This window comes from Diabrotica undecimpunctata, chromosome 3 (genome assembly GCF_040954645.1).
Source record: "Diabrotica undecimpunctata isolate CICGRU chromosome 3, icDiaUnde3, whole genome shotgun sequence".
Lineage (NCBI taxonomy): Eukaryota > Metazoa > Arthropoda > Insecta > Coleoptera > Chrysomelidae > Diabrotica > Diabrotica undecimpunctata.
Genome location: NC_092805.1, coordinates 108,320,115 through 108,608,472, shown reverse-complemented (window position 1 = coordinate 108,608,472; position 288,358 = coordinate 108,320,115). Strand labels below are relative to the sequence as shown.

Genomic DNA, 288,358 nt, shown 5'->3' with positions numbered 1-288,358 from the left:
ATCCACACAGCTATCTGCCTGCGCATATCCGGTTTCTACAAAAAAACTGCCAGTTGTTTATCTGTTGTTGTTGTTTCGTTAGTATGGACAGAGAATAACCGAATACAGAGAAGCGACACTCCTTTGAAGTTACGTGGCCAAGCCGCCAATGACAGCTAACAACCAGAAAATTAATAGTCAGTGGGCATATCACACTTTCAATAAATATGAAATATTGCACTGAAAAAATAGTTACCTGCAGGGCCGGCTTTTGTTGATATTCTTAATGGTGTAATTATTTTTAATTTACAAAAGGTAATTTACTGATGCCACGCGGAAGTTACGCTAAAACGTCTTTTGACGTGACCCGTCTTTAAAGAGTTACACAATGAAATTTTTTTAAAACAAATTTTTTAAGACAGTTTCCACACCACCCCAGAGGTAAGTCTTGTGGCGCGTTACTTTTTTTGAATGGGTGTTCACAAATTCTATAATTATTATAAAGTGAATCCATTTTGAATAACAAATCTTCTCGTCTGTAAGCTTCTATCCACACTTTGGCACTACAAATTTTGAACAGAACAAATTTTAAACAAAGAACTTTTTCTATATTTATAAATAATACTTTATTACTTACAACTATAAGAGTATTAGTATATTCTAAGTATATTGTAAGTAATGAAATATTTAACTTTAATATCAACGTCAATATCTAATTTTAATAAATTTACAGTTTTCTCCTGACTAAGTCACAAAAATGTCACTAAATATTGAGATATACAACAAATAAAGTTTTAATATTTTTTATTTGTAATTCCCATTTCAAACTCCTAAATATTTTATGTACTCCGATTCATATATTTGATATTTGTTATTTATATTTAACGAATTAAAAATTGGCAGACAACTTTTGTATATAGCAAAAAGTAGATGAGTATTTAGTTTTTTCATAATTTGATGTAAGTTTGTGGTTCTGTTGTAATTGTAAGATTTTACCAATTATCGGTCTAATTATGTTTCCAACAATTTTTAGTTTGAGCAGTTTAGTAATTTCTTTGTTTCGTTTAAGAGCGTAGACGTAAAATTTCGGGCCAATGCTTTTTAAATGCAATCATTTTTTTCAAATCCTGAGAAAACTAACAAATATTTTTGAAAAATTTAAACGCAGAATGAAAGATTACATTATTACCGAGGGTCGAAAGTCCCTTAGAATAAACAAAAAGTTTTTTTGAATGAGATATTTGAAATTCAAAATCACACTAAATTTTCTCTTTTTTTTTCACCTGTGTAACTTATTAAAATAAATATTATAGAAGTTTTCAGGGACTTTCGGCCCTCAGTAATAATGTAGTCTTTCATTCTGCGTTTAAATTTTTCAAAAATACTTATGAGTTTTTTCAGGATTCGAAAAAAATGAATGCATTTAAAAATCATTGTCCCGAAATTTTGCGCCTACGCTCTTAAATCAAATATTCTCGTGTATAAAACTCTCTATATATTTTTATTTCCTAAAAATACTACATTCGTATTGTTGTCTTCGAGCCCGGCCACCATATGTTTGTTTTTTTAAACTGAGCCTTCGGGGACTTGCGTCTTTCATTAAAAGAAATAGCACTGAAACCAAATTTAATGTTTTCATTTTGAACTATCCCTTGGCAGACCCAAGTTTATTTTTTATAGCTCGGACAGACACGTCGGCGTCTGCTTACTGTTCGAAAGTCAAACCAATATTATTATATAATAACTAATAATAATTACAAAGCAATAGTAATTACCTGTTATTATTTTTAGGAAATCTAAATAATATTTTATATATTTAATAAACTTATATATTTAACTATAACTATTTTAACTATAACTATAAACTTTTAACTATAAATAAATTATATAAATGGTCAAATGCGCTTGTTGTATTGAGTATTTACCATAGACGCCTACGGACTATTGAAAACAACCAGAATTAAAGAATAAGCACGTGTTTTTGACAGTTAAACAACCAGAATCGGGCATGCGTATACAAAAATGGTACACACTTTTGGACCGTTGTGTCGCTTCTCTGTGTTAGGTTATTCTCTGGTATGGAGCTGTGTTACAACGTAAACAGTTAAGAGTAAATAGTTATAGTGTGTTATTTTTAACTGTTCTTTTGTGATGTCAAGTTCAGAGAGTGAAGATGAAGAGCCACGCCGGAAGAAGGGAAAGTTAAATAAAGAATTACATGTTAGAGAGATGGAAAAAATTGCTAGGCAAAAGGGTGAAGAGTTTGTTTCGTCATCGGGTAAATTAATTGAAGCTAAACAAACTGGCCCTGATTGTCAATGTGGGAAACAGTGCATATCAAAGCTATTAAATGAAGACAAAAAAATATTTTAGAAAAACTTTATGCTGACCAATCAAAAAATGAACAAGACACCTTTTACCTGGCGTGTATTAAAAGATTCGATATCAAACGGCACAGACCAACAGTTGATCATTCAAAGCAAATCACTTATACATTTAAGTATTATGTGATTGTGTCCTAAAATCCTTCAAAAGTATGTCGCAAAGCATTCATAAGTTTGCATGCAATTTCACACAATATAGTTATCAGACTTACAAATCTCTTGTCTAAGGGAATATCTCCTGTTGACGTGAGAGGCAAGCATTTAAATCGTGTTAATACTATTCCAACCACTATAACTACAAAAATACATGAACATATCGATTCATATCCTAAATATTTAACCCATTACACTAAGCAACCTATAACCTATTTGGATGCCAAGCTAGATGTACTGAAAATGTATATGTTTGATCAAAAAAATCCTGATCTTGAGAAAAAAGTAAAGTACGAGTTTTTTATAAAATACTTTTAAAGAACCGAAATTAAATACTTTATTAAATACTTAGAGAAAATTTCGGATATAGATTTGGGACGCCACAAGTTGACGTATGTTCAATTTGCGAAGACCTTCAAACTAAGCATAAATGCGCTACATCATCATCATTCATCATCCAGCCTTTAGTTATCGCGTCCACTGCTGGACAGGACATAGTCCTCCCTTAAACTCCTCCAGCAGACTGCAGCGAAGAATATGGACTATCTTTGAACATAAAGGAAACTAAATTTATGGTAATATCGAAATCAACACAAAATGTCCAAAATTTATATTTACACAATGAAATTATCGATCGAGTTAGCAAATACAAATATTTAGGCACGATAGCTCAGCAGAAATCAAAATAAGAATAGAAAAAGCCAGATCCATATTCACTAAAATGAAGAGAGTGTTCTGCGGAAGAGATTTGAGCCTTGAAATGAAACTTTGCCTGATGAGATGTTACGTACTTTCTGTGCAGTTCTACGTAATGGAGTCATGGACGTTGAAAAAGATTGATACCAAAAAATTAGAGGCATTTGAACTGTGGATGTATCGCAGAATCCTGAGAATATCATGGACCGAGAGAGTCACAAATGTCGAGGTCTTGAGTTGAATGAATAAAGAAAAGGAAGTCATATTTACGATCAAAAAACGAAAACTGCAATACTTGGGACACATTACAAGAGGCGAAAGATACGAACTGCTTCGAATAGTTATGCAAGGGAAAATAGCAGGAAAAAGGTCCATAGGAAGAAGACGAAACTGCTGGCTAAAGAATCTACGGGAATGGTATAGCTGTAGCAGCAACGAATTGTTTCGGTCAGCAGTTTCGAAAATACGTATAGCCCTGATGATCGCCAACCTTCGAAACGAAGATGGCACTTAAAGAAGAAGAAACTCCTCCATTCTACACGATTTTGTGCTCTTTGTTGCCAATTTATGGTGATACTCCTGATGTCGTCAGCCTAACGTGTAGGTGGTCTTCCTCTACTACCTTTGTCTACGTTTGTTACAAACGTAACTTAGTAAAATGCGCTACATTGAATGATAATGCCAAACGTACTGCTGCTGCAGAGTTAATAGTGTTTAAAAGACGTTCAAAGAAATTTTATACTAAGCTCAATGAAGTAAAAGAGTTGAGTAAAACTAAGTAGACCTAATGTGATTAAGATAGTTTCCGACTATATGCAAAACTTACCGCTACCCAGTTTGCCCGTACAAGAAATGTTTTTCCTGAGAAAGTACTAGTATTTAATGTTTATGATTTTAAAAATGATAGGACAGTATTACCCCGAATGTGTTGCAAACAAAGGAACAGACGAGGTAATTTCTTTTGTATAAGATTTTATTCAAAATAATATACCTGCAGAGATTACAGAACTCCACATTTTCAGTGATGCCAAAATCGCAACTTTCCACACTATGGTGAGGGTACTTTCAGCTCTCACTATGAACGGTCGATTTACATCAATACATCAACCAGTACGAGGACATAGCTTTTTACCATGCGATAGAAACTTTGCGGTTATTAAGAGACCAGTACGAAAATATGATTGCATTTATTCTCCAGAGCAGTAAAAAGCCATCATGGAAAACGCCAAAAAGGAACTAACTTACAAAGTAAAAGAAGTAAAAAATGAAGATGTACTAGCCTGTAAGAAGTGGTGGCCTCTTTACTTTGTTAAACCCCCAAAAACCTTGAAGATAATACAAATTTTTTTTATAATAGTCTCCCGTTTTATACCGCTGTCGCGGCTTTGGGAGTATAGCAGGGTAGTCTGCTATATCTAGGGCCTACGGTATACAAGGAAGGTAACATGGCCAGTGCTACGCTTCAACCATCTATTATTACCCCTGGTTTTACCCAAGGTACTCATTTTTATTCAGGCTGAGTCGACCTGGGGCCTATAGACTTTTTTTAAAATGTCTAGATGTTCTTGCCGGCGGTAGGATTCGAACTCCGGACCACCGGCTTGCGAGGCAAGTATCCTACCGCTTGCGCTACGCAGACCCACAATTTTTTTTTTGCCCTAAGCAAATACAGTTATCTGCTACACAGAAGTGACCGGAAAGGATACGTGGTAGCGTCATTGTTCATTGGTGGTTTTCTCTCACACACCTTTAAACTTCAAATTCAATGATTTAAAATTCAATGATGTAGTGCTTCCTTCAAGCAGGGCTTACGATGATAGAAAGGTACCTATTAAGGCAAACAAGATCAATGATGTCATGAAACTCATGAAACACATTCCAGAGAAATACTTGCTCTTTTATAAGGAACGTCGCACTTTTCCAATGACAGAAGCTGAAACCCCACCCAATTTTTTTGTGAAAATCACAATTACACTATTGTGCTGTATACTTTTTTTATGAATCATATAGGTATTTCAATATTACATTGCTATATCTGAAACTATTTTTTTTATGTTGCCTTAAAATTTCATTTGCAAATTATTGAGTGTAAATAGGGACACATTACATTACCTAGAATTCTTAATAACTTACACAAAGTATTAAAAAAACCAAAATAACCATAACAGTTAAATGTCTTCCATTTACTTGTGAAAGTTCATAATTAAAACATTATCTGTAACATATTTAGTTTTGCAGATAAACAGTCGAGTTTTTCTTTTTTTAGTGTTAGTGTCTACCGGTGAGTGGTCTATTAGACATATCTCCCAGTCTAAACGGATTTGAAACCTGAACATTCTGCTGCATAGGTTTTTAATAGTGAAATTGTCCATGAAAATATTTGTGAGCATGTGCTATTTTCAGTTATATCTGAAATAGTCCCTAACTTCGTTATTGTATTTGTATTCAGACTTGTATTATTCTTTCAAATGATCAAATCTTATCGGTTTGTAACCATTTACCTGCCACGAAGTCCAGGTAGGTTAGTGATCAGTTTGCAAATCTCTCTGGAACTATTTTAAAATTCCTGTTTTATTGCGGTGATGAGTTTGTACCATCTACGAGGGTATACATATATCCTAATTGGTAATGAGTTTACATGTACCCATTAAAAATATATGGGCTGTTGGCTTGATTGACTTAATAAAAAATTTATTAACCAACTTTTATGGTTTAGAAAAACTGTTGGTAGGATGGAGAGAAAAGGTGACTTTATAAGAACAATATCCAATCTTAAATTCTTTTTAATAAATTTGAGTTGGAATTATTATTCATAAAGATAGAAATATTAAAATTAAAATATTTGAATAATATAAAAAAATATAAAAGATATTTAAATGAACGCTTTAATGTAATCATTGGTGTATAATAATAAACATCAGCACACCCAGTAAATTAATTAAAAAAAACTGAAATTAAATACAGTGCTCCACAAAATGAACGGATTTTTTGGGAACCAAATCACTTTTTAAAAAGTTATAGTTGTATGGGGAAAGATGCTACACAAACAAATTTAAACTAAAATAAAATAGACGGTTTTGGTTCGATTTCGTTACAGCGTATCATCATTCGCTGATGTGCGTATTTCTGCCTCTTGGCTTCATCATTTCTTTACTTTCCCATTTATATACTCAAATTTAAACAATTTTAGTATTTAGGTCATTTTCTAGTTTTAAAACAATTTTTATAGATTCTGTTATTGTTATTATTAACTTTTTTGTGTTATTTGTTTACAAAAGACAAGAACAATATAATATTAAAAAAACTATAAGAAGAAACTAGACGAAAATAAGTTTAAGAGGATTAATAATTACAATGATCGTACACATAAGGATATCTCAAAACTATTTATTAAAGATTATTTATTGATACATACAAGAATAAACATTTTCAAATATGTGCAATATACAAATTAAACTTCAATGTAAACATTCGAAAACATTTTAATGCCAGGATAAATTTGTTTTACCTACTAAAGATAATTAATCAGTATAAAATAATATAAAAGATAATTTCAATACATGTTACCAGTGTCTCTTTCTTCGGTCATAAAGATATTGGAGGGTTAAGGTTCCCGATTAAAATTTAGAATATACAAAGGCCTATTAAAATATTTAACCGGCCTACTTTACAAATAGTCAATATCAATATTTGGAAATTTAGAAAATTTCTTTGCACAAGATTTGCTCCCAGTTGGTACATTTAAGATTTTATTTTTTTTAAATGTTTTGATCATCTCTTAAACAACTCAATATCAAAATATTTTTAAACGGTTAAAATCAATGAAGGATTAATTCTTAATCACGTCCAACCGGGGATGAAACTACCGAGAATCAATGATTAAAATTAACTGCCTAACAAAATTACTCTGATCCGAATAGAAAATACCGGCCATTGGTCAGCGTTTTTTGTAATCATTCAATTATTTTACTAAATTTTCGTTTGCGTGTCCTGGCAGTCTATTTCAACTTAATATTTAATTTTCTCATTCTATAAAAAGCTGTTTAACACTTTGATCCAAGTTCGGGAATTATTTCCCGATATTTTACCTCCTAGAGTCCACCTAAAAACATTCAGAAAAAATTAAGAAACACAAAATTGTTACACAAAATACCTACGTGGTTTCCTTCTCTATTATAGTAACACTGTTTTTTAATATTTCTCTTCACTAATCTAGCGTTACAAAATTTTTTACAGGGTTCCTCTAATCTGTTTTCTAAAAGGGAAGGTACTAAACCTTTTTCAAAAGTCTTCCATTCTTGCTGGCATATTCTAATATTTCTGCCATGAAATCTCTTTCAAAATCATTACTAGTAAAATGTACAGAACACTTTCTTATAGTGAGCACATTAAATTTGTCAGACCGGTGACAAAAATATACTCATTTCTTAGATAAAAAATTATCTTTGGGAAACCGAAAAAAATCTAATTTCACCAGCAAAACCTTTAATTTGATTATCGTTCGTTATAACAATTGAAATCAGCACACCTCATGTTAACACTTTTTAGTAAGATAGATCTCACTTTTACATATAAATATAAATATAAAATAAAAAATAAAATTAACTTAGCTAACCACCGCGAACAATTCAGACTAAACGGAAATCACTCATCACTCTTCAACTTCAACTACGTCGCGACTTCAATCTATCCTCTCTCCAGTATATGAAATATATTGTCTTGCTAGTTATAGTATCATGGTAGGCACAATTTTTTAAGGCTGACTTCCAGTATTCGTGTATTTGGCACACAATGCAGAAAAGCATGTTAGCTGCTTTGTAACATGGCTAATACCAGGATCAACTAATGATAATCAAATAGATCATATTTTGATTTTAAAAAAGTGGAGAAAAGCAATTGAAGATGTCAGGTCATATCGGGGTGCAAATGCAGATTCTGGCCACCTTCTGATAATAGAAAATATGGAAATTAAAATTAAAGATACAAAACAATACACAAAAGAAGAAAGTGGAAAATAGGAAAATTAGAGTTAGATATTATTCTATTCAGAAAGATTATGCTAAAGAGATGGAAAGAAATTTAAAAGTCTCAAACCCTAACAATATAGAAGAAACGTGGAAAGAAATTAAAGTTCACATTTTGGTAGCAGCAGAAAAAGTAATAGGATCTAAAGAAATAAAAAGGAGAAAAGAATGGTACGACGAAGACTGCCAAACAGCATCTAGGGAAAAAACCTAGCACGAAAGAAATGGCTGAAGACAGGTAGAGCGGAAGACGTGTAAGAGTGTAGGAGAAGAAAGAAAGACTCAGACAAATAATGCTGTACAAATAGAAAAAAAGAGATGGATTGATGAACTTATAGACGAGTTGGAAATAAATAGTAAGAATAATGTAAAGCTATATAAATATATAAAATCCCAAAACAAGAAAAAACCAATAGTTAAGATTGATGTCAAAATATGGGAGAAACATTACGAAGAGTTATTTAAGGTTAAAGAAAGCACTCACGAATGCACGGAAGAAACATACCTTATTGATAAAAACGAAATCACAAATTCGTCATATGAGGATTTTTTTACATGTGATAATAAATCTAAAGCACAAGAAAGCAGCAGGCCCAGACAAAATTCCAAAGAAGCTAATAAAACACGGCGGAGAAAAACTGCAACAAAACATATACGACCTAATATTAAGGATTTGGGAAGAAGAAAGAATGCCCGAAGAATGGAAAATAGGGTGAATATTTCCTATTTTAAAAAAAGGGGACACCACATAATATAACAACTATATAGAAATAACATTGTTAAACAGCTGCTAGACAATATTGACATTATTAATCTGACATAGACACTCAAAATACATTGAAACTAAAATAAAAGAATATCAGTAGGGATTTAGAGAGGGAAGGTCAACAATAGACGCAATACACATAATTACACAGTCAATTGAGAAGTGTTAAGAACATAATATCGACTTATGCATGCTGTTCATAGATTTCAAGCAAGCATTAATAGCGGCAGCAATAATAACAGATGACGCCATCTCCAAAAATATAGAAATAGCAACTGGAGTACGACAGGGCAACTCTCTATCAACGTCACTATTTAACGTCGCTGCTGACGATATAACACTGATTAGCAGAAACCTAAACAGTTTAAAGGAGGGATTTACGAAGTTCTGCAAGGAAGCATCGAATAGGGGTTTGAGAATAAATCAAAATAAAGTAAAATACCTATTGTGCCCAAGAAAAAGTACAGTTAATGCGTCAAGGATAAATATTGGGGAATATGAGTTTGAAAATGAAGAACACTTTAAATGTCTTGGAGTCCCCATTAATGCAACTAATGAAAGAAGCATAGTAATCAATGAAAGAATTCTGACAGGAACCAGAACTTACTGGAAATACAACAACTTCCTCAGAGATAAGAAGTTTACTCAGAATACTAAACTTAAAATTTACAAAGCAGCAATTAGACCAGTAATTACATATGATGCTGAAGTAATCTGCCTGACACAGAAAGATATATATATATATATATATATATATATATATATATATATATATACATATAACGAGAAAATGTTAATGCTAGTTAATAGTAAAATAATGGGTGTAGTAAGGTATCAGCATAATACGCAAACAAAAGAAAAAATATAATAAAATATGTATAAAATGAAATGCAACCATAAATACGTATTTCTGACTATTTGGTCGTCATCAGTATGGTGCAGCCAAGTTAGAATAGAAGAATGTTAATGTGGAAAAGGATCACTACATTAGCAATGCGACCAATTTGTAGGTATCAATAATGTTAGAAGACTCTGAGGTTTCCAATGGAACAACTAACACATCCACGGAGGAAGCCAGGTAGCTTGGCTTCCTCCGTAGATATTTTAGTTGTATCTAAATAATAATAATTTTTTTGCGCTATCACAGATTAAAAAAACTTTTTGTTCATTTTTAACTGAGATATATAAAGTTTTCCGAGCTCAATTTTTTTTAACTATTTCAGCTCCTATTGGTTGTAATAACTTGTTTTTATTTTAGTTGTAAGGCATGAAGCCAGCAATTATAATCAGTGAGTTGCAAAATGCTACGATGTGTAAGGGGCGCTCCAGCTATAAATGTTTATAAAAAAATTTAGCACACATATTTTTAATGTAATAAATAAAGCGTAAAAATAGTTTTTCATCCTGTTGTACATTATAGGGATAAAACTCATTTTATTTATGATTGAAAGGGTTTTAATATAATGCAATAAAAATTTATACAAGCATTTTTACAAAAAAACATGGTGATTTGAAAAAAACTATCGTTTTTCAACTGCGTGTGCTATTTTGCAATAATAATTGATTGAAATTGAACTTATAAAAGCTTAAAATTAAAGCTTGCTCAATGTAATTTTATGATTTTATGGTTATATTTTATAGTTTTTAAGTCACGTCCCTTAGGCTTCGCAATAATCCGAACAATCCGAATCAAAAAGTGCATATTTTATCCCTTCAAAATCTCATTAATAAATAAAAAAAACTAAATGTTGCTCGGACTGAGGAGTTTGACATCGTACTTTATAGAGCAAAATTCGCTAATTAAATCACATCACTAATTAGTGTGTGGATCGCAATCTTGTAGAAAAAAATATTTATTCACAAGTAATAAATGTTTGGAGGAAAATAAATTTAAAATGAATGTAGACTCCAATAATTTACAAAAAAACTAAGCATTCCACCTAATTATTTACAAAACGATAGAGCCTAATTAATATTAATGAAAAAGTTCATGTACCTTAATTTAAGAGACAAAACCAGTCAATTATTCTAGCTTAAAAAAGTCATGGATGCAGCCTAACCAAGAATGTTTAAAAATACCTTATCTATATACCCGTCTGACGCCCCTCAAAAATGTGAGGAACAGACCCTCTTTGTCTTTTTGCAGAATAATCGCATCTTCTTCATAATGCCTATCTTTGCGTCTAACCACGACCGCTCAATCCTCTGTTTATGCTCTCCTGATGCAGGATCTATTTAGTACTTTTGGTGGTTCACCGTCAGATGTTCGAATCCCAGTCAATTTAGGTTTGCATAAGCAGATCATTCATCAAAATGGATGACGAAACATACTACAATTTCGCTTTGGATAATAGGGACAAAATCGTCGCTCCGCTCGACGAAAAAATAGCGGCAGTCTACCTCATTTTTCAACCTCAACATCCAACGGCCGTCGATCCGTACTCCGTGATTGCGTTGGTTTTCCAATCCTCCTCGATTATATTTTCGGCAACCAGCGAATCTCGCCTCATCAATTTGAATGGGGCTTTTATTTGTTCCTATCGTCGGCCTCTTCTCGAAACGTTGGCTGTACAAACTTCTCGGCACATTTTGTACCAGTCGGTTACCGTATTCGCTGACTTCCCTGTTAGATAAACTGTCGCGGTTAATGGAATATCTTCTACGAAGAAAAACACTATTTCCAAAATGTCGCATAGGAACAGCTTTAAATTGATCCTGTTGTTGAAATCAGTGTAATGAAAAAATGCATTATCCTGACAAACGGACCGTGTTCTCCAACTCGATCTCTTTATGTATTCTGCTGCATGGCATTTCCACAACGACGGCAAGGTTGAGCATTATCTGCTTCGTCAAGAAGTCCTTGTTGTCGAAGAAACGTCAAGAAACACTGCACACTCCTCTTATAAAATGACGCATCGGTAGAAGTCTTTCAGCAACATTCACGTTCCAGATATTGCGTTGTTGATAGTCAAGACTTAAATAATTTTTGTAAATCTACCAGGCCATTTTATTTGCAAAGAGAAGTTGTTATTTGCACAAAGCCTTCTGGGAGAAAAGGTGATGGAGTTATTTATATAATAAAGAAGAAACAAGTTTATTGTATATTCCTGAAAATGTTTATTACTGCTTAGCAATAAACATCGTGCTGACAAACGGTTTGTAGCCCGCATGACTCGGTAGTATCCTTCCACGAAGAAAAAAAGGCTTGAAGTCCATAAGTTGGTAGCTCAAAATAGGTATTTAAGGGTAATATGATTTTTTTCTTTTACAGCTGCTGCAGTTAGCCTAATAACTGGAATAACACCAATAGTAATTAGATCCCTTGAAACAAAAGTTGTATCTGAGAATGATTTGGGAAAAGCCCAATCTTTATTCGGCATATGCGAAGCTATCGCCCCCGCTGTCGCTACTCCTATTTACGATACAGTAATTTACAATAATACGTTGACGACCTTTCCTGGGGCGTTCTTTTTCTTTGGAATTTTGTTGTATGCTGTATCAAGTATAATTATTATGTAAGTATTTAATGTTTATTTTTAACTATTATTAAACTATTTGATGGCAATCAAATCCCAAGAATGGTAGTTTCACAAAATAGGTATGACGTGCAAAATGCAAGTCATCATCATTATAAATATATTTATGCAATTAAAATGTTTTGCAAAATCAAAATTTAAAAGATACAACTCCCTGTATTTGTAAGAAAATTATTCAGTAAGACAGCATTCAATGCTGGTTGTATTTATATTTTTTATATATAAATATAATAACGATTAGTCGACCACAAGGACATCTCGTTTTTCTGAATTAAGTATATATATTGGAATAAATGCATGAATTATTAACTACAGAAATACCTAAATTATGATAATGAATACCCCTAGTATCATAACATTCATATGATAATTGTTCCATTGTTCATGATGAAATTTAATTGTTATAGTATACATTTTCCAACCGGTTTTCTTACCAATTCTTCGTTTATTGAAATATATATAACTTAATTATTTCTGATAAAATAGTTATCTTTATAAAGTAAATACTACTTTAAAGCAGATATTAAATCTTAGATTTATCTGGTATACTGCTAAATTTCTCTTACAGCGTTAAAAAGAAACTAGTACACAGTGCTACAAAGATTTTGATGTCTAAGAACAAAAGTTTTTCTAGAGTATTTTTGGGCAGAAATGCAGGAACTATAGAGGAAAGTCTGATCATCATACAAGAAATAGTGAGAGAAATTAAAGAACAACACCTGAAGAAAGATACAGAGAAACGGAAATCGTGGATGACCGATGAAATACTTGAACTTATGGATCAAAGAAAAAAAAACAAAGAAAATCTGCAAGAATATAAGAGAGTACACACCTTTGTTAGAAGAAAAATAAGAGAAGCCAAAGAGAAACAAAAAACAGAACAATGTCAAGAAATAGAGGAGTATCAGAGTCGATATGACAACTTCAATGTTTATGGAAAGGTGAAGGAAATAGCTGGAAAGTTCCGAAAACGCAACAGCGAAAAAATAACAGATAATGAAGGCAATCTTGCCATAATCAAAGAAGATAAAAATAAAGTATGGGAAGAATACTTGGAGAAACTTTTCTATGACCTTAGAACAATGCAAGAGCCCTCCATTGAAGAAATTCAGGTCCCGAAATCCTACCAGAAGAAATAACGGCAGCCGTCATACAAATGAAGGATGGAAAGGCACCGGGGCTTGATGAAATTTCTGCAGAACTGCTGAAGCTATTAGATGCAGAACAAATAAAAATAACTGAAATTTTTATTGAAATATACAAGGCAGGAAAAATACCATTAGAATGGCTCAAATCGGAGTTCGTACCATTGCCCAAAAAACGAAGAACAAAAGTTTGTGAAGACTATAGGACCATAAGCCTAACGAGCCATCTGCTGAACCTATTTTTAAAAGTCATCCACAAAAGAATTTACCGGAAATGCGAGTAACAAATTGCGCCCAATCAGTTTGGATTTGTGAACGCCAATGGTACGAGAGAAACTTTATTTAGCGTGTAGGTATTGTTTCAGAAATGTAGAGATGTCAGCTGTAATGTTTTTGCATGCCTGATTGACTACAAGAAGGCTTTCGATAGAATCAGGCATAAACAAATGATAAAAGTGATGAAGAGGACAGGGATTGATGGAGGAGACTTAAAAATAATAGCTAATATGTATTGGAATTAATCAGCGGTGCTCCGAATAGATGGAGAATATATAGATTAGGTCAAAATCTTAAGGGAAGTGAGACAGGAGTGCATAATGTCACCCCTGATATTCAATCTGTACTCGGAGCACATTTTTGAGGAGGCTCTAAAAGATATTGATGAAGGCATCTCAATAAATGGAGTCAAGCTCAATAACCTGCGGTATGCAGATAATACAATAGTGTTTTCCAATACCATAGAAGGGCTGCAAAACTTAATGAACAAAATAACGGAAACAAGTAGAGCTAATGATCACCAGCAAGTAAATCATAACTGGAGCAAATCTGTATGTGAAATAAATGAGAATTGAACGTGTCTCACGGTACAACTACTTGAGAACTATAATCAATGAGTCGTGGGACAATACCCAAGAGATTAAATGTCGCATCGGAAAGCCTAAAAATGAGGCTAAGTCACCCATGAAGAAGTACTGCGGAGGATGAACACAACCGCGGATTTGGTCAATATCGTGAAGGGCCATAAGCTGCAGTAGTTAAGACATATAATGAGAAATCAAAGCAGATACGAGCTACTCCAAAGTATTTTGCAAGGTAAAATTGAAGGAAAAAGGGCCCCAGGACGAAGAAGAATATCCTGGCTTGCTAACCTGAGAGCATAGTATATAAAGACCTCAACACAGCTATTTCGTATAGCAACCAACAAAGTCATCATAACCAGAATGATCGCCAACGTCCGGAACGGACAGGCACCCTAAGAAGAAGAATTTTTTGGCGCTGCATCCAAATCTGTTGAGATTTCTTCATATCGCGTACAGTTTTTTTGCTACTTAGATTGCGTAAATAGACATTACATTTAGAAATGTGGCCGAAGGTTTTATCACTGTTGATGAAATCGTTGTGACTTTAGATGAAATCGTTGTGAATTTACAAAATGTAAATGTGAATGAGTGTAAAAAGTAATTATGGTAAAAAGTAATTATTCTATTTCGAAATATTGATAAAGTACCTACTCGACGACCAAGCTTATATGTATACATTTGGAAAACCCTGTTAATTATGGTAAGAACTATTAGCCCCCTGATGATTAGCTTATTAGAGATTGAAGATACAGAAAACCCGTCAGTTTCAATTCTACTGTCGTGGTTTTATTATTTCCCACAGATAATGTAATTTGGTTTTTAATAGTTCTACTACTGTATTATTGACATAAAAAACATATAACCACATACATAGTATGTAATATTATTATGTATATTCGGTACATTTATTTCAACCAGCCACCAACCATCTGTTATTAGAATATCCCGGTTATAGCAATATTCTTGCTTGGCACGAAGGCTATTCCAATAAGCGGGTCCCACTTTAATACCTACTCATTAATATTTTCAAAATTTATTAAAAAAAGATGAACTATTCCTTAAAATTATTTTATTTGATATTTTTAGAAGGATGTACTTTGACGTAAAACGAAAACAAGTCAAATCCAACTCTACTAATGGTGTGGAAATTAATGGAAAAGATAATATGGCAATGGAAAATTGTGAAGAATCAACTCACATTTAGAATAAATTTCTTCTAGGCAAATTGACGAATTTCGACAATAAATAACTCAAAATAATAAGTATTAACTTTTATAGTAGCTACGTTAAAATATGTAAATAACTAAAATTAATAAATAATATTTTTTCACTGGTGTATTAATTAAAAACGGACAATCAAAACCAATTCGGGATTAATGCAGTATAAAATCCACATTACAACCTAATAATCATCATTTTCATGTAATCGTGTCATATGACTTATATGATACAGATAGAGCCCATCTAATTTTATCACTTATTCAATAATTAAAAAATTAAATATTCACGTATTTCTCAAAATAGAAGTATTTTATCATAAGTTCATAAAATCATGTCACTGAAAAATCAAAATACCCAAGTCACATTTTTTTCAATAGCATAGTGCAATAAATAAAAGAAGTATAGTGCAAAATGTGTCAACTTATTATTGTCTACGTTTACATACATTGACACGTTCCTTATTTAATAGCAAAATTATTATGCTTTGTAAACATCGAGTTAGAATCTATGGAGAAGCTATGAGCATATTAACGTGTGTATTAAAAACGGCGTAGGTAGGCGTGGCTAACGATGATACCAATATGGCAGTGGGATCATGGCTGGACTCAGTAATATTAAAACTACTATAAAAATATGACTAGTTATTCAGAAGATTTAATCATAATCTAAAAAAGTGCAATACATTTTTAATAAACTATGATTTATTTATTCCGCGGTAAACACTAAAAACACGATATATTATACATAAAGATAAATTAATACAGTCAAATACTATTCATTTATTCTCTGAAGTACGGACCATTACTTTGTTTACATATTTGTATACTAACCTGTATAACGTTATTCCTGTAGATTTTTTATTAACATTGCTTCTGCTACTGCAACTACGTTTAGAACAAGAAACCATTATTATGCACTATCACAATATATTATTACAGTTTCTATAAAAGTATTATAAAACTAAAAATATTCGAAAAACAACAAACGTAAACAAACATATACGATCTGTCAAAAGTGTCAAAACAATCTTAACAATATGGCCGAAATGAGGTCATTTTTAGTCACGTGATGGCCTCTCCATAGATTCTAACTCGATGTTTGTAAATTAGAACTTAAAAATGATTGTGGCAAAGTTAAAGAGTTGCAGCATCGGCATTTTTTCTGCGACCAATATATAAAAGATAAAATGAGAGAAACCATGTTATTCAATTTAATATGTTTATTTAGTTTCCATTTAGAACACAATAAAAAATAATACTGTTAACAAAATCGAAATAAGTGTGAGAAAAAATTTAAAATCGGTGAAAACATGTTTTAATTAAAAATTAAAAGGAGAAATACCAGTAATTGGCTGTATATCATAGTTTAACAAACTTACAAATAAGTAAAAACTTCTGATGTATGATGGTACATATTTATTAAAAAATTATCTAAAAGGTTAAAAAGTTTTTTTAACGTTTTCGTTATTGTGCCCATTATCAGTACAACATTTTAAAAGTAGGAGAAACTAGGCACAAATATAGGTATAATACAGACTTTTACCAAATTAGCTCCGCTGTCTCTTAACAATAAATAATTTTTTTGTTTGTCAATGGCCCATCTGTTTGTCAATGTTGCAATTTTGTCAGCTATTACAAGTTCGGTATTCGGTTGCGGACTTAATGTAAATTCATCACAACGCAAAATAACATTGCGTATTTTTCACATTTCTGAAATCACTAATAAAACTTTTATTCATATTTGAACATGTCCAAATATCTGATCTTAAAGAAATAGATGCCGTTTCTTTTAAAGCTTTTCCCTAACTATATTGTAAATTTTTACCGGTAGGAATTCCGGCCGGATTTGCCAGATACCCGATCCGGAACATCACTTATTTTAATCCCTTTGTACCATTTTTCGAAATTGGAGTATTGTAACTTAGTTCTAATCTCATTGTATTTTCTAAAAATTTGAGTTTTGTAAATAATTTAAAATATGGCACAGTAGGTAGTCAATCTACAGAGGTAGTTATCTGTATCTGTAGAGTAGTGAGGGTGAGTTAAGTTTTACAGCACTTAGGCCCTAATTGACCCATTGTGCATTCTCCCAGGGAGCTGTCATCCTTAGCTCATTGTCCATCCTGTCACCACGTGACATCTTCCTTATGTGGGCAGCTGTGGGCCAGGAGTCGCCAAACGCGTACTCTCGTATTAACGATAACTCCGGGATTCACACAGGACATGCTCTACAGTTTCGTCTTCTCGTTCACACTTCCTACATAGAGGTGTGTCTTCTAGTCCCAGTGTGTGAAAGTATTTCCTTAGTTGACAATGACCAGAGAAAAAATCAACTGTCAATCGTGAGTTTTTCCTGGTCATTCCCAAGTACTTCTTTGATGCTGACTTTTCAAGGTTACTTAGTGTTACCCTTGCCCTTATTTCCATCTTTTCACGGTTTGCGTATGGGAGTGACATTTGACAATTTCCGCGATTGTTGACCAAAAAGATCCCCAGGGTCCTAAGAATCTTAGGTCTGCCACCTTCCTAGCCAATTGGTTAGCAATGCGGTTGCCTTTATTCCTATTGTATTCCATATTTATTATTAGGTTCACCACTTTATTATTAAGTTCAGTGATCTGGAGTACATCCTGCACTCTGAGCCTTCTTCCATTTTGGAGCCATCGGTGTATATGCAATACGCATTTGCCACGTTTGTCTCTTCGATTTTGTAGGGTTTGTCAAAGACAAACTTTGGTTTAACTGAGTCGCAACCTGCCTGTAGCAGGGGTAGCGCATCCAGCTCTCTCCGGCAGAAACGAGTTCTCAATTGTTCCATTCCAACATCAAGGTTTACACCAGCTGAGGGCAGTCGCATCATTGTCACGTGCGCCACCTCTTTGGCATATAGGTCTAGAGGCGTGATGCCAATAACCAACTACATTGCAGCAGTTGGTATTGTTTTCATAGCACGTGTTATATTTATGCAATCTAAGGTATTTCACCTCGTCAGAAAAGTTTAGACTGTAGTTTAGAATCTTTGGGAGTATTAAGCCCGTAATTGTTCTTTTCTGGGAAGAGGATCATCTCTGTCTTCTTATGATATATAGATAGTGAGTGTTCCTTGCACTATGTTTCTATTAGTCGGAGAGCAACTTGTAATCTCTCACATAATGTATTTTCAAACTTACCGCTTTGCAGGACAGCAATATCGTCTGCATAGGCTATTGAACTACGTTCCAGAGGAGTGGTGATATCACCCCCCCCCTCTTGCCTCTCATGCCTCTTACAGAAACGTCTTCTACATTAGTGCTTATTGCTCTATTAGAGAGCATACTGAATATCCATTCGCTTACGGCCAGGGGAACATTCCTGACATTAAGCTGTTGGGTTATGGTTGGAAATGTGGTTTTATCAAACGCTCGCTTAATGTCTATGAATATGTCCTCTCGCATAGCCTGTCGATCGTTTTCAAGACTAACGATGTTAGGCTAATTGGTCGCAAAGAGGCTCTAAATATTCCCACAAGATGCGGAGAAAGGATATCCAGTCCCCACCGTAGTAGGGCTGGATATATTCCGCCAGGCCCTGGTGACTTAAAATTGGTGAAGCACAATATGGTTTAGCTTACCTTTTCTTTATTAATAATTGTTCTGGCGAGATGCCAGTCGTTCAGTGAGGGTATGATTGTTTCTTACGTCCAGTTTGGTGCTGTTGAAGTGCTAGAACCGGGGAAGTGTGTTTTCATCAGGATCTCAGCACTTTCGCAAAGGTGGGAAGTTTTGCTTCCATGTACCTTTGTTAATATGCCGATATGCTGATCTGGGTCATTTGAGAACCCTTTTTGTATCCTGGAAACCTGCGGTAAATCTTCGATTTCCTTACAGAAGGTTCTCCAAGCAGCTGTTTGTCTTTGTCTGCAGGATTTCTTAATCTATCTGGGGTTTGATTGATAAGAATCAAATCTTCTTTGAGTTTGGCGCGTTTTGTTCTATTAAAAGCTGTTTTTGCTGTCTACCTAAGGTGTTCCAGTTAAGTGCACCACCAAGAGTTGGTTTTGCGACTTTACTGGGCCATCCTTATTAAACAAGATTTATAAGCATTACAGAGGTAGTTATTTAAAATTGGTAAAAACAGTGGTGAATGTATAACATAGGTAGATAGGTATAAAGTTGGATAAATTCTTAGATTTTACTTTTCTATATAAATATTATTTATTGTTATAAATATTATTATTTTAAAAACCAAAAAATTTGCTTTATTTTTGAATCGTTGTCCAATATGTACTTATCTATAAAAGTTGTAAATATATTAAAATGCATAATGCAAGTATGTAAATGCATAATTCTCTGACCCTTATTTGCATTTATATGATCCACCAAATGCACGTTTGACAAGTATTGGCACGGATCAAAAGTATTAAATACCTGTTGTTACATTGATTAAAATGTTGTGAAACTTACAGGTATATTCAAAGTTTTTTTTTACATTGTAGCCAAAAAATGGCTGAAAGACCTGAGGAGATGGTTCGACCGCTCATCCGCAGAAATCTTTCGCGCAGCAGTTTCCAAAACTACAATTGCCATTTGAATCGCCAACCTTCGAAAGGAGACGGCGCCATGAGAAGAAGAAGCCAAGAAATATTTTTTTGCATACAAAATATAAAATAAGTGTGTGATAAACCAATTTTAAAATTGTTGCAGAAATTGGTAAATCTATAAACATCTTGAATAGAAATCAGTCACATGATTCCACATTTCCGCGGGAGCTATATGTGCTTTCTGTGGTTTTCCGGGTTTGGCTCCGCATTGAATAATTTTGATTTTGATAAAGACCATTATTTTGACGATGTTTACCGTTTTTCATTTTGTTGAAAGCTTAGACAGTTAAGATTTTTTTCATTTCCAATCATTTGTCACATTATGGTAATAATATAAATCAATGAACTTTTACATGAGGTGTCTGTCATCAAACTATAACGAAACCACAAAAATTTGCCCATAGCTATAATCCGTGTTCAGTATGAATAATGACCTTAAGAGAACAGTCTAATAAATCGAATATGTGAATTTATAATATGTGAAGTGATTTTTATTAGATGCATAAAACAAAAGTAATATCATTAGATATATGTACTGTCGATCTTAATCTCGATTGATATAGTACAGGATTTGCGCTAGACCGATTCAGTACAACTACCGTAAGAAAAAATAAATATTGATCACTGATTGTTGCCCAAGTGTGATTGATACCTGTGAATGTGGGAGTTAACTATTAATATTTTATGTGGTAAGTTTTGTAAAAAAATATTTATGGGCTAATAACTTTATTTTATGGGAAAAAGCCATGTTTAAAAAATTGTTTTAAATTCCACGTATTCTAGTATTCCAATAATATGTAAGTTTTATATTTCTTAAATATTTACTTCATTTAAATTTCTTACTTGATTTAAAGTTTGAGTATTTTTTTCGCTTATAGAGGTTTGGTATTATTATAGTTATATTAACTTTACGTATCTCTCTATCTTAATACGTATATTAACAGGTTACCTACCCATGATACTGTGATGATATTGCGTTGTGATACCATATGTATCACCGGTGATCAACTTTCTTGGTTTATTTCTGGACAATGTCTATCATCCGTGATACTTTACAGAGTACAGTTTAAATGACCATCAATATTTTTGGTATATAAAATCGGGCAAACAGAGTATGCCGGTGGGATGTAAATGAACCTAATAGCATGTTGGACAAATGGGCATCACGGGTAATTCATCTTAGTCAAGTTACAAAAGTAATAAGAAAATAGCAAGATCTGACGGGAAAAGTTACTATTAATAAAACTATTATATATTATTTGCTGAATATTTTATTATAAAAAGTTACAGAAAAAAAAAGATATATTTTAGCAGATAAAAATATTATTTTCTGTGTCTTTTTTAAAAACATTCCAAGCATAGCGTAGGAGCATTTGGGCAACTATTACAAATAGTAGAAACAGTTTAGCCTTTTTTGCTGCTACTTTTAGACTTTTTGTGAATTTCGTACTCTTTCTGATAACAACCAACACACCGTTTTCTCTTTTATCTATTATAGTATGTTTTTTCAATCGTTTCTTTCAGTACATGCTTGTTTTTGTTGATATTTTTCTCGTTGTCTGCAATATCGCCAAGCAAGCCCAACACAAGTCATTATAAGTGACTCGACAATCCGTTGTGGATCTTGGCCTGCTCACAAAGAAGTCGCCATTCCTGTTGATTCCTGGCAACTTCCCTCCATCTTCTTACCCTTAGAATCTGTAGTTCTTCTTCCACATCATCAATCCATCTCATTCGTGGTCGTCCTCTGCTTCTTGTGTCCTCTGGTTTTGAAAATGTTAATCTCTTCGTGTATTCGTGATCCTACATCCTAGCAATACGGCCAGCCCATCTAAGTCTCCGCACTTTAACGAATTTTACAATATCTGGATCGGTGCATAACTGATATAGTTCTAAGTTGTACCTTTGATGCCATAGCCCATTTTCATTTACGGCCCCAAAAATCTTTTTAAGGATTTTTTCTTAAAAATACCAAAAAGTCTTTCATCATTTTGAGATAAGGTCCACGTTTCAGCCCCATATATCAAAACCGGTCTTATTAAGGTTTTGTATATATTGAGCTTTACTGCACGTTTTATATTTTTATTTTTTAAATGTTTCTGGAGACCGTGAACAGTTCTGTTTGCTACTGTTATGTGTCTTTTTATCTCGTTGCTTGTCATATTTATTGCGTTTACTAGCGATCCAAGATTCTTTGACTTGCTCAAAGGTATGGTTGTTAATTTGAATTCTCTGTTGGATATTTCGGGGGTTTTTAGAAACCAACATATATTTGGTTTTTTCCTCGTTTACCACAAGTTCTAATTCACTTGCCGCGTCCGCAAGCCTTGTAAAACACTGACCATATCTCTCACACTTCTGCCCACTATAACTATATCATCAGCGAATGCGAGAATTTGCGTCGATCTATTAAATATTTGTTATTAATATATTATTAATATTTAATTGTCTGATTGCCTTTTCCAAGGCAATATTAAAGAGGAGACACGCCAGCGGGTCCCCCTGTCTTAGACCATTATTAATGTCAAAGAAAGTAGAGTTTTCTCCCACAATTCTAAGGCATGAGCTTACGTTTTGCACTGTTAGTTGAGTCAACTTAACTAACTTAGACAAGTACTATTAGTTTATGGATTGCTGCAAAAAGTTGATTACAACCTTTTTTATACAGTTCCGAACAGATTTCATCGATTCCTGGGGATTTATTGTCTTTGAGTTTTAGGATGGCATTTGACACTTCTTCTCTTGTTGCATCTTCACTGTGTAGTTGACGCTGTAGATTTTGTTAATTTTCTATGTTGTAACGTCCTTCAATATCGTTTATATTTAGATGTTCGCTGAAATGTTGTGCCCATCTGTTAAGAACTGAGTTTTTATCATGTAGTCTTTCACCGTTAGTGTCTTTACAAATTTTTAATCGTGGTTTAAATTCTCGACGTCTAATATTTAAGGATTTGTAGTATTTCCTCGTTTCATTTTTATCGAATAGACCATCACAAGTTCCTCCCTAAAATTAGCTATTTGAATTTTGTTATTACTTGATATTTGGTATAAGATGAGGGCATTTATTACTGATGTTCCAAACAGATACTTAAATGCAACCTTATGTTACCATCGCAAACATCGACGAACGACAGTAAAATAGGAAGCTATTATTTAATCTAACAAAATCAATACTCATTTTAAACTTGTTATAAAACATAACAGCTCCGGTTTATAAATTGATTTTTCTTGTCGGTTTTTTTTGTTTGTATCTACGATATTTAGTGTGTGTCTCGTACTAATAAACCTAACACATCTCCTATCTTTCTATTATAGTTCGAAATAACCTTACCATTACCCTTGATGTTTTCTTTTTTCATTTTTTTTATCCAAAATTTCTCTTGGTACCCCTTTTACATATTTTCGCAAGTATCTAAATGTGACAGTAGCCAGCAATATGTAAAATTAAATATGTTAAAATTTGATTGATAATAACAGTAGCAACCATTAAAAATGTTACATATTGATGTTGCCGATAACTCGATTTATTTTATAGTTGACGAAAGTACACGAGGGTACTATATGGCATATTTAATGATAGGGGTTTTATACGAAGATGTAAAAAATAAATGTTACCTTATTGCTTTAAAGCGACTGGAGGAAACCAACAATTTGACCATAATAGGTTTTGTTCCAAATGAGTTGTCCCGTTTTTTTTTCTACCGGAAAGTACACCATGCGATAAAATTTTATTAATGTTAAACGACAATATGGTAAAGCAAGGCTGGATATGGCAAATATGGACAAGCTATATGATAAAGGCAGCACAGAACTTAAATATATTCTAATTGGCTCAAACTTCTCGCGAAAGAAATCAGACGAAATTTTCCACATGTTAATAATTTGATAAATAATGTCAAATAAGTTTTTATAAAATCGCCATTACTAGTTCAATTTTACAAAGAACATCTGAATAATATTCCATTGCCCCTTTACCTGTTATGTGTTTACGAGATAGGGCACTTGGTTAGAAGCAGGCAGTATTTTTTATGCAGAGAATTTTCAAGGAATAAAAATTTTTATTACAGAACTAACAGATTCCATTTCAGCAGCTCTGGAGGAATATAAACGCCTCATATACCTAATTTATCTATATTAAGCAATTTTTCTTATGGTTAAAGGGAACTAGGATTTTCTATTTTGAAAAAATTTGCCAAACTTCCTCAATGTGATCCTGTACCAGATCTTGAAGTATTGCCTTGCAACATAATCAAGTTTAAAAATGCACCAATAACTTCTGTTGGTGTTGATAGAAGTTTTTCGATTTATAAACAGTTATAAACAAATAGAAAGCATATTTTAATTGCAAATTTTAAAAAACAAAACATTGTCGATTATTTTAATAACGATAATACTAGTTTATGCAATTGCCTATCTACTATAAAAGTATGTATGGTTGCTGTATTTCTTAAAACATTGTTTATATACATATATATATATATATATATATATATATATATATATATATATATATATATATATATATAAATATATATATATATATATACATATATATGTTATATACATATATATATATATATATATATATATATATATATATATATATATATCTATAAATATATATATACATATATATATATATATATATATATATATATATATATATATACAGTCCATCTAATTCACTTACCGTTGTACGTCATTATCATTGACAGAGATCGAAGTTGACATAGTTGCCAAAGTATAAAAAATCCTGAATCCATTTTAAATCAAATAAGTCACTTAATTATTGCAAAAGTGGATTATACAACAAAACAAATTAATATTTAATGTAAATAAATAGAAACAAAACAAGAGTTAAAAAATAATCTTGTTTAAAACAATTTGAGCCGCTTGTATGCGTCGTATAAACATGTAAAATGGAATACTTAAACAAAAACAACACTTTTTTCATTACTTATTAACATTAGTCGACACCGCAACTGTCAAATAAGTGTTACCAATTTATGCCAAAATGTCACCTTCGTTCGATTACAGTTACAGTGTGTTCCGAACAAATGTTCTTCATAAAAACGCTTTATAATGCATTTATACAAATTAAATGAAACATATTATTGTGTAGGTATTTCTTTTTAAGTTAACATTAATAGAAATCTTTAAATATTATTTCTACGCGTTTATAATAAAATAGGTCTAGTGGCTGTAATGCCAGTGTACTCGGCAAAGTGATTCTAAAAAAGAACACACCTACCTCCTAAATATTTCGTGTTGGTATCATGTGACCTCACGGGCTATTACGCGGATGGCGTACAACGGTAAGTATATTAGATGAAGTATATATATTAAAATAGATAAATCTCAAAATTGTATTTTAATCTTATTGGAGTTTTAATGTATACCTATACGACTTTTTAAATACTAGCAGGAAGGCATTTTAGATTATTATTATCATATAAATTGGATTTTAAATGCAAAATTTATAAACAAGACAACAATTAACTCCAATTGTGTGCATATATATGCGCATATTTGCTCTGTTTTCTGTTGCATATATTCCGGTCTCTAATTATCAGCTTATACTTCATACAAAAGTTGTATACTTGCAGTAGATGTTAACAAATCCGATAAAACTATTCCTATTTTGATAATAACATAAATCATAATAAACTATAGTTTGTTCTAATTTATACATTGAACGATGTGGATGAAAGGGCCGTATAGCTCAAATGGTAGAGCTGGCTAGCCGCCGAAAACATCTAGCTACTGTAAAAATTTCTAAAGGTCCCGAATCTGAATAAAATAAATTTTATATTTCCTTCTTTTTTGTCGTAGGAAAATTTTTATATAAACGCATCAAAAATATCCAAAAAACACACAATTTTTTTCTTATATATACATAAATTTTAATTGGATTTTAAAAAGTGATACACCGTTGTATTGCCTGACTAATCCGCAATAAATTCATCTTAATTTTAGTGTAATATCATAATATCATATCTCTATGATGAAATAATCAAAGAAAAGTTGAGAAGTGCACTAATTGAATGAAAATGTTTAACATAAAAGTCAATATAAAACATAAAAATCTAATAAAAAATGTGTTTCCTCCAGCAGCATTAACTACAGCTTGACACCGCCTTGTCATGCTTAAAATTAAATTAACAATTTTGTTTTGAGGCTATAGGATCCATTCCTCTATAAGATCTTAAAGACCTTGTCTAGTATGAACATTGTACGATGAGGAGCAATCTGTTCCTGAAGCATATCCCATAAATGCTCGATGGGATTAAGATCTGACGATTGTGCTGGCCAAGGTAAATGTAATGTCCTCATTATGAAACTAATCTCTTACTGTTGCTGCAGTATGTAGCCTTACATTATGCAGCATGTAACGCAAATCAGGACCTGAAGCAGTGGCAAATGAAAGGACAAGAGGTTCTAAGAGATGATCAATACATTGATATTCCTTCCGCAAAACCGGGAACAGTTCGATGATGAAAAATTATTCCAGCCCACATCATCGCTGGTAGACCAGTATATGGACGAACACCCTGTACATGTCTGAGTCTCTATTGTCGACCAGATCCCCTAAACTCTTATTCTTCTTAACTTAGGGTAGGGATAAAATCTAGCTTTATCTGTGAATACCACAGAACTCCATTCTTGTAAGCCCCAATGCATAAGTTGTTTGACCACCTTAATCTAAGTCGACGATTTCCATGATGTAACATGGGAAGCCTCAGTGGACGTCTGACGTAAAGACGTCAATTTCGTCAGTGGCACTTTTGATGTTTGGATTAAAGATTGAGTGGGAGATTGATGTCTGTGGATGCTCCTATTGATGTGATTTTCGCGATAACCGTTTTGGATGAGGGCTTGTTTTAAACTAAAGAGCTCAGCGGGTTAACTTGCATCATCGCAAAGGCGTATTGATCTGGAGATAAGTGTATTAATGATTGAATTAATTTGTGAAGGTGATGAGGGGAGTTCGCATGCAAGTAACGATTGATGAGTTTTCGATAAACAGAGTGATGAAAATCTTGGTATTGGTTTTTCTTGATAATAACGTCGAGAAACGATATGGATAATTCAGTTTCCACCTCCATCGTGAACTGGATATTAAGATGTATACCATTCAGATGGGTCCGAAAAGACACCAAAGCATCCCTGCCGTGGACCAAATGACGAATATATCGTCAACATATGTAGCCAACATGTGGGTTTGAGCGTTGATGTGGATGGTGCTTGGATCTCGAAGTCTTCCATAAAGATATTTGTAATTACTGAAGATAGTAGTAATAGGGACATCATTATTTGTCTGTTGAATTGATTTTTGAAGAGGAAATAAGTGTTGGACATACAATGTTTAATGAGAGATAAGTGGTCATGTTGGATACTGTATTTAGTTTTCAGAATGTTTAGAGTTTTGTCAATACAAATTTTGCTAAAGAGAGAAACGATATCGAAACTTGAGATAGGGTATTGCTTAAGAGGTTCGATAAAATTAAAAGAATTTTTGACGAAGGATGAAGCATATTTGGCGAGAGGTTGTAGAGTTTTGGCCAAGTACTTGACTAATGGTTGTGTAGGGTAGTTGTATGCACTGACAATGGGACCTAGAGGAATATCGAGTTTGTGAATTTTGGTTAGGCCATATATTCGAGGTATTCTGGAAGACTTTTCACGAGAAATTAGAGATTGTTTTATGTCAACACGAAGAGAGGTTTTATTGATGATGGCTTCGTTGTTTTCTCTTGATAGGTTGTTGGATTATTAGGAATTGGTCTGTAGTCTGAAGTATTAATGAGATTTAAGAGTTTATTAATGTAAGAAGTGTTTAGGATGACGGTACCATTTTTTTTATCGGTGGGAAGAATGACTAGATTTGGATTTGGCTGAAGTTATTTCAGGGCTTTTTTCTCGGATTGCCTAATGTTCAGAGTAGGAGCATTTGAGTTTCTAACTACCCTAGCGATGTATTGTCTAGTAATTTAAGTAATTACTATTTTACTGGGAATAAGCCACAATTGAAGTTTAAAATAAGTTTATTGGCCTTTTTAATTTCGGAAATCGTTCTTACGCAAAATTTGCAAAGTGGAATTTGAAACGCCAATACGCTTATTTTAAACTTCAATTGTGGCTTATTCCCATTAAAATAGTAGTTACTTTGAAATACCACATGAAAATAGCTTCAGAACAATATTAGTTATTTTATCTTCGGAAGGTAAACTGGAGATGGCTTCTTCAGTTTGACAGATGATTGTCTCAATTGGAATGTGACTTGGGGTAACAGAGTAATTGAAATCTTTTACTAAAGCTTGAGTGGCGTTGGTCGAAATATAAATATTAGAAGTTTTAGAATTTGTTCGTCAATTAGATGCGCTAATTTGCGCTTCTAAGTTTCAGACTTAGATTCGAAAGTATTTAGGGCTGTCTGTGTGTTGATACGATCGAAACTCTACATAGAAAGAATGAATAGATGACCAGATATTGAAAATATTGATATTTGTAACATCTTGTTTTCGTCTAGTGGAATAAATAGCTTCACGGAGAAGCGCAAAACTGGAGCTTTTTTTAAGCATTTGGGAGATAGAAGAAGAAGTATAGTGTTTGTATGTAAGTTAGTAAGTATGGTTGTCGTCAGATTTGCTAATGATATCGTAATTATAGCGAGAACATTCGAAGAATTACAAATTATGGTGAAGGAACTCGCAGACATCTTGCAGAACAATGACCAACACAAACTATCCCAGAAGTATAACTATAAATATCAGTGAGATAGAGCAGGTCTAGGAATATATCTACCTAGTCCAAATTCTGAAACTTGTGCCGCTCTAGAAAATCTAAGTGCGGAAATCACTAGAAGAGCAAGACTAGCATGGGCAGGATTTGAAAAAACTCAGTTGGATACTAAAGAACTGCAAAAAACCTCAATACTTGAGAAGCAAAGTGTTCAACCAATGCATCGTTCCTATCATAACATATAGATGTCAAACCTGCAAATATGAATAAACTAGCCACAACAGAAAGGGCAATGGAAAGAGCAATGTTAGGTATACGACTGTCAGATAAAAATAGGAACGGCTGGGTAAGATCAAAAACAAAAATTGAGGATATCGCAACAAAAATTGCTAAACTCAAATGGAGATTTGCAGGTCACACTGCTAGACAAAAATACCATAATGTAACGCCTCAATACAACATTGGACTTACAAAGGTAGACAATCAAAAGGAAGACCAAAGATGATATGGGTGGACGACATAAAAAGAATTACCGGAACAAATTGGAAGTATGCTACTCAGGATAGAGATCGATGGAAGGAGTTGGGAGAGGCCTATGTCCAAAAATGGAGAAGAGAAGGCTAAGAAAAAGAAGAAGAATACATAAAAGCATACATCAACTATGCAGGAAATATTAAAAAAAGCCGTTAAAGAGAATAGAGAAATATATGTAAGTTTTATAGACATGGAGAAAGCATTTACTCAATTAAAAGAAAAACTGTATGGGAAAGTCTATAAAAAACAAGTTAACGAAGAGGAATAAGAAGGAGATTTCCCTTATTTTATTAAGACTTGTTACTGCGCACACGGCATTAGGTCTCTTGCTTAATTACACTATTAGAATATAACAGATTTTTAGTTCTATTTTAAGTTTTACATGATAAATTGTAGTCATTGCTGTGTTACTATTTAGTTTTTATATATTCTAATTTATTGCTTTTTTTATTTTTGGAATTTTTTTATTTTAATGTCTTTTAATTTTTCATATTGTAAGTATTGTCTATTCTAGTAATTAATCTACTAATAAATATTCATTTATTTTCTATTTTCGTCTACATATTCCCTTATTTATTTTACGAAAACAATCATTAAATATCATGAAAATATTATTATGAAGGCTATGTTTTAAATATTGATCTGTGAAATGTAAAGTTTCTGTAGAAACGGATATTAGATATTATTAAATCATGATATCAAAACTAATTAGTGTGAAGGAATTACCTTACCTATAATTTTTCAACAATTTGCTTATTATAGTTTTAAAATTAAAATTACACTATAATTTTTAAACACAATATCATTTATTTCTTTAATTATCTTCTCTTTTCATATTTTCTTATATCTTCTTCATTTTGTACGGTTTATTATACACTGCATGGTTAGTTTGGCCAATCTATTTTCGTCCATTGTCTGCATATATCCGCACTATTATTATGCTATTTGTTATGTGTTGCTGACCTACTCACTTGCATACTTTGTCTGACATCATTGTCATTTTCACCATTGTTATTTTCTGGAATATCTCCTATTGGAAGGTATTTTCTTTTTATAATATCCATTACCAGGCCCCATTTTTATCTATTTCGTTTAGTCTCTATCCCCATTCCATTGCATTTGTATCCTTTGTTTTAACGTTGGTGCCAGATATATTTTAAGCAGTATCCGCGAAATACAGTATCGACGAAGTACCTTTGGTGCAGACCTATGTTTGTAGCTAATTTTTTTATTATATTGAACGGCTTGTTGAGATGTTAAGTCAGAGGAGAAAGAGTCTGTCTGGATGTTTGATGTTCTTTCCAGTTGAGTAATGATTGTTTGTGTTAACTCGAGGTGACAGCGACTGCGTTTTCTAGTTGCTATTGTTCCCGCAGCCATTTATACATTTAGATATACTGGAGAACTAGTGCATTGGTAAAATTCCGTTGTTGACCGTTCACGTTAACGGCCAGGCCTCGTCAGCTGTCAGAAAAATAGTCTATGCCGTCGCCGAGCCAGTGTGTGTTTGCGTGAGGATTTGAGAAAATAGTTGCGGCTATTTCCTCTAAGTGAACAGGTTTCGTGGTGCAGTGAGATTGGGAAACTTGAAAAAAACAATCTCTCCCTATCCGGGTAGGGAGGGGATTAGGTGATAAATGTTCTAAAAGCTAGGGGTGTTGCTTCGAGGAGGTTTGCATATTTATCCGGAAGATCGTCTATGCATGTCGGGTAGGGAGGGGATTAGGTGATAAATGTTCTAAAAGCTAGGGGTGTTGCTTCGAGGAGATTTGCGTACTTATCCGAAAGATCGTCTATGCATGTTTGCATTAAGATGAACAGGAAGTTTTCAAGGCCTCTTGGGTGTTAGAGTGTTTTATGACTTTATGAGTAACGTTCCTGTTCCGAAATTTAATTTTCTCGATTAAAGTGATATTTGAAATGTTATGGATTTTTCCGGATGAGAATCGCCAGGTTTTGTAGTTAGCTCTGCGCAAAATTCTACGGAGTTTTTGATTCTGAGAGTCCTTTGGGGGAGTAGATGTTCAATATGTACTTTATAACGGGTCAGATGTAAGTTTTATAAGTGTAGATGAACGTTTTTACGTTTGTCCTGCCAGTCCTTCCTGAAATCGGATTATGAAGCCGTGTTCTATTTCTCACCCTATCTATAGTTGCCTTTAGATAAGCGTTTCAGCTGAGAATCCTTGTAAACAGGAATCCCAGATGGGTCGCTGTTGTGCTGATAGAGAGCCTTTCTCCCATTAATTCCAGAGAAGTTATTGTTCATGACCATTACGTGTGACTTTTCTCTATGTTGTAGCCCAACGAAAGATTATTGCCTGCGTTTTGTTTGCGTTTAGTGTAACTCTCCACTTCTTCGGTACTGTTTAGTAGAGACTGAAGATTTGGATGTTGTTAGCAAAGCCATAAAGTTTGCATAGAGAAACAACTGTATTCCTGGGATATTTTGTGTGGTAAGATCACTGTTGTATATGATGTTCAACAGTGGTGCTAGTACTGAACCTTGGGGGACTCCAGCTTGTGGAGTGAAGGGTGTTGAGAATTGATCGCTTATTTTTACTCTAACAGTACTTTTGCTAAGATCAGATTGTACAATTTTTATAAATTGTAAGGATAGCTTGATTTCAATCAGCTTCCGAACAAGTCCGTCATGGCAAACTTGATCGAAGGCCATCTGAATATCAAGGAAAGTGACTATGGCGATGGTGTTGTCGTTGACAGCTTAAGTTACTTTGGACATGTTGTTTTTTCAGATTGGAATCCATATGGACCTATCTATTTGAATAACACTCATGTCGATATTTTCGTTTGTATCGAGTTTGCCTAATCTCGGGAGATTTGCTGTGATGACATTTTTAAAGAAAATCCAGTTAGCGTTTCTATAATCTCTTATTGTTTTGAGTGGGCTTGGGAGGGTTAGGAGAATGTATATCTGAGTTGATCAGAATGTGAAGGTACTCGAATGGAAGCCCGATTTGCGCACAGATACGTGTATTCAATGCTATTGATTTTTGAGATGCGAAGGTATGTAAGTACATCTGATAGTTAAATACGGTTGAATACCTCTTGGATTTGTTCTGTAATCACTAAATTGCGTAGTTCTACAATTTAAATCACCTATAAGGATCGTTTTGTTTAGAGTCTAAAAGTAAGATACAAAGCGGACCACCCGGATGTCTATAGTTAAAAATTATCGTGACGATTTGGTTGTTTATAAGGTGCAGATCAATTACCAGGAAGTCCACAACCGTAGGTAGAAAATTTTATGAGAACTTATGTTGAGAATGTGGTATGCGGTGTTTGAATAGGATACCGTTCCCGCAGTAAACCTGACACCTCACTGCAGTTTCGAGGTTGTGTTGTATATCCTGAAAAAGTAGGATCTGTTTTACAGAGAGTACTGTAATTGAGAGAACCTGGATGTCACGCTTTTGCAGGATATGTCTGATAAGGGGTCACTTTTTGGAGAGCCCTTGTCATTTGATATCACCAAGGGTAAAATCCATAACTGGGTTTTATTTAGTAATTGGTGTGGAAGGTAATTGAGAGCTTATTGTTTTGCCAGACAGGACGACACATGCATGGCAGAAGATTTTTTTAACCACACTACTTGTGATGGTTGTTTTCAAATCACTTTTTTTTAGAAAGAATGTTTAGTAAGACTATGGTGTTAAAGGCTATGATATTTTTGATGTCGATGAAAAGGTGCTCAAGGGGAGTGAATTTTTTCATGTATGGAATGTCCGTTTATTTGTTGGCAATATTTCGGAGTCGGCCGGATGGGATTGATATTATGAGGTAGTTCTACATGATGAATTAGTCCATCATTCGGATCCATTCGGAGTTTAAGACGTTGTCAGACATTTGAAAAATTTGGTTACGTTGCCGGATTTTTGGGATTTTACTCTCTAGCTTTTGGCTATATCCTGATCTAGTATGATCTCTTTTAATTAATCTCCAGAATATTCCTGATGTAAATTTGTAAAGCAGAATAGGAACACAGGACTTTTTGAAGTTTGGTGGCTAGTGCTGTTTTGTGATTTGTTGCAGTTAGTGACTGAGATGGCCGCGTTGCCTATCGCTTTGCGAAGAGAAGATTGGAGTCCCTTTGCATTTAAGGAGTAGAGGGTATTAAGATGAGTAAGGAGTGAATTGGTTTATCGTAAATAAGGCAAAAGGCTGTGACCCAGTCATAAAGGATGTGGATAGATAGATTAATAGATTTAATGAGGCGACATTTGGCCTATTCCACTGCGACTTTTTCAGATCTCTAATTTCTTCGCCTACTGTAAAGAACCGCACATTTGCCATTCGTACTGACACAAAATGTGCTCTGCTGTTTCTTCCTCTAGGTGACAAAATCTGCATAGATCATCATCTGTCAATCCCATTAGCTTCAACTGCCTATTCAGCTTACAGTGTCCTGTTAACAAACATTCTATGGCTTTGACTATTTTCCTATCTTTGCTACCGTACATTTTGGCGAATGTTTTATCATGAACTGTCTCGCCTGTCTTTGCCTTGGTGAATTCCTCTACCATTCGAGAGATTTGTATGCTACCCACTTTCTTGTAGCTGCTCTTGTTACTGCCTTTGTAAAGCCGTAGAAGGGTTCCGGTCCAATGAATGGCATTAATGAGCCTTGTTTGGCCATTTCATTTGCTTTTTCATTGCCTTTGTGCCCCTTATGCCCTGGTACGTAGGCTACTGTTATCTTGCTACGGTCTCCTAGTTCTAGTTTATTTGGGACATCCACACAATCCCATAAAGATGGCAAGAGACGGTTCCCCAATAGGAAGACGATCAGTAGGAAGACCACGAAAACGATGGAACGACAACTTACTGGAAGCACATTGAAAAACAGACAGAGTCATGTCTACATAAAAAGAAGAAGAAGAAGACACAATCCCATACTAGCTTAGAATTGACCTCTACAGAATTAAGCGCCTTAAGCGATGCCTGGCTATCTGTGAAGATGGCAATTGAACCGTGCGTTCTTTTCTGCCTTTCAATTTCTTCCACGCAGTAACACCAAGTAAGGAATACAGAAATGTATTCCTTGCTTGCTTCCTACTATACCGGCTCCTACAGCCTCAGATGTTTTTGAGCCATCAGTGTACCAGATAGCATCTGCTTGTATGGGTACACCTTCCTTTTAGTTTTCCCTACATAATAATTTTGAATTTATTGTCAAAGCTACATCTTGTAGCTGTTGCATCGATGGGTTGCGTCATTAAGATATCTGCTTTTAGCTCCTTGATTAGCTTAATATTATCAGCACTGTGCATCTGGCTTATGTATTGCTGACTGTAAATAATTCTGTGCATCACAGATCTGGCTTCGCCCTGTATAAAGATATTATGAAGTGGTGGAAGATTCAGCAGGACTTTGAACGCTGCTGTAGGAGTTGTTTTTATGGCCCCCGTAATATACAGACATACTAGCCTTTATGTATTATATAACAGCCTTATTGCTCCCACTTGACGATATCTCACTTGATGACTTTTGACAATCGTCGATATTCTTTTCCTTTTTTGTATGATGGAAGATATAAGTTGTTTTGAAAGTTTCAAATGGTATTGTATACTTGTATACGAATCTCCGGTCGCAAAGAGACGTAGAGTTATTAGCTAATAGTGTTTTAGTCGGATCTAAATTCCGTATCCATTTTGCTTATTTTAGGACCGATCATATTGATTAGTTTTTTAAAATCTACCGAAGATATACGAACAAAATTTTGAAATTGTCCGCTGGATTCTTAAAATTTTAAATCTCTTAACAAAAAAGATCCACTATATATCTGCCTGCTTCTATATAACTATGTTATCCAGCAACACTTATCCCGCTTTTTTTCTGTTTAAGTATCCTATGAATTACTACGTAGGCTGCTACTATGATTTTTTTTCTTTTTGAAATCTTGTATAAAACTAAACCGACGCACAGCTGGGGCACCCCTACTCGTACAATAATTGCGGTAAATTTTGTTTAGCAGAAAAATGGTTGACTTCAATTCAATTAGTGCTGTCGTTAATATTATTAAATTTATCTAACTTGGCCCATTGTTAAGACCTTGTACCTCAGGAAAACCATTGTTACCTGAAACCGGGCCTTTTATAGTATTATCGGTTAACCCAGGATGTTTATAATCGATACTAATTGAAGTCAACCATTTACTGATAAACAAACTTTAAATCAAAATCACTTGCACGAACGTGTGTGCGTGCACAGCGTACGTGCGAGTTAAGTTGCTCAAGTCAGTACGGGCCGTCGTCATCATTTATGTGATAACTGCAATGTTGTATGTGATCACTCTTCTTTCATGTAAATGTTTACTTGAGCTTCTACTGATAATTTCAAGATTTCTAGCTCTCCCACATACAAAACATATATTATTTCTTTGTAATACACACTTGAATCTACAAGCGTTCACATTATCATCATTACCTTGTTCAAGTTTTTCTATTATGTATTTGTTGCAGTTTATCTTGATCAAATATTATGTAAAATTATGTAAAATTATATAAATGAAAATAAAATAAATTTGTAAATAAAAAAAAATTATATTGTACATTCGCGTTCGTGGCCCAGAAGTATTTCTTTCAAATTTTGAATGGGCTCTCTCTTTGGTTATTTAGCTTAATAACTTAGGGAAATTCAGCAAGGATTGGGATTTTCAGCAAGAGATTAAATTAAAATATTCATTTTATACTAACGGCTAGCCTCTTACGGTCATTACCTACTACCACTACCGAGGGAAAGTTTGTTTAGCAGTAAATGGTTGACTTCAATTAGTACCGACTATAAACATCCTGGGTTAACCGATAATAGTATAAAAGGCCCGGTTTCAGGTAGAATTTAAATATGTTTCCTGGTAAAATTTGTCAATCTTCATTTCTTAATGTTGATTTAATTGCGTACAATCCAAACCCATTATAATTTCATTAATACAGATAAGGCTTATATTGACGAAACTGTACTGATAAGAGGGTTTTTAGAATTCGATGGTAATTCCATTATATGGCGTCCGTGGGATAATAATAATGGGGCTTCTTCTAGTGTTCCGGTAAAGAAGAAACATTTATCTGTAGATGCAAAGCAAATTGTAAAAACTATATACAGTACCTTGCTTAAAAGAGGACTTGACACAACTTCCGCTGCGAGTGAAATATGCGATTTGACGAAAATACCTCTGACCACAGTAAAAAGAATTACATCACATCCCATAGAAACAAGAAAAACACGTAAATATACATTAAGAGCTCTGAAGTAACGGCTCAATGTTGACGAAACCCAAATAAGCTGTAGCCTCACCAGCTTATGGAAAATTTTGAAAAGTATGGGCTTTCGATATCGTATAATTGACAAAAGACAAGGAATTATGGAATCTCATAGATTACAAAAATGGCGTTATGAGTATATAACTTCGATAAGAAAATTCCGTTCTGAAAATCGTCCGATAACTTACCTCGACGAGACATGGTTTGACATACATTCAAGGATCAGAAAATGGTTGAGTTCAAAATGCCCTGTGGCTTTCTGCAAAGAATATTATAGACCCCTGCGTCGACTAGCATGAAGATACAACGGCAGAACTTTTTGAAGAATGGTTCAAAAATAATCTTATGCCAAACATTCCTCAGAATAGCGGGATAGTAATGGACAATGCAAGCTATCACAGTCCCCAACTAAGTAAGGCTCCAAACTTGGAATTGGAAATTCAAACTTACAAGGAGACGAATGATATGTATTTTGAAGAATGTTACACCAAACAAGAGCTTTTAAAAGTTTTAAAGGCATTTTCTATAAAAAAAAGTATGTGTTTGTGATACATTGGCAGAGGAAATGGGACATACAGTGCTGCGGCTTCCACCCTATTATTGTATGTTTAATCGCACATAACTTAAATAAACCCATATAACTTTAATCCCAAAAGACCAACTCTATCTACCTCGTTTGCTTATCGCTCCGGACCGGTCTTAACAATGGGCCAAGTCAGATAAATTTAATAATATTTACGACCGCACTAATTGAAGTCAACCATTTTCTGCTAAACAAACTTTACCAACTTTTATACAATAATTTGTACAGGTGGTCAGTCGAATCGTTGCTTAATTACTTACTTAATTACTTATCTGAACTCCGTGTAAATTCACCGAACAGACTTTATTATAACAATAATAGTCAAAAGTTCGACCTTTTTTTTATTTTTGCTTAATTTGTATAGCGTCAAATTTTTACTTTGCGGTACATAAAATCAATTATTAATAAATCAAATACATCGAATTTAAGAATTATTGAGAAATGTGAAGCAGTTCTTCGGTAAAAGCACAAAGCGCCTGCAAAAAATTGTGTCTTGACCGCAATTGTTTAGCGATGACTCAGTAGGTTTTACCACCTATAAACGCTACGTAGAAAGAGTTACTGTATCTATATCATATCTTCCTTTAGTCAATTAGTTTTAGGAAGGTAAAATATGTGCGGGAGGCACAAATAAATAAATATTATAGTATAGTTAAATACTTGTCGTTTTCAAGATTACATTGCATTAGTTTTTGTGAAAAGTTCATTTTTCCTAATACTTTTAAGCCGGATAAAGGCTAGTGTAACGTGTAATGTAAGATTACGTGTAATTTATCATCAACAGTGTGGACGTCACACGAACGTCCAATGAATCGTGTAACGAATCTTGGTTTCCACCCAAATGTAGAATTCGTGTTACATTACACAATAGATTACATTACGTGTTACACGCGTCTGGACCCGGACTTAGAGATAATTTTTAGTGGTAATTAAGAAATTTTTAAATACATAGGTACATCATATGCACCTACCCATTTTCTGCGTTTTACAAGATCTACCTCTGCTTCTTATTTCATATCATCACCATCAACAGCTATTCCATCCATCGTTAGATGTAATCCTCCCTTAGGTGTGTACATTAATTTCTGTTTGTTGTTTTTTGCATCCATTCGTAACCAGCCATTGGCTTGATGTCATCAGTCCACCTGGTTTGAGGTCTGCCTCTCTTTTTTGCTCTTGGTCGCCATTTATTAAGTCGCCATTTATTGATTCTCTCTCCTGTTGCCGACAAGAATGTAGCGTAGAATCTTTTTAAATAATTTTAAACTGTTTGTCGTTGTTCTAGTGTAATGTTATGGTTTCAATTTCATGTTTATTACATTCTGCGCTTGCTGGTAACCCCAAATTTGACGAAATGACCCTGATGATGATGTAGAAAGCGAAAGTACTTGGGCAAGATTTGATTATTACAATTATTGTGCTCGATATTTGCCTTTAATTTTTTAAAGTTCATTTATTCGAGCATTCAACCTTATATCAATTTATTAATTCGTTTCGTCCAATAGTTCTCTTAGATTCTTCCTATGTGTCCTGCCCAGTTCTATTTTAACATGGCAATCTTTTCGATTACGTCTGCAACTTTCGTTCGTCTTCTTATTTATTCATTGGACTTACGATCGGTGAGCATATTGTTGAGCATTCTCCGTTCCATAGCTCCTTTGTCACGTGGACTATTTTTTCCTTTAAAGTATTTGGCAAGTTTGATTTAAATACTGTTTGTAATCTTTCGAATGCTGCAAATTCTAAGGAACATCTTCTATTTAAGTCAGTCTTTAAGTTAAGCTTTATAAATTCGATTTTTTGTCCTAACTTATGACTTAACCTTTTCTATATTATTATTGTCCAGAGTTATATCCTCAGTTATATCTAGAGATTCATTTGTTAGATATTTAGTTTTTGCTAGATTTATTTTGAATCCTATTTCTTTTGATTTTGTATTGAGGTCTAATAGCATTTCCTACAATTATTATCTGTCTTTGCTACTAACGCAACATCATCGGCAAATCTCAGGTGATTCAGGTTTTCGCCATCTATCGTCACTCCTTTATTTTCTCATTCTAAAGTTCGGAACATATCTTCTAGAGCTAAAGAAAAAGCTTAGGTGAGATAGAATCTCCTTGTCTAACCCCTACCTGTAGTTTTATTTATTCTGTTTTTTCTTCTGTATTTACTTACGCTATAATTTCACTATTTGGGAGAGTGATTCATCGTTTAAAGGCGCAGAAATACTGAAAGACTTACGAAAATCCAGTGACGTACACTCACTTTTATTTTAACGTTAATTATATTTTATTTTTCAAATATTAATGTTAGAAATAGGCCACAATATATTTATTTACGATACAAAGATATAAATGATAGTTATATTTATTTTATTTGTTTATTATTATATATTTTATAATCTTATATTATTTATTTTCTTTTTTTTTCTATCTTTAAAAACAGAATAGAGATCGAAACGTCAGTGTATTAAACATGTAAATAGATATATTGTGGCTTATTTCCAACCTTCTCCCTAAAAATACAGAATACCACAAACAAAAAGCTATAGAAAAATAAATATATCTGTCATTTGTATGTTTGAAAACGGTCTCTTTATAGAGATAGAAACATCCGTAAATTAAACATTTGAATAAATATAGTGTGGCTTATTCCCAACATTATTTCTAAAATTACAGAACGACAAGCAAAAAGCCATAGAAAATAAATATTACTATCATTTGTATAATTGAAAACGGTCTCTGGATATAGAGATCGAAACGTCAGCAAATAAACATATGAATATTTTGTGGCTCATTCCGATCATTCCCCTAAAAATACAGAATGCCACAAACAAAAAGCCATAAAAAACAAGTAATTTTGCAGAAAGCTTACTGATACCACCAGGCTGTCGCGGAAGTTACGCTAAAACGTCTTTTGACGTGACCCGTCCTTAAAGAGTTACACAATGAAATTTTTTTAAAACAAATTTTAAGACAGTTTCCACACCACCCCAGAGGTATGTCTTGTGGCGCGTTACTTTTTTCAAATGGGTGTTCGCCAAGAGCCATATTGTCTTATTAAATAAAATGAACAAAACACTTAAACAGAATAAAACAAAACAAAATAAAATCCTATAAAACAAAATATCGTTTTTTTTTGTTTTTGGTTTTTTTTATGCTGATGTTCTTATTAAACTATTAGAAAATATTATTCGCTGTCTAAATCTGAAGATGTAGTGCTGCTATCGCTGTCATTATCTTCACCACCTGGTGTAATTATAATTGGCTCTAGTAAAACTTCGATATGAGTGTCAAGTTATCACATACGATGTTCTTCTTTAATTATGTGGCCTATACATTTAGCCCATTTCTCTGGAGTTACATGGAGGATTGCTTGAACTTGTTAAGTTCCTTAACTTCGTTTAATTTGAACGTTTTGTTATTGCGTGCTACTTCTCCTTTCACTTGCGCCCAGATAAGTTCAATGGGATTAAGTTCGCAATGATAAGGTGGTAGACGCAGAACTTTGACACCATAATCTTTTGCAGTTTCATCTACAGCATATTTAAGATATTCACTTTTCCTTAACCGTGCAATGTCAAGTAGCTAAATTTTGAGCATTGATTCTTCGTATGCAACCCACATACTTTTCTGTAAGCCATTCTTGAATCCTCCCTTTCAATTTCTTTCATAATCACCTGTTTTTTCGACTCAAATTGAAGAAAACCATCATCAAGGAACCCTGTATCACTTCCTATATGGGTGATGATTAAACGCCGTCCCTTTCCTGATGGAGCTTTTAATCCTGTAGACCAGCCTTCTTTAAATTTGACATTTAAATCTTGCCAAACTTTTCCAACTGTATGACCTTCGTTAATCCAGGTTTCATCCAAATAACATATTTTGCGTCCAGTGCTGCGAATTTTACGTATTTCTTCTAAATATTTTCTTCTCCACACAATAATTTTATTTTTTTCTAATAGCATACTTTTTCTGTTGAGTTTTACATATCGAAAGTTCATTTCGCGCATGGTCCTGATTAAGACTCTACGAGATATCTTGGGTAAGGAGTCATCGTTTTCGAGCTCTTGAGAAATATTTTTCAGTGTTGGAATTTCACTCCGAAAATAAAATGAATGAATTTTTCGACGTATAATATTCCTTGTCTCGTTATCCAAAACAATGCTTTTCCTACCTCTAGTTTTACCTTTTTCTTGCTTTTTATTTTTCGATGAATTTTTAAGTACACGATAAATACAGCTAACGGATACTTTTGTTAAACTGCTACAAATGTCGACCGCTTGGCTAACATTTAATGCCATTTTCTGCCGACAATTCCTATAAACGTTTCGTATCATTACCTTCTCTTCGGACGTTAACATTTTCCGTCTCTTTTGAGGCTTTTCATTTTTGGAATCAACATCAGAATTTTGCTCTCTTCTCTTGGAACAACTCGGTTTTTCGTCCAACTCCAATAAAACTCAAACCAAATAATCACAGAATATAACTAAAAATTTACTATAAAACGACAAACTATAACACTCGTATTATCAATAACACGTTTTATCAATAACACAAACTTATCGCATAAAATATATTCACAAAATGCAACATATGCACTACCCTCAGAAACGCCAATGTAAATGAACGATTGTTGATGGGCACTTGCTCGGCAAAAACTAGTTTTGCGGCTTTCTGTGGGTCGGAGTTGAAACGGAGTTCCGTCGCTAATTCCAAAGTTGTCAAACGATTGAAAAATAATGTTTTAAAATATCGATTTTTATTTTATAAATTTAAATATGTAACGAAACGGAACATATAAATAAAATTTATTTAATTACAATTTTGTGCTAAATTTTTACTATTGAAAAAATCATGTTTTTTGGTATTTTTATGACGGTAATAATCGCTGCGTGGAAGAATACAGGTTTTGTATGACCATAATTACTACTTGTGAACAAGAATTGGCTACACTGTACGACAAGTCCTGGTCAATTTTTCAATAGAGAAGCACAAATAAATATACTACTTATATATTGTGTAATTTCTTATTAGAAAACGCAAATTGCAATTGAGAAAATGGGTAGTTTTCGAGGGCCGCTGTGTACATTTAAATTTGAGAATATTCAGCATTTAAACGATGAATCACTCTCCCAAATAGTGAAATTATAGAGTAATGGATGTATAGTTTTCTAATTTATATTTATTTCCCTTTTTAAATATCAGTGTTATAAGGGCATTTAACCAAGCTGTAGGTACTTCACTTATTTCTATACTATTTATTTCCACAACTAACCATTTTAAAGCAGTTAAACTTCCAGAATTGTAAAGTTTGTATATAAATGAAGTACCTAAATTGTAAATGAACAACGAATAGTTTCAACTAGGGTGGTTTTTGATGGGGGTGAGTTTATTACTTTCTGCGTCACAAAAAATATAAACGTGTGCTAGAATTTTAACTCGTAACTATTTAAACGCAAAATAGTCTTAAAAGATAATATAAATGACTCACATTTAATACAACGATACATGTTTAATATCTAAAACATTTATTAACCTGGTGTGAACTTGAACTGGCACGTCGTTTACCTTCGTTAAATATATAAATAGAGTACATGTGTATAATCATGGACATGGTAGAAATATACATATTAGAATATTGTCCCAAAACGTTAGTGTAGGTCGCGGCCCTGTGTTTATAAATATTGTTTCGATATTAGTCGTGAAATATAAACAACGTAATATTAACGAAATATTACGTTCGATCGGATAGCCAAGCGGGCTGGGCGGCTGGCTCCTCCTTCGCTTCACTGCGAGAGATATCAGTTCAATCCCCAGCTCGGTGTACAGAAAACAAAAAGGCTAATGCAACAGTTTAAAATTCTAAATGCATCTGCGGCTTAGTCTAGAATATGCTGGTATCTGATCGGCCTATGGTGGAGCAGTACGGCAAGAGATAAGGGCTTGCGGCTTGGTGATACTCCTCCATAGATCCCTACCGGAAGGGCGTGTGCCGCCTAAATACCGGGTATATATATATATATATATATATATATATATATATATATAATATTAACGAAATAAAATTTAGTTAATTGAATTATATTTCGTTATGAATTTTTATTACTAAGGACCGAAAGAGGCATTTTATCTCTTTAATACCACAAGCACACTTTATTATATTCATAACTTACCATAATTTTCATTCAAACTACTTTTACCAGTGGTTATTTTAAAGGTTTTTAAGATCTTGAAAAAGTTTCTCCAGTTTTCCATGTTTTCCGTTTTCCATGAACAACTTACCGTTTTCCGATTAATCAACATCATACTATGGTTGGATTTTTGTATTCGATGATTAAAAGTCTACTTTCAAATAGCCATATCTTTGTTATTATTAAGTTTACGTTAATAATAAAAAACCAATATATATTTGTTTTATAATTTTAAATACAAACAGTTCTCCCGATAAAATCTAAATTTTTGGAGTTATTCACGAGAAACCGTTTAAAAACATACTTTTTTGGCCTGTAATTTGTGAAATTGCAGTCACGAATAACTCCAAAAATATTGACTGTTCGAAAAACTTAAAAAAAAAAGACTTTTTCGAAACATGTGTGCCTTAAAAGTCACTATTCTACCGACTACCATCGTTTTGTTTGATAAACTTTTTTCACCTCCGAGAAGGAGTGGTAACCACCCCCAGAAGAAAAGCACATATTGGCATAGGTTAGATTTTGATCTTTGAGCTATTTTCCACCTACTGCAAAAATTTCAAGCAAATCCATGCATATAAAAAGAATCCTGAGCAGAAAACCTACATATCCTGGACTAGCCTAACAAGTTTATGCCTAAGCTCTGAAAGTGGAGAAGAAGAAGAAGACTTGTAAGGCCCGCCTTCAAAGCCTGTTGAGCTAAATAAGTAATAAAATAATAACACAGAAGACACAGTTTGACATAGAAGACAATGATATTAACTGGTTAAAAATTTCTTGGATTTAATACGGAAAAGATTATCCAAATCACAATTTTTTAAAAATGATAATAGAGAGATGTTGCCTATAGCTAAAGAAAAATTAAATGACCTGATAGACCAGTATTACCCATTTTACCTGTCGTTAACAGCCTGTGAACAACCACCAAGCGAGTGTGTTTGTGAAGATCACAAAAATTGAATTACAAATTTGTGTTTTTTCGTTTTTATATTTTAATTAATGTTTTAATGTGTTTTTTTTTTAATTAAACGTAAATAAAAAATAATAATTTTTTTTTATTCCTATTATATTCGGAGTCCTAAATGCAAATACCATCATCATCATTCTGGCTTTACAACCCTGCGTGTGTCCTAGCCTCCTCAAGAATTTTTCTCCAGTCGTCCCTGTCCATCGCCTTTCTCCGCCAAGCACGTATTCCCATATTTCTCATGTCCTTCATCAATGTTATCAAGAAACCTTGTTCTAGATCTTCCTCTACTTCTGACTAATGGATCTATCAAGGAGCGTTTTTCTAGCTCGATCAATTTATTCCATCCGCATTACATGTCCTATCCACCTCAGACATCCTATTTTAAAATGTTTTACGATATCAAGTTTCTGGTATATTCTATAAAGTTCAAAGTATCCTCTTCTCTACACTCCATTGTCATTCTCTGCTCCATATATTCGCCTTAGTACTTTTCTTTTGAAACATAGTAACATGTTTTTATTATTTTCTGTTAGAATCCAGGTCTCTGAACCATATGTTAGGACTGAGCGTATTATGGTTTTGTAGAGTTTTATTTTTGTATTTCTCGATATAATTGTCGATTTAAGGAAGAGATTGAGCCCAAAATAGCATCTGTTGGCCGTGCAAATTCTGCAGTTTATCTCTGCGGTAGTATTATTTTCAATGTTAAGGAGCTCTCCCAGGTACACAAATTCGTTCACTGCTTCGATGACGTCGTTTTCTATAACGAGTGGTGTTTATTATTAAACCCATTTTTGTAGCTGATTCTGTTAATGCTACATACGCCTCTCGTACAGCATTTTCCGTTCTCCCAATAATATTGACATCATCACCATAGGCCAGGATTTGCACTGATTTATTATATATTGAACCAGTGGTTGTGATTTGTGATATACGTATTACTTTTTCCAGAGCCAGGTTGAACAGTATAGAGGAGAGAGGGTCTCCCTGGCGCAGCCCATTATTTTTTTTAAAGGTTCAGACAGTTCCCCTGAATTCGTACTCTACATACAACTTTTGCAGGAGTTAGTTTTGTTACATTTACCAACTGATTTGCTCTATTATTAGCTCTTTCATTGCTTTGAACATTTATCTTCTATTCACAGAGTCGTAGGCTGGTTTGTAGACTATAGATATGTAATGAGTATCAATGCCATATTCCAGTAATTTTTCCAAAATTTGTTTCAGGGTTGCAATCTGATGAATTGTAGATTTACCACCTCTGAAACCAGCCAGGTTTTAATACTATCTGTTCTGCATATGGTGCCATACGGTGACATAGTAGGTACTGTGGAAAACGTTTTATATGCTACGTTTAGAAGCGTAATTTCTCTGTGGTTAGAGCATTTAAAGATATCTCCTTTTTTGTATATGGTGCAAAGTATTTCAATATTCCAATCATTGGGGAGGGATTTCTGTGTCCATATTTCTTTTATAAGCTCCTGTAATGCCATTATGATATGATGGCCACCTTCTTTATATAGTTCAGCTGAGAGATTATCTATTATGGGTGATTTGTTTCTGGCTAGTTTTTTAACTGCATCTATAACTTTAAGAATTCTTGGTGGTTCCTCTTCCCTCTCGTCTGCTCCCCTTACCTCATCTATTTCGTCTTCCAGGTTTTCTTCTTATTCCTTCATATTAAGTGTCGGATTAAACTATTCCACCCATCTACTCAATACATCTTTTCTTGTTGTTAATAGGTCGCCATTCTGACTTCTGTATTGTCTTGTGGTTGCCTTGAATTCTGTTCTGTTGATGTTAACTTTCTTATAGAATGTTCTGAATCCTTTATCTCTGTTAAGGTTTTCTATATAATTAAGTTTCGTATTTAGGTGGTTTTGTTTTTTGCTTTTATGTATCCTCTTTTCTTCTCTTGTCTTTGTCTAGTAATTTTCTACAGTTGTTCTAGTTCGTCGGGTAAGTATATTTCTGCAGGCTTCATTTTTTTCTTTTGTTGCATTCTTGCATTCATCGTCAAACCAATTATTTTTACGGGCACAAGTTTCTGTTCCTATTTCATCTTTCGCTGCTGCTTCAATATCTTCCTTTATTCTAGTCCAGTAGGGGTCTATATCTGTCTGGCCTTCTTCATTTACATTTTGATTCCTCAGCCTGTTGGTGATGTTTTTCCAAGTACCGTTCTGCAATTGTCGCATCTCTCAGCTTTTGCACATTCCATTTTTTTGTATCCATTTTATTTTCTTGACTGGTGTTTTAAATTCTAGCCCTCAATGTTGAGATCACTAGACAATTATCTGAGTCTATGTTTGCGCCTCTATAACTTCTGCAGTTTATTACGTCTGTTCCATGCCTTGAATCTATTAAGATGTGATCAATCTGACTCGTTGTTCTTCCATCAGGAGAGGTCCAGATTATCTTGTGTAAGTTCTTGTATTCAAAATAGGTGCTAGCGACTGTTATATTGAGTGCTGCTGCTAAGTTTATCAGTCATAATCCATTATCGCTACTGATGTTGTGTAGGCTATGCTTTCCTATCGTGGGCATGAAAACTCGCACTCGTCCCATTTTTTCATTCATGTCACCTAATACAATTTTAATGTCATTTCTGGGACATCTCCTGTAGGCTTGCTCTAGGTCTTCGAAGAACTGTTCTTTTATTTCTTCTGGTGTATCATCAGTTGGAGGATGTACATTGATCAAACTGTAATTAAATAATTTCCCTTTCAAGCGCAAATAACACATTATTTGACTGTAGGCTTTACAGTCAATAATTAGGCCTTTTGTTCTTCGATTTACAATAAATCCCACCTCATCTATGTGTTAACTTTCATTGCAGCTATTATATATGGAATGGGTTCTCTTGTCAAAAGTGCCAGTTCCCGTCCACCGCATTTCCTGCAGTGCTAAAACATCTACTTTGTATGTGTTCACTATGTCTAGTAAAGATGTGAGTGCTCCAGTTCGGTACAGGGTTCGGGTATTCCATGTTTCTAATCTCAGTTCCATTTTTCGTTTGCAGAGTCGTCATCGTGAGTTCCGTCCAGCTAATAGTTCCTGAGGTTTGGTAACATATGTTTTTTTACAGCAAGAGGTTGTCACCCTCTAGCCCAACCTCCAACCTGGAGGGCCAGGGACTCTTTTGTTAGGGTTGCCATATCTTAGTTTGTTTTGGTTCGCGGTTGATATTTTTATTTCCCAACTAGCCACCGGTCCTATGACCGGTCTGGGCGTTCCCTATCCACCACTCGTCGACGCGTCCGATGGGAGACAGACAACTTCCCACGGATGGAGAGCTAAATGAGGAGATGGGGTTAAATGCAAGTACCTACTACAAAATAATTACTTTTTAGGAACACAGAAACGTAAGAGCATTCTAATTAATTAAATTAATTACACGGACCAGCGATGAAAAAGCTTTTTTTATAAAATTACCTCTATCTTACGTATTTTGGTGTCTTGAATCCGAAAATCATATTAAAAATGCTGTATCACCCACCATTATTTCACAATTTAACATTTAAAATTGCATGATTACATTTTACTTTGTTTAACGAGCAGAGAAATCTAATGTTACTTTGTTCGCAAAACTCTTTGTTCTTCTTCCTCTTCATTAATAGCTTTATACTTTCTTTATTCTAATAAACATAACCTCACTTTTCGGTCGGTGTTTGACTCATATGCTTTTAAGTATGCCTAAGTATGGCTAGTCGCGGTTGTAAAAACTTTCCAAATGCATTTTGTTACATATGTAGTGATTCTGTTATTAAAAAACATCAGAGAAACATTACTGACTTTGTAAAAAAGGTGTATTTTGAGTATTTTGGTGTGAAAATTGATGACCAAGACAAAGGTTGGGCTCCTCACAATATACGTTATGTTTGTATTGAGAATTTAAGGAAGTGGTCGAAGAAAGAAAAAAAAGCTTCCAGATTTGCAGTGCCTATGCTATGGAGAGAGCAAAAAATCATTAAAAAATTGTTATTTTTGTACTGTCGATGTTTCTGGATATAAGAAAGTGAAAAAAGTGGTTGTTTATCCTAACTCTAACCTAACCTCTCGTCTGCTATCCGTCAGGTAGAGTAAGAACCTGAACTGCCAGATCCTGAGCCTCCTCTACGTAGTGATGACATTTTAAATACTAGTGAATTGGAATCTGATAACAGTGGTCCAGGAAGTGATGGCGAATTTCAGTGTCCTTCAGAAAATGTACAACCACAGTTGTTTACACAAGCTGAGTTAGATGACTAAGCAAGAGATTTGGGTTTAACAAAGGAAACATCAGAAATTTTTAGCTCAAGATAAGAAGAAAAGAATGTTGTCGCCTGGTACATATATTTACACAGTACAGAGATTAACAGTTTGCTAAGTTTTTTAGGCAGAAAAAGGATTTGGTCTACTGTCATGATATTAATGGTCTAATGAATGAGTTTATTATTGAGTATAATAAGGATGATTGGAGGCTTTTTATAGACTCTTTAAAAACAAGTTTAAAAGCTGTATTCTAACAAAATCAGCTATTTAGCTCACAATTGGATGATATGTGGAGATTTAAAAGTTGTTTGCATGCTACTTGAACAACAAAAGGGATTTACAAATTTTTAATGTTTTATTTGTAAATAGGACAGCAAAGCAAGAGATAAACACTGGTCCACAAAACAATGGCCGATAAGAAATGTTTTAACACCTGGCGAGAAGAACATTTTGTACAAAACTTTGGTAGATTAAAAAAATATCCTCCTTCCACTTCTACACATCAAGTTAGGCTTAATGAAACAGTTTGTCAAGGCACTGCTCAAAGATGAAGAATGTTTCAAGTACTTGAGTGGAAAGTTTCCCCATCTATCAGAAGCCAAATTGAAAGAAGATGTTTTTGTTGGTCCAGATATTCGTAAAATGATGTTCGACTCCATCTTTGAAACCAAAATGACTACTAAGGAAAAATAAGCTTGAAAAATAAAAAAAAAACAAAATCCTCTTTTTGCATAACCATCTTGACATTTTCCATGAAAATCTGGGTGATAAAGTAAAAAACAAGGCGAACGATTCCACCAGGGCCGCCGCTATCATGTGTGCCAAGTGTGCACCGCACACGGGTGGCCAACAATAGGGGCGGCCAAAAGCAGTCCACTGATGATAATACTTTTTTAAAATGAAAATAAATTCAAATAATTAAATAGTAATGATTCAGATAATTCTGTGAACTCTAATATTCCAAACAATAATAATTATTCAGTACGTGATAATACTTAAATGCGTTTCATTTATCATGTATACTTGTTTTTTTCATCCTAATCTAAAAAAAATCTCAGAAAATATTATTTATTGTATGAACTGCCGCCCTTTTGCTGGTACAGTCACAAAGCAGTGGGAACACTTTTTAATTCAAAGCGGCTGGCGGCTTTCGGACTTCAGTTATTTGAGATTTCACACATAGATACTTTACAAGAATTTAGGCAAGTGATTGTAAAGTTTCTGTTATAATATTGTTCATATGGTTATGTTTATAGATGGGTTATTATGTCTTATGTTCAGTCTTGGTTGAGAATTCGATGAATTTAGACACGCGTTTGATAAACGATTTTGTTTGTAAAATATAGTAGTGTACCCGTTTCTTTTGCACAGTAGGTACTGTATTTCGAAGTAACGTCGAGATCGGAGCAATTTTATTCGTATACGCGTTACGGCTACATATTATTTAGAAAAACATTATTTCTACAACTTATTTGCAGTGTTTTTGGATTTATTTTGTTAAATTTGCCCGGCTTCGTTCTTAAGTGATAATTTCAAAATGTCCGAAAGAAAAAGAAAAGACTTTCAGGTTTTTAATATAGAAAAATAAAAGAGGCAAAAACTGAGGAAAAAAAAACTTAGCGGTGCACTGAAATCATTTTTGATGGAAAACATACATGAAAATATAGAAGACTCGGATATAAATTTAGGACCTTCAACTTAAAGCGAAGTCCAAACCATAGAAAAAAGTACCAAACAATTGAATATTCCTGCAGATAGAGACGGATGATTTTATGATAATAATAGCGATAGTGCGAGTGCTGATGCTGAAACGGCTGAACCTGAAACCACCAACCAAGACAGAACAATTAATGTTCCAGTTAATCTGGATTGCAGTGTAGGAAGGCTCCAGCATATTCTTGATTTCAGATGATCCCGGAAAATGGGCTGCAAAATATGAATCCAAGTGAAGTTCAATTTGTTGTTGAAAATTTTCCTCAGTAAATTACAAAAATTAACTTCCCCAGAGATACAAATAATATAAAATTTTCAGAAACTTATTATTATCGCACATCGCACATTGCCTAATCAAGACCAAATTCATCGCCCATGGTTACTTTACTCATTATCACTAAATAGTGTTTTTTGTGTACCTTGTAAACTGTTTTATTGTGATGAAAGCAGCCGACAATTATTTAGTGAAATTAATGGGGTAAGCGACTGGCAACATTTAGCTATTATTTTAAAAAGACATGAATCCGGTGCAGCTCATATAAAATATTCTCAAAAACTGTTTAAAGAATCTACAACATTAAAAAAAGGATTAACAGTTGACTCTGCTCATCAAAAATTATATGAAATGGAGAAAAAACATTGGGGCGCACATGGAACAAATAACAATTGTAGTAAGATGTGTTTTTGCTTTCTGCAATGTTATCTATAGAACATGAAGTGTGTGCGACATTGGACATTAAAGATGTCAAAAAAAAAGGTTTCCGAGACGAAAGCCCGAAAAGTGCGTTTTTAGTTTTTTTATGTGTTTATGTTTCTATTCCCGGTTTATTTTAATTGAATGGACGTTTAAATTAGGATATTAGGATATACATATTCTGGACGTTGGATCATGGTTATTAAATTAGGATAATGGACGTTTAAATTAGGATATTAGGATGGGATATTGGGATATACATTAGGATAATATATGGACGTTTGATCATGGAGATTAGTCTAAATGTTCAAGTAAGTATTTATCTATTTATAAATTATTATTGTTTGTTATATTATGCATCTTCTGCACATTTCTTTAAATAATAGTATGTATGTCTAAAGTGTTGGAAGGAGGGCGGCAAATATTAAGTTGCACACGGGCGGCCAATACCTTAGCGGCGGCCCTGGATTCCACCAGGATATCAAGGTGATGGAGAAACGATACCAGGGACGTTAGAACACCAACATGATGGGTGATTACTGTTGATCACTTCATCGGGAACAACAGAGTGATTCGCATAGGAGAAAAAGCTACTTGAGTATAAGCTACGAAGTTTTACAGAAAAAAGAGAAAGAAAATACAAAAGCATTGACTCCTGAAATGATTGTACAGACCTATGCTATTACAAGATAAGAATTAGATAAAAGGTATTATTCTAATAATGTATCATTTTAATGTATTTCGGTATTTTATCTTTTCAAATTATTATAACGTAGAATAAACCAGTGTCATTGTGTCATATTGTGGGGAAACTGCGGGTAATACATAAAATTTAATTTCAGATTCTCTTTTAGCGCCAAAAAATACATAGGTTTCACATAAGTTTGTAAGAAAAGTTTTATAAATCTTTTTTTTTTGTTGGCCTGTGTTATTTATTGAATTCCCATAGCCATAAATGATAGGTAGATCCAAAAATTAAAAGACTGGTGTACAGGAAATTTATTATGATCAATAATGTAACATAAATACAATTGAAATGAAAGACAATATAGAGAAATGTAGTTTCAAAAACTTCAAGCGAGGTTTACTTGTTTGAAAAATTACTAATAAAATAGTTAGGTTTGTGTGACCCTAAGCCTCCGAAATATGCTCCTATCTATGCTAAACTAAACTTATCGTATCTACGCAATACTCATATAGACGTCACCCTATATGAATAATAGCAATTTTGACTTAAACATTTCTTATACCAAAAAACACCAATTAATATTTTAACTATTATAGATATAGTAAAAATTTCAAATTGTACTTTATTATTTGCTTAAATACCTGCTGTGAAATATGGTTAAAACTTTTAACAGCATAGTAAAAACGTATGTTTTTTCTCCGTAGCGCCAAATTTGTAATGTGCGTATACTTAGAAACAATCGTTAATAATCAGGTAAATAGAATTTATGAAATTGTTGATATAATCGAAGCAGATCTACGGTTAGAGCATGAAGCACCTGCAAAAAAATCGTGTCTTGACCGCGATTGTTTGGCGATGACTCAGTGGGTTTTGCCACTTAGCATTTATTCTTCAACACCATGGGAAAGAAAGACTGTATCTATGCCTTCCCTTAATAAACTTCTTTTAGGTTGTAAAAGAATGTGCGAGAGGAACATTGAAATAAATATTATAGAATAGTCGAGTACTTTTATCGCTTTCAAGGTTGCATTAGTTCGTGTGAAAGGTGAATGTTTTGCTGTGAATTTTTTACACTGGTAGTTTTAGAGACAATTTCTAGTGCTATTTGAGACATTTTTCAACACAAAACTGTGTCAAGTATGTATTTACAAAACTGTTTATTTATACATAAGTAATTCATATACCTTCTATTCACGGAGATCAATTTTTTTACATATAATTTCTCATAACTAAGACTCTTATGCACTTTTGGGATAACAAAATAAGAAGCTAAGTGAGTAAGATACACCTACATATATATGTATATGCAAAGCATATTTTGGAATGTATTGGATTTTTGTAGTAGTCTTAAAGTTTTGATAAATATATACAGGCTGTTTTCGGATCATATAGGCCGTTATGATTTTCTTTAATTTTTCTTCGTCGATAGCTTTTTCCAATCATTTTTCTATTATTGGCAATTTGCATTGGCAGTTACCACCAAGTTCAAGCGCTAAAATCATAAAAAACCGGCGCAATCAAACTCTTTTAAACGTAATCAAAAATTATAATTACATAATTATTTGTAAACTTAATAATCCTATGGATCGTAAGTGCGTGCAGTGCTCGTTGTGATATCGTATATGATACGACTCCATAGATTTCTGTATCTGGTCATTTCTTTTATCTACATCATGCATGGGTATTTTGCAACTTCCTGTGATCTATCTCGTTGGAGGTCTTAAATAAAAAACTTAATAAACCATTAATATTATAACTTACAATAAAATTTAGGGAACAAAAGGCAGTTTCCTTAATAAAAAAAACCTAAAACACAAAATTATTTATTTTATTTCTAATAAGATTACAATAAATTGTTGTTTAAATAAAAGTATTTATTTATTTATTTATTTTAAGCTATTAAAATAGATTTTAATAAGTCGATTTTTTTGCAAATTCATAAATCATTTCTTCGATGTCAATTATCTTCTAAAATGTTTTCGATCATAAATGATTATAATAATTTATTTTGCTCTAGTGTTGATCTTAAAATATTTCTTATGAACTTCAAACAAGAAAAGCTTTTTTCGCAAGCTACCTGGGTAAAAGATAATGTCAACATGTATTTAAACGAAAGGCCAATCGTACTATATGCTCCAGTTAATAAATTGTACCTTCTCAGAATTCTCTAACATATTGAACAGATACTTCCACCGTTACTTCCAGGTGCCGATTTAATTTTCATCTTTAAATTATCTATTAATTTTACTGACTCACATAAATTTATCTCTTGTTTTTCTAATAAGGTAATTGTGGTAACTATTAGTTTATAATTGTCATTGATATAAGCTAGTTCCTGTTTCAATTTGGGATTTTTTAATATTTTTTTTGCTTCTCGAATGGCTTCGGAAATATCATCATCAAATTCTGACATAACTAATTCTATTTCATTGCAGTGTTCAAAGTAAAAAAAAAACTGCTTCGAGCCAGGTTCCCCACCTTGTAATTACTGGTTTAGGTGGCAAAGGGACACCGGGAAGTCTTTCTTTATATATTTGCACCCTCAACGGAGCCTTTACAAAAACTTTTTTCATAAAATTTATAAAATTATTTACCAACGGAAACAGATTTCTTATTTCTTCAGCAATTCTATTTACCCACTGGGCTACACAAGTGCAATGAATTAAATTAGGATAAAAAATCTTTAAATTAACAGCAGCTTTTAACGTATGCCGCAGCATCTGAAAGCATTAAAATTATTTTATTCACTGGTATAGTGTTGGGTAAAAAGAGGTTTGTTAAACTATCTTGTATAAATCGACTTATTGTTAAATTGTTTGTTTTTTTTTTAATTCTTTAACGGCAACTAAATAAGGTTTTCTCGCAAAGTTTTCGTTCAAAATTCCCATCATTAAATTAGTTATATACCTGCCGCATACATCTGTCGTTTCATCCACGATAATATACAAAAAATTGCCCTCTAACTCCCGCTTAATTTTTGAAATACATTCCACATAACATTTTTCCACAGTATGTTTTCTCAATGTACTCTCGTCCGGTAAGGATTTGTGAAGGTATTTTTCGAAAAAGCATTTAAAACTAGGGTTATTAACTTTATATAGAGGAATGTTGGATGCAATCATCATCTGGCATAAATCAAATTTAAATGCGTCTTCCACCTTTTTTTTTTGAACTGCTTAAACTATCCCGCAGAGATATTTCTGCTAACTTAGAGGAATTTAATTTTTCCAAATTACGTTTATGAAGTGGGGTTCCACAATGCTGGTCAATAAAGTACTTTTTTCTACAAATCTGAGAATTTAAAAAAAATAATTAGAATTCTAAAACCGCTTTAGAATTTAGTTATATTGTGGGACGAGAAAAAAAGAGAAAAAATAAAACTTACCGATTTGCCGCATGGTTTACAAAATGCTCCATCTCCTTCTAGAGAAAGTTCCGAATAAGGTGCGATCCATAGCCTTAATTTAGATGTCATCTTTTCACACAAATGTCTAAAACGTTTTAAAACGTGTTCTTTGCTTTTCGGTATACGCAACAAAACTAAACTAGGATATAGCAATTTGTGACTAAACTCTGATACAGTAACCGACTGTACAACTGATAATAAACTAATAAAGCTTAGGGATTTCCAAATAGTTAACCCTCAAGTCTCGATCAGGTACATTTTCCTAGAAATCTGTTATATAAACAAACCATTGATATTTTATTATTGACCCAAAATTTTATTATAGAATGGTTTAGTAATAGAATAATATCATGGGTAGTACCATGAAATTTTAAAAAAGGCACAAATAGGCGGAATTTACGAAAAAAGGCAAAAAGTGCAAAAAACAATTATAATAGGCAAAATAGGCAAAAAAAGGCAGTTTACCTATAATCCGAGCTTTAATAATTATACAACAATAAAGTATTTACAAGGGATTATTCAGTTTTACAGCTGTTATTAAAATAACTTTTATAATGAGACACTAAATTGCTGGATACAGTATACATTGCTTCTAGCGATGATAGGGTTCTTTTTTAACTTTTTGTATATAGTTGAAAGTTAAATTTCTGTTAAATCAGAAGTTGCTTGTACCAACAGTTTTTCATCGAAGCCGAATTTCGTATGTAGATTTTTGTACACATTGAAACATACTTATTGTGTTTCAGCATTTAAATGCATTAGAATTTTCCATACAATGAATACATTTTGTAATATAGTATACATTATACAAATTTTAAATAGAGTTGCTTATTTAATCTTAGAACTTAACAAAAGATATAGTATAAAGAATATTTAGGTTTTCAGGAACCTGATCTCGTTCAGACGAGGAAGTTAAAAGTTTTACGATAAAATATTGATAGCGCGGAACGAAACAAATTCCCAATACGTCATAATATGGGGTCATTTTAATGCTAAAATTGGCAGCAGAACATGTGTCGAAGAAACATCTATATTAAAATTCGGGTCAGACCAACGCAACGAAAGAGGGAAACACTGCTTGGTTTTCTTAATATACTGATATATTGATAGTTTATATCCATATACATAAAAAAAGTAAAAAAAAAAATAATTTTTTACAACGCAAAACGCTTTTGTAAAATTGTGGTTAATTTTGATTTATAAACATTTATAATAACTTTTAAACTATTGCTCGAAGGTATTTGTTTACATTCGAAAAGCTGACATTTTTACACGAATTAAAAAAAAAAGTTGTTCTAAGATAATTTGGAGCAAAGTTACTTTTTTAAAATTCACCGCTATAACAATTAAGGAACGCAAGTTTCAGCATTTAAAAGAAAAGGATTCGTAGTTTTTGTACAAAAAGTTGTACAAGCAATGCACTATAACAGGATCCTCTGTGAATTGTCAAAAATATGGTTCAAGACTGATGGTTCAAGATATTAAGACTAATGGTGGCGAGTGGAGGGCGAACCCAGAAATCTACGCGTTCAAAAAATGAAAACGCATCTTCAAACTACTACAAATTGTTTATTATATCTCCGGATCTACTCAACGGATTTTAATCTTTCTTTTTTCTAATTTGTATGTACTCTTTGCGTACATTACAAATATGTAATTTGTTTATAAATTAATTACCTAATAAACAGTGTAATTTGTTTAAACAATTTATAAAAAAATTCCCCAAAAATCGATATTTTTTGTAAATCTATCGTTGTTAACTATAGGAAAAATTAAAATAGACTTTCTTTAATGAATTATCTCTAATAAATAATTCAATATTACTTAATTTTAAGTAAAAATAAGCTATTGCATATGTGTATATTGATATATAAGGAAGTAAGTGTATATAGATAGGCATATACTATCCGTTGCAAGATAATTCGGATGGAATTTCCTAGATTAAGAGACAGGGCCGATAACAAGCACAAAATGGCTGTACTCCCTTAATGTTGTAACGAATAATCACCCTTAGTCTTTCGTTACATTAGGTTCAATTTTAAATTATATCCAAAGTTTAGAGGTACTTTACGTATTTCAATTTTGAGTTGTTAACGATTGTAAATAAAATTTTAAGAATAATTTTGTGTACCTATTTAAATTTAATCAGTTACTTGCATTTGTACTTAGAATTCAGAATTACAAATTACGTAAAGCCAGTGTTTATAAGAGATTAGGAAATTTCTTGGAATTTTATTCAGGTAAAAGGATAATGTTTACTTAATATCAAATTATCACTAAATGGGCTTCTGTGAGAAGAAAGTTTATTTGAAAAGAACTTAATTTTTCTTTTGTCGTTCATTTAGAACAGAAGTCAGTGTAATCACTATAAATAGGTATGAGTGATATAGAAATGATTAGTGACGATGTCCTGTACATGACACTATTTAAGGAAGTGAAGACGAGTCTGAACCTGAAAAACGTTCCGGTTATATTCATCTTACACACGATGCAAAGCAAATCGTGCTTAATGTTTACAAGTGTGGTACTCGTTAAAAATACTCTTTAGTTAACCTTCCTAATACTGGGTGAATTTTAAAACGACCAGTACCAGGTGGGGCGACTTCTCGTTCCAGTAGTTTGGTTCACTTTTAAGCCCAAGGATTCTACGAATCCCCTTAATCTTACCATTTTTTAACTCTTTATTGTATATATACTTTGTTTAGTACCAATTCAACAAATTAAATATCAAAAACAGAAAACAGTCACATTCAGACACTCACCAAATAAACAGGTAATGTTAGCAGTTAGAATAGCAGTTAGCAGTTATATCAGATATCAGACACACTTAGGGTCAAATGAACTTTACAAATTCTTAGAGAGACAATCGCAACTAGAAAGTGATGTTTCAAAGAATCTAGACAAAAATATGCTAATAGGGGAATTATAAAAGTTCTCACTGTGTAATAGTAAGAATGGAATTTCAAAGATAAAGGAAAGCCATTACAATCGACTGCCAATATGTAAAGAATGCGATTGCACATTATGGCAAGTAATTAGTACAGTCATTATTAACCATTTTCCAAAACTTTCGTCTAAACTGATAAAATCAGATTTGTAGAGCGTGAAAGCACTCGATACCACGTGCAGTGAATTCTCACCCCACATACATTTCAGTGAAATCGGACGAGAATATTTAATTTTCTGTTCGCGTTATTTTGGGTTTGACTACTTCCTTGTGCTCTTAATACATCAACTACCAATGTCCTAAACCGTCAAAGCGATTGATTAAACTTAATTACAGATATTAATAAAAACAGATCTGGGGCGAGAATTCGCCCACCCGGTATTAGGAAGGTTAATCATATGTACCGATTAATTAATCTAAGATCTTGAAGGTATTTACAATTTTTGGACATTGGAATGGAAAACAGGTTCGTTTAAAGAATTAAAGGCGGAAGGACCACCAGCCCAGGGGCTGGAATGAAAAACAGATTAAACACTAACTTATCTTTAATGCTAAGATTAAATAGTAATTTCTGATAACCGTCCGAAAACACTGTGATATGGGATATCTCACTACACTTTTCACTGATGCTATTTTCACTATTATATATAATTACAAATAGAATTGCTTAGCGGAATGTCGTTTCTATGTTTAAAGCGAACTACTGGCAACACTGCTAGTTTGAATAGATCAACTGTTTATATAAAAACTATAACTGCGGATTCAGAAAACACTCGTTACTATAAATGATTTACTTGATAATTTCTATGAATAATGCGATGCGAGTGTAACTACTTAGTTACAAATACATATCGTTAGCCTAGTTAGCAAATCGTCCAAGTCCATTTTTATAAATTTTACAGGAGACACTAAAAAGTGAATAAAACACACAATATAGAACCAAGTTTCATCAAAATCTCAGATTATGTGCTTTTTCCTTTCTTCTTTTAGCTGAAATCAACAAACTAAACTATTTTCCATTATTTTCATCTTTTGTGGACTTAGACGTATTTCTCGATCATTAAAATTGGAGTTAGTTCTTTATACTGGACATAGACGTATTTCTAATGAGGAACCAATGGATTTGAATGGTTTTCCAGATAGTAATAATTATAGAAAATTTCTATTGTATTTATTTAATACAATTATTTAATTCAATTTCCGTTCGGATATTATTATATTATTTTCTAATAATTTCCAAGAAATTGCTATATAGGTTTTTCATGAATTTTATTTGGTTACCTATTATATAAAAAAAAGCTAACACAATAAATCAAGTGGCACTTAACAAGTAAAAACAATTACACTTCCTTATCCCAAATCCAAATAAACAGTAAATACTCAGGATTAAAAAGAAAAATCACGACCAAAAATATTCTTTATTGACTAAAAAAATACAATGACTAATGACTAAAAAATGATAAGGACTTAGTTTTTCTTTCTCTCTCATTCTTTTGTTCTACATATTTCCCTCGCGCTCTCTCTTTCTCTCACACCCACACACACACACACACACACACACACACACACACACACACACACACACACACACACACACACACACACACACACACACACACACAAACACCTAAAGGCACACAATCTTCTACTTCTAATGTGGTATATTATCATAAAATGAATGATAATCAGCAGTCAAAGTAAGCTTAATATCTTGCAAATGATCATATTTTTCTTTTGCCACTTTCAATCTTTCTTTATAAAGACAAGTAATATTTTCATCTACTTCAGGCTTATTTCGATTCTGTGCTGATCTAGAAGCTCTTTTCCTTTATTCTAGAACACTCCAATCATCACTAAAATTCAATTTGAAGTAAATGTTCCCATCAGGATTGTATTGAAACGCACGGACATCATTCACTTTTGGATCACCTCTAGTTTTTCCTGGTCTTATTGGTTTATAAGGACCAATTGTATCAAATTTTTTAAATTCTCCATGATACAAGTAGTTGACTTTATATGGTTTAGGATGTATTCGTGCATTTTCACAAATATTAATATAATCAGCAGGCACATTTATTTTTCTATTCTTCAGCTCCCTTTCGATACAAGAATGCATCGAGTCAGCTTCCATTTGTGTATGACCCTTTTCGAGATATTCGTGTTTGATTATAATTGATTTCTGTACAGCTAATCTTAACAAAGCATTAGAAACAGTAACATTTTTATTCTGGTACCCACAACTGTCACTGTAGAAGATTATCTTGTCTTTTCCTAGAGGTAGAGGTAAGACTTCACGTTCAATGAAGTTATATATCATTGTTGCAAATTCATTTGAAGTAATGCCACCTTCAGTTTGCTTCCATAGATAACAATACCCGTCACAACTTTGAAGGTTGTAAATTGTGAAGTTGTGGACTGAAAGCTTCATTTTGTAATACAAAATGGAAACGTTAGATTTAGGACAAAGAAGGAGAGATTGCAAGTCCATCGTGTAAACTAAATACTTTTCATTCTGTTTGTCTGCATTTTTTTCCTTTCTTGCAGCTTCTTTCCTTTCAACATGCTCATTGTACACACTTTCAGTGCTATTTCCAGTTTTAAATTTGGCACACTCTTCACATTCATCTTTTTTTGCCACAAACAGGCTTAAGTTTTTCTCTACAAAAGCAATATGAAATTCATACGAACTCAATGGTTCAATGTTTCTTTGATGGCACCAGTCAGATTTATAGAATTCAAACAATGCTCGCTTTGATTTCCATATGGGTTCTACATAGAGCTTTTGTGAAACACTTCTACAATAATGCGATTCCATCTTGGGCAACATGTCCAAAAATTCATAAAGCGATCTTTTTTGTTCTGCTTTTCTTAATATAGGTTCCTCATTAGAACATTCTTCGGCATCAATATGCTGTTCTTCGGGATTTTTATCTTTCAACCAAGTAAGAATGGCTGAATTACCAAGAGCAAGTGTACCGAGGAACATCCGTTTACATACCCGTACCGTCTCCAAACCTTTTTTGAGATGATATTCGTAGCTGAAAGACCGCCTTAAAGTATCAACGTCTTTTCTGTTTCTTTCTCGCTTTGTAACGCTTTTATTGATCAAGCCTTTTACAAAATATTTTTTTGTATTACGATCTAGTGCCCAATACTCTGAGAGAGTAACATCTCTCTCTCTGAGAGAAAAACATTTTAGTACACTGCGTTCCTTCCTTTGGCAGTTGCACCTTTCTTTTATTTTTTTGGCTTATTTGGTGATCTTGTAGTTCCATGTTCCATCAGCTTCTTTTTTTTCCCCTTATATGTTTTCCCTTCATTCCTAAGTTTCATTTGCTTTTTCTGTGCCCACTTCATTTCGTCAACCTGGTGTCTTCTTTTACGCGTACGAGCTTGTATGTTCTCTCCAACAGACGACTTGCCAGAGACATTTTCCTTCTTCTCTTCTATAACTGATTCGCCAGATACAACATTTTCCGTATTCACTTCTGAAGATCCAGAAATGGGCGCAAGAATTTCAATTGTGTCTACATCAACATTTACAATGGAAGGTTGCAAATTACTGACAGGTTGAAAAGTATTGGACCCAGTATTTTCTGAGACTTCTATTTCTGGGACTACAATTTTTTCTTTATTGGGTCCCACTTGAATTCCATAATATTCAATTCCATTTAATGATTCAGGATCAGGTGCTTGTAAAACGTGATATGTCATAATATCTCCTTCCATAGCAATAAGTTGGATGCTAGTAGCTGTTGTGTCTACATGGGAATGAACAACCTGATTTTTATCAGCTGTAATGGTTGTATATTCATGGGCATGGAGATCCTGGTGGATATTTACTCTGGTAGTTATTTGTTCAACGACATGAGTAGCATGGTTGATATCAGCTATGATGATTGTATCTTCATGGATATTCTGGTTGGTATCAGTCGTGGCGGTTGTTTCTTGATAGCCATGGATATCCTGGTTAATATCAACTGTAGTGGTTGTTTCTTCAACGACATTAGTATCCTGGTTGATATCAGCTGTGATGAGCGTGTGTTCTTCATGCACATCTTGGTTGATATCAGCTCTTGTGATAGTAGTATCACTTGAATTCAGAACCAGAGCCAATAGTTTTGCAGCTCTGCCTTGTTTTCGAAACATAATGGACTGCTCCTGAATGTTTTGCTGTAAAGAAGTTAAAGAAAAATTATTAAATAAATCGGTTAATTCGTCTTCTTTTTGACAAATCACACATGGAGGCACCTTGCCTGATGAGTCAAATAGAAGACCCGATTTATTACATAGGTAGTTGTCAAGTCATACACTATCTTGACATAAATAATTATTCACAGTAAAACAATGAAACTGCTTTTAACTAGGTACTACTTCAATTTTTTGAAGACAATTTTTTACAAAGAAAACAATTGAAGTCCCTCAGCCTTATTAATAGTCGCCCAAGCCCTCACGATTCATTTGGAAATATTTCTTTACTCCTCAAAATTAAAAAATAAGTCCTTGCTTTCGGGGTAACGCTATTATTAATTATTTTGTATTCCATATTTTGAAGACAAAAGAACAAAATAACGTATTTTACGTACTATTGTAACAAAAATGAAGGTTAAAAAATAAATAAGTAGATATTCATGTGAATTACGTGAACAAAAAAATCAACACTAGATAGCTCTAACCTCAATATTTTTGTAAAGTACCTTAATTTAAAGTATTTTCACTGCTCATATGCATTATAATAGATAATATTGTTACCTTCTAAAACTTGCTCGTGAAAACAGCTAAGTAGAATGTTAAATTAACAATCCAAACTTGATTCTGTGTAGAATTCCGTCGTCATGTGCAAACTAAGTTGGTACTAAGGTACAGTAGGAATTAGACGATTTGCGAACACAAGTCGTAAACATCGGAGTTAGACGGAACGAAAAAATACGAATATACAGGAATCTACAATTTGAATCAGTGTCCTGATTTTATTAAAACGTGTATCGTAGCGACACCTATCCAAAAATATCAAAATCTCATTTTTGACCAAAAGTGGACTTAGGCGATTTGCTAACTAGGCTAACGATATGATATATTAATAAGCGAAGAAAGTAATTGCGAGCTATATATAGCGAGTTAAGCTTACGAGATTTTGCGACCGACTTTTGTAATAGCTTGTTCTGAACTGACTGGTAATATCCAAATTATGTAGGCAGGTAGTGCAGGGCTCGTACCCCTAAAAGTAATGTTAAATATCTTTCTTTATTCCTTCTAAGAATTTCAATATCGTCATGGTTAAAAATTAATATCAAATGGAATGGAATTTCACCAGACATAATTCGGACTGTGAATTTGTCGCTAAAGAATTGGGGGCGTAAATGCAATGGAGGTTCCACCACTTCATTTTCCATTATTTGGACTGGAGTGGATTTTAAATAACCTAGGCATAATCTCAGGCATTTATTTTTTTAATTTCAAGTTTCTTTAGATGTGTATTGGCCGCTGATCTAAATAAATGACAGTTATAATCGAAAATCGGCCTGATCATGTTACGGTAAAACATCAAAGCAATATTTGGGTCTGCTCCCCAATTTGTTTTACAGAAATCTCTTAAAATGTTTATTGAGTTTTCTGATTTTTTAACAATTTGATGAATGTGATCTTTCCATAACAATTTCCTGTCTAGATAGGTACCAAGATAGTTATTACAATTTTTTATAGGGAAATTAATCTTTCCCACATTAAGATTGCCTTGTGGAACTATATGTTTTTGTGAAAAGTAACACACCTCAGTTTTTGTGTCAGAAATTGATAATCCTATTTCTTCATAGTACTGATTTACGATTTCTAATGTGACTTTCAAATTATCCTCACAGGTACTTAACAATTTTCCTGCTGTATATAAAACAATATCATCAGCATATTGAAGAATTTTTGTATGGTTCGGTATACTAACTTCAAGATCTATGTTGTACAGGATGTATAAAATCGGGCTTAAAATACTCCCCTGTGGCAATCCAATATTAGTTAGTCGGGCGTATGAAAATTCCTCATTATTAATTTTTAAAAAAGTTAGTCTGTTAGAATATAAAGAATTTAAACAGAGAGCAAATGATCTAGGGATTCCAATATACAACATTTTTTGGTAAAGAATGTCTAAATTGACATTATCAAGAGCAGCAGAAATGTTAAGGAACGCAGCTGCTGTAGACTTATTTTATGTAAAATTCAGCTGAATTGAAGTAACTAGAGCTGTAGTTGCGTCTTGAGTGGACCTAGACTTACGAAAACCATATTGGGAACTTGGAAGAACACCTGAGTTAATTGTTACAATGGTTATAAACAAATAACGTTTTTACCTTATTTTACAGTTTTTGAGGCGACAAATTAATTTTACAACTTTTAGAAGTTGCCATTTTACATGTGTTAAAAGATAAAGTTTTGTAATTGGGCGTGCATGATTTGGACGCTAAATTTAAAATTCGACACTGAAAAATAAAATTACCTGTTTCTGCATACATGATTTGGACGCTGGGTGTAATTGAAATGTAAATGGAAATACAGGTAATAAAATTCTAGAGACTAAGCTTGATAAGGTTTATTTGTCACTTTGAAATAAATACGACATACATTTTACGAAATGGAATCGATCGATACAGTTAGTTTGATACTCATGTATACTATTTCTAACGAACATAATTTTTTTTCTACTCTTTGGATCTTTAAGTCTATTACTTTCACTATTACAGACACTATTAATTTTAATGTAAGTTTCAGTTTGAAAATTTTTTAAAACATCAATAAAATGGAAAATATTTGGATGAGCATGGTAAAAATTATCATTAAAACGCGAGTGGAACGATTCACAAGCATTAGTTGTTAATTGTAAACTCTCACTCATCGCAGCCCACATCTCCGACGGAAATGTTGCGTGGTCGCCAATGTAGTTGTCCAATAAGTAGTCGGAAAACTTTTCAATTTTTGAATCCTTTGGTTGAATAGCCATAAAATCATATATGAAAGATTCTTCGACTTCTGAGGGAGGTAAAAATGGCAGCCCAAAAATATATTTCAGCCATTTAGATATTTCACTGTCTGCCAATTTATATTCCCGAATTAAGCCACAACCACCGATATATACCAAGCTTGCATAAGATGAAAACGGCACCCTTTAATGTGCACATTTGGAAATTCAAAACGTGCAGCATTGTGGATAGCAATTTCAAAATCGGAGAAAATGATTTTTGGATTGAATTTTAGACCAATTACTTTACATTTGCGTTTCAAAACATTAAATAGTTTTATATAGGTTTGTTCCGATTTTTCGGGAAGTAAACAATAACATAATGGTATATAATGTCCATTGATAAATACATGTATGGTAAAAAATTGCTTGAAATATTGAGCACAGTAACTAAATGTACCGTCCATATAAATCGTTTCACTGCCGCACAGAAAACGCATGTTAGTGTTACACGAGAATATGATAATGTTAGAACTTAGTTCAACCGCAAATATAAAATTCTCGTCTTTAAGTGTTTTGATATTCATAATATTTACCGCAGCAATAGTTTCTTTTTTACTTTTGGACAGTTTCGGTTGAGCCATTCGCCGTTCACTGTATATTTGATTTCGTATTAAATTAACATCTTTAACAGACATGTGGCTCAAGCAATCTACATTTTCTTTCAACGCACTATGTATGATTTTGGACGGCCTTTCGGTCAAATTATCCTTAGTCTTCCTTTTGGCACTGCTACGCACAACCTGTCTATTAAGCGTCTTGATATCACACTCGTGATTATGTTCTAGATTACTTCGGATCACTAACTTTTCTGGCCCTTTCGTGAATATCTTCGCTTTACACGACCGTTTTACGCACCTCCGTTTCTCCCGATTTTAGTACTTTATCTTGAGAAAAAGTAAAACTGTTCACTTTGAGCAAAATTTCCATGTTCACTTTTCACTATTCTCTGACAAACTAATAACTAGTAACTAAGTAAATTTCAATGACCATCATTAAACCCTAATTATATCTAATATCTGGTACCTGCGATAATCCTTCCGGCAGCGTCCAAAACAAGGGTACTTTTAAGACTCTCAGGTACTTCAGCGTTGAAAACATGCCCGCCCTTGTAATTTTACCTTAAATATTACACTTTTCAATGGTAAGCAAAAAATCGAAAAATAGCATTTTTACACTAAATTATTAATAATTAAAAAAGACGTCGAAATTTATGCGGAAAACATATATAGGTTTTCTTTATATAAGCCTATAATAACTAAAAAAATATTCAGATATCTGGATTAGCCACAGTCCCGCACAGGGTCTCTTTTTTGCTTATTTCTCTGTACCATAACCTAGTTAAATAAATAGTGTGTTAACCGCAAACGTCCTTGGTGGATTTATAGACAAACAAACAAACGAGTTGTGAATTTTATGGAATTGTTTAATACTAATTAATAATCGATTATGTTGATTTTTGCTTTTTATGGGGCGTAGAAATCGATTTGTTTGTAACAAATCAGTTTCTTATTATAGTCTTTGTAAAAAATATTGTGTACACAGTAAAATATTATTTATTATTAACCTTTCAGTGCTAACGTGAATTATTTTGACGTAAGTGCTAACGTCCGTCTCTGGGACCGTATATTTATACATGCCCTAGTACTGTAAATTTTACCAATTTTTAAAATTTAATTACTTTAAGGGTCTTATTAAATACTTTTTTATTTAAAATAAATACAGTTTTATTTAATAATTATGTTTATAAACATTTATTTTGACAAAAATAATTACTTAACAAAAACAAGCTACTATTCTAAAATGTGGGAAAAAAAACCCTAAAATCTTACTACAAACAAAAAATTTGCTTAGTTGCTTTTAAACTAAAGCTTACATTATCCACTTATAATAACCACACTTAAAAAATTCTAATAATACGAGGTAACTTTAAACTTAAAAAAAGTCAATCTTTTTCTGAACATTCCACACATATACCCTTTATGTGTTCTAAGCACATAAATTTATTACACGAGTAACAACTGTACTTTGTTTTTCGACTTTTCTGGCTTCCACAGTAAAAACAACGACCATGAGATTTTGCAATATTTTGCACATTCAACGTAATATCAAACATTTCTCTGAGTCGCATACTTATCATCCTTGGCATATTTGGTGCAATTGCTCTACGTCTGGCATGTGGTTCAAGCAATTGAATACCCATTGTTTCTAAAAATGTTCTTCTAAGTGGTATGCGTTGGGCTCTCCGAGCAGAATTACACTTGTATATTGTATATGAATTTATGCCGGCGATATTCAGTAGTGCATAAAATATCACCATGGGCCAGCGATTAGTCGATCTTGCACAATTGTAGCTTTCACACATCTTGTCAATAGTGTCCACTCCTCCCTTGGTTGCGTTGTAATCAATTATTATGTTAGGCTTACCAGTCTGGGGATCCAACGTATCATCTTCATAATGCATTGTTGACATCAGGAGCACAACTTTTTTCGGTTTTGGAATATACGAAACAATAGTGCATTTATCTTGAAATGCAAACATACTTGTAGAAGTAGGCCTATTTATAGGCGCCGTAAATTCCAAAGGCAGTTCTGGTCTATTTCTTCGAAGAGTTCCAATTATAGTGAGCTGATGATTGGCCAATAATGTATCAGCTAGCTGCTTACTGGTAAAAAAATTATCAAGTGTAACATTTCTATTTGTACCCCAGATAGGTCTGCACAAACGTACTACTAAATCCAAAGTCTTTGTGGTTTGCTGGTAGGGTCCCTGTGGTTGCTGACCAACATAAATTTCTAAATTTGAGGTATAAGCTAATTTAGCATCAGTCAAGGCGTATATTTTTATACCGTACCTATTTGGTTTTTTTGGCATATAAACTTTGAACCCACAGCGTCCTCTAAAAGCTTCTAATTTTTCATCAACTGTACAATAGTGTGACATGGTGTAGTGTTTTGGCAAATTGGTGTTGAAGTCTTCAAAAAAGTTTCGAATAGGAGCTAATTTATCTATTTTTTGTCTCTCTGTACGAGTTTGTTTATTATCAAAGCGAATAAATGCCAATAAAAATTTGAATCGCTCGTATGACATTGTAAGGCGAAATATTTCTAAGGAAGTACCGTTTTTTCTAAACAAGTCGCGAGCATTGAGATGGTTATTCTTGAACTTTCCTGCTATGTACAACAGGCCTATAAGTGCTTTTATTTCTAGTATATCCGTCTTTCTGTAGGTTCTATTCAAAGGATCAGCATGTAGTTCAATATTTATATTTGTATTTATTACAATAAGTTCCAACACCTGGTCTGTTATAAAAGATCCCCAAATATCACTAAAGATTAATTTCTCCTTAGCATCCCCCTTTACTCCTGGTAAATGTCTCAGTAAATTGTCTGCTCTTGTACGCACTCGCTTATTACCAACATGCTTTCGCCATTTAGTTTTTTTATCCTTACCAAAAAAAATAGGAATTCGCCGGCAAATATTTTCTGCTTCTTCTGATATATCCTGTTCACTCTCTGTATCGAGATTTTGTATTTCAACTTCGTCTTCTTCAGAACTATCCGAAGAATCGTTGCATTCCAATTCATCATTACTATCAACGTCCTCTAGAAGTCTCTGCAAATATTTTTGCTCCTCCTCGTAGTTCATTTCTATTTCTAAAAAGTAAAAAAATAATATCTTATTCACTAAAAATACAACGCTAAAAGTTACAATCCTTACCTTTAGTACAGCCGCAAAAGATAACATCCGTCTCTGAGACCGAAATCGTGTGTAACGAACGAACCGTGTATGTACATTCAACAATATTTTAATACTAACAACGGTTAGGCAAAATTTGAAGCTATTGAATGACCTAGCGCGAATATCGGAACGGATCGTTAATTATCGGTATGAATAGGTTAGCTCCGTCTGTGAGACCATGCGTTAGCACTGAAAGGTTAACGTTTTAACCTACAGTACTGTGGCTAAAAAATAAACTTAATAAATAAATAATGCATTATCAGTACAACCCAACTGCATTTCCTTTGTTATTATCATAATACACTACGCCAAAGTTTAGATCAATTTCCTGAGATCTAAATGTCTACAAAACCTACCTAATGTTATTATTTTGAAATTTCACTCTTTATGTGCAAGATCGTATTATTCTGATTCTTTGCTGCTCTTCCTTTAGTGTTTGTTATTCTTTTGTTAATTTTCTTATTATAAGTATTATTGCTGTTAGCTTGAGGTTGCTGTTAAATAGGTTTTTTCCAAGATAGTTATTGGAGTTTTTAGGATCTCCTTCCTTAAAAAATATTAACAATATTGCAGTTCTGCATTTGTCAGGGATTTTATTTTGTATAATAACCTTTTGTAGATTATAATTAACTTTTGAACCTCTGATGTAAAGATCACCGTGGTACCTACTACATTTATATTATTTGCGTGGATATTATTTGCCTCGTCTACACTATCTTTTCACCTCACTATTAGAATACTCCTATTTCCACAAGAACTGATAGTGGGGTTCGTGAAGAACAGTTTTCATTCGCTCTTGACCGGTGTCCTGTCCATCTTAGCCTACCATGTTTATGGAGGTTATTACATCCTTGTTATCTGTTATTTTTTATAGATCTCACAAATTATAGTTTTCTTTAGATACCGTTTTCACAAGTTTCAAAATAATTTCCCACAAGCAGTGAAAATAAGATTCTTCTAGAAGGAGAATATTCATCCGCTCCTGACCGTTGTCCCTTCCATCTTAGCCTATCTATATTTATGAAGGATAATACAACCCAATCATCTGTTATTTCTTTATATTTATTATATATCTCACAGTCATATTGTCTTATTTAGGTATCGTTTTCACAGGTTTCACGTGTATTATTTTTAATATCTTTGATACGATGATGATTTGCATCTGTTTTAGAAATAGTCTAGTTTTCGACACATATGTTAAGTTTCGGTTCTTTAGTGGTTGCTTAATCCATTATAACACCTGCTCGCTAATAGTATCCTTAATTTTATTTTCTCTTTTATAGTGTTATCCTGCTTATGTGGAAATCTAGGTATAAGAATTTGTTCACAATCAAAATTGTAGTTCCCCTTTCTAAACCAGTATTTTTATCTTTAGCTTTAGCTTTATAGCATAGAATAAATGACATTAGGTACTTTAGTTTTCTCTATTCTAGGGAGTATTCTAGGGCCAAATGTTCTGCTGCAGTTAGGGAGAAGACACACATGTCTTTATATACATGTATACAATAGTTCTTCTATTGTATAACGGTGCCTCTCCTACAATCTCGTCTAGTGCTATATCTATAGCAGACATGAAACAGCGTCTCGCTGTGTACTCAAAGAATCTTATATTTAAGAATTAATACACAAACTAACACGGTATACATTGATCCACTGTTGAGTATTTTTCTTGAACAGTATAGGTCTTCAGTTGGATAAAGCTGTGGCAAAATATATTTAATATGCCTGTTCTGTATCACCATAATGAGTATGAACCTGTTTGTGATTGTATTATCATACATGTCCGAAGATCAAAGCGGTCACACTCTGTAATGGAATGGTACCTCTCTAACCCCCAAGCTATAACCAACCACTCCTCCCCATCGCTGGACATAACGAATGGGGAGGCTTTGTACCGAAAGATTAGTTGGATGTCCTTGGTAATGGGACATCATCTGTTTTACTTTATATGGTTAAGCCACCTGATTTTAGGGGTAGCTAGAAGAGCTTTTCTCCCTATGATTGACTGAAGTTAATTTTTATATGACTTTGGACGTGTCCCAAAATGTGGTGAATCACCGAAGTGGGAGTCACCGAACTAAGTCGGTGACTCCCCGTCCGGATTGTGTGTGCTAGATCACTTAGCCGCCAAATTGGCAAAATAAATTGTGTTCTCCTATTCGCGTCAGTTGTGCGCCCGAAGGGTCTTGCCATTGAGCCTAGGTTTGTCGCTGTCGCTACGTTACCTCTATGCTCAGGTTCCGCGAGCTTGGTCCTTTTGACCCATCTGAAGGGTATTAGATGCCTGAACGGTTTTTCTATCCATGCAGCTGATCAGCATTCACTCGATCTAATTTTTCCCGGATGTAAGGTGTAGTTACCTTTTGTAGTCGACTTGTTCGTTTTTTCTATTTTAATATAATCGTTATCTCCTCCCCCTTTATTAAACGCATCACACGCTCCAATCGAACCAATAACAACGGAAATATGTAATACCGGCGCTGGCGTTTTCGTTACGGACAGACAGATAGACATAATTAACAAATTATATATATTGATACTGTCATGTAATATCTCGCACTTATGTCGCTATACATTCATTAACAACTAAGATAAGGTGTAGTGCCTTTTGGTAGTCGCCATGTTCGTTTTTTCTATCTTAATAGAATCCTTATCCACTCCCCTTTCATTTAACGCATCACATACTCCAATCGGACCAATAACAACGAAGATATGATGTAATGCCAGTGCTGGGGTTTTCATTACGGACAAACAGACCAAATAAGCAAATTATATTGATGCATCAAACACTCATTTTTATTTTACGGTTAATATATTTAAAATCCTATCTCCAAATAATCCTCAATTTTTTCATTATTTCAAATATTTAATATTTATTTAATTTTATAGAGAAACACTAAAAATTATATTGCAAGACGTGGCTGAATATTGAACATTATAAAAATTGTTTATACACGCAACTACTTCTTAAACCTCTTGAGAACAGTAAATCTTTAACAATAAAGTATATTTACTTAAACTTTATAATATACTTTTGTTAATAATAGGTTAATAAGTAAAACGGTACACTGAAATAATATGTTGTCTCGTGTTTGACCCTTCGTTAGCTCAGAATTATACTGTGGTACTATGTGCACTTGTATGTGCAGCAAACTAAGTTTTGAGAAAAATGAAAAACAAAATCGTTTTGTATCGATTTAAAGTTCGCTAGTATAGATGTAGTTATTTACATTTAGAAGACAACAAATATAAAAACCATGTTTTTCTCGAAATTTTTGTAAAACAAAAAAACACATATAACTATGTAATTTTATTTTATTATTTAATATATCAACATACAACTTAAAAAAGAACTGTGAAATATGGTAATACCTTTATAGAAAAAGATAAAAAACATGTTTATAAAGGTATGTTTAAGTGGTATATACACCATACATTATTACACACTATTGTTTTTGGGTAGTATAGATCCATAGTAATCCTTATCCACTTCTGGCATCCACTTAAACATACCTTTCATGGCCTTAACTTTGTTTTGAAGAAGTGATCGTGTGACTAATGAACGAGTTGTTTCCTTAATAAATTCTTTCTTTTCGCAGTTTGTTGAGTGAATGATATAATCTTGTAGTTATATTGCAGAGCATACGATTTAAAGTCCTTAAAATCGTTTTCTTTCAACTGAAATATCTTATAAGGCTTTCTAGAACTCACCTTTAACAACAACCGTAAAAGAGGTAAAGGAGAATAATATTCTGACTTTTCTAAAACTCTTTCTATGCAGCTGTGAACTGCATCTATCTCTTGATTACACGAATGACCTGGAGTTAAAAACTTCATTATTATGGATTCGATATTTGAATTCTTTTTTGGAACGGACGCAATCGCTGCAGACATGAGGGAATTTTTGTTTTGTGCTACACAACTCTCACTCCACAATACTATGATTTTCATATTGGGATGATCTCTAAAAATAGCTTCTAGAATTTTGATCAATGCACTTTCTATATCATTGCCACTTCTACCCATAAGAGCTTCACTCCACAAGGCACAGTATACTTGTTTCGTTTTGGATAATATTGCAATTAAATTGTAAACATTTAAATTGCTTTTATAATAAAAGTTACTTACTTCAGCATGAGGACAACTCAAGAAATTTTGTAAATCAAATACCAAAAAATTATTGTGAGACTCTATCTTTTGTTTTTTCTTCACGAGCCGCATTCCTTGCTTGTATATGCTGATCATACACTGTTGATTGTTTAGCCTCCAATAATATACCTTCTTTATGTTTAGTTATCTTTTTTAGGTACATGAAAATAAATATTATAGTTATTGCAAACTAGTTGCCGATGAAAAGACTCTTTTACTGGTTGTTTATTGGATTCATTACAAAGTTCGGAGTAAAGATTATACATTTTTTATGTCATACTAGTTTATTATTATGTTTTATTGTTTAGTTACCAACTACGCAATAGTGTACTTTATGCCCGCGTGGCATAAAATACACTATTTATGTACACTATTACACGATTAATTTATATATATATATATATATATATATATATATATATATATATATATATATATATATATATAGTTTGAGTTTAGTTCTTGAACCTTAATATATATTTTTTTAGTGGATTTTCTTGGGCTTAGGTTCATAAAAAAATTTGATTTGATACTAAGGCATTTTCATATATTTTTTCGACGTTTCGGCAGGAAATCCATGCCTTTTTCAAGAAGTAATATTGACAAGCATGTAAAAATTTGTTACTAACAAGTAGACGTCACAATTAAAATAATATTAAAAACATAGGACATACCCACTAAGTCACTACATGTAAAAAAAATCATTATTTTTTTACATGTAGTGACTTAGTGGGTATGTCCTATGTTTTTAATATTATTTTAATTGTGACGTCTACTTGTTAGTAACAAATTTTTACATGCTTGTCAATATTACTTCTTGAAAAAGGCATGGATTTCCTGCCGAAACGTCGAAAAAATATATGAAAATGCCTTAGTATCAAAATTTTTTTATGAACCTAAACCCAAGAAAATCCACTAAAAAATATATATATATATATATATATATATATATATATATATATATATATATATATTATATGTAATAGGTAGTATATATTATATTGATTATTACATAAATATTGATTTCGAATTACTTTCGAACCTCGTTTTTAGCTGTCAATAAGTACCGTTATCGAATTCCATTAAAACCTAATTATCTCTTAATGAATATTGTGATACACATTAAATTGTAATATAATACGCATCCAATCTTTATTGTTTACAAAAAGAGCATATTAAAGTATTGTGACCACAAGAATTTTTCCTACCGCGAATGAACCTGAGCCAAGTCTGAACAGGAGCCAACATACCTGCAGCATATTATAGTAAGTCATTAAACCTAATAAAACACAAATATCACATATTTGGGATGAAAAAGACAACCGAAAACGAAGGTTACTGAAAGAAACATATATGACAAACTACCAGTCACAAAAAAAAGAATAAATCGCGAAACCTCACAAGAAATGGTAGAACAGATTGAAACCAATAATAAGTTCGAGACTTCGCACGACATAAAATGCGATGAAAATTAGAAATTCAGCTCTATTATAGTACATCTAATAATAATAATACAAAATTTGTACCAAAAGTACTGACAATATACAATTACGACGTGAATAACTAAAAAGCTATGGTCGATAATCTCACTAAAGGTGTCGAAGAAGAAACTTATAGTCCGGTAGCTGGATACCTTTCTGTTTGCATCGAAGGGTGGAAAAATTTTCGCTGAATACGAATATGTAGATTCTCTATCTCAGTGGTACCATTTTTTATTAAAAATCAATTTTCAAACTCGTTGTTATCAACAGGTCCTCGAAGACACTTTGTCTCAGGACCATGTAACCTATGTAGAGCCATACGTTGTCATGTTACCAATTCTAACGGTAACTTAAACATCCTAATTTATAATAATATATAATGTAACTTATCTATAAATTAATAACATTTAAAGGGTTTTCACTTATATATTTTAGTGGGTCGTAGCATGTATACTTCGTTACACTGATGATGGAATTTACATTCCGAAAACGTTCTGTAATGTATTTGTGATATAGCTCGTTTGGGTATTTTATTATATACCTTTTATAAAGGATTTGAAATTAAAAATTTTGTTATACATGGTATACAGCCAGCTACAGGAACTTAGTTTCCTAGTGGATATGATATAACTTTTGTCTAATAATTCGTTATAAGCCTGTTTGAAATCTATGAATATGATGTGGACGCCAATGTCGTATTCCCACGATTTGTTTAGAATTTGTTTCACTGTGAATAGCTGATCAGTTGTAGATCTTTCTTGTCGAAAACCGGTTTAATATTCAGGCAGTTATCTCCTCAGCTTCACCATCACTGCATTATCATTGTATATAATTATTGTCTTTACTAAATCTAGGGGTAAAAAATCTGTGACAAATGGAGTAGTCTCCATGCCAAACACGATCATCATCATCATCATCAAATCTGGTGGTATTCCTCTGTCATGTAATATATTGTTACAAACATGCTTTCGGCATGGCCTCTGTAACGGTTGCATCTCGAAATGGCTTCGAGAACCTTCGCGATGTATCGAGCGCTGTAGAAATCCCATCGAGCAAAAAGACAAAAGAGGGAATGTAAAGGTAGTGGGGACAAAAATATTGTTAGAGAGAAAGTGCCATCTTGAGAGGCCACATTGAACAAGGAAAGAGAGACTCTTTCCTTGTTTAAGAAATCAAATTTAGTTGGGTTATGTTATTGCTGATGTTATTGATATATTGATAAATTAGAACCCCTACACCACTGTATTATTATTGTGAAGTGTCATGAAATTTAAATTCGGCGCATTCGCATTTCCGGATATGTCCGCCATCAGAGGCCACTTTTTTGGTCTCCTTTTCATAACGATTAGATTCCCTCTTTTGTCTTTTTGCTCGATGAGAAATCCATTGGTCAAACAACGAATTAGAGGTGGGACTACCCCAGAAGATTCGAGAATAATACTTTTTGATATATATATATATATATATATATATATATATATATATATATATATATATATATATATATATATATATATGTAACGATGTTATGAGTGAGTTTAGTTGTTAAGATACTATCGAACTGTAAACATATAAATAAATATATTTATATAAATTCGAACCGCTCGTTTTATTTAATCTCGCTACAATATGCAATATAGCAATTTCAATTATTACCCCCATTAAACGCCTTCTTAAGTCTATCAGTCTGAAAATAAGGACCAAAATAAATAATTTGACTAAAACAAAGGACTTAAATGAATAATTCGGATAAATCGTAGGACTTTAGCTAAGAAGAAACGCACTCAATTATCTTCCATAAAAAACATTCATTAATACATCGTGTAAACAAAAATATATAAAAATAAAGCTGTATTCATAACGCGTTGGTGGTAGCTAATGTGGGTAAGATGGTGGAAAATAAATTACACAAATGATGAAAGTATAAATATAGATAATATAATAATTGAAAAATAGTATATTATATATATATATATATATATATATATATATATATATATATATATATATATATATATATATATATATATATCGCACAATAATCGGTTATTAAAAAAAATGAAGAGGGAGAGAAAATGCGAATAAAGTCAATATAGTGTTCTTAGCTTCTTTCTTCTTATCTTGTGATCTGGTGCACTATGGCGACTTTTTAACTACATATAACGATGCAAGTGCACAATTTTTTATGCTGGTGATCTTCGTGGCTGAACTATCAACATGTGGTGATGAGAGAAAAATAATTAGTCAACTCGTGGCCCGGTATAGACACTGCTGACCTAGTTTTTTACTCGTGAAAGTAAATTCTTATTTTTTTAAATGTCGGTATTTCCTATATGTATTGTTGGAAACAATACGAGACTTTAAAATTTCCGTTATTGATTTAACGTCATCGGAATAACGCTTCATTTGCAGAAAAATGCTTGTAAAAGTGTATTTTTTAGGGAGTCGCCAGTAACTTTCTTTCTTTTTTCTTGATGTGTGATTGGTTTTGAATTTATCATAATACCCAACTATTGTTAGATAAGCAGGAATGACTGAAACTAAGTTCCAACTCGTTTTTACACTATCTTCATGTTCATTGTTTTCTACATAAGTCCTCTCGCGTCATTAAAGCACCGAATAGTGGTCGCTCTTTACATTAGGTGACGTCAAATTTTTTTCATACATTCTCTAGTTATGGTGTGTCGCTTTATTTTTGACTACAAAATTGGTTTATTGTCTATAAATCTATTATTAACCATAACGCTAATCGCTTATTATGCAACATTCCACCACAGTTTCTCCATGCCTTTACTGATTCTGTCATTAGACCTTTGTTTTGGTCCACGTATTACTTCTCCTATTCTGGCATTGAAATCTCCCAATAATATAAGGAGTTTACTTTTTTACTTCTTTTTCCACTAGTATTTGTAGTTCCTCATAAAACTCCTTTATTATTTTATGATTTGTATGTTTCTCTTGCATATATTCCAATTTTGTTTATAATTTTTCTATTGCTGTCATCTTTAGCATAACTGTACTAAAGTATGTATTGATAATATTTTATTTGATTTTTAAATTACCATATTAGTCCAGTCGTTATAGATTTGACCTGTAAGAATCATACAAACAAGCTAAATTTTACTAATAATGTTAATTTTGGGACCCCAAAAAAGATGCAAAAAAAGTTTACCACCCCTACCACCCGGCTTCCTATGTGAAAGCAGAAAAAAATCAAATACCATTTACAAAATTTACCAATTTTTAAATAAAAAATGAGATAATTTTGAACAAAAATGTTTATTAGCACTTTTTGTGTAGAATGAACCATTCTCTCAGAAACAACACGCTTGAAGCGACCGGTGATTTTGGATGTTAGTTACGCGCGCGAAATCAATTTTAAATAAAATTTGTATTAACTCCCGATGGTAAAAATTCGCAATTCACATTTTGACGTAAATGAAGTCAATTTTTATAAAGGTGTTAAACAAATAAACGTTGCAAGATTTTTGTCATTTTTTACGCTTTTCATGAGATCAATATAATAGGTCGTAGTAAAATTTCCATTGTTAAAGCCTAGTCTTCAAAACCTATAATATGAAATTTAGATTTTGAATTTTGGCAACAAATACGAGGTATTTGAAATATGCATAAAAAACGCAGAATTTAAACTTTTACATTAAAAACGATCGCATGTCACGGGAAATGCTTCCACGAAGACGTTATTGAGTGAAATTTGTAGCTTAATTTGTGTAGTTTCGAAAAACGATTTTTGATTAAATTAGATTAGATTAGATTTTTGTATTGTGAAAGTTTTAACTCAGCGTTTTTTAGGCATATTTCAAGATGCTTCACATTTGTTGCCAAAACTCTACCGAAATTTCATGCTGTAAGTTTTGAAGATTATTCTATAAAAATGGAAATTCCATGACCTGTCAATGAAAGTGATAAATTTAATAATTGAGCTCATGAGAATCATAAAGAAATTGCGCAACGTTTATTTATTTAACACCTTTATAAAAACTCACTTTATTCACGGCAAAATACAAAAATTGCATAAGAAAGCTTCACTTTTCACCTTTAAAACGCATTTTTATTTTTGGCGATAGGACACTCTGATAAAAAGATATCGAATTTTTACCGTCGAATTGATACAAATTGTATTTAAGATATAGATATAATTTATCTTATCTAGAATTGATAAGGTATAGATTCTTGGTAAATAGTTTTTTTCCGTTCTAACGCCCCCCCCCTTCCCAACCCTGGGGATTGGTAAGCTTTTTGCAAATTCAGCTTGTTCGTGTGATTTTTAAAGATTCAGTGGTATTTTATTTCAGTTCATTAAATTATTTAATTTAATACTGTATGTAAAATAAATTTAAATAATTTATTCAGGATTAAAACACTTATACCGCTTGTGCAGATGTATTTACTCTAAATACAAGCCAAACAATTTGTAAAAAAGTATAGTGTTAAATGAAATTTTCTTCACGCTACTATTAATCCAGCACTTTCTTTTAAAATTAGGTGTACATTGCTTTTTATACGTCGGTCATATACATGAGGGATGTAAAATCACAGTTGGTAATCTCCTATTTCCATAATTTTGGGAAAACGCGAAAAACTGTAGAAACTAACAAAATTAAATTAAAACAATAAAACTAATGAAGAATGATTGGATGTCCAGAAAGAGGAGCTTAAGAAATTATTTCTTTTCATCAGCATCATCATATAACGGGGGTCTTACGGCGATTGCCGCTTCCCGCATTTCAGCCTCCATCTTTTCCTATCTCTCCAATCTCCCTCTTCTAAGCCTCTAGATTGCATTGTTTTTGTAATTTCTCTTCTCCAGGAATTTGGTGGTCTTCCTCTTTTCCTTCTTTTTGGCGGAACATACATTAAGGCTGTCTTTGGCCACCGCTCCTCCTCCATTCTCATCACGTGGCCATACCATTGTAATTGCCTTTCTTGTATTCTATCTGAAAGAGTATCTCTAATTCCTGTACGGTTTCGTATTTCCTCATTCCTGATTCTTTCCATTCTCGATACTCGACATGACCTTCTAAGATAATCCATTTCCACAACGCCTACTTTATCTCGTTCATTCTTTGTCATCGTCCAACATTCGGCACCATATGTGGTAATTGGTTCTACAATTGCTCTGTATACGCGAAGTTTGGTATGCATCTTTAGTTTATTAGACCACAGTAATGAATTCAGTATTCGGATGCATTTTTTCCCTTGGGTTATTCGGTTTTGTACATCTATCTTAACTCTGCCATCTGCTGATATGATGCTTCCTAAATATTTATACTGGTTGCAGCCTTTTATGACAGCGTTTTGAAGCCTCAGATCTGTGGTATTTCGTCCAATTTTTAAATATTCTGTTTTGCTTATGTTTACAGTAAGCCCCCATTTGGCATATTCCTCAAATAATTTTAGATTCATATAATTTATATCTTCCTCATCGGTTGCAACCACCACCTGATCATCTGCAAACAACAATGTGTACAGAGTTTCTTGTCCCACTTCGATGCCCATAAATCTACATTTATTTCTCTAATTCCTTAATGCTTCTTGGACGTATATTTTAAAGAGTGTCGGTGATAAACAGCATCCTTGCTTTAGGCCTTTAGTGACTTTAAATTTATTTGAGGTTCTGGTTCCAATTTTTACACAACTAACTGCATTTTCGTACAATTTATATATCGCTCGGATATACGTCGAATCCAATCCGGACCTTTCGAGGACCTCAAACATTTTCTTTAACGGGACACTATCATATGCTTTCTGAAAGTCTATAAATACCAAATGGGTCGCTCTACTTCTTTCGACACACTTTTCAATTATTTGTCGTAGGATAAATATATTATCAAGGCAGGATCTCCCGGTACGAAAGCCGCTTTGTTCTTCAATATCTTGTATCTGTCTTTCAACCCTCTTATTTAATATTCTGCCATACAACCGGCCCACAGAGCTCGTCACACTAATACCTCTATAATTGGAACAGTCTCTTTTATTTCCTCTCTTATATATGAAGTTTATATAAGATTTATTCCAATCTTTAGGAATTTCCTGGTCTCCACACATACATTTATTGAAAAGGTCTACTATTAATTCTAAAAGTGCAGTCGGCCCATATTTAACCAGCTCTATGGGAATGTCTTCAGGCCCTGCGGCTTTTCCGTTTTTAACCTCTTTTAAGGTTTCCGTCAATTCAGATAATGTTATTATAGGGATTTCCTCTTTCGTCTCTGTTGTCTATTAATTCCCTTATCTTTTCCCATCTGTACTCTACTCTATCCTCTTTCAGCAGTTTCGTATAATATTTCTTTTCCTTTTTTTAATATCTTAGTTTGGAGATTGCCATTTTTGTTTGCAATGCTTGGATATTGAGATATATGAAAATGATCTATAACGCTATTGCCAGTTTTGAAACTAATAAAATATCATTGTGTCGGTTACTTAGTGAAAAAAAATATATTTTGATATTGAACAATAATATAATATGTAAACAATTTATATACATATCACTTAAACTAAAATATCCTGAAGTTCGGGTATATATTCACAGAATAGTTGAAGTTCACATTTTCATGAAGTTGAAAAGGCTCTTTATAGTAGTTACGTTGATCGAGTTGTGTCCAGTCTAAACTAAAATATATGGTCAAAAGATTTCTCACATCACGCAGTTTTAAATTATTTACTTTGTGAGCATAGGCGATAAGTTTTTCTGGATTTATCATGCAAAAGATCCGAAATCGTTTTTGTAAAGAAGTCCACCTCGTATTAAAACATTTCCTGTCCTACATCGTTTTAAAATGTACCTTTTACATTCCTTAAACTGAAAACCCAATGCTCCTTCTGATTTAAGAACCTCTTGAACAGCAGACTTTCAATCGTAAACACAGCTTTGCTTCATATCAATGACTGTAGAACATTCGAAAATAATTTCCTAGTATTCGCCAGGTGTCGTTACTGCCTCTCGTTTTCGTAAATTCTTCTCAATTTGACCTAAAACTCTATGGGATGGTAAGAATGAGTGACCAACTACAGGAAAAACTAACTTAGGTAATCATTATAGAGTTTTTATTTTGGCCACTGCATCCATCGGCGACCAGTCGTACCTTCATTGATATGTTGCTAAATTCAGTGTCATTGAGTCGATTTAAAAGCCTGCAGAGGAAATTTTCTTTGATCCTTTGCTAAACATGTCCTCAGTCCAACAGTACTAAAATACATTTTTCTTTTAAAGTGGAGACTTTGAGGAACCTTCAACAACAGTAGTTATAAAAATAAAGCTGCCTTGAATAATAAGCACTTTGATCAGGAACTCAGTCAAACTAGTCAAGTGACTAGGTCTTCTCTGTTTTCTTAAAGAAATTGGAAAAATGCTTTCGCTCGAAGTTTGTGGAGCCGTTTTTCAGTCATTAGTTTAATTTTAAATTGCTCATGTTTCTCATATTTAATGCGTTCACTTAGCTCTAAACATTTTGAGCAAACGTCTGTTCTTGGAGTTTTATAGTTCAAATTATATTTTCTGTTAAATATATAGCGAAAATACGATCTCTTCACAGTCTCCAATGAAATTGTCTGAGCAGTGTACAATAAATACAATTTTGAGACGCTCAGTTCAGATGGAAGATACATTCTTTTCGTCACTGAACGGCAGTAATGGGATTCAGTATATTTTAATTGGTTTATAAACTTTTACACTCCTTCCAGCTTATCCCGATATTTTGCAGTTTTTCGTTCACCACCTCTGCGTTCAGTGGGTACTTGGCCTGTTTCATTAAATCGTTTTATCACATAGGAAAGCCTGTGTTTTGTTATCCCTAGCACGTTGAAAAAAGCTGCTTGGCACACTGGAACTTTCCCCTTTGATGAAAAATTAAGAATGAAACAATTTAACTGGTGCTTCTTTGAAGAATTCTTTTCATTTTTCGGCCGAAGACGGTCAGTACGATTCACAGTGCAGTATTTCAAAATAAAGGCATTTTGAATCGCTTTATCTTTGGTTTCATGGAATAAGCTATGACATTTCTGTATTTCGTTCATTTTCAGCAGGCAATTTTCAATTTTTGAATTGTGACCACATGTTGGGTATTCTGGCATATTCTTCGCAGAATATCTACAACAAACAATAATTATGAACATAAGTACTGAAATGGGTTCAAATTTTAACAAAATTTTAACAAAAACAAAATATCAAAATTCAACAACGGCTTGGAAATGGAATCGTAACATTCACAAAAGTACTCACCTTAAACGTTTTGCAACGTTTTTCTTCCATTTTTCAGGTTGTCTTATTCGCTTCCTTGCCTTTGTTGGTGTGACATAAGACGCATTAACTTCCATGATAAAAAATTAATACTTTTTTGTATATTAAACTAATTTCTTAGACACAAATATAGTTTAGGAAAAGCACAAAAGTAATGTAACGATACCCAAAACTAAAACAAATTATAATAGCACGATGTAACGGCAAATCTAACCTTGTGTTAATCATGTGCGTGAGCTACGTGGTTCTTATTGGCCGCAGCGGAGATTGCAATGTTTTGTATGCACTCAGCTATGGAGATTGACGCTTTTGATCCCAATATGAACTTTTCACTGCTATTTGTATAAAGTTAAGAACACTTTCGATTCTTACAATTAGTTTTATCTAACAGATAATAAAAAACGCAACAGATGGCGTCCCTAACTCAAAACAAGAAAAATGGAGATTGCCGAATTTGATTTTACACTTCTCACATGTTATATGCGACTTTGATAGTTTATCCCCGAAGATCACCCCAACGTAGGTAATTGGGAAGAATGAGTATATATTAGGTATAGGTATTAAATTTTTAGTCGTATTAAAAAATTCATAAAGTAATTTTAGCTTTTGTTTTGCTCCTGAGAAATTTTTTTTTGCTAAAAATTAGCTAATGCTTGCCTCTGGAAACTAAAAATTTCATTAGGATTAATCACTAAACTGGCCATTATATTACTATAACTATTAGTTATCTTTTATAAACCACTTATTTTTTATTTTCCAGTTTATAATACAGAATGCTCGACAAAAGTTTTACAAACGAAACTGCCAACAAAAAAGACAAGACTGTATATTCTACAATCATTAGACATAAAATTAATAAACTTAGAGATGTTATAACAGTTGAACCGTTAGCTGGATTTTACCAATTAGGAATGGTTTTGTCCAAGCCAGCGTTTAATAACCTAGAATTTGAAAAAGCATGCAGAGTCAATTTAGGCTACAATGATACGGTCTGTAATGCAGTATTAGCTGGAAATCACAGAAATTTTTCTGCAGAAAACAAAAATATACAGGTAATATAATAATAGGCATAACCAAATAACTCTTTGTTGACTCCAGTTGTTAATCTTATAAAAAATAGTTTTGTGATGAAAAAGACCATCTAAATAATTTTTTCATGATAAACTTCTACGGATGTAGTACCAGTCATCAGACCAATAATGACATACGCGGCAGAAACACGACCTGACACAGAGAGGACAAAAAGGATGTTAGAAACAGCAGAGATGAAAACACATAGAAAAATTGATGGCAAGACACTATGGGGCAGAGCTAGAAATACATATATACCAAGTAGATGTAAGGTGGAGAACATCAAGAACTGGGTAAGAAATAGAAGAGTAGAATGGAATGATCATATAAGCCGAATGGTAACAAATGGAGTAGTAAAGACGGCAAATGACGGTTCCCCAATAGAAAGATGCTCAGTAGGAAGACCACGAAAACGATGGAATGACAACTTACTGGAGGCAAATTGAAAAACAGGCAGAGTTATGTCTAGATAAAAAGAAAAAGTAGAAGAAGAAAAGAGAAACTACTGATTCGACCAAGAGATCAAAAAAATAACAGATGAGAACGACGAAGCATTTAGAACCATGCAACAATGAACAACTAGGACAACAATGTACAAAACTTAAGGAAAGATGAGAAACGCATACACAGAAAGAAGAAACGAGAATCAGAAAACAACATATTATAACGGCTCTAAAGCCATATGAGTCATGAGTCAAGGAGAAATAAGAAAGTTCTATTACCAAATAAATATTATTAGAAAAGAATTGCGAAAGATATGGGTTGCTGCAATTAATTCTTCATGGAAAAGTAGAAGGAAAACGCGGACCAGGAAGGCGAAGAATTTCTTGGCTGAAAAATCTTCGTACGTGGTTCGACACAACAACGACAAATGTTTTCAGAGCAGCAAAATACAGATTGTCATGATGGTCGCCAACATCCGAAACGGATAGGCACTACAAGAAGAAGAAGAAAAGAATTCAAGCCGAGAATCAACATGTGAAATGATAAGAATAGCAACTTGCTTACCAACAAAAAGGTTGGGAACCTGTTAGGATGGTAAGATACTTTCGAGAGTTGCTGAGAGAGGAACCTACTAATAACATAGAACTGGAGTACCGAAATAAGGAATTTATGGAATCCCCGCGGTAGAAGAAGGTAGTAGGTTGAAAAATCCTCATGCAGCGATGGCATACAGCACCCCAGGAGTTATTTAAACATGGTGGAGAGCAGATTACCAAGTTGAGGCAAAAAATAGTTTGTAAAGTTTGGTCTGAGGATCAAATGAATAAAGAATGGAACTTAGGCTTCATATAATGGTTAGACAAAAAGGGGAACTTCCTAGAATGCAATAATAACCGCGGAATAACTCTCCTAAATATAGCATACAAGATATTGTCAAATATCTTGCATGACAGACTGAATTTTATACTAAAGCGTTCCTACGAGAATATAAAGCAGGTTTTAGGCGTGGTGAATGATAGGCGAATTTTTTACAGCTGGCAGCCATCTTCAATTTTTATATTTCTGGCAATTATTGTATTTTGGACATCTTATCTCCACAACTATCTTTTCTTACCTTGTTCTCTTCTAGTGGATGGAGTCTTTTTTTTTCTATTTTTCTGCCTTCTATTTTCAGGCATTATCTGCTGGTATATATACCAGTTTAGTCTTTTGGCTTCAATTGTGTCTATTATGTAATATTGAGTAAGTAGTTCTATAATTATTTTGTAAATGTAAAGCACTAATTCTTCAGGTACGGGTGCTGAGTAAACTGCGCGTCTGTGATTGAAAGAACATACTTTTATATTTGGAAAGAATGGAATAAACTGGATCTTCGTAAAGTAAATATATTTGTTTTCTTTCATTGATCTTTTAATTGAATTTTAGTATATTTTAAAAACAAAAATACCAATCACTACCATCGTTTAGTAGTCCGGTCTAGTCTGAGACTGACAGTCTGAAATCTGAGACTCCATGCAAGACAGACTAGACGGGGAGATTTTCTTATCCGACATGATGCGCCCAATGGCTAATAAAGAATGCCCTATAGATATATAGGACAACCCCCTTGGATCAACCAAGAGCCATAGAGGCTACAGCTATGTCATCAACTCTAGATTTGTTGATTTAACATGAGACACCAATACAAAGTACAAACATTTTACCTAGACCATACTTAATCAGTAAGTCATCAGATAATGGCACCGCGACTAATTAATCATACGGGTAAAATTTTGCATATATAGGACAACCCCCCTGGATCAACCAAGAATATGACATAGAGGCTACAGCTATGTCATCAACTCTAGATTTGTTGATTTCATATAAGATACAAACATAAAGTACAAAAATTTTACCTAGACCATACTCAATCAGTAACTCACCAGATAATAGCACCGCAACTAATTAATCATACGGGTAAAATTTTGATGGGATTATTGATGTCTCAAATCACGAAGTTTGTCCAGAGAACGCATACCACCATGGAAAAGTGTTGGAGAGCTGACAAACTTTAGAGAATTATAGCATTGATACGGTATGGGTGCATTGGCGTGCCAGACAACATTTGGTTCCAACTCGTGGAAGAAAAATGGACACGGATACAACAAGAGATAGACGAGAATAGCATTTAGAAATTAATGACTTGCCGACGAGTCCACAAATAAAACATATAAGAACCGAGAAAGGAACGGTCGCAAACTAGACCAAATAGGTTATAATGACTGTAATCAGGGTCTTACAGGTGAATATTCAGCAGCGTAATGCAGTTTCGGCAAAACTGAATGTTGAAATTAGAGCTCAATGTCGGTTTGATACAATAACTCTTGTATATTAGGATAAATAAATGGTCTGTCGGGTGTGGAGAGAGAGTTTATATATAATAGATCTACACAAGTTCCAAGGACTTATATAATAACTAATGAAATATGTACAATAAACTAATTGGCTATACTACGACTGGTGTAGAACAGACAGTGTTCAGAAAAAAATCGTTTAGTACCTAAATGTCTCCAAACTATTGGAACTGCAAAAAAATTAATGTTTTGAATACTGCCAAAGTTCTTCTGTACAACAGAACAAACTTTATGTGTTTTTTATATGTTTATATGTTTTTTAAGTATTTAGCGTGTAAAAATACATAAAAATGGCCCATTATTCTCAAGTTAATGTTTTCATAGCAGACATGGGTTCCTTAATCTTCGTAGCCACTCATTTCTGTCCATCGGGTCTTCTTGACCTAAACAATTCTCTTTTAAGTCCTTTGACATACAGTCCTTTCATCTTCTGGGTTTTCCTCTACCTCTCCTTCCACCAACTTCTAACAGCTCTATTCTTCGTCCCCCGTAGTTTTTGTTTCTACGTCTGACGTAACCAAACCAGTTTTGGTCTTGAATCTTTTTTGAGACCGTAGTCATCCCGGCTCTTTCCGTAATCAAGTCGTTCCTAATTATGTCCCTTCTAATCTTACCCAACATCTAGCGTAACATTTTCATTTCAGCTACATCCATCTTCTTTTCCTGAATCTTTTCTATAGGCCACACTTTACCGTCGTACACCAACGCAGGTCTCACTACACTTTTGTATATTTTTTCCTTTCGGCCCTTCCCCGATTTTTTTATTACATAATACCCCGCTCATTCGCTTCCAATTAAACCAACCAGCCTGTATCCTATGGGCAATTTCTCGATCTAGTGTCTCATTTTCCGTTATTTAGGAGCCAAGGTATTTAAATTCTCCTACTCTTCCTAGTTAGTTTTTTTCCAATCAGTTCTATGTTCCCAACTATTCCTCTACCTTCTAAACCACATATATTTCTTTTTAGACCAGCTTATCTCTCGCTCTCTCTTTAATAGCCCTTCTCCAACCTTCCAACGTCTCCACCGACATATTTTTGCTCTTCTCTACTAGTACGATTTCATCGAGCATTGACCAAGGAGGTCCCTCCCTACTTTCTCTGTCAAAGTAGTCGCTCAGTAAAGAGCCTTGATTCAAACCAACCATCACTGGAAAACTTTCGGTTAACCCGACACAAGTCCTTACTTTGGTTTACGCTCCCTCATACATATCCTTCACGAGCCTTACGTACTTCTCAGGAACTCATTTCTTCCTCATACATCTCCATAGCTCTAGTCCAGGGACTTTATCGTACGGCTTTTCAAGATCTTTAAATATCAAATGTAGCTCTCTTTGCTTCTCGCCGCATTTCTCTACCAACAAACAGTTCTGCTCCTATCGACGTCTGTCTCCTTAACCTTCGCTCTATGGTTCTATCCCAAATGTTTATTGTGTGCGACAATAACTTTATCCCTCTATAGTTGTTACAGTCCTGTCACTATCTCTCTCTCGCTCTCTCTAGCTCTCTCTCTCTCTCTCTTTCTCTGTCCATGCATTCTCTCCCAGAGCCTTCCAAACCTCTGCAGGTATTCCATCAGGTCCTACTGCCTTACCGTTTTTCATCCTATTTAACGATTCGACAACCTCATCTCTCTCTATCCCCGGTATTACATTCTCATTTGAGATACCGTATCCTCTGTCTCTTCTCTAGTGTTCTTCATTTAGCAACTTTCTAAAGTACTCATACCATCTTTGCTTTATTTCAATTAGCATTCTTAATCTACCACACGTGGGTCAAATCTTTTAATGATTTATCCCTTGCTTTAGGAATGCTGTATAACCTTTACATCCCCTCTTCATACATCTGTGCATACGATCTTTCCTTAGCAGTAGCTACAGCGCGCTTTGCTTCCCTTTTTGCTATCTTGTATATATTCTTAGCTTCCACTCTTTTAGACCTGTCATACTTCTTTCTAGCCTCTTTCTTCTCTCTAACCTTATGTTGCACTTCATTGTTCCACCACCAAGTTTCTTTGTCTCTAGGAGGCCCTTCACTAAATGTGTTTTTATAGCATTTTCTCTTCTACTCGCACCACAACTTTATTGGTGGCTTCCCACCAGTCATTTACCCTATCTTTTTCCTCAAGCTCTTCCAAAACTCTACTCTTAAAGACACTTGGCAAATCCATATCCTTTAACTTCTACCACTTTACTTTCTGACCTCCTACTTGTTTTCCTTTTCGCCTCACCTTTATCTCCGTATCCACTATTCGGTGTTGACTAGCTACACACTCACCTACTACAGTTAGTAACCTCTGTTAGCTGACTTCTACACAGCATAAAATCTATCGGACTTCCCCTTCCCTGCTACTATAGGTAACATACTGGTCTTCAGTCTTCATAAAGAACGTATTAATGACAGCCAAATCGCATGCCACTACAAAGTCACTAACACTATTTCCTTCATCATTTCTTATTCCCATCTCTAAACCTCCGTGAACTCTTTCTATTTCCGCCCTTTTTCTACCAATATGTCCATTCAAATCACTTCCAATAAAACACTTTTTTCGTCTACAGGAATCTCGAGCATCTCGCAATGAATAACCCTCTAAAATTCTTCCTTTTCCTGTTCTTCGCACCCTATCTGTAGCGCGTACGCACATATGATGTTCACATTCAGTTGGATACTCATTATTCTCTCACTTCTTCTGGTTACTCTTACAAGATATTCCTTCCACTAATTGTTCAAAATAATACCTCCCATGACTGTTCGAACTACTATATATTAACTTTTCTGCACACAAAGTACACCAATCCTTCTCCTCTGCATGAAATCGGCGAGCTCTCTTCCTTTACCTGTCATGCTTCCTACGTTAAGAGTTGCAATTCTCAGGACTAGCTTCTTTAGCCCCTTCCGTTTCCGTCCTCTAAGACCCTAGCTCACTTTTCACAGGGGTCAAGTGAGGCCACAATCACGCGTCACTTTCGGGTAACTCGCTAGCCTCTAAACTGCTTTCTTTATTTCTTCCTTTTATGGTTTAAGAAAGTTTTTACTGCCGATGCCCTTCCTGACACAAACCCTCCTCCTTTATCCGGGATTGGGACCGGCACTGATAGTTAACGAGCTACTTAATTCATTCAGCAACTACCAAAGGCGGAGTTAAATTCGTCTATAATAAAACATACCAATAATTTGAAATTAGTTATATTTTAAACAATGTAAGTCAACAAGGAGTTAAGATGGAATAATTAATAATTTTTCATTTACAGATTATTATTAGTAAAATGCATTCGTGGCAGCAACCAGTGCAAAGCTTGATACCTCTACTACTTATTCTTTTTATGGGTTCATTTAGTGACCGGCACAAATGGAGGAAACCCTTTTTTATTCTTCCTATAATAGGTGATATTTTAGGTAGCTTCGGAGGCATTCTATGTGTTCTAAATATGAGAACTTGGCCCTTAGAAGTGCAAGGAGTATTGGAAAAAATAGTACCATCCGTATTTGGTTCACAAAGTTTACTTACTATGGCTATCACGGCTTATATTGCCGATGTAAGTACTGTTGACAATAGAACTCTTAAAATAGGAATAACATCTACAGTAATTAGCTTAAGCGTACTTTTAGCGAATTTAGTGTCTGGAAAACTGTTTACAAAATTAGGATATCTAGGAGTTTTGAGTATTTCAACATCGATAATGTTCTTTTCTTTATTTTATGGTATGTTTTGGGTAAAAGAAACAGCGAAAACAAAAATCGAGTACAATTTAAATTTAATGTTTGACATATTTAACCCTAACCATATAATCGAAACTTTCAAGGTAATATGGAAAAGGCCATCAAATGCTTCTCATTTATATGCCTTGTTACTTTTAGTGACTCTACATAAAGCTGCGTATGATGGTGAGTAAATAAGTTATTTAATATTACAAAACGTTATGAATATATTTTTGAAGTTGTAAAATATTTAATCTCTTAATATTGTTCTAAAATTATCTTCCTGTAATCTTAGCCTTTTATCAATTATTATAAAGTTGGAAATAAACTACAATAGCAAAACAAATTCTTTTTTTATGTGTTGGCTTCTGCATATTCTTTCTAATAATAAAACAAAACATCGTTTATATCTGTAAATATTTTGCGGAGTATTTTACGCTCGAATATTCCAAAAAGTCTTTCATCCTTCTGCGTTAGAGTCTATGGCCGTCCGCACATGAAGCTACTAAAAAGCAACTAAACTAGTTGGTAACTATAATTACCAACTGTTTACTAACTGTGACTCGCACACTACGCTACTGAAAATTAATAGAAACGAGTCACTTCTTGCCTGTACGAGTAGCTTTGTTATTGGGTGTTTAAATTTTAACCTTTATATTATATTATTGAGTGTTATTATCGCGTTAAAAATGTCACTTAGTCAAAAAAATTATTAAGATAACTCAATCTGTTTGTGTTCTACATAATTATGTACGAAAACGGGAAGGAATACCATATAATATATCATTCCAAGTCTTTTCGGTAATATATTTTTCGCGAATATTCATTTAACATATAGTTGTATAAGCAGGGATAGTTTTCCACTTCTTGCACTAATTTTATATTAAACGACTGTTCTACCAATTTCGCCATTTCGCGTGTAAACTTTAAAAATATCACAACAAACTAGTCCCCAAGCGACCTGCACGTCCAGTCTGCTGTCGACTGATCACTGATGCATTCTTCTTCTTCAAGTGCCATCTTTGTTCCGAAGGTTGGCGATCATCAGGGCTATACGTATTTTCGAAACTGCTGACCGAAACAATTTGTTGTTGCTACAGCTATACCATTCCCGTAGATTCTTTAGCCAGGAGTTTCGTCTTCTTCCTATGGACCTTTTTCCTGCTATTTTCCCTTGCATAATTATTCGAAGCAGTTCATATCTTTCGCCTCTTGTAATGTGTCCCAAGTATTGCAGTTTTCGTTTTTTGATCGTAAATATGACTTCCTTTTCTTTATTCATTCTTCTCAAGACCTCGACATTTGTGACTCTCTCGGTCCATGATATTCTCAGGATTCTGCGATACATCCACAGTTCAAATGCCTCTAATTTTTTGGTATCAATCTTTTTCAACGTCCATGACTCCATTCCGTAGAACAGCACAGAAAGTACGTAACATCTCTTCAGGCGAAGTTTCATTTCAAGGCTCAAATCTCTTCCGCAGAACACTCTCTTCATTTTAGTGAATATGGATCTGGCTTTTTCTATTCTTATTTTGATTTCTGCTGAGCTATCGTTGTCTTCATTTATAAAAGTGCCTAAATATTTGTATTTGCTAACTCGATCGATAATTTCATTGTGTAAATATAAATTTTGGATATTTTGTGTTGATTTCGATATTACCATAAATTTAGTTTTCTTTATATTCAAAGATAGTCCATATTCTTCGCTGCAGTCTGCTATCTTATTCACCAATGTCTGTAGCTCTTCAAGTGTTTCTGCGATCAGAACGGTGTCGGCAAATCTCAGATTGTTTAATCTAACACCATTTATTTTAATACCTACGGATTGCTCAGAGAGTGTTCTATTCATTATGTCTTCGGAATAGAGATTAAACAGGGTTGGTGACAGTATACACCCTTGTCTCACACCTCGCTTATTTCAATTTCTTCAGTGGTATTAGTCTCTACTCTCACTACTGCTTTCTGATTGTAGTACATATTTGCTATTAGTCGGATGTCTCGTTTATCTAAATTCTTTTCTGTCAGGAGTCTGATTAGGTGATCATGCCGCACTTTATCAAAGGCCTTGTTGTAATCTATGAAACACATGAATACATCTTGATTTATGTCAAGACATCTTTGAGACATAACGTTCAGTGCAAACAACGCCTCTCTTGTTCCAAGTCCATTTCGGAATCCAAACTGGGTATTATTGATGTTCATTTCCAGTTTTCTGTGTACTCTAGAGTGTATAATTTTCAGGAATATTTTCAGTACATGGCTCATCAGATTGATTGTATGGTAATCACTACATTGTTTGGCATTTATCCTTTTTGGTATAATAACAAAGGTGGATAAAAGCCATTCTTGTGGTATTTTTCCTGATGTATAAATGCTATTGAAAAGTTCAACTAAAATGTGAATCGAGTCTTTTTCTATTAGTTTAAGGATTTCCGTTGGTATTTCATCTGGACCTGGGGCTTTACCATTTTTCATTCTTTTTAGTGCGTACATTACTTCCTCTTCCGTTATTTCTGGACCTTCGTCTCCTTGTATGTTATTTAGCTCAGATTGTTGTCTATCATCTGCAAAGAGTTCTTCAATATAGTTTTTCCATGTCTTCAACTGTTCTTCTAGTTCTGTTATGTTTCCGTTGACATTATACAGGGTATTTGGCTGCTTACGTTTTTGTGTACCTTGTGTAAGTTCTTTCACTTTTTTATGTACATTAAAAATATCATGTTTTGCCTGCAATTGCTCTATTTCTTTACATTTTCTTTTATAAAAACCTTCTTTTGCTATTCTGATTTCTATTTTGATTTCTTTCTGTATTTGTTTATACTTTTGTTCGTTTTTTCCTTTCATTATTCTCCGATTGTCCATGAGAAGAAGGATCTTATCAGTCATCCACCTTTGCTTTATTTTTGGTTTTTCTTTAGTCAGAATTTTCTTCGCAGGACCTGTTATTGCCATTTTTACGTTTTGTCATTTTTTATCTATGTTGTTCGTTGGCTGAGATGTTTCTTTTTCATGAAGTATTTTCAAATTATTATTAATACTTTTTGGCAGTTTCTCCTTTACCTCCAGGTTACATAAATGACTGGTTACATAAATACTTTTCTGCTCCAATCTTTTTAGTTTAATACTCACTGCTGCATTAGAGACCGGTTACTAACTAGTAGCGCTGTGTGCGGATACTCATTAAAATACATGGAGAGTAACTAAGCAACTGATTGGTAACTAAAGTTACCAACTGGTTTCTTTTTAGTAGCTTCATGTGCGGACGGCCTATGTTTCTACCCCATATGTGAGGATCGGCCTCAGCAGTGTTTTGTATATAATAATTTTAGTTCCTCTTTGGATATTTCTTGAATGGAATTTTTAAGAATTATTCGTCTTTTCATTGCCCTTGTTTTGTTGGTAGTACTTAGTCACTAGCGAGTCAAGGTATGTGAACGTGTCAACACGTTCAAAAATATGACTTCCAAACTCTGTTTCTCCTTCCTCTTTTGCTATAGGATCCTTAGTAACCAACATGTATTTGGTTTTGTGTTCGTTTCCAATGCTAGGAAATATTGCTCAATATCTTGCTTGCTACGCCCTATTATGTCAATATCATAAGTTTAATATTTGTATCGATCTATTGTAAATAGTACCGCCGTCTTTAATTTGTGTATCTCGAACTGCCTTTTCCCAGGCAATATTAAATAAAAGGTAAGCCAGGATATCCAGTTATCTGAATCCATTATCCCCAAGGTTCTAGAATTCTCTTCCCGTATCATTAGCTTTTAAGTTAGACATTATCACTCTCGTTAATCAGATAAGTCTTTCTGGTATATCAAACGCATGCATTGATTGGTATACTGTTCTCTTAACACTGCCGTATGCGGCCTTGAATAGATGGGTTTCAATGTTAAATTTTAATATTTTCTCGAGGATCTGTCTTATTGAATGAATTTAGTCAATTGTTTATTTTTCTGGAGTGAATCGGGCTTGGTATTTTCCAATATGCCCCACTGTGTTAACTTATAGCGTTTCGTAGAGAATATTTGCCAGTATTTTGTAGGCAGTTGTTAACAGGGTTATACTTCTGGAGTTGTCACACTGAAGCTGATTGTTTTTTTTTTGTAACAGGTATATCACGTCTTGAGATTATTCGCAAGGCATGCTCTCATTTTTCTACACAAGAAGTAAAAGTTTATGCAGTGCTTGTAGCAGGGCGTCGCCACCATTCTCGTAGAGCTCACAGCAAATTTGATCAGTTCCTGGTGATTTATTATTTTAAGCTCTTTATTGGCTTGGGCAACCTCTTCAATGATACGTGATCTTTCGTTTGGGTTGAATAGATTCCATTAATTCCATTGAATAGTTGAATTATTTCGATCTGCTAGGGTGTTATCTGCTTCTTCGATATAATGGTCATTTAACTTTTCAAATAGCGATTTTGACCTCCGAAATAAGTACTTAACAATATCATCTTCTCACCTACAGGCCTATGTATTATTTTGATAAATTATCACTACTTGTTCTTTTACTGTGAAATTACTCACACCGCACTAGACACCGCTTCAACCGATAGGAATTTTAAACCCGCTAAAAACGCATTTGTGAAAAAATCAACTCAATACTGCCCTGGTCACTATATTGTATGCAGTGTATTATTATTATCTTAATATAAATTACAAACTAAGTTGTGAAAGTATAATTCAGTATAATTTAAATACCATAAATACGTAATCTTTTCATCGTTTTTCTTTATTAAATTCGTTTGCCCCACCTTCCAAATGGTTTATCTTCAGGCTTTAAAGGTTGATTCAAACCAACAGTCATAGAATAATCAGGTTACAGTCAAATCCTAGTCAAGTTAATGGGCAACCCATTCACACAGCACACACACAGTATGGGCAGATCATGGTTAGTCTACTTCAGGTCATCTAACTCTACAACTTGAACAAAATCAAGATACCTAAGAGAAACACGCTACTAAATAGCATTATTTTCGGAAGAAGAAAGGCTTCATCAAGAATGGGTACCCAACATATTTTTATCGATTAAAGAAGAAGGAGAATTCTCAAAATTGTACCCACATTGGACGACCAGACAAAATTCGTACAGTAGGTACTTTCACATGTTGCATTGTGATTTGTTTAATTCTGATTAAAGACGACATAACTAAGGTGAACACTCACTATAAAAGAGCAGTAACTCCAACCAGAAATGATGGAGTAGTGGAAAGGTTTTGAGGAAAGAAAATAAAATTATGTGCATGATTAAAAATTTTGTATTGTAAAAAAATGTGTACATAGTTATCAAAAATAAGTAGGAACCTATAGTTTGGATAATACTTGTATGTATTGTTAATGACGCATTGTTAAATTGGCTGTTGTCAGTTCTTTGTGAATACGTTCGCTTGGAATATTGGTGAACGTTCGCAACAGATGAAGAGTGCAAATTGGTAATATTATTGTTGATTCAAATTAAAGTCCTCTGCAATTCGCTGTTTGCACCAAAAACTCTCTGTTTAGCCAAAAGTTTATTTCCTGCAATATTTTTTTTATTGTATTTTTCATTCTGTCAAAGAAAATGTCAATATCATATTTTTCATTATTCTCTTCTTTCAAAAGGTGTTCATCGTCATGTCTGCACTAACACTTTCAACAGTTTCATGTCCTCTATGTTTGGGATTTAATGTTTTCCGCATTGGGATGGCAATAGAAGAGTGGGGCGTTCCGTTGGAGTTTTCTGAAAGAAGTCCCTTGCTTGAAACGTGAACTGGTAATGTAATTTTTTTTATTTCTAATGTAAATTTTTTTTATTGCTATTCATTTTCATTTAGACTACTTATACTAAATATATACATATTAATAAATAATAAAAAACATATTAATTGTTACCTTGTTTCAGTATTTTCCCAATTTCTTGCCATGTTTTTAATTTTCGCTAAGAATCAGAGTACAACGGATGTGATGAATCGTAGAGTAGTATTTCTTTACGAACACACTCAATTAAGTGTTCGTCCTCCATTCAAAATCTGAATGAAAGCGACGAAAATGTTGCACAACAACTGAAAACAGGTGACTGACTGACTGTGTCATATGTCATATTCACACCTTCCCGGCAGTCAGTCAGTTCCAGTCAAGATCAAGTCACAGGTACACCAGGTACAGTCTTGATCGCTGGTGGAGCGACCGGACGGGCAGTGATCTTGACTGTTGATTGAATAACCCAAATATTGAATCAACGTCTTGACTGTATCGTGATTGTGCCTGTACCGTGCCTCTTCTTCTTATGGTGCCTATCCGTTACGGATGTTGGACACTAACATGGCTATTCTGACTTTGTTGACTGCTGCACTGAAAAGTCCGGTAGTGGTTAAGTTAAACCATTTTCGCAGGTTATGCAGCTAGGATATTCTTCTTCGTCCTGGACCTCTTTTCCCATGCACTTTACCTTGAAGTATGGCCCGTAGTAGGTTGTATCGTTGTTCATTGCGTTGTACCGTGCCAGTGAGTGGAAATTGCCTCATAGGAAAACCACAGAAGCAATCTTGACTATACCAGCTCTGACTTATGATCTGATCGACCCGTGACTGTTGATTTGAATTAACTTTAAGTCTTCCTATTAGCTTAAACTTTACATGTATAGGATTCCCTTGCATTATTTTTGAATTTATTTTTTATAATTTTATAGTATTCTTGTTGTTATGAAAAACCTTTTTTTAATATCTCTGTATAAGTATCTTTGTAGGTACTAAATTTGTTATTTTTTTCTTCCACGGTATTTATACACCCTAATATCTTTAAGATTGTGTACTAAGTGCATTGTTTACCATTATACAGAAATAACTTTGAGTCTCGTATCAGATATTTAAAAATAACCCAATATAGTTCACGATTTTTTTAATAATACAAAACTTTCAGGTGATAACAATCTTCTGTATCTTTATGTTCAAAATGTATTTCAGTGGACAGTAGTGGATTATTCATATTTCCTCACAGCACATTCAACAGTCACATTAATCGGTAAGTATGTAATGCACGAATAAGAATCAAATACAATTTTTTATAATACTCCAATAATAACATATTATGTACCGCATTTATACACTAATAATTAATTCATCAAATTATATGCCTGTCCGCTATCTAACATTTAATACTCTTTATTTTACAGTAATCTTTTTTTATGATTATAAGTACATATCTTACATTTGTATCCCGAATACTTACAGATGTATCCAGAATAAAGTAAGTGCCTCATAGTGGTGAGATACGGGCACCAAGACACGTTGCAAATATTACCGCAAAATATATTAAAATGGCCAAGGTTCTCAATAGTTTTAAAATTACAATGGAAAACAATTATGTGAATTTTCACAGAACAGTTTAATTGTAGCTTTAAGCGTCTACAATTTCACCATGGGATTATAAAGACATGTGTACTATTATCTTAGACAATAATAAAGATTACTTCCATAGTCCAAGACTATTATATTCTAAAGCAATTTGAATCAACGCACTGAACTTTGTGTAATTTTATATTATGTATTTAAGAGAACTATCATTACTTTTTTTGTTTTTAGGTAACCTATTGGGGCTTTGTTTATTTGTCAAGATTTTAGGCACCGGTGATCTTCTTATTTTGCTTATTACAACGTTTACAAGAATTATATCAAACATCATACTGGGATGTGCAAAATCTTCTTTTGTCCTCTACATAAGTAAGTAATTAAGTATTTATTTATTTCTGTTGTCTATACCTTATCAATAAATAGGGATAATTCGATCAGTTGTAAAGAATAAACATTTTTTTTGCGTTTTGGTTAGTGTACCTGATTTTTGTATAGGACTACTAGTAATATCCATATGTTTGTGTTGGTAAATTGTTTATCTATGCAAAATTAAATACAGTTGAGTCCATGGTTCTTTACCCGTGCGACATCATTTAAAACGAACGAAATAAATAATTTACTCTACGCAACAAGTGACAGAAAGTGCCTACTGCACCGATCACGGATTATATTTTAAAATAATTTGACGTTATTAAATAAATAGCGTACCGTTTTTATACACTAATGTCTTGCCAAGTAGGTCTCTCACTTCGATGTATCCAATCCAATACTCTTTTTATACATGGATCATCTGCTTGGGCGTCTTGTAGCTGTTGAGGCTGCGATTGATCATTAATGATGGTGGTTCGTTTCACGGGACAAAGTCGTTCGTCTAATTTAAGACAGTGATTACAGTTTTCACTGCATGGCCGTCTCGAAAGAGCATCAGCATTTGAATGACGTTTCCAGCCCAGTGTTCGATCTGTTCTAGCTTTCTGACTGTTTTATTATTTTCTTGCAATTTACGGCGAGTGTGACCAATGTTGCCACCATTCCAACATCTGGGTTCGCGTCTCTTCGGCATCGTGTTACGAACTACTTTCCGTACGATTTCCTCCAGACGTTTATCGTTTTGTTCGTCGCTCTTTTCAGAGGTTCGTACTCGATAGCTCTGTTACGCTCGACTAGCTGTTTCGTGTTCCAAGGCAATGGCGAGCGCTTCATTTAAAACTTTTGGTCTTGCTAGTCGTAAAGCTTTCTGTAGTTCATTGTCGCTCAACCCATTGACGTAGGTATCTACAGCAATTTTTTCCAAAATGTTGTTTGGTACCTCCGGATAAACCAACCGCACTATACGAGCAACATATGCTTCAAATTCTTGCAAATGTTCACTTGCTCGTTGAATTCTACTTCTTATTTGTACTTTGTAGACTTGTTGTAGATGGGCATCTCCGTTTGTCTAGTCGAGTGAACAATCTTGGCCCTTAGGAATTGATCTTAGGATATCCGCAGCATCACCTCGTAAAGCAGCAATCAAGGAAACAGCTTTTTCTTGTTCTATCCAATGATTGGCTGCCGCAATAGCTTCAAATTGTCTAAGGTATATGGACCAAGAAGACTTTCCATCAAATGGTGGCAATTTGAATCTCATATGATGTGTCGTTTCGTCTCTAGGTGATTCTTCTTTCACTACGGGATGTAAAACGAATGCATTAACTGGTGGTAGCACTTTCGTATTAGTTATCATGCTCTCTCACAAACTAAAATGTTAAAATGCTATGTATTCAGTACTTTGCTTTACGGTGTTGAAGGCATGGACTCTTAAACAGAGGAATGTTAAAAATCTTGAAAGCTTTGAGATGTGGTGCTACCGCCGTATACTAAAAATAAGTTGGGTGGATAAAATTACAAATGAAGAGGTAATACGCAGAATGAATAACGATCCAGAAGTTATACTGAATATAAAAAAGACAAAACTTGAATACTTAGGCCACCTGATGAGAGGACAAAAGTACACATTCCTACAAAATATAATGCAAGGAAAAATACAAGGCCGTAGAAGAATGTCCTGGATGAGAAATTTAAGAGAGTGGTTTGGCTGTACCACTAACGAATTATTTAAAACAGCAGTAAATAAAATTAGAATCGCCTTAATCATATCCAATCTCCGATAGGAGAGGCACTCAAAGAAGAAGAAGATCATGCTCTCTAGCTATTTTATCTTCTCTTCTGCCTTATCGAATGTCCTAGAAACTTCTTCAAATTTCTCATTGTTCTAACTACATACTTCGTCGAATCTTCTAGAAATATTTTCGAGTTTCTCGTCGTTTTGTCTAGCTACTTCTTTAATAATTTGAGACGTTTCATCGAATTTTTTAGAAATATTCTCGAATTTATCATCATTTTTTCTAGAAGTTTCTTCGATCTTCATTAAAACTGCTTCTTCTGCTGATTGAAAATGGAATGGAATCCTCTTGGACCCGCTACAATCTTCATCGCTTACAGAAAGTTGTACTAGCATCATCTTTGGTCAGGCACACACGTACTTTAAGTGTTTGTTTTTACAAAGATCACTACCGAACTACGCGGATTTTTTTTTAGCAATCACTGCTGAATTTATTTATAAAAAAAAATAATTAAATATACAATAATATTTACAAGGAAAAGACAGTTAAGATTTTAACATTATTTTACATATTTACATTTACAATAATATACAAATAATATTGTTGCAAGATTTTGAACGTATGTTTTTCTTTTCTCATATTTCATTTTCATCGCCTTCAGAATCTGAACTGATTTCTTCAACCAATCTATAATGTCTGATTTTAATTTAGCGGAAGGTTGTTTATTCATGATTTCACTATGGTAGGGTGCGATATCCATGGCAATCAAAGATTGCTTGGGTGTTTATGAATACAAAATATTGTACCATTCATGTCACCGTGATAATCTGCTGTCAAGGATTTGGAATAAAATAACACACTGGCGTCTGAAATAAAACCTTTGATGAACTACAATAAATATTTTTCCATCATAACCACCTGATTTACGTACACTTCTGCTGTTGTCGTTCTGCCGCTACATAATTTTATTTCCCCTAGAAAAAATCCACGTTTCGTCTAAAAATACAAATTATCATGACTATATACTCTTTCTGTTTTCCATGTATTTTCATAAGAAACACGCTCGTTGTGCTGCGATATAATTTCTTTCGATTAAAGCTCTTCGATGATCATTTTTTTTTTAATTAAAGCCCAAATCTTTTAATATTTTACTCAAGGATATATCACATGTAGGATGTAAAAACAACTTCTTTAGCCTGCAGCTCGTTGATCAACGCTTCACGGGTTACATGTTTCTCTAAAAAGATATTTACTTTAATATACTATTATAACATATTAAGTTCTGCTCTTAATTATCAATAAAAAGTTGGTTTACTTAATATCGTGGTACATATTATATATTGTATTTAGAATTGTCATTTTATTGACCTCAGGTAAATCAGTAGTTTTCGTTTTTAAACGAGGTCTGCTTTTTCCTGGAGAAGATAAAACAGGATTTTTTCTTTTCTTTTTCGTATATTGTATGTTGTTTTTCACGCCAATTTAAGTGCAGCTGTTACCCTCTAGAAAAAAGTTAAAATATTATCAATATTTTTAATTAAAATTGAAAAACCAAAAATCTAAAAATTATAAACCTGATTATAAACATTTTGTTGTAGCAATAAACTTGGCAAATAAATAATATATATGCTTGTCATCATTGAAGCTTTATAATGTGTGGACAATAGCGCACATTTGAAAATTGTACTTTTTGTACCTCTTAAACAGATAACAACGGTTCCTACGGTCCCCCATTCCTTTTTTCCAATTCAAAGTACTCGATTTAAAACGAGTTTTTGTGCTTTTGAGGTAAGAGTTTTTCCAGACATAATCTAAAAAATGCAATAAAATATTTCTTATTGTCTCCTTCACTTTTGCGGAAACCGGAAACAAAACCATTCCTTAACTGTGTGAATGAGGTTTTTCTTGAGATTGAAGAAGAGTCTTTTGTGTACCTATTTCTGTTCGATGTACTGAGTCTAGAGCGTTCAAAAAAATAACATGTGTCTTTACTTAGTAACAGGTGGTAGCTGGTTTGTCTTTAGTTTCATGTGTGAAAGACAATGATGCTAGATAAAAAGCATGTGTTTTATCTAGCCAGGTATTAATAACGCACGGGTAAAGAATCTTGTTAGAGTTAATTCCGTATCTAATCATCTTTCGGTGTTTCCTATATTAGCGTTAAAGTCTCCAATAACTTTTAAAATATACTTAAGTGGTATATAGGAGATAACCCTTTTTAGTTGTTCATATTCAATTTGAAGTTCAACATCTGAGTGGCCTATAGTTAGCGTGTGTATATCACACTATATCAAGTTTTCCTTTATTTACTTTTTGAACTCCGTTGAATCACCACAAGTTTGTGCCTGATTTATCCATCTCCGATACATTTATAATTTTTTAAATAAAAAAAAATATTTTTAAGTAGAATGTAACCATTTTATTCTACAAAAAATTAACGATTTTACAATTACCATGTAAAAATAGCAAAGAAAATTACGCCCCTATATACGGTTCTTTCCTATTTCATTATCTAATCTGTGTGACTAAAACAGTAGAAGTAACAATATACATTAATCATCAATGTCTATTGATGATGTATATTAATCAATAATTATTATCAATGCTTATGTTGCATATTTTATATATTATACTTTAGAGTAATTTGACAACTAACGATACCGTAGAATAATAATAAAAAAATCTTAATTAGGTACTATCACCATATTTGACATTCATACCATACCTAGTTATTTGTTAAAGTTTATAGCTATTCTTGACAAATAAGAAAAATTTAATGAAAATGAATTCATTGTAGAATATATTAAAATTGATATTCCAAGGACAAGAAGTCATAGAGACATGATTCTTCATGCTCTTTTCTTTCATCTCTATCTGGAATCAGCTTCTTTAATTACATGTTTTCATAATTTTCACAAGATATTTCTCTCCTAGTTAAACACTTATATTATACGTTAAAATACGTAAATAAAGGACTAATAAGATATAACATATTGGTAGAGGATTTGACTGACTAACATTGGCGTGGATAAGAATGCTTTCATCACGATGATTAATAATTACATTGCCAATTATTTAAGCTCAAAAATCATAGTCACAACGGAGTTACCGTTTTATTTAGATCAAAATTAACAATTCGATTAACAAAATTAACAATAGCTATTGCACTAGAAAACAAAATGAATTACTTCCATAACTTATTGAAATCAACTATAAACAAATCATTGGTCGAGAAATTGTTACCATTTTCGGAGATTTTAAAAAAGACTGCTGCTACACTGAAAACAGCTATGTCATTGTAAACATTATTTTTTAACAATATAAACGGAAACCCTACATCTGGATATCGCCAAACGGCAACACAAAAGATCAAATTGATTTATTCTTAATGAAAACCGCTTCCATACATCAGACAAATCTGCTGAAATTTTCCGATTTTAGCTGACTTGTATATTGGCTACAAGGTGTGTAGTTTGAAAAAACGGTCACAAAATGCTGAATAGAATATAACAAAACAAATACAAAGAAAAACCACCATCAATAAACGGTGACTTTTAAAAACACTGTAGAAGAAAGCATACGCCCATATTTACAAATATTATATTTAAAACAGATGAATTACCTGCATATACTTTTAGATCTATTCAACAAAGTATATACAACAGGAGTAATACCCGAACATTGGTTGCTGTCCACGTTTGTAACACTACCAAAGTCAGTATATGCGACAGAATGCTCCCAGTACAGAACAATTTCCTTAATAAGCTTAACCACTTAAGATATTTCTCAACACTATACAAAAAAGTAAAAGAAGATATAGATAATACCCAGTTTTGATTCAGAGGAGGACTAGGAACGAGAGAGGCTCTGTTCGCTTTTAACGTTCTCGCGCAAAGACGACTAGATATGAATCAGGATCTCTATGTCTGCTTTATAGATTATCAAAAGGCTTTTGATAGAATACGACATCAAAAACTCGTAAAACTGTTAAAAGAAAAGAATGTGGATTGTTATTCAATCTATACAGCGAAGCTATTTTTAAGGAAACAGTATCAGAGGAACAACATGGTACATCAATAAATGAAAAAATCTTGAACAACATAAGATTCGCAGACGACACCGCTATTTTACAGACAGTCTAGAAGCACTGCAATGCTTAGTAAATAGATTATTTTAAGTCAGTATAAAATATGGACTACAAATGAACGTTAAGAAAACCAACTGCATGATTATTTCTAAGCAACATACAATAGGAAAGCTAGATGTCGAGGGGAAACAAGTAGAAAGAGTGAATAACTACAAATATCTGGGAACTTGGGTAAATGAAAACAATGACCAAGACAAGCATTTAGAAAAATCGAGACCTATGAAATGGAAAGCTGAACACTAAAAGTGTAATATAAAGAAGTTGGAATCATTTGGGATGTGGTGCTATAGAAGGATTTTGAAAATACCATGGAAACGAGTGACAAATGCAGAAGTGTTAAGAAAGCTACAAAAGGATTGCGATGCCATAAAGCACATCAAAACAAGAAAGCTGGAATATTTAGAAGCACATTACCAGAGGTGATAAATATGAGATAATAAGGCTCATAATGCAAGGTAAAATCAAGGGTAAAAGATCCATAGGAAGACGAAGAATTTCCTGGCTAAGAAACCTAAGATAGTGGTATAGTTGCAGCTCAGTAGATCTTTTCAGAGCAGCCGCTAATAAGGTACGGATAGCTGTGATGATAACCAACCTCCGATAGGAGAAGGAACTACAAAAAGAATACAGATTAGAAGTAAAGAGAAGCGAATGTTTTAATCTACAAATGTTGAAAAAGCGCGAGTATACAACATCTCCATGTATATTGGTTCCACATATTAGAAAACTTTAATGTCCAATGGTATCTACTCTGGCTAATTATGATTAGCAGAGTATCCCGAAATATCTAATAAATAGCAAATCGAAGTAATTGTAAGATTCGAAATCATCTGTTCCTCGAGGTGTAAAGTCAGAAAAGCTAAAAGAAAGAGAGGCCAATTATATTAACTTATATTTAATCTACAAGCAAATACATAATGGAACTGATTTTAAATGAGCGAAAAGAAACATTTTAATAGGTGGAGTTATGATATCTAAGACATACTATTTATAGTCTAAAGTGGAGAAAAACGTACGTTATTACTTAACAAATCTATTATCAGAGTCAATGAGTATATGGATTAAGCATTAATATATAACTACAAGAAAAAGGTACCTAATTATTATGGACAGACAGCCAACAACAACAATAGGATGAGCACTCAAAATATTGCCAGACAAAATATAAAGTAGTTGATAATTTTATATAGCTGAACAGTACGGTCAATAAAAAAGGGAAATGTAAATAGGTAATTCTACAACATATTGAGATGAATAAAACACCATCTAAAATATTTAAACCTCACAATAAAGTGGAAAAGGGGAATATAACAAAATAATAAATTAGTATTCTGCGAACACATTTAATATGTGGTTTCGGAAAAGAACGCTTCGAATATGGATTTGGTCTAAAGAAACCCGGATGAAAAGAGAAAAACAGTGAGATTACCAATCATATGAACCGACACAGATGAAAACTAGCAGGAGAATAGAGAAAGATGCAGACTCATCTCCAAAATTGCAACATTCTTCTTTATGTGCCGTCTTCTACCGAAGGTTGGCGACCATCAAACGATAGGTTTCTCTGTTTTGTGCCGCATGTATTATGTTCGCAGCTTCTGGTATTTGAAACCATTCTCTCAAGTTGCTCAGCCAGGATTTCTTCTTTCTGCCCAAACCTCTTCTACCTCCAATCTTGCCTTCCACGATAAGCTGTAGCAGACTGTACTTATCATTACGGAACACATGGCCTAGGTATGACGCTTTCCTCCTTTTAACAATTGTTAACAATTCCACCTCTTTACCCATTCGTCTTAATACCTCTGTGTTGGTCACTCCGTCTGTCCAAGGTATTCTCAGTATGCGTCGATACAGCCACATTTCTAGAGCCGCTAACTTCTTTATAGTTGCTGCTGTTAACGTCCACCCTTCAACTCCGTAAAGTAGCGTAGAGAGTACGTAGCATTTCGTGGCGCGCCATCGGAGGTTAACGCTTAGGTGGCGGTTGCTTAAGAACTTTCTCATTTTGATGAATTTGGATCTTGCTATTTCAATTCGGATCTTAATCTCTACGTCTGGGTCCCACTTATCATTTACTGTATATCCCAGATATTTAAATCGGTGTACTCTTTCAATACGTTCGGCTTCAATATTCAGGTCGATATGTTGAATGTTCTTTTTACTGATCACCATAAATTTAGTTTTCTTTCTATTGATCTTCAGTCCAAATTGGTTGCCAGTTGTATTTACTCTATTTAGCATCATCTGTAAATCTTCGATGTTATCGGCCAGTATAACAGTATCATCTGCATATCGAAAATTACTTATTGGTACGCCATTAATCTTGATGCCCTCGTTGTACTCTTCCAGTGCCTCTAGAAATATTTGTTCCGTGTACAGGTTGAAAAGCAGTGGCGAAAGAATACAGCCGTGTCTAACCACTCTCGAAATGGTTACGTTTTCACTCACCATATGTCCTTTCTTCATGTGGGCTATTTGATTCCAATATAGATTTTTTTAAATCTGGATGTCCTTAGTGTCAAGTCCTGTAAGATGTAATAGTTCGACGAGTTTGTCATGTTTGATAGTATCGAATGCTTTCTCATAGTCGATAAAACAGACGTAAACATCTTTCTGTTGATCCAGACATTTTTGAATCAAGACTTGTATTGCAAAGAACGGCTCTCGAGTTCCAAAACCGCATCTAAAACCGAACTGTGTTTTACTTATGCTGTGTTCTAATTTTGCTCGTAAAATTGCAACAAGATTCCTAAATCCTAAAAGAACATAAACATTCATAATTTTATAACGAGTTTTTATATATATGTAAATAGCTCTCAGAGATCGTAGGGCGTATCATCAATGATTTTCGAGACCGAATTCTTCTTGTTCTTCTTCCTCAGCCTTTTCCTTTTCAGGAGTCGCTGTTTCTTACTATTCGTCGTCACTCATTTCTGTCCATCGGGTCTTCTTCACCTAAACCTTTCTCTCTTAAGTCCTCTGCCACACATTCCATTCATATTTTCCTCGATTTTCCTCTACTTCTACTTCCATTAACTTCTAACAGCTCTATCCCCTTCGACCCCATAGTTTTCATCTCTACGTCTGACATGACCAAACCATTGCTGTCTATGTTCTTGAATTTTTTTTGAGACTATAGTCACCACGGCTCTTTCCCTAAACCAGTCGTTTGTGATCATGTCCCTTCTAGTCTTACCTAACATCCATCGTAACATTTTCATTTCAGCTACCTCCATCTTCTTTTCCTGGGTTTTCTTTACAGGCCACTCTTCTCCGCCGTACACCAACGCAAGCCTCACCACACTCTTGTATATCTTTTCTTTCAGCCCTTCCTCGATTTTTCGATCACAAAGTACCCCGGTGATTCGCTTAGATTTAAACGAACCAGGCTGTATCCTGTGGGCAATTTCTCGATCGAATGTCTCATTTTCCGTTATGTAGGAGCCAAATTATTTAAATTCTCCTACTCATCCTAGCTTTGCTCCAAGCAATTCTACGTCCCCAACTTCTTCCTCCCAACCAAATATACTTTGTCGACCTGCTAACCTTCCTCTGCTAAGTCCTCCCTCTTCAATAGCCCTTCACCAAGACTGCAACTTCTCCAACATTTCTTTGTTCTCATCTACTAACACAATATCATTAGCAAAGAGCATTACCCAAGGAGCCTCCTCCCTTACTTTCTCTGTCAGTACATCCATAACAAGATTAAACAGGTAAGGACTTGATAAAGAGCCTTGATGCAAACCAACCGTCACTGGAAAACTTTCGGTCAATACTACAGCAGTCCTTACTTTGGTGTACGCTCTCTCATACATATCCTTTAGGAGCTCTCTTTTCTTCTCGCTGTATTTCTCTGTCTCAACGCAAACAAGGCATTCGTTGTCCTCCTTCCTGGTATAAAAAATGGTCTTCTACTATCGATGCCTCTCTCCTTAACCTTTGCTCTACAGTTCTCTCCCAAATGTTCATTGTGTGCGACATTAACTTTATCCCTCTATAATTCTTACGGTCCTGAATGTCCTCTTTATTTTTATACAATGATACCATCACACTATCCACCATCACAACTATCAACCAAAATATACTGAGATATTTTGGACATATAACTAGAAGAAGGGAAGGCATGGAGCGAATGATAGTTGAAGGTAACATAGCGGGTAAAAGATCCAGAGGAGGATATCCAGTACGATGGACGGACCAAATAAAGGAGATGACTGGTTACTCATTCTCCGAAGCAAAACAACAGGTACAGAAGAGGGATAATGGAATGAGATAATAGAAATAGTCAAACAAATTACATGACGCCACTACATCCTTACGAAGGAGAAAAGATTGGGAAGGACCATCACACTCTCTCTCCATGCATTGGGCATACTTTCTTCATCACATATCCTACTCATCATTTGCCACAAAATATCAACCCCTTCCTCTCCCCTTTGAAATCTCCACAGGTATTCCATCTGGGCCTGCTGCCTTACCGTTCTTCGTTCTATATATACAACATACAATGTGATCTGATGGGATTAATAAAGAATATTCTATTCTATTCTATCGCCCCGACAACTTCATCTCTCGCTATAACTATGTGTTCATATAATATAAAAGAAAATTGTATCCGATTAAATTTTAGGCAATGTCACTGGAATAGTAACCAAACTATATAGGACAGCAAAGAGAGCTTACGCTACAAAAATAGTATCACCAGAGGATATTGGAAAGACTCAATCGCTTTTGAGTATTACTGAAGCAATAGCTCCAGCCGTGGCAGTTCCTTTATATAATGTAATATATGTAAATACAATTCAAGTTTTTCCAGGAACGACAATATTTTTCAGTGTTTACATTTATGGTATTTGTTCCTGCCTTATCATGTAAGTATAAAATTTCTTAAAATTGGTAAGTAAAATTGAAATAGATAGTATAACAAACTCAGAACTCAGACATTAAAATTCAAACGTTTTTAAAATTGTATAAGTATCAAATTAAAAATATCTTTATGTTCTTTTTTCTTCTTCTTTCTCTTTCGGGGACAACCCAAAGTCATACTAGTGATTTATCACGAGCGATCAGTTAAACTCAATAAGCCAATATTTAAAATTTTCGAAATAGATGAAAGCCAGCATGGCCGGGCGATTTTGCTATTACCTCCTTACTACCCAGGCTTAAATCCAATTAAGTAAATATTGACATCTCTCAATTATAACGTAGCAAAAAAATTATACCTCCTTAATATTAGAAATGTTCGACAGTTATGTGATAACTTTTTTGATCAGTTTGGCGCTGAAGAGTGTCGATACAGAAAGGTTTCAGGAAATGATAACGGCCAACGTCTGAATACGGACAAAGACGGCATCTAAAGAAGAAGGTGCTGAAGAATGGAAAAACGTTACCACGCAATAAAATGGTAAACTAAGTTTTTGGAAGCACAACCTTATACCAATAACAAATAATTTTATAATTAATTTAGGTATGATTCTGAATCGGAAACTGAAGACGAAGTCGATGATAGAGAAAATCTATATATATATATATATATATATATATATATATATATATATATATATATATATATATATATATATATATATATATATACGCTCATAGACAAAAATATCGAATATTTTGGAATTTTCCAATTTTTTTGTAGTCACTATTATTTCATAATAATTTTAGAATACTGATAATACTCATATAGTAGGCTGATGTACTCAATTGGTTTGAAATATTTTGATGTTTATTTTGACGTTTATTCAGTGGTTAATATCATTCTTACATTTTATCTTAAAAATCCTTCTTCGTGTAAAGGAAAAATCGTACTAATTCGGTTATTTTTAGTTTAATTTAATAAGTTTAATTAAATATTGTTTTGATTTAACTAAGTTTAAAATAAGTATCCCACCAATTCGGCACTGCGATGAAGTCCAAGTAGCACAAGGTGCACTTAAGGTGTTCTTAATTCTACACGAAATCGTTCATTGACATCGATGCAGCTCAGAAATGAGCTATTAAATGTTAGACAAGTTAATGTGAGTTCACAAACAGTTAGACGAAGATCAAAAGAAGCAAACTTAAAGCCCAGGCGCCCTGCCAAAGTTCCACGTCTTCTCCAAAATCATAAAGCTCGTCGTTTGGAATTTGCAAGAACACATATTTAGTGGAATATCGACAACTGGAAAAACATTCTTTTCACTGATAAGACCAGAATCCTATTATAGAAGCCAGATGGTCAAAACTACGTCTGCAGAAGAGTTGGAGAACGATTCACTAGCTGCAGTCTCGCCGAAACCGTTAGTTTTGGAGTTGATGGCATAATTCTTTAGGAAGGTATTAGTTGGGAGGTACGTACTGCACTTGTGGAAGTGATTAGATGGCTGACTGGTGATTCTTACGTTAAAAACCTCCTGCAAGATTATGGTTTGTCATATGTTGGTTACATTGGATATGAAAGATTCACGTTAATGCACGATAATGCTCGATCACATGCCGCTGCCATAGTGAGTAAGTATCTTGATGAGGTCCAAATTCGAAGATTGGATTGGCCACTGTCTAGCCCGGATTTAAATCCAATAGAGCACATGTGGGATCACCTAAAACGCAGCATACGATAAAGAAATCCCGTTCCAATTACTATATAGCAGCTTCGGCTTGCTGCACAGGATGAATGGAATGCAATTTCCTAAGGATATGTCCAAAATTTATTTGCAAGCATTTTAACATTGTTAAAATAAACTCTATTTTACAATAAACCACTTGCTTGACCAGAATTTATTTTGAAAAAACAAAAATTTTGAAAATTCCAAAATATTCGATATTTTTGTCCATGAGTGTATATATATATATATATATATATATATATATATATATATATATTTAATAAAATCGTATTTACTAATTTGATTAGTGATTTATTTAAACCTTTATAAATTTTGTTTTTCTCGTTTTGTCCTAATTTAATTGAAAATTTCGAAATTATTAGTTAGAAGGGTGTACAAAATGACATACATTTTTAACAAACCGAAAATTTTACTTAAAGAAAATATTTTTTTAAACAAAACTTGGATAGAAAACAAACTAGTGTTTGAAACACTTCGGAAAAGTTTTTAATAAAGTAGTAGAAAATATAAACTTTTAGCCAAACATATAAAAATGAACAAGAAAAGTTCATTTTATCCCATCTGGCGGACAAAATGACACATTAATAGCGATTGATATTCTTCGCTCGGTACAAAGCTCGCAAACAAACAGTTTTGTTTTCTTGTCTTGTCCGGCACGCTCAGCATGTGCCCACTGTTAACACGAACACGAGCATAGCCATAGCTCACCTTTTTTAGACAACTTTTAGACAATTAAAAACATGCCTTTTTACCGCTCGTTTTATTTTTGGAGGGATCTCTAGTTTCGGTCTGCTTTTTTCTTTTGCTTCCTCTGAATTTTGAGTTGAGTTAAGAATAGAAGTGCCTTGACGTTTCCTTGCCTTTCTTTTTCCCTGACTGGAAACAAATGGTCCGACTGGAACTGGATTTAAATCTGCCGGAGTAATCAATAGTAAAATGCCACTTGTTGGACTTTGCAAGTTTGACTGAGCTGTCATCACATTAGGGACTTCTATGGTAGCAGAGGAAGGTCCAGGTTCTTCATTATTATCATAAACGTTTACAGCCGGTTTGACACTATCTACTACAATATTTGTAGTTTCAGATGCTTGAAACATGTAATCGGGGAATACATCGGGGTTTATTGGGTAGATACAGTTTTGGAAAATTCATGAGCAGCATTCTGGACATTAGCTACTTTTCTATAGGCTTCATTTAATAGACCACCAATTTGAAACTGAGTTACAACTCGACCAGAATGAGCTTTGAGCCATTTGGTTATTTCTTGGTCATAATAGGTTTTGAATGGACCAAAGAATGCTACATCGAGAGGTTGCATCCGATGTGTACAGTGAGCCGGCAAACATAAAAGTACAATGCCATTTTCTTTGGCGTACAGACGAGCGTCAAGATATTTGTATGTCCATCCACAATTAACAAAACCTCGGTGGAAAATGCCTTGGCGTATTTTTGGAAATGCTACAACCATTGTAAAAACACTGGACCCGTCATCCAGCCAGTCTCCTGGGGAGTACATAAAGTTCTTGCTGTCACATAATTCCTTTTTCATATTTTTTCGTGGAAATATTAGAGTAGGTAAAATATAGTTCCTGTTAGTGTACATACAACAAACAACTGTCACGAGGGAACCTCATTCGGCGCTGGTAATTGCACCTACTTGTTTGCGACCGGCTGTAGCAAACACTTTCTGCGGGCGTTGTACGGTAGATAATACAGATTCATCTGCATTATATATCTTCATGGGATCAATATTTTGCTTTATCAAAGTGTCTTCCAACACTTTAAAAAACTTAGCTACTTGAGGTTTATTAAAAGCCTGCGCTCTTGCTGCAGATGTGGCTTCGGGTTTACGCAGTGTTATATCTGGATTTCTACTTCGAAATTCTGTTAACCAATCTTTTCCAGCAGCCTTTTTCTGGTTATTAAAATGATGTTCAAACACATTTTTGACTGCTCAATTATAAGCTAACTCTAATACGTCCCGTCTCGTTAGTCCAAAGAACCTTGGCTCGAACATTTTTAAATGTTCAACCAACTGTCTTTCTATTTCTATGAAAAAAGTAGGTTTAAACCTGCTTAGTCGTTTTTCGCCTGCTTTTAAATTTTTATTTTTTTGCAAGGCATCCCTTCTTAGGGTTGCTTGGGGTATATTGAAAAGATTTGATGCCTTGAGCCACCCCATTTCACCCTTATTAACAGCTTCTATTACCTTTACCATAGAATCTGTATACCATGATTTTCTATTGGTCGTTCTTGCGTAATTTCACGGCATATTCTGTAAAAAAAACAGAAATGTTATCCATTTGTAAGGCACATTATTTTTATCTATGTACAATCGGGTAAAATGACATCCTATACCATGTTGCCTTCTACACCCCTATGTCATTTTACCGCACATGAATTTAATTTACAGAAATACAATTTTTGACAAAACAATAACTTATTTACTAAATTTGAAATATGTAGGAAAACAATAATCATCATAATTTGTCATAAATATTTAAACTTACCGGTTTGTTGCACTAAAAATATACAGCAGATTTTAATATTTCGCGCCAAAAACTTTTCCATGCCAAAAATAAAATAATCGAACGTGCTCCCACTCTGACCGATGAAGCGGAACTAAATGCAAACTAGCATGACTGGTACCCACGCCACAATTAGATATTCGTTTCTGAGCACTCCTGAACAACGAATTCGGTATATACAAGCACTATGTCATTATACCCCACTATGTCATTTTGTACACCCTTCCCCTACTTTTATAAAAAATTTATAATTCTACCTGTAAAAACATAAACTGTAATTAGAGAAAAATGTCAAAACTGGTATTTTTAAATTAAATTTTAAATATATTTCCTAAAAGAGATTATCTTGTTTTGGTATTTATAACTGATCCAATGAATGTAATTATTTAACAATAATGAGATTGGATGTTTAATCCAAAGCAGCACTCGCATTAAAAATTTTACATTTCTTTTTTCCGAATACTTTCTCCCTCTAACGCAAACCCTTCATTTGGGCAGCGTGATAATCTCCCAAGCTATGTCTCATTCTGTGTACTGTATCTTATTGGCTTGTAATCTCACTAGTAGCTGTCATTCCTTATATTCCTGTCATAAATTCTGTTTACATCAGTGTATACATATATATACGCATATGTATATAATATTCTAATATTTAATTGTAGCAAATAATATTATTCATCGTGGCTGAAGCAATTTTAGGTCATTAAAAAAAATTCTGTTTACCAGCTATAAAATAGTACGAGATTTTGTAAACAATAAGTTGACTTTCTCTCTTTTGAAATGCGTTTCAAAGTATTGCATCATATCCAGTTTTGGAATTATCTCACATATACATTGAAGTCAACTCCTAGTATAAGTTGTGTCAAAATTCCGAAAGATTTGAATTTGCCGCCATTGCCGTTTAGGTTTAGTAAAAGTGGAGGGTTGCTCGAGAGAAAGAGTTTTCAATGTTGAATGATATTTTAAAAACAATGAAAGTTTGCCGGTCACATTTCGAAATTTTCGTACAAAATATGGTCGGAATATTGATTTAACTTCGGTAAATGTGAAGAGAGTAATTAAAATATTTAGGGAGACGTGATCAATTGGTAACGCTTAACACACCGATCGTCCAAAAATAAGCCGATCATATGTCAATATCGAAGCAGTGCGTGAGAGTGTTGGTGGACAAGAATTACAAATTTCAAGAAGCTCTCTACAGCGTATACTTACTAAAGATCTGCATCTCCATGCTTACAAAGTTCAGCTGTGAACCCACATAAGACTTTCGAAAAAAAATGAGGCTGGTCAAGCACTGACTGTTACTGGTGTTAGATATTGCAACATGATAAGAGAGTTATTGCTTCCTAAATTAGATAATATTGATGTGGACGACATGTGGTTTCAACAAGACGGTGCCACTTGGCATACAGCCCGTGAAACAATTGAATTACTGCATGAGACATTTCCTGGACGTATAATCTCTCGTTTGGGTGATCAGAATTGGCTTCCTAGATCGTGCGACTTAATACCATTAGATTTCTTTTTATAGAGTTATTTGAAGTCAAAGGTCTATGCCAACAAGCCTACAACCACCCGTGCGTTGAAGGAGGAAATTCAACGCTGCATCAACGAAATTCAGTCACATTTATGCCGAATAGTCATGGGAAATTTCGACAACGAAGTGCGTATGTACCAGCCAAAGCGGTGGAGGTCATTTGCCTGATGTGCTGTTCCATACATAACCCTATCGTATGTACTTTATGATTCAATAAAAAAATTCCAAAAAAAAAAATAGTGTTTTCTATTAGAATCAAATCTTTTGTAAATTTTGGGACACTTTATATTACTCTGTTGAGATATCTCTAAGAAGCTCTTAGTTGGTCTTAGAAAAAATTTTTTCAATTTCAGTCTCTTTAACCGATAATACTAACGCGGAAATCTGAGAGAAATTTCTTTTTGCTTCCGAAATATTTTACTCAAAAGACACCATCATTCAGTATGTACAGTTTTATTATAATAAGGGTCTTTCGGTAATATGGCCTGAAAAGATTTTCTGCCATTTAATGCCAAAATGACTTTTCTATTAGCATCATGTTCACTTACATTTTCCTGTACTGGCAATTATCCCAACTTTAAGGACTAATGTCTATGGTTTTATTTTATGTGTTTCAACTTATATTGAACTTTTTCTCGTTTTTATAGAAAATTATTCCTTTCTGATATTCTACTCTCCTTAACTTAAGCTCTTTCTCAAATATGTGCTCTATATATTGCCTGTGGCTTTGTCGGTTGGTCTGAATCAGTATTGGCATTGTTCGTGCATCGAATAAGAGATTTTATGTCATATGCCGAGATTTAAATCCAGTTTAAATTCAGACCATTTTTATACGATCAGATATTTCTTAACCATATTACAAATGACGAGGTACTAAGAGCTAATACTTGAGCTAATACCCAAAGAGACCTACTAAACATCATTAAAAAGCGAAAAGTCTCATACTTAGTCAATATTTAAAGGGATGGCATATATAGCATTTTTCACATAAAAATGCTTGCACGTCATTCAAGATTTACGACGTCAGAACCCCACAGCGTTGCCAAAACATCAGAATAGTTAGTAAGTGAGGAATTTTTAAAATGTCGACTATTTGTCAAACTATTATATTAACAGTAAATACACTTAGTTTTAAGACTAAGTGCAACACACTAAAACACATAAGAAAACATTTTAATACAAAATTATATATTCTAAATTTTAAACTTACCTCTTTTAGGGCTGTAATAGTAAAGATGTACCGCCATTATTTCTTGTTCAAAATTATATATCTTATATGAAAGCTTATCAGCTTTCTACAGACTATTTATTTGTTTTGACATAGCACAATCACAATACACAACAATAATTAGTTTTTAAAGCTATTAGTCTAAATTTAATATGTCATCATCATCATCATATAACGGGGGTCCTACGGCGATTGCCGCTTCCCGCATTTCAGCCTCCATCTTTTCCTATCTCTCCAATCTCCCTCTTCTAAGCCTCTAGATTGCATTGTTTTTGTAATTTCTCTTTTCTGGGAATTTGGTGGTCTTCCCCTTTTCCTTCTTTCTGGCGGAACATACATTAAGGCTTTCTTTGGCCACCGCTCCTCCTCCATTCTCATCACGTGACCATACCATTGTAATTGCCTTCCTTGTATTCTATCTGAAAGAGTATCTCTAATTCCTGTACGGTTTCGTATTTCCTCATTCCTGATTCTTTCCATTCTCGATACTCGACATGACCTTCTAAGATAATCCATTTCCACAACGTCTACTTTATCTCGTTCATTCTTTGTCATCGTCCAACATTCGGCACCATATGTGGTAATTGGTTCTACAATTGCTCTGTATACGCGAAGTTTGGTATGCATCTTTATTTTATTAGACCACAGTAATGAATTTAGTATTCGAATGCATTTTTTCCCTTGGGTTATTCGGTTTTTATTTATTCGGTTATTTAATATGTACCTAATTATAAATACAATTTATTAATATCTATTATATTATGACCAAATTCTGTAAGAAATCAAAACATAAACAAAATTCTTACTCTAAAAAAGCGGCAACACTTTATACACTTTTGCCACACGCTGAACTGTCAATAAAATTTGAAGTATTCCGGTATCAGTTGCGTACAATTATCTAATCTATTTAATTAAAATTATTATTTTGTGCAATATTAGACTTGAAGAGTTATTTCATAAAATTTATATTATTAATAATAACAAATGTTTTTGGTTATTTAATCAATACAATTCTAAAATTTTCAATATAATGATGATTACATTTTTCTGATTATTACACCATGTTGACGCCTATGAAAGATCGAGCAGTTCCGTATGGGTTTCGTATTATTAGCTGTATTAGAAACATTTGAACTCTAAGGTTGACGTTCTGGAAATTTTAAATACAAGTGACGTCACTTTGTATAAATCCTGACGTGCAAGTGTTTTACTTTGAAAGATGGTATATGTATAATCACTTGTATGTCATCGGTCACAAAACGAAACTCATTGTTCAGAGACATAAGAAACTGGTCTATCATACCTGATGTCAGTATACAATAATAAGGAGAGTAGAAGAAGGATCCCTGCGCATTCTCCAATAAGCATCAATGCCTACACGCTGTATAGCGAACGACGCTAGAACAAGAGTGTTTTGGATTTCAATAGCCTCCCTGAACATCTGTGGATGTTCTTTACGGCACATGTGTTTCTTCTAATAAAACTATGTGATTATTAATATAAACGTATTAAATATTAAAAGCGCACTATATAAAAGAGATTTTATTTGTTTTAGATGGATGTATTACAAGAAAAACGACACGAATATTAAAGAAAAAGAAAATTTGGATGAACAAGGACGATATAATCAAATTGATAGTGAAAATTACATGTGATTTAGTTTAGGCTTTTTTTTCTAATAAACAAACTGTAAAACGTATACCACTTCCTCTAAAAACATTTTAAAACTTGTAATGTGTTATTGTCTTGGGCATTCTATTTGGTTTCAATTTTCTGAAAGCAGCGTCGTCAATCTCATTAGTAACAAGTAGAGTTAAAAACTTCTGATGTTGAACCGGCAGAAGTTGAATGTTATTTTGAACAGACCAGCGAATAATTTCCACACATCTGCGTAAGTCTTTTTGATGTACTGAAAAAAATCCATATTTTTAAAATGTCAAATTATTTACTTTTTAATAACTAAAACTATACAATGTGAGCTAAAGAAAAAGAAAAAAAAAGATGTCCAAACTATAACGGTTCGTTAGGTTAACAATTAACAGTGAGTAACAAACAGTGCTTTGTTCACAGTGTGCAGTGAAATATGTACATAAAAAAATTCTTAAGTTAAGGTCTAAAGTCATTATAAAAATCTAAATAGTCTTTTTGTGAACTATTCTAGAGAAATAAAAGAAATTGGAGAATAAAATTCAAAGATGTAATTATTAATCATCTTTTTATGTGTTCGATATTTGCTCAATAATAGTAAAAAGTGGTGACGTTACCACCATTCTCGCGAAATACGTTTGATATGACATGCTCTGTAGCAAACAGTACGAAACTTACACAAATTTGACTCAAAAACACAAAAATTTTAATCTATTTTGGAGGATTTTGAAAATATTAATTTTTATGTTATTAGGGAGCAAAAAAAATCACCTTTTAAGGGAACTTTCCCATGATTTTTTTTAAGACACATTTTTAAGATTTTTTTATTACATTATTAACAAAATTTCTTTTGGATATTATTAAATATAAGTTTGAGTATAAAAAAAAATTTTTGGCGAATTAATTTCTATTAAGTGCTGTATCTTACAAAAAGTGCATTTTTTTATGGTAGGACACTTTGTGGACCTACTGTAAAAATTTTTCGAAAAGTTAAAAATGGATTAGATTCTAAGACTCGAAACTAGACAATAGGCCTTTAAAATACATCAATTGTTATATTTTGATGCTTTTATATGAATATTTCTGAAAATCGCCTTATTTTTTGGTTGATTCACACGTATATAAAAAATGCGGTAGTTTTTTTTTTGGAGTTTTGGAGGTTTATTGTCCAGTTTTTTTTATAAATATTAAAATTTTTGTTTTGGTTTATTAGAATTCGTCAAGTAGATTCGGGAAAAGGTGTCCTACCAATTGGAAAATGGTAGTTTTTATAAAAACAATTTTGTCGAAATTTCCATTTTTTACAACTTTTTTAGAATTTATAAATTTAGAGAAAATAAAGCAGGTGTTCGCTCTAACAAACATACACAGTAACTGCCGAACAGTACTATCTAAAAATGCATCACTAATATACAGGGTGGTCCTTAAGTAATTGTACAAACAGAAACCGTAGATTTTGCACTTTAAAATATTACGATTTAAGCCAACTTGCTTTAATAAAATGTTGATATTAAGAAAGATACAGGGTGTTAAAGTGTAAATTTAAAAGTTTATTTTTCGCTCTAACTTTTACGATTGTAAATATTTTTGGACAAAAATTTATAATTAAATGTTTTGAAGTAGGATAAATTATAATATTATACATAATTTAATGTAACTGATAAAGGGCGCCACATATGCCACATGAGTTGCATAGATTTGCGCTTAACTTTTTTGCTCTTTAAGTTAGCTCTATTTTTGTTAAAAATTATTTTTACAAAGAAAAGGTATACTTGTTAGTAACCTCAAAATTTAACCGTTTTCGAGATAAGCATTTTATAAGTCGGCTGCATAATAATTCTTAGCTGTGATATATGTGCGGTAAAGCACTGAATACCTGTAGATAGGCATAATTCATAGTTTATTCTTATTAAAACAACTCATACATGATAATGTAACATTACAAAATTTTTGTTATGGCTGCTAAATGTCTTATTGGAGAAAATATTCTTCATCTTCTTCTTTAGGTGCCATCTCCGTATTCAGACGTTAGCCGTCATCACGTTTACAATTTCCCTTTTATATCGCTTCTTAAGTTTCTATACCTACTGGCATTGTATTACTTTTTCTCTATTGTAAAATGCTGAGAAGTCAAAAGAATACTTATTATTAATTAGGTAAATTGTTTAACCATTTTTATTAGGACAATTAGAAATTAGAGCACAGGTATTGAATAACACATATGTGTCTTGTTTCATAATACTTTTGCTACAAATCTAACCTTAAAAACTCAGCATTTTTACAGAAACATCATCGTTGGCCTAATAACCGATATTGTTATAAATATAGTAAACACACAGGCAATTTGGTTCAGCATAATATTAGTTCGTTAGTTAATCATCCTAGTCCATTTGTTCTAGATGTATTTATAGTTACTCGTAAGCTGTAACGTAATCATATAAATAAGTAATGTTATCGATATGTTATTCCGTGTGTATATAAGTAACCAATGAATGAGATACATCACAGTCTAATACATTACTTAATATCTGTGACAAATAAGATGTAGTTCCATAATATACCATAAGATTTGGATATGTATCCAAAAGAATATATTCATCCATTATACATTATAGCCTCCACGTAGCCCAGAATTTATTCCGCTTGATTTTGGTGTATGGGGTGTATTAAAACAGCGTGTCTAAAACAATCCCATAAACATTCACAACCCACTATGGGAAGAAATAAATACTGCAGCAGTTTTTTAGAACCAATGATGCTATTTAATATGAGACGATCTTTTATGGAATATATTGACAAATGAATTAAAGAAAATGGCAGACATATCGAACACTTACTTTGACAAAAAGTTATGTTATTTAGTTTAACTAGTTCTTAATTTGGTTTGTAAACAAAATGTTTTGATTATGACTTAATTTAACATAAAACGTAAAATGTTTGATGTAAAATCCTATTATTCTGTTTTTTGTGAAATCCTATTATTAATTATCCCACTGATATATTTATTTTATTTATTATTTCGTTAACTATTAACTTTAGTTAAAGGTATTTTACACCAAAATTTAGGTTTATTAATGTTTTTGTCTATTTTTCCTTCTTTTCCTGGAGTAATTGCCTTAAATCAGAATTATGCAGTTGATTGGTAAAATGCGATTATCTCGAAAGCTGTTGAGTTTTGAAGTTATTAACAGGTATACCTTTCTTTTGTTAAAATAATGCATCTTTAATATTTTTTATCACAAATACAGATAACTCAAAGAGCAAAAAAATTAAGTGCAAATTTATACCGTATATGTGGCATATGTGGCGCCCAACAGCTACATCAAAGTTTGCATCAAATTATAATTTCTCATGTTTAAAAGTACACAGTTGTAAATTTTTATGCATAGATGTTTACAAACGTGAAAGTTATAGCGAAAAATAAAATTTTAAATTTGCACTTTAACACCCGTTATCTTTCTTAATATCAACATTTTATTTAAACAATTTGCATTAAATCGTAATATATTAAAGTGTAGAATCTACTGTTACTTTTTGTACAATTACTTAAGGACCACCCTGTATACGAACAACATATTAAAAGGAAAAGAGCAGCTGGAGCGTCGCGCTCGACGCGTGAATAAAAACCGGTTTGTATTAATGCGCAGATGTCTTTATCGATATAACTATAACTTTTGTTTTAGTGGGAAAATCTTTTTAAAATTTTCGGGCGTAACTTTTGAATGTAAATGGAATCGATATATGTAAAAAACATGATTTTTTGAAAATTATTCATGAGGAAATCCCCTTAATAAATAATTCGTAAAGTAAGGCAGCTTACGTAGTAGATTAATGACTGTTGCTATGAAAAGGTTCGATGTCGCCTTAATACATGAACCTTCATACCAGGGACAAATAAAAGGTTCATCGGGCGTTTGCGGAGAACTTATTGTAACGATCACTTGCGATAATCTAGCTCTCTAATTGTATCTGCACTCTCACCAACAACCTACCACTACTATCGATGCACTCTGGAGATGGAATACTAGCCAAAAATATAAAGTGAAGTGGAACACGACGAGAACTAAGTTCGATTCGGAGTATTGATCTGGCAAGAACTTCTACCCGGTTTCTGAGTACTGATCAGAGCCCACCTTCCTTTACCGCTGCGATCGAGTATTGATCGGCCGCTCCCACTGTCTTTCGGTACTAACTAAAGATCGTCCTTGATCCTACCAATCCGAACGCCACTAAAATTTGGTGTCTGGTGTCTAATAGCTTTGGTATATAGCAGATATACCAAAATCCAGAGGATCTTTACAATACTGAATTAAAGAACAAAATGCTTCCTGAGTGGAAAAAAAAAGGAAATAACAAAAAAATCGATGTTTTGAAGATTATGCAGTGACTTTACCCCTTCATCAATCAAATCTATTTACCAGGTCGTTACTACAACATATGACACAAAGTATGTGGAATACATATGTCATCAAATCCGATGATTTAATACGTAATTTTAGTGTATTTATATACTTTATACTGTGTAACGAAAATTGAAGAGGTGGATTCCAAAAGGGATTAAGTCATTTTTTTTACATTTTGAGGTTTTAGTTGGATCTAATTCTAGAGCATCATTTCTAACATTAGAAAAACAATTTATGCCATAACAACTTAAGTCAAGTATACTATACAGATTACAAATGAATAATGTTTTCCAAAAGTGCTTTAGTCGTGCCTTGTTCTTTTCCAAACAGACTTAAGCGGGCTGTTGAGTGTTTGCGCATGCGCGATTCCAGCTGTCAGCATCTATTTGCTGTGACTTTTTGGTTATGTTAACTGTTTGAGGTGAAACAAGTGAGTAATCGAAAACGTGTGTTATAAGTATAAAATGAGTTTAGATTGTGTAACAAGTGTAAACACAGTGTTTACTGATGTAACTAGTTTCTATGATAAAATCTACTCACATAAGACTGCTGCTGATCAGAACAACTTCTTATTGAAATACCTTCTCAATCAAGAGTCTAAGCAACATGAGCCTAGAAATAAAACAAATCCACGATCTCGAACAGTTACAAAATACTTCATACGACAGACAAATTGTGTTTTATTTTTTGACAACTACTACTACTATCAGTTTACAGCGTTCTCCGACGCCTTCCGACTCCTAACCGCCATTCTTCTCTATTCAGCCATAGGCCTGGAGGGATTTCTCTTTCTTCTAGTTCTTTTTCAATTCCCTCTCTCCAGCTTTTTCTCGGCCTTCCTCTTTTCCTTCTCCCTTGTGGTGTCCACGTCAAAATCTGTTTTGGAATCCTGTCATCTGGCATTCTCTGTACATGGCCGTACCATATTAACTGTTTTGTTTTTATGTCATCAACTATTGTATGCTTGACTCCCATCATTTCACGTATTCTCTCATTTGGTATCCGATCTCTTCTTGACTTTCCTGCTGCTCTTCTCCAGAAGTCCATTTCTGTTGCTAGTAACAGTTTCTCTGTTCTTTGTTTCATTTGCCAAACTTCGGTGCCATATGTGATTACACTTTTAAGTATGGTGTTGTATATGAGTTGTTTGTTCGCTTTAGATATTGTTTGGTCCCACAGAATTCCGTTCATCATGGATATGGCTTTTCTACCCTGTATGTTTCTGTCTTTTATAGCAGCATCGAGTGTTCCATCTTGAGTTATCTTCATACCCAGGTACTTGTATTCATCACAGTTTCTAATTTCTACCATCGTCTAATATAATGGACTGTTTTGTCCCTCCAATACACACGGCTTCAGTTTTCTTAATGTTGACTTCGAGACCCCATTTGTTATATTCTTCTATATTTTTTGACAAAATGTGTGTAATTCCACATTCCTGCCATCACACAATTTTCATCAAAAAGATTGAATCGATTAGCTAAAGCTTTAAAAGAGTCAGGAGAATGTCCTCGTGAAAAGCGAGGTGGAGTTAGGATAAAACCCAAAGATTTAAGTACAGCTTAATCAATGATTGATTCCATAAAATCATTAAAGTGCTGTGAAAGTCATTATGGTCGAAGTAAGAGCGTCCGAGGTTACCTTAGCCCTGAGTTATCTATTAAAAAATTGTGGTGTATTTGGAAACAGACTCAAAAAGAACAGAAGAAGTCACTTGCATCTTACTTAAAGTTCTTCAAGATCTTCCAGACGAAATTCAGTCTAAGTTTTGGCAGTCCAAAAACAGACGTTTGTTCATTTTGTGATCTAATAAAAAGTGAAATAAATTTATGCAAATATCTTCAAGAAAAAGCTTCCCTTATTACTAAGTACGGATTACACAAGTTACGAGCTAAGAAATTTTATAAACTGCTTAAAAGAACAGAAGCTAATGTAGTTAAGGTATCTTTTGACATGGAACAAAACCAGCCTCTTCCAAAACTAAGAGAAAATCAAACGTGGAGTCCTACAGAGATGTATACTATCACCCTTACATACGCGGATCATACGCAGATGACACGGTGGTATTCGCTGATAGTTATGAAGCCCTCCAGGAGTTAATGAATAGAATCACAGAAGTGAGTCAGAGATATGGACTTTCACTGAACATTAAGAAAACAAAATGTGTGATGATCTCTAAGAAGAAACAGCAAATTGAAAGAATCAGTGTGAATGTTCAACCAATAAAAAGAGTAAAAACATACACCTACCTTGGTACGAACGTTAATGAAAACTGGGAGAAATAAAATCTAGGATAGAGAAAACGAGATCTGACATTTAAAAAAATGGCTAAGCTATTCAAATGCCACGATTTATCAGTACCCATAAAAATCAGGTTACTACGATCTTTCCAATACTGTTGTACGGAGTTGAGTCGAGGACTCTCACAGACGCTACCTGTAAGAAAATTGAGGCTTTCAATATGTGACTTTATCGTAGAATCCTGAACATATCCTATATCGACCATCTTACTAACCAGGACGTTTTATTAAGAATGCAAAAAGAAAAAGAGTTGTTAACCACAATAAAAACAGCCAAAATTGAATACCTCAGTCACATCATGAGGAACAGCGAAAGATATGGATTGCTGCAATTAATTCTTCAAGGAAAACGAGGACCAGGAAAGCGAAGAATTTCCTGGCTGAAAAATCTACGTACGTGGTTCAACACAACAACCACAAATCTTTTCAGAGCCGCAGTTTGCAAATTACAGATTGCCATGATGGTCGCCAACATCCGAAACGGATAGGCGCTACAAGAAGAAGATGGAGTTCAGACTGACTTAAGGAAACTAGAGATCAGAAGATGGCAACACGTTGCCAGAAACTGAACAGAATGACGATGAATCTTAGAGCAGGCCAAGATCCACAGAGGATTGTCGAGCCAAAGATGATGATGATAACTCTCATTCAATATTGATTTCGGTTGTTTAACAAATAAGTTAAAGAATTAAAAAATATTAATTACATTAATTTTAGTTAAAAATAAACTTGACTTAATTCCATCTGGAAACCCATTCGGAATATGTGCATGTATTAATGTTACTAAACTATATTTTTTATGCAGTAAACAGGTAAGCGGACCATAGTCGGTATCCTGTATAATAAAGAAAAATATGACTCAAAATACATTCAGCAACTATTTGAGGAAGATTGAAGTACTACAGAACATTAATCAAAAATTAATGAGGAGACATATTGATGTAAGAGGTATACTAACTTACCACCTACAATTTAATCTTACAAACACACTATACATACACATGCAACACAAATATACTTATGACTTATATACCTTTGATTAATCTAATATACTTACTTTGATAATCAAGAAGTGCCAACAATACTCCACTGTACTGCATCTTCATTTCAAATTTGAGTAATACTTCTAACAATCTGTAAATTACATCAACCTTATGGTTGTGCAAAGATACAGAAACAACGTAAGTTATTCTATTTATCACAGTTTTACGTAACTCCTCATATTTGTTTAATAAATTTAAAGCTGTTTGTTGATCTGAATACCATTCACTTAAGAAACATATCTGCCATATACAGCTTAGAGGAAAATAATCTTTATACTCATTGGCTAAATTTTCTGCAAAACTTACTAAATTCACTAGTACAGCTTCACTTCTATTTTCTATGATGTCTACAATTAAATTCTTTAACATTAATCTTATTCTACGTCTCAGTAACACATTATCTTTGTATACTTCTTTGAATAAATTTAAAGCTTCCTGAACATTTCCCTTAATCCAAATAGCTTCAGCTATATAGTGTTTAAAATATGAATGAGTTTCTAGGATATGAACATTGGTTTCTTTATATAAAAATTGTATCTTCTTTATCGTTGCAATATCTCCACTTTGTGAACATACTAAAATAAATCAAAAAGTTTAGAAAATTATTAGCAACACTGACAATTTAGGTTTACAAGGATTTTATATTTTCTATGACGATAACATCTTTGCAGGATTCTACTTAAGGATCAAATAGTGGTGGGGTCTTCGCCACTAAGTGACTCTATTGGCAATTCCTCTTCCTCGCTACTAAATTTTATTTCGGAGGATATTATTTTTAATAAGGAATCATGTACAAATCATTGCTAAAACAGAAATGTCACACAGTGACCGATTCACTACTGCTCTTGAAGGAGACTGATGAGACACAGATAGTCGACAGTTGTTAATTCTTCTTCTTAGGATGCCTGTCCGTTCTGAACGTTGGCGATCATTCTGGCTATGATGTCTTTGTTGTTCTGAGTTGTTAATAACTGCGTATATTGATAATAACGGCGCCCGAATCGTAAAAATTGTCTTGAGGGCGCTGCATATCGCATCTAAGCTATTAACACAAAACCCTGGGTGCCATATTCGAGCTATATCATTATATATTATATTACATGATTATCTGATACCTGATACCAGTTGTAATTTGCAAAAACACCATATTGAATTGATCATTTCACCAATGAATCAATCAAACAGCGAAATCAGGAGCAAGTTACATTTTTTAGGGTAACTGTAGTTGCATTATATTTGTGTAAAGGTTCAAAAAAATTTTCAGCCTAAATTTTCAGACTGTTGGCCAGTGGACTGGTGGATCAATCCAGGCTTGAGACTAATAAAAGGAGAATCTCTTAATAAACTTTTATTATTAAAACCACAAACCTAAATCGTGATTGCTACTCAAAAATAATAACTTGACTAAATTATTGGTTCATAACCTGGTATATCACTCTTCCACAATCTGGCTCACACAAAAAAACAACCTTTCTGAAGTAGCAGAACTAGTAGGTACATTTAAAATTTGATCAGCTAATTTGTTTAGTAGAAGTAGATCACTGATATTTTTTAAAACATCCACACTTGGTTGAATATTCCATCATAAGTATAAGTTCAATGACATAACATAAGTCTCATGTAAAGCCAAAACTAGATCTGAGTCATTGTCTAAAACAATTACACATTTTGAAAGTTTATCTTCAGCTTCATTCCCATAATACTCTTTTAATATGTCAATAGTAAATTTCTATTTGCTAATACAGTTTTTTGTTTGTCCAAATTCATGAGTTCCAATTACATATTTCTTACATATTGTCATAAAAAAAATAGGACAATAGAGTAAACAAAAGCTATGTTTTGTATTCTTCTGTCCACAGTTGCCAAGTTATGTAAATTGAAAATAAGTGATAAAAAATATAAATAAAAATTACCTTCTGTTATATTCAGTGGATGAAGATCTATTGCAATATTTAATTGTTGTTTAACAATCCATAAAGTTTGACTGTCCATTTTCTTTTACCAAGAAGAGATTGAAGAGAACATTTAGATCTTAAGAGACTTGCTGTCCCAGTTTTGTAAACATATTGCAGTGTACATTGAATACACTGCAAAATATTGATTACTTCTATCAAACTATTACTTAATTTAAAATTCCCCTATACATCACTTTTTGCATTTTCATATTGAACAAAATTTAAGCAAGAAAACTACCTTTCTGAAGTAGCGGAACTAGTAGGTACATTAAAAATTTGACCAGCTAATTTGTTTAGTAGAAGTAGATCACCGATATTTTTTTAAAACTCTTAAACATCCACATTTGATTGAATTTTCTGTCTTAAGTATAAGTTTAATGACATAACACAATAGTCTCGTGTAAAGCCAAACCTGCCAAAGGGTCAAAGTGTCATGCAACCCGTCAAAGGTTGAAATCTCAAATATGCATAGTGCTACAACCATGTATGATTAGTTAGATATAAATAAGATATAATTGAGTACACAAATATATGAGTCTTACAAATAACAGGCAGATATCAAGCAGGGTTCTTTATCTTTATTAAATCTTACCCAAGTACTTTTGCTCTCAGAGCATGTTCAGGGAATTCCATGAAAAAATATGAGGCTATTCAGCACATCCAAGTATGTCATAAACATTCACATACAATTATACAAATAACAGATACCAGGCAGTTTAAAATATTTATTCTGGAGGCAGGCTATGAACAATGGCAAGAGACGACATAGTTAGATATAAACATATACAACTTTATCTCATGCCCCAGTTCATATTGTGAATCCCAATATTTCACTAGCACACATAACAGTACACAGAACTAGATGCATCAGTAACTAAATCATAAACTATACTAAATAAAATTATAAAATGTAGAGAATATTTAAGGTGTTCATATAGTACACCAAAAAATAACTTCAATATTAATGATAAATCAAAAATGATATTATAAAATGGTATAGGAAATTTGTAAAATATTTCCACTTGAGGGCTAGTTGCAGTTTGTGTTACCAATACACTACAGATATTATTTTATTATGAAAGGCATCAAGAAAGTCTGAGGCAATACTAAGTTTCAGGCCTGTAAAAATTATTTAAGTATCAACTAACTTACCAGATAATGTGTAGAGTAAATTTGATAAAGTCGGACACAATCCATGAGTTATACATTGGTTTATCAATTCTAAAACTGAGGAGGCATCATTTTTTTCAATGGCTTCTTGAAATAATTCATTTATTTTTGTTATTTCTAAACATGAATAATCTTTACTAATATGATTATCAATGTATTTAACACCATATGACACATTTTGAATAGGTTTTTTAGAGCTCCATTTGTCCACTTTTTTCTGCATTAGTTGTGTTGTAAAATCATCTATGGTATCTAATTCTAAAGATAACATTTTCCAATCATTATTATTTCTGATATTCAATATCAGATTTGTATAAATATTTCTACCCAAAACTCTATAGGCTGTTCTATTCATATAAAAACAAAAAGCCATAGCACCGTTTTATAAATTTGCATTTACAGCTTACATGTTTATGGATAAGCTGCAAATCTATATACATTCGTTTTATACAACAAAAAGAATCATTAGCTACGCTCCTTACAACAGCAACAGCTCAAATAAATTTGAAAATAATAAAATAATCTATTTTTGATCATTTTATTCTTATGTCAAAAGGACGTCAAATTTAAGGTTAACGATTCAGTTTCAAATCTTACGACAACCTCTTCTTTTTTATTAAATATTATTAGTAACATCGTAAAAAAGAAGAACTAATCGTAATCGAAAAAATGGGTTATGTTTTGATGTTGATGTAAATAAAAATATTAGAAATATTTAAAATGTAATTAAAATGAACTCACAAATTCTTATTTGTATTTTCATTCATCTATTTTTCATAAAAAATGTTTTTTGTGAAAATCCACCTTTTGAAATAGACTGCAGCGCATTGCGAATGGGGCAGTACCTTTGTCCAGACCCTTCCTATTTAGATGAAATGGTCGATCCAAAAACACAACAACTTAAAGGGTGTACTAAAGAAAATAAAGCTAAAGGTAACTTATATATCTAAATTAATATTGTATGTAAGGTCATTTTAATCAATTTTTCATTAGGTCCAAACTTCAGTTCACCTCTCCATTTTTGTAATCAGTTTTTATCTATTATATCTTATTCACTATTTTCCATCTTCAATATGTTCTTCCTTGACTTCTTCTTTACTTCAAATTGTCTGTAGTTGTTCCCGTCTTGATAACTCCACTTTTTCTTTTTCTATACTTGAACATTTTGGTTTAATGTGAATATAATCAAAATAGCATTTCTTTAATATGTCTCTTGCCTCTGTTTCATTTCTATTAAGTCTGTTAATAGTAATATGCCTCTCCAGTTTAGTTTTCCTTTTGAATCAGATTGATTCATGATCTAATTTATTTTTTTTTTTATTTATTTAAAACAGTTTAGAGTATTTAGATTAACAAAAATCAATATTTTTTAGTAAGATGTATTACTGCCAATGGATTAATATGCACTGAAAGTGGTAATAATACATTTTATAAGGAAATGCCATGCAAATGGACGTAAGTATCAAGTTGTATTTTTAAACTGTAGCAGATATATACTGTATACCTAATGCTATCATTGACGCAGGAAAGTCCAATACCCTATTTACAGAAATATGATCTCCTAAAATGAACAAATGAATTTGATTTTTTTTCAAACTGACCCAAGTCTAGTTTATATTACCTACCACTATTATTCCTAGTATTTGTAAGTTTTTTTTATTATGACATAATCTTTAGCAATTAAAACACAAATAAAGTTCTATAAGCTAATTTGCTGGCTGCGGAGCAAGGGGCTCCTGTTGGTGTGGTGAAGTCTTCACCAGTGACAAGACTACTTTAACCAGTTTTCAGGTCAACTGGCCAGTTCCTTTTGAGTCTCCTATTGGCTTGGTGTTCTAGCAGAGGTTGGAGTAAGGGGTTATAGTGCTTCATGGTGCTTTGTGCTGTATTTAGTGATTACATCCTATATAAACAGGATTCTTAGGTCTTCATTAAGTGTTAGGTTTAACACATACCAAGGTGCATCAGCTATCGTTCTGAGTATTTTTGAATTATGGCATCTTTGAATTGCAATATTATTGGCATCTTTGAATTATGGCTGTGTTTGACTTGCTCGCACATCCCCAGAGTTGGATTCCATACATCCAGATATGTTTTATGACGGTTTTGTATACAAGGATTTTGTTCTCAAGGCTCAGTTTCGATTTCCTGCCTACTAACCAGTTTAGATTTTTCATTCTTAGGTCAATTTGTTTCCGCTTCTTAAGAATATGTTATTTCCAGGTGAGTTTTGAGTCAAGATGTATTCCTAGGTATTTAGTGCTAGAGGATTGGGGAAGTTGGATATTGTTAAGTGAAACTGGGGGACACGGATCTCTTCTCAAGGTAAAAGACACTTGGACTGATTTTGTTTCATTTATTTTAATTCTCCACTCGTAAGACCATGTCTCGATTTCATTCGGTTGTACCTGTAGAATGTTAGATGCTATAATTGGATTTTTGTTGACTGCTAGGATCACAGTATCATCTGCAAACATGCCAGTGATGGTTTCATTGGTGGAGGGTAGATCTGCTGTGTATAGCACGTATAATATTGGTCCAAGAACGCTGCCCTGTGGAACACCAGATTTTATAGGAAAATTATTGGAATTACTTTCATTCACTCTTGTTCGGAATTATCTCCCACTTAGATAGGATTTTAACAGTTTCAGGTACGTGATGGGTAAATATTTCTTGATTTTGAAAATCAGGCCTGTGTGCCAAACCTTATCAAAGGCTAGACTAACATTTAGAAAAGCAGCTGTGCAGTAGTGTTTGCTTTCCATTGCAGAATTTATGGTGTGTACTATTCTATGAACCTGCTATATTGTCAAGTGTTTTTTTGAAAGCCAAATTGGTGGTTGGGTATTCATTTCTCCGTATTGGGGTCTGAGTTAATTTTTTGTAACAGTAACCTTTCAAGTATTTTGGATACGACTGGTAGTAGGCTTATTGGTCTATATGATGAAACCTCGTTTGGATTTTTTCCTGCTTCTGGGATTAGTATTATTTCAGCGGTTTTAAAGAGCTTTGGTCAGTAGTTTAATCGTAGAATAGCATTGAAGATTAGAGTAATCAGTATGATTTCTTTATCTGGTAGTTCCTTCATCTCTTGCTGATTACTGGTATGTTCTCTGGAATGTTATTTATGTCCCTTTCAATTTCAATATCTGGAGCTTCGTTGTTGTGAGTAAATACTTGAGCTAGGTGCTCGGCAAATAGCGTTGTTTTTTCTTCATCACTTCTGGCCCACTGTAGTGTTGGTCCCTGTTCGTTTCTAGTTGGAGTTACCGGAGTCTTGGGTTTTTTGGAGTTTTTGATCGGTTTCCATATTGAGTTATCGTACCGGTTTAGATTTGTTATGTAGTTTGTAAATGACAGTTCTTGTGCCTCTTGAAGTTTGGATTTTAGTTGATTGCTTAGCCTGTTTAATGTAGTCTTGTCTGCTGGGGCATGGGTTTGGTGCCATTTGGTCCTAGCTTTCCTTTTTTAAGCTACCAACTTTTTAATTTCAGCTGGGATGTATTGGGCTTTGCTACCTGTATTGTTTGCAGGTGTAGCATTTTGTCCAGCCTCTATAAGAGTGTTGTTTAAAGCTGTTAATGTTTCGTCTCTCTCTCTTGTTGTTTTGAGGCTTACTTGTAGACTAATATCTTCTTCTAATTTGCTGCGGTATTTTTCCCAGTTAGTTCTCCCACTGTGTAGGCTGCTGATGGTTGCTATAATTGGGGAGTGGTCAGATGAGAGATCATAGTTCGGCATGACCTCCATGGAACCAGGAGAGAAGCCCTGAGTGATAAATAGATCCAGCAGATCAGGTGTTTTGTTTGGATCCATTGGCCAGTATGTAGGAGTATGCCTGTTGACAAAGGGAGGTAGTTGTTTTCATGTATTAAGCTTACTAGTTCTCTGCCTTTAGTTGTTGTGGTATTATTATATTTTAGTGGTATTTAGTGGTAAAGTATTTAGTGGCTCAAAATATGTATATTTAGATACACTGATGATGGAATATTAATTCCGAAAACGTTCTGTGATGTAGCCTGATAGGGTGTTTTAATTATATATCTTTTATAAAGGATTTTTAAATGAACTGTGTATGTTCCTTTTCACAAAACCAACTATGCATATAATAATTTTTTATCTCGAGCACTAAGATGGGTAAATATTTACCCAGATCTAGATTTTTTTTGCACCGAAGGTCGAATTCATTTCTGGTCTCAGGCATGTGTTTATATGAGTGGCTGTGGAATAGGTAGTCATCATTTTGGTATGTAAAACTAAACGTAAACTACGTGATTAAGTTTGTGATGTTTATATTTTATTTTGTTTTATTGTATTTTTAATTAGCACACATAAACCTACATTGAAATTTTTTTTTATAGGTATACATTGAAAATTTCTGTTAAATAAGTATATTGAAATATAATTATTGTAAACATTGTTAATCTTATTGGGCAGCAGCTCGTTGAAAATAAATAAACAAATATTCTGATTTACGCCAATTTGGCTTTTATCATTGTAATTAACTATTTTCATATTTTTTAGAAATGGGTATTCCTTTGAAACTACTCTACTGCTATCCATATTCCTGGGTATGTTTGGAATAGACAGATTTTATTTGGGATATCCAGCTATAGGACTTGCCAAATTTTGCACCTTAGGTTTTATGTTTCTAGGGCAGTTAGTAGACATAATATTGATTTCAACCCAAACCGTAACACCTGCAGATGGATCCTATTATGTAATGCCATATTATGGACCAAGAGTTGAGGTTGTTAAGAGTGATAATAATACATTTAGATTGGGACAAGATGATTGGTGATATTATTTACTGTTACACAGACTGTTATTTTACTTTTGTAAGATATTGATTGTATATTTTACTAGATAGTTGTACATAACCACTCTAAATATTAATTATTTAATAAATTATTAAATAGATAATCTAATATTATTTATTAAACAATGAAATGTAAATACATTTGTGCTTAAAATTAATAAAAAAATAAACATAAATGAATAACACATTATAAGCTACTTATGTAAAATATAGGCAACAGTATTCATGACACAAACCTCAAAATATTCTCCAAATATATGTCTTTTTTAGTTCCTATACTTCTCTTTTCATATCATTATTTATATATCTTTTTATGTCTTACTCTTTTCTGATCGTCTTCCTTGCTAAATCCTCCTGTTTCGTATCTGTGTTATACTTTGTCTCAAAGTACCTAGTCTGTACAGGGTAAGATATGTAATGCTAACCTTATGGGAATTTCGCCAAGACGTTGTCAGTTTTATGCAGTGGGCGATGGCGTTCTCTATTGTCTATCTTTCAAAATAAACGGAATAAACCAGGAGTTCTCAACAAGTCCTCACGTAAAATTTTATGTAATTTACAAATATCGTTTGCTAATAATTTTACATAATACTATACATTATTTGTTTCTAATAGTAACTTATCAACTTTTATCTTTTATTAGTAGCAGTAGTATAATAAAATGTGCATTAAATAAACATTTGTTTCAAAGTTTAAAATAATTCCGGTAATTTCTACTAACTGCCAAATTTAAAATGGTAGTTATGTCCCTGCGGTGTTAATTACTGCCATAATATGTAAGGAATTTGTAATTTTGGTTGATATCAACTGCAAATACTTTCTTCTAAGTTATTCAGTAATTAAGAAGCAATTAGAGTAATTCTTGTACAGAATATGTTTAAAAGCTTGATACATTCCAAGGCCTTAATTAGTCTTTATTTGTTCTTCGGAGCGCGTAAACATATTCGAGTTACGATTATTTGTACCATCTTGCATGTACTGTTACTGTTTTGTTATTGTTATTATTTGTTGGTGGCTGTTGTTGTGATTTGCTGTTGGCAATTATTGTTATTTTCTGTTGTTGGCTATTGTTATATTTGACGCCGAATTTTTACCGTAAAGTGGAGGAAATTGTTCAATGGAAACGTGGAAAAGCTCTGAAACTTTCAGAGAAGCAGATACTAATGAATATTATTAATTATCATCTTAATCAGGATAACAACGATTCTGTATCAAGTGGAATTAGGAAAGTGTCAGAAATGAGTGGTGTTTGCCAAAAGACTCTGTTTCGCATACGACAGGAATATTCATCACCTGCTGGATTACAATCTCCAAAAAGCAGTCCCAAGAAGCGAAAGGTTGGTAATTCTCGTGGCAACAAGTACGATGAAGGTGTCAGGGGCCAAATTCGTAGAATAGTTCATCAATTTTTTCGTGATAACATACCACCAACAATAAACACCATATTAACTGTTGTAAATGTCGAAGAAACTTTGCCCAACTTTTCACGGGCCACGCTACATCGCTTGCTGAGTGATATGGATTTTGTGTTTATAAAACGTGGCAGAAATTCAATTTTGATTGAAAAACCAGAAATCATCTCGTGGCGTCATCGTTATTTACGCGCAATTCGTAAATACCATGCAGAAGGATACAACATAGTGTATTTGGATGAATCATGGGTAAATATCGGGCACAGTGTGAAAAAGAATGGATTGATAAAACAATTACATCTCACCGCGATGCTTTTGTTCGTGGTCTGACAACAGGATTAAAAGCTCCAACAGCTCGTGGTGCACGGTTCGTTTTACTGCACGCAGGATCTACTAATGGATTTGTTGATGGAGCAGAGCTTAAGTTTTTGGCAAAGAAAAATACTCAGGACTACCACGACGAAATGGATGGACCGACCTTCGAAGATTGGTTCGAAAATAACTGAATGCTAAATTTGCCAGAAAAAACTGTTGTGGTAATGGACAATGCCTCCTATCACAGCAGAAAGTCAGAACAAATTCCCAACAGTTCAACACTAAAAAAAGATATTCAAGAATGGCTTCTGTCAAAGGACCTATTTTTTGAAGAAGACTACCTAGAATGCGAGTTACTTGATATAGTCAAGGCCTTCAGAGCAAAATATGACAGGTACATAATAGAAGATATTGCCAAAAAGCACAATATGACGATTCTGAGGCTTCCACCCTATCACTGTGAACTCAATCCTATTGAAATGGTTTGGAGTGAAGAGAAACGGTATATAGCTGGACGCAACGCGAATTTTAAAGAAGCTGAAATGCGAAATTTAATTACAGCAGCGTACCAGGTCATTAAGCTAGAGAAATGGAAAAACTACGTAAACCACGTAATAGCAACAGAAAAAAAAAATGTGGGAAATTGACAATTTGTTGGATGATGATATCGAACCAATTATTATAAATATAAATAACGGAGATAGTGATGACAGTGACGATAATAATAATGATAATGATTGTGAAGCAGAAACTAAATGTGACAGCGATTGACAGAAGGAACTAAATATAATGGTGTACAATTACGACTACTTACACACGAAATTAAATACAATGACTTCTTTTATTTTTAACTTATTTATTAGTTTTATTTTCGTATATTTCTACATTTTGTTACTGCCAATATATACAGTGCGGTTTTTAAAAGTTCTTTCCTCCTTAACTTTTGAACGGAACAATACATAAATAAAATGTTTCTTTATATTTTAGTTCAATTTTATTTGATTTTATTTAAATCTATAAACAAATGGTTTGTATCGCTAGCACATACTGTAGAATTAAAAACAAACTGCTTGTGTGACATAAATAAAAGGCATTTCTTAATTTCTATTTTATTTTAATTTAACAAAAGTATGTTGTAGCAAATATTATTTATGTTTGAAAACCAGTGACAGAAGGAAGCCAGGCAGGGTCGTTAGTGGGCATTAGTACTTAAGCTACCCTCAACACAAAAGATGGATTAGGCTAAGTAGTAAGATGTGACGTTTATTTTAATACAAGTTTGCAAAGAAGTATGGCATCGATGTTGTGCATTTACCCTGTACAGACTAGTCACTTTGAGACAATCTATAGCTGATAGCAGAACTAGTCCCATCACAATGCTTTCAAAAAATCTCTCAAAACAACATAGGTACTAATGATACCTATCAGGTATAATCAAAAACCCTATGGAAAAGATGCTGAACATCAGCTCGAACGTATTATGAGACTGTTACAGAGTAATTTTCCTGGTTAATGTACCCTAGATGATGACCTGTAAAGGAGTTATCCGGAAGAAGTTCGAAGAGTCCAACAGACAAGTAAAATAGAAGATTCGAACATTCAAAAAATTTGAATCATGAATTTTTTTCATGAATTTCTCCAAAGGTATTTGAATAAATAGAGCTGCATTTAAGCAGCTATTTAAAGCTAGCCGTTTATTAGGATATATACTAAAAATCTATAGGAACGTAAATCTGGCGTTTCCATCACAGTCTCTCTATTGTTCTGAAGCTATTTTCTTGTGTCATTTTAAAGTAACTACTATTTAAATGAGAATAAGCCACAATTAAAGGTTAAAGTACGTTTACTGATGTTTCAATTTACACTTCGGAAATCGTTCTCAAAATACAAACATTAGTAAATTAAACAAATTTTGTTTTTTGTTACTTAGTGAAAAATTCTTCTAATTTAATTTTATCTGACTCATCTATATTGACAATTCAGACATACATTATACATTTTAAAGTAGACGACTTTAAAATATAGTATTATGAGGTTTTTTTCCTGGTTTTTCCCTCATAATTTACTATGGAATCGCTAACAGGAGAATTTTACTGTCATCATGGCATGTATTTGTCTTGTTAAAGACGAATTACATGTTATGATCTTTTCTGACGGATATTCTCAAGTTAAAGTTACATCGACATGTCCACATAAAAGTGGACCTAATTTGTACATATATTTTTCAAATCTATTTTTTAGGATTTTTTGAGTAATTTTAAGCCAAAATCTCTAAAGTCTTTTTTTATCTTCTTCTTAAGGTGTCTTCTCCATTACTGAAGGTTGGCTATAACTACAGCAAATTGCTCTCTATCTTGAGCTGTTCTTAGTATCGAATGTGTGTCCATGCCTGTCCAGTCCCTTAGTTCCTTCAACCAGGAGCATTTTCTTCTTCCTGGAACTCTTCTTCCTTCCACTTTCCCTTTCATTATAAGTCGTAGGAATTTATATTTTTCTCCTCTGTAAATATGTCCTAATAGATAACTCGTTTTTCTGTTTTTTACAATATTTAGGAGTTCTCTCTAAGTACCCATTCTTCTCAGCACCTCGTTGTTGGTCACGTACTCTGTCCAAAAGATCTTCAGCATCCTTCGAAAAACCCACATCTCAAAGGTTCCTATACGCCTCATACTTGTAATACCGAGAATCCATGTTTCCACTCCGTATAGCAATATGGAATAAATAAACGTTTTTTACAAATTGGTATCGGATATCCAACGATAACATAGAGTTTATTAGGAATTTTTTCATTCGTTGAAATGCGGACCTAGCATATTCTATACGAGCACGTATTTCGACCTCGTGGTCAAGATCGTTTGTTATTCAGCAACCAAGATACTGGAATCTTTGTACTGGTTCTATATGTTTGTTATAGATACAAATATTAATGTCGACATTTGGTGCACGTGTAACAGCCATTACTTTTGTTTTATTTGTGTTTATATTTAGTCCCAAGCCATCTCCCTCTGTGGTTATGACATTCAAAAGTCGTTGTAAACCCTCAGCACTGTCCGCAATAATGTCGGTGTCGTCTGCGTATCTTTTTTTATACACAAAAGAAAAAAAAAGAAATATGACAATTTTCAAGGCTCAAAAACAGAAGTAAGAATTATTATTTCATAATAACGGGAATAATATCGTACTTCGACGAACTATTGCCGCACCTTGTATATATATATATATATATATATATATATATATATATATATATATATATATATATATATATATATAATATACATATACATACATGCACTTTATATATATATATATATATATATATATATATATATATATATATATCTATATATATATATATATATATTATAACACTATTGTTTATAAATACTAAAATAATTAACTAAAAACGCCTCAATAGATTTTTAAAAACTAAATAGTTTTTTTATAAATAATATATTACTTGTAGATTGTAAATTTTATGACATCGTACTTTCAAAACAAAAGTTACAGTGTCTACTATTCTGTAAGTTTCAGCATGGCCAGTTCAAAATTCAAACCGATAACAATCTTATAATTTTGTTGTAATCTACCAACGTGTTGTACAAAGTAATCGATATGGCAACCCTGTTAGCATGACGTTCCGTTTCAAGCCTTTCGAAGCCGAAAGTAATGCTATCTATCGATGATAAAGATTACCGATGTTTCAGATGGAGCCATCTCTCTACAACACAATTTAGTGGCGGCAGTTCAAGATATAATTCTTGTTTAACGAGATTTTTCATATGTTTCAGGAAAAAATATTATTATTACAGTTTTATCTATGTTGTTATTAAAATTTCTTCCGGTTTCCTACAGGTAGCTTTATTATAAGCCGGAACATTATTTTTTTATATTGTGGCAAAATTGTACATTCAAAAATTTTCAAAAAATTTAAAAGTATTTCTTAGTATTATATCTTTATGCTGTAAGAAAATTAACTAAATTGTATGTTTGGTTTTCCCGCTTTATACTTGGAAAAAAGTAGTTTTTTTGAGTTTTTCGAAAACGAAAACATGAAGTTTTCTCAAAATGTGTCAAAATACTTCTAGTTATTACAGATACCTTCTCAAATTTTTTGAATGTGTAGTTGTTACACGAACTTATGTCTGCATTCCTGGAAATATTAACAATTGGAGCTTAAAATGCAATGGGCAATCAATTTTTTAAACGTGATAAAGCTAGACGAAAAGATTACAAATTTAGTACAATATATTTAGCCAAATACAACACAAATAATGCATTAAATTCACGAATTATATTCATTGTTCCTCCACTTCTTAACAGCCCTTTATCAAAAATCCCAGTATACAGAAACAATTTATCATGTATTTCACACACATTATTTATACTGCAATTTCCTAGTTTTCCAAATAATGTACAAAATTCTCCAAACTTCACACTTCTAAAATAGAGCTGAATACATTCAGAACCATCACAATATGTTTCGTAGAATCCATAATTAACGTTCTCCAATTTATTTTTATGCGGCTGTTTTTTTAAATGTTGTAAGATGCCTCTGTCTAATTCTATTGCATACCTAGTAATTTCATTAGATAACGAACACGTCAACATTGAATCTGTTTTTGATAAGCAGCAGGTTCTACAATTTGTTACATTCAAACCTTTAGGACAGGCACATTCTTCTAATCCAACTCTAGTACATTCTTCACTGTGACACCGACTGCCTCGGCAGTATCCATTTACACCGCAAGTACAAGTCTTTTCATTTGTCTTACAAGGGCATGCTTTCTGAAAATGTTTACATTCCTGAAAATAAGACATTAGAGTTATAATCCAGATATAAAACTGTTCAAATATTACCCAACTATTACATTACAGTAAATTTATTCTTCGTGACAATAGTGTAAACGGTCCTACTCGGGTAATACCTATAGCTTGAGACTTAAGAAAAGAGATGCATAAAGAGCTATTTTTTCTGACCTCGTTGGTATAATCTGAGCAACAAGTTTGCAGAGTGTGAGCTTAATTTATAAAGGAACTTAAATGAAAACAATTTTCCAAATTATGTAGTTATAGAAAAAGATAATTATGTAGGTATGTAGAATGTGTTTTTGATGAAAACATTTCGATAATTATTGTATAACAATAAAGTTAATGTAAAAATTTAGTTAAGGGGTCTTTAAATTAAGTGGTCGTTAAATTAAGTGGTCTAATTATTTTTCTTTTAAATAAAAATGATTAGAAAAATAAATATAACTTGACTACACACGAATCTTGAAATAATTTAATTTTTAACATAAGACTACAAAAAAAAACAAGATTAATGTTAAGGTTCAAAAGGTAAGTCTTCTGTAACGGAATGGCTATTTTCTAGAGAATTCAAGTTATTATTGCACTATCTTCCTGCAAATGTATTTTTATTTCATTTACAATTAAATCTAGAGATTCCTTTTCCATAAAATAACGCTCGAAAGCGTGTTCTCAATATTTTTCCACTACTCTAGGAAAAATCACAATATTTATAAACATTTTAAAATTTAAATTTTTATCTGCTACATATCGTTTTAGAGCAGCCAACACTATAGTACAGTGGCGGCCGGTCAGGGTACACCTTTATAGATATTATAGATTTTTTTTTAATATTTAATTTAATCAGTATTTCGATAATTAATTGTGGCAAGTAATAAGTTGATGCCATTTGTTTCTGTGAAACAAATAAAATATCTGTGAGATAATAAAGACTGAATTTTATTTATGGTTTTTAAAAGAATTCGACCAGACTAAATTTTATTCATGGTTTTTAAAAGATTTTGTCCAATCTGAGCATTAAGAGATCCCTGCGTAAGACAATTTAAAAAATTAATGATCCGAAATCCGAGACATTCATCCGCCTGTGTGAATTCTTAAAAAGACGCGTTTCGGGGTTTCGGCAAGCCGATTCCGCTTGACGATAATATACATGTGATAATCAACGGAATATTAGTTGATGAGCACAAAACATACATTTCTCTCCTTGCGCATTTAATTGCCAAGTACGGCAAATTTAAATTTGCCGATGCCTCATTTGGATTGGCCGCAAACTTTACCTTGCGAGCGCGAGAGGAAATGTTATTTTGGACTGGATAAGTACTTAAGAACTTAAATAGTGAAGCGATATTGAGTGCACGGACTGGATTTTCTTTCTGGGATTTATTTTTATTTTCTAAAGTAATACTGCGATACGTTACCACTGCCGTAAATAGTTAAAGGGTTTATGATATATTAGAAGTTTTTTCTTAATTAAAGTGTAAACAAATTCAGGTAAATTAACCTAAAAAATGCAAGCTATGGGAGAAACTAAATACTTATTGATAAATCTAATATTGTAAAATATATTTTGCAAAATGGGTTTTCATCTATTCCATACGAAGAACAAATTGTTATTAAAAATAAGAGGTGTCCCTTGCCTAAAATGTCCCGGCTTATAAATATTAGTAAGGGAAGTAATAGATCATTTTCAGATAATTGGTACAGCAAGTACTTATGGATTACCGGGAGTGAAATAAAAAACAAACTTTTCTGTTGGCCTTGCATTTTATTTTCTTGTGCGAGAAAACGAAGTGCAAAGCCTGAAGAATAGAGACGAAATAAGGTCAAGAAACTTATTAACTCTGGTAAGCTCTACGAGTCAAATAAAGGTACAATCATGTACGCTCGACAGATGAAAGAAGCTTGTTCTCAAACTTGTTTGAAATGTTTTGAAAATTCTGTGGATATAAGAACGCATATTCATCGAAAATTTTGGAACCTGGGTAACATAAATTTATAAAGAGATTTTATATTAAGATATATCAATGAAATTAGACCTAAGTATCAAAATAAAACACCTGGAAGCAATCGCAAACCTAACTTGCAATATAAATTTAGGATTAATGATAAGGACACTCGAGTATGCAAGACATTTTTTCTCAATACTTTGGGAGTGAGTGATCGATACATTTACACCACATGGAAGAAAACTGATGATGCTGGTATCCTCGAAGATTACCGAAGAGGGAAGCATGTGCCTCATAAAAATCTGATGAAGTTGGCTTGGAAAAAATACGTCAGCACATAAAGATGTTCCCGACCATCGAAAGTCACTATTTAAGGACTCAAACTAGTAGAGCTTTTATTGATGGTAGCTTAACCATATCCGAAATGTATAGACTATACAAAGTTAAGTGCATTTCAGACGGCGATATTTGTCTTAAGAAACATCACTATGAACGCATCTTTAATTATGAATTTAACATTGGATTCTTTTCTCCTAAAAAAGACCAATGTTCAGAGGGTGAAGTATATAAAACTCTAATGAAGAGCAGAGAAAATCATTGCAGGGCAACTACAACTTGCATATTAAAAACAAAAATCAAGCACGCGAATCAAAGAAACAAGATCTAGAATTAGCTAATGATGTCAACCGTATGCGATTACGATCTTCAAGCTGTATTACAGACGCCATGCGGAGATGTATCAATGTTTTATTATAAGCGACGTTTAAATATGTATAATTTCACATTATTTGATAACGTATCCAAGCAAGGATACTGCTTTATGTGGAATGAGTCTGTCTGTAGCGAAACGAGGAAGTAATAAAATTGCAAGTTGTGTCTATTATTACATGACAAATCATGCAATAAGCAAAAATTTAATTTTTTTTAGCGACAACTGTGCCGGGTAGAACAAAAATTAATTTATCGCCTCTGTGTATTTGTATATTTTTACTAATGTGGGTCATATAGAATCGATTACCCACAAGTTTTTAATCAGAGGCCACACACAAAACGCTGGTGACAACATGCACTCATTAATAGAGCGGCAAAAGAAAAGAGTGCTGAAGAGCGGTCCAATTTATATTCTTACTGAATGGGCAACTGTAGTGAAATGTAGCAAAAAAAGTGGTTCAACCTACATAGTCCGGGAAATGGAAACAAAGGATAGCATTGATTTTAAACATGTTTCCTTTCTGTTGGGAAACAACTATAAAATTGATCAAAATAAAGAAAATGTGAAGTGGACAGATTTAAAAATTCTGCAATGTAGAAAAGATAGTCCGCACACAATTTTCTTTAAGTACAACTATGATGACGAACTATGAAATTCTTTTAATCTAAAAAAATCATCACGGACTACACTTAATATACGAGAAGTGCTACTTAAACCTGCCTACAAAGGACAGCCAAAAAGAAAGATTTGTTATACTTATGCCATTCGGGTATGATACCAGAAGCGCACCATAGTTTTATAAAAATATTTTGGCCCAAGATGATATACGAGAAGAGGACAACAACTAACAGAAAATGTGTCTACACTTTTTACAATTTTCTCCGTGCAAAAGTGTTGTAACTTTAAAATTCTAATACTAAATGTTTGTGATTAACAATTTTCTCCGTGCAAAAGTGTTGTAACTTTGAAATTCCTAATTTTTTAGCATTAATATTATTTTATTTAAATTTCTATTTTTGGTTAATGTAATATAGGCTGAAAAGCATGCAAAATCATAATTAAATGTTAATTTTCTTAAAACTTGTGTCTTATTTCAACGATATTAACACGAAAATAAACAGAATCGTCTTTATCTCGAAACTACTTATTCTGACTTACCTGCAGTCGATTTTTTGGACTTATTTTAAAAATTAACAGAAAGATTAAAAAAAAGAATATCTGTCAATAAAAGATTGGATTCGTAACGATTGTCAAAATTTAGAAGTTATAAATGTCATCCAATTAATAACAATATTGAATCGTCTGTTAACATCAACAGAAAACAATTCAAAGCAACCACAAGACCATGCAGAAGTTAGAATGGCGACCTATTAACTACAAGAAAAGATGTATTGAATATATAGGTGGAATACTTTAACCAGGCACTTAATATAGAGGAAGAAGAAGAAAACCTAAAAGACGAAAGAGATGAGGTAAGGGGAACAAACGAGAGGGAAGAGCACCACCAACGATTCTTAAAGTTAAAGATGCAGTTAAAAAACTAGCCAGTAAAAAATCACCCGGAATTAATCCCAATTGAACTATATAAAGAAGGTGGTCACGATACCATAATGGCATTACAGCAGCTTATAAAAGAAATATGGACACAGAAATCCCTCCCCAATGATTGGAATATTGGAATACTTTGCACCATTCACAAAAAAAGCAAATATCTTTGAATGCTCTAACCATATGCAGAAAGGAAAGTAGAAAAATACCAGGCTGGTTTCAGAGTAACTACATCGCCAATTCATCAGATTGCAACCCTGAAACAAATTTTAGAAAAAAACACTGGAATATAGCATTCCATTCCATGACATTCCAAGAGAAATGTTCAAAGCAATGAAAGTGATAGGAATACCAAATCAGTTGGTAAATTTGACAAAACTAACTCTTGAAAAAGTTGAATGTATAGTACGAATTCACCTGTAACCTTTTAAAACAAATAATGAGCTGCGCCAGGGAGACCCTCTCTCCTGTATACTGTTCAATCTGGCTCTGGAAAAAGTAATACGTATGTCACAAATCACAACCAGGACTTCGCATCGAGACAGCAAGGTGAACAGACGTATTTTAATACGAGTTCCTAAGCTATCAATATTAAAAAAGTAAAACACACAAGTATTTAGTTAATTAGTTTTTATTTAATAAAAACGGTGTGATAATCAAGTTCATCTAAGATCAACGGTTGAATCTGCAAAAACCAGTAAGTAAACAAAGTTTGTTTACATATATTTAAGCATTTATTGTCAATCGAAAAACACCCATCATTTTTCGAAGTTTTGCTTAATTGAAATATCAAAACAAGTTCGTCAGGTGAACAGGACCGCACTCACCCACAATTTAAATTATTAATGTGGCGTTCAAATAATGGATAACAAAAATCCAGGGAGCCATGTCCCCAACTCTCCTCTGAACCTTCCCATACCTAGTAATTCAACTCAATACAATTCTCAATCATACGCATCAATTACAATAAAAAATCAAACATCATCCAAATTTCCCGATAAACAGCAAGCCATCTTATTTACTTCCATTGACGACGTAAAAATTGAAGATTATCTAATAGCTTTGGGCAGTATTGTAAATCCTAAAGATATTATTTTCGCCTCACGGATTTCGCAAAATAGAGTATGCATTTACTTATCCTCAAACAAACAAGTAGATAACTTCTTAAAAAATTATGGTTCAATTAAAGTCAACAATCAAATTCTCACTGCCCGCAAATTAATGACTCCAAGTCAAAGAATTGTTTTATCCAATGTATGCCCCAGCATACCACATTCTATTTTAGAAGTAGAGCTAATAAAGCTAGGTCTAAATCTATTATCGCCTATCAACTTTCTTAAAATAAACGCGTCTCGCCCAGAATTTAGTTATATTCTCAGTTTTCGCCGACAAACGTATATTACTCCTTTAGAAAACAATGCAACATTGCCAGCTTCTTTCATAATAAATTTCGATAATACATCATACAGAATTTTCTTAGCAAGCGACAACCTTGAATGTTTTTCTTGTAAACAGTCAGGTCAGTTAGCTGTAGTATGCCCCCTTTTACCACATAACGAGCAAACTTCATTAGAGAATTTCACCCAATGCACAGAAGCCGCCAACACTCTAGCGTCTAATGATGAATCTTGTCAAAACATAAGCGCATCTTCAGTTAATCAAAATGTCAATGTAAATACCAAAGAACGAAATAAACAGAATACGGAATCAATGAAAGCATCTAAAACGGTAGCCCAATAAACTTCAACGATTTCCATTAAACGACAAATGTCAGAGTCTTCACCACCGCATGAAGACCTGCAAAAACAAACCCACATTTCAAAAACCCAAACATAAGAAATTAAAACCGGAAAAATCCATTCACAATGAAATGCAACCATTAAAACAAATATTTGAAGACAATAAAACAATTTTACACTGAACTATAACCAAACTTTAAATTTCTTTGAATCAGCCCCACACAGCGCAGACATATTGGATCTTCTTAAAACCTATACAGACAATGTACCAGGTTTCTTTAAGGATCTAGACACTATGTACACAAAAAGTTCAAAAACGTTGAAAACAAAAATCACAAACATTAAAATAAAACTACAGCATCAACTCTTCTGAACATCTACATCAGTGGTCAGCGAACTCTCATCCTCTCAAGAAAACTTAAGTGCTTAACATTCAGATGTATAATACAATGGAATCTCAACGGGTACCACACCTGTTGCGAAATGTTACACAAGCTAATTGCTCAACAAACGCCGTCAGTTATTTGCCTTCAAGAAACCCATTTCAAAGATTCTTACCATGCAAGGTTCGAGGGTTTTAAATGCTTTTATAGAAACAGGACCAATAGAGATAAAGCAAGTGGTGGAGTAGCAATCTATATCAACCAAATGTATAAAGCAGAACTAATACCTTTAAATACATCCTTAGAAGCTGTTGCAATCACAATTAATAGTGATATAAAGATCTCAATATGCAACATTTATATTCCACCGAGTGAAAATGTTTCAACTGCCCTAATTGAGGAACTACTTCAACAGATCCCATCTCCCCGTATACTATTAGGAGATTTTAATAGTCATAGCCCCTACTGGAGATCCAAATTTCGATCAATAAAAGGAAAAGTACTAGAACAATTACTTGACAGTAACAATACAAACATCTTGAACACAGGGGAACCCACAAGATTTAATATACAAACAGGAGAATCCTCAGTTATCGACCTGAGCATGTGCGATCCGATCCTACAAACATCCTTAAATTGGGAAGTCCATCCCTACTTATACGGGAGTGATCACTTTCCTATTCTTATAACCCGTCCTTTTAAAACCGCCTTAACCACTCCTCTCTCAAAATGGAAATTAGGCCAGGCAAATTGGACACTCTTCTCAGACCAAGTAGACCAAAAACTTCCATATCTCCCTGACCCTAGTACCTCAAATATATCTTCAACTTATCTAAAATTCTCTGAGGTACTATTAGAAGCAGGCCACAAAGCAGTCAGAAAAACCAAAACTCTAAAAACTCACACGCCAGTACCGTGGTGGAATGCCAAATGTGACGAAGCCATCAAAAAATACAAGCGAGCTTTTAACAAATTCAGACGATGTCCTACTACACAAAATCAAATAGAATATAAAAAACTAAGAGCTGAATCTCGATATCAGATTAAGCAAACCAAAAAACAAAACTGGAAATCTTTCGTGGCATCCATCAACAACTCTACTCCCCTGTCTGCATTATGGAGGCAAGTTCGTCAACTATCTGGAAAACAGCAAAACACCCAAATTAGTTTCTTAAAACATAATGATCAATTCATTACCTCAACAGAAGAAACCACAGAAATTTTTGCAGACCTTTACGAACAAAATTCCAGCACTAATAACTACTCTTCAAATTTTCTTCAATTTAAATTTAGAAATGAAAAGAAGGAGATAATGATCACAGAGAACACGGAAGACTACATGAACTCTCCAATTTTACTGGAAGAAATGGACGATGCATTGTTTGGCATAAAAAACTCTTCTCCGGGTCCAGATGATATACCAATAATTTTTCTCCAAAAACTAAGCACAAACGCTAGAACATACCTCCTTAATGTTTTGAACCAAATGTGGATTCAGTACTACTTTCCAAACTCTTGGTCAGAATCATATATTATCCCAATTCCTAAACCCCAAAAACCGAAAACAGATCCCCAGTCCTATAGACCAATATCCCTAACCTCGTCAACCTGTAAGCTATTTGAAAAGATTATAAACCGTCGTCTTACATGGTTTCTGCAAGATAAAAAATTACTTATCCCGGAGCAAAATGGCTTTCGTCAAAATAGATCAACGACGGATAACCTAGTTGATCTTGAATCCGAAGTTCACGAAGCACTCATTAACAAACAACACTGTCTAGCTATTTTCTGCGATATAACAAAAACCTACGATTGCACATGGAGATATGGTATAGTAAAAAAAGCTTCACTCCTGGGGTATTAATGGAAAATTCCTAAAATTTATTCAAAATTTTCTTCAACTTAGAACATTTAAGGTACGAGCAAATGGAACACTATCATCAACTCGAATCCAGGAAAATGGAGTCCCCCAAGGATCGGTGTTAAGTGTAACTTTATTTCTTGTTGCAATTAACGACATCTTGAAACAATGTCAACACCCAGTAAAAGCAGGACTATACGCAGACGATCTAGTTGTCCTACTAAGAGGAACAAATCTAGAATCCACCCAAAGAATCCTACAAAGCGCATTAAATAATCTCCAGAAATGGTCTGACAAAACAGGACTGAGTTTCTCGAACGAAAAAAGAAAATGCTTGCTCTTCTCCAAAAAGTGAAAAGGGGATAATCCAATTTTAACATTGAATGGTAAGAATCTGATCTTTGTAAGAGAAATAAAGTTCCTCGGTCTTACATTTGACAAAACATTGAATTGGAAGTCACATTAAAAATATAAAAGGTACTTGCCAGCAAGCATTAATATTTTGAAGACACTGTCAAACATCACCTAGGGCAGCGATACGGCAACTCTTCTACGAATCTTTTCATCCTTAGTTCGATCAAAAATTGACTACGGCTCAGTGGTATATAACTCAGCCAAGAAATCTGTTCTTAAAGAACTAGATGTAATTCAAAATACGGGACTGCGAGTCGCTTTGGGTGCCTTTCGAACAAGCCCCATACTAAGTATATGCAGTGAGTCAGGGCAAACCCTTTTAGAATTTAGAAGAGATTTTTTAAGTTTGTCGTTTGCTTGTAAAGTTCTATCCTCTCTAGATAACCCAGTCTACCACAACGTTCATAGCAATCGTTTTAGCCACTACTTCTCATCTCATCCTCAATGTAATCCGCCTTTCTATGAACGAATTAACCGATTACTTCATAAATATAGCATAATATTCCCGACAATATACCACCCTTCCGAAATCCCTCCTCCTCCATGGACTGTAAATAAACCACCAGTAATTACTGATCTATCAAAATTTAATAAACATGAATCCCCACAAGCCTTATTATTAAACCACTTCAAAGATATTATGGATAGATTTAGCGACTAGCGACAGATCTACACAGATGCATCAAAAACAACGGACGGAATCGGCGCAGCCATTTTCTGTAATACTCATAATACTAAATTTAAGTTGCATAACAACTGGACTATCTCCAATGCAGATCTATACGCAATCCTTGAAGCTCTAAAATTCATTAACAAAACGCACCAGAGAAATTACACAATCATAACTGACTCAATGAATGCCCTTTGTGACATCCAAAACATATACTCCAGCAACCCTATTCATAAAGACATTTACAAAGAACTTCAAAATGCTGCAAAGGAAAACAAACACGTGGTATTAATCTGGGTTCCATCTCATATTGGAATACAAGGTAACGAGGTTGTGGACCGTCTAGCTCACGAAGCAGCGACAAGTGATGGTCAAGTGCAATTAAATAAAATAGTGCCAAGTGATCTTAAATTGTGCTTAAAAAATATAGTTAGTTGTGCGTGGCAAAACAAATGGTCGCAGTGTTCCGAAAGACTAAGGCAAATTAAAGACAATGCTTTACAAAAACAAGCCTTTGTGTTACCTAGAACAAACAAGTCATCTTTTCTCGACTTCGACTTGGTCACACCCGCCATACACATCTTTACCGAATTACAAGAGACAATCCTCCATGCTGCAACCAGTGTCAAACCAACAGTACAGTAAAACATATTTTAACCGAATGCCAAATTTTCCAGGAAACAAGAAGTCAACTCGACCTTCCCAGCGACATAGGCGAGCTTCTTAGAGACAACAATCATCTAAACAATATTATAAAGTTTTTAACGGCTATAGGCATAAAAGATATTTAAATTAAAATCTAGTATGTATCACAAATTACATACATCAATCTTCCTCCATGTTAGTATGTAATTAATATTTACCTTTCTTTTGTTCTAATATGTATTTTTCATTGTTGTCGTCTATAACCTCAGTGGTTCGGACGACATTAAATAAATCAATAAAAAACAATCACAACCATTGGTTCAATATTTAATAAATCAGTGAAAATGCTTGCCTATGCTGATGATATCAGTATTGTTGGTAGAATGGAAAACGCTGCATATGTAGCATTAAAAATTCAGCTACAAAAATGGGTTTAATAATAAACACCAACAAAACAAAGTATATGAAAATAAGCACGTAACCACAAATCCTACAACCACTTGTTATAGAAAACGGCGTCATCGAAGCATTGAACGAATTTGTATACATGAGAGCGCTCCTTAACACTAAAGATAATACTACCGCAGAGATAAACCACAGAATTTGCACAGCCAACACATGCTATTTTGGGCTCAATCTCCTCGTTTAATCCATAATTATATCGAGAAATACAAAATAAAACTCTACAAAACAATAATACGCCCAGTCCTAATATATGCTTCAGAATCCTGGACTCTAACAAAAAGTAATGAAATCATGTTAGGATATTTCGAAAGAAAAGTACTAGGGCGAATCTATGGAGCAGTGAATGACAATGAAGTGTGAAGAAAACGATACAACTTAGAACTTTATAGAATATACCAGGAACCAGAAATAATAAAACATATTAATATAGGACGTCTGAGGCGGATAAAGCATGTAATGCGGATGGAACAAAATGATCCAGCTAGAAAAACGCTCCTTGATAGACCCATTGTTCAGAGAAGAAGAGGAAGACCCAGAATAAGGTTCCTTGATAACATCGATGAAGACATGAAAAATATAGGAATACGTGCTTGGAGGAGGAAGGTGATGAATAAGGATGACTGGAGAGAAATTCTTGAGGAGGCTAGGACCAACGAATGGTTGTAAAGCAAGAATGATGATGATGATATTAGTTTAGATTAGATTTATTAGTTAGATATTAGAAGTTTCTTACTCTTAAATTTATTTCAAATGCTTCACTTTCTGCTGATAGATGAAAAAAGTGAAAATTTACCATTTTTTGATCTTAATTTGTTAATAACTAATAAGTCCAAAAATTCGACTACAGGAAACATATAGGTTCTTGTTATAGAGGTCCTTATTACTCAAAACAACTGTCGTTTGCCTGGCCGAACAAGTGTCACGAAAAAAAGCTTATTTCCCTGGACTTTAAATTTCAAGATCAATGTTTTTGGCATTAAAAAAGTGTAAAATACAGGCTTGTTTAATAGCATAAGAAAATATAAGTGTTAATTAAAAAAAATCAAATCTTACCAGGCCAAAAGATTCCAAATTTGCATATTGGCACTTCGATGTACAGCATAATCCTTGAGATGGGTGACAATTGTAGCCGTATTCTCTGTTTATTTTGCATGCGTTTCGTCTTCCATGTGGTATACAGCATCTATCAAATTCCCAACAATCTCTTATTGTTCCACAATCACACTCTTCTGTTTCTTCCTTTATCTCTTAAGATTTTATATACAAGTTCATCGTTAGAATATATCAGAATTTTAGATAAAATATACCTACTATTTCCACAAAAAGCTACATAATCGTCTTCAAAACATTGTCCTTTTTGTCTCATGGTAATTAGCATGTCTCTCTTACTACAAGGTGAAAATATGAAATGTTTTCGGTTTTGGTCGACAGGAGTTTGAGGTGACATTAGATATCCTTCACATCTTTTTGTTGAATCGTGATCTGCTCCAAAGCTATGGCCCAATTCATGACATAAACTTAAATTAAAAATAAACTGTAGTATATTTCTACCTAGAATCACATAATTCATATTAGAAAAATATTCATAACTTTCATGATTTAAAAAAAAAACTAATTTCGGAGGCATTCGATAAAATAGACGAGTTGCGAGTTGCGAGTTGCGGCGTTTAAAAATGCGAGTAAATACCCGAAAAAAAAAACTAACGATCATCACTATGAGTCATTTTAATTAACTAGGTACTAGGATATTACATAAGTTTCGAGAAAAATAGCGATATTAATCACAAAATTAACAAACTTCAGTATATATGATAAAAGTTCAAAGAACATTAAGGAACATGACAAGAAACTCCGTTATATGGATATGAAAGTTGGGTGGTGACGCAAAGATATAACTCCAATCCAAGATAGAATCCAAGCTATCATCCGAAATGAAATTTCTCAAAAGACATGACAGGCATTCAAATACTTGATAGTAATATAAACGAAGACGTAAGGCTGTAGATGATAAAAGCTGATCGTTCACCAAGACATAACGAAGTCCCCGTTGCTCAATTCGGAGCTTCATTGGGGGTGGGTAAGGATATAAATTAATGAAAAAGTACAGATTAAAGTCAGATAGATATATGTATAAACTATAGATAATAATTAGATAACAGATAACAGAAAAATAAGAAACACGGATTACAGCTACACTGCAAAATAAAATGGGCGCCAATAAGTTTTAACTTGAAACTTATAAAGAAACTAAAGCCTAAATAAACTAAACATTATATCGACATTTCGGTCGAAGGCATCAGAAAAACACGCCAGAAAACATATCAACACATTATCAAAGAAAATTATAAAAATTGACATATTTTCCCATAAGCTGAAAGAGATTACATATTCAATAAAATACTTCAAATAAGTTATATCGTTTCTAAAATATTAATATTTAAATAGAATAAAAAGTCTTCAAAATATTTTTATTAAATGCCCAAAAAAAATTATAAACAAATACATGCTAATCTCAACAATTGGCCAACATGTATTTATTAGATACTCAACAAAATGATCTTACAATCACATTGTCGTTTATAGTATTATAACTAAAGCACGTTGCAGTCTTTAAATAAATTGTAATAGGGCTTAATTAGTAAATTAGTTTGATTAAAACTTTAAATTTCTAAGCGTAACAAAATGACAAATAATTGATAATTGACCACAACTGAATGAAATGAGTACAATCTGAGTCGAATCTAAGAGAGCTTTATTTCGTTTATATCAAAATTAAATTATAAACTCAAACGTTACACCTGGTAACATACATAAAAAATTAAGTGGCTTTTTTGACTAAACCATATAACAAAATATATTCGAAAGATTAAAAATAGTCTCATAATAATGATTTGATTCTAAAATTTATATTTCTAATAAAGCAAAAAAAAGTTACTCAATATAACTAACACAACAGCGCAGTTCAACTACATTCAAAGAAAACATCTGATATGGGCAAAAAACAGGTGCATTTCGGTGTGACCTTTTTCTAATCGCTAAAAGTGCCATCGTCTTCGGCAAAATAAAGCGATAAACAACACCGAGCGGTATCCTGGTTTTGAATGGGCTGGTTGCCATTGAAAAAGAGATGGTCAGAGAAACCCTATTAAAAGATAAAGGAAGGAAGGAAAATTCTATTTATCGAAGAAATTAACGGTAGATTACACAAGTCTTACTACATAAAAGGCAGGTTCCAAGGTTTTTTACAACTAAACAACACGAGATATTGACTATGAACATAAGCATCATAAGCCATTTTCGGCAAACAGCTAAGAACTAACTGAAATTGTTCCTTGTTATTTCTTCTATAATTTCGGGCAACGCTAATTGAAAAAATGGTGGTTCTGTTCCCATGAGAAAATCTTAACACTTTAACTTAATTATACCTAAAGCTAATTTTATGAAAAGGAGAACTCTAAGTACACATAATGGTACGTATTCAGAACGATAAAAATAATCTAGACACAGGGCGAAAACTGCACGTGTTCATGGGAAGTATGAATACTTATCTGTATTCAGATAAAAAGGGGGTTAACTTCTAAATACAGTTTCGTTAAAAGTTTTAAAATCAAGGAAATTGAAACGTACACTTTATGAAGTCCTTTTTGAAATTTGACAAAAAACCATATTAATTTTTGTTACTCTCGCAATATCGTTATTTTATTTTGAAAAAAAGCTTTAGCCATGTTTTACTATGTCTACATGCATTTGAAAAATATGACAGCAATACACAGCTTTAAAAATTTGATTGCTGCTATTGGACATCGGGGTTTAAATTGCAATATTTTTACTTGTTATTGTATAGGATTTATAGTAATTCAGGATAACTAATAAATAGGATAATAGTGAGACTAAATAATTTAACTATAACTACAATACTTGTAATATTTACCACTGTGGCTTCTAGCTGATACTGCTAAGGTGTTTAGATATAATCCAAAAGAATTAATAAATGATCGATCACAAATACCTCCTAATGGCAAAGTTTTAGCAGGAACGGGGGAGTAACTAATACCAAGAATATTATTTTTGAAAGACTGGCCAGTAAATACTACTCCTAAACAAACGTTTCGTAATAAATGAAACTGCGAAAACATCTTCACAAATAATTTGGCTAAAAATAAAATGTGTGATTTAATTAAAAAAGTAAACAATTCAAATAACTATATACATATATATATATATATATATATATATATATATATATATATATATATATATATATATATATATATATATATACTCAGTGACATTAGAAGTGTTACACCCAGAAGGAATAATTTCTTGAACTTAATTTTTTGGCAACATGGTGGATTTACATCAAGAATGAAACGATAACATTGTCAAGAATTTTTATTAACAGGTACATAATCAAAAAAAAATTAATAATGTGTTTGGCGACCCCGTAGCGGAATACACTCCTGTATACGTCTAGGCATTGACAAAATGAGATGATCGATGTCTGCTTGTGGCACCTCGTTCCAAGCAACTTGAACTTCATGTATTAACTGTGTCAGAGTCTGTGGAGGATGGTGCAAAGTGGACAGTCTCCTTCCCATCATATCTCATACATGTTCGATAGGATTTAAATCCGAACCACGGGGTGGCCACGGCAAAACATTAACATCAGCTTCTAGGAGAAAATCCATAGTTTGACGAGCAATATGGGGACGCGCCTTGTCTTGCTGAAAAAGGACGTCTCGACGGCCGTCGAGATAAGGTAGTATGGTTTGTAAGATGTCATCAACATAACGCACAGCTGTCACATTGCCTCGAATAAACACAAGTGGTGATCGGCTACCATAGGCAATAGCCCCCCAAACCATTACTTTAACTGTCCTGTGTACATGTCTCTCAACAGCAAACCTGATATCTCGTCGCTCTCCATGGCGGCGTCTTACCATCCTACGACCATCATGCATTCCTAAACAAAATTTTGATTCATTGCTGAATGCTACATTACGCCATTCTGCCACCCAATGCTGCCGTTCTCTGCACCAATTCAAACGTTGATGACAGTGATCCGCAGTCAAAGGAAGCACTAGTCGTGGGCGGAATGAAACCAGTCCAAAGACTCGAATGCGACGATATAGTGTACGCATACTAACAGGTCTACCTACTACTCCAAACCATTGGTCAGTAATTTGACGCGTAGTAGCAAAACGGTCTCGCAGAGCAAGTAATCTAAAGCGCCCATCTTGACGCTCTGTAGTACGCCTCGGTTGACCAGTAGGTCTTGTTCGTGTTCCTCTACCTGCATTTCTCCAAACACGACAGACACGCATAACCGTCATTGCCGTACAATTAACGCGACGGCCTATTTCGCGATACGACAAACCCATATCTCTATACGCAATAATTCTGCCCCTGTCAAAATCTTACATGGTGGTAATTTTGATGTCTTTGAACTCGAGGCATTTTCTTACACTGAATACAATTAGACTGAAGAAAATAACTAAAAATTTCTATACAAACCGGTTTTTACAAATCGGTATCATCACAAAAAAATTTAAAGGTCAAACTTTATTTTTACAAAAAGTAGAAAAGATAAAACATTGATATTGTTATCATAGCATGTTTTAAATGTTGTCATTCTGTTGCCAAAAAATTAAGTTGAAGAATTTATTCCTTCTAGGTGTAACACTTCTAATGCCATTGAGTATATATATATATATATATATATATATATATATATATATATATATATATATATATATATATAATATATATATTTATACGTATACATATATACATACATATATATATATATATATATATATATATATATATATATATATATATATATATATATATATATATATATATATATATATATATATATATATATAAAATTCTGTCTATCGTATTCTGCCGATTATGGTGTAGCCTCCCTTACATACTCGTTCTTCATTTCTGTCCACGATTGTCTAATATTCGCTTTTTTGTGCCATGTTGTACCGGCTTGTTTTCTTATGTCATAGTCCCATCTTAAGTTTGGTCTCTTGACGTCTTCTTGGTCTCTTGACGCCTCTTAGATACCACAGTGTAATTCTAGTGGGCCATCTATCTGCTAGTTCTTCTCGCTAAATTTTAAACATTTAATTCTGTGGATTACATCAGTGACAATGGTTTTCTGTCTGATCCATTCTATTCTTTTTCGATTTCTCTTTGTTGTACCTAGCATGCATCGCTTCCATTGACTCTTGAGTGACGCTATTATCTATTTCTTTAGTTTCCAAGGTCCATTAGGTGGTGTAGCATCTTCGATTTGAATATATCTACATTTCTACCAAAAGATGCCCCTGCCTGGTTCATTCTTCTGTTGATTTCTGGAAGTAAGAGCCAGATTTATATATTAATTCTCTAGACTTCCTGCACTGAGCACATCCATAGTAATTTTATAGTTATACCATTGACTGTGGGTTCAACTGAACTACTTGGATTACACCCCATTTATATACTTTGCTTTCCATTTTGATTTTCAATTATTAGTATTTTAATTACATAGTCTGATCTCTTCCTTTCTACATTACAGATAGTGCTTGGTAGACCATTTTATTGTAGTCAACCACCCACTGTCTAACATATTGTTTAGTCCGCTTCTTGCATTCTTACTTTTCGTCTATTTCAGTTGCTCTCAAACTAACACCTTAATTATTACAGACATGTTTGAGTGTGAGATCTGGATTATTCAATCTACTTAAAAAATATTCTATATAATTTTATATTTCATCAGTGACCTCCTATAGTAGTGTCAGTTGGACTTTTGGTCAATACTTAGTTTCATAGAATTGTAAAAGGTGCAGATCACATATCTATGATTGTGACTGCTCATCCAAGTTGTCATTTGTCACATGTCACCCCAACATTTCCGTTAGATCAGGAGCCATTCTGTCTCCGGCTTCTTCAAGTAATGTAGCCTTCCTTAAATTATTTTAAAGTGTTTGTTTGTCCATTTGTATTGTAGTGTAATGTACATCTATATGTTTATGACATCTTGTTCTTGCCGGATAGGCCACAATTGACGAAGTAAGTCTATAAACGTTAATCACATAAAAACCTTTTTTCAACCATAAACTTCGAGTTTTTATCGAAGTTAATCAATTTCTGTGGTTATAAAAAAACGTTTCTTGGCTTATTTCAGATGCCCCTGAAGATGATCTAGGGATCGAAAGTACTTGGGCAAGATTTAATTAAACTGTGCTCGATATATGCCTTTTATCTGATCAAAGTTTATATATTAATTGTCCCAGGTATTCATACTCGTCTACTGTCTCAAGTACAATATTGTTTATTATTACATGTTGGATATACACTAGCTCGTTGAAGATAGTTTTTGTTTTTGTCAAGTTTATTTTTAAACCAACTTTAGGCTTACAAGTTCTTGAAGTTCTGCAAGATTATTGGCAATACTATTACAAGAATTAATATTAAACTCAACGGTCTTACGGGTTGAACCGCGTCGATTATTATTGCGCCGAACTTTCAACATCTTCTTTGATGTCTTCTTTAGAGCTTCCGAGTTCTCAATCTCTCGAGCCCCCAGATACCACTACACTGATCACTAGCCAATGCATTACTGCCACTGGGAACAGAGGGCGGTTCATTTATACCGTCGATGGTGACGTGGTCTATCCTAATTTTTCTAACCTGTTATGGTGTTCCCCTTAAAATAGACCTCACCAGGAAATCCGAACGGAGGCTCATTTTGTTACTGGAATATTTTACCTCATGAGATGCCATAATTTTAGTACAATTTTTATTACATTAAAGACTTTGTTATAATAGACGACGAACATTTGTTATTACTTTGAAATGAAATTGTGGAACTAGCTGCTGTTGATTATCATTTCTCCAACTTGGACCTGGAACTTCACTTCTATACCTTAAATGATTTGAAGTGTAACTCTTGCATGCATTTGAGTTGTAATTATGTTTTGAGCAATTTGTAATACGTTTTCTGTCTTCATATCTACTTCTTGCAATAGTTTTTGTTTAATTGAATGGTGTTTGGGATTTAAACCAATAACGAACATGTCACACACCAAACTTTCTATTAAAATTCCTAATTCACATGTTAAACTCAAATTCTTTATACTAGTTATGAAATCCTCAATAGCTTCACCATCTTTTTGTACTCTAGTAAGAAAATAATGTCTTTCTACTGTTAAATTTTTCTTCGGGTTACAATATTTTTCAAATCTCTCTAGTACCTCTTTAAATTTTACAGTATTCATGTTAATCCCAAATGACTTGTAAATATTTCTTGCATCTAGACCAATATAGTGTAATAGTAGAGCTACCTTTCTCGCATCCTTTTCGTCCTCTAAACCTGCCGCCTTCAAAAATATTTTGAAATTCAGGCACCATTTTTCCCCGTTGTAAGCCAAATTTCCCTACATTGACAAAGGTTGAATTTCATTGCCGACTACGTTATTTTTATTTTTACAACGACTGGTTGGTTCTGCTCGACAGCATCTTGTTTTCCATGTCCATTTTATATCTTGGCTGTTTTTAATAATAAATCTCTTTTTGCTTTTAACACCCCAACACGTGTTCTTAGGTTATGTTTCGGCTTTTGTAACTATTATAATTAATGACTCTTCGATATTTGACTTACCTTTTTTACTTCTGACACCATGTTTGTTCTACTCTGTGGGCTTTTTGTTATAATAGACGACTCATTTCTGTATATTTTATTTATTACAAGACAAACTAATACTAATACATAATTATCTCTAAAGAGCCATAAGACTAGTCTGTCGACTGTCAATGTCTGTCCTTCTCTTTCACTCCCGGGCTTCTTCTTCTATTTGACATGTCACTAATGTTAAGGTAGGTTTACAAATATTAAGGTAGATTTACAACTTAACACAACATAACAGACTTTTCATTATTATGGCCTGAAAAGATTTTCGAACGTTTGATGCCTGAATGTCTTTTTCATCAGCATCAGATCCTGCACGACTAAGGCAACACACCACCAATGCAACCAAAGTGCAGTATTACTCCATACCCGCTTGCATTTTTCTGTATAGGCAAGAGCCTCCTTCTTCTTCTTCTTCAAGTGCCATCTCCGCGGCGGAGGTCGGCAATCATCATAGCTATTCGAACTTTTGAGTCTCCTAGTTATCATATTATTACCTATTTATTCCTCTACCTCTTTCTTTCTCTCAATACTTGTCATATTATTACCTGGTTATTCCATTGCTAGTTATTTTGTTGAGTAGTATAAGGCACAAGGTGCATTGACTTAAGGGCTAAAAGTGAAAGTAAATAGGAAATTTCGATCAAAATAGAATATGCACGAAAAAAATTTATTAACTTGCGTTCTGTATTGTGCAATAGAAGTCTGTCATTAACCACACGTCTAAGAATATTGAAGTGCTACGTCTAGTCCGCTTTGTTCTATAGATGTAAAACCTGGACAACAAAAATAAAAAATCTTAATAAATTAGAAGCATTCGAGTTGTGGTGTTACCGTAGCATGCTCAGAATCCCGTGAGCAGCACACATATCTAACGAACATGTGCTAGAGACCAGGCACAAAGAAAGAGAATTGATCAACATCTTCAAAATGAGAAAGGTCCAATACTTCGATAATGCAATGAGAGGATTTAAATATCGCTTACTCCGGTTGATCATTCAGGGCAAAATCAAAGGAAAACGCTGGGTCGGAAGAAAACAACTGTCCTGGCTGCGTAACATGAAACAATGGACAGGTCGAATGGTCGAGGAATTGTTTCATTAAGCTGCGGACCAAGAAAAATTTCATCAGTTTGTTAATACGACGATAGCCAACGCTTGAAAATAAACACGTCACATAAAGAAAAAGATGAGGTGTAAATTTCTATTTAAGCTTTACCATTTTTTCTCTAGGTCTCCCTCTTTAGTTACTTTCATTGAACATTTTTAGTTCTTTTAGTCAAACTGTTGGGGATCTGTACCGGAACCTCAGTCTCCATATCACCCCACTATTCATTGTATACAGCATGTACCTATTGGAAAAGAAATTGAAAGAGAAATGACCAAAGGATCTCTTGGATTGGCAAGTTATCACAGGATAGGACTCTTAGCGTATTAATAATTTATTTATTCTTGCATACTTGAAGCACGTTTTAAAAATAAAAAAATAGTACCTTCAATCGGCGTTCCTGAGTATGGGGGAAGTAAATTAGAACGGGGCGTTTTATATACAGTACAGTATTTAACATAAAACCCTATATTGTCGGGATATCCATTTTCGTCAAAGTCTGTAGAACGAAATAGTGAATTCGCCTCTTCTACAGCCATCAATACTTGGTTAACTGCAGAATCAATGTTCAAATGATGAACTATGTTTAAAAATGAGTAATCAATGAGGACCAACAGCGAACACAATTTCCTTAAAAATGTACATTAATATTAATTTTTCAATGATCTAGCAATTGGGGTTACATTTTACCTATTTTTATATTTACATTTACTATATTTACATGTAAGTGTAGCTGTATCGGATCTGATAAGAACAGCTATAGACAAGAATAAATTTTTTGAAACAATAAAGAGATAAGAAAAAACATCTCATTATGTGGTTTTTATGATTTCATACGTTATTTTTATTATTTCTTCAGTTTCTATAGCTCCGTCTGAGTTATAATGGGTTGTTGTAACTGATTTGCTAATTTTGGGCGGCCCAAAAGAGCAATCCCAGGGTAGTTCTTGAATTCTTCAAATTTTCTTCAATAAATTTTTTATTCTCTTTATGAGCAAAGTTCCGCTTTGTTGAAGTATGTAATTCTACTGGACATTCGTTTTCCCTTGGGTGTTTATTATTTCTCAGTTGAATTTTGGTCTGTAAGAACTTTTATGATCGGGCTTCTAGATATACAAATATCGACAATCAAAATTGTACCACGTAGGTGATGTTTGATACTTAAGATTTAGTTAAATTTAATTAGGATTGGTTGGTTAGATTAAGTAAGGTTTAGTCATAAACATATAGATCGTAGATCTATATGTTTATGACTATTTGCTATTTTCCTAGACAACCATTGTAATCTGTTTGGTGTTATATTGCCTTAAGTCCTTTGTCATTACTTTACTAAGCTGTCGTACTACGCTTGCCTGGCTTAAGAACTTGAGGAAATAGTTTGAATACAATAGTGCAGAATTATTTCGAGCGGCAATCAACAGGGTCCGCACAGCTATGATGATTTCCAACCTTCGATAGAAGATGGAACTTAAAAAAGAAGAAGAGGTACGCGTGGATTCGTATCGTTTTTGTTCTTAAGTTATCTTCGTATTTCCATAAATCCTTTTGTCTCTTGGCTGCTTTTTTTCCTACTTATCCTTCTTGTAATTTGTATTGCACCTTTTCTCTGTTTTTATTAATTTATCGTTTATAGTTTCGACATCCATATGGTCTATGTTTGTTGTTTTCAGGCATCTCAGAATTTCGTCTTCTTAGAACATGGTGTTTTCTATTGGATTCCATCTTATTGGATGTGTTTTTGTTCCCCATGTGTATCGTTTTGTATCTTTGTTTTTGGAGATTTAGTATGAACTTCGCTCTTGCCATTCTATGGTCACTTCTCACCAAACAGCTATTAAGGACTGTAAAATCATGGTTTATGTTTATGTTGTTGGTAAGGACAAACTCAATTTCATTTTTGGTCGCTCTATCTGGACTGGTTCATGTTCATTTTCTTTGGGTACTTTTTTTGAAAAAGCTATTCATTACAAAGAAGCAATTTCGCATCAAGAATCCCCAAAAACAATTTCACCCCTTTTATTTCTTTGTCCAAATCCATAGAGACCTTCTGCAATTTCGGTTTGAAATCGGTATTCTCTAAGTTTCCATAAAAGGTTTCCAACTTCCTCGCTTAAGTGCGTGGATGTACGGGCTTCATCTTAACGTGCGTTATTAAGTACCTCTGACGTTGGCCATTACCACGGCAAGACCCTCTCTGTCTTGAGCTATTCTGAACAGTTGTTCGATTCTCCGTGTCTCTGTTTATTCTCTGTTAATCATACCTTCGGCTTCGAAACTCAACCGAAGACAAAGACAGAGAAAACTAAGAATCGGCACATGGAATGTGCAGGGCTGGAGAACAAAAGCCAGTGAAGTAACATCAGAATTCGAAAAGATGAATCTCGATATCCTCGTCACAACGGAAACAAAAAAGAAAGGAAACGGCACGGAAAGAATAGGGGAACTAATCCATTGTTGGAGCGGAGTAGAAAAGAAAGACCGCGCAAAAGCTGGAGTTGGAATTCTACTAAAGAAGAAATGGGAAAAATCTATAGACGATTGGGAACCCATAAACGAGAGAATTGCCAAACTGAAAATCAAGATGTATGGCAGAGAAATTATAATACTAGCAACATACGGTCCAACGGAAGACAGTCCAGCCAATGAGAAAGAACGATTTATCGAACAACTTCAAGAACAAATGGATAAGAGAAAACCTAAACAAGAAATAATAATAGTGGGGGATCTAAATGGAAGAGTCGGAAGAAAAGACAATGACAGAACAGTTGGTCCATTTGGAGAAGACACAATTAACGACAACGGAGAATGATTGGTAGAACTATGTGAAGTAAATGATTTGAAAATTATGAACGGATTTTACAAACACAAAAATATACATAAATACACATGGACTCAAGAGACAAGAAAACTAAGATCCATTATTGACTACATTATCATGAACCACAAAAGCTCCATCAAAGTGAAAGACATCAGAGTGAAAAGAGGGGCAGAGTGTGGAACAGATCACAAACTTGTGGTGGCATGGATGGAATTCCCCTATATCTGGACAAAACAAAAACATACATCGATTGTTACAACGGGAACGACAATAAACGAAAAGAGGCTCAAATTACATCTATTGCAGGAAGAATCAATAAAAGATTTATACAAAAGAAGACTAGACCAAAAACTAGAAGAATTCAGATATGACACGTTAGATGAAATGCATGAACACATAAAAACCTGCCTGATTTCAGCGGCCTTAGAAGCTCTTGGAGAAGACGACCAAAGGAACACCCATCAGAATATCAAATTAAGGGAAGACACATTGAAATGCATAAAAGAAAAGAAAAAACTACACATAAAATACCTAAACACCAAAAAACAGGAAGACTTAGATCTATATAGAGCGAAAAACAGAGAGGTAAAGAAAAGAGTAACAAATGAAAAGAACGAACGATGGGAACAAGCATGCACAGAGATAGAACGACATATCGGAGGAACGAGAAATTCAGAATCATGGCGAATATTAAAAGCACTTCAACGAAATAAGACAGAGAAAACCCAGATCGGCAAAATTAGTGAAAACGAGTGGCAAGAATACTACGTAGAACTACTTACAGAAAACCGTCCCCAATTTCAGGAAGAGAATATAGAACATGCAGGAAATGGGGCATACGACCAGATAGAAATAAGCCTGGCAGAAGTTAAGAGAGCAATCAAGACATTGAAGAACAAAAAAGCCAAAGGACCCGGAGGAATACCAAACGAACTAATTAAAAACGGAACGGAAAAGTTATTCCGCATGCTACATAGAATGTTCGAAAGAGGACTAAATGGAGAAGAAATACCTGCGGAATGGACACAAGCATACATCACATCCATACATAAGAAAGGAAACAGGAAAAAATGTGAAAACTATAGAGGAATTAGTATAATATCGTCGGTAGGTAGACTTTACGGGAAAATTATTAAAGAAAAACTAGAAACTGAAATAATAGGAAAAATTGGAGAAGACCAAGCAGGGTTCACAGTAGGAAAATCATGCCTAGATCATACGTACACATTAGAACAACTGATAGAGAAGAAAATGGCAAAAGGTAGACCGGTCCATCTGGCCTTTGTTGATCTAAAGAAAGCATATGACTCAATACCTAGAGTCAAATTATGGGAAGCAATGAATGATCTCGGAATCCGACAAACACTAATAAAAGCAGTTAAAGCACTATACAAAGAAAACAAAGTAGCTATTAAATGTGGAAATAAAGCCTACAATCCATTTAAGACGACAAAAGGACTTCTACAAGGCTGTGCTACGTCCCCTACTCTGTTTAAAATATTCTTGGAAAAGACACTCAAACCATGGAGGAGAAAGTGCGAAGGAATGGGCATACCAGTAAGAGACGAATACCTATACACCTTAAGTTTTGCCGACGATCAAGTAGTCATCGCACAAGATGAAGAAGATCTCAGCTTTATGCTCAGAAAACTAGAAGAAGAATATAAAAACAACGGAATGGAAATAAACTTAGAGAAAACCGAATACCTAACAACAGAAAACAAGGATATGAGAAACCTAGAGATAGACGAGGGAAGACAAATAAATGGAACAGATAAATTCAAGTATTTAGGAACCATAATATCGAACCAGGGAACAACAGAAGAAGATATAAACAACAGACTGAGACAAACAAGAAACTGTATAAGACAACTAAACTCAGTGTTGTGGGATAAGAACATTACGATAAAGACAAAAAAGAGAATATATCGTCACCTCAATACTACAACTAGATAACTCGAAAATTTTCATTTTTGAGATAAGTTTACCAATAGATGTAAATATATCATCTTCATGTTATGCTATAACTAGACAATTCAAAACGAACCATATGAGTCAATAAAACTAACTTTCAAAAGTAGATAACTTTATAAATCATCCTTTGTTTAATATTACAACTCGATATCTTAAGTTATCTACTTGTTGCACATTTAATGACTAAGCTGTTAGTCACACAACTATACAACTACACTTACCTAGTTGTAGCACGTAGACTTTATTGTGAATTGTGTGATTCAAGATATGAAGAAAAAGTTATTTTGGCCATGTATAGAAAAAATTTTACTGAAAATTTCAATCTAAGTTTCCATCATCCTAAAAAAGATCAGTGTCGTGTTTGTTCTCATTATATTAGTGCAACCACTGATGAGAAATCTTTGCTCACAATAGATTATGAAGCTCATCTCTTTCTTAAGGATCAAGCTAGAACCGAAAAACTTAAAGATTGAATTGATGCTGAATTTTCTGATGGATCACACATATGTGCCAATTTTGATCTCCAGCAAGTTTTATTAGTACCCTCTGATCCAACAAATAATGCACTCTTCTATAAACGTAGGCTTGACAACTACAACTTCACTATTTACAATGTTGTCAGTAAGCAAGGAGATTGTTTCATTTGGAATGAGACTCAAGGATCCCGAGGAAGTTGTGAAATAGCCAGTGCAATTTATCTTTATCTTAGATCACTTTCAGAAGCAACAACCTGTGTCACCTTCTTTAGTGACAGATGTGGAGGCCAAAACTTGAATCAGTTTACTGCAGCAATGTTAATGAAGGCAGTAAATGATTTAAATAACCTGGAAGTCATTAATATGAAGTCCTTGGTTTCTGGGCACAGTGAGATGGAATGTGATTCTATTCACTCTGCAATAAACACAGAATTCAAACGTGTGTGGGAAAAGCTTTGTGGCTTGAAGATTGAAATCAAATTGCTCGGGGAGCCAGAAGAAAGGGAGACAATCTTTATCTTGTTCATGATTTGGATCAATCGGACATTAAAGATTTCAAACAATTTGTAAGGGATAACTTGACTATTCGGAAAAAGGATGAAAATGGAAACGCTGTTCTTTGGCAAAAGATGTGCTGGCTAAGATTTAGGAAGTCACAGCCATTTATTATGGTGTTCAAAGAATCATTTTCTGATGAAGGATTTAGACACTTAAGTTTAATCAAACGGACCCGCACTTCAATTCAATCGCCTTTACAACCTTTGTACCAACAACTGATTCCAATATCTATACAAAAATATAAAGATCTGATATCACTATTTTCTGTGAAACCACCTGCTTTGGGAGATTCCTACAGGTCATTTTACACCAGTGTGCCATACGAGAATAAAGACGATTCAAGTGAAATAGATGACAGTCGAGACTACGAAGGTGACTCTTAAAGAACTTATCTATTTGTGCCTCTTCAGAAATTACAAATTGTTTCATATCAATATTCATATAGTAGTTTTTTGTAAATATTTTTTTAAATGTTAGTAGGTACCTACCTAATTTTTATTTTTAATGAGTAACAGTGTATAATTTTAACTTAAGAAATAAAAAAATAACTTCTAGTAGTTCTTTTTTTAACAAAAGCTAGGGCCAATACAAGAAAATATATATTGCAACAAGTACATAACTGGGTTTTTTGGTATATGCAACAACTAGATAACTGGGACTTTTCCAACTTTTCTCCTTATATTCCTAATCTTGGAAAATATATACATTATTAAACCTCATAGATGGTCAGTAAAGAAGGTAAGAATGTTAAAAACGGAATATGGCTTTAATATTTTGTCAATTTTAGGCTAGAAAGAAATTCACACTTTGCAAAAATCTTTAAAAGCGTTTTTCTTAGAAGTGTTATATTTGAGTTACCTAGTTGTAGTATTGAGGCCACGATATAACACCCTGACAAGAAGTATCCTGACATATGGGTCCGAAAACTGGACAATAAACAAGAGAAATAGAGGTAGAATAAGAGCAGTAGAAATGGAGTTCCTGAGGAGAAGCTGTAGACTTACAAAAAGAGACAGAATTGAAAACGCAGAGATTAAGCGGAGAATGGGAGTGCAATCAGACATAATCGACTATATAGAGGAGAAGAGACTATCCTGGTACGGCCACGTCAGAAGAGCGGACAGAGGACGCTGGATAAACAAAATCACAGAATGGAGCCCGATTGGAAGAAGAAAGAGAGGAAGACCCCGAAGGTCATTCAGAGATGAAATCGACGAGGCTATGGAGAAAAGAACCCTGCGAGATGGAGACTGGAATGACAGGGAAAATTGGAGAAAACGGTTGAGTGAAGGAAGACAGTGAAAACTGTGGAAATCCTTAGTAGTAGTAGTAGTAATCATATCATCGTACGTGGTGATATGTATGTCCCGTCTTCCGTGGTAGACTCATCTGAACTCCGGATTGTTCGTATCCTCTGTTTGCGGTTTTTCTTTATCGTTACCTTGACCAAGGATCAGCTCACTGCCGGGGACTGCAAGCAGTGTTTTTCTTGTATCAAGCATGTTTGGATTTTAGCCATACTCTATCGCGCTGGCCAGTATGAGTTGTTAGAGGGTAAGATAAAGGTGAGAGTTTTTAAAGTGAGAGACAAGAAAGAGGATCTGGTCCCCTAAGACAAGGAAGGTGGGAGAACCAACCAGCTGCTAGATGTTTGGATTTTAGCCATACTCTATCGCGCTGGCCAGTATGAGTTGTTAGAGGGTAAGATAAAGGTGAGAGTTTTTAAAGTGAGAGACAAGAAAGGGTATGAGGATCTGGTCCCCAAAGACAAGGAAGGTGGGAGAACCAATCAGCTGCTAGCATAAAGCATGGTCACCAATCCTTGAACAGCTTATCTCCTACTAAGATTGCAAAAGAGTGCTACCTGCTTATTAGAAAAGTTTCAAGAAAATTTGTCAGTACATAGTACTTTGCATTTGGTTTAAATATTTTATTTTAAGAAAATCGTATAGGGAATAGAGCATTAGTCTGAATAGACCCTTGATAATATCAGCTATCAATAAAAACGGTATTAATTTACTACCAAATTAAACATAAAACTCACCCTGTTCTTGCCATTCGTTTGGATATATTTCTATAACTATGATCTACATATTGAGAAGGTTTCAAATAGTATGTTTCTTTAAATGTATTTTTCGATTCGCTTGACAAAAAATCTCTCTCAAAAGCGATTGCATTAAAAGATGTATTAAAATATTCTGGAAAAATGTCGATATATTTTCTTAAATTTTCTATATAGAATATTTTATCAGTCATCACAATTTTTCCATAAAAATAAAAGTCTTCTAAATACCCAATTACATAGCTTGCATACTTGTCTTTGGTGATAAATCCTTCGACCGACTTATTTGGAGGTGTCAAAGTAGTTATGTTTTCGTCATTTTCAAATATAATAAATTCTGTCTTTTTGCTTAGGCGCTCTGGTTTAGTTTGAATATAAATTTGAACGTCTTCCTCCGTGTTAAGATGAATATTAAAATGTAAACCATGTTTAAGTTGATCTGTTAACGTTTTTGAATAATTTTGTATTGCGATATTGGTGGAAATTACAAAATGCTTGGAGAGCTTTAAGGTATTATAATCTTTCATATCAAATTTCCATTCACAAAAACACAATTTTAATAACAGTATCAAAATGTAAGTAAACTTAAAAGAACCCATCTCACAATATAAATATTTTAAATTTTATGGAACTACGAACATTGTGTTTACATTACAAAAATTACATGTCAAAATATTAAATTAACAATATGTCACTTTTTGATAACGTCACTAAGCCATGTGTTAAGATCTTCATTGTTAATAAACTAAATTGCGTATACTATGTCTATAACAATTATTTTTAAAATACATCTAAAAGTATTAACTATTTACTTACTTACTTACTTAGTCCTAAGCCTTTCTACCGTTAGGTGTAAGGCTGGTGGGGTTAAGATTTACACTGTTGTCTCCATGCTATCCGGTCTTGTGTTAGATTTCGTGCACTTTCCCATGTCAATCCTTTCTTCTCAACTTCTTTTCTGATTTCGTCTACCCACCTAACCCTTGATCTTCCTCGTTTGTTTTTCCCTTGCATTCTCGTTTCAAACACTCGTTTTGTTATTCTTTCATTCGACATTCTACACACGTGCCCGAACCATCTTAGTTGTCCCTCTACTATTTTTTCGTTTATTGGTTCTAGTTTTAGGTTTTGTCTGATTGTTTCGTTTCGTATTTTGTCTGTCCTTTTTCTGTTTGCTATTTTCCTCAGGAACCTCATTTCCATAGCATTGACTCGAGATTTTTGAGATGATTGTAGGTCTAACTACTGATTTAACGACTGCCGTTTTTACCTTCTCCGGTATTTCTTTTTTCCCCAAAAATGTTGTTTTCATAGTGTTAAATAAGCTTCCTGTTCGTCCCATTCTCTCATTTATTTCCATGTCTTGTTTACCGTTTGATTCAATTATTGCTCCTAGGTATTTAAAATGTTCCACTTGTTCTAGTTGTTTTCCGTTTAATTGTATTGTGTATGTCTTTCTCTTATTTGAAATTATCATTGTTTTTGTTTTCTCTGTATTTATTTTCATATTTATGTTTGACAGTTCTTCTTCTAGGATTTCAAGGTTGTTCTGTAGGTCTTCTCTGTTTTCTGCTATCAAAACCATGTCGTCTGCAAATAGAAGCTCTGATAGTTGAGTCTGTTTCATTTGCCAGTATCCTAATGTTAGTTTTCTCATTCTTCTCTTGGCTTTCTTTATTGCTTCATCCAGTACCACTGAGAACAGCAGTGGGCTCAACACGCATCCCTGTTTGACGCCTTGACTTGTAGTAAATTCTTCGGATTCCTCGTTGTTGGTTCTCACCGTATTTGTATTATTATTGTACATATCCTTTATTACATCAATTGTTATCCTGTCAACTCCTCTTTCCTTTAATGTCCTCCATACGTCGTTTCTTTGTATTCTGTTAAACGCCTTTTCCAGATCAATAAAGCATATATGTATTTCTCTATTTTTATTGATTACTTTCTCACTTATTTGTCTTATTGTGAATATGTGGTCTTGCGTGCTTCTGTCCTTCCTGAATCTACATTGCGTATCTTCCATAGTTGGTTCTATTTGGGTTTTTATTCTTGTTTCTATTATTCTTGCGAATACCTTCCCAGGAATACTTGATATAGTAATACCTAGGTAATTATTACAGTTTCTCTTGTCGCCCTTTTTGTGTATTGGTAGTATAATGTCTTTCTTCCAGTCCTGTGGTATTTCTGCTCTTTTTATGATATCATTCATTAGTTCTTTCATGCTGTCCACTCCCTCTATTCTCATGAATTTTATCATTTCAGGGGTGATATCATCCTTGTCTAGTGCTTTGCCTAATTTAACTCTTTCAATTGCCTTTTCTAGTTCCTCTGTTGTTATGGGTTCTACTTTTTGTTCTTCATTAATTTCTTGTATCTCCACTATGTTGTCTACGTCTGTATGAGTTAGCACTTTGAAATGTTCTCTCCATATTTCCATTATTTGGTTTTCTTCTGTTATTACCTTTCCATTCTTGTCTTTTATATTCGGCATCATGTGTTCTTTCTTTTGTCTGAGCTGTTTTAATGCGCCATAGAAGAGTTTTTGGTTTTCTCTATAATTATTTGTCATTTTTAGTCCAAACTTTTCCCATGACCTTTCTTTTTCTGCTTTTACAGCTATTTTAACCTCTTTTCTTTTTTCTTTATATGCCTCATAATCTTCAGGGCGCTTTGTACTTAGATATCTCTTCCATTTTTCTTTTTTGTTCTTTACTTTCCTTCGTATTTCGTCCGTCCACCATTCAGTTCTCCTCATGCTATTATTTGCTATTTTTGTCTTCCCGCAAGTTTCCTCAGCAGCTATGATTAAGAGGGTCTTGAGATTTTCCCACTTTTCTTCTATACTTGCAGTTTTTGCCCTACCTTTCAAAATATTGTCTAATTTTTCTTGGAATATCTTTTTATATCTTTCTTCTTTTAATTTGTAGCTTTTTACTTTTTCATTTACTACCTTTCTCCTCTTTTCTTCATTTTCTTTTGCTGTTCTCATTCTCATTATTACTAGATGATGATCACTGCCAATCTCTGAGCCTCTTTTGACTTTCGTGTCTTGTACTCTTTTCCATTTGTTGCTACTTACCAAAAAGTAATCTATGATTGATTTTTCATTTCTACTTTCTTGTACTCTCGTGTATTTGTGTACTTTTTTATGTTTAAATTTTGTATTTGTTATAACAAGTTTATTCTCCATACATATTTCTATTATTCTTTCATCATTTTTGTTTAGTATTTCTTCTCCTTCTTTTCCCATGCATTCCTCAATTCCATTGTTATTATTTCCGACTCTATCGTTTAGATCTCCTATTACAATTATATTTTCTTCCCCATTGTCAATTTGCATTTGGAGCTCCTCGAAAAATTGATCCTTCTCTTCCTTTTTTGCATCTTCATTTACTCCGTAGGCTGTTATTATTGTCCATATTTCCTCGTCTATCAGTTTCATTTTCAGCGATAATATTCTCTGGTTAACATATGTTTCTTCTATAACGTATTGTAGTCTATTCGGTGCAATTATTATCCCTACGCCTTCTTTTGCCCTCTTCCTTTCATTTTCGTTTCCGTTATTCCTAATATTTCTATTTTTTGTCTGATCATTTCTTCTACAAGTTCTACCTCTTTTCCATTGATGCTTCTTACGTTCTATGTTCCCATTTTTATCTCTCCTTTTTTCTGCGGTATATCTTTCATCTTCTTTCTATTCTCATCCTTGTTTACCTTTGCATCGTGCTTTTTCCTATCGTTATTCCTATTCCTCGCCCTGCTCGTCATTGTCAGATCCTTTCCGTTGCTTTGGTCGTTATCAATGTTCCTCGTGTGGGTGTAGTTTTCTAGTTTTTTGGATGTCTTTCCAGTTCCTTTTTTATTTTGTTCCATCTCCATTCTTCTTGGTTTACTAACACCTTGTTGTAACCAATTTTGAAGTCTTTGCCTTTCTCTTTTTCGTTTTTTGCAAAATTTCTTAGGTGTTTCTGCTTTTCTTTCTCTTCTCTAGTCAAGTCATCATTGATGAATACTTTCTCTCCTACGAAGTTTTTTAGTTTATATTTTTTTGTCATAATCTCGTGTTTTTCCTCTTCATTTCTTAGTTTTATTACGCATGTAGTCTCGGCTATTTCCTAATTTCTCCTAAACGGAAATAAAGCATTTTCTTAATATAAGTAAAAATTCGTTAATGTAAGTAAAAAAATTGCGTAGGTACTCACCAGTTTTAATTTTGATTTATTATTTATAGACCTAAATAATATTCTTTATGCCCACATATTAGAATCGCTAAATATGTAGCTGCATATTAAGCCCTGGGAAAAGAAGAGCGAACCTATCGACGAATAAATAAGGACATATTATGGAGTGATGAGCTAGAGCAATAGAAACAAATAAAGCAATGGGCGTGTCACAAATGTCACCCAAGAAGTAGATAATAAACCAATATCGTACTCCACAGCAAGAACTACCGCAGCATCTTAGTTACCAGCACTCTCAGTAGATTATATGAAAAAGTTATGAAAACCCTAGCCGAAAACGAATACGAACCACTGGAGATGAAGAACAAGGAGAAGTTCGAGTTGGACGATCTTGCATTGACCATGAACTTCGACTTTAAAACAACTATATGAGAACTCTAGGGATAGACTAACTCAACTATTATTTGATTATTATATATTACTTGATGAAAGCTTACGATACAATATTCCTATGTAGACTACGACAAGTATTGGAACTCTCATCTAATAATATTACACTTGTGAAAGCAATACAGCGATTCTACAACGATCTTCAATCAAAAACAAAGATTAACAACCAGTTACCCAAGAATTTTACGGTAAATAGGAGAGTAAAGACTTTCTATCTCCACCACTCTTCAAAATGACACACAAATGGGACACTGAATAAATGAAGGAAATCATCTTCTGGAATCAGTATACCATTAAACGAAGAAACAACCTTATATACGCTTTATTTCGCGGATGATCATGTAGTCATCACAAAAGACCAGTAAGATCTACAGCCGGTAAGGAGTTGAAAATGACAAACTTAACTTAGAAGATGGAAAGGTAATTTAATCATATTCAGGATATATCTATTTGGGTACAAAGATAGAAAAAAAATGGACGCAATGAAGATCATAAACTGTCCAACCCACACTTTGCGAATTACCAAGTAATACTTGCAGAATATCGAGGTGATATCCACTACATGCTACGAAACAGAAAAAGAATATACCAATTGGAATTTATCAAATAATCTATGAAAAATAGAGTATGTAGTGTTGCGATATATAATAAAAATAAAAATAAAAATAAAAATAAAAACGTTTATTGCCATTATTAGTCTACATTTCAAATTGTTTATATTTCATTTTCTTCTTCACGACGTCCCGCTCTTGCACCGCCTGATATTGGTCATTTTTTCTCTCGGATTCCTGGACTTCTGCTGGTTGCATCCTGGCGTCTTCTTCTGTAGGTACTTTTTGTGGCATCGTACCTACTTCCCTGGTTGGCTGTTCTTCGGCAACCATCCGGCTAGACCCTGATCAGGTGGTCGATCAGCTTATGGGTGCTTCTGTATATCCTCTGGTTCCTGTTTTTCTCGAGGATGTCCCTGGTCTTTCGGAGTCTTCTTGTGGCCTGGTGGAAGAAGTATCTTGTCCTTTTCTCAGCCACCTCCCTCAGTGGTGTGTACTGGAGCCTTTCTTTGATAGTTGCATTGGATATTCTTTCTTCCCATGTTGATCCGTCTATGATTCGGTAGCATGATGTCTCTGTGGCTTCAAGTCTCCTCCAGTTGGTCTCCGCTATTGAACTCCAAACTGGTACTGCATATAGTATCACCGATCTAACGTAGGCCTGGTACAACTGGATCTTGTTGGCCTTCGTTAGTGGACTGGTCCTGAAAATATAGGGGAGTATTAGTTTTTTAGCAGCATTAGCTTTTACCTTTGTTTTTTGTGTATGCAACCGGAAGTTGAGTTTTCTGTCGAGGTGAACTCCTAGGTATTTGACTGCGTCTCCTGCTTGGATCCTGTTTCCCCCTACTGTGATTTCGTGTACTGGTGGGTTATGTTCCTGAGTGAAAATGATGAATTGAGTCTTCTCTGCGTTGATTTTTATCTTCCATTTGTCTGTGAACTCCGTGATTTTTCCAAGGTGGTTTTCCATATTTCTGATTATTCTTCTGTCATCTTTTCCGGTTGCATACACTGCTGTATCGTCAGCGTAAAGTGCTGTTGAGGTTTTTGGATCATTTGGTAGATCTGAAACAAAAATATTGTATAAGATGGGTGAGAGAATACTGCCCTGAGGCATCCCTTCCTGGATTTCTTGTATCGTTGACATCTTTTGGTCAGCTGAAACTTGAAAAGTTCTATTAGATAAATACATATCACAAATATTGATTAAGTAATGAGGAAGACCAGTTTTGTCCATCTTGAAGATTAGTGCCTTTTTCCAAACCGTATCGTATGCTTTTTCTATATCCAGTATAGCTAATCCTGTCCTTTGTTTTCTGTTGAATCTTATCTTCGTATCGCTGATAATTCTTGCTAGCTGAAGTTCGCAATTCCTTCCTTTTCTGAATCCGAATTGTTCTTCTTGTATAATTCTTCTTCTTTCTGCATGTTTCGTCAGTCTTTTGTAAATGATTTTTTCCAGTATTTTTCCTATTGTTTCGAGGAGAGATATTGGCCTGTAACTTTCTGGTCTTCTTCCATCCTTCCTAGGTTTTAGTAGTGGGATAATCTTGGCGTGTTTCCAGTTGTTAGGGAAATGTCCTTTTTCTAGGCAGAATTTGAAGATATAGTACAGTTGTACTATAATCTTCTTTGGTAGTTCCTTGAGGGTGATGTTGTGAATTCCTTCAGGACCTGGTGCTCTGCTTCCTTTAAGTTTCCTGATGATTTTGGAAACTTTTGGCATCTTTTGTTTTCCTCTTCTCTTGGCTTTCAGCATCTTCCATATATTTCCTTGATTTTCTTCAGCTTTTCTAATGTTGTTGTGCCATTGGTTTTCTGTAAGACTTCTCAGTCTTACCCTTATTTCTTCAGATAGTGTATCTCCGTATTCCTTGAATTCCTGTCTTCTTGTTCTCTGGAATGCTTTTCTGGCCTTATTTCTGTCCTTTATTAGGTCCTGTAGTTCGGTTGGGATGATGAGTCCTTTGTTGTTCGTCATAGATTTTGGTATGTTGTCTTCCATGGCTTGTTGAATTTTTCTTGTTATCTCTTCAATTTTTCTTTCGACTTCTTCTGTAGATTGGAATTCCCTCTTCATCTCGATTTGGTTGAGTTGTCTTCTGTAATTTGGCCAATTTGCATCCTTCCAACGCCATCTTTCGACTGGTTCTATAGTGGGAAGATCTACTCTGGATGTCATCCGTCCTGTAACTGGTTTGTGATCCGAACTACATTCGAAGTTGGTCCTGACATCTTCCATAATAACTTCTTTAGTGATGAAAAAGTCCAACGTTGAGTTGTTTTGTCCTCTAATAGGGTTGATTCTTGTCGGTTCGTCTGGTGCGAATAACATCTTGTTTCTGTCTTCACAGTACCTTAGTATTATTGTTCCATCTCTTGTATCCGAGTTGCATCCCCATGATGTATGTTGAGCGTTGAAATCTCCGGCTAGCACTCCGGTTGTTGCTGAGTTAAGCATGGCATCTAATTCTTCAAGAGCTGGATTTTCTCCCTTCTTCCTGTAAATAGAAAAAATATTAGTAGTACCTACTTTAATACCTACATTTTCAAATTGATTAGTTTCTAATACAACCTGATTCCATTCTATGTTATTTTTAACATAGATTGCCACTCATCTTTTGTTGGGTATGTCTCTCCTTCCATATCCATCGTAGTTTGTAATTCTTGGCAGCTGTGTGGTCGTCATGTAGAGTGTTTCTGAAAGGCATATGACATCTGGAGTATGTCTTATCACCGTTTCCCGCAGTTCGTTAATTCGTAACCTTAGTGAAGCTATGTTGAGTTGAAGTATCTTGAGGTGCTTAAGCGGCATTATAGATGTCTTCGTATTTCATGAAAATCATTGCGTGTTCGGTGAATGATTTTGCTGCTAAAAGTTCTCTCTTCATATCCTGGAGGAGTGCCATCATTTTTTCTACGTTTACTATTTTGTTAATTTCGGCCCATGTGTTCTTGATGCCTTCTGAGTGACTTGTGGATTGTTGTTGGTTCCCTCTTGTTGATTGAGCGTAGGAGAGTCCGCTGGTGGTGGTCCTGAATGCTGATGGGTGCGGTGGAGGTGCAACTTTGGGTTGTGGTTCTCTGCGCTTGCTGGTCCAAATATTCTATGTGCTTCCTGCACATTGGGTTGTTGGATGTATGATCTTCTCCGCAGTTGCAGCACTTGACTTTATTGACCTTTCCTTTGGGTAGAGGGCAGGTCCTGGTTGGGTGGTTCATGGCGCACTTCATGCATCTGGGTGTCTTATAGCAATTCCTGGCTGAATGTCCGAACTCTTGGCAATTGAAGCACTGCGTGGCTCTGGTTGGTTTGGCATATGTATCCCATCTTACTCGTATGTTTTGGAGACCGTTTATCCTCTTGACTTCTTTTAGGTCTTGCTGTTTATCTACTTGGAGAAGGTATGATCTGCTGGTTTTTCCTTGCTGCCTGGTCCTCATTTTGGTTACTTTGGCGACTATTCCCTGTTCTCTGAGCTCTGCCTCTACTTCGTCCAAGTCCATTCCTGGTGCTGCCTTCATTACGATTTTCTTGGTAACTTCAGATTTTTTCGTATATGTGTGAAATGCTGTGCTGGTGGTGATGAAGTCTTGTTTCAACTTCTCGTAGTCTTGATTGTTTCTGGTGAAAACTCTTGTACCTGCTTTTCCCGCTGGAGCGATTTGGAAGTTATTGTGTCCAAGTAGTTCCCTGATTTCCTTTATGAACGTGGAATAACTTCCTATTTGGCCTGCAATTACTATTGGAGGGATTCTTTCCTTCTTCTTGACACCTGAGTTCTCTTCTATACTCACCGACTCAAGTATTTGGTAACGGTTCCTGGTCACGAGTCCGGATCCGGAGGTTCCTGCGCTTGTTGAGGTGGAAGTTCTTTGTCTGGCCCCTTGAATGTCCTCTCTCGAGTTTCTTCTATTCTATAAAAGACGTCTGTGGATTGGAAAATCCCTTCGGAAAGGATTGAAATCTGAAATTAAATTAGTTATTTTCGAAAAAACCTTAGTTTTATCTACTTCTTTAGTCTTGAAAAAGACTAAATCAGAGATATCCTGATTTACAAAATTGTTAGAAAATTCAACGGCATCAACGGTCAGATTGGAACAATTCAGTTCGTCATCCGACCAAATTGAATTGGGGTACTCTGTTAGTCGCTTAGACTTCAGCGTGGTGGCTAGTTTGTGATATGCGTCCGTACGGTAACAAGTCTCACAGCCTCAACCTCGCAACAGTGTTGCGAGATGAAGTAAAACGAATGTCTTCCATAACTTCACCACAGCAGTGGTTAGCATGCAGAGGCGCCACCTACTTTGGCGGCCATGAACGAAAACGATATAATAAAATCGTTTTCTGTCCTCTGACGCCTCTGGGCTATGCGAAACGTATAAAAGAATAAATCTTCTAGCAAAAGCTGCTATCGCTTTGTTGATTTAAATGGCCAAATATATGGCCTAGGAGGACAAATTCGTTAAACTTCCCGTGCTTGAATCGGTATCAATATATGTATATACCTATATATATATATATATATATATATATATATATATATATATATATATATATATATATATATATATATATATATATATATATATATTATACTTCTCCAAGAAATTAACAACGCACCACTTCAATAAATCAATTTTATTTGCAAACAGGCAAAGAATAAAAAATAAAACTTCACCAGATTTATTCTAAATTTTATTAGTAATTATAACAATTTGTCTAATCATCAGAAAATGTTGAAGTACAGGAGAAAAAAAAATAAAACGGAAAATTCTAAAAAAATAATGATAAGAAAAGTAAACTAAAATATGAAAAAAGTCTTAATAAGAGTGTTTCCACGTCAACTACGTATAACAGCCTTACATCGTTGGCCCATACTTAAAATTAATTGCCGTATTTAATTTTGGTCTAGTTCTCTCTAAATCTGGATCAACAACTCTCCTAGTTCCTGTAAGTTGTTTGGTTGGATCGGTGTCGCTCTTAATCGCCTACCAAGGATATCCCAGCGATTTTCAATCGGATTTAAATCCGGACTATGTGCTGGCCATTCCATAGCGTTAACTTCTACCTCTTCTAGATAATTTCTGACGATCTGTGCAGCGTGAGGTCTGGCATTATCTTGCATTAGTAAGAAATTTTCACCGATATAAGAAGCGACTGGTACTACATGTTGCTCCAGGATCTCCAATATGTACCTTTCAGCTGTAACAGTTCCATTTTGTATGACCACTAGTTCCGTACGCGCGGTCAAAGAAATACCACCTCACACCATAACGGATCCTCCACCAAAAAATGTGGTGTGTGAGAAGTTACACTGAGCATTATCGTTCGTTGGGTCGAACACGTCTGTCGTTATTGTACAAACAAAATCGTTATTCATCAGTAAATAGCACTCGTTCCCAGTCAGCCTCTCTAAGTCGCTCGCGAACAATTTCAGTATTAATTTATATAGCATGCACGTCTCGAACCTGAATTTGTAGACTTCGATGTGTTACATACGACGACGTCTTAGAGAGTATTCGATTTAAGATTAACACACATCTTCAATACAACAGCCAAGAGATACAATATGATAATATCAGCAGAAAAAACCAAATGTATGACAACATCTAAATGCACACTACGATGTAAAATTTAAATTCGACATAATCTGGAAGAACAAACACCTAAGACAAGACACAAGAACAAAAATCTATAAAGCAGCAATTAGACCTATATTAACATACACGGCGGAGACAAAACCTGGCATATCTAAAACGAGACGACTACTAGAAACAGCAAAGATGAAAATACTCCGACGAATATCAGGGAAAAGTCTGTTGGATAGGAAGAGAAGCGAAAACATAAAAAGAGCATGCAATATAGAAGACATAAATGGATAGGTGACGAAACGGACGCAACGAACATATTAGTAGAATGGCAGAAGATAAGATAGTACGAATAGCACGAGATAAGTCACCAAATGGACGAAGAAGTATTGGCAGACCAAGAAAAAGATGGTGTGATAATTTAAACAATTCAGGAGACTAATATTGAAGAAGAAACAGACTTTAAAGCCTACATACAAGAAGGAAGAAGAAGACGATCCTAATATACGTCTATCTACTTTTTTTTTTATTCATTATGTATCACGATGAAATGGGAAAATTGTAAGGAAAAGGCAAAACAACTCCAGGTCCAGCAGCAAAAACGTAGCAAATTCAACAACAGCAAAACACGAACGTTCGCTTCAAACTGAAAAGAACTCGTCAATAGAAAGGGAAACCAGACGTCGCACCGGCTACGCCCATGGAGGAAAAGTTCACTATTAGGGGAGATGGAAATAAACAGTGGAACCGATGGGAATAATTGTAGCTAATGATTGATGAATTATTAATATCTTTTCTTTTAAATCTTTTACATTATTGGTTGAAATTCTTACTAAACGACTAATTTCAATTGCATGGGGCTAAGCTAAAATTTCAGGGACCGGGGACCACCTTTATTTAAAGGATATAAATATTTTCGGATTTCAATAAAAATTTGTTTTAAGTTTCTTCGTAAATGGAATAATTTTTGGGGGTGAGAGGTAAAAATTTTGAAATTTAATTTTTATGGATAACTAAGTATAAGTTCTTTATAGAAGAAAGAAAAAAATAAATGATCCTGCCAACTGCAAAGGATTATCAGTTAGCAGCTAGTAGAATCTTTTGCAATATAACAAAGACTTAAAATGACAACAAAAGATAAGTGAAAACGAAAGTGGATTCAGATCCGTCAGCGTATTTGTTGATAATCTCTTTATTATGCAACTAATCTTAGAAAAGCGACATTTGATAGAAGAAACGCACATCGCGTTTATAGACGTAGAAAAGGCTTATGATAACGTAATAACATAAAAATGATAGGAATCTTTACACAAACTTAAATTTGAGCAGGCGATAATCAATATTTTGAAAGAAATATACATAAACAACAAGACCTACATTCGTGTTGACAATATGTTTTCCGAAGTTATATTTCCAACTAAAAGGTTAATACAAGAATGCATGCAGTACGTCTACTTCGATAAGAATATTATTGGACCCAAGATTACTTCAAAAGGTATTCCACAGGGAGCTGTTTTAAGTCAACTTCTTTTTAATTTGTACACATACGATTTGCACAAATTATGGTCTCCCAATATTGTTTGCTTAAAATATGCTGATGATATTGTCATCTACTCACATAAGAAAACGTACAATAAAAGCACTAATTAACTCAAACATATTATGTACAACTTGGATAATTGGACTTAGTTAAATGGATTCAATATTTCGTACCAAAAATGTGCCGTAGTATTTTTTTCAATAAAACACCCTATTAAAGATCACGCTGTAACCTTACATGGCAATGATATTCCAATTGTTTCGGAATTTAGATATCTTGGTGTCGTACTTGACAGAAAATTGCTTTGGACTCAACATATTAATTATATAATTGGTCGCTGCGAAAAAGGTACTAATTCTCTTAAAATGGTGTGTAAGAGATCATGGGGTGCAGATCAAAACATTGCATTGAATTTTATCGAGCCTATATAAGATCTATTATAGATTACTGCTGTTTGGTATATGGGTCAGCTAGCATAACCAATTTACGTAAACTTGATAGAATCCAATTTATAGCTCTAAGAATTGTGTTAGGATTGATGAAAAGCACTCCAAATGGAGCCACCCTAGTTCTAGCATCTGAAATCTTTTCAGACCATATTGTGATCTATACAGACGGGATAAAATCACCAATATGTACAACCAGTGCTTACTTTGTACCAAAAATGAAGATTAAAAAATCATTTATTTTAAATATTCAATCCAGCATCTTTTCTGCTGAAGTTGAATTGTGCTGTGAAAACCAGTGGAACAAAATTGTCATATGCAGTGATTCACTGTCAGTATTACACTCCTTACAAATCTTTAAATTCACAATCAACAGAAATATATTATTATTAGAAATTTTTCAAAAGTTAATAAAACTATCAGATCCATATGGTGTTAAATTTGTATAGGTTAAGGGACACTCAGATATTTTTGGCAATACTATTGCTGATTCTATAGCTAAAAATCCATTACAGCACCCACATATGATGATAGACGAATTCAACACATGTGACCTACTTGCCTATATCAAACAACATATTAAATTTAAATGGGACAGACGATGGATTCAGTATGGTGAAAGCACAGGCACTAATTTATACAAATTACAACCAACAGTAGCTGTAAAACTATTTTACAAAAATGTTACGCTAAGCAGAAACACAGTGTCAACTGTCTTAAGATTAAAAGTAGATCATGAATTTTTTCCGAAACATCTACACAAAATAGGAGTTCTCCCAACAGACCGATGTGAGTGTGGAATTAGTATAGCTGATTTAAATCACATATTTTTCAACTGCCCACTACATCGTAAGACAAGCACGTGGCTCCTAAAAGAATTGATAAAAGAGGGTTTAAGTACACCAATAAACGTAAATCTTCTATTAAGTGAAGACAATATAAAAAATTTTAAAATCATTATATTTCTTGTAAAAATTAAAGGTATGAGTATGGTATGGTATGTTTACCATATATGTTGCCCACCTAACTAACCGTGTTTATGTCTTGTTTGTTAAAGTAAAGCCGCTCTTATGAATCCCTGAGCGTAAAAAGTGTCCTCCTTGTACAATCCTGTATGAATGAATACTAATATTCATATGTAATTACGTGGCTAAATTTTCCAAGCCAAAGCCAATAAGTAAAAAAAAGTACATCTACTTTATTATTTAACCTTTATTTAGAATGAGTTTAATATCAGTAGAGACACAGCTGTGAAAGTATGGAGATACGAGTAGAAGATGACTACTTAACTGGCATCAACTTCGCACATGAACAAGCTGTTATTGTACATGACTCTGATGGTCTGGATTTTATGCTGAGAAGATTATACGGAGCATATAAAAAAACGTAAGTTTGCAAAAAAACAGAATGTTTAGTGCTAAACTCAAGATAATTTTAAGGTTTCGATTGACAATGTTTCGACGCTTTTACAAGGCATAAAGATGGCGGGAAGAAAAAGATTGACAATATCGTAGAGACAACACAGTAAAATCGTTTAAATATCCAGGAGCAATTTTGACAACAGAAGAACTAGGGCAAGAGATAAAAGAAAGAATGTAATTAGAAGTCTTAAATCAATATGGTAGGACTGACATATAACACAGAAAATAAAGATTGAGATTAAAAGAGCAGTTGTAGACTCTGTCGTAACATTTGGATGTGAAGTGTTGGCTTTCAATGCTGAAGCAAAGAGAACGTTAGATATAGGAGAGATAGACTATTTTACCAACGAGGCTATTAGAGATAGATAAAATGAAAAAAAATATGTTAACTGATAGGATATGAGTTATCTCAAGTGGTTTGGACATCTACGGATGGAAGAAAGTAGATGGTCCAGTAGAGTATTTAGATGGAATCCACCAGGAAGGCGTAAAAGAGGAAGACCAAGAATATCCTGGAGTGGAAGTATCAAGAAGGCAATGGAGCACAGGGATTTAGAGAAAGAGGACACTCAAGATACCCTTTATCACAATAATTTCTTTTCACACATTGGTTTTCCACCTATTAAAAATGGACTCGCACTTGCAAACAATTCATCATGTGAATGATAGCTATAAATATCTCAGTGTAAGCATTACAACCGATGGTCGGAATACAAAACAAATAGCAACTAGAATTGGACAAGGTAATTCAGCAGTATACTCTGAAATAACCACATCACTCATTACACAAAAATACAAATACATAATATACAAAAAGTATCACAGAAAGTATTGCTATTCTCGGTTCGCTATTCCCAGTCCGAACTGTCTAGTGAATTTAGTAATTATTTTTTTGCTAAGTTAGTTACTTTTTGACAGCCTAAAAGTGTTAATGGAAATTACTATACAACCTAGCACACGTACTCATAGCCAATATCAATAGTAAGCAAACTAAATAGTAAATAAAATAAAACTTTGCGAATTACCGATAATCAATATTTATTTATCTGCACCATGTAATAAATAGTTGTTAAATTATATCAACTAAAGATATATTTTTTAAATATATACTTACTACCCAAAATTTGATGGGTTTTGTATACACTTCCACTATTTAGAATAATTCTTCTTTTTTTAAAGAAAGAAGTCTGCAATAGTAGGATACTTGAGCTATTAATACTGAGAAGTAGGAATTGTTGTGTTGTAGGTTTCCGACAATGAATCTGTCAAAATTTGTCCGAGCTAAGCGAATGGAGTATACCTATGTTATTGGCGAACATGTTGCCAATTCACTAGAAAAGAAAGAATAAGGAATATTAAAATCAAAGGGCCAACAAAAGTTCTTGAAAATGACAAACACTATAAAGGAAGCTACGTCGACGAACATACCAAGAGCAAAAAGATTTAGAAAAAACCACTGGTTCAATGACGAATGCAGAACAGATTAAAAAAAAAGATCAGATTTGAGATAAAAAAGTTTACGTTCGCAAAAACAAGACGACCTAGAAAGGTATGCCGTACAACGAAAAAAAGTAAAGAGAATCCTAAGGGAGCGGAAACGAAAGTATATGGAGAATAAAATTAAGCGCATTGAAGAAATTACAAGAAAAATGAAATAAATTTTTTTTATAAAGAAGTAAAATACATTAAAACTGGGTACCAGAGAAGAACGATGAATGTAAAAGATAAGCGAGGAAACCTGATAGTGGATGAAGACCAAATATGTGAAAGGTGGAAAGAATATTTCGAAGAGATACTAAATGACGAAGTGACTACTGAAGAAAATTGTTATGTTCCTAGACCTCAAATAGTAATAGAAGAAATACCAAAGCCCACAAGAGAAGAAATTGAAGAAATAATAAAAGATATGAAAAACCAAAAAAGTCCCGGGGAGAGCGGCATTGTGGCGGAGAACATAAAATATGGAGGAGAGGTCTTAATAAACAAACTTGGTGAGCTAATACTAGAAGTATGGGATGCCGAAGAAATGCCTCAAGAATGGAATAAGTCGATTATAATTCCTATACACAAAAAGGGAGATAGAACTGAATGCACAAACTATAGAGGAATATCCTTATTAGAAGTAATGTATAAAGTACTCGCCATACTAATTAAAAAACGATTAGAAATATATATAGAGAAGAATCTAGGAGAATACCAGGGAGGATTTCGGAAAGGAAGATCAACAACCGATCAAATTTTTATGCTAAAACAAATCCTGACCAATTGCTATGAATACAACATTTCAGCACAAGTACTTTTCATTGATTACAAAGCTGCCTACGATACAATAAACAGAAACAAGTTAATAGAAACACTAAAAGAATTCCAAGTGCCAGAAAAAATAATAAGATTGGTAAAAATGACAATTAGACAAACCAGTCTCAGAAGAATTCGAAGTGAAAAAAGGTGTTCGCCAAGGAGACCCGTTGTCTACATTGCTATTCAATATAGTTCTAGAAAAAATTGTAAGGATTAGTGGGATAAATAGGTCCGGTACTATTTTATACAAGGAGCACCAATGCTTAGGATACGCTGATGATGTGGTTCTCATTGCAAGAAATGGAAAAGAACTATCAAATATAACAAAAAGACTGATTCGGGAAAGCTCTAAAATGGGACTGAAAGTTAATATTAATAAATCGAAGTACATGGAGATCTCGAGCAAAAAAGGAATAAGCACCAGGGGATCCTTTAAATTGGAGGTGGAGAATGGATCAGTTGTAGAATTCGAGAAGGTGGACGAATATATGTACTTAGGTACTCTTATTGATCAGACATGTAAAGAAGAAACTGAAATCAACCTGAGACTGACCAAGAGCAACAGGTGTGCTGGAGCCATGAGCAAAATAATTAAGGCCAAAGATATATCTCGTAATACAAAAATAAGAGTATACAAAACTATAATTAGACCCACAATGCTATACGCTGCCGAGACATGGACTATGAACAAAACCGTACAGAACACATTGGAAGCATGGGAAAGATACTTCGCAGAATATTTGGTGGAAAAGTAGTAGAGGAAGAATGGAGAAGACGAACTAATGCAGAAGTGTATCAGTTGTATGCTAACCCTACAATAACAAATGTGGTGAAAAAACGTAGACTAGAATGGCTCGGCCATCTAGAAAGAATGCAAGGTAATAGACTAGTCAAGAATATTGCTTGGAGAGTACCTGAGGGCAAAAAAAGAGAGGAAGACCAAGAAAGAAATGGAGAGATGCAGTGATGGAAGATGTCAGAGAGATGGGAATCAGAGATTGGAAGCTGTTAGCTAAGAATAGAAAACTATGGAAATTATCCATCCAGCAATGGGCCTAAAAGGCCTGTTAACGCTGTACATACATACATACAAAATCAAAGGGCTTATAGGCAGATATTGACATCCTCAAAATTATAAAATGCAAAAGGCTGAAATGGTATGGCCAGATCAAAAAAATGATTCATCAACATCAACAGTGGACAAAGCAAATATTACAGTGGATCCCCACCAACTGCAGGAAAAGAGGTAGACCAAGGAGACTGTGGAGATAAGGTTAAAAGCATATGATTGGTAGGATTGCAAGTTTTCAAAGGTATGATACGAGAAACGACGATAGCTTTAATAAACTCGTATATCAAAATTGCTTGCATTCAAAAAAAAAATTAATTTTGATAGAGTTTAAGATAAAGTTATAATAAAAAAATATTTTAATAAGTTTGTGATTGATGAAATGGCCAAGACTCATAATAAAAAAGTTAGGTTCACTTTTAACTTAAGTATATTAGCTGTAGAAAATAGATTCTACCTAGGCCCCAGAAACACTGAAGACCAGGTCCCTATGGGCCTAGTCTGTATGATAGGTGTGATACAATGGATCCACCTTAGGAGGTCTAAGTGTATGAAGGGCTTATAAATGGGCCCTACACCGATCTACTATAACCAGGCTGGGTACACATACAAAAAAGATTACTTAAATACTTATTATTTTTTAAATTATACTTGTATATTTAGAGTTTACTACTGAAAACTTTTAACTAATTTTGAGTAAACTTATCCTGTGCACCTATTTTTATTGTTTATAAGAATATGTGGTAAAGGAAGATTATGAATTTTGTTATAGTTTTTGGTTTCCTAAAAAAAAATAGAAGTTTCCATTATGATTCTTACGAGACAAATTTAGGCAACAAATAATCTTTATTTTTTTTAATTGTATACAAAAATAAATGTTTTAACATGGTCAACTTATTACTTATTTTTAGATTTTTCCTTGGATTTTTTATCCGATTTTTTCTTTTCTGGAGCTGATTTCTGGAAAAATCTTGCAAACAATGATCCCAACAAGCCCAAAGCAAAAGTTCCACCTCCCAGTTGCCACAACCATGGGTTTTCCCTCATATATTCTACAACCATTGCAACAAAGTCATCAAATGGGGACTTTGGTAGAGGTACTTTCTCTGGGGTTACATTCTTGTGCCAACTTTGAGCAAAATCAACTAAAGACTGAACATCATACTTTTGTAGGTGATAACGGTACAATTTTCCTTGTCTAAATAATATGAATGATGGAACATTTGCTACTTCAAAACGACGTCCAGTTATAGCTCCATCTCCTGCTTTATTGATCCTAGCAATGTTTATTCTAGATTTAATGTGGGCTCCAACTGCCTCCCATCTAGCTTGCAAGCGAGTACATTCTACACATTCAGAAGTATAAAACATTACAAACCAATCACCTGTAGTTGAACCTAAAATAAATTTTTTTTATTTATAGGTAAACTATAATACCTGAAATTTCTATTAAAGACCAATAATGAGATCCATATATTATCAAAAAGAACCAGTATATAAATATATTTGTAACAGCCTTGTAACATATTGCCGAAACATATTTCTCTCAATATTTCTTATTTTTTTTTATCAACTTTTAATTCTGTAACTGTCAACCATAAATCACACACATTTCTATTTTTTGTTTTCTTATTTTACTAAAAGGTTTTTAACAGTCGATTATAAAAAGGGTTTTATTGCTTTGATTTTACAAAATAGAAAACGATAAAAAATGCCCATTACAAACATTTGTTACAGTTGTTAAAAAGTCCGTTAAAGGCGGGTTCACCGCACAAATTCGCTATAAATTGCCCCATTTGGGTAGTAACCTACTACTCAGTTCTCAATGTCCCAAGCGGAATAGTCTCACCACGAACCATGTATACTATGTTCGAGTTCACCATTCCATTAGTATACACTCAAAAACATAGCAAGAAGTTAAGTTTTAAATTAAGTACTTTGTTGAACACAACTTTGGTAAAAATAAGTGTTTTCGTAAATGTGATCAAACAAAATAAAGTTAATTTTCAAACTGAAAAATGTACAATTTACTTCAACATCTAATTAGTACCTGCTCCGACAAAGATTGGTAAATCAGTCTTTCATAGTCAGTCATTTTAAAATCCTAGGTCTTGGCTTATGTTGTGGGAAAGAGATATCCACAACAATATTAATATAAAAAAAATTACCAATTATAAATCCAACTGTATAAGGGCAAAAAACAACTAGGTGAATTAGTGTAGCCAATAGCACTTAATGCCAGGTTCCCCCAAACAATTTTCAAAAAATCGAAAAAAAAAATTTCAAAAATTGTTAAAAAATACTCTTAGGAATAGTATAGAATTAGTCCCAAACGCTCGCGCGACCTTAAAGTAGGTAGGGAAGAAGGAAGAGTGGAGAGCTCCAAGCAGTTTATCCTGCAACTCAAGCGGACCAGGTTTTTATTTTAATGGGCCTTTCTCGAAAGCATGTTTTTTCAAGTGGGTATCACTTGTATTTTGAAACTATTGCACTTATCAAGATGCACCAACCAGCATTTTATTCTTTGCATATCTCTCTATGGTCGGTGATACAACTAAAAATATTCAGTGTTATTTAAAAAGGTTATAAGTAATTTAAAGTGAAACAAAAAGGCCGAAATACTCAAAAGTCCGCCATTTTTTTTTTCAGTGAAAATGTCTCATTGTAACACCAATTATAATAGCCAATTCGAAACAAAGTATAAAACCATTTTGTTTTTTGCTTTCGAATCAAGAAATGATTACACCCACCAACAAATTGGAGGAGTTTGGGCAGCCATTTTCAGAGCCACCATATAAAAAAAAAGAAAAAAAATTTCATGTAATTTATTGTATGTAGTTTCACCTGTAAAAGTGTGATTTTCAAATATCTTTTGCACTATAAATATAATTTATTTAAAAAAACACAGTTTTTGGAGGAACCTGGCCTTAAGGACATCACATGAATTACCTCCATAACTCTGGACCAAACAACCAAACTAATAAATATTTCAACAAATACAGGGTACCTCACAAAAGACAATTATTATTTTGATAAAGTTATAAAGTATAGGGTGATTAATTTAAAATTATTGAGTTACTAAGTATGTAAAGGTGCATTATTATCAGGGTTTATATGCTGTGTTCTCGAATTGTTTGTTTCTGAAGTTTTGCCAATTGTAGCAATATCTCCTCTAAAAACAAAAAACTAATATAGATATATCTCCATAAAACTCAGTTTTTTGTGTGAAACAGTAGTAGAACTTTTAAATATGAATAAATAAATTAAGAAATCAAGTTTCCTTGATGCCTCTTAATCAATTATATTCACAAATTTTACAATGCAAAACAAGCAGTGCAAAATAAGACTTAAATATTGGGTTAAAATCCTCATTCATTCATTATGGAAGTATATGACATTTAAAGGATCAACTGCAGCAACATCTCCTCTAAAAAGAAAAAATAATCTAGATATATCTCTATAAAACTCACTTTTTTGTGAAACAGTAATAGAACTTGTATTCTATAATTTGAATAAATAAATTAAGAAATTCAGTTTCCTTGATGTCCCTTAACAAATTTTACCCCAAACCTATCACATCATATAAATAATAAATAAAAACACCACCAAATCATCAGTCAAAAATGATTATAGTGCTAAATATTTCAATACATGTAGTTTTTAGTTATGCATTTTATTTGGGAGAGGATCACCAAAACATGGGAGTATATCAGCAAAACATTGGAGTATGAATTTTGAAAATTAACAGACTACTGTAGATTATAGTAACATTAGCAGGATCTACAAAGCAAATTTAAAATTTACATTCTTAACATTTATTTAATACATACTTATATGTATTAGGAGCCCATTTCATTAGCATATGAATGATATATAACAACCCCTAGAAGAGCAACTGTGAGGCCACAGACCACAAGTGATAATGAGGGAAGTAAACAGGATTCAATAAAAAAATACAAATTGAGTTTTAAATATAAAGAAAACAAAATTACCAGTTGCAGCTTGAGTTAAGTGTTCAAATGTATTGTCTGTTAACTCTTTAGATATAGGTTCTTTATTTGTTGTAAATGTATGTAGAATTAATTCATCATTTAAAGGACCATCGTACAATAATGGAATGCCGTGTCGGAAAAATACCAATACTGGTTCTTTATCAGGACTATACAATCTGGTTAATTGACTATCTTCGACTTTCACAACCCATGCATTTAAGGTTTCTACCAAGTCTTCCCTGAGACCAGTTAACTCATTTTCATAATTATCACATGATTCACAGTACTTTCTTGAAAATAACACTATAACATATTTTTCAGTTCTGATTAAGTTCATTAACTCTTCATCTTGAACTACTTCTAGATTCGATTGGGCGACTGAAAATAAATAGAATAAAATTGTACATATTACTATTTTCTTCATCGTTAGAGTATCTAATTTTATTATAATTAATTTTATTATTTGCCGTATTAAGAACCGATTAAGAAAACCACTTATTTTAGGTTAAATAGAAGTAAGTTGACGTTGACAGTTTTTTAAATGTGAAATATTGAAGACCTGTGGTGACCTATGACAACATGCCACGGTCCAACCACGTTTCAAATTTACGATTACGTCAGATGTTATATTTTTTAAATTATCATATAATTATCATATCAGTCGTCTAAATTCAAAACCCGACATGTCCACAATGTCCATTAAAACGAATTTTAAGTAAACCTAATGTAGAAGCAATTGGCATTAAACTTAACTTAAGTCTAAATATCTGCGTTTGTAGCTTATAACTACCTTCATCAACTTATTATAGACTCAGAAGTATTAACTGAACTCATACAACAAATTCCTCAACCCAGACTTATTTTGGGCGATTTTAATGCCCACAACTTTTTATGAGACTCTTCTACTATAAATACTAGGGAAAGACTGCTGGAAGAGATATTTGAACATCCGTTCAATCTTAAACGACGACAGGCCCACTAGATTTCATATACAAAACGGTAAATCTTCGGTAGACCTTACGATATACGAACCCGGTCTGACCCCACAGCTAATCTGGGATAAGCTCGACTTCTCATACAACAGTGATCACTATCCACTTTTTATTGAATACCTAACAAAAACCAATGTGGACAGACATTTACTCCAAAATGAAATTTAAAAAACTCTAACTGGAATCTTTTTTCAAATTTAATCGAAAACAGTATGACCACGTTTAAAAGCACCTCCAATATAAACGAGACACTGAAGAACCTTGCAATAGGAAAGACTACATGCATAAAACTACGCAACCCTGTCCCATCGTGGAATCATGAATGCAAAACAGCAGTCTAATCTAGCAAGGAGCTTTAACAAATACAAGCGCTACAAAACTGTTAACAAGAATAAAATTGAATACACAAAATAACGTGCTATAGCTAAAAAGACAAGTAGAAATGCCAAACGTCAGTCATTGACTCAATATATATCAACGTTAAATGCAAACACTCCCATGACTGAAGGACTGAAGTATGGAACAAAGTCCGAAGAATATCTTAATTAAATATCAATCAGAATATTAAAAATCTCGAGATAAATGGAAATGGAGTTACTAGTAATACTGAGATTGCCAAAATCTTTGCTAACACATACAAAAACCGATCCAGTAATATTAATTATAAAAAATATTTTATTAATTACAAACAGCAAGCAGAAAATAAGAAAATTAGCATTATACCTAACACAGATGAACTGTTAAATTTACCTATTTCTCAACTAGAGTATACAGAAGCATTATCAAATCTTAAAGAAACTGGCGCTGGTCCGGACGATATTCATAGTATTTTTATCAAACGCCTTCTTCTAGTAACCCCTCTCAACAACTTCTGGATCTGTTTAATATTATTTGGCTACAGCACAAATTTCCTGAAAAATGGCATGAATCCACAGTAATACCTATACAAAAACCTAATAGTATTAAAACAAGTGATTCAAGAAATTAGATGGGCAGGTCAAGGAGAAATAAATAAAAAAAACTACACACTACAGTATTCGGGACATGGAAAACAAGGTCAATATGGAGTTGCTTTCATAATTATGGGAAAAATAAAAAATAACATTATGCAATTTAAACCAATAAATGAACGTATGGCTTACCTGAGAATTAACGCCAAACCATTTAATATATCAATCATAAACGTATATGCTCCAACTGAAAGTGCTGCTGCGGAGGAAAAAGACAAAATGTATGAGGAACTTGAACGAGAAATGGAGAATTTACCTAGAGAAGACACAATACTGGTAATGGGAGATTTTAACGCCCAAGTAGGTAAGGAAGACTACATTAACCAAGTAGCAGGTAAACACACATTACACGAAAAAACAAATGACAATGGTCAAAGATTATGTAACCTAGCAGCTAGTACCAATATGATTATCATTAGTACAAATTTCGAACATCCTAAATACCATAAAGTAACATGGATTTCCCCAGACCAAAAAACATGGTCCCAAATAGACCATATTCTGATTACAAGAAGGAAACAAACATCGGTTACGGACGTGAGAACTTACAGAGGTGCGCATGCAGACACAGATCATTTTATGGTGACTGCAAAGGTAAAACAAAAAGTCAAAAGAACTCTAAAAAACACGACAATGAAAGACAAATGGTACGTAGAAAAACTGAATGCTCCAGACATAAGGATTAAGTATGCTGATGACATGAACAAAAAACTAAAGGAACAGTGTAAATATACAAAGGATATAGAAACAGAATGGAGAAATTTAAAAAAATGTATAAATGAAACAGCGGATGTACACATAGGAATAAAAAGAAACAAAAAAAAACAAGAATGGTATAATGAAGAATGCCATAACATGCTAAAAAAGAAGATAGAAATTAGACAAATGTGGATAAGAACAAATAGACAGGATTATAGGGAAGAATACAATAGAATAAGGAATGAATGTAAGAAAAAAATAAGGAAAATTAAACGTGCCTGGTTAGATGATAAGATAAAAGAAATAGAAAAAGAAAGTAAGAACAGAAACACAAAAGCATTTTATAAGAAAATTAGCGAGCAAAACAAAACTTTTAAAGGAAAGATAAAAGGCATAAAAGATAAAAATGGAAAAGTATCAGAAAATGATGAAGAGTATAAAGAAATTTGGACTCACTATTTTAAAGAATTATTAACAGAGCAAGAAGATCAAGACCTAAATGAAAACGTAGAAGAAGAGACAATGATGTTAGGAAACCAGCTAGAAAGACCAACAAAAGAGGAAGTTGAGGAAATTATAAATAGCAGCCGTAATGGTAAATCTTCAGGATCAGACGGGATCAATATGGAACTTATAAAATATGGTGGTGAAGAATTAAAAGAAAAACTGTACAATTTAATAAAAGACATATGGGACGAAGAAAAAATGCCGGAAGAATGGAACAAAGGACAAATTATCACGATTCATAAAAAAGGAGACCAACAAATGTGTAATAACTACAGAGGACTGACGCTATTAAACACAGCATATAAAATTATGTCGACCTTAATACATCGAAGACTGACCAACGCTATGACGAATATCATAGGACACTATCAATGCGGATTTATTAAGGGAAAGTCTACAACAGATGCCATACATACAGTTAAACAAATTATGGAAAAAGCTCATGGATATAAAATAGAAATTGAACTGCTTTTTATAGATTTTCTGCAAGCATTTGATACAATAAAAAGATCAAAATTAATGGTAGCTCTGAAAGAAATGGGAATACAAAACAAATTAAGACGATTAATAAAAATGACAATGAGTAGAACTGTAGTGAGTATAAAAACTCAAGTAGGAGACACAGAAGAATTTGTCATAAATAAAGGGGTTAGACAAGGAGATTCGTTATCAGCAACCCTGTTTAATCTTGCCCTGGAATACATCGTCAGGAAAATAAACAAAGGTACCCTTAGAACTAGAGAAGGACAAATAATAGCATACGCTGACGATATTGTGCTAATAACAAAAAATAGAAAAACAATGGAAAAAATGTTAAATGAAATGGTAACAGAAGGAAAAGTAATGGGATTAAAAATAAACCAAGAAAAAACAAAAATAATGAGATTTGATAAAAACTTCGAAAACAAAAAGGTTAGACTAGGCGAATACATTTTTGAAGAAGTCGAAAAATTTAAGTACTTGGGAATATTAATAACAAACAATGGAGAAAGAGAAACAGAAATCAAAGAAAGGATTATTACAGCAAATAAGACCTTCCATGCAAATAAGAAATTACTAAAAAATAAACTATTGAGTAAGAAATCGAAAATGAAGGTATACAAAACAATAATTCGACCGACGATGATGTATGCAGCCGAAACCCTCAGCATGACAAAAAAACAAGAGGAAAACCTTAGAATACAAGAAAGAAAAATACTAAGAGCAATACTGGGACCAATAAAAATAAATGAAAATGAATTTAGACAAAGAACGAACCTTGAGCTACTGGAAGAAATTAAGGAAGATATAGTGTGTAAAATAAAACAACAAAGAGCAAAATGGCTAGGACACGTATGGAGATCAGGATCAACTACGACGATATTCTCAATATTGGAATGGACACCAGCTGGCAAAAGAAGACGTGGAAGACCAAGATCTACATGGTTACAAGAAGTTGTAAATGATCTCAACAAGGCGGGCATACGACAGTGGAAAGGAAAAACCAGAGATAGGACACAATGGAGAAAAATAACTGAGAAAATTAAATAAGGAACATGAGGACTGATCTACCTCAAAACATAGATCTAGAGAGCGTAAGCGGCGTAACCCCTAAAGGGGTGTTTAGCCACATATATATATATATATTAAAACAAGTCCCGAGTGATACCGACCGATATCTTTAACATGCGGTATGTGTAAGTTGGTTGAAAATGAGAGTAAAAGGTTTGGTCTGGATATATGGATAAGACAAAAATTATGATTATAGATAGGCAACACAACAATCATCCACATATAACCAAAATTGACAGATTTGACAAATGACCAAAATATGGAAAGACCCCAATATTTCAAAAACCCTAAAACTGAGATTGGTCAACTCATTAATATTTCCAGTACTCATATATGGATGCGAGTCTTAGACATTAAGGCAATTGAAAGGAGAAAAATAGACGCCACTGGAATGTTCTGCTTGAGAAGAAAGTTGCGAATTTCATGGACCGATCGTAGAACAAATAATTTCTATTCTAAGAGAACTGAAGATCTGTAAGAGACTCACTAACTACCAGACGTAAAATATTTTGGGCGTGTAATGCGGTCAGACATTCAAGGGAAGATGGAAGACCGAAGACCATGAGGAAGATCTCCAACGAGATGGATTCACCCTACAGGAAGTTGCAAAAGACCAGAGATAGAAATCTATGGAGACGGATCACACACGATCACTACTCACTACTCCCTTCAGGAGGTCGGTACTGAAGAGAAAAGCTAGGGTGACGCCAAGATGTGTTTATTCTTCTCAAAGGTATTTGAAGCATTCGTCTCTCGAATATCACACTTGAGACGCGTAATTTTTTTTATGATTTGCAGTTTTAATGGTCCAGGTTTCGGAAGAATTAAAGGAACTAAATAATATATGGAAAGCCAGGGTCGTACGACATTGATCTTAGAATTTTTTGTCTATTATTTTTTCATATTTTGGTGAGGTTGCTTGTAGTTGTTCTGGATATCTGAATTTCAAACACCAGTTGCTGTGTGAACTCAATAATTAAATCTAAATTACACCTCAGAATATATCCTAATATGTAAAAGGCCGGCTCATTAAAAACAATCGGATCAGAAATATTTTTATTTTAACAAATACAAAATATCGTAAAATACTTGACATTATAGTAACTAGTTTACTAACTAGTTATTTGACAATAAGAGATACCTAAAGAAGAATACATGTCATAAAAATAAGTTTTATTATCTACTAATTATAAAATTTAAAAACAGTAGGTACAATAATTAATATGAGAGAAAAATATTCTAGAACTTCAACCATATTATATGGTTGTGTTGTTTTTGCCAGCAGGCAGTTATTGTTAATTTATTTGTATAAAATGCAGATGACCTCAAAAATGACAGTCTGACTTCACAGTACTTTATGAATATTTTTATTTCTGGTTTATTATATTTGTTTAACTGCGGATAAAAACATTATTCGAATTACCATATTCGATAAACGGCAAAAGAAATGTTGACAAGAGGAGAAAAAGGTAGTTTAGTAAATTACATAATTAAAAGTATGGTACATATGATAGAAAAATTACATAAGTTTATGCATATGAAAGAAAAAAGTTATTTAACGTTTTTTTACCATCGAAGATCCAATTTATCGTGAATGCTATTAATTGGTTTTCAAAAATAACTTGAAAAGCTAAAACCAATGTTTTAGTTTTTCAAATAATATCGACATGGTGTGCGTTTAAAATACAGCTTTAAATAATTGAAACAAAGTTCATTTTCTTTAATAATTTAATATGGCCTCTTGTCTTTCGGAACACAGCCAAGTTTTAAAACCAATCTTAAAATATAATAAGTCGATTAATTAAAAATCTGAACACAGTCTTTTCATATTAGAGATTATCAAACTATTATAGCCGCCTTATACATTTAAATTTTTGTGTAAAACTTGGCAACACTGTTGACGTTAAAGTCTACCAAATTTTTGCAGTAGGGTGGACCTCAATGAAACTTTTTGCATTCCATTCGTATGAGTTTCAGGAAATGTGTGAACAAAAATGATTATGTGGAAATTAAAATTGCATTATTAAACAAGGAAAGTGCATTTTTGAAAGTGCATTTGGAAGTGATAAAAATGATAAATTTGTAAATCGGAAATAATTGACGGAAATGAATATTACTACTCGGAGGATTTTGGGATCACTGAACATTAACATAATGACGGCGATGTTCTACAAGGCACTTGGTGCACCTGAGCCTCGTCTCCTGGATTTTTTTGGAAACTCGATACAAAATCAGTGGAAACTCATTACTCAGGGATTTTTGGGGTCGCTGAACACTAATATCATGTCGGCGATTGTGTCCGAAAGACCTGGTACACAGGACATGCCTTATCTTCTAGAGTTTTGTGGAAATCCGATGCTAAATCAGTGCAATTTTACCTTTTCGTGTGTATTAGGCGAAGTTTGTATGTTTGTTACACTCCAAATACTTCATTGAGGAAAACGAAACCTTTAATGAACCTCGATAACTGCAACGGGAAAAAATTACTAAATACCAATGAAATTCTCAAAACAACTGTCCAACATTTAACGAAAAAATCAACAAAAAAATTGAACAAGAAAAATGAACAAGAAAATGTGAACAAAAAAATTAAACAAGAAATGAAAATATTATAATGTCACCAACTATAGGACAGGTCCAGGATTCCTTTACACATGTATGAGCACACAAGCAAGAACTGTTAAAAAATTCATCATTGACAACAGACAATGGTGTTCAAAAGAACTGGTAATCAACTAAGCTTTGATCTGATAGAAAAATTTTTGGAAGTTGATGAAAAATGAAATATTCAACAGAGAAATTATTAGTAAGCGACAAGTGAGCGAGTACTTATTAGATGTTTAACGGAAGAGTGAATAAATGACCGTAATCTGCTGAAAATACATAGAAATATTACCAAAAGTTTCTTTTAATTAATTGTTTAGGACTGTTGCTGAATATCGTTGACGAAGTACACACCTTTCGTCATGTTTTTACCTCTTGTATAGGCTATTAAGTAATGTACTAAAAGAATCACGTTTTGACGACGATGATGAAGTTGAGTAGTTCATGTACAAATGTTTAAAGACTTCCACTCATTGTTTTTATGAAAATCGAATAGATAATCTACCTGGACGCTGGCAGTAATGTATTCAGATGAAAGAGAAAAAATTGTTTATGGAAAAATAAGATATTGTTCATAAATTATAAGTCTAATTCCATAAAAGTTGTTAACAAAAGTTGATTCATACTTGATCCGCCCTCCCACATTTTGTAGCGTTTTAAAACAAAAATTTTCATTTTACTAAATGGCTCTAATAATTTGATCACTTACTATACTAGTTAAAACACTACACATTGAGATATTTATAATGATTAATATCTACAAATATACAAAAAACTAATAATAATCAGCTATAATTACAATATGCTTACAAAAAGTCATGTATCAGTTCATCAGAAACTATTCTAACGGAAAATAAGACTGTAACAGCTCTTCATAAATTTTCTTATCTTCTTCCATAAATAGGCAGAATATCACTCTATCGATATCTCCTTCATGAGCTTCTAAATGTTTACGAACTGTATATGCAGCCACATGGGCGGCTGGGAGATTCGGGTAACCATAGATTCCTGTGGATATGCAAGGAAAAGCGATGGTTCTTAGCTTGTTGTCCAGCATCACTTCTAAGCTATGCTTGTAACAGTTTCTTAAGAAATCTGTTTTCTCCCCGCGTGGACCAACAGTGTGGATTACGTCTGAAAATAAAGTTAGTTATGATATTAATCAGATCAAAAGGAAACAAGTTTGTTTTTGATGTTGAGTGTAATAATATGGTACTTAATTATATTAAGTTTTGCTTTTAAATTTGGTAATAATAAGGAGATATTTACAAGCAAACAGTCGGTGCCGTTATGGGCACCGAGCTATCTTCGGCTATGCAAACCTCTTCATGATCAACATTGAGAAGGAAGCTCTGCAAGAGACGGAGTTAAAGCCAAAAATATGGATCAGATACGAAGACAACATACTGGTTACACAGAAACTTCGAAGCTCTCAAATTCCAACAACACTTTAATTCCATCCACAAGATAATTCAGTTCTCACTTCGATGAGTTTCGGACAACCAATTCCATTTTCTTGACATAAAGATCACTAAATGTAAGTATGACCCTCTGGGACATACTATTTCACGTAAAACTATCTACAAAGACATGTATTTAAACGCTTTCTTTACATTAACAAGCGCAAATAGGAGTTGTCAGCAGTCTCATTAAAATACACTTATAATAAAGTGATGACTCCAACATAGAACTGGCAAAAATAAAGCCTCCTATCGTCAGCCAGTACAACACCATACAGAAAATAGAACAATATCGACAACAAAAAAAGCTTACAGAAATTAAGTCAAAAGCTTTCCTACCATAAGGTAACTGCACATATACCACAGCAAATAATGGAATCAACGTTAAAAAATGCAAAAGGCATTTTGAAATTTTTTTTATGCTACCTCCATTTTGAGCTCCTAAAATTTGGGTTTTAGTTTAACTTAAAGTACTAAAGATAGCAGTACCAAAGATTCAGGTATCTATTATCCTGCCTACCAACTAAAATCACCCTCTCTTACATGTGCGCAGTTGACTGTCGCACGTACCGTACTCCGAAAGTGGGATGGCCGCTGTAAGGCTGACGTAATTTTTGGAACACTCCCTTCTCTTATCTAGATCTTATCTATTGTTCTGAAGCTATTTTCTTATGTCATCTTTCTTATGACGTTTGACATTAATCCAACTTGTAAATACAATACATTTTGGAGACGGCTCTCGCCGTATTCCCGTTCTCCTCCGCCAATCTTCCCGGTCCAAGGCATGCTCCTCCTCCAAATCTCTCGATTCCATCGCTCTTCTAATTCCTTCATTCCGTGAGCGTCGAGGTCTATCTCTTTTTATTCTTCCAGGGGGCTTCCATTTGTAAAGTTCTTAGGGCCAACGTTCGTCAGGCATTCTCAGAAGATGTCCAAAGCATTTTGAATATCTTCTTTCTATTCTGTCAATGACCGTTTCTGTAGCATTCTGTAGCAATGTTATTTCTTATAAATTCGTTGGTCTTCCTTTCCTGCCTTGATGTTCTAGCACATTTTCTCAAATAATCCATTTCAACTGCCATCAATCGTCTCTTCAGGTCTGCATTAATTGTCCATACTTCAGAGCCATAACCAAGAACTGATTCAACCATGGTTTACCCTATTCTTTTTTTGTTCCTTTTGGAAATGTTGTGACCCACCATAAGGAGTTCAGACATCCTACAATTTTACGTCCCTGATTAATTCGGTGTTTAATTTCAGTTTCTCCCAAGCCGTTCTTAGCACCTAAATACTTAAATTTTTCCACTTTTTTGATTTTCACGTCCTCGTCTATCAACACTTCAAACCTTGCATCTGAATTGATAACGAAATATTCTGTTTTCTTCATGCTGACTTGTAATCCCCATTTTAAATATTCTCTGTATAGACGCTTTACCATAAATTCTAGATCATAAGAATCTTGAGCTATCTCAGATCATCTCAGATCATCCGCAAAGTTCAGAGAGAACAGTACGTCATTTCCTATAGGGATTCCCATTCCCTGGCAGTGGTTTTTCCAATTTTGGAGGGCTGCCTTAATATATAAATTAAACAGTAAGGGTGACATACTGCATCCTTGTTTTAGTCCTTCAGTTACTTTTATTAGCTCTGATAGTCTATATCCGATTTTTAGGTAAGTAGTGTTACCCCAGAATACTTCTGTGATTATTCCTAAAAGGTATGGACTAATGTCGAGTTGTAAAGCTTGCCACAATTTAAGTCTTGGAACTGTATCATACGCCTTTTCTAGGTCGATGAAGGCTAGATGTACTTCGGTACCAAGCAATATTCTTTTTTCTATTAATTGTTGGAGTATAAACAAGTTATCAGTGCAAGATCAAAGATCAAAAATTCAAACGTCAATAAACTTATTTTAAACTTCAATTGCGACTTATTCCTATTAAAATAGCAATTAGATCTTATCTATGTCGTTGGCCCGGTTGGTGTTTCTCTTCTTCTTCTTTCTTTTTAATGACTGCTCGGATGTAATTGTGAACACTATTCCACCCCTCCGTATTTCCTGTCATATTCACGATCATCTCTCTTACAGTCATAGGGTTCATACCTATTTCTTTATTCATTCTGTTTCTCTCCACTGTACATCTATTACACTTCAGCATTGTGTAACAATGTCGGAATATTCTGTATCTGTCTTTCTGAACCTATGGATACGCCCTAAAACAGACAATTTACCCAGTCCCTTAAGCTCGAGATCAGCATCTTGGTCCACTGGGCAACATCTTCCTTGTTGTTCCACTCTTCTTGCCATCTTTCCATTGATATTTCCCTTTCATCTTTTCTTATAGTTGTTGTCAAATGCTTTCTTCTCTCATTCTCTTTTCTACTGCTAACACATGCAGAGGAACACAACCCGTGATAGTCCACAAGGCCGCCGCAGATACAGTCCTGTAGGCGCATGCTACTCGCAACAGACTCGTTCTGTGTACTTTTTCATAAGCCTAATATTAGGTATCTATATCTAAATATAATATCTAAATATAATATTATTAATTATTGTGTAATAATTATTGTGTATTAATTATTGTGTATTAATTATTGTGTATTTATACAATAATTATTGCGTTCTACATATTTAAAGTGGTAATTTAATTATTCAATTAGCGTTTTGAATTTTTTGTATTGTGTGTGAAAGACAAGTTACATTTTCCTACTATTCTTTATATATTGTTTACTTTATATGGCCTGGGGGGGTTTTAACCCCCAAAACCCCCCTCTGGGTGCGCCACAGACACTGCGTGCCTATGCTCTCTATCCGAGAAAAAAACACAAATAACTTAATGTGAATTTTCTTCTCTGTTCTGTTTTACGACGTTGAATCGATGACCTTGATATTTTCAGAAGCATTTGAGACTATATCAGAGAATACTTAAGATCTCGCGGACTGACTGATTCACAAATTAGTCCTGAGGTCCTCAGGAGAATGAAGAAGAACCGAGAGGTACTGACCATCATCAAATCTTGAGAGCTACAGTACTTTTGATACATGCGAAATGAATTCAGACATGTCCTCCTATAAGTCATCCTGCAAGGAAAAATATTTAAAAAACGACATCCAGGATAAATTTGAAAACGTATATTTCGGCTTCTATAGAAAATTTCAAATATGTATGCTGGATTTCAATTAAATTACATCAACCGGGGTGGGGGGACTCTTTAGCGGGGTGGGGGGACACTACTCCTAAAATCTCAAACGGAAAGTGGGTCTTCTTCTTCTTGTAGTGTCTATTCGTTTCGGATGTTGACGACAATCATGGCAATCTGAATTTTGCAAACTGCTGCTCTGAATAGATTTGTGGTCGTTGTGTTAAACCACGTACATAGATTTTTTAGCCAGGAAATCCTTCGCCTTCCTGGTCCTCGTTTTCCTTCTACTTTTCCTTGTAGAATTAATTGCAGCAACCCATATCTTTCGCTGTTCCTCATAATGTGACCAAGGTATTCGATTTTGGCTGTTTTTATTGTGGTTAACAACTCTTTTTCTTTTTGTATTTTTAACAAAACATCCTGGTTAGTAACGTGGTCGATATAGGATATGTTCAGGATTCTACGATAAAGTCACATTTCGAAAGCCTCAATTATCTTGCAGGTAGCGTCTATAAGAGTCCACGACTCAATTCCGTACAACAGTATACGAAAGATATAACATCGTAGTAACTTGATTTTTATGAGTACTGATAAATCATAGCATTTGAATAGTTTAGTCATTTTTTGAAATGCAGATCTTGCTTTTTCTATTCTATATTTTATTTCTAGAGAATGGTCCCAATTTTCATTGACGTTTGTACCAAGGTAGGCGTATGTTTTTACTCTTTCTATTGGTTGAACTGCCCCACTGATTCTTTCAGAGATCATCATACATTTTGTTTTCTTAATGTTCAGTGAAAGTCCATATCTCTGACTCATTCCTGTGATTCGAATACCACCGTGTCATTCGCGTATCTGATGTTATTAATACATTCTCCGTTAATTCTAATTCCGGCTTCAACATCCTCTACTGCTTCTTAAAAGATTTCCTCAGAGTATATGTAAAACAACAAGGCTGATAGTATACATCCCTGTCGAAACCCACGTTTGATTTTAATATCATCGGATTCTCCTGCCTCTGTACGGATAGACGATCTTTGATTCCAGCAAAGATTGCTAATAATTCTTAGAGCACAGGTCTGTATTCCAATATTTGTTAATATCTCTATCAGCTTATCGTATTTTACTATGTCGAACGCTTTATGGTAATCAATGAAGCATGCATAAATATCGCAATTCACAACTCTACATCGTTGAAATAGCACTTATATGCTAAAGCCTCTCTCGTACCCACTGCGTTCCGAAAACCAAACTGTGTACGGCTGATTTTTCTTCGCATAGTCTATATATCCTTTGTTTAAGTGGATGGTCCGGAAATCATTGCAGGATACTGATTTTGTTTTCTTTGGTAGACAGCAATAAGACGTTGACTTCAGTCATGATCTTGGTATTATTCCGTTTAAATAAATTTCATTGAATATTTTTGTTAGTCGTTGAGTACCGTCGGTGTTAAATAGATTTATGAGTTCAGCATATGCATTGTCAGGTCCAGGAGCTTTGCCATCTTTTGGTTTGTGATATTGCTTTTTCCACTTCATCTGATGTGATTGGTAAGTGGTCATTACATATGTAGGACGGAGGTTGTTCGGACCTATTATCATCAAAGAGTTCTTGTATTATCTGTGATGATGTTCCCCTGTTGATCTTGCAGTTTGCTAGCTGTGTTGGATTTTTAAAGACCAGCCGCTTGTTTTACCTTTTTATGCAAATTAAATGACACATGTTTTTGTTCTAACAACTCTATCTGTTCACACTCTGACTGAATATTTTTGTACATTCTTTTGTTATTCTTTGATTTTCTTCTTTCTTCTTCTTCTTCTCTGATCTTGTTAAATGTTTCACATATATTCTGGAGTGATTCTTCTGAATCATATGTTTGCTCCATGTTCTTAGCTTTTCTGAAAGAATCCGTGCGACTGTCTCCTTTGTTTCCTTGTCTTTTAGTTTTCGCATATCACATTTTTTGTTACTATTCTTTTTTGTAACATTTTTAAATCTAAACCTAAATTTACCAATAACAGGAATATGATCTGACGATACGTCAACGCCGGGGTAACTGATAGGCATCCATTACGGATCTCTTGTTCACCATTATGTAATCAATTTGATTCCTTATTATGTATCCCGGTTGATCTTGCGGAGAGACCCAAGTATACAAACGTCTTGGTGGTAGTTTGAATAACGTATTTAGTATTGCAGAAAGTATTGCCAAATATAGTGGGTGATAGGTGTTCAAATGCTGAAGTAGATAGGTTTTAAGATTTTAAAATATAGATTCCTCGTCTCGCATACCCCATTTTAATATAATATGGCTTCGTCTACATCGTTTCTCCAGGATCCTTTTGTCTATCTGCTGTCTGTGGTCCTTCTTACATGTTTCTACCTTTTAATTTCTAATAATCTATGAAAATTATTTAAAAAGACACCTCAAAAATGGGACCAAATGGAAACACAATTAAATATACTATACAGAAAAGTTCTTAAAGGACGTAACAGTGATCAATTAATTTATCACCGGTAGCAATTTTAGTTAGAAATGTCACGGAGAACTATTGAAAAAATATCTAACGAAAAATGAGATGTAATCATGGAAATTAAATGGAAGAAATATATAACAAATAAATTGTGGGATCATCAACGCCATGTTATACCAAATTTAGAAGGTCATCAATTAACTTTTGGCGATGTAAAAAAGATCTATCTTCTTGTTTTGCTTATCCTTCCGAAGATTGTAAATCATCAAGGCTATCTTATTCTTATTTACCACTGATCTAAATGGCTTATTTGTAGTGCCTCGACAAATTTGGAAAAATGGAAAATTTTCACTAAAGTATTGGATCGAGAAGTTTCCCATCTGGAACCGTGTCCTGGGTAAAATAAGTTTGTAAAAATCCTAGTAAAACAAATATCATGAACTATATCCCTAGAGGTTACCGAATCAAATACATACCGGGGTTCAATGGAGAATCTGAATCTGAAAATGAAAAGATACGAGAAGCTATATGAGGATGATTCTTTCTCGTAAACAACAATATAAGGACGTGGGTACGTACGATATCCGCCAACAAAACGAACAGCTGGTGATGGATCTGGACATAAACAAACTCGCACCCAACCTGACAGAAGTAACAAGAACAAGGTAAGAGTCCAATGAAATATCGACGACGAAAGAAATATTCTGGGTAACTCCTTTAGCCGGGAAGATATTAGAGACATATCCACCAAATGAAAGAAAATACAGCGGCTATTCTAGACGAAATACGAACAGAACAAATAAAGAACTTTAGACCAATAACCGTTGAGTGGCTCGTACGAATGATAAATTGCTGCATTCGTACATTACAAATCCCCAAAATCTTGAGGAAAATCAGAGTTGTGGCCCTCTTAAAACCAGGGAAGTATCCGGCAGATACAAAAAGTTTTAGAACTGTCACTTTTTTGTGTTAAATTTTCAAGGCTTTATCCTCTAATTATTAATATGTCTTGATATATCTTCTACTTTAACGTTAGAAAAAATAAAGAGAAAATGAGAGCTATATAATTAACTAAACATCGAAGAGCAGCTGAAACAGATGGTCAGATGATCCCGATAGAGATATTGAAACTCCTAAATAACAAAGGATAAAAAGTGGTAAACAAAAGAGAGGTTACGTTTGAGTTGCTATATTTGTAAATTCCGCGCTTAGCTACTCATTTGGTACTATAAAGCGGTCAAAAATGGATATAGAGTCTTCAGCGGAAAGTAAGAACACTTCTCACAAAGGCGCAAAAACACCATCCACGCAGTGCAGTAGAGAGAACAACATTCCCCAAGGGGGAAGAGGATTTATAGACATAGGTGAGCAGCTGGATAAACAGGTTGCTAATTTAAGAACTTATTACAGTAGGAAAGATTATTCAGCAGGAATTAGCCAACAAACTGGGACTTCTCCAGACCGATCATCTTCCTTGTTATTAATACGTCCCTGACACAATTCTTGAAAACGACAACTACAAGCTACACTGGGACTGCATTGTGCTCACAGGCCAACCAGTGGCATATAATAGACCGGATACTACTCATACTAGTTAATAAACTTACTACTTAAAGATTAATAGATGTGGCGATACCTAACAACAATAATCTGCGGGTTAAATACAACGAAAATATCGCCAAGTATAGAGATCTCGAAATACAAATAAGACGACAGTGGAGAATGGAAAGTACCCAGACAGTACCTATTATTCTATTCACTACTGGTGTTATTCCGAAAAACCTCCTAGAAAGCATAAAACAGCTAGGTCTAAGTGAACACCTGTATAAGACCATGCAGAAAGCTGTGCTACTCTCGACGTTCAGATGCGTACGAAAATTTTTGGGAGATACTCCGACGTATCAAGTCACCTATGGCTCGATAACATGGAAAGAGTCACACCATAGCTCAATCCTTTTCGGGAATATTAATTATTAATATGGTCAATTATTTCATATGATGTGACGCCCTATACATTAATAATGCTGGAATAGACTAATTTTTATTGACGAATACGAATATTATGGATTCAAAGAATGTCAAACGTGGAAGTAACTAGAAGGATAGGAAATGAGGCGGAAATAATATTAACTATCAAAAGACGAAAACTTAAGTACTTGTGATGAGAGGGCAAAAATACGCATTATTACAACTTATTATGCAAGGCAAAATCCGAGGAAAGCGAAATGTGGGAAGACGAAGAATATCCTGGTTTAAGAACTTAAGAGAATGGTTTGAATGCAGTAGTGCAGAACTTTTTAGAGCGGCAGTCAACAGAGTCCGCATAGCCATGATGATTTCCAACCTTTGATAGAAGATTGAACTTAAAGAAGAAGAAGACTAATTTTTACTTGGAATGTATACTTTTTACAATTTATGTAAAAATAAATTTGTAAAGTTTGTTATATTAAATTGAAACAAAAAATCATTCAGAACCACATAAAATATATTATAAGAAGATATTGAGTGACAAATCTCTTTACTAGTAATATTCTAAAAAATATACTTACATTTTGCCGGTAGTTTATATCCACCGGAAATTTTGGCTTCACCTGTATTACATCCTCCTAATGTTTTACATTCTTCCTTCAACAGAGATCCGGCAGCTCTATGAATGGCTCCATCTACTCCACCACCTCCAAGAAGAGAAGAATTGGCTGCGTTAACGATAGCATCAATCTAAAAAATGATTGGTAATATTATAGTAAATAAAAAATGGTAAAATACTAAATAAATACACAAAAAACAATATTGTGGCCGTCACGAAAAGCCCAACAGATATGGAATCTTCGGTACGTAAGTAGTTGCTTAAAAATAACAATTGCCACTGAATTGTGTGCATATTACAAAGATAAAAGTATGTACGCTATTGTTATTAGAGTAAGATGATATATTGATTAATGCTGCAGATTACAGAAGAAAGAAGAACGAATTATTTTTAAATTGACCAGGAAGACATATATTCGATAGGTTATTTCTTAAACAATATTTTTATATTTTTTTAATTTGCAGTGAATATTATTTCTACTGAAGTAATAAATATCATTTCGGGTTCCGTCGAAATTTACCCGCGATCGAAAGTTACCGGCGCGACGAAAGAAAAAAGACAAAGAGATCGAAAGTTACCGGCGGAATTTTCGGTCACCGATTGCAGCGGAGCTTAAGAAACCGCCACCAAATGTTTTAAACATTTTGATATAGAGTCACTTTTCTTGAGAATAAATAATGCTATTATATTAGATTAGATTATATTAGATTAAATTACAGCTATTATATGTTAGATTGTATAACTTACAAATGCTTTTTAATTGTTAGTACTTTTAAGAAATTGTTCTTCTTAGAGAATTTTAGTGTTATTTTTAAATAATTCTTTGTTAGGGCATTATTATGTTGTAATGTGGTAATCCCGTAGATTTAATTAATAAAAAAAATAAATAAAAATTGAGTTATATAATATTTTAAAACCTTAACTAATACTTAATTCAATTTATTTACTAATTTATTCAGAATCACTATTATCACTGGCATCACTCGTATCTTCTATATAACTAATTTGTTTATTGTTTGCAAATATTTCATATCGAAAGCGGCTTGCGGCGAACCCCCAAAAAGATTGCTATGACCTATAACTCTTAAGCTACCGAGCAAATTTGGTATACTCGGTTCGCTAATCCCAGTCCCAATTGTCTAGTAAATTTAGTAATTATTTTTTTGCGAAGTTAGTTATATTTTGACAGGCTGGCAGTGACAGTTCCATCGTTATTAACTCAAGACTACTTCACACTAAGTCGGCTACTGTAATCTGAGATGCGTTTAAAACTCATTAGAACCCTTTACAATATCATACATTTCTCAAAACAATCGCTTTCTCGAAAATTGATCAAGTTGTAAACAACTTTTTTTCAAAATTGTTTTGTTTTATAGGTTCTATGAATATCCTTAATCCAGTTACATGGTCGGTTTGCTTTCGCAACACCCCATTTAACTTAAATAACCCAAGACACATTAAAAATAAAATAATATTAATTCAATATACAAAAAAATAAATGCTTAATTTTGTAGCAATAAATAATAATTTCGAAAATATTTTAAATACTTGGGGTGGCCCGTTTTCTATGACGCGGAGTGTATATTAATTATAAGAAAATGGCGATTTTTGTGAAAATCGTATGCTACTCGTCAAATAGTTTTTTCTAATTAAAAATTTGTATTACAAATCTTTGAATCTGCCTAGTTTATTCAAAGTATACATGTGAAGTGAGCACGAAAAATGATTTCATCGTCATGAGAAACTTGTAACCCTTTGATAGTCGAATAAATTTGTTCATATATTGATAAAAATTATCTTTTTTAATTACAGTACTTTTTTACTGTACTGTAAATGTTGGACAGTTAAAAATAAAAAAAAAAACCACGAATCCATATGCCGGAAATGAGAATGCTTACATGGATGTGTGGAATGGCTTTATAAATTCTTGACTATATCTCAGTGTTAATGTGTCTGTTGCGCCATATAGTACTATTTAGGCATCTTGCCAGTCCATAGCTGTGCTGGACAGTGTAATTCCAAGATATTTTATTTCCATTACTTGTTCAATACTGATGCCATCAATTTCTATTTTACATCTGGTTGGTTCTTTGCTGACTACTATTGTTTTAGTTTTCTGATATGAGATTGTCATATTAAATTCTTTTGCTCTTATGTTAAATCTGTGGACCAGTCTTTGCAGACTATCTTCGTCTTGGGCTATCAATATTGCGTCGTCTGTGTAACAGAGTATTTTGATTTCTTTGTTTCCCATTCTGTATCATTTTCCTTTCTTAACGATTTTGATTATTTCATCCATGATTAAATTGAAGAGCATAGGGCTCAATGAGTCCTTCTGTTTTATTCCGCTGCCTATTTCTATAGCTTTTGCAAGTTGTATATCTATTCTGACTTTCATTTTGTTGTTTTGGTAGATGTTTTCAAGTTTTTATTAGAATATTTAGGGGAACTTATCTATTATAAAGAAGATATATTACATCTTTGAGTCTTACTCTGTCAAATGCTTTCTTTAAGTCAATCAGGCACAGAAATGCTGATACTCTAGTGATTTCTCAGTAACTTGCTTTACGACGAATATTGCATTTTTAGACGATCTTTAAGTACGAAAACCCTGTTGTTCATCGGTTAAACTTATCCTCTGATTCATTAGTTCTTGTAAAATTTTAGTTGTAAGTTTTAGGGTAGTATTTAACAAGTTTATGCCTCTGTAGTTTTCTGGCTGTTTTTTATCTCATTTTTTAAATAGTAGAATTAGTTCGCTCGTTCTCCATGGAGAAAATATAAATGAAATGAAAATGTAAATTCTTCCGGCATTTTATTGTGTTTTATAATTTTATTAATTACTGTTGTTGACTGTTTTGTCATTGCTACTCCACAATATTTCAGTAATTCGTTTGGTATCCCGTCTTTACCTGCTGCTTTTCTGTTCTTTAGTTTTTCAAGTAATTTACGAATTGAGTGTATATTTATATTAAGTTCTTCATTTGCGGTAATTTCTGGTGTTTCCAGTTGCAGCGTCTTTTGTTCTTCCTCTGCATAGAGCTTTTTTAGGTAATCAATCCATGTATATTTTGAAACAAAATTCTTTGATTTTACTTGTTTTTTTTTTTCAATCCGATATATTAGATGTACTGACCACCAGTGCCATTAAATTAACAGGTTGGCCTTATCTTACTTGTCTGGCTCATACCATTAACTTGATTAACATACAACACAAAATCAAAACGATCGTCGAGCATTTTTATTGAAGTACTACCGATGTGGAAAAATTTAGAGAGGTACAGATACAGATAGTAAGAAAAAGTTTAAAGCTCATCATCGACGTAGTTATCCACTGGAACTCAACATATCTTATGTTCAGCACAATCTTTGAGCTTCAAGCTTCACTGGAAGCTACCCTGGACATCCTACATAATACTATAGAAAATCTTGAAATTGAATGAACTCTTTTGGGTGAATATTGTTATCTGTAAGGAGTTCTCAGTGTTGCGTTCTGCACATACGATGACCTCAATTTAACAATTGGAACCATCAGAAAGGGAAGAGAAGACATTATGTTCAATTCAGAACTCGCTGGTTTCCCCCTTTCGCATTAGGTATATATATTAATAGAAAAATTAAAGCCAAAGGAATATATAACACTCTATTTGAAATTAAATAAAAGCCAAAGACAAATATACATACGTTAAAATATAATAAAACTATAACGAGCTACAAATTAATTGCGACGTGACAAATATGTTAAAATCAATATTTATTTGTAGCCAAGAATAAATTTACATAAGAAAAGCGACAATCACTCAAAAGACTAAAATCTCAGAACTGGTAAAATAAAGACATCGATACATATAATTAATCGGTGGTAAAATGAATCAGCCTTGTTAAGAAAGACACACAAAATGCAATCCAAAACAATTCAATATATTATTGTAATATATTACGTAATACATTACATGTAATATGTTCGTAATACAAATATTAATAAACTCAATTCAAAAGTATAATCGGTAATAAAATACACATTAATTAATATGTATTTTATTACCGATCTCCGATTATTAAATCTACGTAAAGGTAATAAAATGTTCTCAATAAAGTTCAATCGCGATCGCGGCACAACTGATAAAAAGTTCCAAGCAAATATGACATCTATATACCAAGTAAACGTACTTGATATATGCAGCAATGTAATTTTGGCAACAAATAGTATAAGGTGTACTTTACCCCATGAAATGATAGCACCACCGCTATCGCAAAATCGTCTTCAGCGACGCACAGAAACCACACAAAATTGATAATGCAACCTTACTGCATTTGACGACTCTCTCGGTCACAAGACCGATACCAAGTGCCTTAGGACTCTCAGGTACTCTTAACCCACACATATATACATCTGTGTTGGTTCGAAGATAAAATTCGACTATGATTTTGTAGATGCGTCGCTTATCTCAAATACACATCTGTGTCATTTTGCAGATGGCCCGTCTCGTAATATGTAGTTTTTAACACAGATGTATTTTGTACGGGCTGTAAGCTGTAATCTTGAAATACGGGGGGAATCAAAACTACCACAAAGTCTGTTAATGTTATATAAATGTTTTTGTATAGTTGCGAAACTGCAACACTCAGAAAGAATAATATTAAATTTGGTTTCGATAATGCTAATGTGTTTTGGTTCTATTAGTTCCTTTACCTTCGTTCTTTGACCTCTTATAAAGCGCATTATTTCCTTTCTAATTAAAATAACATGATACCATGAACCATAAACATGATAAAAATAATGTTCCAATTCTTTCGAAAAGCGTTCTCAGTGATCATTTTTTATTTTTCTTACAAGTGCATGTATTTCGTTTCTGATTGTCTTGTAATTATGGTATGCCTCTTAATAGACCTTAGACGTATACCTTAAAACAACATATTTTAAGGTCTATGTGGCAAATTAATGAGTGAACTCAGGCTATTTTACCAAAAAAAAGTATGGATAGATTCAGCAAGACGATAAGTTACGTCCGAATTTTTTCGAGGGAATTACTGCAATGGAGTATTGACAAAAGTATTTTTGTACATGTAAAAGAAAAAATTCCTGAACAAGTAATATTTGTCCATGCCCCATGCATCGATTCCGAATTAGACTACTGTTATTGTTATGTATGTACGTGCTCTGAATCATGCTGAAATGAAAGTCACGTCCAAGAAGAAAACGATTCTCAATTAAATAACGATTTTCTAGAAAATGGATTTTTGGATATGTGGATGACGATGACTTGATAGTTTAATATTACTTTTTAAGTATTATGGAATGTAATTACTTTTAATTATTTTGTTCTAATGCTAATATATTATTGTAACATTAAAGAAAACCTTATTTGATTTTTTGATTTGATGATTCTATTTGTAAATCTGAAAATTTCCAGAAAACTTCCTTAGATATTAAGGTTTAATGTAGAATTTTAATTAAAAAAATATATCCGCACACGATTTAAAATAAAAATCGCCATTTTGTAAATAGTCAAAATTAAGAGTCCGAATACATCTCATTTTTTTGCGGAAAGGTCCATAGAATATATTGTATCAAAATTAGAAATGGAAATTTTTAAACCGAGTTGAGATTTCGCGAGTTACATATAACTTTTTATTATTTTATTTTTGCTTTTTTCTTATTTACTACATGTTCCCCGATACCAATCAAAAAATGTTGGTACCAAATTTGCCCGGTAGCTAAAGAAATGGGTTTATCGAGATCTAGAATGAAAAGAAGCGGTATCCTTGACAGTTGTAACTACTATTTTTAGACAATTTTGGTAGAGTTTTTTCGAATTATGAATCAAACATTATACTTTTTATATCCTCATAATTAAAGACGCATTTTTAATTTTTTTGACAGATATAAAGAATGCATCGATTTCTCCACGGCAATGTAAAACAATAATTATGTTCTTTATTGGAAGGTAGTGCATTTGAACATTTTTTATAATGTATACTGTTTTTTTCAGTCATGAGGATCATTCCAGGTTTAATCTAAATATGCAATGTATCGCTTGATTTTTTTATATTGTTATATTTCGTATATATTCGTTTCTTAAACAAATCATTCTACTGCATCCGTGAGTCATCTGACGTTCATCTATAGTTTTATACTTAAAATTTTTAGCGTTAATACGTTCGTTGCGTTACAAGACAATTAGACCTCGTACTACGAGCCCTAACAACTATGTAATAGGACAAACTAAAATAAATGCAAAATTTAGATAATTGACAGTTTATTTGTTTCTAATTATGTTTTTTTCATGTTTTAATGTGTCATTAAATAATTACGAATAATATAGCTTCAATCAGCACCACAAAACGAAATACACTGACTCTAACAGAACTAATTAATAATAAAGAATGTTTTTGTTCAACTAAACATTGGGACACAGAACGAATATTTATTTTTAAAACGGAGTAACCACACTGTTGGTTTATGAATATTAATGTCATCCGCCACTACAGATTGTGTTATTGAATATGAATATTGAAATTTGTAGAGATGTCAAACACCATTTTATATAATTGTAGAATATAGATTGACGTTTGTTAGAGTATCCCAGAGTGTCCGCAGCCGCATTGTAGAGCTGCGTTGTTTTCGCAGCCTAATTGTCTTATCTTGTGTGGTTTTAAGCAGTTACTTTATACTGTAATATTATTTAGTTGTCAATAATTTTTATATATTTTGATGATCATTAGTGCATTAATAGGTTATTTGGGTTGTATAAAACAATATTAAATATGTTTTGTGATAATATCATTTAAAATATTGCTTATTTAGCACTATTATCATAACTATTAAAAAAAATAAATTAACAGTCAAAAGCCTGAATTTTTTATATATTTTAATGTCTCCAATTTTATAGTTGTTAGGACTCGTATACTAATAGTCCACTGAAATGTTACATGTTTTAGGCCTTAGCGTGCATTTCTTGGAGGACGCAATTTTTTTTTTTTAAGTGATGGGGGGTAAGAATAAGCTTAAGATAGAGTTTCTGGCGTCGCCACCCTCTTCTCCCGGCCGTCATCTTGGAAAAAGGGGAGCAAAGGTATTTCGAGCTGTATCCCGTAAACTAGAAAATTAAATTATCTACAACTTTATTACTATTACTTTTTATCGTAAAATGGAAAATAAAAAAGCTATTAACAAAAATAACTAAAAATTTTTAAACAAATTTTCTTTTTGGTCTTATAACTTTTTTTCTGGTAATTTTATAATAAAAAGACATCAAAGCAATATTATAGAGGGCTTTTCAAAGAACAATTTTCACTTCAAATATGTTTAGTTTAATTTTTTTGGATTTTACAGTGCTCCGAAGTTGACCGGGATCTTGATTACTCGTAAGAATACGATAAAAACGAAACATTACACTTTGTTTTCTATTATGTATTTTTTTATTCATATGATTTTAACATTCCTATGTTATTATTAATTTAGTATCTACCCTTTCCGCTACCACAAAAGTTACCCCATCTCGTGCACTAATCGACAGTGATAAAGTTTAATAAGAGCACTGTACCAACATTATCCCAAGATAAATTTCTTGGTAATGAAAAGAACAAAACAAACTTAATAAACCTTCTCAAATCTGCTCTATCAAAAGTGGGTTTTAGTGTCGACCAGGCTGAATCTGATGCAGATGCAGTCATCGTCTGTTCTGCGCTTGCTGCATTCGAATACTATGATTCTGTAACTGTCGTAGCAGAGGACATTGACTTGTCTTGCTCACGGTATTAGGAAGAAAGCAGTCCAATGTTATGTATCCGCAGTGTCCAATTTTTTTAACCTTCAAAGGGTGTAAGTCGCATCAATTATACTGTCCTTCAAGGTTTATATGTGGCATTACAGAGAATTTGCTGCTTCTTCTGCTGTTTCTTTGCAGAAACATCCTGAGTTACCTAGCGGAGCAGCATTATTTCTCAGTGAAAAAAGCGAGCCATCTTTGCTTACTGTCGGCAAATGTTTTTTCGTCTCTTTATATGGTGGAAATAAAGATGATTCTCTGATAGCATGAGATACAAACGATTCGCCAAGACAGTGACCAAAAATACATTTAGCTTATCATCGCTTCCGCTAAACACAAGTTGCAGCTCGTTTCCACAGTCTTAGAGTTTATTACCAGGAAACATTGCGATCCTAAAGATGCAAGAAGCTGGAAAAATTTGTATACCAATCAAAACTTTCAAAACTCCAACACCCACCGAACTTCTAAAATTAAGTTTCTGCAGATGCAAGGGAGACTGTAGAAGTATGTAGGTATAGTTGCCGAAAAGCAGGCCTCAAATGCTCTGCAGTGTAGCCTCAATTATTTTTCTGGAAAAAGGTCGATAATAAACTAATAACATAGGAATGTTAAATGATAAATTATATGAATAAAAAAAATATATATAATAAAAAACTAAGCCTAACGGAGAGAAATTAAAAACCTTCTATAATATTGCTCTGATGTCTTTTTATTGTAAAATGACCAGAAAATAAGACAAAAAAAGAACATTTGTTCAAAATTTTTTAGTTAGTTTTGTTAATAGCTTTTTTATTTTCCATTTTACAACAAAAAGTAATGGGAATAAAGTTGTAGACAATTTAATTTTCTACAAATAATGTTGGATAAAATTTTCCATTTGGTTGCTAGTTTACGGGATACAGCGCGAAAACCCTTTGTACCATTTTTTCCAAAATAGCGGCCGGGCGACAAGGGTGGCGATCCCATAAGCTTCAACTTAAGCTTATTCTTGCCCCCTAACGCATAAAAAAAATACGTCCTCTCAAAAATGCAACCCTAATGCAACTTTTCAATGGTCTATAACTAGAGCATTTAGCGACGCAGCCCTGGTTGGCTGCATCGCTAATAATATGTGGAAAATTATGTCATTTTGCAAAAGGTGTATTTTTCTCATTATTCAAGAAAATTGTTTTCACCCATTTTACAATATTAAAAAATGGTGAAAACCTTGAATTGTTCGTCCGTCTGTCTCACCGTGAACACAACTCCTCCGTTATGAGCACTGATAATATATAATGAGAGATGAGGTCATGACAAGATCGTTTTTACCTTGTTTAGGCCTGAGCCTCTTCAAGGAATGGGATACTCCGTATTTTTTTTTCTAGGAGTCGTGGGGGTGCGGTAAACGACAATCACGTGAAATGATGCATGTGATGGTGGAAGTGGTGGACTACTAAGAAACAGGAGGGTAGCTGAAGGTGACTGTGTGTATGATCTGAGAAGATCCAGAAGCGTACTAGAAGAAGTGGGTGCTGCCAAGCATCTTCAGTCAAGTTTAGGTACTTCAGGGTTACCAGCCAAGTTTGTAGGAACGGCTCTTTATCAGCGTTGTTGGCGCGCAGACTTTACCTGCGATATTGGATGGGGAATGATTCTAGTATATCAAAATACTCATCAGGAAGTTCGTGTCCAGTGTTGTGTAGAAGTTTAGCTGGAGGAAATAGAACTTTCTTTAAGGGAAGCCTGGTGAGTATTTGCCCTCTATGATTGCAAGGCGTCTTTAGTGTTCGTTTGGCTCTGTTGTTCGAGCTGGCTATGGTTCTTAGGACATACTTCCTGCTGAGGGTTAGGATTCTGTCCTTTATCGGTGTTATGTGTGATATTGCGTATATGTGGGCTGATGGATACGACCAGTCCTTCCTCATGCAGTATCGTAAGATACGACGTTCGGTGGCCGTAATGGCGTTTAGTTGATGTGCATTCAGGGAGATGTGGATGCAAGCCTTGTATTCGACTATCGGTCTGACAAAGGTCTTGTATGTGTGCAACAAAGTTTTGGAAGATGTCCCGCCCAGTTTGCCGGATAGCCCTTTCAGGAGGTTAAACCTCTGCCTCATCCTATCTAGGGTTTCTTGAACGTCGGCCTTCCAGTTGAGAGTTCTCGTAAAACGAACTCCCAAGTAGAGAACCGAGGTCCTGAAGATGAGGTCTTCTCCTAAAAGCGATATCCGGCCTCGGACGTCCTGACAATACGGAGATTTAAATAAGATTGCTTGTGTTTTGGAGGGGTTTATAGTTACCCTCCATTTCTTGTACCATTCCATGACTCTGTCCAGATAATGCTGAGACCGTTCGAATACAGATTGCTGTACACCCTCCCTGTGAGGTCCAGAGGTGAGGATGGCCGTATCATCAGAGATGAGGTGTCGAATAAGAGCTTATAACCCAAAGATGTACTGTAAAAAAATTTTTAGTCAATCTGCCGATTTAAATACGTTAAGAAATTGTATATATATTTAGGGATTCTACAGTATTCACTGCCTTCCCTCGCTCAACCGTTTCCATCTCTCTCTGTTGTTCCATTCTCCATCGTTTAGTCCTCTCTTACCCATGGCGTCGTCTACTTCGTTCCTCCAGGATTTTCGGGGTCGTCCTCTTTTCCTCCTTCCTATGGGGCTCCATTCGGTTATTCTTTTTATCCATCTGCTGTCGCTAGCTCTTCTTACATGTCCATACCACTTTAGTCTTTTTTGTTCTATATATGTTAGTATGTCTGTTTCTATTGATGTTCTTTGCTTTATTTCGTCATTACTTCTCCTATCCATTCTTGTTACTCTGCAGCATCTTCGCAGGCATTCCATCTCTGTTGCTATTATCTTACTGCTAAGCAGTAAGAAATTGTAACGCTCATTAAACGAGGTAAAATTACTATTACAGTAAAAATACCACTTAAATTATATGTATATTTAAGTCCTAACAGCATTTTTACTTATTATAACTCAGTAAAATTACCGTATTTAAAAGGTACCGTATTTGCTGGAAGAGGTAAATCTGCTAAAAAATTTTACAGTGTGGTATTAAAGGTGAGAAATTTGACCTCGGACTTTCGGTTCCAGAGTTGCAACCGGAAATACTGTTTTAAAGTCGCCAAAGAATACAAACGCCTTATTATTCGACGGGCCTTAGTAAGACGAAAAAAAATATATACTTCCGGTTTTTATATCTCTTCCGGTTAAAAGCTTAGGACTGGAAGTTTGGCAAAAACGACTCAAAATTAGTGAAATCGTCTATCAATCGACGCAAAGTTACACGAAGAGTTCAAATGTCGACTTCCGGTAACGTTGAATGAAAACCTAGGACTTAAGAAATTCAATTGCTTGTTTATTAATCCTTATATGGATATATTGCCAGAATGATTTACAATTTTCGATAGGAGCGGAACTTGAAGAAGAAGAAAGGATATACTCAGTTGTAACATACTGTCTTATTACGGTTTCAAGATCATACGACCCAAATAGAAGAATTATGGAAATTATTTGTATTGTGTATCAATTCAGTTACGAAGCAGTTACAGTAAGAGCTGTTTCTAATTATAGAATATCTCGTGGGAGAAAATTAGAACTAGCACAATATTTGCCTCAATTAAATAATTCAAACAGTTTTGATGGAGATTCGGATTCAAAGTCATTAATCTTACCAATTTAGATGTATCTATGGAAAAAGGTTTTGGAACGAGTGAAGAAGAAAATGTTACACCTTTAGATTCTTATTGGTCGATGACGCCCTAAGTAAAATCATGGTTCAAGAAACTAATCGCCATGCAGAAGTTCTATTACGGAAATATGTAAAACAAAAATCTCGATTGAAAAAGTGACAACCGGTTACTACGGATGAAACGTTAAATTTTTTTGCCTGTATCCTCTGCATGGGAATTGTTAGTGTTCCAAGTGCCACATTATTGGTCCAATGATCATCTATTTCACAATAAGTTTATTAGTTCAGTAACGACAGTGACATATTTTTACTTTTGTTAAGATCTTAAATTTTACCGATAATACTAAAGAAACGGGCACAGACAGACTTCACCCCATTATTGATTCACTAAAACTACTAAAAAACAACAACGACTTGACACTAAAAAATTTCAAAATTTGATCAGAATGATTTGATCAAGTCAAGATTTGATTATAGATCAATCGGCAGTTTCCTTCCAGCGGGAATGCGTTTACTGCGTCGGCAGTATCTAAAAAATAAGGCGCATAAGTATGGTGTAAAGATGTATAAATTATGTAGTACTGACGGATTAAAGCGACACTGTTGCAGGAAAATCTCATGCTGAATATTATGTAGATTCTTTGATTCAAGTTCTTCTGATCTAGATCAGTTATCTATTCAAGATAATATTCTTTTGAATATTGTAGAAATGTACACTTTTTTTCATTATTATACATCATTAGAACAAGCAAGAATGCTGGAAAAAAATTAGCCAAGAATTTGCGGTCCAGTGAGAAAATACAGAAAAGATTTGCTAAGTGCCCTTTCCAAATTCAAGCGTAAAGTCATGTAGTCTACTATTCAGATTACTTAACGGTCAATAGCTCCTATAATCGTAGAGTTTTATTTTATTTAATACTTAACTAGAAATAGATACATTGTTAGACATTTTAAGTGAAATACCTGGCTGTATGATCCAAGATACAAACTTATGAAAAAAGGTAATCAGCGAAAGGTAAGTAGAGTAAAGTAAGTAAGATTAAAAAAACGTATTTACATTACTATCTTCAAGCCAGATATCAAACAGTGTACAATCCTTCAACTTACAAGTATATAGATATATTTTATCAAAAAAATATATTTAAGTGATCCACAAACAGTAGTTTTTTTTTATATAACCTGTAATAATCTTTCAAAAGTTGCACAGTTGTAAATATCTGAGTGTATTACACAAATACAAATGTAAGTAGAAATATAATATATATATATATATATATATATATATATATATATATATATATATATATATATATATATATATATATATATATATTAGTTACATTTTTTTTATTTCCTGGGTTTGTCAGTCTGTTGTAAATAAAACGATTTAACTATTGCTTAAACGTTTCGGCAAATTTGTCATATTCAATAAGCTCATTATTTTATTTTATAGACATTACATTTTACAATTAAATTTCATGATTACACATTTTTTAAAAGTTTAACATGGATTAAAAAATTGGTATCTAACATTGACAGATGACATCTGGCAGGTATCTTAAAATAGGAGTGGATCAGGGTCGTATCTTAAATATCTGCCATAGTGCATTTAAAGACAACTTAATTTATTAAATTATAATACATATTAGAAAGATCTTTAATGTCAGTCTTATTATTGATAGAATTTGGATCTTTTTTTATGTGAATCATCTCCAATATGCATCTTTTGTTGTAATTTTGTTTTTTTGTGTTTAATGCATTGGTTTATACACTATGTTTGTGTGCAACAATTCTTCTATGTAGGTATTGGTGTGTTTGTCCAATATATGTTGAATTACAGTCTTTAGAAGTTATTTTATAAATAACGTTTGATTGATGATCTTTATTAACTTTAGGTTTAAATTTTGAAAAATATTTTCCAGGTGTTTTTGATGATCTATGTCCAACATTAATATTATACTTTGCAAACATTTTTGACATTTGTTCAGAAAATCCATTAATGTATGGTAAGGATATATGGGATTTGTTGGAGTTAGTGACATTATTATTATTATTATTGCTAGGTATGGTTTGGGTTTGTTCTGGTTTGGTATTGGAATTGGATTGATTTTTGATAATATAATTTCTTTTTTAATTAAACGGTTGTAAAATTCTGGTGGATAATTATTTTTTTCTAAAATATCTTTAACTTTTCTCAAATGGTATTGCGGAATGGTACTGTGGACTAGATAGTTTAATTGCTCTGTCAGTAAGAGTGAACACAACACCTCTTTTATGGGCTATGGGTGCGTTGGTATTAAAATTGGACCAAACATCTCTTGTAAACCAGTTAGTTCTTGTTGAAGTTCAAGCATCAGCGAGAAGTACTCCTACCTGACTTGACAATGGTAAGTGCGACTTGCCGAAACATCGTGAAAATAATGGTGTTTATCAAAACCAAAACTATTCAAAGCGAAGTCAAACCCGGAAAACTACAGAAAGCACATATTACTCCCGCGGAAATTTCAAGTGTAATATATATATATATATATATATATATATATATATATATATATATATATATATATATGTATATATATATATATATATATATACAGGGTGGTCCTTGAGTAATTGTACAAACAGAAACCGTAGATTCTGCACTTTAAAATATTACGATTTAAGCCAAATTGTTATGTTATGATAAAATGTTGATATTAAGAAAGATACTGGGTGTTAAAGCGCAAAATTCAAATTTTATTTTTCGTTATAACTTTCATGTTTGTAAACATTGATGTATAAAAATTTACAACTGGATAATATTAAATATGAGAAATTATAATTTATCGCACACTTTAATGTAACTGATAGAGGGCGCCACTTATTCTACATATGTGGTATAAATTTGCACTTAACTGTTTTGCTCTTTAAGATACCTGTATTTGTGACAGAAAATATTAAAGATACATTATTTTAACAAAAGAAAGGTATACTTGTTAATAACTTCAAAACCCAACAGTTTTCGAGATAATCGCATTTTAAAAATCAGCTGCATAATTCTGATCAAAGGCAATTACTCCCTACAACGAAGAAAAAATAGACAAAAACATTAATACTTCTGAATTTTGGTATAAAATACCTTTAACTAAAGTTAAGAGTTAACGAAATATTAAATGAAATAAATATATCAGCAGGATAATTAATAATAGGATTTGACAAAATAACAGAATAAGAGGATTTTACATCAAAGATTTTACGTTTTATGTTAAATTAAAGTCATAGTCAAAACATTTTGTTTACAAACCAAATTAAGAAATAGTTAAACTAAATAACACAACTTTTTGTCAAAGTAAGTGTTCGATATGTCCACCATTTTCTTTAATTCATTTGTCAATATATTCCATAAAAGATCGTCTCATATTAAATAGCATCATTAGTTCTAAAGAAAAGTATTTATTTCTTCCCATAGTTGGTTGCGAATGTTTATGGGATTCTTATAGACACGTTGTTTTAATGCTGCGCTCCATACACCAAAATTAAGCGGATTCAATTCGGGGCTACGTGGTGGCTATAATGTATAATGGCTACAGCTTACGAGTAACTATAATTACATCTCAAATAAATGGACTATTATGATTTACTAACGAACTAATATTATGCTGAACTAAATTGCCTGTGTGTTTACTATATTTATACAACAATATCGGTTATTAGGACAACGATGATGTTTTTGTAAAAATGCTGAGTCTTTCAAGTCAGATTTGTAGCAAAAGTATTATGAAACAGGACACATATGTGTTATTCAATATCTGTGCTCTAGTTTCTATTTGTCCTAATAAAAATGGGTAAACAATTTACGTAATGAACAATAAGTATTCTTTTCGAATTTTTTATGAATTAAATAAATATATCAATATCTCACCACATTGCCAAGGGACTACCACGACCAATCCAACGTTCAGAAAAGTTGTATTTAAGTATGTTCTTACTGCCTTCTCTCTAGAATGTGGTTGTGTACCATCTTGCATAAACCACATATTTTGGGTTTTTAGCAGTTTACAATAGAGAAAAAGTAATACAACACCATTAAGAAACGATAGAAAAGGGAAATTGTAAACATGATGACGGCCAACGTCTGAATACGGACATGGCACCTATAGAAGATGAAATATATTTTCTTCAATAAGACATTTAGCACGTATAACAATGCATTTTGTGATGTTACATTATCATTTTTGAGTTGTTTTAATAAGAATAAACTATGAATTATGCTTATCTATAGGTATTCAGTGCTTTGCCGCACAAATATCAAACTAAGAATTATTGTGCAGCTGACTTATAAAATGCATTTATCTCGAAAACGGTTGAATTTTCAGGTTACTAACAAGTATACCTTTTCTTTGTGAAAATAATGTATCTTTAATATTTTTTAACACAAATAGAACTACCTTAAAAAGCAAAAAAGTTAAGCACAAATTTATGTCACGCATGTGGCATATGTGGCGCCCTCTATTAGTTACATTAAAGTAAGTATAAAATTATAATTTATCCTACTCAAAAGCATCTAATTTTAAATTTTTGTCCAAAAATATTTACAAACGTAAAAGTTATAGCGAAAAATAAAATTTTAAATTTCCACACCCTGTATCTTTCTTAATATCAACATTTTATTAAAGCAAGTTGGCTTAAATCGTAATATTTTAAAGTGCAGAATCTACGGTTTCTGTTTGTACAATTACTTAAGGACCACCCTATATATATATATATATATATATATATATATATATATATATATATATATATATATATATATATATATATATATATATATATATATATATATATATATATATATATATATAAATGTTTTGGATGGGTTAGAGTCAATAAAAGGGGCTATTGGTTAACTATTTATTATCTCGAGCTTTCAATTGTGTTTACAATTATTATCAAGAGCTGCTAAAAAAGACAAAATATCTTATAAAGTTGAACTAGAAAGAAAAAAATTTTTTGGTAACTCACCAAATAAAATTAGTTTGGTTAATAAAATTGCTGCTAATACATTTCAAAAAGAATTAATACAAAAATGTCCTTATCTAATAAATGTTTCTCTGAAATTTTAATATAATTTTGAAAACATTTGCTTAACACAAAAACAATTGAATTTATAAATAAGTTAAAATAGCGACTAATTACAAATAAGCCTCAATGTCATAATTACATTGCCAAAAATAAAATTCTGTTTAAAAATTATTTTTTGTTTAGTAACAAAAAAGAAGAAGATTTATTCACCATTGATAGATGTCTGAAAAAATGTAACAAATATATGGAAAATTAAATCAAAATGTGATATTTTACAAGTTTCAGATATAAATTATAAAGAAATAATATAATTATAAATTTTGCTTAGATTTTGAATTTCTGATCTTTTGTTTAAATTATTATCACTTTTGCTAATACAAACAATTTCCAAAAAAGTCCTTTTGAATTTATTACTTTCACTACATAAAATTTTAATGTTATCAAAATCCATAATATGGTCTTTATCGATTACATGCTCTGCCAAAGCACAAGATGGTTTTTTAATTCTGCAATCACTTTTGTGCGAAATAATGCGATTTGAAAGATTTCTTCCGGTCTCACCAACATACTCAGCTTCACACTGAGTACAACTAATGCTGTATACTACATTTGTTTTTTCAAATTTGTCTATAGGATATTTAGTTTTGGAATATAAAGGTGAAATAGTTTTGATGTTCTTTGTTGCTATTTTTATATTGTCAATAACCTTTAGTGTTTGTATTAATTTAGGTGTTAATGATGGTATAAAAGGTAGTGAATTATAATACATGTTCTGATTGTTAGATACAATGTTTTGAGATTTAGCAAAAAATTGTGTTAAGTTATTTATATTAAAATATTAGAAAAAAGAATCCTATGTAGCATATCTGGAGGATTCTCTGAGAATAAAATTAAGAATAATAATGTAATAAATGTGTTTAGAATAATTAAGTGTTGTGGATGTAAAGTAATTTCTGAATTTTAAACATAGAAATAGGTTTTTTATATTGAAATGTCCGAAAGCTTGGAATAAAAATTTACAAGAGTACACGTTTCATTTTTTATTGCTGCAAACCCAATATTTAATGTTTACTATATATATATATATATATATATATATATATATATATATATATATATATATATATATATATATATATATATATATATATATATTTATATATATTGTTATGATTGTTTATTTTGAGTTCAAACTTAGTTTATTGAGCCAATAAAAAAATTATAACTTATCTGTTATCAAAAGTGAAATAATCCTTATATTACCTGTGTTCGATGGATTCAAAAGATTTTCTAGTTGTCTTTTATCGAGATAGAGAAGAAAGGATAATAATACAAATATATTATATTACAAAGATTTACGTTTCTTTATTTTATATGAACGAATAAAACAATTATTAAATTCTGTCGTTATCTTATCAATCAGCATACAAGAAAATAAATCAAATTATTATGATAATAAGATTATAAAGCTACATACATTTATATTACGTGAAAAACCAATTTTACTTAAAATTTTCTTTACTTGAAAAAAGAAACCACAAAACTTTAAACTTTTGATTAGCCTAACAAAACCTCAGTTCTTAAATTTGAATGCTAATGACCATGATGTCGAAACGATCCTTCACAGATATTAAATTCAATTGTACAAACACTTACAGTTTATTTTCTTCTTGAGTTGTATGTTGGAACATACCCAGAAAAGTCCAGTCTCCTCAAAGATGTGATCTCCCCTTTTTGGCACCTCGGCTCCTTCTTTACGTCGCTGCAAACCTCCTGCAGACTACACACAAAACACCTGATTCACTTCTCCAAACTCCGCTACTTATTTATGACACCAGGACCTCCTTTTGTCAACTTGATGCCGTAAGAATACTTTCACATATACTTTATAAAAATGCCCACGGTAGATACAAGGACCTCTTTTAATCTACTTGTTATCTCCTTCTTCAAACTATTCACTTCTTTTCGTTACGCCGGTATCCAAACTCACGAACCACACCCTATCTTGAGACACACGACTGTTTCCTTTCGATGACCAAAATATGACTAACTTCTCCTCTCTCATGATCGACTCATCAAATTCCCATTTTAAAAACGACCGTCCAGTCAAAAAGCTTAAATTGTGTTTATCATGATTTTGGAAAAGCCTAATTTCGGTTTCAGAGAAAACTAAATAGCTTACTTTAAAATTCGTTTTTTTTTTCAATACATCATTTATACATATTTCAAAAGATTAAAATATGGTCATTTAATACTCGACTATACAAACAATGAAAAGATTATTAACTTGAAGGTAAAAAGTCTTCTAATTCTAAACAAAGGTTTTATGATAATTCTGTTTGCAACGGAAATTTTGCAACAAATTTCTATTCTTATCTACACTAAATCTTATCTTAAATTACTATATACAATTTGTCTATATTGATATCTTGAAATTTTATTTCGATGGATTTTTTTATTTATTTTTCTTTGGTTGGAAAAGAAAAAGTATGACAATATATATATATATATATATATATATATATATATATATATATATATATATATATATATATATATATATATATCATCATTCTCAGCGTATTCTACCGATTATAGCGCAGCCTCCCTTACATAGTCGCTCTTCATTTCTGCCCACGATTGTCTAATATTCGCTTTTTGTTGTACCGGCTTGTTTCCTTGTCATAGTCAAATTTGGACGTCTTCTTGACCCCTTGACGCCTCTTGGATACCATAGTGTAATTCTAGTGGACCATCTATTGTCAGTTCTTCTCACTAAATGCCCCGCCCACTGCCATTTTAAACATTTAATTCTGTGGATTACATCAGTGACCTTGATTTTCTGTCTGATCCATTCTATTCTTTTTCGATCTGTTTTTGTTAACCTTTGAGTGACTTTGAGTTTCGCTATTATTTCTTTCTTTAATGTCCAAGTTTGGCAGCCGTCATTTATATTATACACCGATCGAATGCTTTTTTTTACAGGTGGATTGGCATAAAAATGTATTTTAATTTTACATATTTAACAGATTTAATGTCTAAGAAATATATATCTTATAACTTATAAAGATAGAACTTTGTTACAGCATAACAGAAATGGAATGCCAGCAATGTTTTAAAACATTTCCAAATGAAAGACTCATGAGACAACATTATGCCAAACACCTCTTCTGTGATTACTGTGGAAAAATGTTTCCTTCCTTTGTACAGAAACAAGAACATGAATTAATGCTCCACACTAGCCAATGCCCACATTGTGAAAAGATTGTCAGAAAATCAGAATTGAATCAACATTGTGAAAAAAGCCACCATTTTAAGTGTTGTAAATGTGATAGATGGTTTACAAACAAAGAGGAATGTGATGATCATCAAAGATTACAACATATACTATGAAAACTCATTTATATCTTCTGAATGGTAAATATTCTAGAAAAAATTCTAAAATAATCAAAATTTAAGGGTTTTCACATTGCTATGGATGTACAGGAAAAAAGAATAGTCAAAAATTTACTTCTTAAAGAAGAACAAATTATGTTTAAAACTACATTAGGTCATTAATAATTAAAAAAATACAGTAACAGTTTTTTTTATTATTTTTTTTTGAAGACATCTTTTATAAACCAGTGTTATTGGAATTTTGGTTATACCAGTGATTATTAAGGGACAGTGATGCGCAACATATAGCCTCTCCTATCCAAATGTCAACCTCACATCAATAGGGCACTCTTTTGTCCTGGCATTGAGAAATTGGTTCCGAAGGCGGAGGAACTATAAATTAGTCAACGGCATAAGGATGCAAAAAACAAAGGAGAACTACTGCATTAAAGGCCAGTTGGTACTCGTAGTTTTAACTATCATGGCTATAAATAATTTAAGTCAAAACATTAGCTATAAATAATTTAAGTCAAAACATTAATGATCATGGATGTCGGAACCCAAGATCCGGCAGGAGAGGACAATCAATCTCAAGACTGCAGCGCCTCTCAGGTCGTTAATATGCGAAATACTTGCAAAATAGCCACATGGAACGCCAGAAGCATGTTTGAGATAGGTAAATACATATCTATAGAAGAAATGAGAAGAATGCAAATCAGCATCCTCGGAATAAGTGAAATGCGGTGGTCGGGATCGGCGGGAGTATGTGATGTTGATGGATATCAAGTGTACTATGTCGGAAATAGCCATGCTAATCACTATAATGGAGTTGCAATCGTAGTAGTAAAACAGAACCCTTAAGCTAGCGGGGACACATGAGCGGAATCCAATTTAACCTACGTAATATTTTTTCACCCATTTTTCACTAATTTATTACCACCCTAATAATTTTTCACAACCAAACCAACCTTAAGGGGAGCGATTCTGCTGGCTTAAGATTCAAGCTAGCAGAATTCAAAAAAGAAACTTTTTGTTGATGGCATATTTTTTCACCAATTTTTCACTAATTTATTACCACCCTAATAATTTTTCACCACCAAATCCCCCTTAATGGGAGCGATTCTGCTGGCTTAAGGTTCAAGCTAGCAGAATTCAAGAAAAAAAAATTTTGTTGATGACATATTTTTCCACCCATTTTTCACTAATTTATTACCACCCTAATAATTTTTCACCACCAAACCACCCTTAATGGGAGCGGTTCTTCTGGCTTAAGGTTCAAGATGGCAGAATTAAAAAAAAAACTTTTTGTTGATGGCATATTTTTTCACCCATTTTTCACTAATTTATTACCACCCTAATATTGTTTCACCATTAAACCACCCTTAAGGGGAGCCATTCTGCTCGCTTGCGGTTCAAGCTAGCAGAATTAAAAAAACATATTTATAATATACCACAGTGTTTTGCTAGGTTTTTACGAATTTATTACCATCCTAGTAATTTTTCACCCCTTAACTACCCCTTGTGAAAAGTCAATAATTGTGGTAGATTAAAATTTAAGGAGAAATTTTTTTTTCAATTTTACTGTCCACTACTTATAACTGAAATAAAAAAGTGTTTTGTTAAGTTTATACTAAACTTTGACCATCCTGATAATTTTGCTCCCATAAACCTATTCGAAAACTTTCCTACTAGCTGAATATTTGAACCAGCAAAATAAGAAAAAAACGTATTTTTGAAATACCTCAGTATTCTGCTAAGTTTTTACTAATTTATTACCACCCTAGTAATTTTTCACACCTAAACTACCCCTTGTGATAAGTCAATAATTCTGTTAGGTTAAAATTTAACGTGAAAAAAATCTTTTTTACAATTTCACTATCCTCTACTTATAACTGACATAAAAAAGTATTTTTACCCTGATAAGTTTCCATCTCTAAACCAATCTTATTTGGAAACGTTCCTGCTAGCTTAATATTCGAGCCAACGTAATTAAAAAAAATATTTATGATATACCACAGTGTTTTGCTAAGTTTTTACGAATTTATTACCAACTTTGTAATTTTTTATCCCTCGACTAACCCTTAGTGGAAGTCAATAGTTCTGCTACGTTTAAATTAAAGGTGAAAAAGTTTTGTTTTATAATTTTACTAAATACTATTTATAAATAAAATAAGAAACGCTCTGGTTAGTTTTTACTAAATGTTAACCAACTTCACCAATTCCACCATCTACACATTTACGTTGGTTGAATGCAAAGCAAATCTTTTCGGAAATATGAGATACTACAGTATTATGCTAGATTTGTACTAATACATTACCATCCTAGTAATTTTTCACCCTTCAACTACCCTCTATGAGGAGTCAATAATTCTACTACGTTAAAATTTAAGGTGATAAAAAATCTATTTTTATAATTTTACTGTATTCTACTTGTAACTGAAAATATAAATTGCTTGCCTGGTTTTTACTAAATTTGATCCACCCTTATAATTTCTGACCCCCTAAGCCTCAGTTAATGGGAAACATTCAACAAGATACACATTGACGCTAGGTGAATAAAAAATCTTTTTGAAAACACAAGAGTGCTCTGCTAGAATTTTACTATATTTTTACCAGCCTAGTCATGTTTTTCTCAACTACCCTAATTGAAAAACATTTTCAAATGTTATTCTATACTAACTAATATATAATATTTTTTCAATGTTTAAATATTAAAAATATGAAAACACTTTATTCCAAAAACTATAAATTTTACCTGTTTTAAAAAATTGACTCTGATTCGAGTCGTATTACATGGCTAAGCGAAATCGAATCGTTAGTCCCTTTTATGAATATAAAATAACTGAAATCAAGTTGAGGTTTAGTAAATACAATGAAATTTTTATATTGCACAGAATAAATTACCAGGTAAGAAATATTCAAATTGAAATAATTTTATTACGTCTATTGCATTATTTATCTGATTGTAAAAGAGAGTCGTCGGGAGCGTGCGCACCTATTGTTAAAAGATTTGTATTCATTAGGTAGATGAAAATTTGAAAAATAATTTAGGTATTTAATATTTTAATATTATTTAAATAAGAAGAGTATTAACGATTGGTCAAAACATAATTTTAAGATTAGGTGTATAACATAAAGAATTTTTATTGGAAAACATTTTAGGATATAAATATTTTAAGTAGGTATATTCAAATGGGACCGAAATTACCGGTTGGTCAGAACAGCTGATATAGATTATTTGCGTAGTAGAATAAATTTATATTAGCAGCATTTTAAAAATTTAAAGATATTTGTATTTTAATTCTTTGTCGATTTTTCATTCATTGTCAGTTGAATATAGGTAAAAATTAAAGGTTATTACAAAAAAAAATATTAACTCAATATTTTATTTATGGAAATGTTTGAAAGAATCGCCCACGGAGAGATCTGGTTTCTCGGCACAATCCACACACTCATAAATTGGGTTTTTTCTTATTTTTAGGATAGGACATACTCTGCATCTTTTCGTTTTCGTTTCGCGTTTGTCCGATTTATTAGCAATTATTTATAGGTAAATGTTCGCGTGCGATATTCCGTCTTTCTTTGCTTTTTTATAAATTAATTTACGAATTAATTCTAACCTTGATATCGTCTTTTATGTCTTTTGTTTAGTATATTGTTTAAAACTAAGTCTAACTTTCCACGGTACCATCGATTCATCTAGCGATAATTCTTTTACTGGATAACGCAGAGCAGTCATTTTATTATTAGAAAGTCTATAACTGTTCTTATTCTATAAAACCGATCTTCAGGAATAACATTCGGTCCCATTGGATTATGGATGAAGATTAAGCACCTTAAAATTATAAGAAAAAGATCTCTTTCGATGTTCTGCAAAAAAGATTTTAAGTTGAATAGTGGATCTGTTTTTCAATAACCCTCCAATCTTGAAATCCGTATGTGTCAGTGTGGAAGATAATTCCCATAAATACTAGAAATTCAAATAAGGAAAATAGTTTACATCTTTAAATGCTAGAATTTACACAAACACCAACTTCACCAACTTTTTTATAAGCTAAACATTGCAATATTGTTGACATTGCCTATTTTTTAACAAAATTTTACAACTTAAAAAGGGATCATTCCCGTGCGTTGGCTGTATATCATATAGTTAAAAAACTCAAACATTGAAGTAAAACACTGTTGTGATTGGTGTATTTAATTAAATTTTAAAAATCCTAAAGGATTAAGTTCAAAACGTTTTCGGACTTATCAGTCCATCTTCAGTGAAATTTGTAGTAGTTTTAGTAAGTAATTAATAAGTAATAGGTAAGTAGTAATTTTTAATTAAATATACCAGTTATTACAACAGAAGTGTTTTCACACACACACACACACACACACACACACACACACACACACACACACACACACACACACACACACACACACACACACACACACCGTGTAAATGTATTGAAGTATTTTTAAACAAACAAATTTATTTAATTTTTGTTAAAGGGGTAGTAAGGGGTGAAAAATTACTAAAGTTGTAATAAATTCGTAAAAACCTAGCAGAACACTGTGGTATATCATAAATATTTTTTTTAATTCTGCTAGCTTGAACCGTAAGCCAGCAGAATCGCTCCCCTTAAGGGTGGTTTGATGGTGAAAAAATATTAGGGTGGTAATAAATTAGTGAAAAATGGGTGAAAAAATATGCCATCAACAAAAAGTTTTTTTTTGAATTCTGCTAGCTTAAACCTTAGGCCAGCAGAATCGCTCCCATTAAGGGTGGTTTGGTGGTGAAAAATTATTAGGGTAGTAATAAATTAGTGAAAAAATATGCCATCAACAAAAAGTTTTTTTTCTGAATTCTGCTAGCTTGAACCTTAAGCCAGCAGAATCGTTCCCATTAAGGGTGGTTTGGTGGTGAAAAAATATTAGGGTGGTAATAAATTAGTGAAAAATGGGTGAAAAAATATGCCATCAACAAAAAGTTTTTTTTTTAATTCTGCTAGCTTAAACCTGAAGCCAGCAGAATCGCTCCCATTAAGGGTGGTTTGGTGGTGAAAAATTATTAGGGTGGTAATAAATTAGTGAAAAATTGGTGAAAAAATATGCCATCAACAAAAAGTTTTTTTTTAATTCTGCTAGCTTGAACCTTAAGCCAGCAGAATCGCTCCCCTTAAGGTTGGTTTGGTGGTGAAAAATTATTAGGGTGGTAATAAATTAGTGAAAAATTAGTGAAAAAATATTACGTAGGTTAAATTGGATTCCGCTCATGTGTCCCCGCTAGCTTAAGGGACCTTAGTAAAACACTTAGCTCAATCAGTAGTAAATTATATCCTCATATCTGACAGAGTAATTCTACTGAAAGTTAGTTCAAAGCTGTTCATTACCAACGTAATTCAGGTCTATGTCCCTAGATCATCCAGTGATGAATATAATTTAGGAAAATTTTACAAAGATCTTACTAATGCTGTAAATCTTGTTAAAGCAACAAAAAATACTATAGTCCTCGGAGATTTTAACGCCAAAGTCGGCAAAGAACGCTGTTAGAATATTGTGGGGGATTATGGCCTAGGAAACAGAAATGTGCGTGGAGATCTACTTGTCCAGTTCTGCCAAGAACACGTTTTAGTTATATCAAATTCTGACTTCAAATTACCACCGAGAAGACTCTACAACTACAAGTCAAATACAAAATCAGAGAATAAAATTATTAGGAACCAAATCGACTTCATTCTAATAAAAAATCGATATAGAAACTGCATCAAATGAGCTAAAACTTATCCAAATGCTGACATTTGGTCTGATCACAATCCCATAGTAGCTGTAATCAAATTAAAATAAAAAAGGTGATCAAAAAGAAGTCTCGCAAAAATATTGATATAACCCAACTAAAAGACGAGAAAGTTAAGGAAACGGTTTAAAGACAACTGAACAAAAATTTAATCTGAGAAAATATCAGTCAGAATGTCGATTAGGGCTTAGATAAAATTACAACAATAGTAAAGGAAATCTGTGAAAGGAATTTAAAAGGCAGCTCAAAGCTAAAAAAGAAGACTTGGATGACACAAAACATATTGGATTCGATGGAGAAACGACGAAAATCTTTATAAAAGTATACAAAAAGAAATTCGACAAAAATTTACAAGAAGCAAAGAGTCAACATCTAGCCAAACAGTCTCATGAACTTGAAGCGATCTTAACACCTAAACGATTCACTAGGCGATATTCTAACACATGTCATCCTAATCTATAATCAATCAATTCACAGTACCACAAACTTTTCTTCATTTTCAATTATATACGGACCATATGCAGAAGAAATACATTTCGATTTGGTCCTCTCAATATACGAAACATACAATCAACGACAGATGTAAGAACCTTTCTGGCATTATCTACACTAGATTGTCACTCCGAAATTATAATTGGTGATTATCAAAATGGATTCAGACCAAATGAGCCACTACAGACAACATATTCATACTTACAACAATACAAGAGTTAGAGAATTAGGCTTAATATGTTGTTTACTTTAAAAAGCGTCCCCTAAGACCAAATGAGCCACTACAGACAACATATTCATACTTACAACAATACAAGAGAAAGCTTATGAATATGACATAGAACTATTTATAATATGTATAGAGACTTTAAACAAGCTTTTGATAGTGTGAAAAGAGACAAAATGCTGGAAGAACTCCGAAATCTAGGTATACCAAAAAAATATATCAGCCTCATAAAAATGACGTTGCAGGGTTCAAAAGCCGCAGTTAGAGTAGATGGAGAACTGTCTCTCCTGTTTGACATCAACATGGGGGTGAGACAGGGAGACGCACTTTCAACCATGTTGTTCAACCTAGTTCTTGAAGCAGTCATCAGAAAAACCAATGTAACTGGCTATATAAATACCAAAACAGTACAAATTACTGATATGCGGTCGATGTCGCCATTATTAGTAGTAGCAAGACACGATTAATTGTTCTTGCTACTTCTTAACATGCTACTACTAATGGAAACGTACAAGGAAATCGATCCTAAAGCACAAAAAGAGGGCTTAAAATAAACGAAACAAAAACTAAGTACATGACCATCAAAAGAACACCTGAGAATTAAAATAATATAGCAATAGACAACAGGAGCGGCTAAATGTAGCATACGAATCCAACGTTGCCAAGTTGGCTAGAAAAAGAATAGCGCGAATTTCAAAATTTAGGATTGAAGTTTCTGATATCAGTGGTAAACCAATAAACTTACTCGCATATTTAGCGAATAAGTTGCTTATAATTAAGATATTTTTAATCGTCTGATGCTAATTATTTGTTAATATAGGGGACAACATTCACACAGTTATATTTTTTAAGAAATAAATGAGAAGTTGAAACTGATTATTTTAATTAATTGTTGAAATTTTGAATGTTGTTTGTAAAGATAAAATATTATAATAAGGAACAATTTGTGTTTCGCGTTCTAAATATGACAAAAACAAGTGAATTATTTTAGTAAGTTATCAATCACTCTGTATTAGGAATTAAAAGAAAACAATGGTAAAAAATAAGTTTATTTATATCTACATACAGTATACAAAATATATCGATCGTGAAATTGCAAAAGTTCGTGTTAATTTAATATATTACAAAAAAAAAAAAGATTTGTATTTCACTATTTTTAAAATATTCGACTTAAAGTAGGTATAACGTCAATGTAAACTTAAAAATAATTATGATCATTTTCAGTACTTCGTGAAATAAATTGAGATTGTCCAAGTATACATACATTCTTTTACATTTACAATTTCTTTTACAGTGGGTTTGCTTATATATGTTTAGAATTCATAACTTGTTTCTTTTTTTTTCGTGGAATAAAATGTTAGCTGCTTTTTAATTTTTTTATTATGATGCTCTACATTAATAATTGTTGTAGGTGAAAACTTTTTGATTGTATTTAGGTTACATTCAACCATAGTATTTTCATTTTTTAATGTTTTTACAACATGTTTTAAATTGTCTGCATTTTCAATTAATTCTATATTGTGTTGTAGTTTAGAAACTTCTATTGTAGCATGTTTTCTCAACTGTTGAATATTGTCAGTAATATTATCATTATTTTGTGACAGCGTTTTTAAATGGTCTATAATTTCTACAATATCATCATTGTCACTAATACCTAAATTTATATTTCGTTCAAGCAACTTCTGTCTTAAAGTTGAAGCAACACTATGTATGTGTTTACATATTGTATGTTTTATAGAAAAATCTATACAATTACAAATAAACGAATGAATACATACATGACATTCAGATCATGGTAGGTGACAGCATGGTTCTCCATTTTTTGCCACTTCATAACTTTTTATACTGGAAGTAGTACTGCCTAGGTAATTCTGATACATACCACATATTACTACTATTTATATTTTCAATTATTTTAATTTGATTAATTTCTTTTATTGCAGTTCTATGTCTTTTGTTGATAAGCTGTATATGTGATGAATTTTTTCCTTTTACTTTTTTTAAGATTCGCTCAACAACTTTATCTCTAATGAATTTATTAAGTGCATCAAGTCCTTTGGCTAACCTTTTTACCTTTTTACCATCTAAATACACATATTTTATAATTTTATGCATGCTCTCTAATCTCATGTTTATATTAATTCCTGCATTTTGACGGTATGAATAAGCCCATAGTTGAAAATTTCTAGCATAAGTATTCAAGAAATATTCACCAAAATTTATTGTTTCTCCATCTTCAAATGTTTGCTCGATAAAATTTGATAACAGTTTCTGAAATTCTTCTTTATCTGTTACAGTATGTAAAATTTTTAAAGACTGGTATACTATTTTTCTTTTTCTAAATTACTAATTTTGGACATATTCAATTGCCAAGCTCTGTCTACGTGCCATGCACAATACAATTGCATATTAACTTCACCCATAATTGACCTCCAAGCATTATAGAAAACATGCGTTATATCTGTCATAAATACATTTGGTGTTAAGACTCCTATTTTATTTTTAATTGTTTGAAAAAATAGTTCAAATATAAGAGTGTCTTTTCTATTTGTTAATAAACTGCACCAGGAAACCCTTCACCCCACTCATCGACAACTACAATAGTTGTTAATTCGAAATCGTAAGCATTTAAACCGTGTGTACTATCAATAGCCACTATATTATTGCTGAACTGCAATAACATTTTTTGTTGTGATACATTCATAAGTATAATGCAGAAATCATCTTTTTTTAAGAAAGAGTTTTCATCCACTTCACCTTGTGCTTTATATAATAGAACTGGATAATGTCTAAATTCATGCATTCTTGTACATACATATCAACACTAACCGCATCTGTAACAAACGAATATATTTTTAGTTGATGTCAGCAGAATAATTAAATTTCATAAAAACTTCTAAATATAAAGTACCTTGAACGTCTAACTCCATCCTGAATTTGTATATTAAATGCGTTTTAAATATTGTGTATATCTTTTTGGTAAGCAAATCTATACGCTTTAGTTTTTCATCATTAAAATTATTTCTGTTATTATCAAGAATTCTAAAAAATAATAAGTGTATGCAATTAACTTCATATACATAATAATTTAATAAAATAGTTTACCTTGTTACACTTACACCACTATTTAACTTTTGTGCGATGTTGGCTCTTTCTACCTTTGGTATTGACAAATGTTGAATATCAACGCTATGACCATAATGTGTCTTATCAAAGATTGCCTTTACTCTAGAATTAGTTTCATTCTTTATAAGTTTGATCTGACTAGTACAAGCAACATTAATTTTCTTAGATCCTTGACACTTCTTCGTTCTTTTCCGAATGTGGGAAACTTCACGACTTTTTCCTGCAAAATTAAAAATAAACAAACCAAAAATATTATTTTGTTTACAAGAATACCTGATCTACTACAATCATAATATACATCTTTAACGGAAACTGAAAAAACTAAACCACGAGGAAAAATGTATTCTGCGTTGGAAACACTTTGAACGTTTCTTAACCAAATCTGAAAGTCTAAAAAAAATAATGTAAGTACCTAATGATATTTAGAAAGTAAATGGATTCATACTGACCTTCAATTGTAGAGAATTCGTACATCTCTCGTTCCATTTTAAAATTATGACAATCCTCTAGGTGCCGTACTAATTCTAGTCGTAGCCTAAAAGAAATATTGCATCCCTCTAAACACTTAAACGATGTCACATTTTTATCATAAAATATTATTTGTGCATTTAAGCCATGAATTTCCTTTAAATGTCTATTCAGATTACTCTGGCTTGAATAAACTTTTGAACATTCTTTGCACATTACAACCATAATTATCTTCAACCGAAAAAAAACCCGCACATAAACGATAAACCAAAAAAATAAAGAATTGATGAATTGATATACTTTGTAATCTTTTAAAGATCTTTTCTATACTGTATCTATGGTTATGCTAATCTCTGTGACTAGCCAACTTGGCAACGTCGGATTCGTCTGCTACATTTAGCCGCTCCTATAGACAACTACAGTCGGTCCGCCGGATCTTTGCACAAGTATGACATTATTCACGAATTATTTTTTATGTTACGTCTCTTTCCTACTCACAGAAACTAAAACTATTAACTTAAACCGCCTGTCCATACACAACACCATGCATTGAACAAAGACAGCCATAGAACAATGATCGTTGATTGATTCGTCTACTGACAATTGACATGACAATTGGAAATTTTATTTTGACAGAGTGTAATATTTTTATAAATTATTTTCGTTTGATTTAAATAATCAATCCTTTTTCATACTTTAAATATACATATTTTTAACAAACAGTTGTTATAACGACTAACCCTTACCTTCGTGTTCAATTTATTAAGGTAAGATTTCATGTATTAGCTAATAACGAATAATAAATTTTTTTAACCTCTAAATTGACATTAATTATTTAAATATAGCTAAAACTACGTCAACGGACAATATGAAATATTTTTAAAGGTTTTTATTTTTAGAGTATGCCTGGCAAGCCTTTAACTTCTCAAGCTTAGCAACTTGTGTTGAATGTGTTGGGAGTATTTCGAATTAGAAAAAGTAAATGGAGGGCCTTTGGAGCCATTTTCGTCTGTTCAACAGGTAACATATTGAAATGTATGTTCGTTTATGAAAATCATTAAACAATTCTTTATTTAAGAGAGTAGCTGCTGCATTAAAAATATAACGACGAACAGTATGTACAATTATTAAAAGGAAAGAAAATAATCACATTCTTTCAAAGCCAGGCAAAAGTAGACCTCATCCGAAAAACAAAACAACTGATCTGTCTGAGGGATCAAAAATGGCAGTGCGTAATACAGTATACGACATGTACCAACAAAGTAAGTAGTTAAAAATTTCTTCAATCTGAATTTGATATACCATAAGATAATGGTATCATGTACCATGATAACCAGAAGGTACTTTTTAATCAATACTTTATATAAATGTATGTTGTAAAAAAGATTGTTGAGAGTAGTTTAAGAAAATTTCTGCTGAATACATTAATGGATATTAAGTCAATTTTCTTGTGAGTTTTTTAATTTGAAATAATTTATAGTTTTATAAAATCAAAGTATTACTTCTTTTTCATTGAACTAGTTATAACAGTGTGGTTTATTCTGTACTTATCTGTTCTTTTTTTTTAGAGAAACATGTTACTCTGCAAAGTATAAGTAATGAATTAAGGGATAAAGAAGTTGCATTTATTGGCAAAACATCTGTTAGCATGAACTACTAAAAGAACACGGGTACACGTAAACTCATCACCAATTACCATAAATACCCTCGTACATAGTACAAACTCATCACCGCCATAAAAGTAGGGTTTTCAAAATAGACCCTAAGAGATCGGTAAACTGATCACTGGCGTACCTGCACCCCGTATCAGGTATAGACCATAAAATCCTTGCAAACGGCTAGTTTCTGGTAATTTTACAGAATAATCCAAATCCAGATGTCTTAAAAGCAACTGCAATTTATTGGTTTTTATTTTATGATTCCACAAAATTCTATTAATAGCTACCTAAAATCATGCGAAAAGAAAAATTTATCTTCATTTGCCCTTGTTTCTTCAACATGGATAGTGAACTGCTAATTGATTACGTTCTGAGCGAACGCGGACAAAAAATGAGGGTTATGAATAATTTCAAATTTCAATTGCGAAAGACTCTAAAAAAATCGAATTGCCTTTTGTGAACTTGTGCGACGAAAGGGTGTAAGGCTAAATGTCATACAACTGGTGAGTAGAAATTTTATACCGTTTTTGTTTAGTTGTTTCGCACTGGTTTTCGCGAATCATCCTGATCAAACAGAAAAAAATCAGCGAAATTAAGTCCTTTAAGTTAACTGTAGAAGATGTTTCTTGTAGGTAAGGCATAATATTACTTTGTTGCTGTAAATTATATTTTCTGATATTTATTACATCTTGAGATTTCTGATTAAATTGTTAAAATCACATTGTTATATAATATATATATATATATATATATATATATATATATATATATATATATAATAATAATAATATATATAATAATATCCAATTAAGTCGGCACCATATGTGAAACCTTTTTATTTTTAGTTTTATGAATTTGAAATAACTGAAATAACATTCAGAACTAGAGATTAAATTTTTTTTCATAAAACTAAAAACAAAAATTTTTTCCATATGGTAGCGACTTAATTGGACTCCTTATTTATATATATATATATATATATATATATATATATATATATATATATATATATATATACTGAAAAAGCGATAAACGCTTGTAGTCAACGCTGATCAGTTAGACTACAAAACACGACTATTTGGGTGTGCAGCCGAAGATAGGACAAAGAAGTACTCTTTTTAGTCTACCAAGCTTTCGCAAATCTTTATTTGCATCATCAGGGTTCTACAATAAACAAAATTAATACAAATTACAGAATAAAAATTATTTTGTATCTTACACTAATTGAGGTTAGTTGTCATGATGTTTATAAAATGAATTGGACAACTCATCTACAAATAATGGCGAAAACTAACCAAAAAATGTAAAAAAATTGCTTTTAGAAGCAGTGTAGATCTTTGTACAAGTCATTAAAAGATAAAGTACAGCAAACTGTACTTAAGCATTTTGATGCATTCTGTCACAATAAATGCATTGCTAATTACTTTAAATTTAAAAATTTCCGCCAATGATGCCATAAAATGTAAAGCTTTGCACGTGTCAAAAATTAAATTTAACTTCGACTTCTATGCACTAATAGCACACTCAAGTTTTCAGCTTTTCCTATTTTTTAGATATTTTATATTTACTAACTGTCCAAAATCGTCTATTATTTTTAAGATAGTCAAATAACGCCAAAACGGTAAGATTTAGACCGAATGTATGCTTAACAAATTATCTCGAGAATTCAATAAGAAATATAAAAATGCAATGAAAATCAAATAACGAAGTTGGGGAGTACCTCCGATATAAAAAAAATAGCACATGTTGACAAATATTTTCATTTTAAAGTTCACTATCGATATCCTATGCAACTAAATTTTTAGATCTCAAAACCATTTAAATTGACAGATCCGTCTAATAGGCCACACCGTGAGACATATTAATATCTCAGTTAAATTTTAAAGCAACTTGCTTAAAATAATTTCTAAATTTATTAAATTATCACATAAACGAGAAGTATAACAGGTAAGAGGCAATCTTTCGCATTAGAAACCAGGCAAAAATCCCGGTGATGAGTTTACCTATCTGCGGTGATGAGTTTACCAATCTCCAAGGGATGCCGGTGATCAGTTTACTATATCTCCGAGGGTCTAATAATTTTATGGGGGGCTATATAGTGATGAGTTCGTACACGTCCAAGAACACGGCCATGAAGTGTTGAGACTACCTCCTTATCACTGTGAATTCAACGCTATTGAATTAATTTGGGCAAACTGCAAGTCATATTACAATAAGAATCTTGGTAGAGATGGACATTCTGATAATGCTGTTATAAATATGTGGAAAGAGGTACTAAACCAATGTAACACAGAAATTTGGGAAAAATGTGTGAAACATACTCATGAAATTATTACAAAGTGGTATATCCGAGAAAAAAATATGGTTGACACTAACATTAAACCAATCATAATAGACACTGGTAATATGAGTGGCTCAGATTCTGACAGTGAAGAATTCTTAAATTTATGATTGGCTACATGGCTGTATAGTGTATGAGGCTTCAATAAATATTTAAATTATATTATTGTTATAATAAATTCTTTTTTACCCAGCTCAAGTTTTCTATTTTTTAATTTATTATGCATAGATTTCTTTATTTGAAGTTCTTTGTGTTAATTTTTGTATGACCATTTTTTAAAACAAAGTGATTACTTAAGTCTGAAAACCATATTTAACACTGAATAAACAAAATTATCAAGATGATGGAGCACTGGAGTAGATTTATATTCAGTTTTTTAGATCTTCTTGTAGTGTCTACCCGTTTCGGATATTGGCGACTATCATGACAATTTGTACTTTGCACACTGCTGGTCTGAAAATATTTGTTGTGTTGAACCACATACATAGATTCTTCAGCCAGGAAATCCTTCGCCTTCCTGAGCCTCGTTTTCCATCTACTTTTTCCTATAAAATTAGTTGCAGCAATTCATATATTTCGTTGTTGCTAATGATGTGACCAAGGTATTCTATTTTGGCTGTTTTTATTGTGGTTATCAGCTGTTTTTCTTTTTCCATTCTTAATAAAACGTCCTGATTAGTAACGTGACCGGTATAAGATATCTTCAGGATTCGACGATAAAGCCACATTTCGAAAGCCTCAATGTTCCTGCAGGTAGTGTCTGTGAAAGTCCACGACTCAACTCCGTACAATAGTATACGAAAGATATAACATGGTAGTAACCTGATTTTTATGGGTGTGAATAAATCATGACATTTGAATAGCTTAGCAATTTTTGAAATGTAGATTTGGCTTTCTCTATCCTACATTTAATTTCTAAGGAATAGTCCCAATTTTTACTCTTTCTGTTCATTAACCTGAATGCTTTATGGTAATCAATGAAGCATGCATATGTATTGCAGTTCACATCTCTACATCGTTGAAATAGCCTTTTTATGCTAAAGAGAGCCTCTCTCGTACCCACTGCATTCCGAAAACTAAACTTTGTACTACGGCTGAATTTTTCTTCGCACAGTCTATATATTCTTTGATGTATGATTTTTAGAAATAACTTTAAAAGATGGTTCATTAAGCTGATGGTCGGCAAATCACTGCAGGATACGGATTTTGTTTTCTTTGGTACAGCAATAAACGTCGGCGTGACTTCAGCCATGTTCTTGGTTCATTAAATATTTTTATTAGGAGTTGAGTACCGTTGGTGTTAAATAGTTTTATGATCAGCATGTGCATTGTCAGGTCCAGGAGCTTTGCCATCTTTTGGTTGTAATATTGCCTTTTCCACTTCATTTGATGTGATTTGTAAGTGGTCATTACATATGTGGGATGGAGGTTGTTGGGATCTACTATCATCAGAGTTCTTTGATAAACTTGGTCCATATGCAAATTTCTTGATTTTTATCTGTGATGATGTTTCTCTGTTGATCTCGCAGTTTGTTAGCTGTATTTAATTTCTAAAGACCAGCTGCTTGTTTATGCATTTTAAACGTATCGTGTTTTTCTTTCAATAAATATATTTCTTCACACTGTGATTTTAACCAATTTTCTTGGGCCTTTCGTATTTGTGTTCTTATTTGTCTGTGAATATTGTTGTACATTCTTGTGTTGTTCTTTGATTTTTTTCTTTTTTCCATGAGTTGAAGTATCTTGTCATTCATCTGACTGTTCTTTTTCTCTTTTTTCTATTAGATGTTCTTATCTAATCTTTAAAAACGTCTCTTTTGTTTACTCACATTTTAGTCTTCTCATATCACATTTTTGTTACTATTCTTTTTTGTAACCTTCTTAAATCTAAACCGATATTTACCAACAACAGGAACATCATCTGACGATATGTCAGTACCATATATTTGCTTATATTCAATAAAAATACTTTAATTTCTTATTACTATGGTTTAAATATTTATTTACTGTAGATGTTATTGGACAACCTATAGGTTTCCAAAAATTGAAAAATCACGTTCATAAATGTATACGTATCCAGTTTTCTAAATGCAATAAATGAAATAAAAGAGAAGTATAAAAACGTCAATTGTAATATTAGCCATTTTCTAATTTTTATAATAATTCTTATAGCCGACATACGTTTGACTCACATGTTTTGATTTATTTCCTATAATAAGAATGATGACGATGTGCAAAGATCCGGCGGATCGACAATACTATTGAACGTGTGGATGCCTTCACATATCTGAGCACAGAAATCAATCAGTATTCCGTAAGAAGCGAAATTAATGCACGCAAGTATAATATTAGTTAAATTAGATTTTAACTTTAGGTAACATTATTAAAATTGAATTGTTGGTAACAGCTGAGTGTGACTCATGCTACATCGGGCAGACAGTGAGATCACTGAGAGGGCGTCTTACGACACACCGCAGTGATATTAACTTATCTAAGCATACTTGTGCTCTTGCCCAGCATGCTATTAACACTAAACACAAAGTGGACTTTAATGAAGTTAAGATTCTTGGCAATGAACGCAATCTCGTTAAAAGACAGTTTTTGGAAATGTGTTCAATACATAAACACCCTAACGGGATAATAAGAGAACGGTCATTAGTAACTTGAGCCAAATTTATCATGCATTAATATTGCAGAATTAGGCTTAATATGTTGTTTACTTTAAAAAGTGTCCCCTAAGACCAAATGAGCCACTACAGACAACATATTCATACTTACAACAATACAAGAGAAAGCTTATGAATACGACATAGAACTATTTATAATATATATATATATATATATATATATATATATATATATATATATATATATATATATATATATATATATAGACTTTAAACAAGCTTTTGATAGTGTGAAAAGAGACAAAATGCTGGAAGAACTCCGAAATTTAGGTATACCAAAAAAATATATCAGCCTCATAAAAATGACGTTGCAGGGTTCAAAAGCCGCAGTTAGAGTAGATGGAGAACTGTCTCTCCTGTTTGACATCAACATGGGGTGAGACAGGGAGACGCACTTTCAACCATGTTGTTCAACCTAGTTCTTGAAGCAGTCATCAGAAAAACCAATGTAACTGGCTATATAAATACCAAAACAGTACAAATTACTGATATGCGGTCGATGTCGCCATTATTAGTAGTAGCAAGACACGACTAATTGTTCTTGCTACTACTTAACATGCTACTACTAATGGAAACGTACAAGGAAATCGATCCTAAAGCACAAAAAGAGGGCTTAAAATAAACGAAACAAAAACTAAGTACATGACCATCAAAAGAACACCTGAGAATTAAAATAATCTAGCAATAGACAACTACTATTGAACGTGTGGATGCCTTCACATATCTGAGCACAGAAATCAATCAGTATTCCGTAAGAAGCGAAATTAATGCACGCAAGTATAATATTAGTTAAATTAGATTTTAACTTTAGGTAACATTATTAAAATTGAATTGTTGGTAACAGCTGAGTGTGACTCATGCTACATCGGGCAGACAGGGAGATCACTGAGAGGGCGTCTTACGACACACCGCAGTGATATTAACTTATCTAAGCATACTTGTGCTCTTGCCCAGCATGCTATTAACACTAAACACAAAGTGGACTTTAATGAAGTTAAGATTCTTGGCAATGAACGCAATCTCGTTAAAAGACAGTTTTTGGAAATGTGTTCAATACATAAACACCCTAACGGGAACCCCAACGCGGCGATTCCGGAACTAACGGCATTTTATATTTAAAGAGGAATTTTGTTTTAAAGAGAACAGTTAGTTTTTGAACATCGCGTCGAGTTTTAAAAATGTAACGCGCGTAGATAAATTATATAATTATTAGTGTAAATAAATTAGTTATATTGTACAAATAAAAACTTTAATAAATTTGTAAATTTGTAAGTGTTATAAATAGAACCCTTAATAATAAATAAAGACAATAAATTAGATTAATAAAAAACAGTTCAATATTTTTTTCTTATCTTAGTATAGTATAGTAGTACTATACGCCATTATAGAACAAAACTAATGCTACACTATATTATATATTCGTAATCAGGAAATGCAGGGCTACTCAAAACTATAAAAAAATACAGGGTGTCCCATTTGAAATATTGAAGATGCATGTTATTGGGCACTCCCTGTATACAAAATTTGGTCTGTTGCTACGCTGTTGGTCGGTACAGATAAAATAATACAACTTTTATTTGAAACTTTTTTTGTATTCCCGCAATTAAGAAAAATAAGTGGGGGGTCAAAATATAATGAGAAACCCCATAGATACGCTGGTTTTTGTATGTAGATCGATTTCATAAATAAAATTATATGTAATTAAATAAAATTAAATTAAATGTAATGATAACCAACATAAATTTATTAAACATAAATACAAGCTAATAATGAAAATGTAAATGATGGTAAAAAACAAATTTTGAAAATTACTAAATTTAAACAAAATTTTTAAAGATAAAAATTAAGATTTTTTAAATTTTAAAGAACTTAAATGTGTGGTGCTTTAAAAAATATTAACAATTCAGTACTAAGCAGACGTAAAACTTCATTTACCCATATAGTAATAAGGCGCTATAAAAAGTATTCAAGCGCCGTTTATATTTTTAATTTAATGAGTAACTGGCGGGTGTTGGGGAAAAGTGATATAAGTCGAAAAATGTAAAAAATGAGTTAAACATAGATACCACTTTCAAATGCATGTATCTTTGATAGGGTGAAGTGATATAAGTCAATTTAATAGGCAAGCAGGTGTTATTTGTTTGCGTTACATGATATAAGTATTTTTAATATCATTTAATATAGTGAAAAATGTTATAAATATTCTAGTACTATTTATTTTGCCTCCATCTGCCAGACAGGAAAAAAAATTATAGAGAAAACTGAAATAAGTCTAGTTATAATAGTCTTCCCTATATAATGTTATGATTAATATTTGTGAATAGTGATACAAGTGCAAATATATCAAAAGTTATTGGTAAAATATGATTGTGAATAAAGGTATATGTAAAAATATATCACTATTCTCATTAAAAAATATAGGGAAACATATTATATGTTGACATATCACAAATGTTTTAACTCCAAAATTGAAAACTTATGATATATGTTGAGATATAATAGAAGTTACGGCAATAGAAATTCAAACTGTGCAGTTTTAGGTCGACTTACCTCGCTTTTCCCTATTAAAATAATGACCGCTTTGTTCCCGCTCAATCGAATTGTCTGTCATTTGTGGTTTAGTACTACACGTGTGTTACTGTTGGTTTAATCCACTTTTGTTTTGACCTTTTAAATGAGCTTTAAAAATGAGCTACAGGAAAGTAAACAAGAACAAAATTGAACAGGAGAAGGTAGCAGCTTCCACAAAGATAAGATATAATATTGATAGCCTCAAACAAGAATCAGTACAATTCCTCTACAAACTTAGACTAGCCTCAAAACTAACTCACTTAACTCGAAGAGAAACAGCCGAAAAAGAATATCAAGATATAAAAAATTGCATTTATCAGGCGGCCAAAGAGGCATTGGGGTACGAAGAAGCTGACAAAAGAAAAAATCCTGAGTGGTGGAACGAAGAAGTAGGAAAATTAATTAAAGACAAAAAAAAAGCTCATCAAACATGGCTATCCACGAAAGACTCAGAAGACCACAGAATTTACAGCAGACTCAACAGGGAAGCAAAGAAGGAAGTCACTAAAAGAAAAAACGAAATGTGGGAAGAGAAATGCGAAGAGATGGACCGATGCTTAGGAGGAACCAAAGTGACACAAGCTTGGAAATTCATAAAAAGTATTAGAAAAGAAAGAAAAGATGAGGGAAATATAAACCTGATTCAAAATAAAAAGTGGGAAAAATATTACGAAACGCTATTAACAGAAAGTAGGCACGAATTTATGGAAAGACCTGACCATATCTCAATGACAGAAAACTCAGAGGTGCATAAGATAAACAAAGAAGAACTGAAAAAAGAATTGAAACAAATGAAAAATGGAAAAACACCCGGGCCTGGAGACATTCCCATCGAGTTGGTGAAACATGGACCGGATGCTCTTTTGGAAAGCTTAGTGAATATTTTTAATAAATGCTTAATTGAAGGCCAAACGATTCCAGACGATTGGAATTTGGCCCACATTAGCCCCATTTATAAAAAGGGAGACAGAAAAGAATGCGGAAATTATAGAGGCATTAGCGTAACTAGCTCGCTGGGAAGGTTATATGGTCGTATATTGAAAAGAAGAATAGAAGAGGAGTATAAAGAAATTGAAGAACAAAGCGGCTTCAGAGCAGGAAGATCGTGCGTGGACAACACATTTACCCTTCAACAAGTAATTGAAAAACGAACAGCTCGAAACCTCCCTACGCATCTGGTATTTATAGATCTGGAGAAGGCTTATGATACAGTTCCTTTAAAACTCTTATTTAGTGTCTTGACGAAAACGGACCTTAGTAAAACATATCTAAAAGCAATACTGAACATCTATAAATGTCCTCAAAGCACTGTAAAAACAGGAAATACTTTCTCAAGGGTATTTACAGTAACGAAAGGCTTGAGACAAGGATGTTGTCTTTCCCCCACCCTATTCAAAATATATATCCAAGAAGCACTGCACCAGTGGAGACAAAAATGTACGGGAATGGGGTTGAAGCTTAACAACCATTATCTGACAACGCTGTTCTTTGCAGATGATCAAGTACTAATTGCAAGCTGTGAAGAAGATGCAGATTATATGCTTAGAAAGCTCAAAGATGAATACGAAAAATGGGGGATGAGTATGAATATGTCTAAAACAGAATATATGCGAATAGGCAGTGAAGACGAAGACCCGGATTTGGAAATTAGACAAATGAAAAGGTGCTACGAATACAAATATTTGAGAAGTATTATCTGCAGTAAAGGCACAACGGAACGAGATATAGACTATAGAGTGCAACAAGGCAGGAAGAGTGTTCAAATTCTGAATTCGATACTTTGGTCCAACAAAGCTACTATGAAAACTAAAATGACTATCTACAAAGTAATTGTAGAGCCCATTCTTACATATGGAGCAGAATGTTGGCAAATGACAGTAAAAGGAAAGAAAAAAGTTGACACGGTTGAAATGGACTACCTAAGAAGAGCTTGCCGTATATCAAGAGTAGAACGTATACCTAATTCTGAAATTAGAAGAAAAACAGATAGAGTACATACAACTTCTGAAAGAATAGAAACTAGACAGTTAATATGGTATGGACACGTACAGAGGATGGACGACAACAGATGGCCAAAAAGAGCTATGGAATACAATCCAAGTAATAGAAGGAAACGAGGAAGACCAGCCAAGTCTTGGATACAAGGTGTTATGGAAACCATGAAAGACAGAGCCATTGATGAAGACACCTGGAGAGATAGAAAAAGATGGCGATCGAAATGCGGGAAGCGGCAGAAGCTGTAGGATCCCCGCTTATATATATATATATATATATATATATATATATATATATATATATATATATATATATAAATGAGCTTTAAGTATTCGAGAGAAATGTAATAAGTATATGTGAGGTAGTATACCTCACCTAGTTGTAATATAACATCAATTCCTGTTCGAGATTATTTAGTAATAGCCGTGATAAATAAAAATGGCATCTCAAAGAAGCAAATTGATTTTCAAATTGTTGGAAGAAGATAATGTAAATACTGGAGACCTCCAAGGTAATAATTGTTTATTTATCTGTACAATAATAATTAAAACAGTAATATCATTATTTTTTATACGACATACTAGATTAACAACATTTATTTTTGCGTAAAAGTTTTCTATATGTAACTCAACTATAACTTGGTGAATATGCCTATTGTTTTTGGTTAACTTTAACCAGTGGCGTTACTTTAATTTGTATCTCTAAAAATTTTAAAAATTAATGTATGTAAAAGTTGATGCTAAACTTCATACTCAATTCCAATTTCAGATTTCTTATCATTTTATACATAAAATAATATATTTTCGGTTTTCTCTAGAGGGGACCGAATTTCCATAAAAAGTAAAAACCAATTTTGGAGTGACAATTTCATTTTTCTGGAAAAAAAATTGACAAAGTTTATTAGTTTTTCAAAAATTTGATATTAATCTGGGTTTTTAGATGAAAATTCCATGATGGGCAATGCGGGTGTTTTCCTTGAAGAACCTGTCTTAGCAGATGAAGATAATATATCAAGTCCTGCACCTTCACTGTCCTTCTGTGAACCGAATGTTCGAAAGACTTTGGAAGAAGTTATTGATCAAGTATGTGGGATTGATGACGACGACAAAGGTTATCTGGAATATCCAGATAATGAGGAGGCGTTTGATGATAGTGACGCGGACCCAGATTATATACAAGAAAGTGATACCGACTCCGATAATGACATCCCAAAGAAAAAGCTGCAAAAAGATACAGTAGCACTTATTGCACATGAGTCAGGAAGAGAAATCTTAAAAAATAAACCTTGACGAAAATCGCTAAAAAATGAAACTAGGCTAATTCGTGAGGAACGAAAGCAGAACAGAAACCTTGGGTTATCGTACACCACGAACAGTGGGAAGGTTATAAAAGCACGGACATGTCAGAAGCTATTAAGTTGCCGCTTAAAATGCAAAGACAGGATAACTGAAGAAAAACGACAGGAAATTTTCAAAGAATATTGGTCTTTAGCGAGCTTTAACAAACGCGTGTCTTTTATAGCTAGGCTTGTAACAACAGACGGAAAGAAAACCACAAAACGTAAATTAGAAAACAAAAAACATAAAAATAGGCTTCTGAAGCATACAAAAAATGGCTACCTCACGAGAAAACCCCAGTATCGAAATTCAAATATCAAGAAGTATTCCATTCCATGGAAATAAAAATCAAACAGCCTAAAAAGGATACCTGCGCTACATGCGATAAATATCATATGCTCCTGAAAACAACTAAAGATGCACAAAAAATGCAATAAATTCAAAATCTTCTTGATAATCACCAACAAGAAGCATCAAACGCTTATGAGGCTAAGCGTATAGATAAAAATACTGCGTTAGAAAATGAATCAAAAATTATTTATACGTTTGATTTCCAACAGTGTCTCCCCACACCTGATCTTTAGACTTCAGTAGCAATCTATAAAAGGCAGTTGTGGACCTTTAATTTAACATTACATAGATTTAATGATAATCAAGCAATGTGTTTTATGTGGCATGAGGGCGTAGCTGGACGGGGTGCAAATCAGATTGCGTCATGCTTATACAAGCAGATTTCACATATTTCACCTGAAATAAAAGAGATCACCTTATATTCTGATACGTGTGCAGGACAAAACAAGAACTCTTTTCTACCTGCAATGTTCATGATGGTTTTAAAAGAGAATCCCAATCTATCATATATTAACCACAAATTTCTCGTTCCTGGTCACACCCACATGGAGTGTGATTCAGATCACGCAATCATAGAGAAAAAAAAAGAAAAGATATCCATGTTCGATAGAACACCCAAGAGACTGGATGAATTTGGTAAGATTATGTGGAAATAAGCGAACTTTTTTAGTTACTGAAATGTGCAGATCGGATTTTTTTTGAGTTTTCTTCTTTGTATAAGAATGTCCTTCAACAAAGAAAAATTTACAACTTAGGAGAAAAAGTCATGTGGAAACAAATGAAATGGTTGAGATTTTCACAGAATCCTGGTGTCCTTGAATACAAAAGTAGCTTAAATGTAGACGAACCATTTAAAAGCGTATGTTTTTTAAGAAAAGGTAATATGTGGCCTAAAAACATAAAAATTCCTCTGTCATATAAAGGTCCCAATCCAATAAACATCGATAAAAAAAAGAACTTGGTAGAGCTATTGCCTTATATTTCAGAAACATTTCATGATTTTTATAGAAATTTAACTACGAAGGAGGATATACCAAATATGTTACCCGAGGATGAAAATAGTAGTGACGAGGAGAGTGTACACACAGAAATTGAAATTTTTAAAAATTAAATAAACTTTTACGTTGTATTTGACCATAAATGTACCCCCTTAGGTAAACATAAAACTTTTCAGTTTTAAATTTTTTTTGTTAATAATTGTGAAAAGTGATATAAGTCATATTTTTTTAAAAAAATTGTACAACTAGGTCCTTTTTACTAGTAGATCTATTTTAATCCAACAAATTCAAAGCCATTTCCAAAAATTGTTTAACGAAAATACCTTATTTGTATCCGTAACAACAATATTAAATTTGAAAAAACTATAATTGCGTTTTTCTCGAAACTTAAAATTTAGACTTATACCACTCTTCTCCAACACCCGCCAACTGTAGATCTCAATTTATTGGGTCTCCCGTCGCATGCAATGGGCAAAATCACAGGTAATAATAATAAAAATAAAAAAAGGGCATTACAGAATAGGATGAAGTTAAGTGAATTTAAAAAGAATGTTTATCCTAATCGCTTTCTGATAATAATCCTACTGAAACATGGATAACTAACGATTATGGGAATACTGGACTGGGATTTACTGGAAGGGCATCTTGGTGGCTGTAGACAAAAATATAACTAGCACATTTCTCCTATCTTCTCCTTCATGTCTAATGATCAGACAAATTTTTGTCAAAATTTATTCCTTTTCAAAAGCATTTATATTTAGCTGTTTACTTTCTGCCTAAATTTTAATCAGTAAAATATTAACCATTTGTAATGTTTTAATTTTAATTTCTAATTTATGCTATTTTCGTAACTTGTTTTAAGTAAATTGTATTCCCAAGAATTTAGGCAATACATTCTAACATGCTGGCAATATGACTATAAATTGGCATATCCAACTCTAGTTAATGATTTAATCTTTCTCTCTTCAGTTCTGGCCCCCAGAGGGAGTGTAGTGGCCATAGTAATGTTGTGTATTGTCTGTCTCCAAAGATCTCTGTCCCTGGTCATTTCTTTTAACTCATGCATAGGTTTTTTGCACATTTCTGTAATTTGGTTGATCCATCTCGTTGGGGATCTTATATATTTTCTTGAATATTGAGTCCGGATAATTATAAAGTATTTCCATGTTTTCTGTGTCTACTGTCATAACATGTCACAAGTATTTCATTTGTTTTAGATAGAATTTGCTGGAGAGGTATTTACTGATCTTTAGTTCATTTAAAATTTAATTATTCGGTTGATTTATGATATCTGGTGGTAGGTCCAGTGAATTCATAAAATTCTTTTCCAACAGAACATTTCAGTGGCGTCTACCTTTCTTCTTTCTGCTTGTCTTAGGGTCCAAGATTCACATCCGTATGTCAGTATTGGGAATATTACGCAGTTGATCAACCTTATTTTTAGAGTTTGTGAAATTTGATGGTCCTTCCATATTTTGGCCATCTTTCCTACACAACTTTTGCTAGATTACATCTACGTTTTATTTCTTCCTGTCATGACCCTGTGTTTGTGATCAATGATCCCAGATATAAGTATAAGCTCACAACCTGAAACCAGTCAATTGTGGTTATGTGTGGATTTTTGTTATGTAGTCTATGCACTACCATGATCTTTGAAATTGATCAGTTTAACTGCAGAACAAATATTTGACTTTCGTTCTCAACCAGTCCATATGAGATCAATTAACTCTTCTTGACTATTTGCAAGAAGAGCTGTGTCATCTGCAAGAAGTAGGTTGTTTATTTTTCAGCCATTTATCGAGATGCCCTTTTCCCATCCTTTAAGGATTAATACTAATATTAATGCCTATTAATAATATTCCATCCATTTAATTTTTTTAAATTTAATATATATTTAATTAATTAATTTAATACATATTAAATAATTGTAGAGACAGTCTACATCCCTGTCCAAGATATTGTTCTGGATGGAATTCGTTTGAGAGTGTGTCAAGCACTTTTGTAGTAGAGTGTTAACCCTTAAGTATTAAATCGCAAAAAAGGCTTACAATATAACTTAAATAATAATTAAGGTTTTGTATATAATGTTTAATTATCCAAATAGTTATTAACTTAAGTGAACTTATCCTTGACCATCAAAAGTGGTTGTTGTATATAGGTAAACATAAATAAGATAGCATTGAGAAGTCACAGGTATTTGATTAATTAAACATACACATAGAGTACTTAGATAGATTGTAGGAATATTAGAATATTGCTTCACAATGTTAGTGTAGGTTGCTAGTTAATAGTTACTGTTTATACTTACAGTATATAACTGGCCGATACTGTAAACAAGTCAGTAAACTTACATAATGAAATAAATATAGTTTAAAGATGTAATTAGAGTAAGTAATTAACAACCCAACATCATTTCATTTTAATAGTGTTTAAATGTTCCAGTTGTGTGTTCGTACTGTTCAGTTATAAGCAATATTAAGTTTTGTGGTATGCCTACTTCTTGTGATAATCGATAAAACAAATGTATAGGGGGATATTGAATTCCCTACATTTTTCTATTATCTGTCTTATGTTCAGAAGTTGTTCTTGAGTACCTCTACCTTGGTAAATCCAGTTTGCTCTTGGCATATTTCTCTTTGTAGGAAAGTTTTCAGTCTCTCATTGATTATGTGTAGCATTATCTTGCTGGCATGTGAGCTAAGGAAGATGGTTCCATAATTGTCACATTTATGGAAGCTGCCTTTTTATGTATTGTTGTTATTGCAGATTTTGTTCAGTTGTCAAGCCATTGCTTGGAATGCCATATTTTATTATAAACCAAGTGAAGCAATTTTATTCAGGTTCCCTCTGTGGCTTTGAGCATTTCTTCTGCTGTTTCATATCTGGACCTGGTGAACAAGTTTTCCTTTTGAAGCGAGCAAATACTTATCTGAGGATCCTTGGAGGGAACTTTATGCAACCTTGACATTTCTGCATGATTGGCTTTTTCCTCTATCAGTTGTACTTTATTATATTCAGTGTATTAGATATATTATATTCAGTCAGAATGTTGTCACAATGGCCTCAATCACTTGATCTTTTGGTAAAATTAAATTTTTGTCTGGCATCTGCCCTTTAATTTGCAATATTGTCATTCCACCACTTCACTTTGTTGGAATTTCTTACTATCTCAAGACAAATGTTTTTGAAGCCCTACATTACAATTTCTTGAAATTATTCTTCAGTCACATCCAAGTCGAGTATATTCTCTACAATTCTTTTAGCCTACCTAAACAATATTGCATGTCTGCTTGATATGGTTCCCAGTCTGTTAAGAGGATTACAATAAGTTTCCTTGAGAGGCTCATTACCTGTTATTTCTAAACAATAAATTAAATTGGGGAAATGATTTTGTTTTACACAATTTTTTTATTCTTTCATAAAATTCGTAATGAAATATTTGTTTAATTTGTTAATAAGCTGACCACTTACCTCTAAATGCGTAATATCTCCGCTAAAGTAAGAAATCTTATTAACCAAGCTACTATTTTTCGACTTATCTATTTCACAACCTGGTAACATAGCTAATTTTGGCAAAAGTTTCTTTGCATCGGCGAATTCTTTCCAGGTAGGAATATCGTGCACTGTTATGTACGATTTATATAATTTGCGTTTTTCCTCCAAGTCCATGGTTAAATATTTACGTTTTTCTCCTTCCCAATTACTCATATTTCGTGAATTTTTTGAGCTTAAACAGTTTTTTACAATATGTATCGAATACAAATTTTTAAGTTTGCCAGCTGATTTTGAACTGAACATTTCTTTAAGTTTAATTTCTTCAGCTAGTATGAGTGGCCTTGGATACAAAGACTGTTCGGCCAGTATCACATATAGTCGGTTCACTATTCCCAGTCCTAACTGTCTAGTGAATTTAGTAATTATTTTTTTGCGAAGTTAGTTACTTTTTGACAGACTAAAAGTGACTGGAAATTACTATACAACCAAGCACACATAGTACTCATAGCCAATATTAATAGTAAACAAACCAAATAGTAAATAAAATAGAACTTTACGAATTACCGACAATCAATATTTATTTATTTATTTGCACCATATAATAAATAGTTATGTTAAATTATAACAACTGAAATATATTTTTTAAATATAACAATTCTTCTTTTTTAATGAATTAAGTCTGTAATTCGCGAGGAACCACAAAGTGGGCGACGCCTGGTGGTAAATTTAAAAAGCATTCACTTCGGGAAAACCTTCAAATTGTCATTAATAGTGGTAGTGTGCTATGTCAGAGAACAACCAACACAACGTGTGTTGTTCTGTTATTCTATGGCTATGTCATTAATTTGTATACACATTTGTCTTTTTGCTCGATGATACACATACAGTATTGTATCATGGTACACTGAATACACATGAATACAATGTGTATTCATTGTACCATGGTATTGTATACATACCCTACCGGTATGCGACCGGTTTATATTGTAATTAACAATGACTACGACTTCAAAAAACTATTGCAGTTTTCCTCAATGTTCATCCTATTAAAATTTCCAAAAAAATACCATACATAAGTTTCCGCTGGACGAGAACATGAGAAAAGTTTGGCAATGCATTTTGCGAATTGGCAAATCTATAACCAAGTATATGACTGTGCAGTTTACATTTTACTATGAACGATTACTTTCCAAATAAGTGTTGCTTAAAATATTATTTATATTTTATTATATTTATATTTAATTTACTTTATAGTAACACCTGAAACTAAATTGAGAAGACTGAAGAAAAATGCTGTTCAATCAGCTAAATTGCCCCAAAGGTCTCATGAAGTTATTAGTAGAAAACGTAAGGCGTAATTTACAAAATGTAACGTGGCCAGCTCCAAAAACTACCTTACCCTCAACTAAAGATCTCTTCCGACCTTGCAACCACAAAAATAATTTAAAATAACATAATAATAAAATAATGTAAATTTTACTTTCCGTGTTTCAGACATACTGTAAAAAACAAACATTTAATTTAATTTTTATTCAAGTGTAGGAGTCAATTACCGTATGTATAAACTCGAATCACAAACAAATAAACTTTGAAGAACGTACTCCAACTTTTATTTTGGCAAAACACACGTGTAAATGATTTATATTAAACGATTTATAGGTTCGAGATCAAATGACAAAATGATTTGTTTTCCCGAAGTAATCGTCATCATTGAAATCTTGATCGCCGTCTGTCGGAATTGGCTATCGCGAATAAAAGTTTATTTAAGCTGTTAATACTGTGACCTAGGAGCTTTTGTGTTGTAGGTTTCCAGCTATGAATCTGTCAAAATGTGCCCGAGTTGAGCGAATGGACATTACGAACTGTTCAGTGTTCTGTTTAATGTAGGGAACTGCCTCATAGATAATAATATATGGTACTCGCTCAACTCAACATCACAGTATAAATAACAACTTGTTGTCTATACTGTGACAACATAATGTAAAAATATTTAAGCAATTTTAATGCTATGCAAGAGATTATGCAACTGCGCAGTCCACTCGATATTTAATGCAATATATATAAACGAAAAATTATAACATATTCTACTTTTGATGCTATTTTGATGCAATTTGTCAAAATTCCTGTTGCCAATTAAAATCTATAGTTTAGAATAAAACTTAACCTTTTTATGTAAGTGTAAATGTTATTTGATGTCAACAGATCAGCTACGGGCAAGGAAAATATGAATATGTATATGTATGCAAGAGAGGCTTGCATAACATTAGACTTGCTTGGCCTAGATGTAAAGCTACTTTAATGTAAAAAATCTTTAGACTTAATCTGTAAATGTTTATAAATTGGCGCTGGGTGACAACAACCGATCTTGTGAACAAATAGCCTTATTTTGAGGAAATTCTGAGAGGTGTTGTTGTACCCTCAGATTGGTATCAAAGTATTAAAAATTTGATACCAATCCAAAATTACAAGAACAACTCTCGGATCTTCACTCAAAATATGGCTATTTTCTCTCTCGGGATCAAGACCAAGTAACTCAAATGTTAAATTGGGTGCTGCAGAACCTTAGACAACTTTCCTTGTCTAAGTGCAGAACCTCTTTCTTCTTCTTAAGTGCCCTATCTGGTCCGAACGTTGGCTAGTTGGCTACCATCAAGGCAATGCAAAATTTATTTACTGTGCTGCGGAATAGTTCGGTTGATGTTGCTCCAAACCTATTGCGCAGATTTCCAAGCCAACAAATTCTTCTATTTGTTGGATTTATCTTACCTTCAATCTTTCCCTAGAATATAATCTGGAGAAATCCATAATTTAGTTTGATTCACATAATGTGTGCAAAATATTGTATATAGTTTTAGACATTTTACTGTTTTCAATAGATCAGGTTTACAATTTATTCCTCTGAGTACTTCTTCGTTGGTAACTTTGTCCATGGAATTTTGAGAATTCATCGGTATATCGACATCTCGAATTCCTGCATTCTTTTCTAAATGGCTCCCGAAATAGTTCACTCCTCGAGTCCGCGTATAATAGAACAGACCAAATATAATATGAAATTACTCGCATCTCAAGTTATAAGCTTAGATGTTTGCTGCATATTAAATTCTTCATTTTTACAAATAGGACTATAGCTCCTTCGATTTGGCATTTCATTTCCTGAGAGTGATCCCATTTACACATAACCTCTTTCTTTTGGTAAAAGTTTGACATCGACTGGAAGCATAAACATATAATAATACAAGATAGATTGATCGTTGCCATACCAACCCGTTCCCCCAGTGCGACAGAGAAAACTGACGCGAAGCAGTCCCTGCATATCTTTCTAATTTTCCAGGTTTATCGACCACGTAACCTAAATGATCGATGACAAACGCGGCTCGTTAGACAGCGATGTATCAGTTTTCTCTGTTGCACTGGGGTAACGTAACTGTGGTCTGTGACTGTATTGCAGCAGTCATTATTTCTTGTATTATGCCTATGTTTTGTAACATTTTTTTTATAAATAATATATTAAATTATTTCTAATCTCTTTACAGATATAGTGATTCTTTGTAAAGACAATGAAGTTGACATTACTTACTCAAAAGTTTCTACTCTAATCTAAACGCAAAACAAACAGAAATTAATAGAACAATGAAAAAAGGAAATCAGAAATGTTATATGTAGGCTACAAAATATACAAAAAGGAAAAAAATCCAATTAAAGGTAACGGTACTATTTATTTTTATTTTACAAAATTCACGAGACACTCCGTTTTACTATTATAATATCTAATAATAAACATGATAATCATAAGTCTATAAGTATTTAAATATATAAAAAAGAAAGAATATAAAAGATATATACTTAAGTTAGAAAAAGCAAAACATTTAAGTAGATACCAAACCAACTATATTCGATACAAAAATGTCAGGTAAATCTTTATTGATGTTAATGAACTATAATTTTGTCAGTTCAAGCTATAATATGTTTATCGACACGGAATTAATAAAAATCATTACGTCTCAATTACTTAACCCAGTCAGTCTCATAAAAGGAAGGGCAAATAATTAATACATACTCCAGAAGAGACTCATTAAGAAAAACTAGAGAGTTTCAGATGTATATATTTATGTAGAAACGAACACATTTTCGTTCGAACGTTCGAACAACGAACACACAAATCATGTTTTCATAAAGAGACAGCCTTTGCCGGCAGAGTTACTTAAAGTTTGAATTGGCAGTTTTACTTTCATTATTTGGGCCAAGATTCTGTATAATACAAATATCAACTTGATGTTTATATTGTTTATATTTCCAAACGTAAAGTGTTACGATTATCCAACTCAAAATTGCCATTGGCAAAATTGGGAATGAAACCAAGGCTAAGCCTTAGTGAAAGCCTAGGTAATCATTCAACTATCTACATGCAGGGGCAATCTATAAAAATTATATCAGATAGTCAGGCAGCATTAAAGGCACTGTAATGGAAACGGATTGACCCCAAGTTAGTTTGGAACTGTTTACTCTGAAAAGTTTACTCTAGGTGCCTGGACATACTAGTATTGACGGGAACCAAAAAGCGAACCTAAATACTTGCCAGGGGAGGAGCAAAATAATCATTCATAGACGCAGAACCCCTCCTTGGCATCGCAAGAAGCACAGTCAAAAGAATATCTGACTGGGTGAAACGGATGTAACGTAACTACTGGTACGAACAGTTGGGTTTTAAATATTCGAAGCATTTTACACATGAACTTTCTAAGAAGATATTCAAAGATCTACTAGGTATGAATGGGAATAATCTGCGAATTATCATAGGTCTCCTAACGGAACATTGTCGCTTCAATGGGCACATGAATAAAATCAGACTGTCAGAAAATACGAATTTCAGATTTTGTCGGGCTGAAGACAAGACAGCGAAACACTTTCTGTCCACGTGCCCAGAGTTGGATGTGATAAGACTAAATACATTTGAGCACTATCAATTCGAGCCCTACAACTTTATAGAACGGGCACCAAAGGCTATAATAAATGTTACAAAGGCTGGGCTGAAAGAACAACTTTAACCCAGGGATGCGCCAAATTAGACCTCTTAGGTCGGGTGGTTAAGAATCCCTTCAATTGAACTTAACCTAACCTAATCTCAACTAACTACTTAACATTAAAACAGACTGCTTCGGGCGACATTACAGTTTCACGATCGGTGATTTTTGATGTTACATTGTTTTCCGGAACGGTAGGCCGAGTTTCGGAATTATTTCTCATGACGTTTCATCTACGACTGCGTCATAATTATCAAAGACACCATGGTAATGGTCATAGTTGACTCAACTGAGAGGAAGGCAACTCCAACCATTGTGTCGTCTTTGATAATGTATGTCGCAATTGCAAACGAAACGCAAAAAAGAAATAATTTCAGAACGCGGCTTATAAACTTAGAATATAATGTATCTTTATAACTTATGGAATAATCATATAAAGCGAACTATAAGTTGCATTAAATTTTTATTCTCCTAAAGTTTATTTGATATTTTATTTCAAAAATCTACCAACTCTTTTGCTGTAAACTTTGGCGTTATTACAGGTTAACCATAAGTTAAAGAAGAATTGGCCCACTGGACTACTTCGGTAGGTACTTCAGGATTTTTCTTAATTGCTTCACTAATCTGTGTAGGCATCACGAGCAATTCAAAAAATCTATATTCCTTTTGGGTTTTAGATCCTCCTCCACTTATCATTGAAATCAATTCTAAACTCTGAAATAATGTAATAAAATAATAGTAATTAATATATTGGCTGTTACATACTATTAGAAATTATTTGAAATATACACAGAGATCAGGTCGAAAGAAAAATACAGTATTTTATTTTTACTCTTAGGCCCGTATTTATTCAATTACAATCAATACTACAAATAGCGCTATAGCTAAAGTTAATAATGAAGTCATGATTTAATCATTATCGGTATTCATTCAATTATTTCACGATATTATCAAGCTATTTCGTGAAGAGCCAAATCGAGTTTGTATTTATTGTGACTAGAAAATGAAAATGGATTTTGCCCCTTTTGCGATAATCCAAACATCGCAACTTAGCCAGTGTTTTGCGACCAACTATGATTCCACAAGGAAATTCTAGTTTTCAACCAGTAGCCTACGTTTCACAGTATCAAGTGTACAGCGCTCGACAATTACAAGATAATCAATATTCAATCAAGGTTCAATATTCTCTATTTCTAACCACACCACATTTTGAATCACAATATCTTGGCACAACTGCTACCAATCAAAACTATAATGACAAGTGGAAAGTCATTGAAAATTCGGAAAAAAGGCATCGAATCGGTCCAGATAAAAGAATAGTAAAACAGACAAAAATTCTACTTCTGTTTGATGATGAAATAAATAATAACAATGATGAAGACAAAGTTGAGTTAGACAATATACTGAAACTACCTCTCGTATTTACATAATCAGTAAAAATATAAATCTACCAATTGAGCTCCTAAATTAAAAAGCAACAAATTAATTACGAACTGAAAGTCGTAAGTTTTGATCAAGTAAAATTCCAGCCCAAGACGACTGAAAGCTAGACAATAATAATAACTTTAGTGGAGAAAAAAACGAGTTTCATACTTGTCAAGTAAAAAATGAACGCAGTTTTAGAATCGTACTTAAAAAATCTGCATTACCGATCTTGGTCATATTATTAATAACATTTGGAATATTAAAAATTTTAAAACCAAAGCGCCGTTTCTCATTTTTTGTGGCTCATCTAAAACCTACTGAAAATGACAAAGAAATAAGAGTATTTGTTGAACTATCCAATTCAAATTGAACCAGTACATCAAAAAAGGCAAATACCAAAATGCTTCAAAGATGCCAAAGTTACATATAGATACGGAAAAATGTATCGTTAGTATTACACAATTAATGAGGGATACTAACAAAGATACTAACATTATGTTTCCACTTAATTGAAAGAGATCAAAATCATTAGCCCCCCTCCAAATTCTGCATCAACGCCCTGTTACGTAACTACGGGTTTGAAAGGAAAGATAGTCGAAGTAAGTGTGCAACTGGAAAGAAGGTAAAGAAAGTATAGAATAGAAAAGAAGGACGAAAGAAGAATAGAATACCGAATAATAATAGAAGAATAGAATACCGAATAATAATAGAAGAATAGAGCACCGACTAAGTAGGCTCGAGAGACAAAAGAAAGGTGGGGTTCGAGAGCTAAAAAAAACTAATAAAATTACATCAAATTTCTTCCTGAAATAATTTAAGAGTGAAAAAATGAGAACTGAAAAATAGAAGGTAAACTAGAACAAGATAGAGATCCTGAACAAGCCAAAATTAGCGCCAGTTAATTTAATTTTCAGCAAATTAACAAATCTGTGGGTTAACTCAATTAACTTTTCTATTAAAAGTTTAAAAGCTTATTAAAGTATTAAAGTTTTCTTTTTATTTTCCTTAAACTAACTACTCTGTGAAGTGATACTGAAAAGAGATATGTAATAGGGCAAAACAAATTATGGTTTAAACATAGAACAAAATAGCATTTTTGTGTTGATAATATTTAGAATAAAGTTAATCAAACGCAACTATAAAATATATACTCAAAATACTGCAGTTTACCGTGCTTAGACTCGTAGCGAATAAAAATCCTGGATAAAATATTCACTTGAAGACTTGTAATAGCTGATTACCTACATCATTGTTTGGAATCATCACACCATGGTCAGTGGCGGATTCAGAAATTTTTGTCGGTGGTGGTCATGGGTCTTGAGGGTGATTTTGATATAGGATTTAGATTTTTGCACCTTTATGATTGATATGATTTGTGCCCCATGTAAGGGAATTTTTCCCTCATTTGCTCCATTGCCCTCCATTGTCCCATTTTCTCCATAATTATTTTAAGCGATATATTAAACCAATGAGAAGTTATTATACCCCAATTACCCTACGGATGCAAAGAAAGGTACAACCATAGATAAATAATATAATATTAGAAATAAATACGCAACTCAATGTATAAATTTCGTTCATTAAGGCCCCTTGCGGCTGGGGTCATTACTAATCATCTTTTGGCGGGAAATTCAAATAGACACCCCTTGCATATATACCCTTTAGCGCCTCTTGCGGGCTATTTCGTTACTAATTAAAATTTAATGGAAAATATCTTACTATTTTCTATACTATCTTTCTATTTTCTATTACTATAAGGATATATAAAAAATGCACAATTTTTCTAGATATACGTATATTTATTTGTTGTTTAAGATAAAACAGTTATAAACTAATCATATAATATTTATTACACATATTTTCAGAAACAAATGTTAAATACTATTATTGTCTGCTTCCTGACAACTTACTATCATCATCGTTTTTGTAATTTTTCCATGATTTGTACACAACCGAACAATACAATAATTCACCATGTTTAGTTTTTTTACTAGCACAACACAAAAATTCAATTTGAAGAATTATGACAGCATGTCAAATCCAGAATATGAAATTGAAAATGGTCACTAACATAGTTGGGAATTTCGAAGAAAATTTCAGTTAAACTTCGTGTGGAATCTGGTCATTGATCTAATAATAGAACGTCATGTCCTGGACTATGCGGGTGACCTGGTCATGTTAATCCATAAGAAATTTAAGTCAAACATGAAATACAACAGGATTTGATTGTTCAAAATCATGAAATTTACCATAAGGAGGAATTTAGAGGGATTAGATCCTCTACATCTATATGGTACAAATCTAAATCGGATGAGTGTTGTACCTTGGGTTAATGTTACACTCGAAGCTTACTAGGAGTTAGCAGATAGAATGAATAATAATGAAAAAAAAGAGGTTTAAAACTAGACATAATATATTGGACTTATAACTTGGTAATAAAACTAACTAGTATCAGTAGTATGGTGGCCAAAGGTACAGATTGCGAGGAACCCTGGACAACATAATTATTAGATCTGACTTCTGACCACGAAAGAAAAAAAATCGAGAAATAAAACAACGGTATCAACAAACTGTATAAATACAAGCAGAATTAAAAAATACATAACTAAAAGTATAAGAAGATTAAGATAAGGCTGATGATACGGTGCTAACAAATAACATAATAGACCTACAACGAATCGCTGAAATATTAAAAAAATTACTCAAGATCTTGGAGTTACTTATGGCGAACACGAAGCTTCTTAAACGACATATAATTTGTAGTAAAAAATACACAAAAAAGTTTCAAGAATAAAAGCAATATAAAATTAGGCGAAGTATCAAATTTCATGCAGTCTTATTCAAATTGAAAATACTTTCTATGTTGCAGACAATAGATTGAGCAAATAAAACTTCTAAGCTATCTTCGAGTCTGTATAGCTTATTATTCTTATTAATTTTTCCAGTGTGTCAGTGTATCTGACATCTACTCCTCGCCGATTTTCTCTGGTTATTATTCCCTCTATATTGCAGACACGGGTAATGTGATCAAAGAAGATTAATATCGTTGTAAATACGAAGCTAGAGCGAGTCAAAATCGGTTGTTAAACTCCTCAAGAACTGACGTGTTTGATCTTTTGCCTATTCTAGACATTTTTCTTCAATAACACATTTCAAATACATCCATACTACTGTTGCACGCTCTAGTTTTGTGTATATTCATTTCAAATCTTCAGAATAAAAGAAGCAACGGTTTACAGTTATAAGAAACGGTGCCTAAGTAAACATAAAAAACAGCATATAATAAAAAATGATTGAGACGTTACCATGAGTGCGTAATATGAAAACCTAGTTTGATTATACAACCAGTTAACTGTGAAAAACGACAGTACATACGGTGAAAATATTTAAGACGGTAGTCAATCTGAGATGATTTACAATTTTTAAACAAGGCAACATAGAAAATAATTATAGGAAAAGGTCAACTCACCTGTATATGTTCAAACGCTTTCATGATTACAGATCTTGGAAAATTTTGAATATTGGAGTTACATTTGACAAACTTGTTATATCTAGATAGAATCATCTCGAAATTCATAGCTTTTCCTTGATATATTTCAGCATGATGTTTCATGGCAATTAAAAGGCACAATTCTAGAATGCTCAGATCTTGTAAAATAAGTAATGTTTCATCTACTTCTAGTGCATTTATTTCTTCTTGGAAATCGTTTATTGTAAGTGGTCCCTTCATATTAAATATGATTTTAATCTAAAAATATAAACAGCCCATAAAACATATTCACATATAAAACAAAGGAGAAGTAGTAAGGTATCTAACAAAACAATTTCTGACTATTAGCAAAGAATATAGACGCGTATAGAAGGATCTTTCACTATCATGTTTTAGTCTCGGCAGAAGTTATACAGATGTTATAGAGAAGAAGTTGAACAAGATTTTAGTTCTTTATTGTACCACTAGGGAGGTCATGCCAGCACTATTACTGCTTCTAAAATATGAAAGTGGGGCAACAAATACAACTTTAGATATTTTCTTATGTAGATGCCGCGTGGTTGTAGAATGCTTTGCATTTTATAAAATTAGAGATCAAATCCAAAATATGGCGTGTATTCAAGAACCTGGATAACTTTCGAGCGCTGTAAAATCCAGAGAAGTTCATGAAATTAAACAAATTTTTAGAAAAAATTACTCTATAAAAATCCCTCTATAATATTGCTCTGATGCCATTTCATTGACCAGAAAAAAAGTTAAAACGACTAAAAGAAAATTGTGTTCAAAAATTTTTAGTTATTTTTGTTTATAACATTTTTATTTTTAATTTTACGAATATAGTAATATAAATAAAGTTGTAGAAAATTTAATTTCCTAGAAATTGTTTTATAAAATTTTATGTAGGGTTGCTAATTTACGTTGCTAAGGGTGGCGACCCACAAACTTGAACTTAAGCTTATACTAACCACCCCGACACATCAAAAAATAAAATTGCGTCCACTCGAAAATGTAACTTTTCAATGGACTATTAGCATAGTATAGTATACAGAATTATTACTATACAGCTTGGGTAATAATCTATCGTCAGTACGGACGTTACGTGAGATGGAGTGAGAAACACCTGTTTATAAAGAGAGAGGTATATTAGGTCCGCCCTTTATATCGTCGAAAATGCATTAGTGGAAATAATGCATTCAACAGAAGAGGGGAAGTTCAACGTTGATAAACTTATTGGTTTTATTTGACCTGTTGTATTTTTAGCATTTGAACAATGTTCTAAGATATTCAAATTTGGTCAAATTGATTAAATGATAGCTTATTGTTCTTTATTGGGAATATGCCACAATTTTACTTTACAATAAGTTTAATTTAACATTTTGATTTCCACTTTGGAAATCGTTTTATATAAATAAATTTTATTAATGCATCAAAATAAGCTTATTTTAAAGTCACATTGTGCCTTATTCCCAATAAAAATAATAAACTGCATTATGACGCCACAATAAAAAAGCTTCATACAAAATTATTTGGCAACGTCGCGTCGTCAAAGTAAAGACACTTTGATTTTAACACTTTGGTAACGAGCAGAACAGAACTAGTTTGGTATGTCATGCCTATTGCATGGGTTCGTGGGTTGGTCTTTCATAAAGCATAATAAATAAAGACAGTACTAGTAAACCATTAGGAAGGAGTAGGTGTATTATATTAAATTTAAACTGGACGAAAAATTACGTCTTTTAATTAAAAATAAGATATTATTTGGTATTTTCCAAATGATATCTTTGAAACCATATTTTCGTTTATATTTTTCGGAGGTAGTAGGTGTGAAAATAAAAATTAGTTATAAAAATGAAATCAAATAAAAAATAATTCCAACACTGCTGTTTAAATTAAAAATAATTCTAAACTAAATAAAATTCTTAGGTAATTAAATGTTCAAACAGACCACCAAATTGTAACGAACAGTAACCAAATCTATTATACAACGCATTTCTCATGGCGTTGAGTTCATCTGCCGATATGTTTTGGCTAAGTTGGATTATCTTTTCCTTCAGTTCCCCCAAGTTGGTGTCGCTCGAATTCATGCCTGTACAATTTCGTTTCTAGCATCCCCCAAAAATTAAAATCTAGAGGAGCAAGTCGGGTGACCGAGGGGGCCATTTTATTGTACCGACTGTACTAATGACACGTTCAGCAAAAATTAACGCTACATAGTCTCTAACGGCTGTTGGATTATGTGCAGGACAGCCGTCTCGTTGAAACCAAATTTCGTTGAAGTTAATTTAAAGGCGTTGAAGTGCAGGAATAATTTTATTTTGCAGTAATTGGAGATATTTGACTGCATTTAAATTGCCTTCAATGAAAAACGGACCAACAATATGGTCTCCCAAAATTCCAGTCCAAACATTCAACTTTTGTGAATACTGCGTACCCACGGACACACTCAAATGCTTATTCTCCTGAGACCAATAACGTACAACGGATGCATTATTTTTCTTGTGAATTGTGAAGGAAGGCTCATCTGTAAACAAAATATTTTTCAAAAAATTATTATTTGCATGGCATTTCTCCATCATAATTTCACAAAATTGCATCTGTTTTAATTGATCATCAGAAAATATTTCTTGTGTTGTCTGCACTTTATAACAATGGTAGTTGTTTCTTTTCAAAATATTCCTCACTGTTTTTGCATTAAAATCAACTTCATCGGCAATTTGTTTACTTGAACACGGCGTCGCTTCAGCCAATGCACAAACTTGAATTTCTCTAATTTCTCGTTCTTGAGAAATTTTCTTTTTGCGAGGTTGATCTGATGGGCAGCATTTTGTACATCTGCCATTAGTACAGCCAAACTTTTCAAATTGATGAATAATGGCCAATACAGTTTTTTCTATTGGTATTGGCCTATTTTCAAAAGCCATACTAAATAAATTAATAGTTTCTTGTACTGAATTGCCCCCAAAGTACCATTTTATTATCTGTACCCGTTCTTCTGTTGTATAAACAGTCGGCATATCAAATTTTTATCTTTACACTTACGCGGTTACCTCCAAAAAGAAATACGTAGCATAGCGTTCGGCCTGTCTCATATACAGTTAACCATTGAAGATAACGGACGAATGGCGATGTTGCCAAAAATATCTTGTTTTATTGGAAATTAGGTTACAATTTCGTCAAATAAAAATGCGAATCTGTAAATTTCTCATGGATTTAAATTTTGTACCAGTATTTGTGTCAATTAGTGTTTCATGTTTAATATCATCATCCAGTTTTGAATGGCTATATAACCGCGCCACTGATCACCAATATTTTTTTAATCAATTCAATGTTTTAATTCAAATATATAATAAGGCAACCCAGCCGCTGTTTCTTACGTATAAGCTGGATCGGAAACAATCGTCTGGCGTTCACTAATGGGCGTGCATGAGGAATGTGGAGGGGAGGCCTAGGGGAAATATGATGGTTTTCTTTGTCTATTCGCTGAAAATATGATTTTATATTCTACTATACTGACCATAAACTTTTACCTACATTGTATATTTAAAATGTCATTAATAAAAAAAATTTATTGTGTGTAATAAATTATATATAAATATTATATTCAGCTAATTTGCCTTTAATAGAATCCAACATTCTTACTGAACATAAAATATAGAAAATTAAATCATTTACTTTTCAAGTGAATGGAATTATTAAATTTTAAAGCCACTGTTTGAGGCCCACTGATCATTGCTTAATTAGTTATCGGTCTTCATACATAGCTTTTAGTTTACTAGAGATCAGAAGATGGCAACACGTTGCCAGAAACTGAACAGAATGGCGACTAATCTTAGAGCAGGCCAGGATCCACGGAGAATTGTTGAGCCAAGATGATGATGACCTTTTTCTAAACATTATCTCAAGGTACAAGACTTTTGTCTCAAGATGCACAAGTATCATAAACCTTGGTCCATGGTGCCCATAATTTTTCAAAATCTATAAAAAAACAACAAATATAGAATTTAATTTTTATAAAACCTTTCTCGATGTAAGAAAAGGTGTCTTTACCATGAATGCTTAATAATGGCAACAATCAGTAAACTGAGTATTTAAAGAGATAAAACCCAAAAAGAGGTCCAAGGTACAACGGTCTCCCCTATATCAACTAAATAAGATGTTTAAAAATAATAATTGTATTTATATGAAAATATTTTAAAACAAAAAGTGTCATAAAAATTTAAACAGATGATTCAATCATGATCATTCTGGCTTTACAACCCTGAGTGGGTCCTAGTCTCCTCACGAATTTCTCCCCAGTCGTCCCTATCCTGTTTCTCCGGCAAGCACCTATTCCCATATTTCTCATGTCTTCATCAATGTTATTAAGGAACCTTGTTCTGGGTCTTCCTTTTCTTCTCTGACCAATGGTCAAAATTCAAAATGGTCAAATTGTAGCATTTCAAATCACCTTGTATATATTAAAACACCGAAAAAGTATTTTCAATCCTTTTGCATCGCTGGAATTGATAATAAACACATTTTTAAGTTTGTTTATATAATATCACAGTTGCGTATTTCTTCGGTATTTCTTTGATGGAGAGCCACTTTAAGATATTTTGCGCGTCAAATAAACAGAAATATTCCCGTTTCTATGCTTTGTTTATACCAAGTTGGGCGAATGATTTTTAAAGATTATCACTCTCAGTGAGGCCGCTGTCAAAGGCAGTTGGTTTTGGTGTTAGTCCGAATTTTTCTTCTAATTCGTAATGTTTTTTCGTTTTTCGTCTTTTGTCATAGGAAAATGTGCAGTATAGTAGCAGTGTGGAGTTTAAGTGCAGTTAATGAATTTAGGTTTGGAGGAGTTTTTGAAGAGAGAATCCGCGGCGTGGCTCGTCTGAAGAAACCGGCAAATTTGTTGGTAGAAAAGTGAATTATACATGAATGTAATGTGTCAATTTTTGCAAGAGTAATCACTGTTTTGTTTTCGTGCCGTCTCTCACCTAAGGGATTTGAAGAACGGCGTTTCCAACAACTTTACCCACATGGTTCCATTGCGCTTGAGTTTTTAAGAAGCCAAGTTTGCGTCCCAGTGCCCAGATTCCACCATCATTTTGTTTGTCCCAGGTCATTCCGGACTATTTTCGCAGTGTGAGATGCATTTGTTTGTGTTGCAGTGAATTTGAGTCCAGTTCCAACCCCAGAACTTTTAAAGAAAAAAAAATAAAAGTTAGTGAAATTCAGGTAATTTTTTTTGTTGAACTTTTAAAGTAAAAATAGACATTTTCCATCGATAATTGCTTTCGTGACAAGTTAAGAAAGTGTAATAAGTAAAAATCTAAATATTAGGGAATGGCTAGCAGAAGTTTTAAGATTTAGTATTGACAGTTAGCACTATTTTCTTGACAGTTGGTACATACCTATGGTTTGTTTTTTAACCAGGAGGACTAAACTAAAAAGACAGATGCACACTCAAGAAAGTTACTAGAAAAGTCACCAAATACATCTTCTTTTTTGGTTTATCATCTCGGCCTTGCGGTAATCCAGTAATCAGTATCGGATAAACTCACACGTCGATTCTAACATAACTTTGTTTATGTTTGAATAATAATTTTTTCCAATTCACTTCCAATATATATATTTTTATTTTTCTAATTACAATAAAAATTAAATATAATTTAGTAAAATGTTAATAAACTTCTGTACTATTTTATAGAAGTTACATAATTACGTCTCCATCTTATAATATCATCACGTTCAATGAGAATATTTTTTCGACTTCTTTTCAAGTACCTACAAAATAATAAAATGTACATTTTTATAAAGCTCTTTACCTTCTAATTGATTGCCTAACTCAGACACAATATTAAGATTTTTGTGTTGCACTTTTTATTTACTATATACTTTATTTGGAAGATCTAGGCGGTTGTTAATTTCACTTAAAATTTTATTTAATTTATTTTTCATTTCATTCTTGAACAAGAAGCTGTGTACTATCTGTCGTACAGATGTTTTAACTCTTTCATCGTATGTTGCAAGGATAGAAGGTCGACCGCCAATATTTTTAGGCCATCTTACTGTTCCAGTCTGCTTATATTCCTTAATTGTTCTGTAAATAGTTGAATTCGCAACACCCAAAATTAGCGTATTACTTTAGTAAATCTTGATTTTAACAATAACTATTCTGCAAAACCAACTTGTTGCCTGTTTTCTTTTTGCTGCCATGGCTGTTATTTTTATCCCAGGATTATCAATTTTTATTTATTTGTACATGTTTTTAGAATGCATTGTTTTTCATTTGATGATAAATGACCCAAATCTACTCGGCGTTTTTTAGGTGGAGAAGGATAATTACCACTAGTAGGTACTTGGCATTGAATCCATATTGTTATCTTAATAACAGTAATACGTCGCTAAATAGTTCTGAAAATAACTGTTTTTTATGTAAATATAAACGAAAAGTCTACAAATTAAAGGAATAACGCAGAAAATACAAAAAATCGTCGATATAAATTTTGAAATTCCATAAATGTCATTAGTGCCAAAATATCATAATTTAGTGAAGTAAACTTGCCTGCGGTTGGACCAATTACAAACAAGTATTACGGAGCGGTAAATTTGAATTACTCCTCCTGGTTAAAAAACAAACCATAATCATAAATTGAGATCTTGTTTTGTTTTGTTTTTTAAAAAAAGATTAACATCTATGCATAGTTCCATTTAAAAAGATATTTTTCATTTGTAATAATTTATTTCTGGTACAAAATATCGCCCATTGACAATTGTTCAAAGTTGGACAAAGTTCTTCTAGAATCTCCAACTTCTAGAGTTTGTAAACCGATAGTAACATTGTAAGTTGTTTTTTGATATTTTGTATTTTATTATTATTTACCTATATTTGTAACAGTTTGTGGTGAGATAACAATAAATATTTAATTTTTTTTCCCTAAACCAAGTTGTTTGTTTCCTTTTAAAAAGTTTCTAACCCCTTTTTTTACATTTTTTAAGAAAGAAACCCCAATTTTCAACCCCCTATAATGATCCCAATGTGGTAGGCAATATAACCGTCGTCACACTATCATGGAGCGTTTTTCTAGATGGGTCGTTTTGTTCCATCCGCATTACATGTTTCGATGACGTCCTTTTCTATAACAAGTGATCGTACGATTTGTGGTTGCGTGCTTATTTTCATATACTTCGTTTTGTTGGTATTTATTATTAAACCCAATTTTTGTAGCTGATTCATTCAATGCTACATTGATATCATCAGCATAGGCCAGGATTTGCACTGATTTATTAATATATTGAACCAGTAGTTGTGACTTGTGACATACGTATTACTTTTTCCAGAGCCAGATTGAAGAGTATACAGGAGAGAGAGTCTCCCTTTCACAATCCGTTATTTGTTTTAAAAGGTTCAGACAGTTCCCCCTGAATTCGTACTCTACATTCAACTTTTTCAAGAGTTAGTTTTGTTAAATTTACCAACTGATTTGGTATTCCTAATTCTTTCATTGCTTTGAATATTTCTCTTCTATTCACAGAGTAGGCTGCTTTGTAGTCTATAAATATGTGATGAGTATCAATACCATATTCCAGTGTTTTTTCCAAAATTTGTTGCAATCTGACGAATTGTCGATTTACCACCTCTGAAACTAGCCTGGTATTTTCCTACTATTCGTTATATGATATGATAAGCGTAATTCCTCTGTGGTTAGAGCATTCAAAGATATCTCCTTTTTTGTCTATGGTGCAAAGTATTCCAATCATTGGGGAGGGATTTCTCTGTCCATGTTTATTTTATAAGCTGCTGTAATGCCATTATGGTATCATGGCCACCTTCTTTATATAGTTCAGCTGGGAGATTATCTATTCCGGGTGATTTGTTTCTGGCTAGCTTTTTAACTGCATCTTTAACTTCTAAGAATCGTTGGCGGATCCTCTTCCCTATCGTATGTTCCCCTTACCTTATCTCTTTCGTCTTCCAGGTTTTCTTCTTCTTCCTCTACATTAAGTGCCTGGTTAAAGGATTTCACCCATCTATGCAATACACCTTTCATTTTTGTTAATAGGTCGCCATTCTGACTTCTGCATTGTCTTGTGGTTGCCTTGAATTATTTTCTGTTGATGTTAACAGATGATTCAATATTGTTATTAATTGGATGATATTTATAACTTCTAAATTTTGACAATCGTTACGAATCCAATCTTTTATTGACAGATATTCTTTTTTTACTTTTTATTTATTGTCTGTATTTTGTTTTTCATACAGTTTTTAATTTAAACCTGCTTAGAATAAATCTATGATGACTACAAACGAATTGATCGAGAGTAGTCAATCGATGTGAAAAACCGCTATTTGACGCCTTCTCGTTTCGCTATTTCCGTGGCGCTTGCCTCAGCATTTTACTATAGAGAAACAAGTAATACAACGCTAGTGTAGAAGCTTCGTTTCAAAAGCAGTTTCAATTTTAACAATGTAATGAGATTTATTATCACAATAACATAGAATAGAAGTGTTAATATATTTAAAAATAATGTAATTCACTTACTAATATATTCTTCAGAGTTGATTCATTTACATCTATATCCACCAACCTTTGAATAAGTTGCTTAAATTTTTTATCCTTTATTAATTTTTCTACAATAGTTTCATTCCAATTCTTTTTAAATGACTTGCTGAGATCACTACGGCATTTATCTGGCAATACTAAATAATATCTCACTCTATCTAACATATACTCAAGAGCCTTATTAGGGTCAGTTGGACCAGCAACTAAGAATATTTGCCTGTGTGAGAATCTAGATTTCACACGTTTCTCTAACAATACTGGAACATCAAGACGGCAAGTTATTCCTAAAAATAATAAATTCATCATCGTTATTCTTAAAAATAATAAAGTCATCATTATTAATTTGTAAGGAGCATTTCTTTCTGACTGCAACTTGACCAATTAGGCTTAAGTAAATAATTTCTCAATTCTATCAATATACCTAACTACAAAAAAATCTTTAAATACAACAAAATGGCGGCAAAATGCAAAAATTTCATACAAAATCTACACTGTTCACATTAAAAATGCATCGTAATTGTTATCGATAGGATACAGTGATCATAATATATCGATTTTTAATTTTTTTTTATTTTGTTTAATTTAATTTAAAAAATTAATTTCGCGCGCGTAACTCACATTCAAAATTGTCGGTCGCTTCCAGCGTTGTTACTGAGAGAACGGATCATCCTACACAAAAGGTGCTAATAAACATTTTTGTTCAAAATCATCTTAGCTACATTTCTTGTTTGAAACATTTCTTCCAAGACGTACAAATTCTTGGCAAATCGATGTTTTCCGTTTTCCCCCTTACGAGGGGAGGTTTTTAGAGGAAGCCCGAGGGCAAGAGTGGCAAATTTTTCGCATCTTTTTTGGAGTCCAAAAATTGACATTCTCGGTCAAAATCAGATTATTCGTATGATTTTTAGAGGTTCAGTGGCATTTTCGTCTCCTGACGACTAGATTAGTATCTACTAATTATTGAAAAATGAAATAGAAGCATTTTTTTCTTCTTTAACTACGGGAGCATCATTCACTAACTGATGTACAAATGTTTTGTATTTCACATTTTATCACCCGAAATATGCCCTCTCCTAAAGTTATTGACTGTTTTTCAGTTCATTTTTTTAACTGGAACTTCCTCTTTCCTAATATTCATTTCGACCTTTTTGTATTTTCTTATGCCTAACCATTTAATATACGCTTTTCTTTCTTTTATGAGGTCTTATGTTTCTTTGTTCCCCAATTATGGGGAATGTCCTTGTCTTTGAGAGTTTCCGAGTGCTTATTTTGCAGCTGTTTAAACTAGTTTTTAGATCTAGTTTTTACTTTTTTTATACAATAATTCAATAATTTTTTTAAGTGGTATATATATATATATATATATATATATATATATATATATATATATATATATATATATATATATATATATATATATATATATATAAGTATATTAAACCTAAAGCTAAGATTAATATTATTACAATAATTAATTTTAAACTCAACAGATTTACGTCGATTATCAGTGCGCCGAGCTTTCGACATCCTCCCTGATGTCTTCTTCAGGTCTTCCGAGGTCTCGGTCTCCCGAGCCCCCAGGACGTTACTACACTGATCACTAATCAATCACTACTGCTACTGGGAACAGCGGACGGTTCATTTACACTGGCCATGGTGACGTGGTTTGGGTGGAGGTTGTTCAGGGGTGGAGGAACTCCGTGTTGTTCATTTGGAATGTTGTCTTTGATTGATCAGACAAGAGATTAAAGTTTTCCTTGTGGGGTAAATATTGCCTTTATTCCTCTAGATTTAAGAATTTTGTCGATTTTGTCGGTGACACCTTTGATGTAAGGAAGAAAAGCTTTTGTATGATGAGGGTCTGAGTCATTGGGTTGAGATTGAGTGGGAGATTGATGTCTGTGGATGCTCCTATTAATGTGATTTTCGCGGTAACCGCTTTGGATGAGGGCTTGTTTTAAAATAGAGAACTCAGCAGGTCTACTTGCATCATCGCAAAGGCGTATTGATCTGGAGACAAGGGTATTAATGCCTGAATTAATTTTTGAAGGTGGATGATGAGAGTTGGCATGCAAGTATTGATTGGTATGGGTGGGTTTTCATTAAACAGAGTGATTGATGGGATCCTTGGGTGACCTTGGGATTGATTTTTCTTTATGATAACGTTGAGAAACGGTAGGGATGAATCAGTTTATTTGCCTCTATGGGGAGGAATTTTACTAGCTCACTAAATCATTTAGCAATCTGCAGCTACGTAAGAATGGTCTTCTTTGTGATTTAACATTTCTTAAAGCCTGCCGAGACCATAAAGTCATTTCCAAATTTCTTAAACTCAACCTCCATACCTCTTCTTCTTCTATCTCCCAAATTCTTAGAAAGACCAGTTATGTACTTCTCCACGAAGCTATTCATTCCACTAGACGAAAACTAGATGTTACAAATATAAAATGTAACCAACTTATTTCCTTTATATAAGTACTGTTACGATAAATAATGACGTGTCATATGACTCAAAACTGTAAACATATTTATTGCTAATATCTTTTCTGTTCTAGTCATTTCGGCGAGACTTGTTTACCTTCCGGCAGAAACTTCTAGTCCCTTCGCCAAAAGACCAGTCTATGAGTCACCTTGTCGTCTAATGGGTGGAAGGTCATCGACTCATCGCCAGATCCTTCTAGATAACGGTATTTTATATATAAATGGGACATTTTATTTGGAGGAACAGTTAATTTTTGAAGATCGCACCGCGCTTAAAATGTAACGCCCGTATTATAATTGTATAATTGTTCGTGTAAGATAAATTAGTGATAAAGACTTTAATAAATTTGTAAGTGTTATAAATAGAACCTTTAATAAATAAATAAAAACAATAAATTACCTACTAACAGTACCTACTTAGAGCATTAGCAATTTCACTCATCTTATACAACAATCTTCCAAAATTATATACAACACTTTGTCAATTATCTTGGAGATCTTTATGGCCACATTTAAATTTACCCGACATTAAATTAAACACCGAATTAAATAGATGTTTAAATGAAAAAATGTATCACCCACAACACTTGAATTTTTTCGTTTGCAACACGATACACAATATTATTTGCTAAAAATAATACTGTATGCATAGCTATGTACTTTAAAAACATTAGACAAGGAAAAGTGGACAAAAAATGTCTCATACAGAACACTAAGTCAAACTGGATAATAATATAAAAATAGATAATAAAATAGAATAATAGTTAGACATATATTTGAAGTACTCATTGAATATGTATTGCATTATGATTTCTGCCTGTTTTCCGCCATACTTTAGCCCTATTATAAAGGGCATAAAAAACAATAAAACACATTGTATGTGTGATTATTAACCTAATTGGTCGTAGCTCAGTGGCTAGATACTGGCTTACTAAGTCGGGTTTCATCCCGGCACAGAGACCAGAAATTTTTCAATTTCTAAATTAACTGACCGTCACCGTGCTTCGGAGGACACGAAAAGCCGTCGGCCCAGGCTATATAAGTAGTCGTTAGAGCCAGAAGGTTACATGAATTTAAGATGTACAATAAGCCAATTGGCTGCATTATAACCGGTTATAACGGCTTAAAAATATTAACCCAAATTATATTGACTTACCTAAAATACAGACTGGTGTCTGAGCTGACTGTGAAACATCAAACAAATTATACAATAACGTTTGATTGTGATGAAAGCAGAATAGGTCAAACTCGTCTAGGATAAAAATAATACTCTTTGAAGTGTGCTTTTCTCCTGTTCGTAAACAAGCCAATAAAAATGATAAATTTTCTGCGAATGTTCCAAAGACTTTGCCATCAACAACATTTTCTAACTTCATTTGGTACGTTATGCTTTTTAATGCTAATTTGTCATCAGTGTGTACCAACCCATGTAATTTTACTACAATTGAATCTTTTGTAAAGGTTGATACGGATTGTAATTCTGATAAAATTTGATTTACCATCTAAAAATTGTTATAATATATCATATTAAATACAACATAAACAATATCCACAAGAAAAATGGAGTTGGGTATTTTTTTTGAAAATTGAAAGTTTTAATAATATCGACTGTCATCTCTGCTTTTTAATATGAATTAACCTTGATTACTTGGGTCAACTTGATTTACCCTATATTGATTATTTTGATCAACAATATCAATATTGATTGGTTTAAAAAAGCTACAATACAAGAAGTAATAACTAAATGTAAGGACCACTAGCATTGTTTTATGAAGTAGATACATGATAAATCAATCTTATAAGTAGGTACCAATATTATACCTATTAATACTTTCATCAAAGAATATAGACGCATATAGAAGAATCTTTTTCTGTTATTTTTGAGCGTCGGCAAAGGTTGATCGCATATGTTAAAAAAGAATGAAAGGTGGATCAAGATTTTAGTACCACTAGGGAGCGGTCATGTCAGAGTTATTATTGCTTCTAAAATATGAACGAATGCTCAAAAAATTGTAGATGTTTAGATCAAAAAACAATTCCTGATCTTGTTAGTACGCTAGAATTGCTTTTTAGCACATACACCAAAGAATTATTTTTTTTAAGTTTTAAATTTTTTTTTTAATTTTTTTTATTTTTAAATGAAAAAAAACCTATGGGTAAGTCTCAAATAACGCCCCACTAGAGCTCAACAAAGGAAGATAACAAAAAGATAAAAATGGCTGCTGGGACATAGATCATAGCAAATACTAAGAAATCCAAATCAGCAACACCTGACGATAAAAAGAGACTTCGGGAGAATACCATCACCCCCCTCGTAACAGAGTTTCTAAGAAACCAAGGTGCTCTAAGGAGCAGACTAGGTCATAAAGCACCCTGACAAAAGTATTCAGAATGGTGGTAGCACACAGACACCATTTCCTGATACTCAACTAGATCGGGCTCAAGCAAATTTGATCATTAACAAACTGGAGCAAGCACTTGATGAGGCTCCTATCTGAGGTCAAATTAACTTCTGCAGTTCCATAAAACATCATTTAGCGAAGGGACCCTGTGGGTGAACTGTGTTAATGAGTATACAAAAAAATCACCACTGAAGTGGTGAAGACTATTGAGGGCCTGTGGGAGGGAGTAAACTTAAATATAATTGTTCCAAATAATATGCCCAAGCGCCCCATGATCCTCACCCGCGTCCCCAAGAAAAAACTTGATGAAGAAACTATCAGGGTCCTGATTCTAATTGAGATTTCGACTCAAAACATGTCGAAATTAATATGGCGACGTCGAAATGCGACTTTGCGAACCTTGTGGATTTCAGCTGAACTAACCAAACGACGTCACTAGTTTTCGACTTATCGAAATTAATTTCAACCACAAGAAAGTGGTTGAAATTTCATTTCGAGTCGAAATTAATCTGACATGACTGACTGGACTGGGAGAAGTGAACTTAGGTTCAGTTTAAGTAGGCGGTGTTTTGATCCTTGCAAGGAAAACTGAGGCAAAAAGTATCAATATAACTGTGTTTTACGGACATTTGCTAGTTTTGGAGGAATTAGAGAGGTTAGATATCCGACGTTCATAACGGAGGATAAGAAGAATGTTACGGGATACTCAAAATTCTTTTTCACTAAGTGATGCTCAATTTAGGCAGCAATTCCGGCTTAATAAACAAGCTGCAAATTATTTAATAAGGGTATTAGAACCATATTTGGAAGAAGGTGTTTATGCCTCTAGGATACCCAAAATGTTTAGGGTTAGTATTACTAAGCTGCAGTAAATTTAAAAATATATTAGAATATAACCACTAAGTCAAATCTTAGTCGTTATAACTTAAGGATCTCCCACATCGCCTTTTTTTTTCTTGCCATCTTTTCTTTCAATTCAAAATATAATTGAGAATGGCCAATATTTATGATTTAACAACTCAAACAAGAAAAAAAAGACGTTCACGTAACGTAAACAAAACAAACATTCAACAAGCGTAGTGCAGCCAATAAACAATAGGGCCAACCCAAATTTTCAGCAGTGTCAAAATGATAAAGTAAATATCCCCAGTTTTAACTACAATCGAAATGAATGAGAATCGCTAGCGATTGCGACTGTCATGGCGTAGTCGCTTTTAAATTTCGACATCGAAATGAAATAGAATCAGGGCCCAGGACCCGTCTAAGAGCCAAAATCAAGACCTTAACACATAAGACTGGTTGTGATCTCTGTTCCACAGACTGAAAGATAGTAAAGATAAAGGTTATAGAGGGAGGAGTTATGAAGGAGATAGTTCTCAGATCAGTATACCTCCCATATGTTATCTACCTCTTTTTCTTCTTCCAGGCGGCTTTCAGTTGTTAAGTTAAGATTTATTATCTTTCCAAACAATCTCCCGAAAGTAGGTAGGGCACTTAATCCTCTGTAGCAGTTAGGATCTTTTCAATTACCCTTTTCAAAGATGGACACTTGGTGAGCGGTTTTCCATTCAGATGATACTTTAATTTGTTGGCAGCATTGATTCATTAGAAAAGTTATTTGTTCTATTAGGAGTGGACCTCCTGCTTTAAGTAACTCTACAGCTATATTGCCAGGTCCTGGAGGTTGGACTGTTGGAATAAATTTTTATAGTGATTTTCACACTTTTCTATAGGAATTTAGTTGTTTAAGGAGTTATGGGTGTTTTTCTTGAGATTAGTGATAGTTCTCCATGCTTCCGTACTCTGAGAACCACCAATTAAATTTTCAACTTGGACACATTTTTATTCCCAGAAATTGTTTTTTGCTTCTTTTATTTGATTGCGTACTTCTCCGTTTTTCCTTTGATATGTTACTTTATTGCTAGATGTTTTATTTGTTAGCCATTTCTTATACATTTTGTTTTTTCTTGTATCATTTATTTTACATTTTCTGCCAGCTGTGGTGGTTCGTGGTGTTTTTTGTTGTTGTTCTCTGTTCCTAATACATACTACATTAACATTTTTTTTTTTCATTTTTGAAACCAATAATTGATTCATTCGTTCATGTATGAATAAAAAAATCAGTTATAAAGATTATATTTTAGTAAATGTCATAAATTTATAGATAAAATTTATTTTAATTTTAATTAATGTCAACAGTTTATTTTCAATTAAGTATAAATCAATTTAAAACTTACTGTTAAATATTTCAAAAATAAATCAGGAATGCTTTTTGTTGTTATTAAAAAATTATGGATGAAATGGAAGTTTGGAAGTTTCGGCGAAATGGAAACTTTCAAAATTTAATGAAAAGTTTCATTGAATACTTTTTTGAACAGGACAATTGTTCAATGAACTAATTTGGAAAATTGTCTAAAAAGTTTGATGAAAAGTCCTGAAAAAATTAAATTTTTGGTTGAAAAATTTTGAAATTTTTTTAAAATGTTTCGTTAATTTTTGGGCAGAAAAACAGTATAATAAAAAGTTATGTGACGGTTTTTCGTTGTGTTGGAATAAAACTATTTTAATTAAGTTATAAAATTAAAAAAATAAATACTTTGAATATTGTAAATATCATACCTTTTTAAGTTTTACAATTAAAAATTTAACAATTTAATATATTAAAAATAAAGTTTTTATTGTGAACAAAAACAAAAAAAAGTCAGTTTGCAAATCAATGGCATCGAAATTTGTTTAGGCGTAGATGCAAAGTTAAATAAATAGCTCCGTTCGTACTCCTTTCCCACTTCCACCTAACTACATCTTTCATGATAGTTTTAAGCCGACAGCCACGGTTTGAGTTTATGCAGTCACCCTCTTAAGGAGTGTTTTGAAGTATAAACCGTAACCAAATTGCCCATTTGAACTGTTCTTCTATATGCATCTATATTCTTTGCTTTCATATCCAAGGTCTACATTTTTCATTTCAAGTTGCTGTCACATTATATTATTGTCTAAGTCAGACACATAAATTTTATAATATCAAGGTTCCTTCAGGAACTTCATTTTACCACTACTGTAAATACAGTATTTGCCAAAATAAACAGTACCATAATTTAGACAGCTGTGACATTGAGTATGAAATATGTATTTACTTGATTGGGCTTATTTGTCAATAACTGTCATATTAACATTGTTAAAACCATTGTGAAAATTATTCTCAGAAGTGAGGTGAAAGTGTTTATAGTAGAGCATTATTTCTGCTCGTATGGAAATGGACAGAATAATGGGCCAAGTTTGAAACAAAATGGAAAATATCGACAAGCTTTAGTTCTCTTTGGACATTAGCTCTTTGTAGGACCTCTTCATTCATAATGTGGTCTACCCATGGAATTCTGAGCAACCTTTAAAAGCACATTTTGAAAGCTTCCAGATAATTCAGAAATCTTACTTTAAGTGACCAGGTTTCACTTCAGTACATCAGGATGGGCTATATGTAACATTTTGATAGATGAATTAGAAGGTGTAGAGAAACTTCAAACCAGAGAAGGTATTAAATTTACTGAAAGTTAGTTTCCCTATTGCAGGTTGGATATCATCATAGCTATTTGCATCTTATTAGCAGTCTTTCTAAAAAGGTCTAAGCTGCAATTATACCACTGTTGAAAATTTCTTAGCCAGGAAATCTCTCTTCTTCTTCAGCCTATGCTTATTTTACCCTTGATCTTTCTTTGCATGATAAGCCTTACTACTTATCACCTCTGGTAATATTGCCTAAATATTCTAATATTCTCATTTTAAGAATTTTTATGGCTTCACAATCTTTTTGTAGCAATTTTCTCAGTAACTATGTGGATATTTGAAACTCATTGAATCTACAGTATTTTTATTATAAGCCTGTAGTGCCACATTTCAAATGCTTCCAACTTCTTTACATGTTCTATTTTTAGTGTCCTGCTTTCCATTCCAGAGAACAAAGTAGACAATACATAACACCTTAGGGCTCTTATCCACTGTTCCATAGCAAGGTCACAATTAGTCAATATCGGTCATTTTTAAAAATGTTTGTCTCTCAACTTCAATTTGTGTTCTTAGTTCCCTACTTTGGTCATTGTTCTCATTTATCCAGGTTCCTAGATATTTCTAGTTGTTAATACTTTTTACTTGTTTTCTTTTGATAGCTAGACTCCCTAATATATATTACTTTGTAATGATCATGAACTTGGTTTTTTTCAGCTTGTTAGATACTGCATTGATTTGGTCTATTTACTAAATGTTGTAGTGATTGTAAATGGTCAGCTCAAATAACAGAGTTATCTGCAAATCTTATGTTGTTCAAAATTTTTCTGTTTATTGCTATACCATATTCTTAATCTAATAATGTTTCCGTAAAGATAGCTTTTCTATAAAGGTTAAACAATAATGAAGAGAACATGAATCCTTGTCTAACTTACTTCCCTATTAAATCTTTGTATTTTCTGCATTGACATTTTCAATTTTAACAGTTGCTCTATGATTCAAGTACATATTAATTATAATACATTTATCTCAACTATCCACATTGTCTTCACTTGGTAGTTCTACAAGTTCTGATGTTAAACTCTATCGAATGCCATCTGAAAATCAATGAACCAGACAAAGAGATCCTGATTCATATCTAAACATCTTAATGTGAGGACACTAAAAGCAAAAATCTCATATACATAATACCACAGTTGACAAAGTTCCCTTTATACTGTTTTCTGTACAAAACCAAAAAAAATAATAAAACTTACCATTGTTTTCCCAGAACTTCGAGATCCTATTAACAAGGCTGAATTTGATTCTCCACATTGAACTGTTCTTTGGATCAATTGTAATACTTCACTTTTTTCTTTAATATAACCAGTACATTCTTTATTATTCAGTATGTTATTTTTAAGAACTTTTCTAAGATCTCCTAAGGAATTTTCATCTAAATTGCTTGTATTTGAACGCATTGCAATTACGTGCAAAATCACAATTAGCTTAAAGATATTAAATTAACCATAAACTAACAAAATGGAAAATAACAAATACAAAATATTTGTTTATACTGTTTAAGTGCATGGAGTTTAAGTGGTTAGTTTTTTATATTGCATTCAGTATAAAATGTTTTGGCGGGATAATTGGCATCTTCTTTTTTACCGTACGCAGTTACATCTACTCTATAATAATTATTTTTCAGTCTAGAGCCTATGCCTATCTGTGATTGGTAGAGATTAATTACATTATTCGTAAAGAAGTAGAATTTTTGTCAAAATGACATTTGATGTCTGTTTGATGTCCGGAGTTTGAGGTAATAAACCAAATATTTGCAAACATTTTTATAAATTTGGAAATAATCACAGCTCAATCCTACAAATATTGAAATAATGTCAGAAGGTAAATATGTTTTTCTAATTATTAATTACGTAGTATACAAATAATTGCAATAGTAAGAAATTATAATTTTTATTTATTTTGTCTTCAACTAATAACCAATAATAAAGCCGAAAATATAAATAATTTGTAAAGTTTGTTTAGCAGTAAATGGTTGACTTTAATTAGTATCGACTATAAACATCAATTGCTCAATCTGTCACAGACTTCATCCCTCTAAATGATATAGTAGCAATGTTGAAATTACAAACAACTAAAACACAGAAAACTAAATATTATTCAGGTCTATGCTCCAACAAGTGACAAGTCAGACGAAGAAATCGAAAAATTTTATAACAACATAGATGAAATAATGTGACTGACAAAAAGAGGTGAGATAACGATGATCATGGGCGACTTTAACCCTAAAATTGGTCGTGGTGCTGAAGGAGACCACATAGGAGCATACGATCTAGGTACCAGGAATAATAGAGGAGATAGGCTTGTACAATTCTGCGTAGAAAACAATCTGTTAATAGCCAATAATTTCTTCAAACAACATCCTAGAAGGCTATACACATGGAAATCACCTACAGACAGAATTGTTAGAAATCAAATTGACTTCATTTTGCTCAATAACACCTTTAAGAAGTACATACAATCTATGAAAACATACCCTGGAGCTGATATACATAGCGATCACAATCCAGTTATAATGGATTTTAGATTAAAAGATTTCTCAAAGTCAAAACGAAGACAGTGACAAGAAAAATAGACATCTAACAACCGAAGAACCCTGAACACAAAAAAGAAATAAGTATGTATCAAGCTGAGGAAAAAATAAAAACCATTGAAAACTTGGTACAGACAGACATTGAAGTAACATGGACTGCTCTAAGAACAAAAATAACAAAGATACAAGAAGAAGACATCAGGTTCATAAAACACAACAAAAAACAAGAATGGATAACGCAAGATATCATGGACCTCATGGACGTAAGATGAAAACATAAAACAAGCCCAATAGAATACAAGCGAATCAACAAAATCATTAGAAAAAATGATGTCAAAAAAATGCCTAGAAGTCGAACAACTTCAGGAAAAATATGACACCTTTATTATTCATAAAAAACTAAAAGAAATGACAGGTAGACACAAAAAGAGACAAGCAACAATATTAAAAAATGATAATAACAAAATAATTATGGGTACAAAAGCCAAACTAGAGAGATGGAAAGAATACATACAAACTCTTTTTGATGACAATAGACCTTGTTCTCCACCATCCACAGATTATCGAATAAATGAAAAAGGCCCAGAAATAACCAAAGAAGAAGTTATCCACACAGTAAAATCTCAGAAAAATGGAAAAGCCACCAGTCCAGACAATATCAATGTCGAAATACTAAAACTAATTGCAGATAATGAAAGTAAAAGCCTAGACTTAATAACAGCACTATTCAATAAGATATATGACACAGGTAAAATACCAACAGACTGGCTAAAATCAACATTCGTAGCATTACCAAAAAAATCGAATTCCTCACAATGCGATGATTATCGAATATTAAGCTTGATGTCTCATGTCCTTAAAACTTTTACTCAGAATTATCCATACATGAATTTACAAGAAGTGCGAGTTCCAGATAAGTGACACTCAATTCGGATTTCGAAACGGATTGGGAACATGAGAGGCTCTTTTTGCTTTAAATGTGTTAACGCAACGATGCAGATACATGAATGTAGATGTATATGCATGTTATATTGACTATCGAAAAGCATTTGACTGCGTTAACCATCAAAAGATGATCGAAATTCTGAGAACAACTGGAGCTGACGAACAAGACTTGCGAATTATCTCAGAACTATACTGGCACCAAACGGCAATAATTGAAATAGAGCACACAACATCCGAAGATATACAAATCCGACGAGGAGTGAGACAGTGTTGCGTCTTATCACCGCTACTGTTTAATTTGTATTCAGAGAAGCACTAGACGAGGTCCAAGGCGGAATTAAGATTAACGGAATCAGCATAGGCAACATCAGATATGCTGATGATACCTTCTTAATAGCAAGCAACGCACAAGAACTACAAAATATAATAAATGCGGTAGTTCACCACAGCGAAATGTTCGGTTTACATCTAAATGTTTCCAAAACTAAATTTTAGTATTTTTAAAGACACCAATAAACATACATTTGTATACCAAGGGTCAAATAATAGAACAGGTAAATTCCATAAAATATTTGGGAGCATATATCAATAGTCAGTGTAATCCAAAAAAAAGCAATCCTATCAAGAATCGAACAAGTAAGGAAAGCATTCATGAGCATGAAAACATTTTTTACAAGATCAGACCTTAGTTGCAGCTTAGAATCCAAATGATCAGATGTTACGTTTTTTCTGTCTTACTGTGGACAATGGACTCTGAAATAGAAAAAAGAATAGATGCCTTTGAGATTTATATATATATATATATATATATATATATATATATATATATATATATATATATATATATATATATATATATATATATATATATATATATATATATATATATATATATATATATAGACGAATGTTGAGAATTCCATGGGTACAAAGAGTTACTAATGTTGAGGTACTTTGTCGCATGTTAAAACAAAAAGAATTACTAAGAATAATCAAAGAGAGGAAAATGCAATACTTGGTTCATGTGTTGAGAGGCGAAAGATAAGAATTACTTCAAGTTATACTGGAAGGAAAAATACTGGGCAAAAGATCAGTGGCTGAAAGACCTGAGGAGATGGTTCGACCGCTCATTCGCAAAAATCTTTCACGCAGCAGTTTCCAAAACTACAATTGCCATTTGGATCGCCAACTTTCGAAAGGAGGCGGCGCCATGACAAGAAGATAAACATCATGGGTTAACCGATAATAGTATAAAAGGCCCGGTTTCAGGTAACAATGGTTTACCTGAGGTACAAGATCTTAACAATCTCTAAGTCAGATAAATTTAATAAAATTTACGACCGCACTAATTGAAGTCAACCATTTTCTGCTTAACAAACTTTAACTAAAAATATATTAAAAGTAAATATATTCTACTAGGATTTGAAAATGTTTGAATAGAAGAAGTAAAAATCAATTTTATGCTTTAGAATCATAGCGTTTATTCTTGTTGAAGGGTTAGGGTAAAGAACTATGGATTCTTGCATTCTTTTTTTATTTGTCTAGGTGTCAGACGACCTTTAAGTTAAGCTGAAATTTGAAATATATTTTTGTATGGCTTTCTACTCACTTTATAATTTGTGTGGGTTTCAGGCGACCTTAAATTTGTCCAAATGAGAATCCTCCTTTTTGCTGTCTTGATTTTGTTGATGGATTTATTTCACTATAATTTAAAAGCCATATACTGTTTACATAATGTAGTTATGCATTTTACTTGATACTATTTTTTTTAATCCTTTAGAATCGAAAACCTTTTTTCCAATCAGTTCCAGTTTTTTTATGGATAAATAACCACATTATCTAATTGCTTGCAAGTCAAGAGAAAAATTATTAGATTTATGTAGATTGTAATTTAGTGAATAACTTAATATTTTGAGCTATTTATTTATATACAATAATTAAGAGTTCATACATAGGCATAACTATCTTAACATTTAACCACTTAATGCATTATCCTGTGTTTAGTTTAACACAGAGTGGCTTGCAGGTAAATTCAGGAGTTGCCTGTGTCTCACACGTTTGACTGTAATACAGTGCTATTCAAATGTTTTATGGCTTTCTGAAGAATTATAAGAATTATAATTAATATATTATTATTATTATAATTATAATTAATATATAATTATAATAATTAATATATAATTATTATATATTATTAATATATATTAATAATATAATTAATATATTTTGCCCTTTTCACAGTTTACATTCTGTTTTGGATGTAGCTGTACCTTAGTGTATTTTAGTTTCTGTCAGGATGTAGCTATTTTTGCGTTATATTTGCAGTTCAGTTTATTTTCATTATTCAAACATTTTATAACCTTTTCTGGCCAGTTTTTTGAATTTGATATGTTTTTGCTTTTAATTATACATACATATTAAATTTTCTAAAGCAAAAATACTTAAAAAATATATTTAATTTACTGAATTAAAAATACTAATATATATATATATATATATATATATATATATATATATATATATTAATATGCCCCTGTCACAAAAAATACACTTATTACGCCCCTTAAAATAAATGTTTTGTTAAATTATTTTACATGCGTAATTGAAATTATAAAATAAAAAAAATGAATCATTTTTTTACAGTAAACTCGAAATTAATGTGTGCACGTGGTTAAGTAGTATTTTCTTTATTTAAGTTATTTATTTTTTATAGAAGAGGTGATCAAAAGAAGACTAGTATTTGATGGTGATGGTACAGGGGATGATAGGCGATTCAATTTAATGGTTAAAATGACAACCAAATTGTTCAACTCTGATGACCATGCAGATGATTACATGCAATATGACAAAATTTTAGCTCAATTGAGTTTGATTGAACACTCTCGTAGGCGTTCAGAGTTGGTAACAAAATCAAATGATGAACAGTTACTTAAATATCAGCAATTATACAGAGAATATGAGACAAAAATTCAAAATATAAAAGAAGAAATAGCTCAACAAAGAGAAGAACTCAATAAAGCCAAAACAATTAAACAAAACAGGTACATATATCACTTAAGTCCATTTTGTCTAAGGATTCATACAAATTTCTCTCTTTCAGAATTGAATATGATCTCTTAGCTAAACAAATAGCAGCCGAGCCTCCTAGAACAGAAATGAACAAACAATTGTCTGCACTTCAAAAGCATCTTAAGGAGTTAGGTGATGAAAGGACCTTATTGGTAAATAAACTAGACAAACGAAAAAAGCAATTCAATGTATTATCTACATCAGCTAATCAATTGCAAGTTTGCTTAAATGATGATACAGAGACTATAGAAATAAACAGCTCATTGGATGATGTTAATACTAACAGTCCTGAGCCAATGTCTGAGTGATTACTTTTGAATTATTTTATATTTTTAGTATTAAATAAGAAACAAAAAATTTATACAAATTTGGTTTTCAATAAATACATATTAGAAAATAAATTTCAACTAACTAATGTCCAATATTTTGCAGTACAACTACCGTAATTCCCTTCCTAAATCCTAACAAAATCAAAGCCAGAGGTCAATAACACTGACATCTTCCTTGTGTAAACTATTGGAAAAGATATTAAAGAAATGGAACAATTCTTCCTCAAATAAAAAGTTCTGATAATAAACCAGCAAAATGGTTTTAGGAATAACAGGAGTCCAACACACAATTTAGTGATTCTAAAATCCTCTATAATAGTTGTTTTCTTTGATGTAATTAAAGCTTATGGCATCATATGATTGGATATACAACGTTTTATTAAACTTAAGGAATAGAGTATCGATGGAAACTTTTTATCATGTAAAGAGAAACTTTTTATCACTTTCTTCAGAAAAAAAGTCGGGTAGATTCAGTCATCAACTTTTTGGTTACTATAGTAAAATAACTGTTTATGTAAAACATATTTAC

The 288,358-nt window shown here is 33.0% G+C and overlaps 10 protein-coding genes and 1 pseudogene across 13 annotated transcripts in view; 5 read left to right on the top strand and 6 right to left on the bottom strand.

Annotated features, from left to right (window-relative positions):
* LOC140437202 (lysosomal proton-coupled steroid conjugate and bile acid symporter SLC46A3-like) overlaps positions 1–15,873 on the top strand; it is a 26,963-nt gene extending 11,090 nt beyond the window's left edge. Inside the window, exons 3-4 of the mRNA XM_072526564.1 lie at positions 12,274–12,517; positions 15,630–15,873. Of these exons, the coding sequence (XP_072382665.1) occupies positions 12,274–12,517; positions 15,630–15,747 (362 nt within the window). The 3' untranslated portion in view covers positions 15,748–15,873. The remainder of the gene's footprint in view (positions 1–12,273; positions 12,518–15,629) is intronic.
* Positions 15,874–52,695: 36,822 nt separating this feature from the next.
* Positions 52,696–117,778, top strand: LOC140437200 (probable peptidoglycan muropeptide transporter SLC46). 2 transcript variants are annotated; one of them, XM_072526562.1, is made up of 7 exons: positions 52,696–53,038; positions 83,745–84,036; positions 90,143–90,776; positions 97,493–97,594; positions 98,155–98,292; positions 108,806–109,046; positions 117,638–117,778. In XM_072526562.1, exons 2-7 carry the CDS (start codon positions 83,758–83,760, stop codon positions 117,735–117,737), a joined length of 1,494 nt encoding a protein of 497 aa, XP_072382663.1. In that variant the 5' UTR covers positions 52,696–53,038; positions 83,745–83,757; the 3' UTR covers positions 117,738–117,778. The 2 variants fall into 2 exon arrangements, with proteins under 2 accessions (XP_072382663.1, XP_072382662.1); XM_072526561.1 differs by having other exon boundaries at positions 52,700–53,130.
* Positions 117,610–129,175, bottom strand: LOC140437201 (uncharacterized). The gene is made up of 3 exons (XM_072526563.1): positions 128,583–129,175; positions 125,490–126,050; positions 117,610–117,991 (listed from the first exon to the last, which is right to left on the bottom strand). Exons 1-3 carry the CDS (start codon positions 128,971–128,973, stop codon positions 117,804–117,806), a joined length of 1,140 nt encoding a protein of 379 aa, XP_072382664.1. The 5' UTR covers positions 128,974–129,175; the 3' UTR covers positions 117,610–117,803.
* Positions 129,176–129,245: 70 nt separating this feature from the next.
* bisc (TM2 domain-containing protein 1 biscotti) lies at positions 129,246–133,523 on the top strand. The gene is made up of 3 exons (XM_072526559.1): positions 129,246–129,533; positions 129,974–130,055; positions 133,125–133,523. Exons 1-3 carry the CDS (start codon positions 129,332–129,334, stop codon positions 133,399–133,401), a joined length of 561 nt encoding a protein of 186 aa, XP_072382660.1. The 5' UTR covers positions 129,246–129,331; the 3' UTR covers positions 133,402–133,523.
* Positions 133,524–139,376: 5,853 nt separating this feature from the next.
* Positions 139,377–168,698, bottom strand: LOC140436013 (disintegrin and metalloproteinase domain-containing protein 10-like). Its single transcript, XM_072524723.1, has 6 exons — positions 168,002–168,698; positions 160,517–160,761; positions 154,270–154,491; positions 151,650–151,889; positions 151,392–151,585; positions 139,377–139,952 (listed from the first exon to the last, which is right to left on the bottom strand). Exons 1-6 carry the CDS (start codon positions 168,616–168,618, stop codon positions 139,377–139,379), a joined length of 2,094 nt encoding a protein of 697 aa, XP_072380824.1. The 5' UTR covers positions 168,619–168,698.
* Positions 168,699–186,403: 17,705 nt separating this feature from the next.
* Positions 186,404–190,101, bottom strand: LOC140437198 (thioredoxin domain-containing protein). Its single transcript, XM_072526558.1, has 2 exons — positions 189,569–190,101; positions 186,404–186,973 (listed from the first exon to the last, which is right to left on the bottom strand). The coding sequence occupies exons 1-2, from the start codon at positions 189,990–189,992 to the stop codon at positions 186,474–186,476; spliced, it is 924 nt and encodes a 307-aa protein (XP_072382659.1). The 5' UTR covers positions 189,993–190,101; the 3' UTR covers positions 186,404–186,473.
* Positions 190,102–195,369: 5,268 nt separating this feature from the next.
* Positions 195,370–254,374, bottom strand: LOC140437197 (macro domain-containing protein CT2219-like). The gene is made up of 3 exons (XM_072526557.1): positions 254,004–254,374; positions 206,559–206,727; positions 195,370–198,065 (listed from the first exon to the last, which is right to left on the bottom strand). Exons 1-3 carry the CDS (start codon positions 254,328–254,330, stop codon positions 197,770–197,772), a joined length of 792 nt encoding a protein of 263 aa, XP_072382658.1. The 5' UTR covers positions 254,331–254,374; the 3' UTR covers positions 195,370–197,769.
* LOC140437905 (zinc finger transcription factor family protein 17-like) lies at positions 235,552–237,360 on the bottom strand. Its single transcript, XM_072527695.1, has 6 exons — positions 236,576–237,360; positions 236,400–236,516; positions 236,106–236,346; positions 235,912–236,042; positions 235,830–235,834; positions 235,552–235,671 (listed from the first exon to the last, which is right to left on the bottom strand). The coding sequence occupies exons 1-6, from the start codon at positions 236,817–236,819 to the stop codon at positions 235,552–235,554; spliced, it is 858 nt and encodes a 285-aa protein (XP_072383796.1). The 5' UTR covers positions 236,820–237,360.
* Positions 237,817–250,677, top strand: LOC140437904 (uncharacterized; annotated as a pseudogene).
* Positions 254,375–257,714: 3,340 nt separating the features above from the next.
* Orc4 (origin recognition complex subunit 4) lies at positions 257,715–282,529 on the bottom strand. 2 transcript variants are annotated; one of them, XM_072526553.1, is made up of 5 exons: positions 282,150–282,529; positions 276,150–276,495; positions 272,492–272,796; positions 263,943–264,221; positions 257,715–259,762 (listed from the first exon to the last, which is right to left on the bottom strand). In XM_072526553.1, exons 1-5 carry the CDS (start codon positions 282,351–282,353, stop codon positions 259,592–259,594), a joined length of 1,305 nt encoding a protein of 434 aa, XP_072382654.1. In that variant the 5' UTR covers positions 282,354–282,529; the 3' UTR covers positions 257,715–259,591. The 2 variants fall into 2 exon arrangements, with proteins under 2 accessions (XP_072382654.1, XP_072382655.1); XM_072526554.1 differs by having other exon boundaries at positions 276,150–276,431; positions 282,150–282,340.
* A 103-nt stretch (positions 282,530–282,632) lies between these two features.
* On the top strand, positions 282,633–287,915 carry thoc7 (THO complex subunit 7). Of its 2 annotated transcripts, none has more exons than XM_072526555.1 (3): positions 282,633–282,777; positions 287,145–287,472; positions 287,532–287,915. In XM_072526555.1, exons 1-3 carry the CDS (start codon positions 282,768–282,770, stop codon positions 287,806–287,808), a joined length of 615 nt encoding a protein of 204 aa, XP_072382656.1. In that variant the 5' UTR covers positions 282,633–282,767; the 3' UTR covers positions 287,809–287,915. The 2 variants fall into 2 exon arrangements, with proteins under 2 accessions (XP_072382656.1, XP_072382657.1); XM_072526556.1 differs by having other exon boundaries at positions 282,655–282,777; positions 287,148–287,472.
* The last annotated feature ends 443 nt before the right edge of the window (positions 287,916–288,358 follow it).

What these genes read in the sequence shown, in the direction of transcription:
- LOC140437200 (XM_072526562.1), top strand. Translation starts at nt 83,758, where the DNA reads ATGCTCGACAAAAGTTTTACAAACGAAACTGCCAACAAAAAAGACAAG. An exon ending in CAGAAAACAAAAATATACAG is followed by an intron (nt 84,037 to 90,142) that starts GTAATATAATAA and finishes TTTCATTTACAG; the next exon opens with ATTATTATTAGTAAAATGCA. An exon ending in TTCTTTTGTCCTCTACATAA is followed by an intron (nt 98,293 to 108,805) that starts GTAAGTAATTAA and finishes ATTAAATTTTAG; the next exon opens with GCAATGTCACTGGAATAGTA.
- LOC140437201 (XM_072526563.1), bottom strand. Translation starts at nt 128,973, where the DNA reads ATGGCTTTTTGTTTTTATATGAATAGAACAGCCTATAGAGTTTTGGGT. An exon ending in TTTACTCTACACATTATCTG is followed by an intron (nt 126,051 to 128,582) that starts GTAAGTTAGTTG and finishes GATTTATTTTAG; the next exon opens with TATGTTCACAAAGTGGAGAT. An exon ending in GGCACTTCTTGATTATCAAA is followed by an intron (nt 117,992 to 125,489) that starts GTAAGTATATTA and finishes GATTTTTTTCAG; the next exon opens with TACATCAAAAAGACTTACGC.
- bisc (XM_072526559.1), top strand. Translation starts at nt 129,332, where the DNA reads ATGAACTCACAAATTCTTATTTGTATTTTCATTCATCTATTTTTCATA. An exon ending in TAAAGAAAATAAAGCTAAAG is followed by an intron (nt 129,534 to 129,973) that starts GTAACTTATATA and finishes AATATTTTTTAG; the next exon opens with TAAGATGTATTACTGCCAAT. An exon ending in GAAATGCCATGCAAATGGAC is followed by an intron (nt 130,056 to 133,124) that starts GTAAGTATCAAG and finishes CATATTTTTTAG; the next exon opens with AAATGGGTATTCCTTTGAAA.
- LOC140436013 (XM_072524723.1), bottom strand. Translation starts at nt 168,618, where the DNA reads ATGGGTTCTTTTAAGTTTACTTACATTTTGATACTGTTATTAAAATTG. An exon ending in CTCAGGAACGCCGATTGAAG is followed by an intron (nt 154,492 to 160,516) that starts GTACTATTTTTT and finishes TTTTATTTTTAG; the next exon opens with CCAAATTATTTGTGAAGATG. An exon ending in ATCAGCTAGAAGCCACAGTG is followed by an intron (nt 151,890 to 154,269) that starts GTAAATATTACA and finishes ATGTGATTCTAG; the next exon opens with GTAGAAATATACTACAGTTT.
- LOC140437198 (XM_072526558.1), bottom strand. Translation starts at nt 189,992, where the DNA reads ATGAAGAAAATAGTAATATGTACAATTTTATTCTATTTATTTTCAGTC. An exon ending in CTTAACTCAAGCTGCAACTG is followed by an intron (nt 186,974 to 189,568) that starts GTAATTTTGTTT and finishes AATTTATTTTAG; the next exon opens with GTTCAACTACAGGTGATTGG.
- LOC140437905 (XM_072527695.1), bottom strand. Translation starts at nt 236,819, where the DNA reads ATGGTTGTAATGTGCAAAGAATGTTCAAAAGTTTATTCAAGCCAGAGT. An exon ending in CGAATTCTCTACAATTGAAG is followed by an intron (nt 236,517 to 236,575) that starts GTCAGTATGAAT and finishes TATTTTTTTTAG; the next exon opens with ACTTTCAGATTTGGTTAAGA. An exon ending in TTATGATTGTAGTAGATCAG is followed by an intron (nt 236,347 to 236,399) that starts GTATTCTTGTAA and finishes TTAATTTTGCAG; the next exon opens with GAAAAAGTCGTGAAGTTTCC.
- LOC140437197 (XM_072526557.1), bottom strand. Translation starts at nt 254,330, where the DNA reads ATGTTCAGTTCAAAATCAGCTGGCAAACTTAAAAATTTGTATTCGATA. An exon ending in GAGATATTACGCATTTAGAG is followed by an intron (nt 206,728 to 254,003) that starts GTAAGTGGTCAG and finishes ATCATTTTTTAG; the next exon opens with ATTGATGCTATCGTTAACGC. An exon ending in ATATAAACTACCGGCAAAAT is followed by an intron (nt 198,066 to 206,558) that starts GTAAGTATATTT and finishes CTTTATTTTCAG; the next exon opens with ACGTAATCCACACTGTTGGT.
- Orc4 (XM_072526553.1), bottom strand. Translation starts at nt 282,353, where the DNA reads ATGCGTTCAAATACAAGCAATTTAGATGAAAATTCCTTAGGAGATCTT. An exon ending in GAAGTTCTGGGAAAACAATG is followed by an intron (nt 276,496 to 282,149) that starts GTAAGTTTTATT and finishes AACAATTTTTAG; the next exon opens with ATGGTAAATCAAATTTTATC. An exon ending in CAACTCTGAAGAATATATTA is followed by an intron (nt 264,222 to 272,491) that starts GTAAGTGAATTA and finishes TTATATTTTTAG; the next exon opens with ATTAAAATCATATTTAATAT.
- thoc7 (XM_072526555.1), top strand. An exon ending in AAAACAATTAAACAAAACAG is followed by an intron (nt 287,473 to 287,531) that starts GTACATATATCA and finishes TCTCTCTTTCAG; the next exon opens with AATTGAATATGATCTCTTAG.